Source organism: Pollachius pollachius, assembly GCF_949987615.1.
Source record: "Pollachius pollachius genome assembly, chromosome: 8".
NCBI lineage: Eukaryota > Metazoa > Chordata > Actinopteri > Gadiformes > Gadidae > Pollachius > Pollachius pollachius.
Genome location: NC_136941.1, coordinates 1,515,019 through 1,778,401, shown reverse-complemented (window position 1 = coordinate 1,778,401; position 263,383 = coordinate 1,515,019). Strand labels below are relative to the sequence as shown.

The following is a 263,383-nucleotide window of genomic DNA, read 5'->3' as shown; positions in this document are numbered from 1 at the left end:
GGTAGGGCTATGACAACACACACGTACATGCGCACACAGACACACACTGTCTTGGAGAGAAATGGTCTTTTTGCTGAATGACTGTAGGACGCTCAATAAAGTAACAAGTCCAATCCACTTCCTCCCAGACGTCTGGGGCCGAGCCACGAACAAAAGCTGGTGGTGAAGATAGGGAGAAGATTAGCGTCTGGCTAAGGGAGGAGCTACGCTAGGCTAGGAGCTGGGCTAGGGGGAGCTCTGCCTGGGTTGGGCCATTTGTCTGCAGATCTTAACCAAGCTGTTCTGTGGAGCTATTAAGGAAAATTGATTTGGAGGAAAAACGATTTGCATACCGCTGTCTGTCATCTCCAACGAGACATGGAAATGAAATCAGGAAGGTAAAAAGGCAACACTTAAAGTACGATACTGGTCTCGGTGATCAAACCATCGTAATCATCTCTCCTGGTCTCACTCCAACATCTGTTGCCAATACCATTTGTCAAAACAACTTCCTTGTACAGATTCAGCTGAAGAGTAACGGTTGTTTAAGAGAAGCCAGGAGAGGCGGGTAAGATTTGAGCTTTGATCACTACCGGTGTTGTCCTTTATATTCAATACTGATAAAAGTAATCATTAGCTACAATAGTACAAAAAGAGGATGAGTTCAAAGATAATATCGTCCTATCTATTGTCTTCCTGGTTTTAATTCAAACTGTGGTGATGTCAGACAGGGCCGCTAATCAACACAGCTCGCAGGCCACCCTGGTTCCTAATCAAGGGAAACCACAGCAAAAGAGACGAAGCAAAGCAAATGTTCTCCTCACGTTACTCCGGCGAGGCTGCTCGCGTGAACCAATTCACCAAAAATTCCCGCCGCCGCTAAACTATTTCCACTCAAGCGAACACGCGAATGACGTGAATTCGCGTCATTTGCCATTCGAGCCATTCCCTCTGTCGGCTTGGCCGGCGTTTTTTTTGCATTGCCTTTGTATTTATTCACCCTGAGCCAAAGATTTTCTTTCTCTTTCAGTGTGAACGCAGTCAGATTCCCAGCAGATACACTCACCAACTTCTGAGACAGGGAAGGGCAAGGAGTAAAACTGTTCTGTGTTTCGGACCCTGGGGACTAGCAACACTCACACAGCTTAGAGCTAGGACAGCGGGCCGGGCGGCGACGGGAGGAAAGGGGACACAGAGAGAGATTCATTGGTCCGGGGACCAATGAGCATAAAGAAGCACAGGTCAGCTGACTCTGGGGACTCGGCGGGAACAATGCCCCCCTGCTGAGCGCGGGGAAGACGAGTGGCTTGCTGGAGAGTAGATGTGTTAACAGTTAGGGTGTTAGGATGTAACGGTAAGCTTCTTCTCAATACTGGCCCCTTTGGCCGTTAGGTGAACTGCAATAGTTCAAGCTCGGGCATGGGGGGCACTGGGGCAAGCTCCCTGGGTTGAGAGAGATATGACCAGACGTTTGGAGGCACTTGAGGGGATATAATGCACGTCAAATGTTATGCTTTGATGTCACTCCCTTTATCTTTTCCAGCAAAACTGTCCCGGCTTTGCAAAGGAGAGAGGACAACAAGGACAACAATTCCTTCAAGTCACCTGGGTTATACCTTATTAGCAAGCCAGCTTATGAGGAACATGCCTTGTGAGGACGCAACCAATAACTTATGAGCATGCTAGCTTATAAGGGCGCTATGTTTTGAGGAAGCCATCTTACGAGGACACCAGTAATGAGCATGCTACCTTATAAGGGTGCTATGATTTGAGGAAGCCATCTTACGAGGACACCAGTAATGAGCATGCTACCTTATAAGGGTGCTATGTTTTGAGGAAGCCATCTTACGAGGACACCAGTAATGAGCAGGTCCATTATACGTTATGATGATACCGTCTTACGAGGACATTAGCTAATGAGCATGCTACCTTATAAGCGTGCTATGTTATGAGGCTGCACACTTACGAGGACATAACTGACGAGATGAGGACTAACAAACTCACGAGAACATGTTCCCAAGAGCCCATTCTCCCTACCCTCCTCACACACACACACACACACACACCCACAGATGGTCCTCCGATCGTTTTAACATGTCTTACACTGTAGTCAGCGTAAGAACCATTGTTTCCATGGCGATTCTGCTTGTTAGAGGCGGGAGGGCGGTGGTAGTGTCCTCCTCGGACCAACGGATATGAGGAGAAGACTAAATGTGGGTCGGATGTGCATTGATCCAACAGGATTTAATTTGCGATAGTGGGGGGACTTGGAGGACACAGCAACGATGCTATCAATATTATTTGTAATTGGAATGATATGCCCCCCCCCCCCTCAGTCTGACTGAGCCTCAGTGGCCAAGTGGAACGGCGCCGTTCTTGTGAATCAGGGACCCCGGGTCGAACCTCCTCCGTGCCTCTGAAGGGCCGCTTGAATATTGAACGGCACGTTGCGCACATCAATACACAATGCATCAGTGCCACTCTGTCGTTCTTTTTTTTCTAACTATGTTGGGTTGTTTAGTTTTTCTAGCTGCTCCGATTTGGATTGCATGCTTTGATCGTCAGCCCCAATCGAGAGTCGCAGTGCATAAAAGTGTCGGCTAAATGTCTGAATGCAAATGTGAGGCGTGATTATTGTTTTGTTTTTACAGAAAGGAATTCCATTAATGTGTCATTCGATTCAGGGAATAAAGAGCAGCAGAAGCTGTTCGGTACGTCGCTGCCGGGCTCGGTGTCGTATCTTGGAAGTGAAAGGTTTGTACTCAGATGAGGTCGGGATTAGCCTGGATCCGCCCGCCTAAGTACTTCCGCTCAATTTTGATTTCCCTTCATTACTCGGTCAGGGTCTGCGGTATGTTACTGGGTTTTCTCCCTCTAAATTTTCTGCGTCCAACAGAGGGAGTGGCTGAGATCAATGACGTTAAAGTCAGCGCTCGTTGACGGACATCTTCACGCACGGTGTTTGGTTTGTTTACAGCCTGCGCGCAACGTGATTCCCGGCCAAACGTTAGCGATTGGTTATGGCAGATCCAGAGTGGCACTGGGCAGATCAAATAGTTTTAAACTTCAACAGAAACCCGCCCTCAAGTGAGTTAACGTTTGTCAATTGAGTAGGTCCAGACTAGAGGTGGATTCAATGATTCGTTTACGTGAACCAGTTCGCGTCAGTCAGTTCGCCAAGATGAGTCGTTCGCGAATCGTTCGTTCGTTCGTTCAGCCCAGTTTCCGGTTCAGTCCAGTTTCCGTTTCCGGTAGCGGTGAATCGCATCATGCAATGCACCCATTGCATGGTTCTCAGCTGAGTCAGTCAGACTCAGTGCTACCGGAAACTCGACTGAACTGGTTCGGTCGAGTTTCCGGTGAATCGAATGGCGAATCGAATCACTTTATCCTGAAAGTTGAGTCAATATCGTTAATTTTATATATTAAAAAAATACCCGAGATAAAGGATCAATGTGAAACCCTAACCCTAAAATGTAAACACCAGGCTACTTGACAAGAAAATGTAATGGACCACCTGAGGCTTTACTTCACCTCAGAGATAATGCGTTAGTTAATAATGATATGCCTTGCGGCATATCATGCGGCATCACCTGCGCATAGTGCTGCTGCGTAGGCCTACATGGACGTTCCAAGTATGTTTACTTCATGTATCGTTGAAGCTAACTAAGTAAAGCCTAGTTATAACTATAACCTGCTCCTGGTGCAGTGCAAGCAACAGTGTGTGCCGTGAGTCGCCTCGGTCCCTCGTCTTCCTGAACGAACTGTCTGCGAGTCGTGGGTCTGGGAGGAGTCAATTCTGAGTCACGGACGACGCGAACGAGACGACCGACGCGAACGAGACGACCGAGAGAGAAGAACCAGTTCGGATCGTTCGTTCTAACGATTCGTTCGTTCGAACGAATCAGTTCGCGACCGAACCACCTCTAGTCCAGACTCTCTGTGCAAATGAAATGAAGTGCGAGAGTCTGGTAGGACCAGGCTAGGTCGGGATAGTCCCCCTTGAGCTCCTAGCTCCTAACATGGAAACACCAGAACATTTCTGGAGGACCGAACAGCAAACTTTATACAGCGAAATAATATTCCTCGAAGCTGAAAGATATCTGTCCAACGTGTGTTTCCTGTGGCTCCTGTGTGTGCACATCAATACGTTCACCTCGTTAGCACGATGGCTTTAAAACCCGAGTCCCCGCCTTTGTCCGACCCGACACCATTAGACAAAGCGCATTGTTTTCAAGTGAGTACACTTAAGCTTGTTTCAAGTGAATACACTTAAGCTATCCAGCATAGCATTATAATCTCCCCAATATCCCCCCCTGCTGGCAAATGAAAAGTCATGTCCTGAACCCCTCCTACAGCCCGCGCCGGTTTATGCTAAACGGTGATCCTCGAGGTCAGTCCGGTAATGACCCGGCCGCCGCAGCGTTATTGGATTCCCGCCAAAACTGCAGCATTAGCATTGCCGCGCCAAAACGTAGCACCTGGGCTGGAATTGACCGAGTGATAGAGCACGCGCCGTTAGCAAGGGAAATAGCGATATGCTACGCTCTGGTCTGTTATGTGCTGGCCCCACCATCACCATTAGCCCTGGGCTAATGGAGTGGGCTGATATCCCTTTTCTGCATCGCACATTGACTTGCTGGGCTAAGGTGCAGGGAGTGGAGCTGATGGGGAAAATGATTGTAAGGAGGATTTGGTGTATTGAAACAGACAGAGCTGCTGTTAGTCACGGTATTTCCCAACCTTTGGGGTTGGATTCTCAATTGGGGTCGCCTGAAATTCATTCGGACTCACAGGAGATTGCTGGCTCATGAGCTGTAGATATTTCACGCTACATTTTCTATTTGAATATTTTGAAAGGTAGAGGTCCCATCTATGTGAACAGACTAATGATTCGTAGCCATGGGGGAACTACTATTATTTCACTGGGACATATATAGATGGATATTAGGGATCTTCTCCTCTCATAAATCAAACTATAGAATAATGTTTAAAGTCAGATGGTCAGTGCTCCAACCTGGATGATTTTGGCTTTTCACTTTCTTTGACTTCTAATTTGTTTCGGCTAATGATGTTGGGGGAGACAGGGATCTGTTGGAGCGTATTGGTGAACAAAAGCTCAGCCAGCCCTTGAAAACGGTGCAGAAGAATCTGTAAAGGTTTCCAATCAACACCATGTAGTCCGGCCACTTTAGCCACAATACAAAAATCCGCTTCTGAAGGTTTGATGAGTTCCTCTTTTTGTTAGAATATCTCCCTGGCGAAGCAGGTAGGAAGAAGTTTCCGCCCTGGCTCTACGCTGTCTCCCCCCAGGAGTTCTGCTGTAATGTCGTCAGACGGATTATCCCCCAGATTATGAATCTTCCAATCTTTCCATCGTAAAAAAGGTTGGGAAACACTGCAGCGGTGACATCTCTGCTATGTCATCAAGGCTATAATACGGTCATGGTATGCTAAAATGATGAGTTAAAATTTGTAATAAAGTTAACAGCAATGAAGAGGCTAAGTCGTCGTTCCGGAATCGTTGTGTTCATCTTAACCTCTCCAGTAAATCAGATGTGATCGTCAGCCAACAAACTGTACATATGTTCTGGACTGAGTCAAGTGTTGGCCTTCAAATGCACATTAAAATGATTGCATTTTTAAACCCTTTGGGCTTGCATTGGCCTACCCTTAGGTCTGGCACTAACCCGGTGCACACCCTGACTGTTACCGGCCACAGTGAATCCGAATGTGCAGAAAAAAATAATTGATTGAAAATACGGCACAAAAAGATTGAAACACCGCACTGGTACAGGCGCTCTCTGCTCCACACATTAAATCAATCACATCTGCAGATCAGCAGCCGCCTACCTTTACATTATAGCATTATCTGTGCTGTCCGCTGGCTGGGTCTGTTGAAAGGATATAATGGACTTCTGGAATTGCACGTTTCAGTGTTGGGTGTATTTGTACGTAGCCCACATATTGATAGATTACTTCTGGGCTTTTTAACGCAAAACTAATTAAAAAGTGCTGATGGAGCCTTCTGCCAACCTTGGCCCATGGGAGCTGATAAAGGACAGATAGCTTATGTATTTATTTCAATGCATGTCTATATTATCTGCACTGCTGCCATTCAACAATTACCTGTTCGTTGACTTTGAAAGGGCTTCGCGTTTCTTATAGATTCACATAGATAGGATACCCCTTTTCCTTTTTTTTGTTGCATTTAGCATCAAAGGATCATCATAGAGTTCTACAGAATCCTTTAACTAGAAGTGATGCTTGTATTTCCAAAAAGACTCGCTTTTTTACACATCATCCCAACGTTGCAGTTTGACCCACTGATGCTCTTCTAAAGGACAAGTTGGGCGGATCTCATTCTCCAGACGAGCGGTTGCCCAGCGCCAATGTTTTGGGAAACAATTTGACAAGTCAAATTAATCACAAGGGCAGATTCTGCTGACTTAAGCATGCGTGACGGCTCTGTGACATTTCAATGTGCTTCGGGACAACAATGAAAGTCTATTTGGTGACTAGGCCGACATCCAGCGTTCGCTAAAAATACCATCTCTTCAACCTGTTGTTCCGTGTGTCTGGTGGATGTGAATGGTGCATTTCGGCGGTAACAAAATCACAGGATTGCTTCGTTTGTCTTTTTAAATGAGGATTTACGTATCAAAGGAGGTGATAGAAACAGGCTGCGTCAAGTTAAGAAACGACTCGGCGGCACCTGGCCAGTCTTGCACCTCCCCCTAGGGGTCACTTTGAGAACAGGATAGATTTGTCTCAAGCACAGCCAGGGCTGTGGGGAAGGTCACTTCATTAATCAAGGCTAAATACCACTGTCCTCTCGCCTCCCCCGCTCCACTGCCAACCAGCATCACTGATTGATCCTAATAATTAATTCTAAGTAGAGGGCGAGGGAGAGAGGGAGGGAGAGAGAGAGAGAGAGAGAGAATTGGAGAGGGATGGAGAAAGAGAGACAGGGAGAGAGGGACTGAGAGGAAAAGAGGGTTGGAGAGAGAGAGAGAGGTGTGGGTGTGTAAAGCATTTAGTGAGGCACCTTTAATTACTACATACAACTCATTAGGTTAATGCCATTGTGGCCCCTGGTGGCCCTGGGACCAACAGATGCCTTCCTCTGTGCAGGGCCTCCTGTTGGAAGGAGCAGCGCCCCGTGACAGTGGCCGGGGGCCCCGTGGGTCCACGCCGTCAGGGCCCCGTTGAGAGAGGTCTGCTTCCGGCCCCTCGGGGGTTCAGGCAGTCCCTCAGAGCCAGGTGGATTTAAATGGTGACGATATGCTGATAATGTCTGTTGTTCACCCACTGTGATACTCATTGTTGTGCGTACATTAGGCCGACTCACTTTATCATACATCATGTAGGCCTCTTCATCCTCCGTTTAGGCCTTAACACTTAAATACAATTAAAATATGAATACTATGTACCGTGCTGTGGCCATGGTGTTGTTTATACGACAACGATACATCACAGTACACTAATCCAGATACAATTATTGGGGTAATAAAAACATAATTTTGACCGTGAGAGAGCTTATAGTAACAAAGTCGACGCTATACACACGGGTGCATCCGGAGGGGTCAGAGCGCCCCCTGGTGCAGGAAGTCCCAAGCTGCACCCAGTGTGGTGGGACGCGACGATCATCGAGGACGAGCCCAACGAATTATCGGACTTTTTAAGAAATCCTCTAATGGATTAAAGACCACATTTAAGAGAATACACAGGCACGTCAGAATGGATGCTTGTTATGACCACGTTTCTGTAATTATTGGTGAAATTAAAAATAATAATCATAATAACTGATAAAATAAATAAGCCTAACCCTGAACCAGGACAAAACTAAAATATATTGTCCAGTAGAATAGGAGAGGATTATTTGGACCATACTTTTTCAAAGGGTTAAATCAGAAAGTTAACCATCTCTGGGTAGATGACCGCATAACTCGCTCATCGAGGTGTTGGTGCCCCCCTGTGGACAGACTGTCACCAGGCGGTCATAAAATGATCATGTCATCAAGTCAACCCTGTTGCCAGATATAAATAGACATGATGTGTGTGTGTGTGTGTGTGTGTGTGTGTGTGTGTGTGTGTGTGTGTGTGTGTGTGTGTGTGTGTGTGTGTGTGTGTGTGTGTGTGTGTGTGTGTGTGTGTGTGTGTGTGTGTGTGTGTGTGTGTGTGTGTGTGTTGGTACAGGCCACTGGGTAGGCTGGTAAACTGGTTTATCCACCTTTCACTAGGTGGACACACCCACTTGAAACTGCTCGTGCCCACTGCATCCGTTGACTGATCCCCATTGACTTTGAATGGGGACGGACGCGCAATGCATTGTGGATCCGTCCGTTCCGTTGGATCCGTCGGCACCGTCAAAAAGTTGAAAGATGTTAAACTTTTTCGGCAGCGACGGATCCGTCATCCAATCAGATCGCGTATGCAAATTTAAGCACTGTGACACTACTCGGGCTCTGACGACCCTGGAAAGCTCCCCCGTCTGTCAGCCACGCCTTCCGACGTCCTTTGACGGACGGTGCAGTGGGGACGGGGCGTAGGCAATCATTTAAGGGTAGGTGTGACACACTTACATACACGTAAGTGTTTATGTTGATCAGAGACGAGAGTTACGACGATCTCAATCAAAGTAAGTCATCTAAATCAAATCAGATAGTCTCGTCAATATATTCATCACGACATTATGTTATAAGTTAAGTGGGTACAACTATGACATGTAGCCTATAAATAGTGATAGTTGATTGGGACATTCCTACTTTCATTTTCACTCGGTTAAGACGAGGAAGTAAGAAGATGGTTCGTCCCAGTCTTTTTAAATCCGGGGAAACAAAAACCAAAGCAAAAAATACCGAGCTCTTCAGCCGCCTGGAGGATGATGGTTTGAGCGCTAAGATGGGACGAGTCAGTCATGGTGGAAGTTACACTTGAAGGAATCCTACATTAAACTTCTGTCATCCATTAACCAAATAATATCTAGAACAGGATGTATCCTAATGAAGATAGTCTAGCGCTTAAACGTTATATATATGTTTATAAGTTATAACTCATAAATGTATGTTTTTAAACGCGTCAAAATAATACATGTTCAACTACAAATCCAACTATATCGGGGCTTTTGTCTTCAGTACTTTCACGAGTTGCTGCGCTGATTTGCTTTTCTGTTTTGCTGGCTTCAATTTGAAAGACTTTTGACTTGATTTTTGTTTGTATATAAAAGTTATAGAAATGAAGGTACACAGATTAATTGGTCTTTAATGCCCGTGCGGCCATCTTCCAGGAAAGGGAGGAACATGGATAAAATAAAAAATAAAAATCAATGGGGAACCATGATATTTCTAAACTACATATTCAGTTGTTTTTGACGAAAGTGTTACGGAAGCAAGTTACCACATTTAACTGCTGTATTTTCTTCTATCTCTCCCCAGATATTTCTGAAGTTCAGGAAGAAACCTGTAACTGCTGGGCAATGTCATGGCAGCCAACTTTTAGGGTGTGGCCCATATATTTAGAAAGAAACCATGTTAAAACACGTCTTGCAATGACACACAGCCACAGAACTGCAGTCAAATTTCATTCGTTGGATGGTTGAAGCTCACACAAAAGGGATCACCATGTTCTTAGCGTTCATATTAACAATATGTTCAGTTTCTGTTACTTGTGGAGTTGCTACCACTGCATCACCATTGTGTCCCAAGGATGAATACAGAGTGGGAATTGAATGTTGCCCTGCATGTCCTGCTGGTAAGAGTAAAATGTCTGAACTGTTGTTAAACATATGAATATAAAAATATAATCAGATTGGAGAAATTCAACATTATCGTTTCAACAGGAATGCATGTTTATAAGGATTGTGAAGAGAGAAGCATGACAAAGTGCACAAATTGCTCCGATGGTACTTTCCAAGAAGGCCTTAATGTGAAGAAGCAATGCTCTACCTGTACAAAGTGTGATGCAGGTACATTTATATTATTTAATGGAAATGCCCCACATGCAACCCCAATATGTTATGTTGATGAGAACGTTGTGTTGTTCATGTTTATATCAGAGAAGTTATGTTGTTCATGCTTATATCAGAAGTTGTGCTGTTCATGTTTATATCAGATAAGTTGTGTTCATGTTTATATCAGAAGTTGTGTAGTTCATGTTTATATATTAGAAGTTGTGTTGTTCATGTTTATATCAGAAGTCATGTTGTTCATGTATGTATCAGAAGTTGTGTTGTTCATGTCGATAGAGAAGTTGTGTTGTTCATGTTTATATCAGAAGTTGTGTATTCTCAGGTTGTCTCAGGTTCCTCTGTAACTGTTGTGATTGACAGGTCTCGGTCTGAAGGTGAAGAGGTCGTGTTCATCAAGATCAGATGCTGTGTGTGAGGTCCTGGATGGATTCTTCTGTAGTGACTCTTACAGAGGTGGATGTAGGGCCGCTCAGAGACACACGGTTTGCAGTCCTGGTCATTACATCGGTCAAACAGGTCTGTGTTCTATAGATACTCTACGTCAACATTAATTATAGCTTTGAAAAAGCATATCTGAGAAATGGTGTTGTTCAATAAAACATGTATATTCTTACAGGAACCGCAGATAAAGACACAGAGTGCCTTTCATGTGCTAATGGTACTTTCTCAAATGGCACATCGTCATGCCAACCCCACACGATGTAAGTGGAGTTAACTAATTAATCACGATTAATCAAAGCATTATCATGGGATTTGGCTGATTTTTTTTCGATCGATTGACTGCTCACTCTTTATATGTACACTTCATTAATTGCGAGGTAGGCCTGGGCCATATATTATATGTTCATTGGTCAGTTTTTTATTTGATAGTCCTTATAATACATACAGCAGTCATTATGTTTATAGTTTACTCCTCTATTAATCATAAAAATGGCATAATAACATATAGCAAAAATATCATTAAAGGGACACTTCACCTATTTGCATTAAGCTTTGTATCGTTAGAAACCCAGTCATGTTTTTGAATGGTCTTGCATCATTCCATCATTTTCCCCTGAGACGGGAGATCTTATCTACCTCTAACACTTCCTGCTTTACATGGCTCAAAATGACGATTTTTGCGTCATTTAAAGCAGAAAGTGTAAGGGGGGTGGGGGGCTCTAAAAAACTACAAGCACTAGTTCCTCATTTTCAAACCCGCCTCTAGCAGGTGGGGCCCACTGATGCTACAGACCTATTACAGATCAGTGCCAGTGGGTGGGACTTAGGGGTGTATGGTATCGATAGAGAGTAGTACGGTATAGAGAGCACACCGGTGTGAATTTGCCCTACGGTATGGATTTTGACGTTACCGTGTGACCGGTGTGACCGGTAGATCACACAAGCGCTAAAGAAGCAATGACGTAGTACCAGAGACGCAGTCGTTTATTCATAACACCATCCGGACGCGCACACAGCTTTGGGCCGTGTTCTATGAGATAATCTAGAACACTCCGGGAGCTCCAGCGGGAGACCTGGAGCTCTATTTCTAAATTATATAATATAACATATAGACATCTATTTAAGGGATAATGTATAGAACATCGGTCATTATCAGGAAAATAAGCCCCAACAGGCAGAACAGGACACCGACGCGATGCAGAGTTGTCTTGCTTCACCCTGAAGGGGCTTATTATCCCGCTTATTACACGGCTATTTGCCAAAATGAAAAGATAACTTCACACGGTGTGTCTTTTTACATTACCATTCGTAGTGTTGATCAGCAGAGAAATAGTCCGCCAAAGACGTTGACGTCGCTTAGCAACGGAATACGCTGGGGTTGATAAGTTACCGGACTACTTGCAGAGTGATACCGAAGACGTCATTAGAGGCAAAAAATCCACTTACCTTGACAGCGGTCATTATATGCTTGTCAGTTATCGGAAAATTATTCACCGCCGGAAGTTGGGAAGGCCCATGCAAGTGAACGGAGCGTTCCACGGCATTGAGAAGAGCCGTGTAATAAAATATAATATATAATATCACGGCAAAAAGCTGTGTGCACCTCCGGATGATATTATGAATAAACGACTGCGTCGGGTTCTCCGACGTCTCTGGTCCTTCCACATCAATCTGAAGTCGCGGTTCAATCTGGACTTCAGAGAGTCAAAGCCAAAGTTTCTTCCCCCAATTCCTTCCCCACCATGGCCGAGAATCAATACACGCTCTTATTTTGCAAACCCGCAACCGCCCGTACCGGCGAATTACATTCCGCACCCGACCAGACCCGCTATAAATTGATACCGACACCCGACCCGCACCCGAAGGAAAATTAGACCCATTAGATGGAACGCCGGGGATCTGGTGTTTGGCGTGGTGCTTTAGATTGCTGTTCAAAAAAAGCACATCGTCCACTGTGGACGGTTTCAGTTGACTCCTGAAGAACATCTCCAGCACCGGAGAAGTCTCGATCGCATCGCAAAACCCGCACCCAACCCGCGCTATTCAGGCGTCTGACCCGACTCGCACCCGTGTCCGACACAGTAGATTATTTTTCACCCAATTCATCCAAATTGTGTGGGTCACCGAACCCGTGCAGGACTCTGGCCGAGATAACCCCCACTACGAGTCTTTACTTGTTGTGGAAGTTCCAGAGACGTCCGAGAACCCGACGCAGTCTTTAATTCCTAATATCATCCGGAGGCGAACACAGATTTTGTCTGTGATAATATATATTATATTATATAGATACCAATATATATTCTATAATTTTATTTAAAACAGCAACAATCACTTTTCCCTCCTGCTGCGATTCACTCGCTGATTGAACGCTGATTGGCTGTTATGTTACTTCTCTCAGGGAGAGAACGCTGATTGGCTGTTATGTAACGTCCCTCAGGGAGTGAACGCTGATTGGCTGTTATGTTACGTCCCTCAGGGAGTGAACGCTGATTGGCTGTTATGTTACGTCCCTCAGGGAGTGAACGCTGATTGGCATTGTGGGAGTGTCGTCTTCAATCCACAGGCGGCAAAAAGTCACTGTCTGCCTTTTCTTGGTCAAGAAGGCACCAAATTAGAAATGTATGTTACTATTCGACTACATATATGACCCACTTCAATACAGATTCATGTCTCCACCGGTGAAATGCTCCTTTAATGCTTGACAATTTATATAATTTACTATTTAGTCATTTTCCCCGAAGCGGTGTACAGTGAATTCAGTCACAGGTAGATACAGGTCATTAGGAGCAGATAGGGGTCAGGCATGTAGCTGAAGAACCTTCCTGAAGGCCTTCTGGAAGGTTGTGGACATTGGGGATTGAACCCAGTACCTTTGGACCAGGAGTCAAAACACCCAATCTACTATCCTCCCCCCAGGATAGGATATACACTACACACCCTGAAACTAAACCTGTTGTCTGGTCCTTCTCATTTCAGATGTGAATCTGTGGGACTGAATCTGATGAAACCAGGAACTGATTCAACTGATTCTGAATGTGGAGAACATGGTCCACAGACAGGACTAGTGGCAGGAATAATATCAGGAGTCATACTGGTGGCTTTAATAATCATAGCCATTATTTACAGGAAGAAAATAAAAGGCAAGTGTTACATTAAACTAACATGTACCATGGTTATATTAAAATAACATGTATCATGTTGATGCTGAATGATATTGACTGCTGTCCTGATATTTTGATGTATTGTTTATCTCTTTATAGCATTGCTTTATAGAAGTCTTTCGAAGGTAAGTGTTATCACTGGTTTGATACAGAACACAATAATATGTGTAACCCTAACTGGCAGTGGTATGTATTTTAAAGTAAATGTATTTTATTCACATTTTATTTTATAGAAAAAGGGAATAGCCGAAACAGACTATAATCTTGGTAAGTTCTTATTCCACATGTTACACTTTGTCAATGAGTAACAGATTTTTTATTCATATCCAGTGATTTGCAAGGGTTACTGACTCACACCAAGTCAAATGATATCGCTGTGATTCAAAACATTTCATCCTATTGTACCAGAGAGTCAGAGCCTACCTAGCAGAGGGACCAGAGTGGCAGACCTACTGAACAACATCATCTAGATATTAGATTATAGAATGGAGCTATCCATGTATATAAGACACTACTCTCATAGCTGGGGCGATGTGGCCAGCATAACGTCAGCTCAGTGGCGTTTATAACGTAGCTCACTGAGTCGTCATGACAACACAGAGCAGGGACAAAGGGTAGAAAGACTTCTGTCCTTGTTTGACCACGATAATGGCAGCCGTCTCCCTACACGTATTCAGTCTGTCAAGATGTTCTGTGTAGAGGCGTATTCAGAGTGGAAAAATACGAGATAAAGTACAACGATTAAAAGTGTATTCAGTAGCTTGCTCCTCTGGTTGTGTGTGTGTGTCTGGTTGAGTGTCTGGTTGTGATCTCATCTCATCAGAGTACCCAGTTACAGAGCTGCTCCACTGGGCTTCAGTCTTCAGTCAGTGTTGCTGCATGTGGAGGCTGGCTGTATGTCCTGACTCTCTGCTGCCTTCTCTTCCAGTACCTACTACTGACTGTCCTGAACCAACCAGGGACCAACAAGAGCATACCATAACTATCCCTGCTGCAACTACGGATGATCATGATGATGACCAGAGTCAGGATCCAGCCCCACCCTCAAGCTGCACACGTAATGGACCTGTGTCAGTCACAATCGATCAGGATGACGATCAGCCTGTCCTCATCAAGAGAGACAATGGAGCCTCCCAGTCTAGCCTCCTCAGTCTGATGCGCTCCTTCACCTCTCAGTCAGCCAGAGGGTTTTGTGTTCGCTCCAAGTCGGTATCAAGTTACTTTAAAATCCAAAGTCCCAAGTATCCCAGCGACTGTGTTTTACTCTGGGATGGTAATGAAGCTGCAGGAGAAGAAGTTCCGCCAGTTCCAGAAAATCTGGATCAACCTGAATGTGAATCTGATGACTTAAACTCACTAAAACCAGCCCTCATCAGGAGAGACAATGGAGTCTCCCAGACCACCCCCCTCAGCCAGCTGCCCCCAGCCACCTCCCGGTCAGCCAGCAGGTCTTATGTTCGCTCTAAATCGGTACCAAGTCACTTTAAAATCCGAAGTCCCAAGTTTCCCTGAGACCGTGCAGAGGAAGAAGCAATGCCAGTTCCAGAAAATCTGGATCAACCTGAAAGTGAATCTGATGACTCAAACTCAGAAACTAGGGGAGGAAATGCACCAGTCTGATTCCTTCCGGATGCCAGCTCTCACAGGAGAAGAGGCGTGGTGTGTTTATAGTCATTATTTGATCAATCCTCACATTATTCTCCTATATGTGGCTCTCAGAGCAAAGGCAAGTGAGGGGTTAATGAATAGTGTGAGGTGTGCTCTGTGAGGCGTCCTGGGGTATGATGGGTAACGAATGTTTTTACGGAGATTTTGGGTGAGAGGAAGCACTTGTCTTTGAGAGTGAATTTTTTGTATGATACGTTTAAAAATGTTTACACTATTTTATTAACGATGACACGTACATTTTTCACCCATGAATTTGAATTGAATCACCTGTGTGAATTTTGTAGAGAATGAAGCTGTGGTTCCCTGCTAAACTTTAAATGCTATAATTGTATTGAAGGTGCAAGAATTCCGGTGCTAAACAGTGTTTCTCACGGACGGAGGAAGTGTGAACAACGGTTCTGCGTGGTCCTTGCGTTGCGTGAACGTGGAATCATAATTAGCCCTTCATACCTGGTGGCATGATATCACCCCTTTAATGCAACGTTTTCTATCGATGCCATAGTGATAAATATGGACGCTGTTGTTTGAATCAATGTCTCTGCGTTGTGCAGTCATCTGAGCTGTCGTGTTCAGAGCCATTTTATGTAACTGATGGTGTTCCTTCAAAACTTGATGACCCAGGTATTACGTTTATTCTTTGGGACGGATTAGGGCGACGTGTTTTCTTTCGCTTTCGTTCCGCTGAAATAAATATATTCCGACGGTTCCTTTTATAAATACATTTTGTTTATCAAGATAAAGAGCGTGAATGCGAAGGCGCATAAGGCTTTTCTCCCAAGAAGGTTCAGCGAGAGCGAAGAGAGAGCGCACTCCATTCCATAAATAGTCGGGCAGTGACATCTGCTGGCGAAATATGTAACTGCACCCCTGGTTTCAGTTTGGGTGTGACAACGTTTTTATTCTAGTTTGTTACGCAGCTAGACTCAGAAAATGTAATTTCTATTTTATTTATTTTTTTCTATTTATTGAAATGGTTGAAACCTATTATATACTGGATAAGGGTTCAGTGTTTCCCCCAGAAAATGTCTTAGTCATAGTTATCAAGGAAATAAAGGCATGCAAACTTGAAACGGATCCTGCTAAGTTCTGTTTAGTTCTGACTTTTTTTTATCGGATAAAAAAAACTGCTCTGAAGAACTTTTAGATACCCTACACATGAACGGTCGCTGTCGGGAACACGCGGAAGCGTCATCACTGGCGAGCCGTCTCGTTATCAACAGGAGCGTGAACGCGCCTAGCCTACTTTTGCAATCGTGTGGTAAACACTTGAGACGCCTACTGAACGGAAGGAATTCACTGCACCCTACTGGAAAACTGAAAGTTTACGGACAACAACATTGTGTTTTTAATATGCAAATCAGCACCCGCGTTGAATCCGTCTTCTAATCGTCATTGATAATAAGGTCAGTAATAATGAAGGCCTTTTATATTTCTAACTTATGTGTATTCAGTGTGGGCGTCGATCGACCTTACCTTGGTCTATGGCAGGCCTACATTTTGAAAACGACGAAAGTTTTTTTCTAGACGTTTATTTTGAGAGGTGAAGTATCAGATTCAGAGGTGAGGTTGAAAGTTGTTTCACTGGTTTCAAAGGTGAAGACGTTGATACTTTGTTGTTTTTTAATTTTTGATCGCGAAAGCAAACTGAAAACAAAACAAACTAGTTCCGTGGTTGAACGCGTCGCGTGTCTATTGGACAACAGGAAGCCTTTTTTTTTCCCAAACAAGAAATCACCTCACACCCACAACTCGAATAATTTCAAACGTGTTTTTGTGAGTGTCCACAATCAATACTATTATAATGCAATTATGCATTTAGTTGAGTGCATTCACCTATAAAAATGGAGGAGGAATTGGGTCACGTCTGAATGCTACTCATTTGAATCGAGGAAATTGTTTCCCCTAAACCTGGCTGGATGTTTAGTGATGTTTATTGCCTTCTTGTAGTTGGGTCGTAATACGTTAGCCGTTTTATTATTTTCCATCAACATCTCAACTACAATGGAAAGCAACAAATGTGTCAAAGTTATCCTTGCAACGAACATTCAACATTCAAATTTCAGGTCTCAAATATTTCTAGATTCCATAGCTGCCAGACCATTTGACCCACGAATCAAACCAACATTAAGCTCAACATGCCCCCTTCATTCTACAACTATTCCCTTTTCCATATTTCCCTTTTGGAAATGGCTAACCCTGCGTTCCAATACCCGTACTTCATACTATTTAGTATTCCAGAACCAGTATCGTCACCAAATCATTAGGGGGGGGATTGTTTATAGCAGGTGCTAATACATTTTGAATCAACAAACAATAACAAATAACAAAACAAAAAAATATTACACAATACAATATGATACGAATCAACCAATCAAATCACACAACAAGCAGCAACGGTCATCATCACTTACTGAAAACTATGATTTCATAGTTCAGTTCTGTTACACACAAGTCAGTCCGATGTCTTCACATTATTATGGTATTGATCCTGGGAGGGTCAGCTGCACCGCCACCGAGGCAGTCGTAGTTGTGGGCGATATGATGTGTGTTTCATGCGTGTTGAAATCCGCCAGCTCTAATGACCCTCATGACAGGCCCAGGGCCCTCTGCCAAAACCACGAGCCGTCATGAGGCTCAGCAACAGGAAAGCAGCCTGGTTCTCTTTTTAACTTCTGCTATCTCCCCCGGCTCTTAAAGCCTGTTGGCCGTTGGATTATTATGTCCTGTCAGGATGGAGGGCCAGTGTCCTGCAGAGGGAGAACATTCGGTCGTTCCTCAGAGTCGCTACAGCAGGCCTCATGGCTTTTGATGTGAGCGGCCTTCTTCTGACGAGGCCTCACAGCTACGTTTCAATATTTCCAAACTGTAAATTAATTTGGGTGACCTGAAACGATGTTAAGCAAGCAAATGTGTACATTTATAGTAACACAATGGTTGAAACTTCACCTACTTGTCTCCAGATACTGTATTTATTAGCTGCTCGTGGTTTTGTCTCTCCCCAGATATTGCAGAACTTCGATCCATTTAGAGGAACTGCCTGGTGGAATGTAGGGCCCCTGTATTTTAAATGAAAGCACGTTAAGTCAAAAACCATACACCTTACTTTTCAATCTTAGTTTGATTTGTTGAAATGTCTACAAATTGGCCGCCATGTTCATTTCCAATGCTCAATTCATGTTAATTATGTATACAGTTTTAATCAATTTAAATGTAATTGGAGATAATATGGCATCAGCAACATGTCGACAGGCAGAATACAGAGTGGGAGATGAATGCTGTCCCACCTGTCCACCAGGTAAGAGACAATTATCTGGTCTCAATCAGGTTATTATTGTGTTAAATGCAGCCCACAGAATGTCTGAATGAGCTAGTTTACTAGCTTGTATAGATTATTTTGGGATTAAATTGAATGAAATTGAAAAAGTCAACACAGTAAATTGTTTTCTGTCCAACAGGAATGCATGTTAAAAGACATTGCACAGAATTCACAAGTACATCATGTGCATCTTGCACAGAAGGTACTTTCCAAGATGGCAACAATGGGCGTGAACAATGCTTTTCATGTAAAAGTTGTGATGCAGGTACATTTTCACTTTTCATCTTATTATTTCACAAACCCCTTGATAGCAATACAAATATCAGGGTTCAATAGCCTGATGGCTCAGTGATATGTACCCATGTCATTTAAAACCCTTTCCCCCTTAAACAAGAATGTGAATTAATTGAATGAGACACAGTTTAGATTAATGAGGGTAACAGATGCCTAGATGCCCCTTGAAGGCACTGAATACTCCCCTTCTTTTCCTATCAAGGTATTCTAATCTAAGATTTCCTAAGACGACCTTCTCATTCTCTCAGTCTGTAACTGTTGTGATTGACAGGTCTCGGTCTGAAGGTGAACAAGTCGTGTACATCGAGATCAGATGCTGTGTGTGAGGTCCTGGATGGATTCTTCTGTAGTGACTCTAACGGAGTTGGATGTAGGGCCGCTCAGAGACACACGGTTTGCAGTCCTGGTCAATACATCGGTCAAACAGGTTGGTGTCAAAACTCATCTTCTCAATCAATTAAGCCTAGAACTCCTTTTAATTACAATTCTATATTTCCTTGTTCCTTCTTGGAGCTTTCATCAAACAACTTTGATTAATTTCAGCTAGATGCTATATTTTTTATTGCAGAAGTAAATATCCATATTTTTATATTCTTGCAGGAACAGCAGATAAAGACACGCAGTGCCTTCACTGTACTGATGGAACATTCTCAAATGGCACATCATCATCTTGCCAGCTCCACACAGAGTAAGTGAATATTTTAGTTTATTTATCAGTGCAGTATATTAATGGTACTTTTAGCATGAAGCCTGTACTATGGTTAAAATGTTGTTGTTATTCTATTTAAATTTTATCCAAAGCAGCCTGCAGTGAATTCAGACAAGTATACACAATTCATTAGTGTCTTCCTTTCTATCTAGCTGGAGGCTAAGAGGCAGGTTGTGGACATTGTGAATCAAACTCAGTACCTTTTGGACCAGGAGTCCAACACCCAGTCTACTATCCTGTTCCCAAGATAATAACACTACACACCCTGAAACTAAACCTGTTGTCCTTTCAGATGTGAATCTGTGGGACTTAAACTGATGAAACCAGGAACTAATTCATCTGATTCTGAATGTGGAGAACATGTTCCAGAGACAGCACTAGTGGCAGGAATAATATCAGGAGTCCTTCTGGTGATTTTAATAATCATAGCCATTATTTACAGGAAGAAAATAAAAGGCAAGTGTTACATTACATTAACATGTATCATGGTTACATTACATTAACATGTATCATGGTAACATTAAACTAACATGTATCATGGTAACAGTAAACTAATATGTATTATGGTTATGCTGAATGATAGTGACTGCTGTCCTGACTTATTGCTGTATTGTTTATCTCTATACAGAAAAGGCTAATCTAAGTCTTGAGAGGGTAAGTGTTATAACTGGTTTGATGCAGAACACAATCATGTGTGAACCTAGCTGGCAGTGGTGGAGTTATTAGATGATAACCTTGTGTTGAACCCAATGCTGATATTTTATTTCCATTTTTATTTTATTGAAAAAATAAGACGAATGAAAAGGAGGAGGAGAGGGAGTTAAATGGTAAGTTCTTATCCCAAATGTTTACCTTTGTGTATAACTAACAGATCATCTATTAATATCCAGTGATTTGCAAAGGTTACTGACTCACACCAAGTCAAATGATATCGCTGTGATTAAAACATTTCATCTAATTGTACCAGAGAGTCAGAGCCTACCTAGCAGAGGGACCAGAGTGGCAGAGTGTGTGTGTGTGTGTGTGTGTGTGTGTGTGTGTGTGTGTGTGTGTGTGTGTGTGTGTGTGTGTGTGTGTGTGTGTGTGTGTGTGTGTGTGTGTGTGTGTGTGTCCTCATCTCCACCTGAGAGTACCCAGCTGCAGAGCTGCTCCACTGGGCTTCAGTCTTCAGTGAGTGTTGCTGCATGTGGAGGCTGGCTGTATGTCCTGACTCTCTGCTGCCTTCTCTCCCAGTGACTACTACTGACCGTCCTGAACCAACCAGGGACCAACATCCACCGGCCAACTGTCCCTGATAAACCCATGGGTGATCATGATGGTGAGCAGATCCATCAGGAGGACGGTCTGCATGTCCTCATCAAGAGAGACAATGGAGCCTCCCAGTCCACACCCCTCAGTCTGGGTCTCCCCTTCACCTCCCAGTCAGCCAGAAGGTTTCGTGTTCGCTCCAAGTCGGAATCAAGCTGCCTGGAAAATCCCAAGTTTCCCAGGGACCGTGTTTCACTATGGAAGGGGAATGACGTTGCAGAAGAAGTAACGCCAGTTCTAGAAAATCTGGATCCACCTAAAAGTGAATCTGATGACTCAAACTCAGAAACTAAAGGAGGAAATACACCAGTCTGATTCCGTCCTGATGCCAGCTCTCACAGGAGAAGAGGCGTGGTGTGTTAAACATCATTATTTGATCAGTCCTCACATTATTCTTCTATATGTGGCTCACACATCAAAGACAAGCATGGTGTTAATAGATAGTGTGAGGTGTCTGAAGCGTCCAGGGCCCGGCCGTCGTCCCCCTGGGACCTCCTGCTCCCTGGGGACGCCCAGTTGGGCCAAATATGTAACTGGTTTCAGTTTGGATGTGACGCAGTTTTAATTTGAGTTTGGTAGGCAGCTAGTCTCACATATAGAAAATGCGTCGTCTTTACATCATTTCTAAACTGCTTCTTTTGCTATTTATTGAAGTGGTTGAACTTCTTGTATACAGTATATGGGTTTGAAAATGTGTTGTAGATTGTAGTAGGCTATAGTGCCGCGCACTTATATTGATCGAATGCGGAAACATGGTTCGAGGTGGAAGGGTTGTGATTCGACTGGTAATCAGAATGTTATGTTGTTCTCAATTTATACAATGGAAAAGAAAATGATAAGTAAACAGTCCGTGGCCCGGGTTACCACTCTCACTCCCACGGCTTTCGTGGACGTTTTGCAGTGATAACGCGACACGGTGGTCTGGCTAGTGTCACTACAGATATGAAAGCCACAAAGAAAGGCGTTCAGCTCATCATCTATCAAGAAGCAATAGATTTCTGAATACGTATCGCAAGTAAAACAATGTCGCTCGAGGCCATTTTAATTGTAAATGAATAGCCTACATTCAGATGTAGGCTATTGTCTATCAAAAACGTAGTCCGAAGATCCTCGGCTTCCTTCATCCCTGAGCTGAGCGGTCCGTCTGATCGACGTCAGGCGCATTCCCCTGATGGTTCTTTACGGGTTTGATTGTGAACCCGGTGTCGGTCCTCCTAGGGGATACTTTCACACATTTAGATCGGGAGACTCGGTCCGATAAGGGTGAAGTTGAGACTTTGAGGCATTTTCATTGGGTTCGCTCAGCCTGCACACTGGACTTTGTTGGGAGGACCAGCAATGTAAGAAAATTTGACAGAACCTCCGAGAGAAACTCACGGGGCTTCCTATATTAATTCAATCAACATGAATTGTGTCAAGAATTGCTCCTGAGGCGTTTATCGTGAAAAGGCTTTTACTTCGAACTCGTTGCGGTACATACATCCAGTGTCTCTGGTGGCATTCCTATCACTGCTGTCTTAACGTATATGCCACAGTATATGCGCAGGCACATTTCAATAACCGTACATGACATCTCCCCCTTTAAAGTGGGTTATTTATGAACACATCTCTTTACGTTTTATGTAAATCCGACAAACAAATAAACTTTCTTGTTATGAACATAAATCAGCATCGCCAACATTAATGCCATTTCAGTACAACTTTGTCTTTTTTTTTTTTTTTTTTACATCTCACTTTCCCCCCTTTTTTTTGTGTGTGTACCCCCCCCCCCAAAGGCCATATGTTCAATCTACAGGTCAAGCCTGTTGGTCGGTTTGCACACCCGTCCAGATCTGGTCACAGTCTGACCGGGCATAGGGCTTGCAGGTGTAGCCACACTCTGACTGCTGGGGACAGTCTCTAACGTGTCAGAGTGGGTGTCTGTCCCTGTGTTCTCGCTGGTTACTGATGATGAAGATTGGGGAACCGGTTCAGGTTGAAGGTGGCGACGGTTTCGCCGAAGCTCAGCTCCCTGCTGCGTCTTGATGATGTAAGATCTTGGAGTAATGCTTTCACTTGAGATCACCGCTGGCGGTGACCATGATTTCTCATGGTCCAACTTGGACCTAACCGCATCACGTGGCTGCAGGACAGGTAAGAGTCGGGCTCCGTGGCGGCGATTGTAGTAATAGGCCTGTCTAGCCTTCTCTTGCTCATCCCTCTCCTTCACCGCTGCTCTGCTGGGCCACTTAGGTTGAAGATTCTTCTCCAATGTAGGGAGTGTTGTTCTAATCTTCCTTCCCATTAACAGCTCTGCAGGGCTGTAGCCGGTGGAGGAGCACGGGGTGGACCTGTAAATCATCAGGGCCATCACTGGATCTGCTTGTTTGACGATCTTCTTGGCCGTTTGGACGGCTCTTTCTGCATGCCCATTTCCCTGCGGATGATGGGGGCTGGACGTGCAGTGTCTGAAGTCAAGCTGTTTCGCAAACTCCTGAAACTCAGAGCTAGAAAACTGCGGCCCATTAATAGACACCACGTCGTCTGGAACACCAAACCTGGCGGATATGGCCTTCAACTTCAGTATGACCTGTGTACTGGTTGTGGAGGGCATGTGCAGTATTTCTATAAATCTGGAGTTATAGTCCGAGATAATCAGGTAGTTTTGGTGATTGTACTCACATAGATCCATCGCAATTCTCTTCCACGGACGATCTGGAAGTGGTGTAGCGATGAGAGGTTCTTTTTGTTGTGTTCTCTTCAGTTCATGGCACACCTGGCATGATGTAACAAGGCTGCTTATCTCTGTAGAGAGCCCGGGCCACCACACTGATGAGCACGCCGTCTCCCTACATTTAGCCAGGCCTTGGTGGCCTTCGTGGATTTTCTGGAGAATCTCTTTTCTCATCGGCTGTGGCACGACGATCCTGCATCCTCTGAGGACAAGGCCATTGTGCTCTGACAGCTTTGCTTTGACCTGAACGTATTATTTTATACTCACAGGCACTTTGCTGATGTGTTCTGGCCATCCAGCGTGTATGAACTTGATGACTGACTGCAGATTGGCATCCGATGCAGTTGCCATTTTGATCATATCCATTTTGCTTTTGACTAGATTCCCCCCACTACACCAGCAACATAGCATGCCACATCGCTCTGAGTGTCCATCTCAGCACACGTGCTGGACAGCGGACTACACGACAGGGTGTCGGCGACTACCAGAGTTTTCCCAGGAGCGTACTCTGCCACGGGGTTGAATCTCATTAGCCTCATGAGAAGACGCTGACACCGCAATGGTACGTTGTCCAGGCTACGGCTGTTGATGAGCGGCACTAGCGGCTTGTGGTCCGTTACTAGTTTAAACTGCTCCAGCCCAGTGAGATACCTGTAGAACTTCTCACACGCCCACACGCCAGCCAGACATTCCTTTTCGATCTGGGCGTAGCGTGTTTCCGCTTCTGTGAGGCGTCTGGAGCAATATGCGATGGGTTTCCATTGCTGCCCGTGGAGCTGAAGGAGCACCCCCCCAGTCCATAGCTGCTGGCGTCAGCAGACACAGACGTAGGCTTGCCCACGTCATAGTAAGCAAGAGCTGGCGCCGTCGTCAGTAGCTCTTTGGTTTGGTCGAAAGCAGCTTGTTGTGCGTGACCCCAAGTCCACATGTCCTTGCTTTTCAGGAGCTCATACAGCGGCTGTCCCACCGTGGACAGGTTGGGGATGTATCTTCCCAGATAATTCACCATTCCCAAAATCCTTTTCAGCTCCTGTACGTTTGCTGGTGGTGGTAGCTGCTGTATAGCTTCGACTTTGCCCGGATCGGGCCGTATTCCATCCTTGTCGATGATGTGCCCTAGGAACCGCAGCTGGCTCTGCCTAATGGAGCACTTTTCTCGGTTCAGCTTCAGTCCAGCCGTCTCAATGCGCTGCATGGCTTTCTCTAACGGCTGGTCATGTTCGTTCACTGTGGCGCCATAGACGAGCACGTCGTCCATAAATATCTCTACCCCTTCTAGCCCCTGCATTGTCTCCATCATCTTTCTCTGGAAAATTTCCGGAGCGCTCGTTATTCCGAAAGGGAGCCTCTTGAAGTGAAATCTGCCAAACGGCATGATAAAGGTAGTGAGCTTGCAACTGTCTGGATGCAGTGGAATCTGGAAAAGACCACTAGCTGCATCGAGTGACGAGAATACAGTGGCACCACTTAGTTTTGCTATAATCTCATCTGTGACAGGCAGGGTGTACTGTTCTCTCTTAACACACATTCAGTCTTTTGAGATCTACACAGATGCGAGCTTTACCTGTGCTCTTCTTCAAGACTGGCGCCATGGGTGCGCACCAATCAGTGGGCTGTGTCACCTTCTCAATGATGCCATTTCTCTCCATTCTCTGGAGTTCCTCTCTGACTTTTTCTAACATGGGAAGTGGCACACGCCTAGCTGTGTGGACAGCGTACGGCTGAGCATTGTCTTTCAGTTGTATTCTTACAGGTTCAGTCTTTAGTGTTCCATGCTCACCGTATGCCTGTAGGTGCTCTGTGCTGCACACCGTTTCCTCCACTCTCCTCACTAGGTTCATCTTCACAAACAGTGGCCTGCTGAGAAGATTGGTTACTGTGTGTCCACGAATAACATAAGCTGTGAGCGGGTGTCTCTTTCCTTTGTAGGCTACAGTGCTCTGGAACTGCCCTATGCACTGTAGCTCCCCACCTGGGCTATCCAATAGGATGTCTGCAGGCCCCAGTGGTGTTTTAGGTCTGAGTGAGTGATAGGTTTCCTCTCTGATGATGTTCACATCGGCCCCTGTGTCGATTTTGAATTAAACCGGAGTGGAGCCTACTAGCAGATTGACGGCCCATTGCTCTGATGACCCATCAGCGGCTTTGCTCACTGCCCCTAGGAAATACGACTGTTGCTGCTCAGTAACCTCACTCACTGCCTTCTTATTATTCCTGCACACTCTGCTCCAATGCCCAACTTTGTTGCATGTGTTGCATGTGGTTTCACGCGCAGGGCAATTTTCATCCCTGCTATGACGCACTTTCCCGCATTTTCCACATTCGCCATTTCCATTATTTCCCCCTCTTTGCTTACCGCCATATTTCACGTTCTTGTTGAACTTCTTCAACTTGTGACTAACTTCGTGCACTGCTCCTGTTGCCTCTCCTTGCATGCTAATTTGTGAAGCGACCTCCTCAGACTGTCAAGTTTGGTAGCAGTTCTGAACCTCACAAAACGCTGCTTCCAATCAGGCCACTCGGCAGGCTTGTCGAATGAAAAGTTCGTCGGGGGATTAAATTTAGCCATGACTCTCCTAGTCTTGCGCTTCTGACACCATGTCAAGAATTGCTTCTGAGGCGTTTATCGTGGAAAGGCTTTAACTTCGAACTCGTTGCGGTACATACATCCAGTGTCTCTGGTGGCATTCCAATCACTGCTGTCTTAACGTATATGCCACAGTATATGCGCAGGCACATTTCAATTACCGTACATGACAAATTGGATATGTATAATCCTGCAAAATATAACTTTAAACATAAAATAAAGCACCTTGTTAATAATAGTAAATGTATTTGCAATAAATACATTTTAAATAAGAACATAAATAAGACACCAAGCAATGATAAGAGATCAGACCATCAGCCAGCGGTAAGCTCTTCCTCCAGCTATTTCAGTCCACCAATGTGTAACTAAAATATGTAATAATTAATCTAGACCAATGGTCTAACATGGAACAGAGTTAAGTTATATGTTGCAGGAGGTAGGCTCAGCTCAGAGTGGACCATCAGTTTCATAAGGGTCAGAGTCTACCTGCCAGATAGGTCACGTCGGTCTCAACGGTAGGCCTATCATGTATTATATTATAGGCAGTGGCGGTTCAACGTCCAGTTACGCCCCGGGCAAGGCTTCCTCCAAGGGGGGGGGGGGAAATGTTTGTATCATAACCCTACGGACTTCAGTGGGGGTGTCATTCCGTCTGTGCACGGCGCCTTCTCAACGAGCAGGTGTGCGCCTGCAGCCAGAGGGGCGCCAATATACCAATTCCCCACACAATGTTTTGTCCTTCATTGAAAACCACTTCGCGGCGCGTTTTTATTTTTTACTGCTCGTGGCGCCCCCATGTGATTTGTCGCCCCCCACAAATATGGAGCCCGGGCGGCTGCCTGGTTCGGCCGTGCCTTAAACCGCCACTGATTATAGGGCTATAAACTCGGGCACTACCGTCACAGCCGGGCCAATGTGGCCACTTGAAAGTCAGCTTTTTTTTTGGCTCAGCAACTTGTTAATCATTAAATAACACAGAGCAGGGACAAAGTGCAACACGTCTGCATTCTGTCCTGACCAGGATACTGGCAGCCGTCTCCCTACGTATTCAGTCTATCGTACAACCAACTACATTTATTTTTCGAGATGCTTTAAATAGTGCCAATGATCACCGTCTTCGCCTTCAATGTGTCCCCTATAGTCCTCGAAATGGTTAATAAGGTCAGTCATAATCAGGTTTTTATTCTATTTATTCAATAAGTGCATCAATCAACTCATACAGAGATCATTCTTGTGTTCACTAGATGGAAACTCCATAAACAAAAATGTAGCTACACAATGAATTATTTACATGAATCTAATGTTGTACGATGTAAAACAGCTAAACGGGACACAATATATGTCCGGCAACCACATAAAGACAGGGGCAGCATATTACGCCAAGCAATTATGGACTGACCGTATTATAAAGTGAAATTAAGCTATCACAGTGGTACATAGAAATACAGTAATTTTACATTCCTCAACATTGCACAAACAATGTCTTTTCATACACAAATGAAATACAAAATCAGCCAAAAATACAGCATCTTGGTATTTCTTCAGATTTCAGGATCAAGAGCTTTGACAACCTTTACAACATTTCAAAGGTTGTGCAGTCAAATTATCTTGGCGTGTGAAGGAAAGTGCAGGCTTTCCACAGTAAATAAAAAAACACAGTATGGCAATAACAAGTAAAATAGATGAGAACATGTTTTTTTTAACTTAATTTTGTTAATGAATGAAAACAAACTATTTAAAAACACAATCAACTAGAGAGAGAGAGAGAGAGAGAGAGAGAGAGAGAGAGAGAGAACCATTTGAAATGCGACTTGAATGATCAATGACAGATCCTATGTCTAGAACACTGATAACTAATGCTGCTGTGATAGAAGGGTTAGAAAAAAAGATCCCTCTTTTTCCCCGTTGGTAGTGCATCGGACCTACCGTCTTCCCCTGCTCACAACTACGTTTTAATATTTTCAAACTGTATATTAGTTTGGGTGTTAAATAAAATACAAGCGTGGCTAACACTATTAAACACTAGTAAACCTTCACCTGTCTCCAGATATTTATCAACTGCTTGTGGTTTCCTCTCTCCCCAGATATGGCAGACCGTCAGTCCATTTAGAGGAACTGGGTGGCAGCATTTGGGTGGCAGCAAATTGAATGAAAGCATGTTAAGTCAAAACCATACACCTTATTGTTACCCCTTAAAAAGACACTGCACTGACACAGAGCCAAACAAGTTGGCTGCCATCAAAATATGTTGAACAGTTTGATGGCTGAAGCTTGAACAAATTGGGAGCCATGTTAATTTCCAATGCTCAATTTCTGTTCATTATATATTTGGTTTTATTTAATTTAAATGTAACTGGCAATGCTATTGCATCAGCAAAGTGTCGCCAGGCAGAATACCGAGTGGGAGATGAATGTTGTCCCACCTGTCCACCAGGTAAGAGACAATTATCTGAACTCGATAGTTAACTAGCGGTCTCCATCAAGTTATAATTTTGTTGAATGCAGCCCACATAATGTCTTATTAAGCTAGTTTGTTGTATAATTCATAAACTTGTATAATAATAAATTGTATATATTTTATTGGTATTAAATTAAATTCAATTAAAAAAATGTCTACACCGTCAATTGTTATCTGTCCAACAGGAATGTATGTTCGCAGGCATTGCACAGAATTCAGAAGTACATCATGCGCATCTTGCACAGAAGGTACTTTCCAAGATGGCCACAATGGGCGTGAACAATGCTTTTCATGTAAAAGTTGTGTTGCAGGTACATTTTCACTTTTCATCTTATTATTTCACAAACCCCTTGATAGCAATACAAATATCAGGGTTCAATACCCTGATGGCTCAGTGATATGTACCCATGTCATTTAAAACCCTTTCCCCCTTAAACAAGACTATGACTACATTGACGGAGTAACAGGGCAGGAATGAGACACATGGGTTTAGATTAATGAGGGTAACAGATGCCTAGATGCCCCTTGAAGGCACTGAATACTCCCCTTCTTTTCCTATCAAGTTATTCTACTCAAAGACTTCCTCAGACGACCTTCTCATTCTCTCATTCTGTAACTGATGTGATTGACAGGTCTCGGTCTGAAGGAGAAGAGGTCGTGTTCATCAAGATCAGATGCTGTGTGTGAGGTCCTGGATGGATTCTTCTGTAGTGACTCTTAACGGAGGTGGATGTAGGGCTGCTCAGAGACACACGGTTTGCAGTCCTGGTCAATACATCGGTCCAAGAGGTTGGTGTCAAACTTCAACTTCTGAATCAATTAAGCCCAGAACTCCTTTTAATTACAGTTCTCTATTTCCTTGTTCCTTCTTGGAGCTTTCATCAAACAACTTTGATTCATTTCAGCTAGATGCTATATTTTTTATTGCAGAAGTAAATGTCCATATTTTTATATTCTTACAGGAACAGCAGATAAAGACACGCAGTGCCTTCACTGTACTGATGGAACATTCTCAAATGGCACATCATCATCTTGCCAGCTCCACACAGAGTAAGTGGATATTATAATTGATCAATAGAGTTAGTACATTAATGGCACTTTTAGCAATAAGCCAGTGCATTTGTTTCAATGTTTTTGTTTTCCAATTTCGATTTTATGCAAAACAGCCTGCAGTAAATTCAGACACAGGTATATACAGGTAATTAGTATCTACCTGTCAACCACTCTCACAGGAATCCGTGAAATGACCACGGACACTTAACTCAAAATCCCTGGAGTCCTCACGGAAATACGCCAATTTCCGTGATATGCCCAAGGAATTCGATCTAATGCAAGTTAATGACACTCATATTCCATGGCACACACACAGATCCCGTCCCAACGATGATATATATATATATATGAATGAAATTGACGGTATGGCACTATATCGCTATCTTGCCTATTTACCCAACCTGAATTTTATAGAACATTTTCATTGCTTGGAGGAGGTCTCGTGGTCTCCGTATATAATAAATAAATAAATAAGTATAAATATGTATGTGTATTTATATATATATATATATATATATATATATGCACATACATATTTATACATATATAGGCCTATATATTTATTAGTGCTGTCGAGCGATTAAAATATTTAATCACGATTAATCGCATTAACTTGCGATTAATCGCACATTTTTTTCTATTCTAAATATCCCTTGATTTCGTGCTGCTAGCCTTTTAGTGAGATCAGAGAGTGCTGAGAAGGACAGTAATAAAATATATTTGGTAAGATGGATATCAGAAGAGAGACCCGCAGTGAATTCAACCCGGTCCACTTGACATCGGGTAGGTGCATGACAGTGGTACCGTAAAACTTCAATAGCCCAGGCTTTTATTTGTTTCAATCACTGAACTTTTTGACAAAACTCTTGCTCAGCAAAGATGAGAAATACTATAACACTTATTATTTAAACCAGTATGAATATTCCTACCGTACGTAGGCCTATACACTAGCCTGGTCCTACCAGACTCTCGCACTTCATTTCATTTGCACAGAGAGTCTGGACCCACTCAATTGACTAAGGTTAACTCACTTGAGGGCGGGTTTCTGTTGAAGTTTAAAGGGGTAGTTCAGAATTTTGGACATAGGGCCTGATTCCCAAGTGAGTCTTGGTGTTCTTTATCAGTGGAGACAGTTTTCAACACATTTCATTCAGTCCTTCTAGTTGCAGAGTTCGCTCGTGCTAGGCTAGCGCACGGCAACGGGCAATGCTAGCCTGCTATTAAAAACAGTCTTACCCACTCCACAGTACACCCGAGGTAAATCAATTATAACGACAGACTACAGATTTAGCGGACATTTCGTGTATTGGATGTGTTTTATTAAAACATATCCAATACCACAGAGTTCCCAGCTGGCACAATTTCGCAACCAAAAACAGTGGTTACCGCCGTTATATTACTCATAGACTATTGTTAGATTTAAACAGCAAGGATAGAGACATGTTAGAAGTCAACAACAACATAATTTATTGCAGAAATTTAAAATTCCAAAAATACATGCGCAGCCGAAATGTACCGATCAAACGTCACGTCACATGAGGCATATAATAAAATCAAATGATTCCATTGCTCTTGTGTGGGAGGTCACTTTCGAGCTGCACTGGCTGTCTCCCTCTGATTTTAATTCAACCATCGTGGTTAAAATGTCCTCATATTGATCAATGACAGAACACATAGGCTACTGTAGACATGATTCATGCTGAGACCAGCGGGTGTCGGATAATTTCTGCAGGCGTTTTTTGTTGCGATTGTTTGCATTAAGCACTGTAGGCGCTTCGGTGAGGCTGTGATGAAGTTTACTATTTATTGGACCGTGTCTAGACAGTAACGAACATCCCTGACCATAGTTAATCGCGTTTGTAGTCTACACTCAGACGTGAACTCATTATTGCATGCGGGTGTCTTCATTCATAAAAAAATTAATACATTCGGGAGTATGCAATAATACAAATGATTCTAAAGAGGTCTAGACTCCGTGCGCAGCCCCGCCTTCTCCAGTGAACCAAGAAAGCCCGCACCATGACGACCGGGGGTTGACCCCCTCGGTTTTACACAGGAAACTTGAGATAAGAAGGTGAAATCACCGGGCGTGCCAAGCTGAGACCGAACCGTCTTGGCAGCGTAAAAAGACCTAGAGCCTACATCATCCTGCCTAACAATATGGGCAGGACCTAGACCAAGCTCTCCTAATCGGGTCAGCAATAGCCGTGTGTCAATGCCTAGCCTCTGCGTTTGAATGATAATGAATGAATGAAACGTTGCATTTTTAATGTCTACAAATATTCTAGACTAGAGAGTGCGCGCCAATCAATGAAACCATATGCGGAATCAGATAAAGTCTTCTCTCTTTGCTGCGCAAAGCATGTTTCAGAAATCAGCACCTAGTTGTCACACAAGCTATTTTTGATTTTTGTAATATGGAAGGGGGGAAAATGCTGTGAAAAAGTTTACGCACAGTGCATTCAGGATTAGGACTGATACATATGTCGGCCTAGGCCTATTCAATTGTGTTTTAATATCTTTAGTATTCAAATTATTGCAGTCTATTCTTTTCATAGGCTACTCTGCTGTTGGCCTTGATGGGGAGATATTTTAATGCTTTTCAACCCCATTTTCCAGCGACATTCCTGCGTCTCCCTCAGTACAGAGCCCATTTCAGCACCGTGTCAGTAGACAGTTACAATCCTACGAACGTCGTGAGCGCAGTGAACGCGAGTTCATGTTAAGAGGAGGTTCGGGAAACGCTCCAAAGAAATTCACGATGGTTCGCAAGATCCACGCGAGAATGATCGTACGAGCGAAGATCCATCGTTATCGGGAAAAGAGGCCCAGATTTGATTGTGGGGAGAGAGAGTCAGTGTCACGGATGGAATGTAGGAGAGAGTTCCAGAGACGGGGGGCTGCTCGGGATCCCATGGATGACAGCCGTGCAGGAGGTGTGTTTCCAGTTTCTGCAAACAGAAGAGAAGGGGTTTAATTAAGGCTTTGTATCATTAATAAGATAGACAGTGACAAACAATCAATAACAAACAAAAAAATATAAAAGGCCTGGCTTAGTTTAAAGCCCACTCACCACGTCAAGGTGCAGGCCAAGGGAACACAGAACAAAGAATCACATCACAAACTCACAGTCACAACATGTAAAAAAACATATAAATACATGAAACACGCATACAAATACGAGACCATAGACTTTTTTTTGTTTTTTATCTTAAAACCAAAATACAATTACAACATAACATTAAGAAAAGAAGGGAAGAAAAGAAAATTAATAATAGACAAAGATAAACTCAATTTGCAAGTTATTGATGGGCATAGATTTACATTTACAAAAATTACAGAGGTCACTAATCGGATTTGCTGTTCAAAAATCAATGTACTGTTCAACTATGCCTTGTGCTCTGTTGAGCAAGCTCCAAGTCTACAATTGAACAATGTCTTTTTGCAGTTTTGAGTGCTTTGTGCCAACTTGTGCTCCGTCATGCAAGCTCCAAGTATTACATTGACCACTAAACTGTAAAAATACAGATCTTATTGGCTGGAGGGTGGTTTGAGATATGCTCTACATGTTCCACTGTTGCCAACAATTATCTTCTTTCTAAATCTGATGTACAATTTTTTAATTAAAATTTCATCGTATAAAATAGTTTCTATTTTTACAAGGTTTAATTCCAATTGTTAAAATTAGGGGTGGGGGGATTTTTGTTATTACGTATGTTTGCTAACTATCTATCTACTTGCCTGCCTGTCTGTCTGTCTGTCTGTCTGTCTGTCTGTCTGTCTGTCCTATCTATCCTTCCCAGTAATGTGGTTTACTGGTGATGAAAATGGATGAGCTTTGTGAATTTATGTCTAACAGAGTCCTTATGCAGACTCTCTGTTGCCCGTCTTGCCAGATGGTTCATCCTTATTTTACTATATCAAGAGGATGCCATTTTCACCAGAAGATGTACGTGATTGTCCTCAACAGTGGTTTCAAACATGTGGTTGTGCAGTTCTGGGAACAATGTCTTACCAGCACTGTATTCCAGTACTTGAGTGACAATGGCTGACGTTATACCATGTCCCTGGGGGAGTTTGCCCGAAGTTGTTCTCAAAATTCTCTGAAAGCAACGCCCCGACTCCCTGCACACAGCAACTATCCCGGCAGATGGTTTGGCCAAACCTCCACGATTCTTCAACAGAATGAAGGGATGTACGGTGGATGAAGTAAGAGCGTCAGCTCAAGACATGCAGGTATGCCTTTCCTTTATCTTTTTGACCACAAAGCCAGCAATGTAGTTGATTGCAGCATCCTTGTAGTCGGACACAGTATCAACATTTGGGCAGTGCTGGTATTCATGGTCGTCATGCTCCACAGGCTCCACAGGCTTCAGATCAAACCTGCGCAAGGTGTTCGCTGCAGCAGATGTGACATCCATGATGGTGGTATTATCACGTAGGATGCAGTTGCCTGTTCCTGTCTTGACTTGGGACTTCAAAAGAAGACGCTTGTAGGCAGCTGTAAACGGTCTTGATGTGGGATTGTTGTTGAATCCACCACATGCTCTCAGACAGGAGAAGAACAGCTCAAGGTGATCTTGGCTCAGCTTGTAGGTGAGGAGGTCACGGCAAGGTGCGTTTGGCTGGATGACCACTTCAAGGACAATATTCCATGCACTTGCGCAACTGGCAATAACGCCAATTACACAAGTTTTCCTCGGGCCTAAATGTACCAGCTTGCCTTTGCTGTCTTTCAGTTCCAAGAGTGACCTTTGAGCCTCTGGTAGGACTTCCTGTACCCGGTCTTTGTTGGATGTCCTCATTGGGGCTTTGGACCCCTTCCCCAAAGGGTTCCTACTGTTAAGGACATCAAAGGCGGCATTAATGGTTCTCAGGAACTTCACTGTCCACTCGCACCCACTGAACTGTGAAAGATGCAACTGTGTGTTACAGTACTCAAGAGCACCTGCTACACTGCTGCTGAACACCTGAGCTGCAAGCTTCACCTTCATCTTCTGTTTCTCCCACCGTACATGAGCCATTTTTTACTTTGACACACGGCTAAGTTTATTCAACTCGTTAATGTATGTCCAACGGATTTCTCCATTTGGGCTTCGGAGTAATCCCCCGTCAGCCAATGTGTTTCTGAGCAGCTTCAACATATGGCAAACATCCAGCAGCATATGGACCAATTGTGATGGGTCAGCAGGATGTGTAAAAGACGATCTCATGTTATTGACATCCAATGTTGCTCCCAGGGCTCTCAGCATGGATAAGTGGCATGATAGTCCATTGCAAGGAGACCAAGGAGACTGTACGAACTCCGGTGGCATGGAGTCGATGAAGGCATTCACTGATGATGTTGGCACGCTCTACACCAGTCATTCCATCAATGAGGAAATAGGCAACAGTGATTTTCCAGGATTCGTTGATGGCTACAATCATGAGGACCAAGGCATATTTGGCTGGTGGTAGACTGTCATCAACAGTGCCACAGCCAAGGTCCACATATCCGTGGAATCTTCCAGCTGCATATTCCAGGTGCTTTCGAATGGCCACTTCATCCAACATGAGAGCACACAGGGTCTTCTTTCCTTCAACTTTTCTGTTCTGCACATGAGATGCAAGAGCAGAAATGGCAGGCTTTGTAAAACAGGGATCCACAGAAATTTGGCTGTACCACGTCCGGATGGTGTCGGGATGGGGCAGTACAAGGTCGAAAACTTTACGCACAAAACTATAAGCTTTGGCGGAATAGAAGTGCAGAGTCATTGCAAATGAACGCAACTCCTCTGACACTTTCGATCTTTTACCTTGCACTCTTCTGGAGAGCAAGGACTCCACTGAAGGAGTGTTCCAGCATCTCTGCACAGCTACTAGAAATTAGCAGCTTCTCCTGGAGAGAACTGATGACCTCAGTTAAGCAGGAAACCTTTCTTCAATTTCCTACTCTTCTGCTGCACCAATCAGGATATAGGAGAATCCTGCACTGCATAATGATGCTCAGCACTGTTTGATGCTTTGGCTTCAGAAACATTAACCTGTACCTTAACAGCCACATCAACAATACCTGCAACCTCTGTGGCTTCCGAAACATTAACCTTAAACTCATCAGCTTCATCAACAATACCTACAACCTCTGTGGCTTCCGAAACATTAGCCTTTACCTCATCAGCTTCATCAGCACCTGCAACATCTAAAAAGACTGGGCAGTAATTGCGTTCTTCATCTATGTTATGAAGCTATCTTCATCGGCTCTACCTTAGAGGGTGCTCCAGGGTGGTCGAAGTGATAGAAAATCTACATGATGTTACGTTTTTCTTCATGAACTTAAGTTTTGTTTTCTATTCCGTGTATGTTCTTGCCATCGTGCTCTCCTTCAGGGTCATCTAAAATGTAAACCTTTGTGGTTGGTGATGTAATCTGTTCTCACTATCTGTTCCCGTGTTATCTTCTGTTGGTTTGGGCCATGGTCAGATACAGATCTCGTTATAACAATAATTTATATTGATGTAACGAGACAGGATGTAATGATAATGCCAAGAAAATAAAGGCTACATGGTTATAATAATTTAAATATAATTAACTTATAAAGCGCATAAGGAGACAACGAGACGGTCTAGTTGTTGGACAGCAGAGGTTGCATTTTAACCGAATTCGGCCTATAACCTTATACAATAGTCTAACTCTATATGTCAAATGTATGATATGCTGTAGGCCTACGTATAGGCTAGTTTTTTATATCATAAATATTTAAATATTGTCTGGTTATACCTGAACCACATTCTCCATAGAAAAAGTACACGGTGTTAGTTGGTGTCACATCCCTCTTCATTGATTGGATTGGTGGGAGTGGATTGTGAGTGGTCAGATACAGATCGTGCCATAACGATAATAGCTACATGGTCTACTTATAATATTATAACTAAATAATTGTATATAAGATGTATGGCTTAATGTATAATTAATTCATATTGAACCAATGCATTTCAATTGGGAGATTCTTTTCAACTTCAGAGGCGGGGGGGGGGGGGGGGGCTGCACAGGATTGGTCCAAACAACAATCAACCTACCACCTACCATCGACCGCCCCCTTCCACACCAAGCTCATTGATTTAATGAGGCAGGGTTATTTGAAACAATTAATTAAGTTATCATGTGTGAGAGGTCATTCCTCATACTTAGTGTGCTTCCTATTTATGTCTAGTGTACCCCTACTGTCCACAAGCACCCCCCCCACCCCCCATATGGATATGGAGAATTGTTGCCAGGTCCTAGTAGTGGTGGGGTCATAGCTATGAAAGAGGGCATTCAAATATACTACAATGACCAATTAGGAGGCCGAAGCCCTAAAGGAAGTGATGCAATAGGTGACTTCTGAGTCAAGGTAACAAGTAAGCTATAGACCTGGGGTCTCTTTTATATCAACGGGGGTCTCAAAGGACGCATACGATTATCAACTTAGGGATCCAGCCCAGCCAGCATTTCAATCACCAGAAATAGTCAATACACACTCAGGGGGAGGAATGACCTCTCACACATGATATCTTAATAAATTATTTCAAATAACCCTGCCTCGTTAAATCAATGAGCTTGATGTTTTGCTTTCACAAATAGGTTATGGGCTGTGTCACTACCAATATTTATTTCGTTATGTATATTTAATTATTTATTATATACGGAGACCACCAGACCTCCTCGGAGCAACGAAAATGGTAAAAAATTCAAGATGGGTGCATTGGTGAGAATGGGGATATAGTGCCATATTGTCAATATGAATCTCATTCATATATATATATATATATGGTAAAAAAAACTGGTTGACTCGTCATTGAAACTGGGATCTGTGTGTGTGCCACGGAATATGAGTGTCATTAACTTTCCGTGGGCATATCACGGAAAATTTAAGTGATTCAGTGAGGCCACCACGGATTTTGAGTTAAGCGCCCGTGGTCGACTCGGTCGTTGAGACGGGGATCTCTGTGTGTGCCACGAAATATGAGTGTCATTAACTTGCATTGGAGCAAAATTTGTGACATATCACGGAAATTGGCGTCTTTCCGTGAGGATTCCAGTTTTTTTTTTTGTTAAGCGTCCGTGGTCATTTCAGGGATTCCTGTGAGACCAGGTTGCTACCTGTCTATCTAGATGTAGGCCTACAGGCAGGTTGTGGACATTGGGGACCAAACTAAGTACCTTTGGACCAGTCAAACACCGAATCTACTATCCTGCCCCCAGGATAATAGATAGACTACACACCCTGAAACTAAACCTGTTGTCTGGTCCTTCTCATTTCAGATGTGAATCTGTGGGACTGAATCTGATGAAACCAGGAACTAATTCAACTGATTCTGAATGTGGAGACCCTGGTCCACAGACAGGACTAGTGGCAGGAATAATATCAGTCCTACTGGGAATGGCTTTAATGGCAACAATCATAGCCATTATTTATTTATTTAGGAAGAAAAGAAGAGGTAAGTGTTTAACTAATACATTTAACTAACATGTATCATGGTTACATTAAACTAACATGTATCATGATTACATTAACTAACATGTATCATTTTAAATTAAACTACAATGTATTATGTTACATTAAACTAACATGTATCATGATAACATTAAACTCTATCATGTATCGTGGTAACATTCAACTAACATGGAACAGGAATGTATCAGGGTTATGCTGAATGATAGTGACTGCTGTCCTGACATGTTGATGTATTGTTTATCTCTATATAGAATGGTTTTTTAGAAGACCTGAGAGGGTAAGTGTTATCACTGGTTTGATACAAAAAACAATAATATGTGTGACCCTAGCTGGCAGTGGTGGAGTTATTAGATGATGACCTTGTTATGAGAACCCAATGTTGATATTTTATTTACTTTTTTATCATGTAGAAAAAGAAAAGACGGAAACAGGATATGGAGTCAAATGGTAAGTTATTTTTCCACATTTTAACAGATCACAGTAACAGATCATTTGTTAATATCCAGTGATTTGCAAGGGTTGCTGACTCACACCAAGTCAAATGATATCGCTGTGATTAAAACATTTAATCTAATTGTACCAGAGAGTCAGAGCCTACCTAGCAGAGGGACCAGAGTGGCAGACCTACTTAACAACATCATCTAGATATTAGATTATAGAATGGAGCTATCCATGTATATAAGACACTACTCTCATAGCTGGGGCGATGTGGCCAGCATAACGTCAGCTCAGTGGCGTTTATAACATAGCTCACTGAGTCTTCATGGCAACACAGAGCAGGGACAAAGGGTAGAAAGACTTCTGTCCTTGTTTGACCACGATAATGGCAGCCGTCTCCCTACACGTATTCAGTCTGTCAAGATGTTCTTCTGTGTAGAGGCTAATTCAGAGTGGAAACTGTCACGAAAATAAGCACGTAAGGTGTAATAACTGCACATAGCCACAAGGGGAGAAGGACCAAACATATAAGCTGTAATAACTGCTCATGGCCACAAGATGGCCGCATCATCACACATATGACGAAGCCGGAGGCAGGCTCTCAGATCATAGCCAGCAGAACATGTTCTACCTCATATAGGCCACGCCTACTCTGCATAGGAGCAGGCGCGCGCCCCAGAGAGGACAGAAACACACGGTAGCCCATGCATTGGCCCGCCAGGTTGGATCTCCGCACGTGAATATACAAATCCCCTCCTATTGCTTCATAGTTACCATACCGAAACTAGGCCAAATAAAGTGAGTCAAAAGCGAGCCTGATTCGAGTACCTTTTCTAAAGAACACGAGACAACCAGGAACTGATTCAACTGATTCTACATGATTATAATATACGGAGCAGTTCATAATAATCTGATGCATATGCATTGGCGTCAGTTTGGTTTGAAATGTGGTGGGGACAGAGACGCAATCTGGAGTGCTTTTTCAGAAGTGCTGGGTACATTGAGGATGCACCTTATTTTTCTTTAGCGCAGGTCATGAAAGGTTCTGAAAGACGGGATACCCATGTAGCTTACTAATATAAAATTTATACAAACAAATTATGTCTGACACTTTTGTATGAAGAAAGCGTTTTCAAAAAGCATTGGACATGATGACCCACTATGTTCTGCTCCATGATGCACTCAATGTTGACGTGACATGGCATGAGCTATACCAACATAAACAAAGAGGAGCTTATTACCTACTTGTTTAAGTTCAGAAGGGGCAAACGTGTAGCTACACATAGCACTACAAAAAGATTGAAAAAGCTAAAAATAATTATAGCTGAACGCTATATATCACATCATGAGCTGGCTGTTCTCAATTCACAACACACATCCATCCAATCTGCAGGGCATTCTGACCGAAACCCATGCACTCCCCCCCCCCCCCAACCACACAGACACAATTATTCCAGAATTCAAGCAAAGCGAATGACCAAAAGTCACAACAAGAGACTGACTCCACCGACTCCACTATCGTAATATCCACTAGTCTATACCCAACATCGTAAGAACGCAAACACTGGATAATTTAAGTTTAGCTACTTGGAGGCTATGGCTAGTAGTACTATTTCAAGTTAAAACAGCTGACCACATGAGGGCAAAAAATGATCTTGCCAAAGTACCAGCAAATCTTAAGCAATAAATATCGCATCTTACCTTTATTAATGTGCCAGTGGTCTGCAGATGTATCCCGCGGGGTTGCCTGCATGCCTGCTGCCTAACCACATCCATTTAGTTCAACAGGTTTTCGCTCTGATACTGTCCATCCGTGGTACTAACGGTCTGGTGTTTTTTTCCTATGTATTCAGGCTAAAATTAATTGACGGTCTGATGCCTCATCATTGCATACCAGCAATAGAGTATTGGTATTAATATCTCATTCATTGTCCAAGCCAGGCTGGCGCCTCATACAAAAATAATCCACAACTACGGTGCTGCAGAGGGGGCATCTAGTCACGACTGAAAAAAGACGAGATAGCGATACAACCAGAGCCCGACATTCTCTCATCCTACCTAGTTAATTATACAGCATAATGTCAAAAAGGAGTGGACAGGACATCAGAGCTTTTTTTAAAGCTAAGCAGTTGAAACTGACATGCACAGTAAGTGTGCTAGTGTCTTATGAGCTCAGCTAAATTAATATTATTCTAGAAATATGTCATTCTTGATTTTTTTTAGCTAGCTAGCCTCTACCAGCGCGACACACTGTTTGCTAGCATGCCTAGTGCTACCGGAGTGTTTTGCCCTATGTTCTTTAACGTTTAGCTTTCCTATTTAAATTAATTTTGAATTTATAACAGTACGGATGATTTATTTTATTTTCACTTCGATGACGTTTCGTTAGCAGTTTGCAGACTCCCCACTAGATGGTCGTAAATCATCCATATTATTTGTACCAAGTAACAGCCATGGTACCAGGCAACCGCACACTTCAAACCAATATTTTGTCAAAAACCAATTACAATATTGATAACATCTATACCACAACCAACATAATTTTTAATTTTTAATTTTTATTTTTATTTTTATTTTTCTGGGGGGGGACAAAATGAATCTTGCCGAAAACTGGTTGGGACGCGTCCCCGGCGTCCCCGGCGTAATCGACGCCTATGTGCATATGTTTCATAATATCAATCATAGTCCTGGAAGGTAAGGGTTACATTAAACTCTAACATGTATCATGTTACGTTAAACTAACATGTATCATGTTACGTTAAACTAACATGTATCATGTTACGTTAAACTAACTTATGACTAACTCATGTTATATTAAGCTAGTATGTATGGTTACAGTAAACTAACATGTATCATTTAAATTAGACTAATATGTACCGCGGTCACATTAAACTAACAGGTATCATGGTGATGCTGTGACTGGCTGTCCTGACATGTTGATGTGTTGTTTCTCTCTATAGAATTGGCTTATCTAAGACATGTGAAGGCAAGTGTTTTTACTGGTTTGATACATAACACAATAATATGTGTGACCCTAGCTGTCAGTGGTGGAGTTATTAGGCGATGACCTTGTAATGAACCCAATGTTGATATTTTATTATTGAAAAAGGAAACACAGAAACAGCAGAGGAAGTTAACTGGTAAGTTCTTATTCCACATGTTTCACTTTGTAATTGAGATCATTTATTAATATCCAGTGATTTGCCACTGACTCACACCCAGTCAAATAATATCGCTTAAAACAAAAAATGACAAAAATTCCATCTAATTGTACCAGAGAGTCAGAGCCTTCCTAGCAGAGGGACCAGAGTGGCAACACAGGGTATATACAAAATCTGCAGTGCCTGCACACTAACACAAAATCAAGCATTTTTTCTGTATTTTTATTACTGACACTTGCTTTAAAAACACATTGCTCCCTAAAGTTGAACATTACTGATATATTTAAGATCTGGACAGCTCTGACTATACACTAAACCCCCCACAATCAGTTTTTTTTACTGTTTCATTTTAGGCATTGAAGTTAAAGTTAGGTTCAAGTAACACATTGCTCCACCATTGTACTTGTAATAAAACAAATGATGCAGCAAAATGCTTGATTTTGGCTAGGTGTATAATCAGAGTTGTCCTGATTTCAAATATATCTGTCACTGTCAGACCTTATAGAGCAGGGGTCTTCAATTAAAATTGAACAAGGTCCAGTTACTAATAATTCCTTCCAAGAAAGGCCCGAACCTCTTACCTACCACGTCCTAATAGCCTACTTTTGTCAAATACAATCAACACGGCATATTTCCTTATAATTTCAGATGTATTTATTTTCAATTTCCAAATAGCTTACTTTTAACCATGAAAAACAAGTATGACAAAGTAACGCATATAAAAATTTCAAGTAAACAAAACATTTACATTAGGCCTGCATTTCAAGTGAACATAAAAAGTGCATAAGGCCTACATTTCAAGAAAGCAAAACAGGTACACCAGGCCTACATTTCAAATAAACACAAAAAGAGCATTAGGCCTTCATTTCAAGCAAGCAAAACAGGTGCACTAGGCCTACATTTCAAGTAAGCAAAACAGGTACCCCATCTGTAGTGACCGAGGCAACCTTTGTTAGATCAATCCCCCTCTTTGACAGCATCTCCTTAATAGCTTCATAAATATCTTCTCGTCTTGTATGTGTCTCAAGTGGTGTTAGCCCCAACAGGTCCTCACTGATCTCTTCCTTGTCTTGATGAAAAAATCACACATAAACCAAAAGCTGGGTATTATCCGTTACATCTGAAGACTCATCAATGGCTAAGGATGGGGCACTCTGAACAGGCGCATCAAGCTGTGACAGTGCGTCATCTGATAACATTTCGGATTTTCTGGTTGTCGTTGCAGCTGACATTGGGATTTTCTTTATTTTTTCACACAATTTATCCCTTTGTTTACCTTCAAGTAACGTCTCGGTAGCGGCGTTCCAGCACTCCTTCACAACAGTCGGTCACTGAAAGTTTTTTTATGTTGCCCCAAAATCCATGCAATCTTAAGTGAGCATTCATTTGCACGTTGCTGGTCTGTAAATGAGTGTGTGAAGACTCGTCTTGACCTCTCATACTGAGCTCTCAGCTCGGATATTTTCCATGCTCTTACTTCTGACTTCTGGGGATAATTTTCCTCGAAGGATCTGTGTTTGGATTCGTAATGCCGCTTAATATTCCCGTTTTTTATCAGTGCCACGGTTTCAACACATAAAAGACACAACAAAGGTTTAGTACTGCCTTGCGGGAGAATGAACATGCATTGGTCAGTCCATTCATCTTTTAAATGTCTGTTTTTGTGGTCAACTTTCCTAATTTTCGAGCAAGCCATTTTCTCATTCCAAATTGCTCTTCCGGTAAATAAACGATTTGATTGGCTATTTTTTGAGTGACGCTATTACGCACATGCTGTGACTGACGGGGGGGGGGGAGTTCGGTGAGAGCATGATCTTCGCTCTGTGAAGATCATTACTTTTTGCTGTTTTCATGCTGCACTACAGACTATACTGCCTTTCAATTTGTATTTCAGTGAGAAATGTCTTTGTTAACATAATCATGCTTTGTATAGTGAAATATAAAAAAAAAAACAACAACATTATTTTAAATTGGTCGTTGGTCCGGATAGGACCGTCACTTGGTCCGGACCCGGACCGCGGTCCGCCATTTGGAGATGCCTGTTATAGAGCATATTATTTGCGTCAGACATAAAGTAATTTCAATGTAATAATGTGGGACTCTAATTTTGAAATTCTCTAAAATTATACAATGAATACGCTTCATTGTGGCCAGTGGCGGATTTAGCAAATTGGGGGCCCAAGGCGAAGATATGTATGGGGCCCACCTCATCCGATCTTTAAAAGAGAACAGAGGAAAAAAAATACAGACTGAATGGTGGATAGGCAGGTAAAGCTAATCTACGCAGAAGTAAAGGTTGGAGATGAGAAAGAAAATCCTCCCCTTTAAACCCTGCGTACACACTTTACTCCAAAAAGCAAGATGGAAAGAAGAGAACACACAAAGTGTAGCACTACACAAACGAATAGTCACGATGGAACCCAAAAGGGAATAAGGTTTCAGATAACATCTGTCTTTGCCAAAATGCCAGGAAAATCAGCACTGTTTATTCTTTTTTTTTTTAGATCAAATCAATATCAATATAACCAGCAAGACAAGTAGTTAGGGTAAACCCCCACAAACAGTCATATACTTAGCAAAACATCATAATCAGCCATATACTTAGCAAATAAAAATTGCCAAGATGAATAAGTGACTTTGTATGTGTGAGTGAGGTTGCAATTTGCATTGCACAAGATACAAGATATTGTAAGTGAATTGACATTACAGTTGAGATAGAAAATCTCTTCAAACATTCTACAAACAAACCAGAGAGAGAGAGAGAGAGAGAGAGAGAGAGATCTCCACATCACACACTTCTGACACAGAGTCCTACTTATTGACGTCTACTCACAGGTCTTCAGCTAGCTGCTGCTGCTGTAGCGGTATGTTCAACGCTTTGGACGTTGTTGTTCCTGTCTGTATCCCCAACAGTGGCCGTAAAAAAGTGTGTAATCTTTGCGGCGTTGCCAAATACTTACCGGCATCTTTTAGCTTTTTTCTTTTATTTGAGCCGTTTGGGTAACTTCATTTCCTAACCCTTTTCCTTATCCTTCATTTTATGTTCTCGTTTAGGCTTGTCTTGCTTAGTCTCAGTTTGTGTATTAAAAGAAAGAAAAAAATATATATATTTCTTTTCTTTTTTTCTTTTTGGAGGTTGGTTGGGGGCCCACCTACTGGGTGCCCCAAGCTGCCGCGGCCTATGCCTCTGTTTTAAGACCTCATTGTCAAAACTTATACGGCAATGTGTTTTTACAGTCATTTTAATGTAATGTAGGATTTTAATTCTCTGAAATAATAAACATTTAAAAATGCTTGATTTTGTGTAGGCCCTGCCGTCTTTATATATACCCTGTGTTAACTCTTTTTGTAGAAAACCGGACATAGTCACATGGGGAAAGTCTCTTACTCTCTCTCTCTCTGATCGCTTGGTCATCTCAATGCATTTGCCATAAAGGATAGACTAGACCCCAAGCACCGAGACAGTGCAGCCGCTAGTGTATAGAACCGCTTGGCTACGGACGAGGACGCTTCAGAAACCCCGCGGCAGAGTGCTTGGTGGCTAGCTACTCTGCAGCAGCAGCTACAGGTTCTGTTTGTAATGTAAGGCTAACTTTATCTACTCTATAACCGTCCAGGTGGAGCTGCTGAAGAAGCGACGTCTGGTCCCTCATCCACACCTCTCCTCTCTACGGAGCTTGTACGTTCAGACCATTATTTGTGGTCTCTGTGTCATTAATAATAAACTGCAATTTGTCTTTGTTATTATTATTGTTGAATCTTACATTTACACCTTGTTACTAATTAATTTGAGGTCTTAGTTAAATGATCTAAAGTGTATTTGCACAGTGCTACCTAATATGCCGTAGAAAATAAAGGACTTAATACAGTGGTGTAACAGCATGGATGAACTGTATGTTTGAACACAGCCTGCAGGTCTAGAGACATCCAGCCCTCCAGCTCCCTCCAGTGAAACACAGCCTGCTGAAGGTGAGTTGTGTTAATTGTGTTAAAGCTGCAGTTATGCAACTCATGTCAATATAGCCTAATCCAGACACATTGTTGCTATAATTCTATCAAATATTCATGATCAGTTATAATCATATGGTTACAATAAACTCTAACATGTAATATGGTTACAGTAAACTAACATGTAATATGGTTACAGTAAACTAACATGTAATATGGTTACATTAAACTAACATGTTTCATGGTTAAATTAAACTAACATGTATCACGATAACATTAAACTAACATGTAATATGGTTACATTAAACTAAAATGTATCACGATAACATTAACTAACATGTAATATGGTAACATTAAAATAACATGTATCATGGTTACATTAAACCAACATGTATCTTGGTTACATTAAACGAACATGTATCTTGGTTACATTAAACCAACATGTATCTTGGTTACATTAAACCAACATGTATCATGGTTACATTAAACTAACATGTATCATGGTTACATTAAACTTACATGTATCTTGGTTACATTAAACTAACATGTATCTTGGTTACATTAAACTAACATGTATCTTGGTTACATTAAACTAACATGTATCTTGGTTACATTAAACCAACATGTATCTTGGTTACATTAAACTAACATGTATCTTGGTTACATTAAACTAACATGTATCATGGTTACATTAAACTAACATGTATCTTGGTTACATTAAACTAACATGTATCATGGTTACATTAAACTAACATGTATCATGGTTACATTAAACTAACATGTATCTTGGTTACATTAAACTAACATGTATCTTGGTTACATTAAACTAACATGTATCATGGTTACATTAAACTAACATGTATCTTGGTTACATTAAACTAACATGTATCTTGGTTACATTAAACCAACATGTATCTTGGTTACATTAAACTAACATGTATCTTGGTTACATTAAACTAACATGTATCATGGTTACATTAAACTAACATGTATCTTGGTTACATTAAACTAACATGTATCTTGGTTACATTAAACTAACATGTATCTTGGTTACATTAAACTAACATGTATCTTGGTTACATTAAACTAACATGTATCTTGGTTACATTAAACTAACATGTATCTTGGTTACATTAAACTAACATGTATCATGGTTACATTAAACTAACATGTATCATGGTTACATTAAACTAACATGTATCATGGTTACATTAAACTAACATGTATCATGGTTACATTAAACTAACATGTATCTTGGTTACATTAAACTAACATGTATCATGGTTACATTAAACTAACATGTATCATGGTTACATTAAACTAACATGTATCATGGTTACATTAAACTAACATGTATCATGGTTACATTAAACTAACATGTATCTTGGTTACATTAAACTAACATGTATCTTGGTTACATTAAACTAACATGTATCATGGTTACATTAAACTAACATGTATCATGGTTACATTAAACCAACATGTATCATGGTTACATTAAACTAACATGTATCATGGTTACATTAAACTAACATGTATCATGGTTACATTAAACTAACATGTATCATGGTTACATTAAACTAACATGTATCATGGTTACATTAAACTAACATGTATCTTGGTTACATTAAACTAACATGTATCATGGTTACATTAAACTAACATGTATCATGGTTACATTAAACTAACATGTATCATGGTTACATTAAACTAACATGTATCATGGTTACATTAAACTAACATGTATCTTGGTTACATTAAACTAACATGTATCTTGGTTACATTAAACTAACATGTATCATGGTTACATTAAACTAACATGTATCATGGTTACATTAAACTAACATGTATCATGGTTACATTAAACTAACATGTATCATGGTTACATTAAACTAACATGTATCTTGGTTACATTAAACTAACATGTATCTTGGTTACATTAAACTAACATGTATCATGGTTACATTAAACTAACATGTATCATGGTTACATTAAACCAACATGTATCATGGTTACATTAAACTAACATGTATCATGGTTACATTAAACTAACATGTATCTTGGTTACATTAAACTAACATGTATCTTGGTTACATTAAACTAACATGTATCTTGGTTACATTAAACTAACATGTATCTTGGTTACATTAAACTAACATGTATCTTGGTTACATTAAACTAACATGTATCTTGGTTACATTAAACTAACATGTATCTTGGTTACATTAAACTAACATGTATCTTGGTTACATTAAACTAACATGTATCTTGGTTACATTAAACTAACATGTATCTTGGTTACATTAAACTAACATGTATCATGGTTACATTAAACTAACATGTATCTTGGTTACATTAAACTAACATGTATCATGGTTACATTAAACCAACATGTATCATGGTTACATTAAACTAACATGTATCTTGGTTACATTAAACTAACATGTATCATGGTTACATTAAACTAACATGTATCATGGTTACATTAAACTAACATGTATCTTGGTTACATTAAACTAACATGTATCTTGGTTACATTAAACTAACATGTATCTTGGTTACATTAAACTAACATGTATCTTCGTTACATTAAACTAACATGTATCTTGGTTACATTAAACTAACATGTATCTTGGTTACATTAAACTAACATGTATCTTGGTTACATTAAACTAACATGTATCTTGGTTACATTAAACTAACATGTATCTTGGTTACATTAAACTAACATGTATCTTGGTTACATTAAACTAACATGTATCATGGTTACATTAAACTAACATGTATCTTGGTTACATTAAACTAACATGTATCTTGGTTACATTAAACTAACATGTATCATGGTTACATTAAACTAACATGTATCATGGTTACATTAAACTAACATGTATCTTGGTTACATTAAACTAACATGTATCTTGGTTACATTAAACTAACATGTATCATGGTTACATTAAACTAACATGTATCTTGGTTACATTAAACTAACATGTATCATGGTTACATTAAACTAACATGTATCATGGTTACATTAAACTAACATGTATCTTCGTTATGCTGAACCACATCCAGCCCTCCAGCTCCCTCCAGTGTAAAGCCTGCTGCAAGTGAGTTTTGTTATTTGTTACAGCTGCAGTTATGTAACTAATGACTTAATTAACTAATCCAGACACATGGTTGCTATGATTTGATTAAATATTGACGATCAGTTATAATCATATGGTAACATTAAACTCTAAAATGTATCATGGTTATTCTGAATGATAGTGACTGCTGCCCTGACATGTTCCTGTATTGTTTATCTCTATATAGAAAAGGCTAATCCAAGAAGTGAGAGGGAAGTGTAATTACTGGTTTGATACAGAACACAATAATATGTGTGAACCTAGCTGGCAGTGGTGGAGTTATTAGATGATGACCTTGTAATGAACCCGTTGTTGATGTATTATTTACATTTTAATTTTATTGAAAAAGGAAACACGGAAACAGCAGAGGAAGTCAACTGATAAGTTCCTATTCCACATGTTTCCCTTTGTAAATGAGTAACATATAATTTATTAATATCCAGTGACCTACACCAAGTCAAATGATATCGCTGTGATTCAAAACATTTCATCTAATTGTACCAGAGAGTCAGAGCCTACCTAGCAGAGGGACCAGAGTGGCAGGCCTACTGAACAACATCATCCAGATAATATATTACAGGATGGAGCTATCCATGTATATAAGACACTACTCTCATAGCTGGGGCGATGTGGCCAGCATAACGTCAGCTCAGTGGCGTTTATAACGTAGCTCACTGAGTCATCATGACAAGACAGAGCAGGGACAAAGGGTAGAAAGACTTCTGTCCTTGTTTGATCACGATAATGGCAGCCGTGTGCCTACACATATTCAGTCTGTCAAGATGTTCTTCTGTGTAGAGCAGGGGTCTCAAACTCAACTTAACTGGGGGCCGCCGGAGGTAGAGTCTGGGTCAGGCTGGGCCACATCAAGTATTCCACAAAAAAAAGGTGCACAACTGACCCAATCTAAGTTAATGATCGGGCTATAATTAGATCAGTTGGCTATGTAATCGCTGACAACAGGGGACATTTCTTAGCGGTTGGTTGAAGCTGGGACATTTTAGCGTCCTTTGGCTTTTGTCGGGACTCAGGACACGCAACTCAAAATTGGGACTGCCCGGCAAAACCGGGACATCTGGTCACCCTATCACAAGTGATAAAACAGCGTCGCAAGCTTCTCAGCAAAAATGTGTGTTTGACAACAACGTGCGGGCCGCACTAACACTAAAGTTTGATGTCAAGTAGGGGGCCACAAAATATTATCCCACGGGCCTCAATTGGCCCCCGGGCCGCGAGTTTGAGACCCCTGGTGAAGAGGCTAATTCAGAGTGGAAACATGCAATGTAAAAATACAATGATTAAAAGTGTATTCAGTAGCTTGCTCCTCTGGTTGTGTGTGTGTGTGTGTGTGTGTGTGTTGTGGCAACCCGATTCCTAGATGTCTGGTCTCACGGCAAGTACCACGCTCTGGATCCAGGTTTATGCCGCAGTCGGTGTTTATTCACAGTAAACGGTTCAGACCAAGACAAACAATGCTGAGCTAGGGTCTCCGTGAGCCTCGTAGTCTCTGGTGCCTCAGTGGTCGCCTTCTGCTCGGTCTTTCTCCCCGGAGTGAGTCCTCGGCTGCCTTTTGAGAGGTCTGCCCGCTCGTTTCCTCCCTCCGGCCAGGTGTTCCCCATCTGGCTGATGAGGGTGAGGAATGTGGTGCTCTCTGCCGCCGGCTAGTGGATGGCGGCGGTACACGCCCTCCACCACTAGCCCCCGGATCCACCTGGTGGGGAGCGGGTTGTCACAGTGTGTGTGTGTGTGTGTGTGTGTGTGTGTGTGTGTGTGTGTGTGTGTGTGTGTGTGTGTGTGTGTGTGTGTGTGTGTGTGTGTGTGTGTGTGTGTGTGTGTGTCCTCATCTCCACCTGAGAGTACCCAGCTGCAGAGCTGCTCCACTGGGCTTCAGTCTTCAGTGAGTGTTGCTGCATGTGAAGGCTGTAATGATATGAGCATATCATGTTTGTTTGCTTGATTACTATGGCCTGTGTTGATCAGCACATCGATTGACTAGTAATGCCTAGCCAGACGCGGAGCATGCGCAAGACGGTGGTTGAGCAGATTCATGTCAGAAAAGCCCGCGAGTAAACATAGCTGCTGTGCCTCTCCTGCAGATCCTACCAGTAAAGAACGTCTACTCTTTCAATAACTTGTCTTCATTGAATGAACCCGAAAACACAAAGTAATACATGGTGTCAGAACTGGCTTGGAAGAGAAGAGGACGTTAAAAAGAATTTGAACGATACAATCCACGGAGACACAGGAATGCGAGGAATGTAAGCTGATGCAATAAACCGGCTGAAAAAGACGACATCGTTACTAACCTTTGAGAGCTGTAAACAAAGCAAGAATGGAAGCTTTACGTCCACCAGCAGCTCTTCAGCTAACAGGTAACGTGGCTGAAAACTGGAAGAGATTCAAACAGCGTTTTGAACTGTATCTAGCTGCAATTGGAGCGGATGAAAAGAGTGCTAAAATGAAAGCAGCAGTTTTCTTGCATGTCGTGGGAGATGAAGCACTAGAAGTGTACAATAACTTCACTTTTGCTACTGAGGCAGATAAAATGAAGCTACCCAAAATAATGGAAAAGTTTGAGGCTTATTGCATTCCAAAACGCAATGTGACGTTTGAAAGGCACAGATTCTTCACATGTGTGCAGAAAACTGGAGAAAACATTGATCAGTATGTAAATGAGCTGAGAAACAGAGGCAAGACATGTGAGTTCGGTGGATTGACAGAATCACTGATAAAAGACAGGATTGTGTGTGGCATCACAGATAATGGTCTGAGAGAGAGACTGCTCAGAGAGTCAGATCTGGACCTGGAGAAAGCCTTAGCATTGTGTAGAGCTGCAGAGACAGTGAAATCTCAGGCTAAAGAGCTGTTAAGTGACACTAGTTGCAACGTGGATGCAGTGAAAAAAGACACACATAGATTCCACAAGAATAAGGCCTTTGATGTGAAAAAAGGGGCAGGACAACCATACAAAAATAAAATGGCCAATCAGAAATCTTGTACTAGATGTGGTACACAACATCCACCTAAGCAGTGTCCTGCATATGGGAAAAAGTGCAATAACTGTAATAAAGACAACCATTATGCCCGTTGCTGCAAGAACCAAGCCCAGAAAGGCAAGGTAGATGCAGTCGATGATGATGATGAAGTAGAAGAGTTCTACGTGGATGCTGTAAATGATGATGATAAAGGAGAAAATGATTGGATCACTACACTGAAAGTGAATGACATACATCTACCATTCAAATTGGATACTGGAGCAAATGTGAATGTCATGTCAGAGACTGATTTCATGAAAATAAGACCCAGACCAAAAATACATAGAGCAAACATGAAAGTGACGGCCTATGCAGGTGCAGATATACCAAAGAAAGGAAAATGCATTGTCAATGTGACACACAAAGACAAAGTGCACAAACTATCGTTTATCATAGTACCCAGGGATGTGCAGGTCATATTAGGATTGTCAGCCTGTGAAAGACTACACCTGGTGAAGAGAGTCTTTGTCGTGGACAGGAAAAAAGAGACTGTATATGATGAACTCATGGAGGAGTACAAAGACCTGTTTCAGGGTCTAGGCTGCCTGCCAGGAGAACACACTGTCAGAGTTGACAAAAGTGTGCCACCAGTCATACATCCATGCAGAAAAGTCCCATTTGCACTACAAAAGCAACTGAAAGCAGAATTGGACAAGATGGAGAGCCTGAACGTGATTCAGAAGATAGATGAGCCGACTGAGTGGGTGAGTTCCCTCGTTGTAGTGGACAAAAAGAATGGAAAACTCAGAATATGCCTGGATCCAAGAGACCTAAACAGAGCTATTAAGAGAGAACACTTCAAGCTTCCTACCCGTGAAGACATCATGGCACAGTTTGCAAATGCAAAGTATTTTAGCAAGCTAGATGCGTCTTCAGGATTTTGGCAGATGGAGCTGGACGAGCCAAGTTCAAAACTATGCACATTCAACAGCCCATTTGGCAGATATAGATTTCTAAGACTACCATTTGGCATTGCTTCAGCTCCTGAAGTGTATCACAAAACAATCAACATGATCTATGAACATGTAGAAGGAGTTGATACCTCAATGGATGACATCATAATATGGGGTGCCACCAGAGCTGAGCATGATGGAAGATTGAAAGCCGTGCTAGAAGCAACAAAGAAAGCAAACCTGAGGCTGAATGAAGAGAAATGTCAGCTGGGTGTGACAGAGTTAACATTCGTGGGAGACATTCTCAGCAGTGAAGGTGTCAGACCAGACCCACGAAAAGTGTCTGCTATCGAAAACATGCCAAGGCCACAATGCAAAAAAGATGTGCAAAGATTTAATGGGATGATCACATTCATGGGAAAATTCATACCCAACCTGTCAGAAAAAATGGCCCCACTGAGACAACTAACTGAAAAGAACATAGAATGGCAGTGGAATCATGAGCATGAAAAGTCATGGACTGAACTGAAGAAGCTGCTCACAGAGGAACCGGTCCTGAGATTCTATGACCCAGACAAACCTATCAAAATATCATCTGATGCATCACAGAGTGGGCTCGGTGCAGTACTACTGCAAAAATATGAGGACTGGCAACCTGTAGCATATGCATCACGTTCTATGACAGACCCAGAAACGCGATATGCACAGATAGAGAAAGAGCTGCTCAGCATCACTTATGCCTGTGAGAGATTCCATCAGTTTGTGTCAGGACAAGTTATCAGTGTGGAGACAGATCACAAGCCCTTGATTGCGTTGTTCCAAAAGCCACTAAATGACTGTCCACTCCGCATACAACGAATGATGATCAGGCTGCAACGCTACTCACTAAATGTTGCATACACCCCAGGTAAGCTGATGTATACAGCTGACACACTATCCAGAGCAGTTGACCCAAAGGAGTGTGCAAACACTAAACTGGATTAAGATGTGAATAATTATGTACACATGATCACAAGTGCACTGCCAGTAGCAGATGCGAAGTTGGGGCTCATACGGACTGAGATTAACAAAGATGAGACACTGAAAGAATTGACACAAATCATCAGAAATGGATGGCCCAATGTGAAACAAAACTGCTCACCAGAAACAGCAGAGTATTGGAACTACAGGGCTTAGCTATCTGAGGTCGGTGACATTATTTATAAAGGCAGTAAAATTGTCATTCCAAAGAGCCTGAGAAAGGAGATGCTCAAAAGGATTCATGAAGGACATCTGGGAATCGAAAAGTGCAAGAAGAGAGCACGTGAAGTGATGTTCTGGCCTAGAATAAATCAAGATGTCACAACTGAAGTGTCAAACTGCACAATATGCCTCAAATATCAAGCAAGTCACCGTGCGGAACCACTACACCCACACCAAGCACCAGACAGACCATACCAGAAGGTGGGGGCTGACCTGTTTGCATGTCAAGGTAAAGACTATCTTGTTGTCACAGACTATTACTCCCTGTATCCTGAGGTCTGTAGACTGAACACCACCACTGCAGAAGCAGTGATAACATGCATGAAAGCCATATTCTCAAGACACGGTGTGGCTAGTGAGGTTTTTTCGGACAACGGTCCACAATTTGCTAATGAGAAGTTCAGAACCTTTGCCAAGGAGTGGGACTTTAAGCACACAACCTCAAGCCCACACTTTCCACAATCCAATGGATTAGTCAAAAATTCTGTCAAAACAGTGAAAAAACTGATGTACAAGGCAGCAGACAGTGGAACTGACTTCTACCAGAGCCTGCTGGTATACCGCACAACGCCACTCGAGTGTGGTATGTCTCCAGCCCAGCTCCTCATGGGACGTCTGCTGAGATCAAACTTACCCATCCCAGAGAACCTGCTCAAGACAAAAGATGGTGAGAAAGTGAGGATAATCAAAGAACGACAGAAAGAAAAGCAGAAATTCTATTATGACAGAGGAACACGGGACCTACCTGAACTACGCACTGGTGACCAAGTAAGGTTCAAAGACAAAACAAACACATGGTCACAGAAAGGAACTGTTCTGAGCCAGGTCCAACCAAGATCATACACCATTCAGACAGAGGAGGGCGCTGTACTGCGCAGAAACCGCCGAGACCTTCTCAAAGGACCAGCCACAGCAGGTCAAGGAACAGAGACTGTTGAACCACCTCAGCACACAGCTGAGAATCCATCCACTGAAACAACAGCTCAGAATCAAGGTCAAACAGTCAGAAAGTCCACAAGGACTGTAAGACCTCCAAAGAGACTGGTTGCGACCATTTAATGACTTATTATGACAGAGAGGAAAAAAAAAAAGAAAAAGTGAATTGTGAAAACTGAATACTCTGTTTTTGTTTATTTGTTTTGCAAAGAGTAATGCTTATACAACTTCTATATTGAAGTTCATTTTTGTATTTTCTGTAAAGAAGAAAAGAAAAATACTGTGACTTTAAGTTCATTGAAAGTAACACAGTTTGTGATTTGTGAATGCTAATGTTAAAATGCAGATTGCAATACTTTATATCATTTGATAAAAGTAAGACTTTTATTTTAAGAAAAGGAGATGTAATGATATGAGCATATCATGTTTGTTTGCTTGATTGCTATGGCCTGTGTTGATCAGCACATCGATTGACTAGTAATGCCTAGCCAGACGCGGAGCATGCGCAAGACGGTGGTTGAGCAGATTCATGTCAGAAAAGCCCGCGAGTAAACATAGCTGCTGTGCCTCTCCTGTAGATCCAACCAGTAAAGAACGTCTACTCTTTCAATAACTTGTCTTCATTGAATGAACCCGAAAACACAAAGTAATACAGAGGCTGGCTGTATGTCCTGACTCTCTGCTGCCTTCTCTTTCAGAAACTACACCGCTAATGTACAGTGAATCTCCTGCACCAATTGGGGACCAACAAGAACATATCATAACTATCCCTGATGCAACTATGGATGGTCATGGTGATGACCAGGGTCTGGGTCCTGAGGAGAGAACAAATACCTCAGGAGAGACATTTGCACCTCCCAGTCCATCTCCTCCACCTCCCAGTCCATCCCCTCCACCTCCCAGTCCATCCCCACCACCTCCCAGTCCATCCCCTCCACCTCCCAGTCAGCCTGCTGGTCGGCTGCTGGAGGGAGAGACATCGAGATGGGTCCAGTCCCAGGATTCCTTAACATCGAGCGTGTTTCATTATTGAAGGAGAAAGACATTACAGGAGACAAAGTAACGCCAGTTTCCGCCTGATCCAGAAATTCTGGATCAGGCGGAAAGTGAATCTGATGATTCAAACTCAGAAACTAGAGGAGGAAATACACCAGTCTGATTCCGTCCTGATGCCAGCTTTCACAGGAGAACAGGTGTGATGTGTTAATCATTATTTGATCAATCCTCACATTATTCTTCTATATGTGGCTCACAGAGCAAAGACAAGCGTGTAATCAATAGTGTGAGGTGTGCTCTGTGAGGCGTCCTGGGATATGATGGGTAACGTTGGCTTTGGTCCAAGCTCCAACTCTCTTGGGCGACCACCAAGGAAGATGTACAGGGAATGTTTATATGGAGATATGGAGATGTTTGGTGAGAGGAGCCAGAAAAAAATGTTGTGTTATTTTTCTACAATGTTGTCTTACATTTTTTTACATTATTTTTACCACTTGATTAAAATGTTTTAATTACTCTCACAACATGATGTGAGAGTGCCCGTCATGAGAGACATGAAGTGCATACTTGAGGCACAGAGCAGTTACAAATCTCAATGCATTATGTTTAGTTCTGCTTCGCGTGCCGTCACTCCGTTTTAATTGAGTTTTCCCGTTTAGTTGGTTTCCCCAGAGACTATTCTCCCCTACCCCATATGGCCACTAGGTGGCTCCTGATCACGCTGAAAAAACAATGAATTCATTCACATCGCACATTCATTCGGATTTCTATCTTGTGAAATATTGCATTTGTTATCAGACTTTTTCTTTTTTATCTCTTCCCAAATATTTCAGAACGTCAACATGCATGACAATGATGATATGGGAGCCAAAATATAGCAAGTGTGGACAATATATATTTTGAATGAAAGCATGTCAAAACAATAAACCTTATTTTGCCTTGAATGACTTGCACTGAAACCCAGCCGCACAACTTTGCTGTCATCAAAAACGGTCGAACAGTTTTATAGTTAAAGGTCATATAAATTGGTAATTAATTTATCTATTTACTTTTATTTCATATTAATTTCATTGACATTGCTATTTATTATATCAATTTATTATTAGCTATTTATTATTGTTATTGAAATTTCTATTGCGTCATTCTGTTCAGCGACCATGCTGAGCGTCGACAAACTGGTTACAGGTTGGCAGGGCCTTGGGAAGTGAGTTTTGGTTGGGGTAGTGGGTGAGTGTAGTTCGGCTTAATTTGCAGAAACCCGTAAAAATAGGCTTGAAATAATGGCGCCAAGGCCAGGGGAGAAGGCATGTGTCATGGCGGACGTATAACGTAGGGTTCGAATAAGTTCCCGCTCCCGTTGACAAAGAATATCAATGGAATATCCCATGTATACTATCAGATTTATAGCAATGTTATTGGTCAACTTGTTTATTCTCTTCTTACTGTGGTAATTTACAAGTCTATCCCTTAGCAAACCAATAGTTTAATATAATACATTACGCAATGCAATTTCTAGTACGTGTTATGGGAGCGATAGCTGCTGGACCCAAGAGCAGAACAGACAGGACAGGAGTTGGAGTGACGGTGAACAGGTATATTGAGTAAAACCAGGAGTGAGGCAAGAGGAAAACACAAACACGAACCATCTCTCTCTTGACTTCAAGCTGTATATGGGTCGTCTTCTCCGGTGCTTGAGCTGTCCTTCACTCTATGCGTCAATCACGTGTGTAGTCACTTTCGTCAACAACGTGCCATGCTTGATTGTAGCGAACAAATATTTTGTAACTAACTTACATATGCAAGTCCTTTTAATTTACGTGTCAACACTTACTATATACTATTTATAAATATAAATTATATAAATTATAAATTCCAAAACTTTCCTCCTTGAACTGAACTCCGGCGCATTCGGCAATCGACTTGTGTGGACTTCCTGTAAACACGGACCTACCGGTAATGGTTGTTAAACTGTCTTTTTAAAAGCAAGCACCCGACCATGACAGTCTCTGTACCGTCTAACCCCTACCCGCTCCTTAATGACCTGTCTCTGTACTGTCCAACCCTACCTGCTCCTTAACGACCTGTCCTGTCTAACCCCTACCTGCTCCTTAACGACCTGTCTCTGGTCTGTCTAACCCCTACCTGCTCCTTAATGACCTGTCTCTGTACTGTCTAACCCCTACCTGCTCCTTAAGGACCTGTCTCTATACTGTCTAACCCCTACCTGCTCCTTAAGGACCCGTCTCTGTACTGTCTAACCCCTACCTGCTCCTTAATGACCTGTCTCTGTACTGTCTAACCCCTACCTAATCCAGATGTTTTGATATAAGAATGTATGAATGACCTTCTCTTCCTTGCATTATTGTCAGCAATCTTATCAATTTAATTCTATTTTGATCCTGGCTAAAGTTCAATCAATAAAATTCCTCCTCACCTGAAGACAGGGCAGGCTCTTAACTTCAGTTCCTAACCCTGACCCCATCCCCAACAATCCTCAACACTGAAGGAACAGTTGTGCATTACATCATGCTTCTTTTATCAATGTTATGGCCTCATTTACCTAGTTATGGCTTTATCAATTACAAATCATCAACTGCAGTTTATGCCCATACCCTTGAAAGTTCTTACTTTTAAATGGCAGTAATATGCAGTGATGTCATATATTTATGTATATATATATATGTATAGGGCAAAGTATCTTGCCAAATATACTGTATGTGACCCACTTTTAATATATGACTAACAATCCTGTTGATCCACAATCAGAACAGTACTGCCCTTGTTTAGGCATTATAATTTAGAATGTACTATGGACACCATATACTCCTTCATGTCCATGCCAAGTACTGCTGAACGCAACGGACACCATATAACTCCTTCATGTCCATGCCAAGTACTGCTGAACTTTGAGCTTTCATTTTCCAGTCTTATTTCATACAGTCTCTGAGTCACAGAAAACAAGATCTAATGTGCGATGCCTCAAACTATTTGAAATGCATTCTGTTTCCCAAACGTCTTTTCACGTTTTTCAGCCAGAATTCAGTCTCCTAAGGCAACATCGTCGATAAGGTCAGTGTCAAGTTATGAATGATTTGTATTTTCGAACCTAAGTTCTACTCTAGTCAATCTTATTTGCTCTGCCATGGTTCTCGGTTTAAAACGTCTTTTATATGTTGCCTTTTCTACGGTTTATTGCAGTAGATCTCAACTGGTCCTCAGGATAGCCTCAGGACCAGTTGAGAACCAGTTGAGGCTAGCCTCTGGACCCTCACGTATCATTAGTCTTTAAGTCAACCCCCCCAAAAAAAGTATTTACTAGGGGCGACCTCAAATCTTCTCCGACCCAGCAGGACATTCCAACGGGTTGACCCGAACCCTAATGAGTGATTTACAGTGTTATTAAATGAATGTCAAATGACAGACACCTGCCGCTGTTTGGGTCATTATGTTTTGTATTAATTACGGTACATTATTATAATTATATATTTCTATTTTATAATAACTATGGCGAATAGTAGACTATATTTTCTGCCCAATTGATTGACTTGAACGGATGCGCAAGTTGTCATCATATTGTGAAAAGTGAATTTGTTGGTAGAGGTGCTCGGTCGTCGATGATGTGTCTGGGATGAAGATTCATTTTTGACCTTGCAAAATCAAATCGAGGACAACCCTAGTCAAAAGTTACTGAGGCATACTGTCAGGTGAATGCGGTGTCGCCCCCACATGGCGGATTAAATGCATTGCACCGACACTGAATTGGACAATAAGAGCTCAAAGGGAATATCTCTCAGTACAATAAAAATATAGTACTGTTGAGGACAGGAGGGGTCACACATAACCTGCTGCCTCATTTGTGTTCCTGGCACACATGGAGATATTACAGATGTTTCATGAATGACCCCTTAGTTCATAAGCTATACCTCTTAATTGAACGTGTTCTATGATCACACAACACTGCAGCCTTGAGATGTTACTCGTATTTTGATTTGAACCCGAAAGTGTCACTTCCCAGTTCAGCAGTAATTACTGTGTTACAGACTGCAACTTTGGTGACCAAGTGGCGGTCTGCTCTCCCACCCCTAGAATCAACGTGTGGACAGCGTGACACGATAACGTCACCTCAGCACAGATCACTTTTTCTTCATGAATTATATTATTTGATTAATGAAATCTGTTGTTGTGGCGCCTATCAGAATAGAGGCTCATTCTGTTATTATGAGGCAAACTTTAAGAGCATGACCATTTTCTGCCACATATTGAGAACCGATGCAATACACTGTGTCTCATCTGCTGAACCAGGGGGGCCTGGTTCAGCAGATGGGGCCTGCTCATTGGGCAGGCCTACACTCAGGCCTCCAGGCTGGTGATTGGCCCCTAGGCCCTGAGATCTTCAGCAGCCAGGTGACTGTGTTTGGGGTTTAGTATGTGTATATGTATGTGTGTATTTGTGCAGGCCTACATGGATGAGTAAGGTACAGTGTTTCACCCATAGAAATCCTATATTAAACATAGGATCCAAAGACCAAATTAATCTAGAAAATGATGTAGCCCAATGAACATAAAGTGGTACATTATATTTTTGACACACTTTTAACACTCACAAATGTATTTAGTTTATCACAGCAAAATGATAAGCATTATATCACAGTTAATGCAGACAAAGCTTGACAACTTTGTTTAACAGCTCTAATGTTTTCAAACTTAGATATTATTTTGGTTTAGAGAAAAGTAGTAAAGATTTTAATACATTTATTAACTCCTGAATATATTTTTTATCTCTCCAGATGTTTCTGAACTTCAAGAAAAGTCTGTAGCTGCATGGCAATGAATGATTGAATAACAAGACTTGCACTGACACACAGAAGAATTATCTGCCAAAAACCATCAGATGGTTGAAGGTCATACAAACTGGACCACCATGTTCTTACAAATGATGTTCCTAATATGTTCAGTTAGTAATACGTATGGCGCTGCTAGTAATGCATCACCATTGTGTGCCAGCGATGAATACAGAGCGGGACAGTTCTGCTGCTTTGCATGTCCTGCTGGTAAGAGTCCATTAACCCATCTGTTGTCAAGCTGTTGTCCAAAATAGTTCTGTATGATTTCTTCAACCAAATCCATTGGAAAACAACATATTTTAAACGTTCTTTCCAACAGGATATAGGGTTGGTAGGGATTGCACAGCGACAACCAATTCATTGTGCTCAAAGTGCCCCCATGGTACTTTCAAAGAAGGCCTTAGCGGACAGAAGCAATGCTCTGCCTGTACAAAGTGTGTCCCAGGTATATCTATATTATTAAATGGAAACGCCCCCCCATGCAACCCCCATATGTTGTGTTGATGAGACCGTTGTGTTCATGTTCATATCAGAGTAGTTATGTTGTTCATGATGATAACAGATAAGTTGTGTTGCTCATATTTATAACATAAGTTGTGTACTCTCAGGTTGTCTGTAACTGTTGTGATTGACAGGTCTGAAGGTGAAGAAGAAGTGTACTCCAACATCAGATACTGAGTGTGAGGCCCTGGATGGATTCTTCTGTAGTGACTCAGCAGATAAAGACACATTCACAGGTGCCACATTGTCATGCCAACCCCACACGATGTAAGTGGAGTTAATTAAACAATCTGAACATAAAGTACAATAATGGTTGTTAAGAATTAGGCCTGGGAAATATATCATGTACTGGTGTGGCTTTTATTTGCCTGTTCTTAAAATACATACCATAGTCATAATGTTATGTTTGTTTACTCTTCAATTTAATAATACAAATGTCAGAATTAGATACTATAAAAGTGTCATTAATGCTTGACAATATAAATAATTTACTATCTAGTAATTTTCTCCAAAGCGGTGTACAATGAATTCAGTCACAGGTAGATACAGGTCAGTAGGAACAGGTAGGGGTCAGGCATCTAGCTCCAGAACCTTCCTGAAGGCCTACAGGTTGGTTGTGGACATTGGGGATCGAACCCAGTACCTTTAGACCAGGAGTCCATCACCCAGTCTACTACTCTAGAACTAAACGTGGTTTTGTCCTTCTGGTTTCAGGTGTGGTTCTTTGGGAGGGGTGCAGATAAAACCAGGAACTGATTCAACTGATTCTACATGCATTACATATGTTGCTATTGTGTTCATAATAATAGGATGCATAACTTTCATTATATCAATCATCTTCCTGGGAGGTAAGCGTTGTATTCAACTATTTTATGTATCATGTTACATTCAACTCTTAACATCTATCATGGTTACATTAACCTTACATTTATCATATTACATTAAACTCTGACAAGTATCATGGTTACATTCAACTAACATATGTTTCATAGTTACATTAAACTAGCATGTATCATGCTTACATTAAACTAACATGTATCATGTTTACATTAAACTAACATGTATCAGGGTTATGCTGAATGATGGTGACTTCTGTTCTGACATGTGTTGTTTATCACTTCATAGCATTGGTTTATAGAAGACTGAAAATGGAAAGGGATTTAACTGGTAAGTTCTTATCCCAAATGTTTCACTTTGTAAATGAGTAACAGATCATTTATTAATATCCAGTCATTTGCAAGGGTTACTGACTCAAACACAGTCAAATGATATCGCTGTGATTAAAACATTTCATCCTATTGTACCAGAGAGTCAGAGCCTACCTAGCAGAGGGACCAGAGTGGCAGACCTACTGAACAACAGCATCTAGATATTAGATTATAGAATGGAGCTATCCATGTATATAAGACGCTACTCTCATAGCTGGGGCGATGTGGCCAGCATAACGTCAGCTCAGTGGCGTTTATAACGTAGCTCACTGAGTCGTCATGACAACACAGAGCAGGGACAAAGGGTAGGAAGACTTCTGTCCTTGTTTGACCACGATAATGGCAGCCGTCTCCCTACACGTATTCAGTCTGTCAAGATGTTCTTCTGTGTAGAGGCTAATTCAGAGTGGAAACCAGGAACCGGTTCAACTGACTCTACATGATTAGAATATATGGAGCAGCTCATAATAATGTATCATGTTAGATTAAACTTTAACATGTAACATAGTTTGATTGAACTCTAACATGTATCATGGTTACATTAAACTAACATGTATCATAGTTACAATAAACTCACATGCATCATGGTTAGATTTAACTAACATTTATCATGGTTACATTCAACTAACATGTATCATGGTTACATTCAACTAACATGTATCATGTTACATTAACCTAACATGTATCATGTTACATTAAACTAACATGTATCAGGGTTATGCTCAATGATAGTGACTGCTGTCCTGATATGTTAATGTGTTGTTTCTCTCTTTAGTATTCGAAGAACAAATAGATAAGATGGTAAGTGTTATTACTGGTTTGATACAGAATACAATAATATATGTGACCCTAGCTGGCAGTGGTGGAGTTATTAGATGATGACCAGAGGCGGATTAACACACAGGCTAGCCTCGGCTGAGCCTAGGTGCCCAGGTGGGCAAGGGGCCCTGGATTGGCCAGACTATTTTCAATTTTACTTAAAATAAAAAAGTCTTCACCCCTATTGGCCCATAACAAGAACCATTAATAAGTGAAGCAGCTGATTGGGTATATGTGTGGGCCATGTCATATGGCCAGGGACATAAAGTCAATTTGGTTGTAAAGGAATAAGTCATGTCTGCTGGACAGCAAAGAGGCAGAATGTATGAACAGGGGAAAGCGAAGTGTTTCTATTTGTCGATATAGCACTCCACTATTTATGACTTTTTTATGAAATTGGTGTTTTTCAGCCGGTGTGTATATTCGTTATGATATATTTTTTTTGTATACCGCCATACCAGTGTGATTTATTACACAACGTTCGGAACGCTGCGCGACACTGTTTTAGACGGGACCCTTTTCGTTGTTGCGCTTCTAAACAAGAATGGTGCGACTATGACTGCAACTTTCTTTATAGGTCCATGACTGCGAGGCGTGATATTTCAGGCCAACTGGTAAAAGAGTGTGTCACGGCTTTCAAACATATAAACCATAAAGCCTATGGACGCCTCGGGACGGACTTGTCAACGCGCTGCGGCATCACTTACTTGATGTTGTTTTGATTGAAGATCGGCAGGTTGTAGTGGCTGCATGCTTGAATAAATGAGCGTGTGTGTGTGTGTGTGTGTTGCAAGGGTATGCGATTTCAAAGTAACAAACAAACAAGCTCAAAGCCGATGCATGCATCCAAAACTATTCGTTCAAAACCAAATAAACAAATAAAAAACAGTCGTTTCTTCGCTTGAAATACTTGCTTTTATTTTCAAAACTTGGGAATTAATACGGCGCGGTACTGAGCGGTTGATAACAATGTTGGCGTCTCCTGTGGTTGCCTTGTGAACCTGCCTTATATTACTTAAAAGGACTTTGGCAGTAATGTTTTAAACCCCGCCATTCACGCAAGTGTAAACCCGAGCAGCATATCTGCGTGCCTGCCTGCTTTCAGCGCGTAATTATTATTTGTCATTATTATTATTTTTAATTATTTTTTAATTAGTAGTTTAGATGAGTCGATTGATTGAAAAATGTGTCTAAATATTAGTGTTTTTTTTTCATTTTTATTACTGTCATATACCGTGAAACCGTTAGAATTGAGAAAAATACTTCTATATAAATTTTTGGTCATACCGCCCAGCAATTTAGTAGCGCTAATTGGCACTAGTAAAAGATATACTGAGATCCACAATGGGCCCAAAGAGACGCATTCATCTCTGATCAGTCCATTGAAAGCGATATTCTGCGCAAATTGGATTTTACCAGCCTCATAGGGAGTTCTGTTTGTCGGTCCCCAGAAATACGTGGTTGCAGCAGCTATGGGGGATTCACACTTCTTTCTGTCTCATTGCTGTTTTAGTGAAGGCTGTCTTTGTGTGTGTGTGTGTGTGTGTGTGTGTGTGTGTGTGTGTGTATGCCAGTGCTTCCGAGTGTGTGCGTGAGGGCCATGTAATAATCCTAGCACGCTTTTATACATGGCACTGAATTTAGTTTTTTCTGCGGGATCAGTAAGGAGGCCTCACAAAAATAGTACCCTAGGGGGCAATGACCACCTTAATCCACCACTGATGATGACCTTGTAATGAAATCAATGTTCATATTGGATTGACATTTTTATTTTATTGAAAAAGGAAACACCGGAACAGGTTAACGCGTGTAACAGTAAGTTCTTTTTCCACATTTTTCACTGTGTTAATAACTAACAGATAACTTATTAATATCCAGTGATTTTCAAGGGTTACTGACTAAAACACAATCAAATGATATTGCTGTGATTAAAACATTTCATCCTATTGTACCAGAGAGTCAGAGCCTACCTAGCAGAGGGACCAGAGTGGCAGACCTACTGAACAACATCATCTAGATATTAGATTATAGAATTGAGCTATCCATGTATATAAGACACTACTCTCATAGCTGGGGCGATGTGGCCAGCATAACGTCAGCTCAGAGGCGTTTATAACGTAGCTCACTGAGTCGTCATGACAACACAGAGCAGGGACAAAGGGTAGAAAGACTTCTGTCCTTGTTTGACTACGATAGTGGCAGCCGTCTCCCCAGGGGCGAGGCTAGCCCATTTTTAGGGGTGCTGAAGCACCCCTAAAAAGGGGCTCAGCACCCCTAAAACTTGGGAGTAAGAAATGTTATTCTAAAAATTATATTTGTTCGTCTTTGAAATTGTTAAATAATGTCCAAAACATAAAATCTTTTGAGTTAGTTGAACCAATGTTAAAATTATGAAGTTATTTTTCAATAGAAATATTTTTTGTTTTTGTGTGAAAAAAGGGTGGGTGGTGTGGCAGTGGGGCTCATTGAGTGCTCAGCACCTCTAAAGCTCTGACCCTAGAATCGCCCCTGCGTCTCCCTACACGTATTCAGTCAGTCAAGATGTTCTTCTGTGTAGAGGCTAATTCAGAGTGGAAACCAGGAACTGGTTCAACTGATTAAACATGATTAGAATATATGGAGCAGTTCATAATAATGTATCATGTTAGATTAAACTTTAACATGTATCACGGTTACATTATACTAATGTAACTAAACTACTGATATTGGCTGCTGTCCTGACATGTTACTGTATTCTTTATCTCTATATAGACATGCGTTGGCAACTTCAGTTGGTAAGTGTTTTTACTGGTTTGATACAGAACCCAATAATATGTGTGACCCTAGCTGTCAGTGGTGGAGTTATTAGATGATGACCTTGTAATGAACCCAATGTTGAAATTGTATTCACATTTTTATTTTATAGAGAAAGAAAACACCGGAACAGGAGGGGAAGTTCACAGGTATTCCACATGCTTCACTTTGTAAATTAGTAACAGATAACTTAGAATATATTGAGCATTTCATAATAATAGGATTCATATCTTTCATTACATCAATCATAGTCCTGGGAGCGACGCATTTTACTAAACTAACATGTATCATGATAACATTAAAGTACTGATATGTATCATGATTACATTAAACTAACATATATATTGTTACATTAAACTTACATGTATCAGGGTTATGCTGAATGATATTGACTGCTGTCCTGACAAGTTACTGTATTGTTTATCTCTATATAGAATTGATTGATCGATATAATAAGGTAAGTGTTATTACTGTTTTGATACAGAACACAATAATATGTGTGAAGGTTCAAGGAGTTTAATTGTGATTGTAGTACACAACGAAATACAGGTTGGCACTCTCTAGCAGCAGTTAGAGTTTAAATGGTTAAATGACACAAAACACAAAAAGACACAATGAGACGATGACAAATAAGACACTCACAAAGACAAAGACCAAATCACAGAAGTGTTTAAAACATATATAAATAGTGATATGTAGATTAGATAGACACACACACACACACACACACACACACACACACACCCTGTCCATATTGTGCCCATCAAGTCCAGTGTGTGTGTGTGTGGAGGGGCAGGGCGGGGGGGTTGTGGGTGGTGGAAGCTACTGCTCCTGGAGGAGAGTTGTCCTTAGTGCTTTGTTAGGGGGTTGAGGGGGTGATGGAGGCTACAGCTCCTGGGGGAAAAGCTGTTCCTCAGTCTTGTGGTGCGGGCCCGCAGTGTGCGGTACCTCTTCCCTGATGGTAGGGGGACAAACAAGGTGTGTCCAGGGTGAGTTTTATCAGTGCTTATTGACCTTGCCTTCCTCTTCAGGGGGTCACCACACACAGAGTCCAGGTCTGGGAGCTCAGCTCCTATGATCTTCATTGCTGACCTAACCACTCTGGCCAAGTCCCTCCTGCTCTCCGCTGTGCAGCCTTCATGCCGCACACTGCAGCCCTGCAGAGGATGCTCTCAATTGTGCTCCTATAAAAGTTAATGAGCAGGTGTGTGGATAGACCAGCCTGTTTGAGCTTCAGTAGGAAGAAGAGCCTCTTCTGGGTCCTCTTTACAAGGTTGGAGATGTTAGTAGCCCATGTTAGGTCCTTGGTGATGTACGTCCCCAGGAATTTAACAGAGTCCACCCTCTCCACTTCTTCCCCATTGATGGTAAGTGGGGTCTGCGTGGTCCTCTTGGACCTCCTAAAGTCCACAAGGATCTCATTTGTTTTGGTGGTGTTTAGGACCAGGTTGTTTTCCACAAACCACTCTGCCATGTGTTGGACCTCCTGCCTGTAATGGCACTCATTGTGGTCACTAATGAGCCCCACCACAGTGGAGTCATCAGCTCATTAGATTATGGTGTTGGATGAATGGATGGGTACGCAGTCAGGGGTGAAGAGGGTTTATAGGGCTGGGCTGAGTACATAACCTTTGGGCGCACTGGTGTTCCAGGTTGTAGTTGAGGATGTCAGATCCCCTACTCTGACATTCTGCGGTCGGTTTGAAACAGAGTCCAGGATCCATGAGCAGAGTTAGTTCGGGAGACCAAGATGAATGAGTTTAAGGACCAGTTTATGGGGGATTATGGTGTTGAAGGCAGAGCTGAAGTCCACTAAGAACATCCTTACATATGTGTTCGGTACTCCAGGTGGGACAGGGCTGTGTGGAGTGCGATGGAGACAGCGTCCTCTGTGGATCTGTTTGCCTTATGGGCAAAATGGTGGCTGTCCAGGTCCACAGGGTTGCGGTCTCTGATGTACACCAGTATCATCCTCTCAAAGCACTTCATGATTACTGGGGTGAGGGCGACTGGGCGGTAGTCATTGAGGCAGGGAATGGCAGATTTCTTGGGGGAGGGGGACGTCGGTAGTGGTCTTAAGGCAGGTGGGAACTGCAGCTTGCTGCAGGGACAGGTTGAAGATTTCTGTAAAAGCTCCTGCTAACTGGTCGGCACATGAACTCAGTATACGGCCCGACACCCCATCAGGGCCAGTAGCCTTGTTGGTGTCAATCCTTCTCAAGGTGGACCTCACCTGGTGGTGCTGAAGGGTGAGGGTCTACTCCTCCTCCTCACTAACCAGTGTGGTGTCATGAACTAGCTTGTAATTCATGACAAAAAAGGGGAGACCACACAGTAGTATATTTAGTATATTTATTTAGAACCAATAACCTCTATAAAGAGATAACGATAAACCATGTAAGCATGTAAACCATCAGTATCATCAGTAGTGTCTGTAGTGTATGGGTGCATGTGAATAGTGTAGTGTAGTATATCAGACCCATCTAAAGAACCTACAGCCCTGCTGTCTGGGTAGGATCAGAGAGAGTGAGATGGCCTAGAAGCCATCTTAAATAAGTGTGGAGGAGCCTGATTGGAATGGAGATCAGGTGTGTTGCAGCTCCTGCTGCCACACCTGAGACACGCCTCTACAATCCCCTGCACAACCACCCAGAGCAAGGTCATCACAGTGGTGTTATATTTGTAGTCAGTTATAGTTTTGATGCCTCTCCACATGCTCCTTGGGTCCGTGTTTTCAAAGTGACCCTCAATGCGCTGTCTGTTCTTGCCTTTGTCCTCTTTAATGCCCTTTTTCAGGTCTCGTCGGGCAGTTCTATAGGCCAGCATGTCACCCGACCTGAAGGCAGTATCTCTCGCCCTGAGCAGCGACCTGACATTACCGTCAAACCAGGGTTTCTGATTAGGGAAAACCTTGATGGTTCTGGTGTGCAGTACTGTCTCGGTGCAAAACTGAATGTAGTCCAGGACGTTAGAGGTGTACTCCCTGTGAAAAAAACTCCCATACTGTGCCCTCAAAACAGTCCTGTAGTGATGTTACAGCTTCCTCACTCCATACCTGTACTGTCTTCACAGCTGGTTTGGTTCTACAGCAACTGGTTTATAAGATGGAATCAGTGTAAGGAGATATGATCTGATAATCCGAGGTGTGGGGATGGTGCAGCTTTATATGCCCTCTGTATATTTGTATATACTTTGTCCAGTGTGTTTTTATCTCTTGGAGTCTTGGTAATACTTTCTTGGTAATACTTTTTTGGTAATACTCCACCACTGCCTAGCTGGCAATGGTGGAGTTATTAGATGATGACCTTGTAATGAACCCAATGTTTTTTTTAATTTATTTTACATTTTTCTCTTATAGAAAAGGACATTGCAACTGGATTCGATGATCATTGGTAAGTTCTTATTCCACATGTTTCACTTTGTAAATGAGTTACAGATCATTTATTAATATCCAGTGATTTGCAAGGGTTAATGACTCACACCAAGTCAAATGATATCGCTGTGATTCAAAACATTTTTGGGGCGATGGGGCCAGCATAACGTCAGCTCAGTGGCGTTTATAACGTAGCTCACTGAGACGTCATGACAACCCAGAGCAGGGACCAAGGGTAGAAATGGTGCTTTTACTTCTTTAGTTCGTAGATTCGGTCAGATTCAGGGTGAAGCTGAGGCTTTGTTACATTTTCATTTGGTTCAATCAGCGTTCACACTGGACTCTAATAGGCCGACCGTACTGTAAACCAACGGCTCGCGGTCAGCGGGTCGCTCGTCTGTTGGACAGAACCTCAGAGGGAAACTCCCAACGCCTCCTAGTTGAGGAGAATAAAAATGGAGAAACTTTGTGCGGTCTTGAGTTTTTCATTTTGCTTCGGTGAACTCTATTGGACTCTAACATGTATCATGTTTCATTAAACTAACATGTACCATAGTTATAATGAACTCACATGTTTCATGGTTAGATTTAACTAACATGTATCATGGTTATATTAAACTAACATGAATCGTGTTACATTAAACTAACATGTATCATAGTTACAATGAAATAACATGTATCATGGTTAGATTTAACTAACATGTATCATGGTTATAGTAAACTAACATGAATCTTGTTACAATTAACTCTAACATGTATAATGGTTAAATTAAACTTACATGTATCATGTTACATTAAACCAACATGTATCATGTTACATTAAACAAGCATGTATCAGGGTTATGCTCAATAATAGTGACTGCTGTCCTCACATGTTAGTGTGTTGTTTCTCTCTATAGAATTCGAAGAACAAATAGATAAGATGGTAAGTGTTATTACTGGTTTGATACAGAATACAATAATATGTGTGACCCTAGCTGGCAGTGGTGGAGTTATTAGATGATGACCAGAGGCGGATTAACACACAGGCTAGCCTCGGCTGAGCCTAGGGGCCTAGGTGTGCAAGGGGCCCTGGATGGGCCAGTCCATTTTCAATTTTACTTAAAATAAAAAAAGTCTTCACCCCTATTGGCCCATTACAAGAACCATAAAAAAGTGAAGCAGCTGATTGGGTAGATGTGTGGGCCACGTCATATGGCCAGGGACATAAAGTCAAATTGGTTGTAAAGGAATAAGTCATGTCTGCTGGACAGCAAAGAGGCAGAATGTTTGAAAAGGGGAAAGCGAAGTGTTTCCATTTGTCGATATAGCTCTCCACTATTTATGACTTTGTCTGTGGCCAATGACAGGGGGGGGCGCTCTTTTTCAAAATTGGCGCTCGTGCTGGGCGGTATACCGGTTCACACCGCATACCGGTGTGTATTTTCGTTATATGATTTTTTTGTATACCTTCATACCAGTGTGTTTTATTACACAACGTTCGGAACGCTGCGCCGCACGACACTGTTTCAGACGGGACCCTTTTCGTTGTTGCGCTTCTAAACAAGAATGGTACGACTATGACTGCAACTTTCTTTATAGGTCCATGACTGCGAGGCGTGATATTTCAGGGAAACTGGTAAAAGAGTTTGCCACGGCTTTCAAATATATAAACCATAAAGCCTATGGACGCCTCGGGACGGACTTGTCAACGCGCTGCGGCATCACTTACTTGATGTTGTTTTGATTGAAGATCGGCAGGTTGTAGTTGCTGCATGCTTGAATAAATGAACGTGTGTGTGTGTGTGTCAGTGTGTGTTGCGAGCGTATGCGATTTCAAAGTAATGTTACGTCCCCCGCTAGGGGAAAACCAGATGTCTTTGGTTAACTTAAAGTCGTTTATTCAACCCGGATCTTGGGGTAATCAATGAAACAAAAACAGAGGAGGCAAAACTACAAAAGGAAAAGGGCCATTGGGTGCCGTCCAAATCAAAGAAATGAATATAACCAAAGAAAAGCTCCCCAAAATACACGAGTGGAACAGCACCCCTGCGCCTAGTGTTCCTAAATAAAGGAGTAACTGCGTGTTTCCGATAATGTCTAACAAACTTTCCCTATGTCCAGTTCCCAGGTAGCTAACAAGAGCCTCAATCAAGTAACAAAGAAAAGAATTTCAAGACCTTAATGGCAAGCTGCAAATCCGAGACAAGCTGCTGCGAATGTTGAGTAGTGTTGACTCGTTCGCGAACGAATCAGTTCGAATCGAACGAACTGAACTGGTTCCTCTCTCTCGTTCGTCTCGTTCGCCTCGTTCGTTCTCAGACTCGACTCCTCCCAGACCCACTAGTCGCTGACTCGCTGACAGCTCGTTCACTCACTGTGTGAGTGGTGAGGAGGGACCGACTGAGAGACACGACTCACGAGAGCCAGCCAATCGTATGCTGTTCTAGGACTGAGTCTAGGACGCTCTCGTTGAATTTTAGTCAATGAAAGACAGAAATCAACAGGTTTAATGGGGAAAAAACAAACGGGCTTAGTGAGCGAGCTATCTATTATTCACATTGGCCATCTGTTGCATGGACGTATTTAAAGGATGCATTGTACATATTTATAATTCAAAATTCGTCCCAGCCTTTATACCACATTTTTCACAACCTACCAGCTCTCGTTGTGAAGACTAGTCACCGCGCAATTCGTTTCAATGGAAATCGCGACAGTATACTTTCAACATAAAGTGTACATATTTATCATTTGAAATTCGTCCCAGCCTTTATACCAGAAACTCTAGAGTCTATAGTGTAGCGACCCTGGGACATTTAAAGAGTTTGTGTGTTATATGTTGCATTGTATTTCGTTGTCCGTTATGCCAGTTGTTCTCTGTGCATGCATTGGATGTTCTTCTTGTCAATCAGTGTGGGGGGCGAATCATCAGGTCAGCTGGGGGAGGGCCTTGGGAGAACAGGAGGGTGGGGGCTTGCACGTTGAAGGGACCGGGTTGGGGGGTTGCCCGGGTAACCGGTTGTTGTTAGTGTGGCTTTTTGCCGTTGACTACGGGTTTTCAGTGACCTGGTTTGTTACATTAAAGTTCCTTCAAGTACCCATGACTGGACATCGTTATGTCACCGGCGAGGTCATTACAATAGCGTATAACTGCGTTGTCTGATGACAGTTTAATGCATTTTTCACAATTAACCAGCTCTCGTTTTGAAGGCAGTGTTAATTTTGGCAGCTAGATTCAGTCTTGGGCTGCACATGGTTCTGTTTATGAGAGCCTTAAACACCCGGGACACCCACCATCATTGCTAAATCAAGTCTATTATTTTGCTGATATGTTAAACATCCAATAATCAACTACAACCCCCCATCCTGCTGCTTTTGTTTAAAGTTGTAATGTTGAGGTATGAGAATGAGAACGAGGGAGGCGCTGAGTCTGAGTTCGATTCACCGCTACCGGAAACTCGACTGAACGAACGAACGAACTAGGGGCTGAGTCTGACTGACTCAGAGAACCGTGTATGATTCGATTCACCGCTACCGGAAACTCGACTGAACGAAGGAACGAACGATTCGCGAACGACTCCTCATGGCGAACTGAATGACGCGGAAACGAATCACTAAATCCAACCATAATGTTGAGCTCGCCCGTCTTTTATCTTCCTCGCATCCTCGGCTTTCCGATGCAGCAACCAATCACGTCCGGGGAAAGGCACATCAAAATGAACATAATGGTTAACAAATCACATGCGGGGCAAAACACGTGGTCATCTGCATGGCCATCGACAAAGGGAGGATTTTACCCATGAGGGCGGGGCGTCGCTCCGCAACCGTAACAGTAACAAACAAAAAAGCTCAAAGCCGATGCATGCATCCAAAACTATTCGTTCAAAACCAAATAAACAAATCAAAAACAGAGTTGCTTTTTCGCTTGAAATACTTTCTTTTATTTTCAAAACTTGGGAATTAATACGGCGCGGTACCGAGCGGTTGATAACAATGTTGGCGTCTCCTGTGGCTGCCTTGTGAACCTGCGTTATATTACTTAAAAGGACTTTGGCAGTAATGTTTTAAACCCCGCCATTCACGCAAGTGTAAACCCTAGCAGCATATCTGCGTGCCTGCCTGCTTTCAGCGCGTAATTATTATTTGTTATTATTATTTTTTTTAAATTATTTTTTAATTAGTAGTTTAGATGAGTCGATTGATTGAAAAATTTGTCTAAATATTAGTGATTTTTTTTCATTTTTATCATTTTCATTACATTTTCATTTTATGTCATATACCGTGAAACCGTTAGAATTGAGAAAAATACTGCTATATAAATTTTTGGTCATACCGCCCAGCACTAATTGGCGCTAGTAAAAGATAGACTGAGATCCACAATGGGCCAAAAGAGACTCATTCATCTCTGATCCGTCCATTGAAAGCGATATTCTGCGCAAATTGGATTTTACCAGCCTCATTAGGGAGTTCTGTTTGTCGGTCCCCAGAAATACGTGGTTGCAGCAGCTATGGGGAATTCACACTTTTAGTGAAGGCTGTCTCAATGTGTGTGTGTGTGTGTGTGTGTTTGTGTGTGTGTGTGTCAGTGCTCCCCGAGCGGTACGTGAGGGCCATGTAATAATCCTATCATGCTTTTACACATGGCACTGAATTTAGTTTTTTCTGCGGGATCAGTAAGGAAGCCTCACAAAAATAGTAGCCTAGGGGCCAATGACCACCTTAATCCACCACTGATGATGACCTTGTAATGAAATCAATGTTCATATTGGATTGACATTTTTATTTTATTGAAAAAGGAAACACCGGACCAGGTTATGGAGTTTAACAGTAAGTTCTTATTCCACATTTTTCACTGTGTTAATAACTAACAGATAACTTATTTATATCAAGTGATTTTCAAGGGTTACTGACTCAAACTGTCAAATGATATCGCTGTGATTAAAACATTTAACCCTTATAAGGTGTTCGGGTCTGTGGGACCCGTTTTCAGTTTTTAGCTTAATCAAAGTGATACAAATAATTATTTTTTTGAACTAAGATTCATTGGCTTTGGCTCATTTTCTGTGAGGAACATGAATCAGAAAACATTTTCAATGACCCCCCCCTGTATACCCCCCCATCACATTTATATTACACACAGGGTGTTCGGGTCCAGTGGACCCGGAGCTAGTTTAAGTGTGGAAATCAAAGGTCCTGTGCACCCTAATTTTCCCTTCCTCCTCTCTGTGTGTGTGTGTGTGTGTGTGTGTGTGTGTGTGTGTGTGTGTGAGTGAGAGAGGAGAGTAAAGCAGGTTCTCGTACCCTTGGTGCGAGAACCCACAGTGGGCGCCCACTGTTCCCGCACAAGGTTGCAACATTGTGTCAAAATTGGAGAACCAAACACTATCTTCACCCATATTCCCACACATTTCACCCTCTGACTTGCGGGAACCAAGTTTGGGGACCTGACACTATAAAAAGGCTCTGTCAGCGTCTTATCACGTTGCCATCTTATCACGACTGATCAAGATGGCAAAGCGATTCTCTGTTCAGACTGCCTTACAGATGTTTTTTGAAGAGACAGAGGGATTTGATGGTGATGCAGAGGAAATAGTGTCAGAAAGGGAGGACAACATTTCCGAAAATTCAGAGTCTGACACTGAGTTTGAAGAGGAGGATCAGAATCAGCCAGCTCCCAAACGTAGAAGAGCCTCAGGGCTAGCCCTGCAGCAGCCAGGACAAGCCTGCGAGCAGCCAGCCCCAGGACCATCCCATGAGCAGGCAGGACCAGCCCGCAAGCAGCCAGCCCCAGGACCAACTCGCAAGCAGCCAGCCTCAGGAGCAGCCCGCCAGCAGCCAGCCCCAGGACCAGCCGATGCGCAGCAAGCCGCAGGACCAGCCGGTGAGCAGCCAGCCATAGAACCAGCCATTGAGCAGCCAGACATTGGACTAAACTGTCAGCAGCTTGCAAATGACAACATATGGATGTCAAAAAATGGCAGAATTGAATGGTCTACCTGCTCAAGAAATGAACTCCCCCGCATGGCTGCCAATGTGATTCGGATGCTACCAGGACCTACACGCTTGGCAGTCACTCATGCACAAGACATCAAGTCTTCTTTTGACCTTTTCATGCCATCCCCTATCAAAAGAATCATCCTGGATTGCACCAATTTAGAAGGGAGCAAAGTTTTTGGAGAGAGGTGGAAGGTTATGGACGAAACCGGTTTGGATGCTTACTTTGGGGTTCTCATCCTTGCTGGTGTTTTCAGGTCCAATGGGGAGGCCACTGAATCCCTGTGGGATGAAGAAACTGGCAGAGAACTTTTCCGGTCGACGATGTCTCTCGAAACGTTCAAAATAATTTCCAGGACCATCCGTTTTGATGACCGTGATGATAGACCAGCTCGACGGCAAAGAGACAAGCTAGCTGCCATCAGGATGGTGTGGGACAAGTGGGTGGCCCGTCTCCCCCTGTTTTACAATCCTGGGCCAAATGTCGCAGTTGATGAGCAGCTGATGCCATTTCGGGGCCGCTGCCCATTTCGGCAGTATATACCATCTAAGCCTTATGCATGGAACTTGCAGGTCTACACAGGGAAACGCCATGGAGGAGCCCCTGAGAAAAATCAAGGCATGAGAGTGGTCCTCGATTTGGCTCAAGGACTTTCTGGACACAATATCACGTGCGACAATTTCTTCACATCACACGAGCTGGGACAGGAGCTGCTAAAGCGGAAGCTGACCATGTTGGGAACAGTGCGCAAAAACAGGACTGAGCTCCCTCCCCAGCTGCTGAAAAAAGAGGACAGGCCTGTCCAGTCATCGAAGTTTGCATACACGGCTGACACGACCCTGGCATCGTATGTTCCAAAGAAAGGAAAAAATGTGGTGCTCATGAGTACACTGCACAGGGACGGGAGAATCTGTGGCCAGGAGCATTAAAAGCCCGAAATGATCATGGACTATAATGCCACAAAAGGAGGGGTGGACAGCCTCGATAAGCTGGTGGCAGCTTACAGGTGCATAAGGAAGACCCTACGATGGCCTCTGTTGATATTTTTTGATATATTGGATATCTCCGCGTACAACGCCTTCGTCATTTGGAGAGCCCAAAGCCCAGAGTGGAATAGGGGAAAGCTGCAGAAGAGGCGTCTCTTTCTCGAGGAATTGGGGAAAACGTTGGTGAGACCTCACATTGCAAGGAGACGAAACCTTCCAAGAACTCCAGTCTCTGCAGCCATTGTGAGGAGGATTCAGGAGGAACATGATGGTGCCCCATCCTGCCAAATTACAGAACCACCATCTGCAGAGCCTGAGGTAAGTGCGTGATGAGGTTGTAGTATAATAATTCATGTTTCTGAGAAGAGGAGTGTTAGTAAATATCCTTATCTTTTCATTATTCTAGATTGTGGCCGGCAGCCCCAAAAAGAAACGCTGTGAAGCGTGTGGACCCATGATGGACAGAAAAACCCAATATACATGCAAGCAGTGCAAAAAATACATATGCAATGCACATACAGTGAGACTCTGCCCCTCATGTGTGGTATAGTCTGATATAAGTATAATTGCCATGTTCAAATGCCTTAATTTGTTGTTCAGACAGATGTTATTGAGTATGTTTATGTTTATGTTTCCCAGTTATGCCTGTTTATGATGCATTTCCTTATTTTGTTACATTTTAATAAAAAAATAAAGAAAAACGAGTGGCACCTCTATTCATAAATGTGATTTAACAAAGGGAAAGGGAACAAATTTAACATATGTGTTGTTTATATTTCTTGCAATTGGGTTGAAGTAACCATTTGGTGAGCATTTTAAAAAAAAGTTTGATTATGTTGAATTAAAAGGCAATGGGTCCACCAGACCCAGCAGCACCTCCTGTGTAACAAAAATACGAACACCCTGTGAGGGTTAATCTAATTGTACCAGAGAGTCAGAGCCTACCTAGCAGAGGGACCAGAGTGGCAGACCTACTGAACAACATCATCTAGATATTAGATTATAGAATGGAGCTATCCATGTATATAAGACACTACTCTCATAGCTGGGGCGATGTGGCCAGCATAACGTCAGCTCAGTGGCGTTTATAACGTAGCTCACTGAGTCGTCATGACAACACAAAGCAGGGACAAAGGGTAGATAGACTTCTGTCCTTGTTTGACCAGGATAATGGCAGCCGTCTCCCTACACGTATTCAGTCTGTCAAGATCTTCTTCTGTGTAGAGGCTAATTCAGAGTGGAAACCAGGAACTGGTTCAACTGATTAAACATGATTAGAATATATGGAACAGTTCATAATAATGTATCATGTTTGATTAAACTTTAACATGTATCATGGTTTTATTTAACTAACATGTTTCACGGTTACATTATACTAACAAATGATATTGGCTGCTTTCCTGACATGTTACTGTATTGTTTATCCCTATATAGCCATGTATTATCAACTTCTTTGGGTAAGTGTTTTTACTGGTTTGATACAAAACACAATAATATGTGTGACCCTAGCTGTCAGTTGTGGAGTTCTTAAATGATGACCTTGTAATGAACCCATTGTTAATATTTTATTTACATTTTTATTTTATAGGAAACTGAAACACCGGAACAGGAGAGGAAGTTTCAGGGTAAGGTCTTATTCCACATGCTTCACTTTGTAAATGAGTAACAGATAACATTTTTTGAGCAGTTCATAATCATAGGATGCATATCTTTCATTTCATCAACCATAGTCCCAGGAGGTACGCGTTACAATAAACTATAACATGTATCATGATAACATTAAACTACTGACATGTATCATGATAACATTAAACTAACATGTATCATGATAACATTAAACTACTGACATGTATCATGATAACATTAAACTAACATGTATCATGATAACATTAAACTACTGACATGTATCATGATAACATTAAACTAACATGTATCATGATAACATTAAACTACTGACATGTATCACGGTTAGATTAAAGTAACATGTTTCATGGTAACATTAATCCATCAATCCACATTAAACTAACATGTATCACGGTTATGTTGAATGATATTGACTGATGTCCTAACATGCGACTGTATTGTTTATCTCTATATAGAATTTCTTCATCGATTTAAGGAGGTAAGTGTTATTACTAGTTTGATACAGAACACAATAATATGTATTTTCAACAACATGAATTGCATTTTCAACTTTGGGAGGTAAGTGTGATTACTGGTTTGATGCAGAACACAATATATTAAATGTCTAAATGACACAAGACACAAAAAGACAAAATCAGACAATGACAAATAAGACAATCACACAAAGACAAAGACCAAATCACAGAAGTGTTTAAAACATATTTAAATAGTGATATGTAGATTAAAAATGAACAGCAGTTGTGAAGTGCGTAAAGATTTCATTGGAGGCCACAACTGTAAAGTGCACAATAGTAATGGTACACACACACACACACACACACACACACACACACACACACCCTGTCCATATTGTGCCCATCAAGTCCAGTGTGTGTGTGTGTGGAGGGGCAGGGCGGGGGGGTTGTGGGTGGTGGAAGCTACTGCTCCTGGAGGAGAGTTGTCCTTAGTGCTTTGTTAGGGGGTTGAGGGGGTGATGGAGGCTACAGCTCCTGGGGGAAAAGCTGTTCCTCAGTCTTGTGGTGCGGGCCCGCAGTGTGCGGTACCTCTTCCCTGATGGTAGGGGGACAAACAAGGTGTGTCCAGGGTGAGTTTTATCAGTGCTTATTGACCTTGCCTTCGTCTTCAGGCGGTCACCACACACAGAGTCCAGGTCTGGGAGCTCAGCTCCTATGATCTTTATTGCTGACCTAACCACTCTGGCCAAGTCCCTCCTGCTCTCCGCTGTGCAGCCTTCATACCGCACACTGCAGCCCTGCAGAGGATGCTCTCAATTGTGCTCCTATAAAAGTTAATGAGCAGGTGTGTGGATAAACCAGCCTGTTTGAGCTTCAGTAGGAAGAAGAGCCTCTTCTGGGCCCTCTTTACAAGGTTGGAGATGTTAGTAGCCCATGTTTGGTCCTTGGTGATGTACGTCCCCAGGAATTTAACAGAGTCCACCCTCTCCACTTCTTCCCCATTGATGGTAAGTGGGGTCTGCGTGGTCCTCTTGGACCTCCTAAAGTCCACAAGGATCTCATTTGTTTTGGTGGTGTTTAGGACCAGGTTGTTTTCCACACACCACTCTGCCATGTGTTGGACCTCCTGCCTGTAATGGCACTCATTGTGGTCACCAATGAGCCCCACCGCAGTGGAGTCATCAGCACATTCGATTATGGTGTTTGATGAATGGATGTGTACTCAGTCAGGGGTGAAGAGGGTTTATAGGGCTGGGCTGAGTACATAACCTTGGGGCGCACCGGTGTTCAAGGTTGTAGTTGAGGATGTCAGATCCCCTACTCTGACATTCTGCAGTCGGTTTGAAACAAAGTCCAGGATCCATGAGCAGAGTGAGGTGGGGATACCAAGATGAATGAGTTTGAGGACCAGTTTATGGGGGATTATGGTGTTGAAGGCAGAGCTGAAGTCCACAAGGAACATCCTTACATATGTGTTCGGCACTCCAGGTGGGACAGGGCTGTGTGGAGTGCGATGGAGACAGCGTCCTCTGTGGATCTGTTTGCCTTATGGGCAAAATGGTGGCTGTCCAGGTCCACAGGGATGCAGTTTCTGATGTACGCCAGTATCATCCTCTCAAAGCACTTCATGATTACTGGGGTGAGGGCGACTGGGCGGTAGTCATTGAGGCAGGGAATGGCAGATTTTTTTGGGATGGGGACGATGGTAGTGGTCTTAAGGCAGGTGGGAACTGCAGCTTGTTGCAGGGAGAGGTTGAAGATGTCTGTTAAAGCTCCTGCTAACTGGTCGGCACATGAACTCAGTATACGGCCCGAAACCCCATCAGGGCCAGTAGCCTTGTTGGTGTCAATCCTTATCAAGGTGGACCTCACCTGGTGGTGCTTAAGAGTGAGGGTCTGATCCTCCTCCTCACTAACCAGTGCGGTGCCATGAACTAGCTTGTAATTCATGACAAAAAAGGGGAGACCACACAGTAGTATATTTAGTATATTTATTTAGAACCAATAACCTCTGTAAAGAGATAACGATAAACCATGTAAGCATGTAAACCATCAGTATCATCAGTAGTGTCTGTAGTGTATGGGTGCATGTGAATAGTGTAGTGTAGTATATCAGACCCATCTAAAGAACCTACAGCCCTGCTGTCTGGGTAGGATCAGAGAGAGTGAGATGGCCTAGAAGCCATCTTAAATAAGTGTGGAGGAGCCTGATTGGAATGGAGATCAGGTGTGTTGCAGCTCCTGCTGCCACACCTGAGACACGCCTCCACAATCCCCTGCACAACCACCCAGAGCAAGGTCATCACAGTGGTCTTATATTTGTAGTCAGTTATAGTTTTGATGCCTCTCCACATGCTCCTTGGGTCCGTGTTTTCAAAGTGACCCTCAATGCGCTGTCTGTACTTGCCTTTGGCCTCCTTAATGCCCTTTTTTAGGTCTCGTCGGGCAGTTCTATAGGCCAGCATGTCCCCCGACCTGAAGGCAGTATCTCTCGCCCTGATCAGCGACCTGACATTACCGTCAAACCAGGGTTTCTGATTAGGGAACACCTTGATGGTTCTGGCGTGCAGTACTGTCTCGGTGCAAAACTGAATGTAGTCCAGGACGTTAGAGGTGTACTCCCTGTGAAAATACCTTCCATACTGTGCCCTCAAAACAGTCCTGTAGTGATGTTACAGCTTCCTCACTCCATACCTGTAATGACTTCACAGCTGGTTTGGTTCTACAGCAACTGGTTTATAAGATGGAATCAGTGTCAAGGAGATATGATCTGAAAATCCGAGGTGTGGGGATGGTGAAGCTTTATATGCCCTCTGTATATTTGTATATACTTTGTCCGGTGTGTTTTTATCTCTGGTTGGAAAGCATACATTTTTGTGGAGTTTTGGTAATACTTTCTTGGTAATACTCCACCACTGCCTAGCTTGGCAGTGGTGGAGTTATTAGATGATGAACTTGTAATGAACCCAATGTTGATATTTTATTTACATTTTTATCTTATAGAAAAAGGAAACACTGGAACTGGATAGGGAGTTAACTGGTAAGTTCTTATTCAACATGTTTCACTTTCTTCATGAGTAACAGATCATTTATTAATATCCAGTGATTTGCTAGGGTTACTGACCCACACCAAGTCAAATGATATCGCTGTTATTCAAAACGTGTCTTTGGCGATGTGGCCAGCATAACGCCAGCTCAGTGGCGTTTATAACGTAGCTCACTGAGTCGTCATGACAACACAGAGCAGGGACCAAGGGTAGAAAGGGCGCTTCCACTCCTTTAGTTCGTAGACTCTGTCCGATTCAGGGTGAAGCTGAGGCTTTGTTACATTTTCATTTGGTTCAGTCAGCGTTCACACTGGACTCTGATAGGCCGACCGTATTGTAAACCAACGGCTCGCGGTCGGCGGGTCGCTCGTCTGTTGGACAGAACCTCAGAGGGAAACTCCCAACGCCTCCTAGTTGAGGACAATAAAAATGGAGAAACTTTTTGCGGTCTTGAGTTTTTCATTTTGCTTCGGTGAACTCTATTGAACTCTAACATGTATCATGTTTCATTAAACTAACATGTATCATAGTTATAATAAACTCACATGTATCATGGTAAGATTTAACTAACATGTATCATGGTTATATTAAACTAACATGAATCATGTTACGTTAAACTAACATGCATCATAGTTACAATGAAATAACATGTATCATGGTTAGATTTAACTAACATGTATCAGGGTTATGCTCAATGATAGTGACTGCTGTCCTGACATGTTAATGTGTTGTTTCTCTCTATAGAATTCGAAGAACAAATAGATAAGATGGTAAGTGTTATTACTGGTTTGACACAGAATACAATAATATGTGTGAACCTAGCTGGCAGTGGTGGAGTTATTAGATGATGACCAGAGGCGGATTAACACACAGGCTAGCCTCGGCTGAGCCTAGGGGCCCAGGTGTGCAAGGGGCCCTGGATTGGCCAGACTATTTTCAATTTTACTTAAAATAAAAAAAGTCTTCACCCCTATTGGCCCATAACAAGAACCATTAAAAAGTGAAGCAGCTGATTGGGTATATGTGTGGGCCATGTCATATGGCCAGGGACATAAAGTCAATTTGGTTGTAAATGAATAAGTCATGTCTGCTGGACAGCAAAGAGGCAGAATGTATGAAAAGGGGAAAGCGAAGTGTTTCCATTTGTCGATATAGCTCTCCACTATTTATGACTTTGCCTGTTGCCAATGCCAGCGGGGGACGCTCTTTTTCAAAACTGGCGCTCGTGCTGGGCGGTATACCGGTTCACACCGCATACCGGTGTGTATTTTCGTTATGATATGATTTTTTGGTATACCGCCATACCAGTGTGTTTGATTACACAACGTTCGGAACGCTGCGCCGCGCGACACTGTTTCAGACGGAACCCTTTTCGTTGTTGCGCTTCTAAACAAGAATGGTACGGCTGACTGCAACTTTCTTTATAGGTCCATGACTGCGAGGCGTGATATTTCAGGCCAACTGGTAAAAGAGTGTGTCACGGCTTTCAAACATATAAACCATAAAGCCTATGGACGCCTCGGGAAGGACTTGTCAACGCCCTGCGGCATCACTTACTTGATGTTGTTTTGATTGAAGATCGGCAGGTTGTAGTGGCTGTATGCTTGAATAAATGAAGGTGTGTGCGTGTGTGTGTGTGTGTGTGTGTGTGTGTGTGTGTGTGTCAGTGTGTGTTGCGAGCGTATGCCATTTCAAAGTAACAAACAAACAAACTCAAAGCCGATGCATGCATCCAAAACTATTCGTTCAAAACCAAATAAACAAATCAAAAATAGAGTCACTTATTCGCTTCAAATACTTTATTTTATTTTCAAAACTTGGGAATTAATACGGCGCGGTACCGAGCGGTTGAAAACAATGTTGGCGTCTCCTGTGGCTGCCTTGTGAACCTGCGTTATATTACTTAAAAGGACTTTGGCAGTAATGTTTTAAACCCCGCCATTCACGCAAATGCAATCCCGAGCAGCATATCTGCGTGCCTGCCTGCTTTCAGCGCGTAATTATTATTATTTGTAATTATTATTTTTAATTATTTTTTAATTAGTAGTTTAGATGAGTCGATTGATTGAAAAATTTGTCGAAAGATTAGTCGTTAGAAAATTAATTGTTAGTGGCCGCACTAGTGAACACCTGAAAAATGCATAAAAAAAAATACCGTCATATACGTGAAACCGTTAGAATTGAGAAAAATACTGTGATATAAATCTTTGGTCATACCGCCCAGCACTAATTGGCGCTAGTAAAAGATAGACTGAGATCCACAATGGACCAAAAGAGACTGAATCACTCGTCTCTGATCAGTCCATTGAAAGCGATATTTTGCGCAAATTGGATTTTACCAGCCTCATTAGGGAGTTCTGTTTGTCGGTCCCCAGAAATACGTGGTAGCAGCAGATATGGGGAATTCACAATTGTTTCTGTCTCATTGCTGTTTTAGTGAAGGTTGTCTCTGTGTGTGTGTGTGTGTGTGTGTGTGTGTGTGTGTGTGTGTGTGTGTGTGTGTGTGTGTGTGTTTATGCCAGTGCTTCCGAGTGTGTGCGTGAGGGCCATGTAATAATCCTAGCACGCTTTTACACATGGCACTGAATTTAGTTTTTTCTGCGTGATCAGTACGAAGGCCTCACAAAAATAGTACCCTAGGGGGCAATGACCACCTTCATCCACCACTGATGATGACCTTGTAATGAAATCAATGTTCATATTGGATTGACATTTTTATTTTATTGAAAAAGGAAACACCGGAACAGGTTAAGGCGTGTGACAGTAAGTTCTTATTCCACATTTTTCACTGTGTTAATAACTAACAGATAACTTATTAATATCCAGTGATTTTCAAGGGTTACTGACTCAAACACAGTCAAATGATATCGCTGTGATTAAAACATTTCATCCTATTGTACCAGAGAGTCAGAGCCTACCCAGCAGAGGGACCAGAGTGGCAGACCTACTGAACAACATCATCTAGATATTAGATTATGGAATGGTGCTATCCATGTATATAAGACACTACTCTCATAGCTGGGGCGATGTGGCCAGCATAACGTCAGCTCAGTGGCGTTTATAACGTACCTCACTGAGTCGTCATGACAACACAGAGCAGGGACAAAGGGTAGAAAGACTTCTGTCCTTGTTTGACCACGATAATGGCAGCCGTCTCCCTACACGTATTCAGTCTGTCAAGATGTTCTTCTGTGTAGAGGCTAATTCAGAGTGGAAACCAGGAACTAATTTAACTGATTCTACATGATTAGAATATATGGAGCAGTTCATAATAATGTATCATATTAGATTGAACTTTAACATGTATCATGGTTACATTATACTAATGTAACTAAACTAATGATATTGGCTGCTGTCCTGACATGTTACTGTATTGTTTATCTCTACATAGAAATGCGTTGGCGACTTAAGTGGGTAAGTGTTTTTACTGGTTTGATACAGAACCCAATAATATGTGTGACCCTAGCTGGCAGTGGTGGAGTTATTAGATGATGACCTTGTAATGAACCCAACGTTGAAATTGTCTTCACATTTTTTATTTTATAGAGAAAGAAAACACCGGAACAGGAGGGGAAGTTCACAGGTATTCCACATGCTTCACTTTGTAAATTAGTAACAGATAACTTAGAATATATTGAGCAGTTCATAATGATAGGATTCATATCTTTCATTACATCAATCATAGTCTTGGGAGCGACGCATTTTATTAAACTAACATGTATCATGATAACATTAAAGTACTGACATGTATCATGATTACATTAAACTAACATATATATTGTTACATTAAACTAACATGTATCAGGGTTATGCTGAATGATATTGACTGCTGTCCTGACATGTTACTGTATTGTTTATCTCTATATAGAATTGATTGATCGATATAATAAGGTAAGTGTTATTACTGTTTTTATACAGAACACAATAATATGTGTGAAGGTTCAAGGAGTTTAATTGTGATAGTAGTACACAACGAAATACAGGTTGGCACTCTCTAGCAGCAGTTAGAGTTTAAATGGTTAAATGACACAAAACACAAAAAGACACAATGAGACGATGACAAATAAGACAATCACAAAGACAAAGACCAAATCACAGAAGTGTTTAAAACATATATAAATAGTGATATGTAGATTAGATAGACACACACACACACACACACACACACACACACCCTGTCCATGTTGTGCCCATCAAGTCCAGTGTGTGTGTGTGTGGAGGGGCAGGGCGGGGGGGTTGTGGGTGGTGGAAGCTACTGCTCCTGGAGGAGAGTTGTCCTTAGTGCTTTGTTAGGGGGTTGAGGGGGTGATGGAGGCTACAGCTCCTGGGGGAAAAGCTGTTCCTCAGTCTTGTGGTGCGGGCCCGCAGTGTGCGTTACCTCTTCCCTGATGGTAGGGGGACAAACAAGGTGTGTCCAGGGTGAGTTTTATCAGTGCTTATTGACCTTGCCTTCGTCTTCAGGCGGTCACCACACACAGAGTCCAGGTCTGGGAGCTCAGCTCCTATGATCTTTATTGCTGACCTAACCACTCTGGCCAAGTCCCTCCTGCTCTCCGCTGTGCAGCCTTCATACCGCACACTGCAGCCCTGCAGAGGTTGCTCTCAATTGTGCTCCTATAAAAGTTAATGAGCAGGTGTGTGGATAAACCAGCCTGTTTGAGCTTCAGTAGGAAGAAGAGCCTCTACTGGGTCGTCTTTACAAGGTTGGAGATGTTAGTAGCCCATGTTAGGTCCTTGGTGTTGTACGTCCCCAGGAATTTAACAGAGTCCACCCTCTCCACTTCTTCCCCATTGATGGTAAGTGGGGTCTGCGTGGTCCTCTTGGACCTCCTAAAGTCCACAAGGATCTCATTTGTTTTGGTGGTGTTTAGGACCAGGTTGTTTTCCACAAACCACTCTGCCATGTGTTGGACCTCCTGCCTGTAATGGCACTCATTGTGGTCACTAATGAGCCCCACCACAGTGGAGTCATCAGCTCATTAGATTATGGTGTTGGATGAATGGATGGGTACGCAGTCAGGGGTGAAGAGGGTTTATAGGGCTGGGCTGAGTACATAACCTTTGGGCGCACCGGTGTTCAAGGTTGTAGTTGAGGATGTCAGATCCCCTACTCTGACATTCTGCGGTCGGTTTGAAACAGAGTCCAGGATCCATGAGCAGAGTTAGTTCGGGAGACCAAGATGAATGAGTTTAAGGACCAGTTTATGGGGGATTATGGTGTTGAAGGCAGAGCTGAAGTCCACTAAGAACATCCTTACATATGTGTTCGGTACTCCAGGTGGGACAGGGCTGTGTGGAGTGCGATGGAGACAGCGTCCTCTGTGGATCTGTTTGCCTTATGGGCAAAATGGTGGCTGTCCAGGTCCACAGGGTTGCGGTCTCTGATGTACACCAGTATCATCCTCTCAAAGCACTTCATGATTACTGGGGTGAGGGCGACTGGGCGGTAGTCATTGAGGCAGGGAATGGCAGATTTCTTGGGGGAGGGGGACGATGGTAGTGGTCTTAAGGCAGGTGGGAACTGCAGCTTGTTGCAGGGACAGGTTGAAGATTTCTGTAAAAGCTCCTGCTAACTGGTCGGCACATGAACTCAGTATACGGCCCGACACCCCATCAGGGCCAGTAGCCTTGTTGGTGTCAATCCTTCTCAAGGTGGACCTCACCTGGTGGTGCTGAAGAGTGAGGGTCTACTCCTCCTCCTCACTAACCAGTGTGGTGTCATGAACTAGCTTGTAATTCATGACAAAAAAGGGGAGACCACACAGTAGTATATTTAGTATATTTATTTAGAACCAATAACCTCTATAAAGAGATAACGATAAACCATGTAACCATGTAAACCATCAGTATCATCAGTAGTGTCTGTAGCGTATGGGTGCATGTGAATAGTGTAGTGTGGTATATCAGACCCATCTAAAGAACCTACAGCCCTGCTGTCTGGGTAGGATCAGAGAGAGTGAGATGGCCTAGAAGCCATCTTAAATAAGTGTGGAGGAGCCTGATTTGAATGGAGATCAGGTGTGTTGCAGCTCCTGCTGCCACACCTGAGACACGCCTCCACAATCCCCTGCACAACCACCCAGAGCAAGGTCATCACAGTGGTCTTATATTTGTAGTCAGTTATAGTTTTGATGCCTCTCCACATGCTCCTGGGGTCCGTGTTTTCAAAGTGACCCTCAATGCGCTGTCTGTACTTGCCTTTGGCCTCTTTAATGCCCTTTTTCAGGTCTCGTCGGGCAGTTCTATAGGCCAGCATGTCACCCGACCTGAAGGCAGTATCTCTCGCCCTGAGCAGCGACCTGACATTACCGTCAAACCAGGGTTTCTGATTAGGGAAAACCTTGATGGTTCTGGTGTGCAGTACTGTCTCGGTGCAAAACTGAATGTAGTCCAGGACGTTAGAGGTGTACTCCCTGTGAAAAAAACTCCCATACTGTGCCCTCAAAACAGTCCTGTAGTGATGTTAGAGCTTCCTCACTCCATACCTGTACTGTCTTCACAGCTGGTTTGGTTCTACAGCAACTGGTTTATAAGATGGAATCAGTGTCAAGGAGATATGATCTGATAATCCGAGGTGTGGGGATGGTGCAGCTTTATATGCCCTCTGTATATTTGTATATACTTTGTCCAGTGTGTTTTTATCTCTTGGAGTCTTGGTAATACTTTCTTGGTAATACTTTTTTGGTAATACTCCACCACTGCCTAGCTGGCAATGGTGGAGTTATTAGATGATGACCTTGTAATGAACCCAATTTTTTTTTTAATTTAATTTACATTTTTCTCTTATAGAAAAGCACATTGCAACTGGATTCGATGATCATTGGTAAGTTCTTATTCCACATGTTTCACTTTGTAAATGAGTTACAGATAATTTATTAATATCCAGTGATTTGCAAGGGTTAATGACTCACACCAAGTCAAATGATATCGCTGTGATTCAAAACATTTTTGGGGCGATGGGGCCAGCATAACGTCAGCTCAGTGGTGTTTATAACGTAGCTCACTGAGACGTCATGACAACCCAGAGCAGGGACCAAGGGTAGAAATGGTGCTTTTACTTCTTTAGTTCGTAGATTCGGTCCGATTCAGGGTGAAGCTGAGGCTTTGTTACATTTTCATTTGGTTCAATCAGCGTTCACACTGGACTCTAATAGGCCGACCGTACTGTAAACCAACGGCTCGCGGTCAGCGGGTCGCTCGTCTGTTGGACAGAACCTCAGAGGGAAACTCCCAACGCCTCCTAGTTGAGGACAATAAAAATTGAGAAACTTTGTGCGGTCTTGAGTTTTTCATTTTGCTTCGGTGAACTCTATTGGACTCTAACATGTATCATGTTTCATTAAACTAACATGTACCATAGTTATAATGAACTCACATGTTTCATGGTTAGATTTAACTAACATGTATCATGGTTATATTAAACTAACATGAATCGTGTTACATTAAACTAACATGTATCATAGTTACAATGAAATAACATGTATCATGGTTAGATTTAACTAACATGTATCATGGTTATAGTAAACTAACATGAATCTTGTTACAATTAACTCTAACATGTATAATGGTTAAATTAAACTTACATGTATCATGTTACATTAAACCAACATGTATCATGTTACATTAAACTAGCATGTATCAGGGTTATGCTCAATAATAGTGACTGCTGTCCTGACATGTTAATGTGTTGTTTCTCTCTATAGAATTCGAAGAACAAATAGATAAGATGGTAAGTGTTATTACTGGTTTGACACAGAATACAATAATATGTGTGAACCTAGCTGGCAGTGGTGGAGTTATTAGATGATGACCAGAGGCGGATTAACACAGGCTAGCCTCGGCTGAGCCTAGGGGCCCAGGTGTGCAAGGGGCCCTGGATTGGCCAGACTATTTTCAATTTTACTTAAAATAAAAAAAGTCTTCACCCCTATTGGCCCATAACAAGAACCATTAAAAAGTGAAGCAGCTGATTGGGTATATGTGTGGGCCATGTCATATGGCCAGGGACATAAAGTCAATTTGGTTGTAAATGAATAAGTCATGTCTGCTGGACAGCAAAGAGGCAGAATGTATGAAAAGGGGAAAGCGAAGTGTTTCCATTTGTCGATATAGCTCTCCACTATTTATGACTTTGCCTGTTGCCAATGCCAGCGGGGGACGCTCTTTTTCAAAACTGGCGCTCGTGCTGGGCGGTATACCGGTTCACACCGCATACCGGTGTGTATTTTCGTTATGATATGATTTTTTGGTATACCGCCATACCAGTGTGTTTGATTACACGACGTTCGGAACGCTGCGCCACGCCACACTGTTTCAGACGGAACCCTTTTCGTTGTTGCGCTTCTAAACAAGAATGGTACGGCTGACTGCAACTTTCTTTATAGGTCCATGACTGCGAGGCGTGATATTTCAGGCCAACTGGTAAAAGAGTGTGTCACGGCTTTCAAACATATAAACCATAAAGCCTATGGACGCCTCGGGAAGGACTTGTCAACGCCCTGCGGCATCACTTACTTGATGTTGTTTTGATTGAAGATCGGCAGGTTGTAGTGGCTGTATGCTTGAATAAATGAAGGTGTGTGCGTGTGTGTGTGTCAGTGTGTGTTGCGAGCGTATGCCATTTCAAAGTAACAAACAAACAAACTCAAAGCCGATGCATGCATCCAAAACTATTCGTTCAAAACCAAATAAACAAATCAAAAATAGAGTCACTTATTCGCTTCAAATACTTTTATTTTATTTTCAAAACTTGGGAATTAATACGGCGCGGTACCGAGCGGTTGAAAACAATGTTGGCGTCTCCTGTGGCTGCCTTGTGAACCTGCGTTATATTACTTAAAAGGACTTTGGCAGTAATGTTTTAAACCCCGCCATTCACGCAAATGCAGTCCCGAGCAGCATATCTGCGTGCCTGCCTGCTTTCAGCGCGTAATTATTATTATTTGTAATTATTATTTTTAATTATTTTTAAATTAGTAGTTTAGATGAGTCGATTGATTGAAAAATTTGTCGAAAGATTAGTCGTTAGAAAATTAATTGTTAGTGGCCGCACTAGTGAACACCTGAAAAATGCATAAAAAAAAATACCGTCATATACGTGAAACCGTTAGAATTGAGAAAAATACTGTGATATAAATCTTTGGTCATACCGCCCAGCACTAATTGGCGCTAGTAAAAGATAGACTGAGATCCACAATGGACCAAAAGAGACTGAATCACTAGAATTGAGAAAAATACTGCTATATAATTTTTTCCTCATACCGCCCAGCACTAATTGGCGCTAGTAAAAGATAGACTGAGATCCACAATGGACCAAAAGAGACTGAATCACTCGTCTCTGATCAGTCCATTGAAAGCGATATTTTGCGCAAATTGGATTTTACCAGCCTCATTAGGGAGTTCTGTTTGTCGGTCCCCAGAAATACGTGGTAGCAGCAGATATGGGGAATTCACAATTGTTTCTGTCTCATTGCTGTTTTAGTGAAGGTTGTCTCTGTGTGTGTGTGTGTGTGTGTGTGTGTGTGTGTGTGTGTGTGTGTGTGTTTATGCCAGTGCTTCCGAGTGTGTGCGTGAGGGCCATGTAATAATCCTAGCACGCTTTTACACATGGCACTGAATTTAGTTTTTTCTGCGTGATCAGTACGAAGGCCTCACAAAAATAGTAGCCTAGGGGGCAATGACCACCTTCATCCACCACTGATGATGACCTTGTAATGAAATCAATGTTCATATTGGATTGACATTTTTATTTTATTGAAAAAGGAAACACCGGAACAGGTTAAGGCGTGTGACAGTAAGTTCTTATTCCACATTTTTCACTGTGTTAATAACTAACAGATAACTTATTAATATCCAGTGATTTTCAAGGGTTACTGACTCAAACACAGTCAAATGATATCGCTGTGATTAAAACATTTCATCCTATTGTACCAGAGAGTCAGAGCCTACCCAGCAGAGGGACCAGAGTGGCAGACCTACTGAACAACATCATCTAGATATTAGATTATGGAATGGTGCTATCCATGTATATAAGACACTACTCTCATAGCTGGGGCGATGTGGCCAGCATAACGTCAGCTCAGTGGCGTTTATAACGTACCTCACTGAGTCGTCATGACAACACAGAGCAGGGACAAAGGGTAGAAAGACTTCTGTCCTTGTTTGACCACGATAATGGCAGCCGTCTCCCTACACGTATTCAGTCAGTCAAGATGTTCTTCTGTGTAGAGGCTAATTCAGAGTGGAAACCAGGAACTAATTTAACTGATTCTACATGATTAGAATATATGGAGCAGTTCATAATAATGTATCATATTAGATTGAACTTTAACATGTATCATGGTTACATTATACTAATGTAACTAAACTAATGATATTGGCTGCTGTCCTGACATGTTACTGTATTGTTTATCTCTACATAGAAATGCGTTGGCGACTTCAGTGGGTAAGTGTTTTTACTGGTTTGATACAGAACCCAATAATATGTGTGACCCTAGCTGGCAGTGGTGGAGTTATTAGATGATGACCTTGTAATGAACCCAACGTTGAAATTGTCTTCACATTTTTTATTTTATAGAGAAAGAAAACACCGGAACAGGAGGGGAAGTTCACAGGTATTCCACATGCTTCACTTTGTAAATTAGTAACAGATAACTTAGAATATATTGAGCAGTTCATAATGATAGGATTCATATCTTTCATTACATCAATCATAGTCCTGGGAGCGACGCATTTTACTAAACTAACATGTATCATGATAACATTAAAGTACTGATATGTATCATGATTACATTAAACTAACATATATATTGTTACATTAAACTTACATGTATCAGGGTTGTGCTGAATGATATTGACTGCTCTCCTAACATGTTACTGTATTGTTTATCTCTATATAGAATTGATTGATCGATATAATAAGGTAAGTGTTATTACTGTTTTGATACAGAACACAGTAATATGTGTGAAGGTTCAAGGAGTTTAATTGTGATTGTAGTACACAACGAAATACAGGTTGGCACTCTCTAGCAGCAGTTAGAGTTTAAATGGTTAAATGACACAAAACACAAAAAGACACAATGAGACGATGACAAATAAGACAATCACAAAGACAAAGACCAAATCACAGAAGTGTTTAAAACATATATAAATAGTGATATGTAGATTAGATAGACACACACAAACACACACACACACACACACACACCCTGTCCATATTGTGCCCATCAAGTCCAGTGTGTGTGTGTGTGGAGGGGCAGGGCGGGGGGGTTGTGGGTGGTGGAAGCTACTGCTCCTGGAGGAGAGTTGTCCTTAGTGCTTTGTTAGGGGGTTGAGGGGGTGATGGAGGCTACAGCTCCTGGGGGAAAAGCTGTTCCTCAGTCTTGTGGTGCGGGCCCGCAGTGTGCGGTACCTCTTCCCTGATGGTAGGGGGACAAACAAGGTGTGTCCAGGGTGAGTTTTATCAGTGCTTATTGACCTTGCCTTCCTCTTCAGGGGGTCACCACACAAAGAGTCCAGGTCTGGGAGCTCAGCTCCTATGATCTTTATTGCTGACCTAACCACTCTGGCCAAGTCCCTCCTGCTCTCCGCTGTGCAGCCTTCATACCGCACACTGCAGCCCTGCAGAGGTTGCTCTCAATTGTGCTCCTATAAAAGTTAATGAGCAGGTGTGTGGATAAACCAGCCTGTTTGAGCTTCAGTAGGAAGAAGAGCCTCTTCTGGGTCGTCTTTACAAGGTTGGAGATGTTAGTAGCCCATGTTAGGTCCTTGGTGATGTACATCCCCAGGAATTTAACAGAGTCCACCCTCTCCACTTCTTCCCCATTGATGGTAAGTGGGGTCTGCGTGGTCCTCTTGGACCTCCTAAAGTCCACAAGGATCTCATTTGTTTTGGTGGTGTTTAGGACCAGGTTGTTTTCCACAAACCACTCTGCCATGTGTTGGACCTCCTGCCTGTAATGGCACTCATTGTGGTCACTAATGAGCCCCACCACAGTGGAGTCATCAGCTCATTAGATTATGGTGTTGGATGAATGGATGGGTACGCAGTCAGGGGTGAAGAGGGTTTATAGGGCTGGGCTGAGTACATAACCTTTGGGCGCACCGGTGTTCAAGGTTGTAGTTGAGGATGTCAGATCCCCTACTCTGACATTCTGCGGTCGGTTTGAAACAGAGTCCAGGATCCATGAGCAGAGTTAGTTCGGGAGACCAAGATGAATGAGTTTAAGGACCAGTTTATGGGGGATTATGGTGTTGAAGGCAGAGCTGAAGTCCACTAAGAACATCCTTACATATGTGTTCGGTACTCCAGGTGGGACAGGGCTGTGTGGAGTGCGATGGAGACAGCGTCCTCTGTGGATCTGTTTGCCTTATGGGCAAAATGGTGGCTGTCCAGGTCCACAGGGTTGCGGTCTCTGATGTACACCAGTATCATCCTCTCAAAGCACTTCATGATTACTGGGGTGAGGGCGACTGGGCGGTAGTCATTGAGGCAGGGAATGGCAGATTTCTTGGGGGAGGGGGACGTCGGTAGTGGTCTTAAGGCAGGTGGGAACTGCAGCTTGTTGCAGGGACAGGTTGAAGATTTCTGTAAAAGCTCCTGCTAACTGGTCGGCACATGAACTCAGTATACGGCCCGACACCCCATCAGGGCCAGTAGCCTTGTTGGTGTCAATCCTTCTCAAGGTGGACCTCACCTGGTGGTGCTGAAGAGTGAGGGTCTACTCCTCCTCCTCACTAACCAGTGTGGTGTCATGAACTAGCTTGTAATTCATGACAAAAAAGGGGAGACCACACAGTAGTATATTTAGTATATTTATTTAGAACCAATAACCTCTATAAAGAGATAACGATAAACCATGTAACCATGTAAACCATCAGTATCATCAGTAGTGTCTGTAGTGTATGGGTGCATGCGAATAGTGTAGTGTAGTATATCAGACCCATCTAAAGAACCTACAGCCCTGCTGTCTGGGTAGGATCAGAGAGAGTGAGATGGCCTAGAAGCCATCTTAAATAAGTGTGGAGGAGCCTGATTGGAATGGAGATCAGGTGTGTTGCAGCTCCTGCTGCCACACCTGAGACACGCCTCCACAATCCCCTGCACAACCACCCAGAGCAAGGTCATCACAGTGGTGTTATATTTGTAGTCAGTTATAGTTTTGATGCCTCTCCACATGCTCCTGGGGTCCGTGTTTTCAAAGTGACCCTCAATGCGCTGTCTGTACTTGCCTTTGGCCTCTTTAATGCCCTGTTTTAGGTCTCGTCGGGCAGTTCTATAGGCCAGCATGTCCCCCGACCTGAAGGCAGTATCTCTCGCCCTGATCAGCGACCTGACATTACCGTCAAACCAGGGTTTCTGATTAGGGAACACCTTGATGGTTCTGGTGCGCAGTATTGTCTCGGTGCAAAACTGAATGTAGTCCAGGACGTTAGAGGTGAACTCCTCCAAGTTGGCTCCCTGCGACAATACCTCCCATACTGTGCTCTCAAAACAGACCTGTAGTGATGTTACAGCTTCCTCACTCCATACCTGTACTGTCTTCACAGCTGGTTTGGTTCTACAGCAACTGGTTTATAAGATGGAATCAGTGTCAAGGAGATATGATCTGATAATCCGAGGTGTGGGGATGGTGCAGCTTTATATGCCCTCTGTATATTTGTATATACTTTGTCCAGTGTGTTTTTATCTCTGGTTGGAAAGCATACATTTTTGTTGAGTCTTGGTAATACTTTCTTGGTAATACTCCACCACTGCCTAGCTGGCAGTGGTGGAGTTATTAGATGATGACCTTGTAATGAACCCAATTTTTTTTTTAAATTTAATTTACATTTTTCTCTTATAGAAAAGGACATTGCAACTGGATTCAGAGATGATTGGTAAGTTCTTATTCCACATGTTTCACTTTGTAAATGAGTAACAGATCATTTATTAATATCCAGTGATTTGCAAGGGTTACTGACTCACACCAAGTCAAATGATATCGCTGTTATTCAAAACATTTTTGGGGCGATGGGGCCAGCATAACGTCAGCTTAGTGGTGTTTATAACGCAGCTCACTGAGTCGTCATGACAACACAGAGCAGGGACCAAGGGTAGAAATGGTGCTTTCACTCCTTTAGTTCGTAGACTCGGTCCGATTCAGGGTGAAGCTGAGGCTTTGTTACATTTTCATTTGGTTCAATCAGCGTTCACACTGGACTCTGATAGGCCGACCGTATTGTAAACCAACGGCTCGCGGTCGGCGGGTCGCTCGTCTGTTGGACAGAACCTCAGAGGGAAACTCCCAAAGCCTCCTAGTTGAGGACAATAAAAATGGAGAAACTTTGTGCGGTCGGTGAACTCTATTGGACTCTAACATGTATCATGTTTCATTAAACTAACATGTACCATAGTTATAATAAACTCACATGTTTCATCGTTAGATTTAACTAACATGTATCATGGTTATATTAAACTAACATGAATCGTGTTACATTAAACTAACATGTATCATAGTTACAATGAAATAACATGTATCATGTTTAGATTTGACTAACATGTGACATGGTTATATTAAACTAACATGAATCTTGTTACATTAAACTCTAACATGTATAATGGTTAAATTAAACTTACATGTATCATAATAGACTAAACTAACATGTATCATGGTTACATTCAACTAACATGTTTCATGTTACATTAAACTAACATGTATCATGGTTACATTCAACTAACATGTATCAGGGTTATGTTCAATGATAGTGATTGCTGTCCTGACATGTTGATGTGTTGTTTCTCTCTATAGAATTCGAAGAACAAATAGATAAGATGGTAAGTGTTATTACTGGTTTGATACAGAATACAATAATATGTGTGAACCTGGCTGGCAGTGGTGGAGTTATTAGATGATGACCAGAGGCGGATTAACACACAGGCTAGCCTCGGCTGAGCCTAGGGGCCCAGGTGTGCAAGGGGCCCTGGATTGGCCAGACTATTTTCAATTTTACTTAAAATAAATAAAATCTTCACCCCTATTGGCCCATAACAAGAACCATTAAAAAGTGAAGCAGCTGATTGGGTAGATGTGTGGGCCATGTCATATGGCCAGGGACATAAAGTCAATTTGGTTGTAAAGGAATAAGTCATGTCTGCTGGACAGCAAAGAGGCAGAATGTATGAAAAGGTAAAAGCGAAGTGTTTCCATTTGTCGATATTGCACTCCACTATTTATGACTTTGTCTGTGGCCAATGACAGCGGGGGGCGCTCTTTTTAAAAATTGGCGCTCGTGCTGGGCGGTATACCGGTTTACACCGCATACCGGTGTGTAATTTCGTTATGATATGCACACATTTATTACACAACGTTCGGAACGCTGCGCCACGCCACACTGTTTCAGAAGGGACTCTTTTCGTTGTTGCGCTTCTAAACAAGAATGGTACAAGTATGACTGCAACTTTCTTTATAGGTCCATGACTGCGAGGTGTGATATTTCAGGCCAGCTGGTAAAAGAGTGTGTCACGGCTTTCAAACGTATAAACCATAAAGCCTATGGGCGCCTCGGGACGGACTTGTCAACGCGCTGCGGCATCACTTACTTGATGTTGTTCTGATTGCAGATCGGCAGGTTGTAGTGGCTGCATGCTTGAATAAATGAACGAACGTGTGTGTGTGTGCCTGTGTGTGTGTGTGTGTGTGTGTGCGTGTGTGTGTGTGTGTAGATGTCTGTGTGTGTTGCGAGGGTATGCGATTTCAAAGTAACAAACAAACAAGCTCAAAGCCGATGCATGCATCCAAAACTATTCGTTCAAAACCAAATAAACAAATCAAAAACAGAGTCGCTTCTTCGCTTGAAATACTTTCTTTTATTTTCAAAACTTGGGGATTAATACGGCGCGGTACCGAGCGGTTGATAACAATGTTGGCGTCTCCTGTGGCTGCCTTGTGAACCTGCGTTATATTACTTAAAAGGACTTTGGCAGTAATGTTTTAAACCCCGCCATTCACGCAAGTGTAAACCCGAGCAGCATATCTGCGTGCCTGCCTGCTTTCAGCGCGTAATTATTATGTCATTATTATTATTTTTAATTGTTTTTTAATTAGTAGTTTAGATGAGTCGATTGATTGAAAAATTTGTCTAAATATTAGTCATATACCGTGAAACCGTTAGAATTGAGAAAAATACTGCTATATAAATTTTTGGTCGTACCGCCCAGCAATTTAGTAGCGCCAATTGGCGCTAGTAAAAGATACACTGAGATCCACAATGGGCCCAAAGAGACTCATTCATCTCTGATCAGTCCATTGAAAGCGATATTCTGCGCAAATTGGATTTTACCAGCCTCATTAGGGAGTTCTGTTTGTCGGTCCCCAGAAATACGTGGTTGCAGCAGCTATGGGGAATTCACACTTGTTTCTGTCTCATTGCTGTTTTAGTGAAGGCTGTCTCTATGTGTGTGTGTGTGTGTGTGTATTCCAGTGCTTCCGAGTGTGTGCGTGAGGGCCATGTAATAATCTTAGCACACTTTTATACATGGCAGTGAATTTAGTTTTTTCTGCGGGATCAGTAAGGAGGCCTCACAAAAATAGTAGCCTAGGGGCCAATGACCACCTTAATCCACCACTGATGATGACCTTGTAATGAAATCAATGTTCATATTGGATTGACATTTTTATTTTATTGAAAAAGGAAACACCGGAACAGGTTAACGCGTGTAACAGTAAGTTCTTATTCCACATTTTTCACTGTGTTAATAACTAACAGATAACTTATTAATATCCAGTGATTTTCAAGGGTTACTGACTCAAACACACTCAAATGATATCGCTGTGATTAAAACATTTCATCCTATTGTACCAGAGAGTCAGAGCCTACCTAGCAGAGGGACCAGAGTGGCAGACCTACTGAACAACATCATCTAGATATTAGATTATAGAATGGAGCTATCCATGTATATAAGACACTACTCTCATAGCTGGGGCGATGTGGACAGCATAACGTCAGCTCAGTGGCGTTTATAACGTAGCTCACTGAGTCGTCATGACAACACAGAGCAGGGACAAAGGGTAGAAAGACTTCTGTCCTTGTTTGACCACGATAATGGCAGCCGTCTCCCTACATGTATTCAGTCTGTCAAGATGTTCTTCTGTGTAGAGGCTAGTTCAGAGTGGAAACCAGGAACTGGTTCAACTGATTCTACATGATTAGAATATATGGAGCAATTCATAATAATGTATCATGTTAGATTAAACTTTAACATGTATCACGGTTACATTATACTAATGTTACTAAACTAATGATATTGGCTGCTGTCCTGACATGTTACTGTATTGTTTATCTCTACATAGAAATGCGTTGGCGACTTCAGTGGGTAAGTGTTATTACTGGTTTGATACACAACCCAATAATATGTGTGACCCTAGCTTGCAGTGGTGGAGTTATTAGATGATGACCTTGTAATGAACCCAATGTTGAAATTGTATTCACATTTTTATTTTATAGAGAAAGAAAACACCGGAACAGGAGGGGAAGTTCACAGGTATTCCACATGCTTCACTTTGTAAATTAGTAACAGATAACTTAGAATATATTGATTAGTTCATAGTGATAGGATTCATATCTTTCATTACATCAATCATAGTCCTGGGAGCGACGCATTTTACTAAACTAACATGTATCATGATAACTTTAAAGTACTGATATGTATCATGATTACATTAAACTAACATATATATTGTTACATTAAACTTACATGTATCAGGGTTGTGCTGAATGATATTGACTGCTCTCCTAACATGTTACTGTATTGTTTATCTCTATATAGAATTGATTGATCGATATAATAAGGTAAGTGTTATTACTGTTTTGATACAGAACACAATAATATGTGTGAAGGTTCAAGGAGTTTAATTGTGATTGTAGTACACAACGAAATACAGGTTGGCACTCTCTAGCAGCAGTTAGAGTTTAAATGGTTAAATGACACAAAACACAAAAAGACACAATGAGACGATGACAAATAAGACAATCACAAAGACAAAGACCAAATCACAGAAGTGTTTAAAACATATATAAATAGTGATATGTAGATTAGATAGACACACACACACACACACACACACACCCTGTCCATATTGTGCCCATCAAGTCCAGTGTGTGTGTGTGTGGAGGGGCAGGGCGGGGGGGTTGTGGGTGGTGGAAGCTACTGCTCCTGGAGGAGAGTTGTCCTTAGTGCTTTGTTAGGGGGTTGAGGGGGTGATGGAGGCTACAGCTCCTGGGGGAAAAGCTGTTCCTCAGTCTTGTGGTGCGGGCCCGCAGTGTGCGGTACCTCTTCCCTGATGGTAGGGGGACAAACAAGGTGTGTCCAGGGTGAGTTTTATCAGTGCTTATTGACCTTGCCTTCGTCTTCAGGCGGTCACCACACAAAGAGTCCAGGTCTGGGAGCTCAGCTCCTATGATCTTTATTGCTGACCTAACCACTCTGGCCAAGTCCCTCCTGCTCTCCGCTGTGCAGCCTTCATGCCGATCACTGCAGCCCTGCAGAGGATGCTCTCAATTGTGCTCCTATAAAAGTTAATGAGCAGGTGTGTGGATAAACCTGCCTGTTTGAGCTTCAGTAGGAAGAAGAGCCTCTTCTGGGTACTCTTTACAAGGTTGGAGATGTTAGTAGCCCATGTTAGGTCCTTGGTGTTGTACGTCCCCAGGAATTTAACAGAGTCCACCCTCTCCACTTCTTCCCCATTGATGGTAAGTGGGGTCTGCGTGGTCCTCTTGGACCTCCTAAAGTCCACAAGGATCTCCTTTGTTTTGGTGGTGTTTAGGACCAGGTTGTTTTCCACACACCACTCTGCCATGTGTTGGACCTCCTGCCTGTAATGGCACTCATTGTGGTCACTAATGAGCCCCACCACAGTGGAGTCATCAGCTCATTAGATTATGGTGTTGGATGAATGGATGGGTATGCAGTCAGGGGTGAAGAGGGTTTATAGGGCTGGGCTGACTACATAACCTTGGGCGCACCGGTGTTCAAGGTTGTAGTTGAGGATGTCAGATCCCCTACTCTGAAATTCTGCGGTCTGTTTGAAACAGACCGCAGACCTGCCCCTGGGGTCCGTGTTTTCAAAGTCACCCTCAATGCGCAGTCTGTACTTGCCTTTGGCCTCCTTAATGCCCTTTTTTAGGTCTCGTCGGGCAGTTCTATAGGCCAGCATGTCACCCGACCTGAAGTCAGTATCTCTCGCCCCGAGCAGCGACCTGACATTACGCCAAACCAGGGTTTCTGATTAGGGAACACCTTGATGGTTCTGGTGCGCAGTACTGTCTCGGTGCAAAACTGAATGTAGTCAAGGACGTTAGAGGTGTACTCCTCCAAGTTGTCTCCCTGAGAAAATACCTCCCATACTGTGCCCTCAAAACAGTCCTGTAGTGATGTTACAGCTTCCTCACTCCATACCTGTACTGTCTTCACAGCTGGTTTGGTTCTACAGACAACTGGTTTATAAGATGAAATCAGTGTCAAGGAGATATGATCTGATAAGATATGATCTGATGGTCCGGTGTGTTTTTATCTCTTGTTGGAAAGCATACATTTTTGTTGAGTTTTGGTAATACTTTCTTGGTAATACTCCATCACTGCCTACCTGGCAGTGGTGGAGTTATTGGATGATGACCTTGTAATGAACCCAATGTTGATATTTTGTTTTCATTTTTATCTTATAGAAAATCAAAACACTGAAATGGGAAAGGGCGCACTATGGTAAGTTCTTATTCGACATGTTTCACTTTGTAAATGAGTAACAGATAATTTATCAATATCCAGTGATTCGAAAGGGTCACTGACTCACACCAAGTCAAATGATCGCTGTGATTAAAAACATTTCTGGGGAGATGTGGCTAGCATAACGCCAGCTCAGTGGCGTTTATAACGTAGCTCACTGAGTCATCATGACAACACAGAGCAGGGACCAAGGGTAGAAAGGGCGCTTTCACTCCTTTAGTTTGTAGACTCGGTCCAATTCAGGGTGAGGGTGAGGCTTTTTGTTACATTTTCATTTGGTTCGGTCAGCTTTCACACTGGACTCTGATAGGCCGACCGTATTGTAAACCAACGCCTCGCGGTTGGCGGGTCGCTCGTCTATTGGACAGAACCTCCGAGGGAAACTCCCAACGCCTCCTAGTTGAGGACAATAACAATGGAGCAACTTTGTCCGGTCTTCAGTTTTTCATTTTGCTTCGGTGTTCCTACAAATTAAAAATCATTTGGAGGAACTTCCACCATTCTTTAACTGAGTAATTAAAACAAGTAATCGATGACACACAATTTTATGTGCCACAAAATGTATTTACATATTCTTCAGGCCATATCTCGATAACTGCTTTCCCCTCCTTATTGCACCACGTCTGACTCACTTTAATCTCAAAAAGTTCAAGTATACCTGGCTGAATATGTTTTATTTATTTCCTGTGTGTGGAAAAAGTGCACATCCCACCCACAAGGCATCGTGTGTGTTGTGGGTGGGATATATAGTTGACTGCAGTCAAGCCGTCCGCCCTTACATTTGGATTGCACCCATTTTCTATCCTTTATGGTAAATTAATTGAAATGACTACGGCCGAGCTGACATGGAGAGTAAGCGACTTTTCACATGTGACTACGTCCTGTTTTCAAAACAAGTTGTTAACACAGTTTATACAGAAACCGCAGATCCGACACACTAACACAACATCAAGCATGTTATAGACGGGTCTGATTGCGTTAAAAACCTAAAGCAAACCAAACTACAGTTCACTTGGAAGCGGACATAGAACCCCGTTTTCAAGCAGACCACAGTTTTATTTTTCTGACCATACTAGAGTAGAGAAAAGAATAAAGAAAGAAAAAATTAATAAACCTTGCTGCCCTCACTAGTTTCCATCTTGCAGCCTACTTTGCTCACTGAAAGTGGGGGGACAGGTTACCGTTTGATGCTAAAAATTCCCACACTCATTTGAAGTGCAGAGACCCCAAGCACCAGGGCAGCGTCTGTACACCAAGAGTACAGAACTCTCACAGAGCTGCTCCCAGAGATCTGCTCTGACTGTAAAAATGTACTTGGAAAGCTTTTTCAACGTTGTTGGACATTTTGTTACATCTATTATTTTGTTGATGAGTGCTGCTACCCTGGGCCCAGCGCCCAAAGTTAAACATATTTTTACTTTATTGCACGGTGAAAAAAGGCAGAAAGAGAGAGGAAGGTTTTGCTTATAATGTAAGGCTAACTTTATCTACTCTATAACCGTCCAGGTGGAGCTGCTGGAGAAGGGACGTCTGGTCCCTCATCCACACCTCTCCTCTCTACGGAGCTTGTACGTTCAGACCATTATTTGTGGTCTCTGTGTCATTAATAATAAACTGCTATTTTGTCTTTATTATTATAGTTATTATTATTGTTGAATGTTACAGTTACACCTTGTTGCTAATTAATTGTAGGTCTTAGTCAAATGATATAAAGTGTATTTGTACAGTGCTACCTTATATGTAGTAGAATGACAGAGGATTTAATGCAGTGGTGTAACAGTATGGATGAACTGTATGTTTGAACACAGCCTGCAGGTCTAGAGACATCCAGCCCTCCAGCTCCCTCCAGTGAAACACAGTCTGCTGAAGGTGAGTTGTGTTAATTATGTTACAGCTGCAGTTATGCAACTAATGACAATATGAAATAATCCAAATTCTATTAAATATTCATGATCAGTTCACCCTGTACCTCTGAAATGCTTTGTCCACAAATAGATGAGAGGGGATCTATTAGACTATATTAGACTGGAACTTAATCACATCAAAGAATAATTTAATCCAAGATGACCTTTGGACCTTTTTTCACTGGTGTAATTGAACAGTATTTGTCAACCTTTATCTATAATCATGCTCATTGTGTGTGTCTTGTTTTGTATATGTGGTAGTGTGGGTTGGTTGTGTGTCTGGTTTTGGGGGGTGGTTGTGTGTGTCTGTCTGAGTCTCTAGTTGTGTTAGGTGTTTGTGTTTCTGGGTGAGTCCCTGGTTGTGTCGGGTGCGTAGAATGTTGGTGTTTTTTTCTACAGGTGGTATTGTGTATCTCTGGTTGTGTGTGTCTAGCTGTGTGTGTGTGTCTGGCTGTGTCTGGTTGTGTGTCTGGCTGTGTGTGTGTCTTGCTGTCTCTGGTTGTGTGTCTGGTTGTGTCCTCATCTCCACCTGAGAGTACCCAGCTGCAGAGCTGCTCCACTGGGCTTCAGTCTTCAGTGAGTGTTGCTTCATGTGGAGGCTGGCTGTATGTCCTGACTCTCTGCTGCCTTCTCTTCCAGAAACTACACCGCTAATGTCCAGTGAATCTCCTGAGCCAACCAGGGAAGAACAAGAACATACCTCAAGAACAACTACCCCTGACGGTCATGATGATAACCAAAGTCTGGGTCCTGAGGTCATCCGGAGAGACATTGGCACCTCCCAGTCCATCCCCTCCACCTCCCAGTCCATCCCCTCCATCTCCCAGTCAGTCTGCAGGTCTGGTGCTGGAGAGGGAGACATCGAGATGGGTCCAGTCCCAGGATCAGACCATAAATCACACAAAAGCACATAAGCCTCGTGACGCTTCCTTCTCCAAGGCGGCTTCGCTGAGCAGTCTTTATAAGAGCTTAGATCGGGCCCAGAAAATCAAGCCCGCACCGGCCCGAGCCCGTGCACGTTCTGTCCGAGCCCGATTTCAACCCAACGTTTTTTTGAATACATGTGTAACTTTGTACACATTTGTTACCTAGGCCTACTCTGCTAAATATATATGTAAGGGATAATGTATAGAACGCCGGTCATTATCAGGATAATAAGAAGACCCCAGTAATAAAGGCCTATAATATTTCTGTTTATGGCATAGATTTCTCCTCAGATTAGGCCAATAAAGCAATGATTAAAAAAAACAAAAAAAACACACAAACGCTCGATCAAAGGCCCGGCCCGACCCGGCTCGAGGATAGTGGTGGGAAATATCGGCCCGACCCGCATTGTTTTACATGAATTGGCTAAACAAATGACCACTGTAGCATATTTAAACACAATTCAAATTAAGCAGAGAAAATTATTTCCATTGGTCATTTTGACCGGAGACATTTAGAATTTTCGGTCCTACTCATTTTTTTCCGGTCAATGACCGGTAATTACCGGACAACGGAAACTATGACCTGAAAGTGAATCTGATGATTCAAACTCAGAAACTAGCAGAGATGTGAACTCGAGTCACATGACTTGGGACTCGACTTAGACTTGACTGCTATTGACTTGAGACTTGACCCGGACTTTGCCTCTTTGACTTGTAATGACTCGACATGTCTTGAGTCAAGAACATTTTGATGAAGATCAAAATGTGAAAAATAAAAGACAAATCTACACTTCAATAATATCAAAACGAAATTTCGATATCGTTTATACTTTATTCAGAATAACATTTTTAGTTTCATATCAGCTGCGTTTTGAGTTGGTCCCATTGAAGCCGTCTGGCCAGCCTCTGACACTTAAGACATCGTAACTAAATCATTGTTCAACCATTTACCTTCGTTCAAAAAATATAACAAATCTACACACTCGTATCTTCAATAATATCTAAACTGAATTTCGATATCAATATATGCTTTCTTCAGAATCACAGTTTAAGTTTCATATTGGCTTCGTTTCAGTTGGTCTCATTAATTTACTTTGACGCTGGAGGTGAGGACGTTCAGCAGTGTTGCCAGATTGGGCGTTTTTTACTGACCTATTGGCCTACGTTTTGAGGACGTTCAGGCAGTGTTGCCAGATTGGGCGGTTTTCCCACCCTATTGGGCTACTTTTAACAACAAGATTTCGGTGCATGCGCATATCAACACATTTGAAGACAAACAATGAACATATAACTGTATTGATAAGAAATGACTGTACATTAGAGTGATATGTTGAAATTATGATCAATAGCCTAATAATGACATTATTAAGTAAAAATACATGATGACTTGTTCAAGACTTGAAAAGGTTTGGGACTTTGACTTGGACTCGACTTGCCTTTCCCTGTCTTGATTTGGGACTCAACTCGGACTGGACTGCTAAGACTTGGGACTTGCCAAACAGTGACTTTTGGCCCATCTCAGGAAACTAGAGGAGGAAATACACCTGTCAGATTGCTTCCTGATGCCAGCTTTCACAGGAGAAGAGGCATGGTGTGTTTATCATCATTATTTGATGAGTCCTCACATCATTCTTATATGGCTCAAAGAGCAAAGACAAGCGAGGTGTTAATCAATAGTGTGAGGTGTGCTCTGTGAGGCGTCCTGGGATATGATGAGTATTTTATAATTTCTGTTATATTTTTTACAACGTTTAAACTATTTTGTAAACGATGACATGTACATATTTTGCTAAACTTTTAGTAACATCACCTTTTTTTAAGGCTTTAGACCGTAATTATTTAGGGAATAAATTGTAAAATAACAGATGCAAAACCTTTAATGAAAATATCTACCAATGTACTGCACTGTATTTCAATGAGGATATCTTACTTACAATTAATGGCTTTTGTTTTTTTTAAAGTAATTCCTGTACATTTTTTAAATTACTTTTCTTGAGTTGATCAGGAAGCATTTGGGGGGCTGGGATTAGCATTAAATGGCCTTCTTTCATGTATCAGTCAAACATTGTTAGTTACATATTATTGTTTGTGATCAATTGGAGTAAGAGAAGGGCTGGTTGTTGGGGTATCCTGTGATGAGAGCCCAGGAATAAAGGGTTGAACATTGCGTCTTAGCTTGTGGTCTGTTTGTGACAAGGGACCTGGAAACTCCACCTAAAGTCCGGTCTCACGGGAAGATTGAAAAAGCACAAAAGGGCACAAGGCCGCTGTAGACTAAGACAGGGAAACAATCCAAACAAAGGAAGAAAAGACAGGTCACCTTCTGAGGAGTAGTCAGGCAGAACCGCAGGCAAAGTCTAAAAACAGGCAGGAGCCAGGCAGGCAGGAACCAGACCGGCAAGAACTAGGCAGGCAGACTACAGGGCCTTTTGAACTGACTACGTAAGCCAAGACCAAACGTAAAATCAATCTGACAAGTTGGGCCTGAATTCGGACAGCTTGTCATGACAATTGTTTCACTCCAATCCAGAATAACCACAACGGACACACCTTTTGACAGGGTTATTGGAAGTTAACGTATCGGTACCAGCCAGGTTTAAGCTAACTTTGGCTGTAGATAACTGGCTTTAGCTCACTACACCACGCCAAACCTAGTATGATGTTGTTTACTCACATTTAATTTCATCACCCAACGAAAATGACCCAAAATACTGTTTAAAGCGGACATATTATACCACCTGGTGTGAGTGTGATTAGCTGTTACAAGCCATTTGAAAATGTGCAGCTTCTGACATCACAGGTGAGCGTGTCCACCTAGATGTGTGCTGGATAGATCAGTCAATCAGCCTACCCATTGGACTGTAGCAAACGTTGCTCATCAATCCGTCATACATCTACATTTGTTACCGATGTGGCTGACGTTCAGACCTTTACCGTTCTAATCTGTACTTGTTTGTTCATAAAACTCATTTAGCTCCGTTGTCATTATTGTTTTAAGAAGCCATGCTGGCATGCTGCCTGTTGCAGTTAATCCACGGGAGCCGGTAAACAGTGCGTGAGCGTCGTTCACCGTTCACAAAATATATGAGTGCGTTCAATGAACGCCGCCCTTTTAGCGCGTTCATGCACCCCACTGGCTGGCAACACGAGGTTCTGGTGAGGACCTCGCGCGGTTCAGGTGGAGGGGTTGGGTTAGAGCGAAGGAGCTTTAGGGGAACCCGGGGACTGTAGGCCTCGCGTCGGTCTCTTAGCAAGGGTCATGGCCACGGCGCGCCGTTCTCATGTTACATCTGATTAAAACTATACCTCTGGACAATGACCATGTTAGGCTGTTGATATTATAGTGTACCCCCTCTCAATGGGGGTGCAGGACGACCGTGAAACTCGCTATGCTAACACGCTAGCATGCCCTGCATAGCATTACATTCATACCACAGAATGAAAGCAGAAAATGTTTTCTCCGGAGTCTCTGAATGGACTCGTTTCCACATGGGACCCAGGACGGGGACTGACCTCAGGGCTGGCCCCCTCCTGCTCCGCCTCCTGCCCCAGGATCAGCTCTCCCTCCTCCAGCAGTAATGGAGCAGTAATTTGTCAAGTAATAGAGAATCATTTATTTCTTAGAGTTAACAGTCGATTGGCAAAAATTCTGAGAAATGTTCATGAAGAAAGATCTGCCTGTCACGACAAGTCCTGCTACGCGGTCCAATACCTCCATCTAGTGACTACTTGACGCCAGTTGTCCTTTTCCTGACACACCAGTCTACAATCAACAATCACCATTCACTACTTCAGCCGGGGATTTCCTATCAGCCGGCGCCAGTTCGTCGTTACGTCTACCCCGTCAGTATCGATCCTACCAGCACTCTTGAGACATCTGTTTCTTAACCAATCCCCGTGGTAACCCTCTCTCCTCTCCCCTAGTTCTCCACCGAACCCCTGCCTGCCTGACTACCCGCATACCGTCTCGTCCTCGCCTGCCTGACTGCCTGCCTGTTACCGGACCCCTGCATGCTTGACTACCCGCCTGCCTACCAATAAATCCCGTTTCCCCGCCTCTGCCTCCCTGTGTTCAGCACTTAGCAGAGATGGGACAAAGTCACTGTTTGGCAAGTCCCAAGCAAGTCCAATGTCTTAGCAGTCAAGTCCGAGTCGAGTCCCAAGTCAAGACAGGGAAAGCCAAGTCAAAGTCACACCAAAGTCAAATCGAGTCCAAGTCCTAGTCCCAAACTTTTTCAAGTCTTGAACAAGTCACCATGTACTTTTACTTAATAATGTCAATGCATTGCATTCTCTTCAGTAATATTTTAATTTAACATTGAGCGTGTGTAGCAGCTATTTCAAGGTTCAAGGGTTGTCAAACATCCACCAGCTTACAATAATGGATTGTTCATTGAAATAACATGAATAAAACCGGTAGTGATTGGAGACGGCTTGAATTATCACATGCCCTTCACTTATCACACGCCCTGCAACGCCTTCTCATTGCCCGGACCTGCCCTGCAACGCCAGGTCTGGGCAATGAGAAGGCTCCTGGGCTTTATTCCAGGTGAGGACCGAGGAATGTGTTTCGACGCTCTCAATTAAAGTAAGGTAATATAAACGCTGTCTATGTCAAAACTGATGTCCTCGTATCCTCATTATATTCAGGTCGTTCACACATTTTTTTTAAAGTTCAGGTGGTTTAAAAAAACTATAACTGCATAAAAAGAGTGATACGTTTATGGTGCCATTCTTACTTTCACTTTCACTTAGTTTGCTCACGGAGAAACAACAAAGACCTCCACGGTTGTAATTATAAAATAGGATTTGTATTTTTCAACAAACATTCTGGCTCCTCGGAACATCATAAGAGACCCTGTGTCTCAGCTGATGAACAATCAATAGAGCCATAACTCCAGGTGCAGACCTCCTGTAGGCCTGGGGCCTGCTCATTGGGCAGGCCCCAGGCCTCCAGGCTGGTGATTAGCCCCTAGGCCCTGAGATCTGATGCATCCAGGTGACTGTGTTTGGGGTTTAGTATGTGTATATGTATGTGTGTATTTGTGCAGGCCTACATGGATGAGTAAGGTGGAGTGTTTCACCCAAATAAATCCTATATTAAACATAGGATCCAAAGACCAAATTAATCTAGAAAATGATGTAGCCCAATGAACATTAAAGTGGTACATTATATTTTTGACACACTTTTAACACTCACAAATGTATTTAGTTCATCACAGCAAAATGATAAGCATTATATCACAGTTAATGCAGACATAAAAGCTTAACAACTTTGTTTAACAGCTCAAATTTTTTCAAACTTCATATTATTTTGGTTTAGCGAAAAGAAGTAAAGATTTTAATACATTTATTAACTCCTGAATATTTTTTTTATCTCTCCAGATGTTTCTGAACTTCAAGAAAAGTCTGTAGCTGCATGGCAATGAATGATTGAATAACAAGACTTGCACTGACACACAGAATAATTATCTGCCAAAAAACATCAGATGGTTGAAGGTCATACAAACTGGACCACCATGTTCTTACAAATGATGTTCCTAATATGTTCAGTTTGTAATACTTATGGCGTTGCTAGTACTGCATCACCATCGTGTACCAGCGATGAATACAGAGCAGGACAGTTCTGCTGCCTTGCATGTCCTGCTGGTAAGAGTCCATTAACCCAGCTGTTGTCAAGCTGTTGTACAAAATACTTCTGTATGATTTCTTCAACCAAATCCATTGGAAAACAACATATTTGAAACGTTCTTTCCAACAGGATATAGGGTTCGTAGGGATTGCACAGCGACAACCAGTTCATTGTGCTCAAAGTGCCCCGATGGTACTTTCAAAGAAGACCTTAGCGGACAGAAGCAATGCACTGCCTGTACAAAGTGTGTCCCAGGTATATCTATATTATTAAATGGAAACGCCCCCCCATGCAACCCCCATATATTGTGTTGATGAGACCATTGTGTTTATGTTCATATCAGAGTTGTGTTGTTCATGTTTATATCCGAGAAGTTGTGTTGTTTATATCAGAGAAGTTGTGTTGTTCATGTTTATATCAGAGAAGTTGTGTTGTTTATATCAGAGAAGTTGTGTTGTTCATGTTTATATCAGAGAAGTTGTGTTGTTCATGTTGATACCAGAGAAGTTGTGTTGTTCATGTTAATACCAGAGAAGTTGTGGTGTTCATGTTGATAACAGATAAGTTGTGTTGCTCATATTTATAACATAAGTTGTGTACTCTCAGGTTGTCTGTAACTGTTGTGATTGACAGGTCTCGGTCTGAAGGTGAAGAGGTCGTGTTCATCAATATCAGATGCTGAGTGTGAGGCCCTGGATGGATTCTTCTGTAGTGACTCAGCAGATCATGACACATTCTCAGAGGCCACATTGTCATGCCAACCCCACACGATGCAAGTGGAGTTAATTAAACAATCTATGCATAAAGTGCAATAATGGTTGTTAAGAATTAGGCCTGGGCAATATATCATGTACTGGTGTGGCTTTTATTTGCCGTAGTCATAATGTTATGTTTGTTTACTCTCCAATTTAATAATACAAATGTCAGAATTTGATATTATAAAAGTGTCATTAATGCTTGATCATATATATAATTTACCATTTTGTCATTATCTCCAAAGCGGTGTACAATGAATTTAGTCACAGGTAGATACAGGTCATTGGGAACAGGTAGGGGTCAGGCATCTAGCTCAAGAACCTTCCTGAAGGCTTACAGGTTGGTTGTGGACATTGGGGATCGAACCCAGTACCTTTAGACCAGGAGTCCATCACCCAGTCTACTACTCTAGAACTAAACGTGGTTTTGTCCTTCTGGTTTCAGGTGCGATTCTGTGGGAGGAGTGCAGATAAAACCAGGAACTGATTCAACTGATTCTACATGTATTAAATATGTGACAATTGTGTTCATAATAATAGGATGCATATCTTTCATTATATTGTTAGTCCTGGGAGGTAAGCGTTCCATTCAACTATTTTATGTATCATGTTCAACATTCAACTCTTAACATCTATCATGGTTACATTAACCTTACATTTATCATATTACATTAAACTCTGACAAGTATCATGGTTACATGATATATGTATATGTAATAACTAATATATGTATCATAGTAACATTATCATGGGTCAGGTACAACATGTATCAGGGTTATGCTGAATGATGGTGACTTCTGTTCTGACGTGTGTTGTTTATCACTTCATAGCATTGGTTTATAGAAGACTGAAAATGGAAAGGGATTTAACTGGTAAGTTCTTATTCCACATGTTTCACTTTGTAAATGAGTAACAAATCATTTATTAATATCCAGTCATTTGCAAGGGTTACTGACTCACACCAAGTCAAATGATATCGCTGTGATTAAAACATTTCATCCTATTGTACCGGAGAGTCAGAGCCTACCTAGCAGAGGGACCAGAGTGGCAGACCTACTGAACAACATCATCTAGATATTATATTATAGAATGGAGCTATCCATGTATATAAGACACTACTCTCATAGCTGGGGCGATGTGGCCAGCATAACGTCAGCTCAGTGGCGTTTATAACGTAGCTCACTGAGTCGTCATGACAACACAGAGCAGGGACAAAGGGTAGAAAGACTTCTGTCCTTGTTTGACCAAGATAATGGCAGCCGTCTCCCTACACGTATTCAGTCTGTCAAGATGTTCTTCTGTGTAGAGGCTAATTCAAAGTGGAAACCAGGAACTGATTCCACTGATTCTATATTAAAATATATGCAGCAGTTCATAATAATAGGATGGATACCTTTTAATAATATCAATCATAGTCATCAGAGGAGAGAGAGTTGCATTGAACTCTAACATGTATCATGTTTCATTAAACTAACATGTATCATAGTTACAATAAACTCAAATGTATCATGGTTATATTAAACTAACATGAATCGTGTTACATTAAATGAACATGTATCATAGTTAAAATGAAATAACATGTATCATGGTTAGATTTAACTAACATGTATCATGGTTATATTAAACTAACATTAATCTTGTTACATTAAACTCTAACATGTATAATGGTTAAATTAAACTTACATGTATCATGTTACATTAAACTAACATGTATCATGGTTACATTCAACTAACATGTATCAGGGTTATGCTCAATGATAGTGACTGCTGTCCTTACATGTTAATGTGTTGTTTCTCTCTGTAGAATTCAGAGAACAAATAGATAAGATGGTAAGTGTTATTACTGGTTTGATACAGAATACAATAATATGTGTGAACCTAGCTGGCAGTGGTGGAGTTAATAGATGAGGACCAGAGGCGGATTAACACACAGGCTAGCCTCGGCTGAGCCTAGGGGCCCAGGTGTGCAAGGGGCCCTGGATTGGCCAGGCTATTTTCAATTTTACTTAAAATAAAAAAAGTCTTCACCCCTATTGGCCCATAACAAGAACCATTAAAAAGTGAAGCAGCTCATTGGGTATATGTGTGGGCCATGTCATATGGCCAGGGACATAAAGTCAATTTGGTTGTAAAGGAATAAGTCATGTCTGCTGGACAGCAAAGAGGCAGAATGTATGAAAAGGGAAAAGCGAAGTGTTTCCATTCGTCGATATAGCACTCCACTATTTATGACTTTGCCTGTGGCCAATGCCAGCGGGGGGCGCTGTTTTTCAAAATTGGCGCTCGTGCTGGGCGGTATACCGGTTCACACCGCATACCGGTGTGTATTTTCGTTATGATATGATTTTTTTGTATACCGCCATACCAGTGTGTTTTATTACACAACGTTCGGAACGCTGCGCCGCGACACTGTTTCAGACGGGACCCTTTTCGTTGTTGCGCTTCTAAACAAGAATGGTACGACTATGACTGCAACTTTCTTTATAGGTCCATGGCTGCGAGAAGTGATATTTCAGGCCAGCTGGTGAAAGAGTGTGTCACGGCTTTCAAACATATAAACCATAAAGCCTATGGGCGCCTCGGGACGGACTTGTCAACGCGCTGCGGCATCACTTACTTGATGTTGTTTTGATTGAAGATCGGCAGGTTGTATTGAATGCATGCTTGAATAAGTGTGTGTGTGTGTGTGTGTGTGTGTGTGTGTGTGTGTGTGTGTGTGTGTGTGTGTGTGTGTGTTGCGAGCGTATGCGATTTCAAAGTAACAAACAAACAAGCTCAAAGCCGATGCATGCATCCAAAACTGTTCGTTCAAAACCAAATAAACAGAGTCACTTATTCGCTTCAAATACTTTATTTTATTTTTAAAACTTGGGAATTAATACGGCGCAGTACCGAGCGGTTGAAAACAATGTTGGCGTCTCCTGTGGTTGCCTTGTGAACCTGCGTTATATTACTTAAAAGGACTTTGGCAGTAATGTTTTAAACCCCGCCATTCACGCAAGTGTAAACCCGAGCAGCATATGTGCGTGCCTGCCTGCTTTCAGCGCGTAATTATTATTATTTGTAATTATTATTTTTTATTATTATTTTTTTATTAGTAGTTTAGATGAGTCGACTAATCGAAAAAATTGTCGAAAGATTAGTCGTTAGAAAATTAGTCATTAGTGGCAGCACCAGTGAACACCTGATAATGCATGGAAAAAAAATACCATCATATACCGTGAAACCGTTAGAATTGAGAAAAATACTGTGATTTTCGGTCATACCGCCCAGCACTAATTGGCGCTAGTAAAAGATAGACTGAGATCCACAATGGGCCAAAAGAGACTGAATCACTCGTCTCTGATCAGTCCATTGAAAGTGATATTCTGCGCAAATTGGATTTTACCAGCCTCATTAGGGAGTTCTGTTTGTCGATCCCCAGAAATACGTGGTTGCAGCAGCTATGGGGAATTCACCCTTGTTTCTGTCTCATTGCTGTTTTGGTGAAGGCTGTCTCAATGTATGTGTATATCAGTGCTCCCCGAGTGTGTGCGTGAGGGCCATGTAATAATCCTAGCACGCTTTTACACATGGCACTGAATTTAGTTTTTTCTGCAGGATCAGTAAGGAGGCCTCACAAAAATAGTAGCCTAGGGGCCAATGACCACCTCAATCAACCACTGATGATGACCTTGTAATGAAATCAATGTTCATATTGGATTGACTTTTTTATTTTATTGAAAAAGGAAACACCGGAACAGGTTAAGGCGTGTAAGAGTAAGTTTTTATTTCACATTTTTCACTGTGTTAATAACTAACAGATAACTTATTAATATCCATTGATTTTCAAGGGTTACTGACTCAAACACAGTCAAATGATATCGCTGTGGTTCAAACATTTCATCCTATTGTACCTGAGAGTCAGAGCCTACCTAGCAGAGGGACCAGAGTGGCAGACCTACTGAACAACATCATCTAGATATTAGATTATAGAATGGAGCTATCCATGTATATAAGACACTACTCTCATAGCTGGGGCAATGTGGCCAGCATAACGTCAGCTCAGTGGCGTTTATAACGTAGCTCACTGAGTCGTCATGACAACACAGAGCAGGGACAAAGGGTAGAAAGACTTCTATCCTTGTTTGACCACGATAATGGCAGCCGTCTCCCTACACGTATTCAGTCTGTCAAGATGTTCTTCTGTGTAGAGGCTAATTCAGAGCGGAAACCAGGAACTGGTTCAACTGATTCTACATGATCAGAATATATGGAGCAGTTCATAATAATGTATCATGTTAGATTCAACTTTAACATGTATCACGGTTACATTATACTAATGTAACTAAACTAATGATATTGGCTGCTGTCCTGACATGTTACTGTATTGTTTATCTCTATATAGACATGTGTTGGCGACTTCGGTCGGTAAGTGTTTTCACTGGTTTGATACAGAACCCAATAATATGTTTGACTCTAGCTGGCAGTGGTGGAGTTATTAGATGATGACCTTGTAATGAACCCAATGTTCAAATTGTATCTTCATTTTTATTTTATAGAGAAAGAAAACACCGGAACAGAGGAGGAAGTTCACAGGTATTCCACATGCTTCACTTTGTAAATTAGTAACGGATAACTTAGAATATGTTGTGCAGTTCATAATGATAGGCTGAATATCTTTCATTATATGAATCATAGTCCTGGGAGCGATGCGTTATATTAAACTAACATGTATCATGATAACATTAAAGTGCTGAAATGTATCATGATACCATTAAACTAACATGTATCATGATGACATTAAGCTAACATATATCATGTTACATTAAACTAACATGTATCATGATGACATTAAACTAACATATATCATGTTACATTAAACTAACATGCATCATGATGACAATAAACTAACGTATATCATGTTACATTAAACTAACATGTATCATGATGACATTAAAGTACTGACATGTATCATGATGACATTAAACTAACATGTATCATGATGACATTAAACTAACATGTATCATGGTTATGCTGAATGATATTGACTGCTGTCCTGACATGTTACTGTATTGTTTATCTCTATATAGAATTGATTGATCGATATAATAAGGTAAGTGTTATTACTCTTTTGATACAGAACACAATAATATGTGTGAAGGTTCAAGGAGTTTAATTGTGATTGTAGTACACAACAAAATACAGGTTGGCACTCTCTAGCAGCAGTTAGAGTTTAAATGGTTAAATGACACAAAACACAAAAAGACACAATGAGACGATGACAAATAAGACACTCACAAAGACAAAGACCAAATCACAGAAGTGTTTAAAACATATATAAATAGTGATATGTAGATTAAAAATGAACAGCAGTTGTGAAGTGCATAAAGATTTCATTGGAGGCCACAACTGTAAAGTGCACAATAGTAATGGTACACACACACACACACAAACACACACACACACACACACACACCCTGTCCATATTGTGCCCATCAAGTCCAGTGTGTGTGTGTGTGGAGGGGCAGGGCGGGGGGGTTGTGGGTGGTGGAAGCTACTGCTCCTGGAGGAGAGTTGTCCTTAGTGCTTTGTTAGGGGGTTGAGGGGGTGATGGAGGCTACAGCTCCTGGGGGAAAAGCTGTTCCTCAGTCTTGTGGTGCGGGCCCGCAGTGTGCGGTACCTCTTCCCTGATGGTAGGGGGACAAACAAGGTGTGTCCAGGGTGAGTTTTATCAGTGCTTATTGACCTTGCCTTCGTCTTCAGGCGGTCACCACACACAGAGTCCAGGTCTGGGAGCTCAGCTCCTATGATCTTTATTGCTGACCTAACCACTCTGGCCAAGTCCCTCCTGCTCTCCGCTGTGCAGCCTTCATGCCGCACACTGCAGCCCTGCAGAGGATGCTCTCAATTGTGCTCCTATAAAAGTTAATGAGCAGGTGTGTGGATAAACCTGCCTGTTTGAGCTTCAGTAGGAAGAAGAGCCTCTTCTGGGTCCTCTTTACAAGGTTGGAGATGTTAGTAGCCCATGTTAGGTCCTTGGTGTTGTACGTCCCCAGGAATTTAACAGAGTCCACCCTCTCCACTTCTTCCCCATTGATGGTAAGTGGGGTCTGCGTGGTCCTCTTGGACCTCCTAAAGTCCACAAGGATCTCCTTTGTTTTGGTGGTGTTTAGGACCAGGTTGTTTTCGACACACCACTCTGCCATGTGTTGGACCTCCTGCCTGTAATGGCACTCATTGTGGTCACTAATGAGCCCCACCACAGTGGAGTCATCAGCTCATTAGATTATGGTGTTGGATGAATGGATGGGTACGCAGTCAGGGGTGAAGAGGGTTTATAGGGCTGGGCTGAGTACATAACCTTGGGGCGCACCGGTGTTCAAGGTTGTAGTTGAGGATGTCAGATCACCTACTCTGACATTCTGCGGTCGGTTTGAAACAAAGTCCAGGATCCATGAGCAGAGTGAGGTGGGGAGACCAAGATGAATGAGTTTGAGGACCAGTTTATGGGGGATTATGGTGTTGAAGGCAGAGCTGAAGTCCACAAAGAACATCCTTACATATGTGTTCGGTACTCCAGGTGGGACAGGGCTGTATGGATTGCGATGGAGACAGCGTCCTCTGTGGATCTGTTTGCCTTATGGGCAAAATGGTGGCTGTCCAGGTCCACAGGGATGCGGTCTCTGATGTACGCCAGTATCATCCTCTCAAAGCACCTCATGATTACTGGGGTGAGGGCGACTGGGCGGTAGTCATTGAGGCAGGGAATGGCAGATTGTTTGGGGATGGGGACGATGGTAGTGGTCTTAAGGCAGGTGGGAACTGCAGCTTGTTGCAGGGAGAGGTTGAAGATTTCTTTAAAAGCTCCTGCTAACTGGTCGGCACATGAACTCAGTATACGGCCCGACACCCCATCAGGGCCAGTAGCCTTGTTGGTGTCAATCCTTCTCAAGGTGGACCTCACCTGGTGGTGCTTAAGAGTGAGGGTCTGCTCCTCCTCCTCACTAACCAGTGCGGTGCCATGAACTAGCTTGTAATTCAGGACAAAAAAGGGGACAACACACAGTAGTATATTTAGTATATTTATTTAGAACCAATAACCTCTATAAAGAGATAACGATAAACCATGTAACCATGTAAACCATCAGTATCATCAGTAGTGTCTGTAGTGTATGGGTGCATGTGAATAGTGTAGTGTAGTATATCAGACCCATCTAAAGAACCTACAGCCCTGCTGTCTGGGTAGGATCAGAGAGAGTGAGATGGCCTAGAAGCCATCTTAAATAAGTGTGGAGGAGCCTGATTGGAATGGAGATCAGGTGTGTTGCAGCTCCTGCTGCCACACCTGAGACACGCCTCCACAATCCCCTGCACAACCACCCAGAGCAAGGTCATCACAGTGGTCTTATATTTGTAGTCAGTTATAGTTTTGATGACTCTCCACATGCTCCTTTGGTCCGTGTTTTCAAAGTGACCCTCAATGCGCTGTCTGTACTTGCCTTTGGCCTCTTTCATGCCCTTTTTAAGGTCTCGTCGGGCAGTTCTATAGGCCAGCATGTCACCCGACCTGAAGGCAGTATCTCTCGCCCTGAGTAGAGACCTGACATTACCGTCAAACCAGGGTATCTGATTAGGGAACACCTTGATGGTTCTGGTGCGCAGTACTGTCTCGGTGCAAAACTGAATGTAGTCCAGGACGTTAGAGGTGAACTCCTCCAAGTTGGCTCCCTGCAAAAATACCTTCCATCCTGTGCTCTCAAAACAGACCTGTAGTGATGTTACAGCTTCCTCACTCCATACCTGTACTGTCTTCACAGCTGGTTTGGTTCTACAGCAACTGGTTTATAAGATGGAATCAGTGTCAAGGAGATATGATCTGATAATCCGAGGTGTGGGGATGGTGCAGCTTTATATGCCCTCTGTATATTTGTATATACTTTGTCCAGTGTGTTTTTATCTCTGGTTGGAAAGCATACATTTTTGTTGAGTCTTGGTAATACTTTCTTGGTAATACTCCATCACTGCCTACCTGGCAGTGGTGGAGTTATTGGATGATGACCTTGTAATGAACCCAATTTTTTTTTAAAATTTAATTTACATTTTTCTCTTATAGAAAAGGACATTGCAACAGGATTGGGAGATCATTGGTAAGTTCTTATTCCACATGTTTCACTTTGTAAATGAGCAACAGATAATTTATTAATATCCAGTGATTTGCAAGGGTTAATGACTCACACCAAGTCAAATGATATCGCTGTTATTCAAAACATTTTTGGGGCGATGGGGCCAGCATAACGTCAGCTCAGTGGTGTTTATAACGCAGCTCACTGAGTCGTCATGACAACACAGAGCAGGGACCAAGGGTAGAAATGGTGCTTTCACTCCTTTAGTTCGTAGACTCGGTCCGATTCAGGGTGAAGCTGAGGCTTTGTTACATTTTCATTTGGTTCAATCAGGGTTCACACTGGACTCTGATAGGCCGACCGTATTGTAAACCAACGGCTCGTGGTCGGCGGGTCGCTCGTCTGTTGGACAGAACCTCCGAGGGAAACTCCCAAAGCCTCCTAGTTGAGGACAATAAAAATGGAGAAACTTTGTGCGGTCTTGAGTTTTTCATTTTGCTTCGGTGAACTCTATTGGACTCTAACATGTATCATGTTTCATTAAACTAACATGTACCATAGTTATAATAAACTCACATGTTTCATCGTTAGATTTAACTAACATGTATCATGGTTATATTAAACTAACATGAATCGTGTTACATTAAACTAACATGTATCATAGTTACAATGAAATAACATGTATCATGGTTAGATTTAACTAACATGTATCATGGTTACATTCAACTAACATGTTTCATGTTACATTAAACTAACATGTATCATGGTTACATTCAACTAACATGTATCAGGGTTATCTTCAATGATAGTGATTGCTGTCCTGACATGTTAATGTGTTGTTTCTCTCTATAGAATTCGAAGAACAAATAGATAAGATGGTAAGTGTTATTACTGGTTTGATACAGAATACAATAATATGTGTGAACCTGGCTGGCAGTGGTGGAGTTATTAGATGATGACCAGAGGCGGATTAACACACAGGCTAGCCTCGGCTGAGCCTAGGGGCCCAGGTGTGCAAGGGGCCCTCGATTGGCCAGACTATTTTCAATTTTACTTAAAATAAATAAAGTCTTCACCCCTATTGGCCCATCACAAGAACCATTAAAAAGTGAAGCAGCTGATTGGGTAGATGTGTGGGCCATGTCATATGGCCAGGGACATAAAGTCAATTTGGTTGTAAAGGAATAAGTCATGTCTGCTGGACAGCAAATAGGCAGAATGTATGAAAAGGTAAAAGCGAAGTGTTTCCATTTGTCGATATTGCACTCCACTATTTATGACTGTCTGTGGCCAATGACAGCGGGGGGCGCTCTTTTTAAAAATTGGCGCTCGTGCTGGGCGGTATACCGGTTTACACCGCATACCGGTGTGTAATTTCGTTATGATATGCACACATTTATTACACAACGTTCGGAACGCTGCGCCACGCCACACTGTTTCAGAAGGGACTCTTTTCGTTGTTGCGCTTCTAAACAAGAATGGTACGAGTATGACTGCAACTTTCTTTATAGGTCCATGACTGCGAGGTGTGATATTTCAGGCCAGCTGGTAAAAGAGTGTGTCACGGCTTTCAAACATATAAACCATAAAGCCTATGGGCACCTCGGGACGGACTTGTCAACGCGCTGCGGCATCACTTACTTGATGTTGTTCTGATTGCAGATCGGCAGGTTGTAGTGGCTGCATGCTTGAATAAATGAACGAACGTGTGTGTGTGTGTGCCTGTGTGTGTGTGTGTGTGTGTGCGTGTGCAAGTGTGTGTGTGTGTAGATGTCTGTGTGTGTTGCGAGGGTATGCGATTTCAAAGTAACAAACAAACAAGCTCAAAGCCGATGCATGCATCCAAAACTATTCGTTCAAAACCAAATAAACAAATCAAAAACAGAGTCGCTTCTTCGCTTGAAATACTTTCTTTTATTTTCAAAACTTGGGAATTAATACGGCGCGGTACCGAGCGGTTGATAACAATGTTGGCGTCTCCTGTGGCTGCCTTGTGAACCTGCGTTATATTACTTAAAAGGACTTTGGCAGTAATGTTTTAAACCCCGCCATTCACGCAAGTGTAAACCCGAGCAGCATATCTGCGTGCCTGCCTGCTTTCAGCGCGTAATTATTATGTCATTATTATTATTTTTAATTGTTTTTTAAATAGTAGTTTAGATGAGTCGATTGATTGAAAAATTTGTCTAAATATTAGTGTTTTTTTTCATTTTTATTACTGTCATATACCGTGAAACCGTTAGAATTGAGAAAAATACTGCTATATAAATTTTTGGTCGTACCGCCCAGCAATTTAGTAGCGCCAATTGGCGCTAGTAAAAGATACACTGAGATCCACAATGGGCCCAAAGAGACTCATTCATCTCTGATCAGTCCATTGAAAGCGATATTCTGCGCAAATTGGATTTTATCAGCCTCATTAGGGAGTTCTGTTTTTCGGTCCCCAGAAATACGTGGTTGCAGCAGCTATGGGGAAATCACACTTGTTTCTGTCTCATTGCTGTTTTAGTGAAGGCTGTCTCTATGTGTGTGTGTGTGTGTGTGTGTGTGTGTGTGTGTGTGTGTATGCCAGTGCTTCCGAGTGTGTGCGTGAGGGCCATGTAATAATCCTAGCACTCTTTTATACATGGCAGTGAATTTAGCTTTTTCTGCGGGATCAGTAAGGAGGCCTCACAAAAATAGTAGCCTAGGGGCCAATGACCACCTTAATCCACCACTGATGATGACCTTGTAATGAAATCAATGTTCATATTGGATTGACATTTTTATTTTATTGAAAAAGGAAACACCGGAACAGGTTAACGCGTGTAACAGTAAGTTCTTATTCCACATTTTTCACTGTGTTAATAACTAACATAACTTATTAATATCCAGTGATTTTCAAGGGTTACTGACTCAAACACACTCAAATGATATCGCTGTGATTAAAACATTTCATCCTATTGTACCAGAGAGTCAGAGCCTACCTAGCAGAGGGACCAGAGTGGCAGACCTACTGAACAACATCATCTAGATATTAGATTATAGAATGGAGCTATCCATGTATATAAGACACTACTCTCATAGCTGGGGCGATGTGGACAGCATAACGTCAGCTCAGTGGCGTTTATAACGTACCTCACTGAGTCGTCATGACAACACAGAGCAGCGACAAAGGGTAGAAAGACTTCTGTCCTTGTTTGACCATGATTATGGCAGCCGTCTCCCTACACATATTCAGTCTGTCAAGATGTTCTTCTGTGTAGAGGCTAATTCAGAGCGGAAACCAGGAACTGGTTCAACTGATTAAACATGATTAGAATATATGGAGCAGTTCATAATAATGTATCATGTTAGATTCAACTTTAACATGTATCATGGTTACAATATACTAATGTAACTAAACTAATGATATTGGCTGCTGTCCTGACATGTTACTGTATTGTTTATCTCTACATAGAAATGCGTTGGCAACTTCAGTCGGTAAGTGTTTTTACTGGTTTGATACAGAACCCAATAATATGTGTGACCCTAGCTGGCAGTGGTGGAGTTATTAGATGATGACCTTGTAATGAACCCAATGTTGAAATTGTCTTCACATTTTTCTTTAATAGATAAATAAAACACCGGAACAGGAGGGGAAGTTCACAGGTATGCCACATGCTTCACTTTGTAAATTAGTAACAGATAACTTAGAATATATTGAGCAGTTCATAATGATAGGATTCATATCTTTCATTACATCAATCATAGTCCTGGGAGCGACGCATTTTATTAAACTAACATGTATCATGATAACATTAAAGTACTGACATGTATCATGATTACATTAAACTAACATGTATCATGATTACATTAAACTAACATATATATTGTTACATTAAACTAACATGTATCAGGGTTATGCTGAATGATATTGACTGCTGTCCTGACATGTTACTGTATTGTTTATCTCTATATAGAATTGATTGATCGATATTATAAGGTAAGTGTTATTACTGTTTTTATACAGAACACAATAATATGTGTGAAGGTTCAAGGAGTTTAATTGTAAATTGTAGTACACAACGAAATACAGGTTGGCACTCTCTAGCAGCAGTTAGAGTTTAAATGGTTAAATGACACAAAACACAAAAAGACACAATGAGACGATGACAAATAAGACAATCACAAAGACAAAGACCAAATCACAGAAGTGTTTAAAACATATATAAATAGTGATATGTAGATTAGATAGACACACACACACACACACACACACACACACACACACACCCTGTCCATATTGTGCCCATCAAGTCCAGTGTGTGTGTGTGTGGAGGGGCAGGGCGGGGGGGTTGTGGGTGGTGGAAGCTACTGCTCCTGGAGGAGAGTTGTCCTTAGTGCTTTGTTAGGGGGTTGAGGGGGTGATGGAGGCTACAGCTCCTGGGGGAAAAGCTGTTCCTCAGTCTTGTGGTGCGGGCCCGCAGTGTGCGGTACCTCTTCCCTGATGGTAGGGGGACAAACAAGGTGTGTCCAGGGTGAGTTTTATCAGTGCTTATTGACCTTGCCTTCGTCTTCAGGCGGTCACCACACACAGAGTCCAGGTCTGGGAGCTCAGCTCCTATGATCTTTATTGCTGACCTAACCACTCTGGCCAAGTCCCTCCTGCTCTCCGCTGTGCAGCCTTCATACCGCACACTGCAGCCCTGCAGAGGATGCTCTCAATTGTGCTCCTATAAAAGTTAATGAGCAGGTGTGTGGATAAACCAGCCTGTTTGAGCTTCAGTAGGAAGAAGAGCCTCTTCTGGGCCCTCTTTACAAGGTTGGAGATGTTATGTGGGCTGAGTACATAACCTTGGGGCGCACCGGTGTTCAAGGTTGTAGTTGAGGATGTCAGATCCCCTACTCTGACATTCTGCAGTCGGTTTGAAACAAAGTCCAGGATCCATGAGCAGAGTGAGGTGGGGATACCAAGATGAATGAGTTTGAGGACCAGTTTATGGGGGATTATGGTGTTGAAGGCAGAGCTGAAGTCCACAAGGAACATCCTTACATATGTGTTCGGTACTCCAGGTGGGACAGGGCTGTGTGGAGTGCGATGGAGACAGCATCCTCTGTGGATCTGTTTGCCTTATGGGCAAAATGGTGGCTGTCCAGGTCCACAGGGATGCAGTCTCTGATGTACACCAGTATCATCCTCTCAAAGCACTTCATGATTACTGGGGTGAGGGCGACTGGGCGGTAGTCATTGAGGCAGGGAATGGCAGATTTTTTTGGGATGGGGACGATGGTAGTGGTCTTAAGGCAGGTGGGAACTGCAGCTTGTTGCAGGGAGAGGTTGAAGATGTCTGTAAAAGCTCCTGCTAACTGGTCGGCACATGAACTCAGTATACGGCCCGAAACCCCATCAGGGCCAGTAGCCTTGTTGGTGTCAATCCTTATCAAGGTGGACCTCACCTGGTGGTGCTTAACCCTCATAGGGTGTTCGTATTTTTGTTACACAGGAGGTGCTGCTGGGTCTGGTGGACCCATTGCCTTTTAATTCAACATAATCAAGCTTTTTTTTTAAAATACTCACCAGATGGTTACTTCAACCCAATTGCAAGAAATATAAACAACACATATGTTAAATTTGTTCCCTTTCCCTTTGTTAAATCACATTTATGAGTAGAGGTGCCACTCGTTTTTCTTTAATTTTTTATTAAAATGTAACAAAATAAGGAAATGCATCATAAACAGGCATAACTGGGAAACATAAACATAAACATACTCAATAACATCTGTCTGAACAACAAATTAAGGCATTTGAACATGGCAATTATACTTATATCAGACTATACCACACATGAGGGGCAGAGTCTCACTGTATGTGCATTGCATATGTATTTTTTGCACTGCTTGCATGTATATTGGGTTTTTCTGTCCATCATGGGTCCACACGCTTCACAGCGTTTCTTTTTGGTGCTGCCGGCCACAATCTAGAATAATGAAAAGATAAGGATATTTACTAACACTCCTCTTCTCAGAAACATGAATTATTATACTACAACCTCATCACGCACTTACCTCAGGCTCTGCAGATGGTGGTTCTGTAATTTGGCAGGATGGGGCACCATCATGTTCCTCCTGAATCCTCCTCACAATGGCTGCAGAGACTGGAGTTCTTGGAAGGTTTCGTCTCCTTGCAATGTGAGGTCTCACCAACGTTTTCCCCAATTCCTCGAGAAAGAGACGCCTCTTCTGCAGCTTTCCCCTATTCCACTCTGGGCTTTGGGCTCTCCAAATGACGAAGGCGTTGTACGCGGAGATATCCAACATATCAAAAAATATCACCAGAGGCCATCGTAGGGTCTTCCTTTTGCAGCTGTAAGCTGCCACCAGCTTATCGAGGTTGTCCACCCCTCCTTTTGTGGCATTATAGTCCATGATCATTTCGGGCTTTTGATGCTCCTGGCCACAGATTCTCCCGTCCCTGTGCAGTGTACTCATGAGCACCACATTTTTTCCTTTCTTTGGAACATACGATGCCAGGGTCGTGTCAGCCGTTTATGCAAACTTCGATGACTGGACAGGCCTGTCCTCTTTTTTCAGCAGCTGGGGAGGGAGCTCAGTCCTGTTTTTGCGCACTGTTCCCAACATAGTCAGCTTCCGCTTTAGCAGCTCCTGTCCCAGCTCGTGTGATGTGAAGAAATTGTCGCACGTGATATTGTGTCCAGAAAGTCCTTGAGCCAAATCGAGGACCACTCTCATGCCTTGATTTTTCTCAGGGGCTCCTCCATGGCGTTTCCCTGTGTGGACCTGCAAGTTCCATGCATAAGATGACGCAGCATCACAGGCAGCCCAAATCTTAATTCCATACTTGGCAGGCTTAGATGGTATATACTGCCGAAATGGGCAGCGGCCCCGAAATGGCATCAGCTGCTCATCAACTGCGACATTTGGCCCAGGATTGTAAAACAGGGGGAGACGGGCCACCCACTTGTCCCACACCATCCTGATGGCCGCTAGCTTGTCTCTTTGCCGTGGAGCTGGTCTATCATCACGGTCATCAAAACGGATGGTCCTGGAAATTATTTTGAACGTTTCCAGAGACATCGTCGACCGGAAAAGTTCTCTGCCAGTTTCTTCATCCCACAGGGATTCAGTGGCCTCCCCATTGGACCTGAAAACACCAGCAAGGATGAGAACCCCAAAGTAAGCATCCAAACCGGTTTCGTCCATAACCTTCCACCTCTCTCCAAAAACTTTGCTCCCTTCTAAATTGGTGCAATCCAGGATGATTCTTTTGATAGGGGATGGCATGAAAAGGTCAAAAGAAGACTTGATGTCTTGTGCATGAGTGACTGCCAAGCGTGTAGGTCCTGTAGCATCCGAATCACATTGGCAGCCATGCGGGGGGGTCCATTTCTTGAGCAGGTAGACCATTCAATTCTGCCATTTTTTGACATCCATATGTTGTCATTTGCAAGCTGCTGACAGTCTAGTCCAATGTCTGTCTGCTCAATGGCTGGTTCTATGGCTGGCTGCTCACCGGCTGGTCCTGCGGCTTGCTGCGCATCGGCTGGTCCTGGGGCTGGCTGCTGGCGGGCTGCTCCTGAGGCTGGCTGCTTGCGAGTTGGTCCTGGGGCTGGCTGCTTGCGGGCTGGTCCTGGCTGCTGAAGGGCTAGCCCTGAGGCTCTTCTACGTTTGGGAGCTGGCTGATTCTGATCCTCCTCTTCCAACTCAGTGTCAGACTCGGAATTTTCGGAAATGTTGTCCTCACTTTCTGACACTATTTCCTCTGCATCACCATCAAATCCCTCTGTCTCTTCAAAAAACATCTGTAAGGCAGTCTGAACAGAGAATCGCTTTGCCATCTTAATCAGTCGTGATAAGATGGCAACGTGATAAGACGCTGACAGAGCCTTTTTATAGTGTCAGGTCCCCAAACTTGGTTCCCGCAAGTCAGAGGGTGAAATGTGTGGGAATATGGGTGAAGATAGTGTTTGGTTCTCCAATTTTGACACAATGTTGCAACCTTGTGCGGGAACAGTGGGCGCCCACTGTCGGTTCTCCCACCAAGGGTACGAGAACCTGCTTTACTCTCCTCTCTCACACACACACACACACACACACACACACACACACACACACACACACACCCACACACACACACACACACACACACACACACACACACACACAGAGGAGGAAGGGAAAATTAGGGTGCACAGGACCTTTGATTTCCACACTTAAACTAGCTCCGGGTCCACTGGACCCGAACACCCTGTGTGTAATATAAATGTGATGGGGGGGTATACAGGGGGGGGGTCATTGAAAATGTTTTCTGATTCATGTTCCTCACAGAAAATGAGCCAAAGCCAATGAATCTTAGTTCAAATTATTTGTATCACTTTGATTAAGCTAAAAACTGAAAACGGGTCCCACAGACCCGAACACCTTATAAGGGTTAAGAGTGAGGGTCTGATCCTCCTCCTCACTAACCAGTGCGGTGCCATGAACTAGCTTGTAATTCATGACAAAAAAGGGGAGACCACACAGTAGCATATTTAGTATATTTATTTAGAACCAATAACCTCTGTAAAGAGATAACGATAAACCATGTAACCATGTAAACCATCAGTATCATCAGTAGTGTCTGTAGTGTATGGGTGCATGTGAATAGTGTAGTGTAGTATATCAGACCCATCTAAAGAACCTACAGCCCTGCTGTCTGGGTAGGATCAGAGAGAGTGAGATGGCCTAGAAGCCATCTTAAATAAGTGTGGAGGAGCCTGATTGGAATGGAGATCAGGTGTGTTGCAGCTCCTGCTGCCACACCTGAGACACGCCTCCACAATCCCCTGCACAACCACCCAGAGCAAGGTCATCACAGTGGTCTCATATTTGTAGTCAGTTATAGTTTTGATGCCTCTCCACATGCTCCTGGGGTCCGTGTTTTCAAAGTGACCCTCAATGCGCTGTCTATACTTGCCTTTGGCCTCTTTAATGCCCTTTTTCGGGTCTCGTCAGGCAGTTCTATAAGCCAGCATGTCCCCCGACCATAAGGAAGTATCTCTCGCCCTGAGCAGCGACCTGACATTAACGTCAAACCAGGCTTTCTGATTAGTAACACCTTGATGGTTCTGGTGCGCAGTACTGTCTAAGTGCAAAACTGAATGTAGTCCAGGACGTTAGAGGTGTACTCCTCCAAGTTGGCTCCCTGAGAAAATACCTCCCATACTGTGCTCTCAAAACAGACCTGTAGTGATGTTACAGCTTCCTCACTCCATACCAGTACTGTCTTCACAGCTGGTTTGGTTCTATCAGTGGCAAGGAGATATGATCTGATAATCCGAGGTGTGGGGATGGTGCAGCTTTATATGCCCTCTGTATATTTGTATATACTTTGTCCAGTGTGTTTTTATCTCTGGTTGGAAAGCATACATTTTTTGTTGAGTCTTGGTAATACTTTCTTGGTAATACTCCAACACTACCTAGCTTGGCAGTGGTGGAGTTATTAGATGATGACCTTGTAATGAACCCAATGTTTTTTTAAATTTAATTTACATTTTTCTCTTATAGAAAAGGGCAACACTGCGACTGGATTGGAAGATCATTGGTAAGTTCTTATTCCACATGTTTCACTTTGTAAATGAGTAACAGATCATTTATTAATATCCAGTGATTTGCAAGGGTTACTGACTCACACCAAGTCAAATGATATCGCTGTTATTCAAAACATTTTTGGGGCGATGGGGCCAGCATAACGTCAGCTCAGTGGTGTTTATAACGCAGCTCACTGAGTCGTCATGACAACACAGAGCAGGGACAAAGGGTAGAAAGGGCGCTTTCACTCCTTTAGTTCGTAGACTCGGTCCGATTCAGGGTGAAGCTGAGGCTTTGTTACATTTTTATTTGGTTCAGTCAGCGTTCACACTGGACTCTGATAGGCCGACCGTATTGTAAACCAACGGCTCGCGGTCGGCGGGTCGCTCGTCTGTTGGACAGAACCTCTGAGGGAAACTCCCAACGCCTCCTAGTTAAGGACAATAAAAATGGAGAAACTTTGTGCGGTCTTGAGTTTTTCATTTTTTCTTTTGGTGAACTCTATTGAACTCTAACATGTATCATGTTTCATTAAACTAACATGTATCATAGTTAGAATAAACTCACATGTAACATGGTTAGATTTAACTAACATGTATCATGGTTATATTAAACTAACATGAATCATGTTACATTAAACTAACATGTATCATAGTTACAATGAAATAACATGTATCATAGTTAGATTTAACTAACATGTATCATGGTTATATTAAACTAACATGAATCTTGTTACATTAAACTCTAACATGTATAATGGTTAAATTAAACTTACATGTATCATGTTACATTCAACTAACATGTATCATGGTTACATTCAACTAACATGTATCATGTTACATTAAACTAACATTTATCATGGTTACATTCAACTAACATGTATCATGTTACATTAAACTAACATGTATCAGGGATATGCTCAATGATAGTGACTGCTGTCCTGACATGTGGATGTGTTGTTTCTCTCTATAGAATTGGAAAAACAAGTAGATAAGATGGTAAGTGTTATTACTGGTTTGATACAGAATACAATAATATGTGTGAACCTAGCTGGCAGTGGTGGAGTTATTAGATGATGACCAGAGGCGGATTAACACACAGGCTAGCCTCGACTGAGTCTAGGGCCCAGGTGGGCAAGGGGCCCTGGATTGGCCAGACTATTTTCAATTTTACTTAAAATAAAAAAAAGTCTTCTTGGGCGGTATACCGGTTCACACCGCATACCGGTGTGTATTTTCGTTATGATATGATTTTTTTGTATACCTTCATACCAGTGTGTTTTATTACACAACGTTCGGAACGCTGCGCCGCGCCACACTGTTTCAGACGGGACCCTTTCGTTGTTGCGCTTCTAAACAAGAATGGTACGACTATGACTGCAACTTTCTTTATAGGTCCATGACTGCGAGGTGTGATATTTCAGGCCAACTGGTAAAAGAGTGTGTCACGGCTTTCAAACATATAAACCATAAAGCCTATGGACGCCTCGGGACGGACTTGTCAACGCGCTGCGGCATCACTTACTTGATGTTGTTTTGATTGAAGATCGGCAGGTTGTAGTGGCTGCATGCTTGAATAAATGAGCGTGTGTGTTTGTGTGTGTGTGTGTGTGTGGATGTCTGTGTGTGTTGCGAGGGTATGCGATTTCAAAGTAACAAACAAACAAGCTCAAAGCCGATGCATGCATCCAAAACTATTCGTTCAAAACCAAATAAACAAATCAAAAACAGAGTCGCTTCTTCGCTTGAAATACTTTCTTTTATTTTCCAAACTTGGGAATTAATACGGCGCGGTACCGAGCGGTTGAAAACAATGTTGGCGTCTCCTGTGGTTGCCTTGTGAACCTGCGTTATATTACTTAAAAGGACTTTGGCAGTAATGTTTTAAACCCCGCCATTCACGCAAGTGTAAACCCGAGCAGCATATCTGCGTGCCTGCCTGCTTTCAGCGCGTAATTATTATTTGTCATCATTATTTTTAATTATTTTTTAATTAGTAGTTTAGATGAGTCGATTGATTGAAAAATTTGTCTAAATATTTCTGTTTGTTGTTTTTTTTATTACTGTCATATACCGTGAAACCGTTAGAATTGAGAAAAATACTGCTATATAAATTTTTGGTCGTACCGCCCAGCAATTTAGTAGCGCTAATTGGCACTAGTAAAAGATAGACTGAGATCCACAATGGGCCCAAAGAGACTCATTCATCTCAGATCAGTCCATTGAAAGCGATATTCTGCGCAAATTGGATTTTACCAGCCTCATTAGGGAGTTCTGTTTGTCGGTCCCTGGAAATACGTGGTTGCAGCAGCTATGGGGAATTCACACTTGTTTCTGTCTCATTGCTGTTTTAGTGAAGGCTGTCTGTGTGTGTGTGTGTGTGTGTGTGTGTATGCCAGTGCTTCCGAGTGTGTGCGTGAGGGCCATGTAATAATCCTAGCACGCTTTTACACATGGCACTGAATTTAGTTTTTTCTGCGGGATCAGTAAGGAGGCCTCACAAAAATAGTAGCCTAGGGGCCAATGACCACCTTAATCCACCACTGATGATGACCTTGTTATGAACTCAATGTTCATATTGGATTGACATTTTTATTTTATTGAAAAAGGAAACACCGGAACAGGAGATGAAGTGTGACAGTAAGTTCTTTTTTCACATGTTTCACTGTGTTAATGACTAACAGATAACTTATTAATATCCAGTGATTTTCTAGGGTTACTGACGCAAACACAGTCAAATGATATCGCTGTGATTCAAAACATTTCATCCTATTGTACCAGAGAGTCAGAGCCTACCCAGCAGAGGGACCAGAGTGGCAGATCTACTGAACAACATCATCTAGACATTAGATTATAGAATGGAGCTATCAATGTATATAAGACACTACTCTCATAGCTGGGGCGATGTGGCCAGCATAACGTCAGCTCAGTGGCGTTTATAAAGTACCTCACTGAGTCGTCATGACAAAACAGAGCAGGGACAAAGGGTAGGAAGACTTCTGTCCTTGTTTGACCACGATAATGGCAGCCGTCTCCCTACACGTATTCAGTCTGTCAATATGTTCTTCTGTGTAGAGGCTAATTCAGAGTGGAAACCAGGAACTAATTTAACTGATTATACATGATTAGAATATATGGAGCAGTTCATAATAATGTATCATGTTAGATTAAACTTTAACATGTATCACGGTTACATTATACTAATGTAACTAAACTAATGATATTGGCTGCTGTCCTGACATGTTACTGTTTTCTTTATCTCTATATAGACATGCATTGGCAAATTCAGTCGGTAAGTGTTTTTACTGGTTTGATACAGAACCCAATAATATGTGTGACCCTAGCTGGCAGTGGTGGACTTATTAGATGATGACCTTGTAATGAACCCAATGTTTAAATTGTATTCACATTTTTATTTTATAGAGAAAGAAAACACCGGAACAGGAGGGGAAGTTCACAGGTATTCCACATGCTTCACTTTGTAAATTAGTAACAGATAACTTAGAATATATTGAGCAGTTCATAAAGATAGGATGCATGTCTTTCATTACATCAATCATAGTCCTGAGAGCGAAGCATTTTATTAAACTAACATGTATCATGATAACATTAAAGTACTGACATGTATCATGATACCATTAAACAAACATGTATCATGATTACATTAAACTAACATGTATCATGTTACATTAAACTAACATGTATCATGGTTACGCTGAATGATATTGACTGCTGTCCTGACATGTTACTGTATTGTTTATCTCTATATAGAATTGATTGATCGATATAATAAGGTAAGTGTTATTACTGTTTTTATACAGAACACAATAATATGTGTGAAAGTTCAAGGAGTTTAATTGTAATTGTAGTACATAACGAAATACAGGTTGGCACTCTCTAGCAGCAGTTAGAGTTTAAATGGTTAAATGACACAAAACAAAAAAAGACACAATGAGACGATGACAAATAAGACAATCACAAAGACAAAGACCAAATCACAGAAGTGTTTAAAACATATATAAATAGTGATATGTAGATTAAAAATGAACAGCAGTTGTGAAGTGCATAAAGATTTCATTGGAGGCCACAGCTGTAAAGTGCACAATAGTAATGGTACACACACACACACACAAACACATACACACACACACACCCTGTCCATATTGTGCCCATCAAGTCCAGTGTGTGTGTGTGTGGAGGGGCAGGGCGGGGGGGTTGTGGGTGGTGGAAGCTACTGCTCCTGGAGGAGAGTTGTCCTTAGTGCTTTGTTAGGGGGTTGAGGGGGTGATGGAGGCTACAGCTCCTGGGGGAAAAGCTGTTCCTCAGTCTTGTGGTGCGGGCCCGCAGTGTGCGGTACCTCTTCCCTGATGGTAGGGGGACAAACAAGGTGTGTCCAGGGTGAGTTTTATCTGTGCTTATTAGCTCATATGATCTTTATTGCTGACCTAACCACTCTGGCCAAGTCCCTCCTGCTCTCCGCTGTGCAGCCTTCATGCCGCACACTGCAGCCCTGCAGAGGATGCTCTCAATTGTGCTCCTATAAAAGTTAATGAGCAGGTGTGTGGATAAACCAGCCTGTTTGAGCTTCAGTAGGAAGAAGAGCCTCTTCTGGGTCCTCTTTACAAGGTTGGAGATGTTAGTAGCCCATGTTAGGTCCTTGGTGATGTACGTCCCCAGGAATTTAACAGAGTCCACCCTCTCCACTTCTTCCCCATTGATGGTAAGTGGGGTCTGCGTGGTCCTCTTGGACCTCCTAAAGTCCACAAGGATCTCCTTTGTTTTGGTGGTGTTTAGGACCAGGTTGTTTTCCACACACCACTCTGCCATGTGTTGGACCTCCTGCCTGTAATGGCACTCATTGTGGTCACTAATGAGCCCCACCGCAGTGGAGTCATCAGCTCATTAGATTATGGTGTTTGATGAATGGATGTGTACTCAGTCAGGGGTGAAGAGGGTTTATAGGGCTGGGCTGAGTACATAACCTTGGGGCGCACCGGTGTTCAAGGTTGTAGTTGAGGATGTCAGATCCCCTACTCTGACATTCTGCGGTCGGTTTGAAACAAAGTCCAGGATCCATGAGCAGAGTGAGGTGGGGAGACCAAGATGAATGAGTTTGAGGACCAGTTTATGGGGGATTATGGTGTTGAAGGCAGAGCTGAAGTCCACTAAGAACATCCTTACATATGTGTTCGGTACTCCAGGTGGGACAGGGCTGTGTGGAGTCTGATGGAGACAGCGTCCTCTGTGGATCTGTTTGCCTTATGGGCAAAATGGTGGCTGTCCAGGTCCACAGGGATGCGGTCTCTGATGTTCACCAGTATCATCCTCTCAAAGCACTTCATGATTACTGGGGTGAGGGCGACTGGGCGGTAGTCATTGAGGCAGGGAATGGCAGATTGTTTGGGGATAGGGACGATGGTCTTAAGGCAGGTGGCAACTGCAGCTTGTTGCAGGGAGAGGTTGAAGATTTCTGTAAAAGCTCCTGCTAACTGGTCGGCACATGAACTCAGTATACGGCCCGACACCCCATCAGGGCCAGTAGCCTTGTTGGTGTCAATCCTTCTCAAGGTGGACCTCACCTGGTGGTGCTTAAGAGTGAGGGTCTGCTCCTCCTCCTCACTAACCAGTGCGGTGCCATGAACTAGCTTGTAATTCAGGACAAAAAAGGGGACAACACACAGTAGTATATTTAGTATATTTATTTAGAACCAATAACCTCTATAAAGAGATAACGATAAACCATGTAACCATGTAAACCATCAGTATCATCAGTAGTGTCTGTAGTGTATGGGTGCATGTGAATAGTGTAGTGTAGTATATCAGACCCATCTAAAGAACCTACAGCCCTGCTGTCTGGGTAGGATCAGAGAGAGTGAGATGGCCTAGAAGCCATCTTAAATAAGTGTGGAGGAGCCTGATTGGAATGGAGATCAGGTGTGTTGCAGCTCCTGCTGCCACACCTGAGACACGCCTCCACAATCCCCTGCACAACCACCCAGAGCAAGGTCATCACAGTGGTCTTATATTTGTAGTCAGTTATAGTTTTGATGACTCTCCACATGCTCCTTTGGTCCGTGTTTTCAAAGTGACCCTCAATGCGCTGTCTGTACTTGCCTTTGGCCTCTTTCATGCCCTTTTTAAGGTCTCGTCGGGCAGTTCTATAGGCCAGCATGTCACCCGACCTGAAGGCAGTATCTCTCGCCCTGAGTAGAGACCTGACATTACCGTCAAACCAGGGTATCTGATTAGGGAACACCTTGATGGTTCTGGTGCGCAGTACTGTCTCGGTGCAAAACTGAATGTAGTCCAGGACGTTAGAGGTGAACTCCTCCAAGTTGGCTCCCTGCAAAAATACCTTCCATCCTGTGCTCTCAAAACAGACCTGTAGTGATGTTACAGCTTCCTCACTCCATACCTGTACTGTCTTCACAGCTGGTTTGGTTCTACAGCAACTGGTTTATAAGATGGAATCAGTGTCAAGGAGATATGATCTGATAATCCGAGGTGTGGGGATGGTGCAGCTTTATATGCCCTCTGTATATTTGTATATACTTTGTCCAGTGTGTTTTTATCTCTGGTTGGAAAGCATACATTTTTGTTGAGTCTTGGTAATACTTTCTTGGTAATACTCCATCACTGCCTACCTGGCAGTGGTGGAGTTATTGGATGATGACCTTGTAATGAACCCAATTTTTTTTTAAAATTTAATTTACATTTTTCTCTTATAGAAAAGGACATTGCAACAGGATTGGGAGATCATTGGTAAGTTCTTATTCCACATGTTTCACTTTGTAAATGAGCAACAGATAATTTATTAATATCCAGTGATTTGCAAGGGTTAATGACTCACACCAAGTCAAATGATATCGCTGTTATTCAAAACATTTTTGGGGCGATGGGGCCAGCATAACGTCAGCTCAGTGGTGTTTATAACGCAGCTCACTGAGTCGTCATGACAACACAGAGCAGGGACCAAGGGTAGAAATGGTGCTTTCACTCCTTTAGTTCGTAGACTCGGTCCGATTCAGGGTGAAGCTGAGGCTTTGTTACATTTTCATTTGGTTCAATCAGGGTTCACACTGGACTCTGATAGGCCGACCGTATTGTAAACCAACGGCTCGTGGTCGGCGGGTCGCTCGTCTGTTGGACAGAACCTCCGAGGGAAACTCCCAAAGCCTCCTAGTTGAGGACAATAAAAATGGAGAAACTTTGTGCGGTCTTGAGTTTTTCATTTTGCTTCGGTGAACTCTATTGGACTCTAACATGTATCATGTTTCATTAAACTAACATGTACCATAGTTATAATAAACTCACATGTTTCATCGTTAGATTTAACTAACATGTATCATGGTTATATTAAACTAACATGAATCGTGTTACATTAAACTAACATGTATCATAGTTACAATGAAATAACATGTATCATGGTTAGATTTAACTAACATGTATCATGGTTACATTCAACTAACATGTTTCATGTTACATTAAACTAACATGTATCATGGTTACATTCAACTAACATGTATCAGGGTTATCTTCAATGATAGTGATTGCTGTCCTGACATGTTAATGTGTTGTTTCTCTCTATAGAATTCGAAGAACAAATAGATAAGATGGTAAGTGTTATTACTGGTTTGATACAGAATACAATAATATGTGTGAACCTGGCTGGCAGTGGTGGAGTTATTAGATGATGACCAGAGGCGGATTAACACACAGGCTAGCCTCGGCTGAGCCTAGGGGCCCAGGTGTGCAAGGGGCCCTCGATTGGCCAGACTATTTTCAATTTTACTTAAAATAAATAAAGTCTTCACCCCTATTGGCCCATAACAAGAACCATTAAAAAGTGAAGCAGCTGATTGGGTAGATGTGTGGGCCATGTCATATGGCCAGGGACATAAAGTCAATTTGGTTGTAAAGGAATAAGTCATGTCTGCTGGACAGCAAATAGGCAGAATGTATGAAAAGGTAAAAGCGAAGTGTTTCCATTTGTCGATATTGCACTCCACTATTTATGACTGTCTGTGGCCAATGACAGCGGGGGGCGCTCTTTTTAAAAATTGGCGCTCGTGCTGGGCGGTATACCGGTTTACACCGCATACCGGTGTGTAATTTCGTTATGATATGCACACATTTATTACACAACGTTCGGAACGCTGCGCCACGCCACACTGTTTCAGAAGGGACTCTTTTCGTTGTTGCGCTTCTAAACAAGAATGGTACGAGTATGACTGCAACTTTCTTTATAGGTCCATGACTGCGAGGTGTGATATTTCAGGCCAGCTGGTAAAAGAGTGTGTCACGGCTTTCAAACATATAAACCATAAAGCCTATGGGCACCTCGGGACGGACTTGTCAACGCGCTGCGGCATCACTTACTTGATGTTGTTCTGATTGCAGATCGGCAGGTTGTAGTGGCTGCATGCTTGAATAAATGAACGAACGTGTGTGTGTGTGTGCCTGTGTGTGTGTGTGTGTGTGTGCGTGTGCAAGTGTGTGTGTGTGTAGATGTCTGTGTGTGTTGCGAGGGTATGCGATTTCAAAGTAACAAACAAACAAGCTCAAAGCCGATGCATGCATCCAAAACTATTCGTTCAAAACCAAATAAACAAATCAAAAACAGAGTCGCTTCTTCGCTTGAAATACTTTCTTTTATTTTCAAAACTTGGGAATTAATACGGCGCGGTACCGAGCGGTTGATAACAATGTTGGCGTCTCCTGTGGCTGCCTTGTGAACCTGCGTTATATTACTTAAAAGGACTTTGGCAGTAATGTTTTAAACCCCGCCATTCACGCAAGTGTAAACCCGAGCAGCATATCTGCGTGCCTGCCTGCTTTCAGCGCGTAATTATTATGTCATTATTATTATTTTTAATTGTTTTTTAAATAGTAGTTTAGATGAGTCGATTGATTGAAAAATTTGTCTAAATATTAGTGTTTTTTTTCATTTTTATTACTGTCATATACCGTGAAACCGTTAGAATTGAGAAAAATACTGCTATATAAATTTTTGGTCGTACCGCCCAGCAATTTAGTAGCGCCAATTGGCGCTAGTAAAAGATACACTGAGATCCACAATGGGCCCAAAGAGACTCATTCATCTCTGATCAGTCCATTGAAAGCGATATTCTGCGCAAATTGGATTTTATCAGCCTCATTAGGGAGTTCTGTTTTTCGGTCCCCAGAAATACGTGGTTGCAGCAGCTATGGGGAAATCACACTTGTTTCTGTCTCATTGCTGTTTTAGTGAAGGCTGTCTCTATGTGTGTGTGTGTGTGTGTGTGTGTGTGTGTGTGTGTGTGTATGCCAGTGCTTCCGAGTGTGTGCGTGAGGGCCATGTAATAATCCTAGCACGCTTTTATACATGGCAGTGAATTTAGCTTTTTCTGCGGGATCAGTAAGGAGGCCTCACAAAAATAGTAGCCTAGGGGCCAATGACCACCTTAATCCACCACTGATGATGACCTTGTAATGAAATCAATGTTCATATTGGATTGACATTTTTATTTTATTGAAAAAGGAAACACCGGAACAGGTTAACGCGTGTAACAGTAAGTTCTTATTCCACATTTTTCACTGTGTTAATAACTAACATAACTTATTAATATCCAGTGATTTTCAAGGGTTACTGACTCAAACACACTCAAATGATATTGCTGTGATTAAAACATTTCATCCTATTGTACCAGAGAGTCAGAGCCTACCTAGCAGAGGGACCAGAGTGGCAGACCTACTGAACAACATCATCTAGATATTAGATTATAGAATGGAGCTATCCATGTATATAAGACACTACTCTCATAGCTGGGGCGATGTGGACAGCATAACGTCAGCTCAGTGGCGTTTATAACGTACCTCACTGAGTCGTCATGACAACACAGAGCAGCGACAAAGGGTAGAAAGACTTCTGTCCTTGTTTGACCATGATTATGGCAGCCGTCTCCCTACACATATTCAGTCTGTCAAGATGTTCTTCTGTGTAGAGGCTAATTCAGAGCGGAAACCAGGAACTGGTTCAACTGATTAAACATGATTAGAATATATGGAGCAGTTCATAATAATGTATCATGTTAGATTCAACTTTAACATGTATCATGGTTACAATATACTAATGTAACTAAACTAATGATATTGGCTGCTGTCCTGACATGTTACTGTATTGTTTATCTCTACATAGAAATGCGTTGGCAACTTCAGTCGGTAAGTGTTTTTACTGGTTTGATACAGAACCCAATAATATGTGTGACCCTAGCTGGCAGTGGTGGAGTTATTAGATGATGACCTTGTAATGAACCCAATGTTGAAATTGTCTTCACATTTTTCTTTAATAGATAAATAAAACACCGGAACAGGAGGGGAAGTTCACAGGTATGCCACATGCTTCACTTTGTAAATTAGTAACAGATAACTTAGAATATATTGAGCAGTTCATAATGATAGGATTCATATCTTTCATTACATCAATCATAGTCCTGGGAGCGACGCATTTTATTAAACTAACATGTATCATGATAACATTAAAGTACTGACATGTATCATGATTACATTAAACTAACATGTATCATGATTACATTAAACTAACATATATATTGTTACATTAAACTAACATGTATCAGGGTTATGCTGAATGATATTGACTGCTGTCCTGACATGTTACTGTATTGTTTATCTCTATATAGAATTGATTGATCGATATTATAAGGTAAGTGTTATTACTGTTTTTATACAGAACACAATAATATGTGTGAAGGTTCAAGGAGTTTAATTGTAAATTGTAGTACACAACGAAATACAGGTTGGCACTCTCTAGCAGCAGTTAGAGTTTAAATGGTTAAATGACACAAAACACAAAAAGACACAATGAGACGATGACAAATAAGACAATCACAAAGACAAAGACCAAATCACAGAAGTGTTTAAAACATATATAAATAGTGATATGTAGATTAGATAGACACACACACACACACACACACACACACACACACACACCCTGTCCATATTGTGCCCATCAAGTCCAGTGTGTGTGTGTGTGGAGGGGCAGGGCGGGGGGGTTGTGGGTGGTGGAAGCTACTGCTCCTGGAGGAGAGTTGTCCTTAGTGCTTTGTTAGGGGGTTGAGGGGGTGATGGAGGCTACAGCTCCTGGGGGAAAAGCTGTTCCTCAGTCTTGTGGTGCGGGCCCGCAGTGTGCGGTACCTCTTCCCTGATGGTAGGGGGACAAACAAGGTGTGTCCAGGGTGAGTTTTATCAGTGCTTATTGACCTTGCCTTCGTCTTCAGGCGGTCACCACACACAGAGTCCAGGTCTGGGAGCTCAGCTCCTATGATCTTTATTGCTGACCTAACCACTCTGGCCAAGTCCCTCCTGCTCTCCGCTGTGCAGCCTTCATACCGCACACTGCAGCCCTGCAGAGGATGCTCTCAATTGTGCTCCTATAAAAGTTAATGAGCAGGTGTGTGGATAAACCAGCCTGTTTGAGCTTCAGTAGGAAGAAGAGCCTCTTCTGGGCCCTCTTTACAAGGTTGGAGATGTTATGTGGGCTGAGTACATAACCTTGGGGCGTACCGGTGTTCAAGGTTGTAGTTGAGGATGTCAGATCCCCTACTCTGACATTCTGCAGTCGGTTTGAAACAAAGTCCAGGATCCATGAGCAGAGTGAGGTGGGGATACCAAGATGAATGAGTTTGAGGACCAGTTTATGGGGGATTATGGTGTTGAAGGCAGAGCTGAAGTCCACAAGGAACATCCTTACATATGTGTTCGGTACTCCAGGTGGGACAGGGCTGTGTGGAGTGCGATGGAGACAGCATCCTCTGTGGATCTGTTTGCCTTATGGGCAAAATGGTGGCTGTCCAGGTCCACAGGGATGCAGTCTCTGATGTACACCAGTATCATCCTCTCAAAGCACTTCATGATTACTGGGGTGAGGGCGACTGGGCGGTAGTCATTGAGGCAGGGAATGGCAGATTTTTTTGGGATGGGGACGATGGTAGTGGTCTTAAGGCAGGTGGGAACTGCAGCTTGTTGCAGGGAGAGGTTGAAGATGTCTGTAAAAGCTCCTGCTAACTGGTCGGCACATGAACTCAGTATACGGCCCGAAACCCCATCAGGGCCAGTAGCCTTGTTGGTGTCAATCCTTATCAAGGTGGACCTCACCTGGTGGTGCTTAACCCTCATAGGGTGTTCGTATTTTTGTTACACAGGAGGTGCTGCTGGGTCTGGTGGACCCATTGCCTTTTAATTCAACATAATCAAGCTTTTTTTTTAAAATACTCACCAGATGGTTACTTCAACCCAATTGCAAGAAATATAAACAACACATATGTTAAATTTGTTCCCTTTCCCTTTGTTAAATCACATTTATGAGTAGAGGTGCCACTCGTTTTTCTTTAATTTTTTATTAAAATGTAACAAAATAAGGAAATGCATCATAAACAGGCATAACTGGGAAACATAAACATAAACATACTCAATAACATCTGTCTGAACAACAAATTAAGGCATTTGAACATGGCAATTATACTTATATCAGACTATACCACACATGAGGGGCAGAGTCTCACTGTATGTGCATTGCATATGTATTTTTTGCACTGCTTGCATGTATATTGGGTTTTTCTGTCCATCATGGGTCCACACGCTTCACAGCGTTTCTTTTTGGTGCTGCCGGCCACAATCTAGAATAATGAAAAGATAAGGATATTTACTAACACTCCTCTTCTCAGAAACATGAATTATTATACTACAACCTCATCACGCACTTACCTCAGGCTCTGCAGATGGTGGTTCTGTAATTTGGCAGGATGGGGCACCATCATGTTCCTCCTGAATCCTCCTCACAATGGCTGCAGAGACTGGAGTTCTTGGAAGGTTTCGTCTCCTTGCAATGTGAGGTCTCACCAACGTTTTCCCCAATTCCTCGAGAAAGAGACGCCTCTTCTGCAGCTTTCCCCTATTCCACTCTGGGCTTTGGGCTCTCCAAATGACGAAGGCGTTGTACGCGGAGATATCCAACATATCAAAAAATATCACCAGAGGCCATCGTAGGGTCTTCCTTTTGCAGCTGTAAGCTGCCACCAGCTTATCGAGGTTGTCCACCCCTCCTTTTGTGGCATTATAGTCCATGATCATTTCGGGCTTTTGATGCTCCTGGCCACAGATTCTCCCGTCCCTGTGCAGTGTACTCATGAGCACCACATTTTTTCCTTTCTTTGGAACATACGATGCCAGGGTCGTGTCAGCCGTTTATGCAAACTTCGATGACTGGACAGGCCTGTCCTCTTTTTTCAGCAGCTGGGGAGGGAGCTCAGTCCTGTTTTTGCGCACTGTTCCCAACATAGTCAGCTTCCGCTTTAGCAGCTCCTGTCCCAGCTCGTGTGATGTGAAGAAATTGTCGCACGTGATATTGTGTCCAGAAAGTCCTTGAGCCAAATCGAGGACCACTCTCATGCCTTGATTTTTCTCAGGGGCTCCTCCATGGCGTTTCCCTGTGTGGACCTGCAAGTTCCATGCATAAGATGACGCAGCATCACAGGCAGCCCAAATCTTAATTCCATACTTGGCAGGCTTAGATGGTATATACTGCCGAAATGGGCAGCGGCCCCGAAATGGCATCAGCTGCTCATCAACTGCGACATTTGGCCCAGGATTGTAAAACAGGGGGAGACGGGCCACCCACTTGTCCCACACCATCCTGATGGCCGCTAGCTTGTCTCTTTGCCGTGGAGCTGGTCTATCATCACGGTCATCAAAACGGATGGTCCTGGAAATTATTTTGAACGTTTCCAGAGACATCGTCGACCGGAAAAGTTCTCTGCCAGTTTCTTCATCCCACAGGGATTCAGTGGCCTCCCCATTGGACCTGAAAACACCAGCAAGGATGAGAACCCCAAAGTAAGCATCCAAACCGGTTTCGTCCATAACCTTCCACCTCTCTCCAAAAACTTTGCTCCCTTCTAAATTGGTGCAATCCAGGATGATTCTTTTGATAGGGGATGGCATGAAAAGGTCAAAAGAAGACTTGATGTCTTGTGCATGAGTGACTGCCAAGCGTGTAGGTCCTGTAGCATCCGAATCACATTGGCAGCCATGCGGGGGGGTCCATTTCTTGAGCAGGTAGACCATTCAATTCTGCCATTTTTTGACATCCATATGTTGTCATTTGCAAGCTGCTGACAGTCTAGTCCAATGTCTGTCTGCTCAATGGCTGGTTCTATGGCTGGCTGCTCACCGGCTGGTCCTGCGGCTTGCTGCGCATCGGCTGGTCCTGGGGCTGGCTGCTGGCGGGCTGCTCCTGAGGCTGGCTGCTTGCGAGTTGGTCCTGGGGCTGGCTGCTTGCGGGCTGGTCCTGGCTGCTGAAGGGCTAGCCCTGAGGCTCTTCTACGTTTGGGAGCTGGCTGATTCTGATCCTCCTCTTCAAACTCAGTGTCAGACTCGGAATTTTCGGAAATGTTGTCCTCACTTTCTGACACTATTTCCTCTGCATCACCATCAAATCCCTCTGTCTCTTCAAAAAACATCTGTAAGGCAGTCTGAACAGAGAATCGCTTTGCCATCTTAATCAGTCGTGATAAGATGGCAACGTGATAAGACGCTGACAGAGCCTTTTTATAGTGTCAGGTCCCCAAACTTGGTTCCCGCAAGTCAGAGGGTGAAATGTGTGGGAATATGGGTGAAGATAGTGTTTGGTTCTCCAATTTTGACACAATGTTGCAACCTTGTGCGGGAACAGTGGGCGCCCACTGTCGGTTCTCGCACCAAGGGTACGAGAACCTGCTTTACTCTCCTCTCTCACACACACACACACACACACACACACACACACACACACACACACCCCCACACACACACACACACACACACACACACACACACACACAGAGGAGGAAGGGAAAATTAGGGTGCACAGGACCTTTGATTTCCACACTTAAACTAGCTCCGGGTCCACTGGACCCGAACACCCTGTGTGTAATATAAATGTGATGGGGGGGTATACAGGGGGGGGGTCATTGAAAATGTTTTCTGATTCATGTTCCTCACAGAAAATGAGCCAAAGCCAATGAATCTTAGTTCAAATTATTTGTATCACTTTGATTAAGCTAAAAACTGAAAACGGGTCCCACAGACCCGAACACCTTATAAGGGTTAAGAGTGAGGGTCTGATCCTCCTCCTCACTAACCAGTGCGGTGCCATGAACTAGCTTGTAATTCATGACAAAAAAGGGGAGACCACACAGTAGCATATTTAGTATATTTATTTAGAACCAATAACCTCTGTAAAGAGATAACGATAAACCATGTAACCATGTAAACCATCAGTATCATCAGTAGTGTCTGTAGTGTATGGGTGCATGTGAATAGTGTAGTGTAGTATATCAGACCCATCTAAAGAACCTACAGCCCTGCTGTCTGGGTAGGATCAGAGAGAGTGAGATGGCCTAGAAGCCATCTTAAATAAGTGTGGAGGAGCCTGATTGGAATGGAGATCAGGTGTGTTGCAGCTCCTGCTGCCACACCTGAGACACGCCTCCACAATCCCCTGCACAACCACCCAGAGCAAGGTCATCACAGTGGTCTCATATTTGTAGTCAGTTATAGTTTTGATGCCTCTCCACATGCTCCTGGGGTCCGTGTTTTCAAAGTGACCCTCAATGCGCTGTCTATACTTGCCTTTGGCCTCTTTAATGCCCTTTTTCGGGTCTCGTCAGGCAGTTCTATAAGCCAGCATGTCCCCCGACCATAAGGAAGTATCTCTCGCCCTGAGCAGCGACCTGACATTAACGTCAAACCAGGCTTTCTGATTAGTAACACCTTGATGGTTCTGGTGCGCAGTACTGTCTAAGTGCAAAACTGAATGTAGTCCAGGACGTTAGAGGTGTACTCCTCCAAGTTGGCTCCCTGAGAAAATACCTCCCATACTGTGCTCTCAAAACAGACCTGTAGTGATGTTACAGCTTCCTCACTCCATACCAGTACTGTCTTCACAGCTGGTTTGGTTCTATCAGTGGCAAGGAGATATGATCTGATAATCCGAGGTGTGGGGATGGTGCAGCTTTATATGCCCTCTGTATATTTGTATATACTTTGTCCAGTGTGTTTTTATCTCTGGTTGGAAAGCATACATTTTTTGTTGAGTCTTGGTAATACTTTCTTGGTAATACTCCAACACTACCTAGCTTGGCAGTGGTGGAGTTATTAGATGATGACCTTGTAATGAACCCAATGTTTTTTTAAATTTAATTTACATTTTTCTCTTATAGAAAAGGGCAACACTGCGACTGGATTGGAAGATCATTGGTAAGTTCTTATTCCACATGTTTCACTTTGTAAATGAGTAACAGATCATTTATTAATATCCAGTGATTTGCAAGGGTTACTGACTCACACCAAGTCAAATGATATCGCTGTTATTCAAAACATTTTTGGGGCGATGGGGCCAGCATAACGTCAGCTCAGTGGTGTTTATAACGCAGCTCACTGAGTCGTCATGACAACACAGAGCAGGGACAAAGGGTAGAAAGGGCGCTTTCACTCCTTTAGTTCGTAGACTCGGTCCGATTCAGGGTGAAGCTGAGGCTTTGTTACATTTTTATTTGGTTCAGTCAGCGTTCACACTGGACTCTGATAGGCCGACCGTATTGTAAACCAACGGCTCGCGGTCGGCGGGTCGCTCGTCTGTTGGACAGAACCTCTGAGGGAAACTCCCAACGCCTCCTAGTTAAGGACAATAAAAATGGAGAAACTTTGTGCGGTCTTGAGTTTTTCATTTTTTCTTTTGGTGAACTCTATTGAACTCTAACATGTATCATGTTTCATTAAACTAACATGTATCATAGTTAGAATAAACTCACATGTAACATGGTTAGATTTAACTAACATGTATCATGGTTATATTAAACTAACATGAATCATGTTACATTAAACTAACATGTATCATAGTTACAATGAAATAACATGTATCATAGTTAGATTTAACTAACATGTATCATGGTTATATTAAACTAACATGAATCTTGTTACATTAAACTCTAACATGTATAATGGTTAAATTAAACTTACATGTATCATGTTACATTCAACTAACATGTATCATGGTTACATTCAACTAACATGTATCATGTTACATTAAACTAACATTTATCATGGTTACATTCAACTAACATGTATCATGTTACATTAAACTAACATGTATCAGGGATATGCTCAATGATAGTGACTGCTGTCCTGACATGTGGATGTGTTGTTTCTCTCTATAGAATTGGAAAAACAAGTAGATAAGATGGTAAGTGTTATTACTGGTTTGATACAGAATACAATAATATGTGTGAACCTAGCTGGCAGTGGTGGAGTTATTAGATGATGACCAGAGGCGGATTAACACACAGGCTAGCCTCGACTGAGTCTAGGGCCCAGGTGGGCAAGGGGCCCTGGATTGGCCAGACTATTTTCAATTTTACTTAAAATAAAAAAAAGTCTTCTTGGGCGGTATACCGGTTCACACCGCATACCGGTGTGTATTTTCGTTATGATATGATTTTTTTGTATACCTTCATACCAGTGTGTTTTATTACACAACGTTCGGAACGCTGCGCCGCGCCACACTGTTTCAGACGGGACCCTTTCGTTGTTGCGCTTCTAAACAAGAATGGTACGACTATGACTGCAACTTTCTTTATAGGTCCATGACTGCGAGGTGTGATATTTCAGGCCAACTGGTAAAAGAGTGTGTCACGGCTTTCAAACGTATAAACCATAAAGCCTATGGGCGCCTCGGGACGGACTTGTCAACGCGCTGCGGCATCACTTACTTGATGTTGTTTTGATTGAAGATCGGCAGGTTGTAGTGGCTGCATGCTTGAATAAATGAGCGTGTGTGTTTGTGTGTGTGTGTGTGTGTGGATGTCTGTGTGTGTTGCGAGGGTATGCGATTTCAAAGTAACAAACAAACAAGCTCAAAGCCGATGCATGCATCCAAAACTATTCGTTCAAAACCAAATAAACAAATCAAAAACAGAGTCGCTTCTTCGCTTGAAATACTTTCTTTTATTTTCCAAACTTGGGAATTAATACGGCGCGGTACCGAGCGGTTGAAAACAATGTTGGCGTCTCCTGTGGTTGCCTTGTGAACCTGCGTTATATTACTTAAAAGGACTTTGGCAGTAATGTTTTAAACCCCGCCATTCACGCAAGTGTAAACCCGAGCAGCATATCTGCGTGCCTGCCTGCTTTCAGCGCGTAATTATTATTTGTCATCATTATTTTTAATTATTTTTTAATTAGTAGTTTAGATGAGTCGATTGATTGAAAATTTTGTCTAAATATTTCTGTTTGTTGTTTTTTTTATTACTGTCATATACCGTGAAACCGTTAGAATTGAGAAAAATACTGCTATATAAATTTTTGGTCGTACCGCCCAGCAATTTAGTAGCGCTAATTGGCACTAGTAAAAGATAGACTGAGATCCACAATGGGCCCAAAGAGACTCATTCATCTCAGATCAGTCCATTGAAAGCGATATTCTGCGCAAATTGGATTTTACCAGCCTCATTAGGGAGTTCTGTTTGTCGGTCCCTGGAAATACGTGGTTGCAGCAGCTATGGGGAAGTCACACTTGTTTCTGTCTCATTGCTGTTTTAGTGAAGGCTGTCTGTGTGTGTGTGTGTGTGTGTGTGTATGCCAGTGCTTCCGAGTGTGTGCGTGAGGGCCATGTAATAATCCTAGCACGCTTTTACACATGGCACTGAATTTAGTTTTTTCTGCGGGATCAGTAAGGAGGCCTCACAAAAATAGTAGCCTAGGGGCCAATGACCACCTTAATCCACCACTGATGATGACCTTGTTATGAACTCAATGTTCATATTGGATTGACATTTTTATTTTATTGAAAAAGGAAACACCGGAACAGGAGATGAAGTGTGACAGTAAGTTCTTTTTTCACATGTTTCACTGTGTTAATGACTAACAGATAACTTATTAATATCCAGTGATTTTCTAGGGTTACTGACGCAAACACAGTCAAATGATATCGCTGTGATTCAAAACATTTCATCCTATTGTACCAGAGAGTCAGAGCCTACCCAGCAGAGGGACCAGAGTGGCAGATCTACTGAACAACATCATCTAGACATTAGATTATAGAATGGAGCTATCAATGTATATAAGACACTACTCTCATAGCTGGGGCGATGTGGCCAGCATAACGTCAGCTCAGTGGCGTTTATAAAGTACCTCACTGAGTCGTCATGACAAAACAGAGCAGGGACAAAGGGTAGGAAGACTTCTGTCCTTGTTTGACCACGATAATGGCAGCCGTCTCCCTACACGTATTCAGTCTGTCAATATGTTCTTCTGTGTAGAGGCTAATTCAGAGTGGAAACCAGGAACTAATTTAACTGATTATACATGATTAGAATATATGGAGCAGTTCATAATAATGTATCATGTTAGATTAAACTTTAACATGTATCACGGTTACATTATACTAATGTAACTAAACTAATGATATTGGCTGCTGTCCTGACATGTTACTGTTTTCTTTATCTCTATATAGACATGCATTGGCAAATTCAGTCGGTAAGTGTTTTTACTGGTTTGATACAGAACCCAATAATATGTGTGACCCTAGCTGGCAGTGGTGGACTTATTAGATGATGACCTTGTAATGAACCCAATGTTTAAATTGTATTCACATTTTTATTTTATAGAGAAAGAAAACACCGGAACAGGAGGGGAAGTTCACAGGTATTCCACATGCTTCACTTTGTAAATTAGTAACAGATAACTTAGAATATATTGAGCAGTTCATAAAGATAGGATGCATGTCTTTCATTACATCAATCATAGTCCTGAGAGCGAAGCATTTTATTAAACTAACATGTATCATGATAACATTAAAGTACTGACATGTATCATGATACCATTAAACAAACATGTATCATGATTACATTAAACTAACATGTATCATGTTACATTAAACTAACATGTATCATGGTTACGCTGAATGATATTGACTGCTGTCCTGACATGTTACTGTATTGTTTATCTCTATATAGAATTGATTGATCGATATAATAAGGTAAGTGTTATTACTGTTTTTATACAGAACACAATAATATGTGTGAAAGTTCAAGGAGTTTAATTGTAATTGTAGTACATAACGAAATACAGGTTGGCACTCTCTAGCAGCAGTTAGAGTTTAAATGGTTAAATGACACAAAACACAAAAAGACACAATGAGACGATGACAAATAAGACAATCACAAAGACAAAGACCAAATCACAGAAGTGTTTAAAACATATATAAATAGTGATATGTAGATTAAAAATGAACAGCAGTTGTGAAGTGCATAAAGATTTCATTGGAGGCCACAGCTGTAAAGTGCACAATAGTAATGGTACACACACACACACACAAACACACACACACACACACACCCTGTCCATATTGTGCCCATCAAGTCCAGTGTGTGTGTGTGTGGAGGGGCAGGGCGGGGGGGTTGTGGGTGGTGGAAGCTACTGCTCCTGGAGGAGAGTTGTCCTTAGTGCTTTGTTAGGGGGTTGAGGGGGTGATGGAGGCTACAGCTCCTGGGGGAAAAGCTGTTCCTCAGTCTTGTGGTGCGGGCCCGCAGTGTGCGGTACCTCTTCCCTGATGGTAGGGGGACAAACAAGGTGTGTCCAGGGTGAGTTTTATCAGTGCTTATTGACCTTGCCTTCGTCTTCAGGCGGTCACCACACACAGAGTCCAGGTCTGGGAGCTCAGCTCCTATGATCTTTATTGCTGACCTAACCACTCTGGCCAAGTCCCTCCTGCTCTCCGCTGTGCAGCCTTCATACCGCACACTGCAGCCCTGCAGAGGATGCTCTCAATTGTGCTCCTATAAAAGTTAATGAGCAGGTGTGTGGATAAACCAGCCTGTTTGAGCTTCAGTAGGAAGAAGAGCCTCTTCTGGGCCCTCTTTACAAGGTTGGAGAGGTTAGTAGCCCATGTTAGGTCCTTGGTGTTGTACGTCCCCAGGAATTTAACAGAGTCCACCCTCTCCACTTCTTCCCCATTGATGGTAAGTGGGGTCTGCGTGGTCCTCTTGGACCTCCTAAAGTCAACAAGGATCTCATTTGTTTTGGTGGTGTTTAGGACCAGGTTGTTTTCCACACACCACTCTGCCATGTGTTGGACCTCCTGCCTATAATGGCACTCATTGTGGTCACTAATGAGCCATACCACAGTGGAGTCATCAGCTCATTAGATTATGGTGTTGGATGAATGGATGGGTACGCAGTCAGGGGTGAAGAGGGTTTATAGGGCTGGGCTGAGTACATAACCTTGGGGCGCACCGGTGTTCAAGGTTGTAGTTGAGGATGTCAGATCCCCTACTCTGACATTCCGCGGTCTGAAACAAAGTCCAGGATCCATGAGCAGAGTTAGTTCGGGAGACCAAGATGAATGAGTTTGAGGACCAGTTTATGGGGGATTATGGTGCTGAAGGCAGAGCTGAAGTCCACAAAGAACATCCTTACATATGTGTTCGGTACTCCAGGTGGGACAGGGCTGTGTGAAGTGCGATGGAGACAGCGTCCTCTGTGGATCTGTTTGCCTCATGGGCAAAATGGTGGCTGTCCAGGTCCACAGGGATGTGGTCTCTGATGTAGACCAGTATCATCTGCTCAAAGCACCTCATGACTACTGGGGTGAGGGCGACTGGGCGGTAGTCATTGAGGCAGGGAATGGCAGATTTTGTGGGGATAGGGACGATGGTAGTGGTCTTAAGGCAGGTGGGAACTGCAGCTTGTTGCAGGGAGAGGTTGAAGATTTCTGTAAAGACTCCTGCCAACTGGTCGGCACATGAACTCAGTATACGGCCCGACAACCCATCAGGGCCAGTAGCCTTATTGGTGTCAATCCTTCTCAAGGTGGACCTCACCTGCTGGTGCTGAAGAGTGATTGTCTGCTCCTCCTCCTCGCTAACCAGTGCGGTGTCATGAACTAGCTTGTAATTCATGACAAAAAAGGGGAGACCACACAGTAGTATATTTAGTGTATTTATTTTGTACCAATAACCTCTGTAAAGAGATAACGATAAACCATGTAACCATGTAAACCATCAGTATCATCAGTAGTGTCTGTAGTGTATGGGTGCATGTGAATAGTGTAGTGTAGTATATCAGACCCATCTAAAGAACCTACAGCCCTGCTGTCTGGGTAGGATCAGAGAGAGTGAGATGGCCTAGAAGCCATCTTAAATAAGTGTGGAGGAGCCTGATTGGAATGGAGATCAGGTGTGTTGCAGCTCCTGCTGTCACACCTGAGACACGCCTCCACAATCCCCTGCACAACCACCCAGAGCAAGGTCATGACAGTGGTCTTATATTTGTAGTCAGTTATAGTTTTGATGCCTTTCCACATGCACCTGTGGGTTCATTACAAGGTCATCATCTAATAACTCCACCACTGCCTAGCTGGCAGTGGTGGAGTTATTAGATGATGACCTTGTAATGAACCCAATGTTCTTTTTTAATTTCATTTACATTTTTCTCTTATAGAAAAGTAAAACACTGCAACTAGATTTGGAGATCATTGGTAAGTTCTTATTCCACATGTTTCACTTTGTAAATGAGTAACAGATCATTTATTAATATCCAGTGATTTGCAAGGGTTACTGACTCACACCAAGTCAAATGATATCGCTGTGATTCAAAACGTTTCTGGGGCGATGTGGCCAGCATAACGCCAGCTCAGTGGCGTTTATAACGTAGCTCACTGAGTCATCATGACAAGAGCAGGGACCAAGGGTAGAAAGGGCGCTTTCACTCCTTTAGTTCGTAGACTTGGTACGATTCAGGGTGAAGTTGAGGCTTTGTTACATTTTCATTTGGTACAGTCAGCGTTCACACTGGACTCTGATAGGCCAACCGTATTGTAAACCAACGCCTCGCAGTCGGCGGGTCGTTCGTCTGTTCGACAGAACCTCCGAGGGAAACTCCCAACGCCTCCTAGTTGAGGACACTATCAATGGAGCAACTTTGTCCGGTCTTCAGTTTTCATTTTGCTTCGGTGTTCCTACAAATTAAAAATCATTTGGAGAAACTTCCACCATTCTTTAATTGAGTAATTAAAACAAGTAATCGATGACACACAATTTTATGAGCCACAGAATGTCTTTGCATATTCTTCAGGCCATATCTCGATAACTGCTTTCCCCTTCTTATTGCACCACATCTGACTCACTTTAATCTCAAAAAATTCACGTATACCTGGCTGAATATGGTTTTCATATTTCCTGTGTGTGGAAAAATTGCACACAAGGCATCGTGTGTCTTGTGGATGGGTTATAGTTGACTGCGGTCAAGCCGGCCGCCCTTACATTTGGATTGCACCCATTTTCTATCCTTTATTGCAAATTAATTGAAATGGCTACGGCCGAGCTGACATGGAGAGTAAGCTACTTTTCACATGTGACTACGTCCTGTTTTCAAAACAAGTTGTTAACACAGTTTATACAGAAACCGCAGTGCCGACACACTAACACAACATTAAGCATGTTATAGACGGGTCTGATTGCGTTATAAACCTAAAGCAAACCAAACTAGAGTTCACTTGGAAGCGGACATAGAACCCCGTTTTCAAGCAGACCACAGTTTTATTTTTCTGACCAAACTAGAGTAGAGAAAAGAATAAAGAAAGGAAAAAGTAATACACTTTGCTGCCCTCACTAGTTTCCATCTTGCAGCCTACTTTGCTCACTGAAAGGGGGGGGACAGGTTACCGTTTCATGCTAAACAATTACCAGACTCATTTGAAGTGCAGAGACCCCAAGCACCAGGGCAGCGTCTGTACACCAAGAGTACAGAACTCTCACAGAGCTGCTCCCAGAGATCTGCTCTGACTGTAAAAATGTACTTGGAAAGCTTTTTCAACGTTGTTGGACATTTTGTTACATCTATTATTTTGTTGATGAGTGCTGCTACCCTGGGCCCAGCGCCCAAAGTTGAACATATTTTTACTTTATTGCACGGTGAAAAAAGGCAGAAAGAGAGAGGCAGGCTTCAGGCGCGCAATTTAGAAAATGGAGAAAATAGGAGGAGGAAAGGAAAGCCTTCATTTTTGGTAGCTAGCTAGCTACTCTGCAGCAGCAGCTACAGGTTCTGTTTGTAATGTAAGGCTAACTTTATCTACTCTATAACCGACCAGGTGGAGCTGCTGGAGAAGGGACGTCTCGTCTCTGGTCCACACCTCTCCTCTGGGTACGTTCAACCCATTATTTGTGGTCTGTGCTTGTGTGTCTTTAATAATAAACTGCTATATTTTAGGTATTATTATTGTTGAATGTTACAGTTACGTCTTTACATTGTTACAAATTAATTGAAGGTCTTAGTCAAATTGTATAAAATGTATTTGTACAGTGCTGCCTTATATGCAGTAGAATGAAGGATTTAATGCAGTGATGTAACAGCATGGATGAACTGTATGTTTGAACACAGCCTGCAGGTCTAGAGACATCCAGCCCTCCAGCTCCCTCCAGTGAAACACAGCCTGCTGAAGGTGAGTTGTGTTAATTGTGTTACAGCTGCAGTTATGTAACTAATGACATTATGAACTAATCCACATTATATTAAATATTAACCATCAGTTTACCCTGTACCTCTGAAATAGATGCGAGATGTAAGGGATAATCACCGAGAGGCAGGGCAATAAACAGTTTGATATGCCTGGCTCGTGGACGGCTTACTGCCCGAGACGAAGTCGACCAATGGTACAGAAAACATCTTGAAACATTAAGAAATAGTATGAAAAAGACATCTAAAATGAGTCTAAATTTGACGTCACATTTGGACTACAAATAGCCCTTACACGGAGGCCCCAGGGACAGCAACATTAGACGTTCGGTAGAAGTTGAAAAAGAGACGTCGCCTGGCGTTACCAAACAACCCCTTCAGTGGACTGAAATTTGTCGTCCTATAATGACAGAAAAGATGTCACTCCGACGACACATTGCGCAGTGGGATCATGAATACATTTCCTGCACCTGGCATAGGCGTCCAAATGACGTCCAAACAATGACCCCATTTCAATGGTGAAATGTTGAACGTCAATATGACGTCCAAGTTTGGTCATCATTTGACGCCCAAATAGTGGACCAAGTTTGGACGTCAAATAGATGTCCAGAATTGGTCATGGACCGACGGACTACAGACATGATCTGAACGTCTATCCAACGTCCAATTTTTAGTGTGATATTAGACTGCAACTTAATTCAATTATTCTTTAAACCAAGATGACCTTTGGACCTTTTTTCACTTGTGTACTGATCAGTACTGGGCCCGGTTTCCCAATAGCGTCCACTCTTAGCACGCTATTTTTTAAAATTAATTGATTAATTCATATGTTCATGGTTGTTGCTGTCGGAAAACGAGAAACAGCAATTTATTTAAATGGAGCGTCGGAGAAATGCTATGGACCCGAAGTGAACTGACAATTGCAGTTATCCAATTGAGGAGCATAGTCGAACTATGGCTGAAATCTGAATAAGCTGTGCATGTAAACGTACTGACTGGCTCACTTTGAAATACGCCCTTGATACGGAGCTGTTATCTGCTGGTTTGTTTGAGATCAGTGTCTCTCGCTCGCACCCTCGCTCTCTTGAAAATATCGACCGGGAAAAAGTTTAAGTCACCTTTATTCGTCCTCTGCTTCTTATTCGTCCTCTGCTTTTGACCCATCCCATGAAGACATGCACACCGCAGTAGGTGGGAGTTTCAGGTGCCTTGCTCAAGGGCACCTCATCCGTGGATGAGGACGTAGGAGAGTGCTGCACTACCTTGTCCACACTTTTTGTGTCCCAGTCTGGATTCGAACTCCTTAACAAGTAGGCCACGGATGCCCACCACAATGGCTGGCATGGCGTCACAATTCTTTAAGGCTACCATGAAATTATTTACTGAACTTTTTCCCACAGACTGCATTTCCATTAAATAAACAGATAAATGAAAAAATAAATATATGCATTAAGAATCACTTGATTACTTAAAATAATTAAACCAGGAAATCTAAAATAAGCACGGGTGGTTCTGGGGGGGGCTCATACACCCCATCAGCCCCTCCCTCCAAACGTTTTTTTTTTTTTTTTTACCCCCGTCCGGATGGGGAGTCGATTGCTTGTGATGGTGTGGCACTGACGCACAAGGCGGAACTTGAGATTTATGATATATCATACTGACTTTATTTTTTACCCAGTTCAAAGGAGAAATGCTACAGCTACAGGAAAAAAAATGGTCCAGAAAACACCTTGAAACATTGAGAAGTAGTATAAAAAAGGCGTCTAAAATGATTCTAAATTTGACGTTGAAAAGACGTCACTCAGATGTCACATTTGGACTATAAATAGCCCTTACAAGGAGGTCCAACGGACATCAACATTAGACGTTCGGTAGAAGTAAAAAAGAAAGACAAAAAAATGTCGCCAGGCGTTACAAAACAACCCCTTCGGTAAACTGAAATTTGACGACCAATAGTGACACAGAAAAGACGTCACTCCGACTGCTTTGTTACGCGTACAAGTTCCATGTTACAGGTATGCGTTTCTATTCAGGACGCGTTCCCTTTAAGATACGCGGTTCCGATCGGCCTATCGAGTGACTCCAGGAAGTAAACTCATTTTGCGTCTAGCTGGTTCAGTAAATCTAGAACAATTTAATTACATCCGCCAAAATCTTGTGCTTTACATAGCATCGTTGGTACGTATTTTGATTTAATTTTAAGGTAGTAATCACTATTTTGACAAGTTTGTATAGTTTTCATTGTAAGACACTTCTGATTTCTCTGCCCTTTTATTTGTGTGTTGCAGTTTCACCTTTTCCCATGTGCGTCCAATAAACCCGTGGAAGTGAGATATACGTCTGCAGAGTCTTGGTGTTTTGGGAAAGAGTTTAGCTGGCCGTCAGGGTATTAACAGACATACTGAGGACGGCACACCGACGACACATTGCGCAGTGGGATCATGTATACATTTCCTGCAGTGGGAAATGTCAAGGGAAAGAGGCGGTGGTTGAAAAAAGTATTTTGACCGCCGTTCAATCGTTGCTCCTAATGGTTTATTCGTTTCTCAGTATAATTTCCATAATTTAGAAGACAGTTTTGTTCATTTTTTAATTGTTGGTGAGCGAATCAAACTGAACTCGCCTATTGTACCAACGGCCCAAATCAATAACAGCCGAGACAACATTGTTAATTCAAACATGCCGTTTGATTTGGCCTCAATTGACTACGGATGCGACCTTGGAATGAACAATTAAACAACTTGGCCTACCCTGCTATCCTGCATTATTATCCTGCTACGCCTCATATCACGTCCTTCCATTAACTGTTAAAATACCTGACTTAAAACCAATGGTGAAACACAACACTGCCAATGTGGCAGTTTAATGAGCAACGGGGATTTCTAAAGGTTACTGTACAGTGGCGGCGACTAGAGCCAGGCACCGAAACATCACTACGGTAGAGCTAAGAAGGTCCTACGAGCGCTTCAGACCAACCTTACCAACGAACAACGTACTAAAGAGATTCGTAGTAAAGAACGTTTCGGGAAACACGCAAAATGTTAAGGGAGATCTTTAAGTAGAGGTTACGAATGACTCAGCGTTAAGAAGGCTTAAAGAAGGTTTCGGGAAACCGGGCCCTGCGGTCAACCGTTATCTATAATCATGCTCATTGTGTGTGTCTTGTTTTTTGTGTGTGGTTGTGAGGGTTGGTTGTGTGTCTGTGTGTGTGTCTGACTGTGTGTGTGTGTCTGGCTATATCTGGTTGTGTGTCTGGCTGTGTGTGTGTCTGGCTGTGTGTGTTTCTGGCTGTGTGTATCTGGCTATATCTGGTTGTGTGTCTGGCTGTGTGTGTGTCTGGCTGTGTGTGTTTGTGTGTCTGGTTGTGACCTCATCTCCACCTGAGAGTACCCAGCTGCAGAGCTGCTCCACTGGGCTTCAGTCTTCAGTGAGTGTTGCTGCATGTGGAGGCTGGCTGTATGTCCTGACTCTCTGCTGCCTTCTCTTCCAGAAACTACACCGCTAATGTCCAGAGATCCTGAGGACGATGTCATCAGGAGAGACATTAGTGCCTCCCAGTCCATCCCCTCCACCTCCCAGTCAGCCTGCTGGTCGGCTGCTGGAGGGAGAGACATCGAGATGGGTCCAGTCCCAGGATTCCTTAACATTGAGCGTGTTTCACTATTGAAGGTGAATGACATTACAGGAGACAAAGTAACGCAGTTCTAAAAATTCTGGATCAACCTGAAAGTGAATCTGATGTTTCAAACTCAGAAACTAGAGGAGGAAATATACCTGGCAGATTATTTTCTGATGCCAGCTTTCACAGAAGAAGAGGCGTGGTGTGTCATCATTATTTGATCAATCCTCACATTATACTTCTATATGTGACATACAGAGCAAAGACAAGCGAGGGGTTAATGAATAGTGTGAGGTCTGGTCTATAAGGCGTCCTGGGATATGATGGGTAACGTTTGTTTGGTTCCAAGCTCCACATCTCTTGGGCGTCCACCATGGAAGATGTACAGGGAATGTTAATACGGAGATAAGGAGATGTTGGGTGAGAGGAACCACTTGTCTTTGAGAAAAAATTGTAGTATATTTTATATATTTACGTTTTTAAACGATGACATGTACATATTTCACCCATACAACTATATTTTGTTTGTCTGCTAAACTTCTACTGCACTGTACATCAATGAGGATATCTTATTTATATTTAATGGCTTTTGCTTTTTTAAGTGTAATTCCTGTGCTTTTTATTTACTACTGTTCTTGAGTTGATCAGGAAGCATTTAGGGTGCTGGGATTAGCATTAAATGGCCTTCTTTCGTGTGTCAGTCAAACATTGTTAGTTACATATTATTGTTTGTGATCAAGTGGAGCAAGAGAAGGGCTGGTTGTTGGGGTATCCTGTGATGAGGGCCCAGGAATAAAGGGTTGAACATTGCGTCTTAGCTTGTGTTCTGTTTGTGACAAGGGACCTGGAAACTCCACCTAAAGTCTGGTCTCACGGGAAGATTGAAATAGCACAAAAGGGCACAAGGCCGCTGTAGACTAAGACAGGGAAACAATCCAAACAAAGGAAGAAAAGACAGGTCACCTTCTGAAGAGTAGTCAGGGATCAGTCAGAGGGCAGAACCACAGGCTGGAACCAGACCGGCAGGAGCCAGGCAGGCAGGAACCAGACCGGCAGGAACTAGGCAGGCAGACTACAGGGCCTTTTGAACTGACTAGGTAAGCCAAGACCAAACGTAACATCAATCTGACAAGTTGGCCCTGACAGCCCAGGATATAAATAGGAGTAGTTAACACACAATGAGGAACAGGTGAGCAGGAAAAAGGGTGGGAAACCATGATGGACAGGTGAGAGGCGAAGTCAGAGGCACTACAAAAATAGTGGTTCACATCCTACCTGATGAATCGCACTTATCAGGTAACATGGAATGGCTCCTTGTCCAAACCTTTCATGCTTGATACTGGTGTCCCTCAAGGCTCTGTACTGGGGCCTCTTCTGTCTCCCTCTATACCAGATCTCTGGGCTCTGTAATTACATCCCACAGCTTTTCCTATCACTTCTATGCTGACGACACTCTTTGCCCACACATGGACTTACTGGTCACTGTTGAGAACATCACTGTATCTCCTTCTCCGACTGCCAAAAACCTTGGTGTAGTGTTGGACAATCAGTTATGCTGCACCGCAAACATCACTGCGGTGGCCCGATCCTGCAGATTTGCACTTTACAACATCCGCAGGATCGGCCCTTCCTCACAAGGGAAGCAGCTTAGCTTCTAGTCCTGCAGAAGCTGCAACTCGCTCCTGGCTGGACTCCCTGCCTCTGCGATTAAACCCTTGCAGCGCATCCAGAATGCGGCAGCGCGCCTCGTGTTCAACCTACCAAAGTTCTCACATGTAACCCCCCTCTTCCGAGACCTCCACTGGCTCCCTGTAATAGATTGCATCAGATTCAAGATGATGGTACTGGCATACAAGGCAGTCGATGGAACTGCCTCTGCCTACCTCCAAGCATTAGTAAAGCCACACACCCCAGCTCGATCCCTCCGCTCAACTACCTCAGCTGGACGTCTGGTACCGCCATCGCTAAGAGCAAGCAAAGGTCGATCAGCGAAGTCACAACTTTCCTCTGTTTTGGGACCTCAGTGGTGGAACGAGCTCCCTACCGATGTCAGGATCGCAGAGTCGCTCACCAGCTTCCGCAAAAGACTCAAAACTCACCTGTTCAGAGTTCACCTCGACTCTGCATAGAAACCAATGCACAGCCACCATTGAATGTTGTTCGTCCTGGCACTTGTACATTGCACTTATTCAAGGTACTTAATTGTGTAGCATCTACAGTAGCTGCTATCATTGCTTTACACAGGGAATGGGTTAGCCTAGCGATTGTAATACTTGAACTTGGTTCTATGAACATCTTTACTGTACCGACAGCGATATATTGTTTCACTTCTTATGACAAATGTACTTATTGTAACAAATGCACTTATTGTAAGTCGCTTTGGATAAAAGCGTCTGCTAAATGCCCTTAATGTAAAATAGACACATGGTGGACAAAACCGAGAATAACCAGCAGGAGGCCACAGAGTCACTGAGCCCAGACAGGTGCTGACAATCAAAGATTATAACATTTCTTGTTATAATATTTGTGGGTTGTCCATTGAAAAATGGTATGTATGTACACAAGTGTACATATTCCCAATACTAATTCGGACAGCTTGTCATGACAATTGTTTCATTCCAAACCAGAATAACCACAACGGACACACCTTTTGACAGGGTTATTCGAAGTTAACGTAGCGGTAGCAGCAGGGTTTAAGCTAACTTTGGCTGTTGATAACTGGCTTTAGCTCACTACACCACCCCAAACCTAGTCTGATGTTGTTTACTCACATATAATTTCATCACCCAATGAAAATGACCCAAAATACAGTTTAAAGGGGACATATTATACCACCAGGTGTGAGTGTGATTAGCCGTTACAAGCCCTTTGAAAATGTGCAGCTTCTGACATCACAAGTGGGCGTGTCCACCTAGATTTGTACTGGATAGATCAGTCAATCAGCCTACCCAGTGGACTGTAGCAAACGTTGCTCATCAATCCGTCATACATCTAAATTTGTTACCGATGTGGCTGACGTTCAGACTTTTACCGTTCAAATCTGTACTTGTTTGTTCATAAAACTCATTTAGCTCCGTTGTCATTATTGTTTTAAGAAGCCATGCTGGCATGATGCCTGTTGCAGTTAATCCACGGGAGCCGGTAAACAGTGCGTGAGCGTCCTTCACCGTTCACAAAATATATAAGTGCGTTCAATGAACGCCGCTCTTTTAGCGCGTTCATGCACCCCACTGGCTGGCAACACGAGGTTCTGGTGAAGACCTCGCGTGGTTCAGGTGGAGGGGTTGGGTTAGAGTGAAGGAGCTTTAGGGGAACCCGGGGACTGTATGCCTCGCGTCGGTCTCTTAGCAAGGGTCATGGCCACGGCGCGCCGTTCTCATGTTACATCTGATTAAAACTATACCTCTGGACAATGACCATGTTAGGCTGTTGATATTATAGTGTACCCCCTCTCAATGGGGGTGCAGGACGACCGTGAAACTCGCTATGCTAACACGCTAGCATGCCCTGCATAGCATTACATTCATACCACAGAATGAAAGCAGAAAATGTTTTCTCCGGAGTCTCTGAATGGACTCGTTTCCACATGGGACCCAGGACGGGGACTGACCTCAGGGCTGGCCCCCTCCTGCTCCGCCTCCTGCCCCAGGATCAGCTCTCCCTCCTCCAGCAGTAATGGAGCTGTAATTTGTCAAGTAATGGATATTACTTGACAAATGGTTTTGTAACCACTGTATTAGAGTTGGATGGAAGTAGTACACTGTATCAGGTGACGTTAACTACATTGGTGTCCATCAGGGCGGGGGAATAAGTCAACCACTGACGTATATTCATAAAATCAAAACAATTAAAACAAAAAAAAATACAACAATCATAATATAAGGTCTCTTCCGTGAAACTAGACATTTTTACACCATTTATTTACCTTTTATTAGAGTTCTAGTATAGTTCTAATAAAGTGTTATACTATACTATATACTATTATGTGTGACCCTCACCCCCCCCCCACAATTATTAACATTTTAATTGGCAATGAACGAGTATGGAATGTGGAATTTGTCTCTGTCACATTCAAGTGCATTGTGGGTAAAAAACACAGACAGGTTCAGGCAAGGGCTTCATACCGGCCTCCTATTGATTCTAGCTGACGGACCTGTCATCCCCCTTTTATAAGGATACAAACACACACAACACACACACACACACACACACATACACACCTGAATGACAAACTTGTCCGCACACATCCACAATGAGCACCTGGAGGGGAAAGAAGAAATACAATTTCAAAATCATACGATAAAAGTATAACTATTTACATAGTTATGTTAATAGTTGGACTTTAACATTGTTGCCGTAGCAAATTATATCTTTTGAGGAATCACTTTGTGTTTTTTGTCTTGGATGCATTTACCTGTTGTTTACATGGTAGTTGAACTTCAGTACTTTGATATTTAAAAAAAGAATAACCCTACTAACATCTTACAAAACCTTAATTACTTTTAACAATTGATCAATAATATAACATCACAAACTATAAACAAATGTCTTGTTCTTGTTGTGTCGTTTCCCTTGTTAAGCACTTTGTGTTTCCTTTATGAACGACAAACGCACAATAAACCAAGTTGCATTTGATAAAACATTTTCTCATTCTAGGAGCAACGGACCTCCTCGATGGGCAGCTCCAGCAGCGTCTAAAATAAAACTGGGTCCCTGTTCACAGTATATTACATCTTTTATAAAAGTACAGAACAATGACAAAAAGAAACCATGATTCAATGGACCGTGATTCCAAGACCTATTATTATGGCTATTATTAAAGGGGGACTACATCTCTGTGAGTCATATTTCTCCGTTGGGGATAAACCACCAATGAGAACAGAGATGGTAGCTATGTCACCTGCTTTCATAGACATATTTACATAGACCCCACAGTGGCTGCTCGACCTATTGCAGATAAACGGAAACCCAGGAACTGCTGTTTTTCTGGATGAGAACGTTTACATTTGTCAACCGATTTCAATTCGAAATTACATTATAAATATTAATATTATATGATATGATTTTTTATCCTCTAGGCCTATTCAAAATATTACATCATAAAATAGATATTTAATTGTTTAACTCTCGGGTTTAGGATCCACCTCAGTGGATCAACCTTAGTGGATCCTAAACCCTTGAATTAAAATAACATGTCTTATCCTAAAGGCCTATATAAAATATAATATCATAAAATATATATTTAATTGTTTAACTCCTAATTTAGATCCTAAAACCTTGGATTAAAATAAGTAACTGAAATCAGTAGAGAATTGTAAATGTTAAAGTGCATTTATCCAGAAATAAAGCAGCTCACGTTTACTAGACCAGTGGTTTTCAAACTGTGAGGCGCGCCTCCCCTGGGGGGCGCCAGAGTTCTTCAGGGGGGGCGAGACGTGAGAAAAAAATAAACCAGAAAAAGTAACAGAAAAAACAGACACAGCGCGTCGTCCTTATTCACTCACATACTATTCCCTATATAGTGTTTATGATATAGAGCACTATATAGGGAACGAACAAACGACAATTCGGACACTACGCTGAACATTTCTAAACGTCTTTTGCGTCAGTAAATGCGCCGGGTATTTGTGTGACGCAGACAGATGCGCCCACATCATGTAAACAAACCGGGCACTCACGAGGTAAGCTGGAGGTTGTATTGATGTTGAATGTTACATTTCCTTGATCAAGTTTTCTTTTATTAATTTTGAATGTTATATTTTCTATGTTAAATCCCAAACAAATTGTTGACATTTCTAAACGAAAGCCGGAGCCGGAAAAACACGACCGCATTGCATTGTGGTATACGGGAGTAACATGTAGGGAACATCGTATGTTCACTCAAATTTTGGGTATTTTAAGTCTACTTTATAGTGCGTGAAATTTACCACGGAGAATTTGAACACCACTACAAAATGGTGAGCACCCTATATAGTGCACTATATCCGTGATGGTGAACGATTTCGAACACAGCTACGCAAACTGATTGCTCCCACTAAAGTTGAGGTGAGCTAAAAAAGGAGGTTAAACTGGCAGTTTACAGATTAAGATGTTCAAATATATTTCAAAAACGTTAAGCAAAAACATGCTTAGATAAAGATGTTAAAATGTGTTAAATGTGTTTAAAAACGCACAAAGATTTTTAGAATGTTTCAAAAATATGTTGAAATGTTTCAAAAAATTTAAAAATGTTTCAAAGAAATATGATCAGAGATGTTTAAAATGTGTAAAATATGATCAGAGATGTTTGAAATACGATCAGATGTTTAAAATGTGTAAAATAATTAAAAGATCTTTCAAAACACAGGGATTTAGAACATTCTTTTGGGGGGGGGCTCAGCTGAAATTTGTTCTCTGAGGGGGGGCTCACTCTCTCATACTTTAAAAACCCCTGTTCTAGACCATTTACTGGCCGGTCTTTGCCTCTCCAATGCGGCGTCGACGTTGAGGTACGATCCAAAGGGCCAATGCCTTCTCTTTGTATACATGTCTACGCCTGCTTACCCCGCCCACTTCCTGTTCACCCCAACATCAGGCTAATGCCAGTTAAGAAACAGCATTTTCATGCTTTAGAATCGGACCTACGGACCTACACACTGATTCACCAAATCAGTTTCATAGACCTCTGCGTTATGAAGACATACAGACTGGACCCACTATGATATACAGACTGGACCCACTATGATATACAGACTGGACCCACTATGACAATATACAGAGGATTATAGAAAGCAGGTGGGTTAAAATAGAAAGGAATCACTCGTTATGAAAATATCTACAGACAGATAATGACGGCTGTTTTAAAATATGAAATGTCGTGTGATATACACAGCTGTAGCCCCGTTCAAGTGGGCTCCAGCCGTGAAAGTGTAGCTTTCATGTTTTGAAGTGGAAACACGACTCAATGAGTGAAAGCACATCATGGTGTACCCTACCATACTAAGAAAGCCATGAAGAAAAGCCTTAGCATAAACTACCCTCTAGGAGGCTGTTTCATAGTCTATGGCAGTACAGACAGTCCATGGTGTATGCTGGCCCATGATGTACAATCGCCTGGCTATCGGACGGGTTGATAAACACACTGCCCTCTAGCGGCCACAACAGGAACATATTCAGAGTCTGCATCTGAGATATCCTGTGTTTTTAGTGTAGATCGCTTTTTTTGCGCTTTCTCGTGTGTGTCTGCTCTGCATCCCAACCTTCCGTTAAAAAGAACAGCCCTCTGCCTCGTGATCTGCCTCGTAGTATAGTCTTTGCTATTTCTGATGACATGTTTCAAGCTAACAGTTATGAATGGTTTGTTCTCCACGTAATAGACAACACCATGTAAGGTTTAATGATTTTGTAGATAAGTTAAAGAATACAAACATGGCCACTTTGCCATGTCCGCTAAAGCCAAGACAGACCAAAGGTTTACCTGGGTAAATTAGAACATGTAGGCATGGCTTATTAACCATTCCGCCCACTCCCAATGTAAAGTATTTGGTTACTTATAATAAAAGACGTCCACACATGAGTCCAAGTTAAATCAACGTCTTTACTTTCGGTCCGCGTCCGCGCATGCCCCCCGTTCCGTCACGACGTATCCGGGTACGTCATTTACATATGATCATACAATTCTATTACATCTTCCCCTTGAGATTCTTACGATCTTAACACTGAAATTATCAACATTGGCTAGGAACATCACTTAAGGCTTATTAAAGTACTATTCTGTTAATTCTATTACCAAACCAGGAAAATGTGTACGGCCTTCTGGAACTCAATGTAAAACCAACCAATACATTCCGACACGGTATGATAGACATTTCTGGAACTCTTTTCACATTAAAGATGAAACACTTTTCATTGTTTGAACTCAATGCAATATTACCATTCTCGTGTATCACAGTGCACAGTATGATAGACATTACTGGAACTCTTTTCCTTTTTCCAAGTGTCCAGATGACACGACCGCTCACAGGTCCAGTCTCTGAACTGGTCTACTGACCCTGCCTGACCTGGTCTGAGTCAGGCCATCAGCAACTGCGCCCGTGCTGGTGTCAACCATTGTAGTGCTTCTCCCCGGGTCACTGGACGGCTGCTCTGGTTGAGGCCCCAGTGTACCTGATGGTGTAGATCTCACGCTGGGCACCACCTGAAGATGGCGACGGTTGCGGCGAAGTCTGGCTCCCTGCTCCGTCTCCACAAGGTAGGATCTCGGTGTGATGCTCTCGCCAGTCACCACAGCTGGAGTGACCCAGGACTTTTGATGGTCCAGTCTGGTGAGGACGTGGTCCCCTGCCCTTAGTGTTGGAAGGTTCTTCACTCCGTGGCGTTGGTTGCAGTAGTAGGTTTGTTTCCTCTTCTCTGATGCGTCCTTGGCTGCAATACTCTGCTTGTTAGGCCGTCTGGGTTGTAGGTTGCGGTCAAGGGTAGGCAGAGTGGTTCGAATCTTGCGGCCCATTAAGAGTTCTGCTGGGCTTACCCCAGTGCTGCTGCACGGAGTAGATCTGTAGCACATAAGTGCCAGGAGAGGGTCCTTTTGTCTCAGGATCCCTTTTGCTATTTGCACCGCTCTTTCGGCGTGCCCGTTGCCTTGAGGATGGTGTGGGCTCGATGTGATGTGTGTGAAGTCTAATTCACGGGCCAGTTGCTTGAACTCCTCACTAGAAAACTGTGGGCCATTGTCACTGACCACTTCGTCTGCCACCCCATAGCGGGCAAAAGTAGCTTTCAGTTTTGTGACTACTTGGACGGTAGTGGTGGTGGGCATATGGAGAATCTCAATAAACCGTGAATAGTAGTCAGAGATAACTAAATAGTTCTGTTTGTTGTACTCACATAAGTCCATGCCGATTCTTTTCCATGGCCTGTCCGGGAGCGGTGTGGAGATCAAAGGCTCTTTGGACTGAGCTCTCCTTTGTTCCTGACAAGGCTGGCAGGCTAGGACTTTCTGCTTGATGTGAGCTGATATACCCGGCCACCAGACGGCAGAGTTAGCTCTGTCTCGGCATTTAGTCAGTCCCTGATGACCATCATGGATACGTTCTAACACATCTGCTCTCAATGTCTCTGGGATTACTATCCTATTGCCTCTAATCACCAGGCCTTGGTGAACTGACAGCTCGTTTCTCATGGGGAAGAACTCTCTAACCGTTGGGTGTGTCTTACCTACGTGATCAGGCCACCCGGACTGTATGTATCTGGCCACAGCTTGTAGTGTGTCATCAACAACTGTGGCAGCTCTGATACTGTCCATTCTCCCCTCTGTAGCCGGCATGTTGTTGATGATGGATTCTACGTAGCACTCCACATCAACATTGGTGTCGCCTCCATCCTGCGCATCTCCTACTGGGCTCCTGGACAACGCGTCTGCCGTGACGAGGGTTTTCCCTGGTACATATTCCGCTGTAGGGTTGAACCTCATCAGCCGCATCAGGAGCCTCTGGCAGCGGATGGGGACAGTATCTAGGTCTTTGGAGTTCATTAGCGGGACTAACGGTTTGTGATCTGTGATCAGCCTGAACCCCTCTAGGCCATGTAAGTATTTCCCAAACCGCTCACAGGTCCAGACGCTCGCCAGGAACTCTTTTTCTATCTGAGCGTACCTAGTTTCCGCCCCACTCAGACGCCATGAACAATGGGCTACAGGTTTCCAGCCCTCACTGTGCAGTTGCATCAGCACGCCCCCTATTCCATAGCTGCTGGCATCTGCAGAGACAGCAGTGGGTTTGTTGACATCATAAAACGCCAGAGTGGGTGGGGTTGTAAGAAGTTCTTTGATGGATTGGAATGCTGACTGCTGTACTGGGCCCCATGTCCACGCGGATTTGGACTTCAGTAATTCGTACATGGGCTGCCCCACAGCAGCTAGGTTCGGGATGTATTTACCTAAATAATTCACCATCCCGAGGACTCTCTTCAGCTCATGGACATTAGTGGGTGGAGTCAGGTCGTTTATAGCGGAGACCTTGGCTGGGTCAGGACGTGTGCCATCTGCGTCTATCACGTGACCCAAAAAATTTAGTCTTCGCTGTCTCAAGGCACACTTCTCTTCATTTAGCTTCAGCCCAGCTGTCTCCAGGCGCTCCATGACCTGCCGTAGACGTTCGTCGTGCTGGGCCATATCTTTTCCATGCACTATGATGTCGTCCATGTAAACAGCGTTCCCTGGTAGGCCTTCCAGCGTTTCCTCCATCTTTCTCTGAAAATTTTCGGGTGCGCTAGATATCTCAAATGGGAGTCGTTTGAAACAGTACCTGGCAAATGGTGTGATAAAGGTTGTCAGTCTCTGACTATCCTTGTCTAGCGGTATCTGCCAGAACCCTGCTGCCGCGTCTAATGAGGAGAACACCGTGGACCCACTCAGCTCAGCTGTGATCTCATCTGTTGTCGGCAAAACAAACCTCTCTCTCTTAACGGCCTTGTTTAATTTTCGTAGGTCAACGCAGATACGCACCTGTCCTGATTTCTTGGGAGCGGGCACCATGGGAGCCCACCACTCCGTGGGCTCCGTCACCTTTTCTATGACGCCTTTGGTCTCCATTCTGTCCAGCTCCAGCTTGACAGACTTCATGAGGGGAATGGGGACTCTGCGGGCAGTGTGGACAGCATAGGGTTGGGCATCCTCCTGGAGCGCTATTTGCACCGGCTGTGTTTTTAGCAGGCCGAACTTTCCTCCGGCGCCACGGACCTCACAAATTCTCTTCACGAGCCCCATTGTCTGTGCCACTTCTGTGCTAAGCAGGTTGCTCACACTCTCTTCTCCAACAACGTAGACTCTGAATGAGTACTTTTTGTCCTTGTGCCACACGTTTGCTGTGAATTGGCCAATACAGTTCAATCGCCCACCTGGACTACACAGCATGGCTTTTGCTGGGTGTAGTTTAGTCGCTTGGCTGAGACTCTTGAAAGTCTCTTCACTCATAATGCACACATCCGCTCCAGTGTCTATTTTGAAACTAACTGGCGTGTGGCAGATATTCAACTTTACTGTCCATTGCCCGCCACTGCTTGAGGATGTGCATTTTACTGAGCCTAGAAAGTAAGCTGCATTTTCTTCATGCTCGCTGACTTCATTCACTGCCATTTTACTTTTGCACATTCTTTCCCAGTGCCCAATCTTCTTGCACTTGTTGCATGCAGACTTAATTGCAGGACAATGTTCTTGAATCTTGTGCGTCATTTTCCCACATCTGTTACATGTCTTTCCCCGTTCGCTGCGTCTGTTTTGTTGGTCCGTTTCGTTATACCTCCGTTCGTCCATTTTGAATTTGCTAAAGCCCCGCGCGACCTCCTCTACAGCACATGCAGCGGCCTCGCCTCGCCGGCTAACCTGAGCTCTCACCTCCACCTGTTGACGAGCCTCCTGAACTGTCATCTCTAACGTGAGATTTGAGATGAGCTGCAGTTTTCGGGAGAGTTCTTTGTCCCTGATGCCCACCACAATTCGGTCCCTAATGTGCTCTTCACGAGTAACTCCGAATTCGCAATGCTCAGAAAGTTCATAAAGGGCGCGAATAAAAACCTCCACCCTCTCCCCTGCACGCTGCACACGTTGGTAAAAGCAAGCCCTCTCGTGGATGACATTCTGTTTCGGTATAAAGTAAGCATCAAATTTGCCCATTACTACATCAAAATCCTCTCCGTCATCTTCTTCAACAAAACGGAATGACCCGAATATATTCTCTGCTTCCCCGCCTAAGGCGTAGATAAGGGTGCTGACCTGTACCCCTCCGTCCTCTTGATCCAGCTTCGTAGCCGTTCTGTACCGCATGAAGCGTTTCTTCCAATCGCTCCATCTGCAGGCCTCTCGAAGCAGAAACTGTCCGGCGGATTAAACTTCGGCATCGTCGGCTCGGACCACTTCTGACACCATGTAAAGTATTTGGTTACTTATAATAAAAGACGTCCACACATGAGTCCAAGTTAAATCAACGTCTTTACTTTCGGTCCGCGTCCGCGCATGCCCCCCGTTCCGTCACGACGTATCCGGGTACGTCATTTACATATGATCATACAATTCTATTACACCCAATATAAACGTTTTGTTTACCTGTGTTTGAGAGATGCTTCATGAACCACCTCCAGAACGCAAGCTTGTTTACCTTGTGTCTCCGTTAGAATAAACCACGTGTTGAACATTTACCAATCTCCGAGTCATAGCCCGAGACAGCCATACCACAATAGATCTAATTAGTTTTTCATCACTCGGCATAGACATTCAGGGACATCTGGATACTTACTGCAAGTAAAGCAATATATTTTATAGGTTGGGTAATTACTTGTTAATGAAGCCTACATTCAGATGTATTTACATCTATAGGGTGCCTTGACCCCTGAGCTGTGCGGTCCGTTTGATCGACGCCAGGTGTGAGAACCGCAAGGCAATGATGATATGGCAGCCAATGTGGCCAATCGTATACAATCATGTTCAACCAAACAATGTACCGTACCATATTTTGCCTTTATATGTTACCGCACAACCTTGTTGCTATCAAAATATTTCAAACCCGTTGATCGTTGGACGGCCATGTTATTTTTCAATGTTCAATTAATGCTATTTATATATTTAGTTTTATATAATCTAAATTTCATTGGCAGCTTTATTGCATCAGCAAATTGTCAACAGGTAGTATACAGAGTGAGAGAGGAATGCTGTCCTACCGGTCCAGATGTTAGAGTTAAATATCTGAACTAGAGCTAACGAGTTGACTGATTCAATCCCACAGAATGCCTGAAATAGCTAGCTTACTAGCTGACTTAATCAAGTAACAGTTCTGTCTAAAACAGACAACTGCATGTCTGGATTAACTAACTAACTTGTTGAAACAATGCTAAAGTTAAATAAATAAAATCAGTTTCAAGTTTTGTTTGAATCATTTATTTCTTAGAGTTAACAGTCGATTGGCCAAAATGTTCTGTCCAACAGGAATGCATGTTAATAAACAGGATTCACAAGTACATCATGCGCACCTTGAGCAGAAGAATGACAAGAACAATGCTCTCGCCAGCCTATGTTCATCTAATATTTAGTTCACCAGCAGTGACATCTGCTGGCGAAATATGAAACGGCAGCCCTGGTTTCAGTTTTAATCTGACACGTGAATCGAGTCGAACGGAAGCGTAATCAATCTATAAAAATCATAATCTGCTCGTTTTCTGTATTCTGAAAAAAATTGTAATGCTGGAAAAGATGATGCTCTGTTTTTATGAAATAAAGAGTTTATTATCTCAGAATTCTGAGAAATGTTCATGAAAAAAGATCTGGTGTTATCTTTCTTCAATAATGTGATACCTCAAAATCCTCAGAACGACAAATCCTCATTCACTTGAGAGCTGTAATTCATTGAAGTCCCACCTGTTGAGTTTAATCTAGTTTAATTCTGGTTTATGTTTGAGACGGTGGGCGATACTAACGTCCATCAGTAATATTGATGGTATTGTTATTGGTTTGTCCACTTTGCTCAGGAACCTCAGGACTGTGGGGTCGTTCAGACGGGACGCCCATCATGATCTGCTTGACATTGTGGCGTTTCTCCAGGATCAGTTGAACCGATAGGGCATGCTCCACGGATATAAGATGATGCATTCTCTTCAGTAATATTTTAATTTAACATTGAGCGTGTCTGGCAGCTATTTCAAGGGTTGCCAAACATCCACCAGCTTACAATAATGGATTGTTCATTGAAATAACAAGAATAAAACCGGTAGTGATTGGAGACGGCTTGAATTATCACATGCCCTTCACTTATCACACGCCCTGCAACGCCTTCTCATTGCCCAGACCTGCCCTTAAGGGCAGGTCTGGGCAATGAGAAGGCTCCTGGGCTTTATTCCAGGTAAGGACCAAGGAATGTGTTTCGACAGGTACTTGGAATGTTTCGACGCTCTCAATTAAAGTAAGGTAATATAAACGCTGTCTATGTCAAAACTGATACCCTCGTATCCTCATTATATTCAGGTCGTTTACACTTTTTTTAAAGTTCAGGTGGTTTATAAAACTATTACTGCATAAAAAGAGCTATACGTTTATAGTGCCATTCTTACTTTCGCTTTCACTTAGTTCGCTCACGGAGAAACAATGAAGACCTCCACGGTTGTAATTATAAAATAGGATTTGTATATTCCAACAAACATTCTGGCTCCTGGGAACATCATAAGAGACCCTGTGTCTCATCTGCTGAACCATCAATAGAGCCCTAACTCCAGGGGCAGACCTCCTGTAGGCCTGGGGCCTGCTCATTGGGCAGGCCCCAGGCCTACAGGCTGGGGATCGGCCCCAAGGCCCTGAGATCTTCAGCAGCCAGGTGACTGTGTTTGGGGTTTAATATGGGATGGGCAAGGTGGAATGTTTCACCCAAAGGATCCAAAGACCAAATCAATCTAGAAAATGATGCTGCCCAATGAAGATAAAAGTCATACATTTTATTTGTGACATACTTTTAACACTCACAAATTTATTTTCTTTATCACAGAAAAATTAAGCATTAGATCACAGTTAATGCAGACATACAAGGTTAAGAACTCTGTTTAACAGCTCTAATTTGTACTTTTGGTTCAGGGAAAAGTATTAAAGATACAAGTTATTACTTTTATTAACTACTCTATATTTTTTTTATCCCTCCAGATGTTTCTGAACTTCAAGAAAAGTCTGTAGCTGCATGGCAATGATGATATGGCAGCCAAAGTATAGCTTGTGTGGCACATGTATTTAGAATATACAAAGCCGGATAAAACAAAAAAACGTATTTTGCCATGATTGAACAACTTGCACTGACACACAGAAGAAATATCTGCCGAAAATCTGCCAAAAAACATCAGATGGTTAAAGGTCATACAAATTGGACCACCATGTTCTTACAAATCCTGCTCCTAATATGTTCAGTTAGTAATACTTATGGCGCTGCTAGTAATGCATCACCATCGTGTGCCAGCGATGAATACAGAGTGGGACAGGTCTGCTGCTTTGCATGTCCTGCTGGTAAGAGTCCATTAACCCAGCGGTTGTCAAGCTGTTGTACAAAATACTTCTGTATGATTTCTTCAACCAAATCCATTGGAAAACAACATATTTTAAACGTTCTTTCCAACAGGATATAGGGTTCGTAGGGATTGCACAGCGACAACCAATTCATTGTGCTCAAAGTGCCCCGATGGTACTTTCAAAGAAGGCCTTAGCGGACAGAAGCAATGCACTGCCTGTACAAAGTGTGTCACAGGTACATCTATATTATTAAATGGAGATGCCCATATGTTGTCTTGATGATAATGTTGTATTGTCCATGTTTATATCAGAGAAGTTGTGTCGTTCATGTTGATATCAGAGAAGTTGTGGCATTCATGTTCATATCAGAAAAGTTGTGTTCATGTTTATATCAGAGAAGTTGTGTTGTTCATGTTTACTTCAGAAGTTGTGTACTCTCAGGTTGTCTCAGGTTCCTCTGTTACTGTTGTGATTGACAGGTCAGAAAGTGAAGAAATTGTGTACTCCAACATCAGATACTGAGTGTGAGATCCTGGATGGATTCTTCTGTAGTGACTCAGCAGATAAAGACACATTCTCAGATGCCACATTGTCATGCCAACCCCACACGATGTAAGTGGAGTAAATTAAACAATCTACACATACAGTGCAATGATGGTTGTTAAGAATTAGGCCTGGGCAATATATCATGTACTGGTGTGGCTTTTTGCCTGTTCTTAAAATACATACAATGGTCATAATGTTATGTTTGTTTACTCTTCTATTTAATAATACAAATGTCAGAACTAGATATTGTTAAAAGGTCATTAATGCTTGATCATATATATAATTTACCATTTACTAATTTTCTCCAAAGCGGTGTACAGTGAATTCAGACACAGGTAGATACAGGTCATTGGGAACAGGTAGGGGTCAGGCATCTAGCTCAAGAACCTTCCTGAAGGCCTACAGGTTGGTTGTGGACATTGGGGATCGAACCCAGTACCTTTAGACCAGGAGTCCATCACCCAGTCTACTACTCTAGAACTAAACGTGGTTTTGTCCTTCTGGTTTCAGGTGTGATTCTGTGGGAGGGGTGCAGATAAAACCAGGAACTGATTCAACTGATTCTACATGTATTAAATATGTGACAATTGTGTTCATAATAATAGGATGCATATCTTTCATTATATTGTTAGTCCTGGGAGGTAAGCGCTCCATTCAACTATTTTATGTATCATGTTCAACATTCAACTCTTAACATCTATCATGGTTACATTAACCTTACATTTATCATATTACATTAAACTCTGACAAGTATCATGGTTACATTCAACTAACATATGTATCATAGTTACATTAAACTAGCATGTATCATGTTTACATTAAACTAACATGTATCATGTTTACATTAAACTAACATGTAGCAGGGTTATGCTGTTCTGACATGTGTTGTTTATCACTTCATAGCATTGGTTTATAGAAGACTGAAAATGGAAAGGGATTTAACTGGTAAGTTCTTATCCCACATGTTTCACTTTGTAAATGAGTAATGAGTATTAATATCCAGTCATTTGCAAGGGTTACTGACTCACACCAAGTCAAATGATATCGCTGTGATTAAAACATTTCATCCTATTGTACCAGAGAGTCAGAGCCTACCTAGCAGAGGGACCAGAGTGGCAGACCTACTGAACAACATCATCTAGATATTAGATTATAGAATGGAGCTATCCATGTATATAAGACACTACTCTCATAGCTGGGGCGATGTGGCCAGCATAACGTCAGCTCAGTGGCGTTTATAACGTAGCTCACTGAGTCGTCATGACAACACAGAGCAGGGACAAAGGGTAGAAAGACTTCTGTCCTTGTTTGACTACGATAATGGCAGCCGTCTCCCTACACGTATTCAGTCTGTCAAGATGTTCTTCTGTGTAGAGGCTAATTCAGAGTGGAAACCAGGGACTGGTTCAACTGACTCTACATGAATATAATATTGAAGCAGTTCATAATGATAGGATGCATATTTTCCATAATATCAATCATAGTCCAGGAAGGCAAGGGATACATTAAACTCTATCATGTATCATGGTTACATTAAACTAACATGTGTTGTGGTTAGGTTGAACTATCACGTATCATGTTACATTAAACTAACATGCATCATGTTACATTAAGCTAACACCTATCAGGGTTATGCTGAATGATAGTGACTGCTGTCCTGACATGTTTCTGTATTATTTATCTCTATATAGGATTGGATAATCTAATAAGTGAGATGGTAAGTGTTATTACTGGTTTGATGCAGAACACAATAGTATGTGTGAACCTAGCTGGCAGTGGTGGAGTTATTAGATGATGACCAGAGGCGGATTAACACACAGGCTAGCCTCGAATGAGCCTAGGGGCCCAGGTGGGCAAGGGGCCCTGGATTGGCCAGACTATTTTCAATTGTACCCAAAATAAAAAAAAGACTCGTCTCCAATTGGTCCATAACAAGAAAAAATAAAAAGTGAAGCAGTTGATTGGGTAGATGTGTGGGCCATGTAATGTTTCGAGGTTCTTAAGGTAAATATTGTTGTAAAGGAATACGTCATTTCTGCTGGACAATAAAGAGGCAGAACATCTTAAAAGCGAGAAAGCGAAAAGCACAAATGTTTCTATTTGTCGATATAGCACTCAGACTATTCATGACTTTGCCTGTGACCATTGCCAGCAGGGGGCGCTCTTTTTCAAAATTGGCACTAGTTAACGATAGACTGAGATCAAGGAAGGGGCAGAACAGACTGAATCAACCGTCTCTGATCTCTCCATTGAAAGAGATATTCTGTGCAAATAGGATTTTACCAGCCTCATTAAGGAGTTCTCTGTCGGTCTGTCCACAGAAATACGTGGTTGTGGCAGCTATGGGGAATTCACACTTGTTTCTGTATCATTGCTGTTTTAGTGAAGGCCCTTTCAATGTGTGGGTGTATGCCAGTTCTCCGAGAGTGTGCATGAGGGCTATGTAATAATCCTAGCACGCTTTAACACATGGCACTACATTGAGTTTTTCTGCATGATCAGTAAGGGTGACACACAAAAGTAGTAGCCTAGGGGCCAATGACCACCTTAATCAACCAATGATGATGACCTTGTACTGAACCATATATTCATATTTGATTCACATTTTTATTTTATTGAAAAAGGAAACACCGGAACAGGAGATGGAGTGTGACAGTAAGTTCTTATTTCACATGTTTCACTGTGTTAATAAGTAACAGATAATTATTAATATCCAGTGATTTGCAGGGGTTACGGACTCACACCAGGTGAAATGATATTGCTGTGATTAAAACATTTCATCTAATTGTACCAGAGAGTCAGAGCCTACCTAGCAGAGGGACCAGAGTGGCAGACCTACTGAACAACATTATCTAGATATTAGATTATGGAATGGAGCTATCCATGTATATAAGCAATACTCTCATGGCTGGGGCGATGTGGCCAGCATAACGTCAGCTCAGTGGCGTTTATAACGTAGCTCACTGAGTCGTCATGACAACACAGAGCAGGGACAAAGGGTAGAAAGACTTATAATGGCAGCCGTCTCCCTACACGTATTCAGTCTGCCAAGATGTTCTTCTGTGTAGAGGCTAATTCAGAGTGGAAACCAGGAACTGGTTCAACTGATTAAACATGATTAGAATATATGGAGCAGTTCATAATAATGTATCATGTTAGATTAAACTTTAACATGTATCACGGTTACATTATGCTAATGTAACTAAACTAATGATATTGGCTGCTGTCCTGACATGTTACTGTATTGTTTATCTCTACATAGAAATGCGTTGGCGACTTCAGTCGGTAAGTGTTTTTACTGGTTTGATACAGAACCCAATAATATGTGTGACCCTAGCTGGCAGTGGTGGAGTTATTAGATGATGACCTTGTAATGAACCCAATGTGGAAATTGTATTCACATTTTTATTTTATAGAGAAAGAAAACACCGGAACAGGAGGGGAAGTTCACAGGTATTCCACATGCTTCACTTTGTAAATTAGTAACAGATAACTTAGAATATATTGAGCAGTTCATAATGATAGGATGAATATCTTTCATTACATCAATCATACTCCTAGGAGCGACGCATTTTATTAAACTAACATGTATCATGATAACATTAAAGTACTGACATGTATCATGATTACATTAAACTAACATGTATCAGGGTTATGCTGAATGATATTGACTGATCTCCTGACATGTTTCTGTATTGTTTATCTCTATATAGAATTGATTGATCGATATAATAAGGTAAGTGTTATTACTGTTTTGATACAGAACACAATAATATGTGTGAAGGTTCAAGGAGTTTAAATGTGATTGTAGTACACAACGAAATACAGGTTGGCACTCTCTAGCAGCAGTTAGAGTTTAAATGGTTAAATGACACAAAACACAAAAAGACACAATGAGACGATGACAAATAAGACACTCACAAAGACAAAGACCAAATCACAGAAGTGTTTAAAACATATATAAATAGTGATATGTAGATTAGATAGACACACACACACACACACACACACACACACACACACACACACACACCCTGTCCATATTGTGCCCATCAAGTCCAGTGTGTGTGTGTGTGGAGGGGCAGGGCGGGGGGGTTGTGGGTGGTGGAAGCTACTGCTCCTGGAGGAGAGTTGTCCTTAGTGCTTTGTTAGGGGGTTGAGGGGGTGATGGAGGCTACAGCTCCTGGGGGAAAAGCTGTTCCTCAGTCTTGTGGTGCGGGCCCGCAGTGTGCGGTACCTCTTCCCTGATGGTAGGGGGACAAACAAGGTGTGTCCAGGGTGAGTTTTATCAGTGCTTATTGACCTTGCCTTCGTCTTCAGGCGGTCACCACACACAGAGTCCAGGTCTGGGAGCTCAGCTCCTATGATCTTTATTGCTGACCTAACCACTCTGGCCAAGTCCCTCCTGTCCTCCGCTGTGCAGCCTTCATACCGCACACTGCAGCCCTGCAGAGGATGCTCTCAATTGTGCTCCTATAAAAGTTAATGAGCAGGTGTGTGGATAAACCAGCCTGTTGGAGCTTCAGTAGGAAGAAGAGCCTCTTCTGGGTCCTCTTTACAAGGTTGGAGATGTTAGTAGCCCATGTTAGGTCCTTGGTGATGTACGTCCCCAGGAATTTAACAGAGTCCACCCTCTCCACTTCTTCCCCATTGATGGTAAGTGGGGTCTGCGTGGTCCTCTTGGACCTCCTAAAGTCCACGAGGATCTCATTTGTTTTGGTGGTGTTTAGGACCAGGTTGTTTTCCACACACCACTCTGCCATGTGTTGGACCTTTTGCCTGTAATGGCACTCATTGTGGTCACTAATGAGCCCCACCGCAGTGGAGTCATCAGCATTAGATTATGGTGTTTGATGAATGGATGTGTACTCAGTCAGGGGTGAAGAGGGTTTATAGGGCTGGGCTGAGTACATAACCTTGGGGCGCACCGGTGTTCAAGGTTGTAGTTGAGGATGTCAGATCCCCTACTCTGACATTCTGCGGTCGGTTTGAAACAAAGTCCAGGATCCATGAGCAGAGTGAGGTGGGGAGACCAAGATGAATGAGTTTGAGGACCAGTTTATGGGGGATTATGGTGTTGAAGGCAGAGCTGAAGTCCACAAAGAACATCCTTACATATGTGTTCGGTACTCCAGGTGGGACAGGGCTGTGTGGAGTGCGATGGAGACAGCGTCCTCTGTGGATCTGTTTGCCTTATGGGCAAAATGGTGGCTGTCCAGGTCCACAGGGATGCGGTCTCTGATGTACGCCAGTATCATCCTCTCAAAGCACCTCATGATTACTGGGGTGAGGGCGACTGGGCGGTAGTCATTGAGGCAGGGAATGGCAGATTGTTTGGGGATGGGGACGATGGTAGTGGTCTTAAGGCAGGTGGGAACTGCAGCTTGTTGCAGGGAGAGGTTGAAGATTTCTGTAAAAGCTCCTGCTAACTGGTCGGCACATGAACTCAGTACACGGCCCGACACCCCATCAGGGCCAGTAGCCTTATTGGTGTCAATCCTTCTCAAGGTGGACCTCACCTGGTGGTGCTGAAGAGTGAGTGTCTGCTCCTCCTCCTCGCTAACCAGTGCGGTGGTTGAACTAGCTTGTAATTCATGACAAAAAAGGGGAGACCACACAGTAGTATATTTAGTATATTTATTTACAACCAATAACCTCTATAAAGAGATAACAATAAACCATTTTCCCATGTAAACCATCAGTATCATCAGTAGTGTCTGTAGTGTATGGGTGCATGTGAATAGTGTAGTGTAGTATATCAGACCCATCTAAAGAACCTACAGCCCTGCTGTCTGGGTAGGATCAGAGAGAGTGAGATGGCCTAGAAGCCATCTTAAATAAGTGTGGAGGAGCCTGATTGGAATGGAGATCAGGTGTGTTGCAGCTCCTGCTGCCACACCTGAGACACGCCTCCACAATCCCCTGCACAACCACCCAGAGCAAGGTCATCACAGTGGTCTTATATTTGTAGTCAGTTATAGTTTTGATGCCTCTCCACATGCTCCTGGGGTCCGTGTTTTCAAAGTGACCCTCAATGCGCTGTCTGTTCTTGCCTTTGGCCTCTTTAATTCCCTTTTTCAGGTCTCATCGGGCAGTTCTATAAGCCAGCATGTCCCCCGACCTGAAGGCAGTATCTCTCGCCCTGAGCAGTGACCTGACATTACCGTCAAACCAGGGTTTCTGATTAGGGAACACCTTGATGGTTCTGGTGCGCAGTACTGCCTCGGTGCAAAACTGAATGTAGTCCAGGACGTTAGAGGTGTACTCCTCAAAGTTGGCTCCCTGAGAAAATACCTCCCATACTGTGCTCTCAAAACAGACCTGTAGTAATGCTACAGCTTCCTCACTCCATACCTGTACTGTCTTCCCAGCTGGTTGGGTTCTACAGCAACTGGTTTATAAGATGGAATCGGTGTCAAGGAGATATGATCTGATAATACGAGGTGTGGGGATGGTGCAGCTTTAAATGCCCTCTGTATATTTGTATATACTTTGTCCAGTGTGTTTTTATCTCTGGTGGGAAAGCATACATTTTTGTTGAGTCTTGGTAATACTTTCTTGGTAATACTCCACCGCTGCCTAGCTGGCAGTGGTGGAGTTATTAGATGATGACCTTGTAATGAACCCAATGTTTTTTTTAAATTTAATTTACATTTTTCTCTTATAGAAAATGACATTGCAACTGGATTTGGGGATCATTGGTAAGTTCTTATTTGATATGTTTCACTTTATAAATGAGTAACAGATAATTTATTAATATCCAGTGATTTGCAAGGGTTAATGACTCACACCAAGTCAAATGATATCACTGTGATTCAAAACATTTTTGGGGCGATGGGGCCAGCATAACGTCAGCTCAGTGGCATTTATAACGTAGCTCACTGAGACGTCATGACAACACAGAGCAGGGACCAAGGGTAGAAATGGTGCTTTCACTCCTTTAGTTCGTAGACTCAGTCCGATTCAGGGTGAAGCTGAGGCTTTGTTACATTTTCATTTGGTTCAATCAGTGTAGAGTCCACACTGGACTCTGAGCGGCCAACCGTATTGTAAACCAACGGCTCGCGGTCGGCGGGTCGCTCGTCTGTTGGACAGAACCTCCGAGGGAAACTCCCAACGCCTCCTAGTTGAGGACAATAAAAATGGAGAAACTTTGTGCGGTCTTGAGTTTTTCATTCTGCTTCGGTGAACTCTATTGGACTCTAACATGTATCATGTTTCATTAAACTAACATGCACCATAGTTATAATAAACTCACATGTTTCATGGTTAGATTTAACTAACATGTATCATGGTAAGATTTAACTAACATGTATCATGGTTATATTAAACTAACATGAATCATGTTACATTAAACTAACATGTACCATAGTTACAATGAAATAACATGTATCATGGGTAGATTTAACTAACATGAATCTTGTTACATTAAACTCTAACATGTATAATGGTTAAATTAACCTTACATGTATCATGTTACATTAAACTCTAACATGCATCATGTTACATTCAACTAACACGTATCATGTTACATTCAACTAACATGTATCAGGGTTATGCTCAATGATAGTCACTGCTGTCCTGACATGTTAACGTGTTGTTTCTCTCTATAGAATTCGAAGAACAAATAGATAAGATGGTAAGTGCTATTACTGGTTTGATACAGAATACAATAATAAGTGTGAACCTAGCTGGCAGTGGTGGAGTTATTAGATGATGACCAGAGGCGTATTAACACACAGGCTAGCCTCGGCTGAGCCTAGGGGCCCAGGTGTGCAAGGGGCCCTCGATTGGCCAGACTATTTTCAATTTTACTTAAAATAAATAAAGTCTTCACCCCTATTGGCCCATAACAAGAACCATTAAAAAGTGAAGCAGCTGATTGGGTAGATGTGTGGGCCATGTCATATGGCCAGGGACATAAAGTCAATTTGGTTGTAAAGGAATAAGTCATGTCTGCTGGACAGCAAAGAGGCAGAATGTATGAAAAGGTAAAAGCGAAGTGTTTCCATTTGTCGATATTGCACTCCACTATTTATGACTGTCTGTGGCCAATGACAGCGGGGGGCGCTCTTTTTAAAAATTGGCGCTCGTGCTGGGCGGTATACCGGTTTACACCGCATACCGGTGTGTAATTTCGTTATGATATGCACACATTTATTACACAACGTTCGGAAGCTGCGCCACGCCACACTGTTTCAGAAGGGACTCTTTTCGTTGTTGCGCTTCTAAACAAGAATGGTACGAGTATGACTGCAACTTTCTTTATAGGTCCATGACTGCGAGGTGTGATATTTCAGGCCAGCTGGTAAAAGAGTGTGTCACGGCTTTCAAACATATAAACCATAAAGCCTATGGGCACCTCGGGACGGACTTGTCAACGCGCTGCGGCATCACTTACTTGATGTTGTTCTGATTGCAGATCGGCAGGTTGTAGTGGCTGCATGCTTGAATAAATGAACGAACGTGTGTGTGTGTGTGCCTGTGTGTGTGTGTGTGTGTGTGCGTGTGCGTGTGTGTGTGTGTAGATGTCTGTGTGTGTTGCGAGGGTATGCGATTTCAAAGTAACAAACAAACAAGCTCAAAGCCGATGCATGCATCCAAAACTATTCGTTCAAAACCAAATAAACAAATCAAAAACAGAGTCGCTTCTTCGCTTGAAATACTTTCTTTTATTTTCAAAACTTGGGAATTAATACGGCGCGGTACCGAGCGGTTGATAACAATGTTGGCGTCTCCTGTGGCTGCCTTGTGAACCTGCGTTATATTACTTAAAAGGACTTTGGCAGTAATGTTTTAAACCCCGCCATTCACGCAAGTGTAAACCCGAGCAGCATATCTGCGTGCCTGCCTGCTTTCAGCGCGTAATTATTATGTCATTATTATTATTTTTAATTGTTTTTTAAATAGTAGTTTAGATGAGTCGATTGATTGAAAAATTTGTCTAAATATTAGTGTTTTTTTTCATTTTTATTACTGTCATATACCGTGAAACCGTTAGAATTGAGAAAAATACTGCTATATAAATTTTTGGTCGTACCGCCCAGCAATTTAGTAGCGCCAATTGGCGCTAGTAAAAGATACACTGAGATCCACAATGGGCCCAAAGAGACTCATTCATCTCTGATCAGTCCATTGAAAGCGATATTCTGCGCAAATTGGATTTTATCAGCCTCATTAGGGAGTTCTGTTTTTCGGTCCCCAGAAATACGTGGTTGTAGCAGCTATGGGGAAATCACACTTGTTTCTGTCTCATTGCTGTTTTAGTGAAGGCTGTCTCTATGTGTGTGTGTGTGTGTGTGTGTGTGTGTGTGTGTGTGTGTATGCCAGTGCTTCCGAGTGTGTGCGTGAGGGCCATGTAATAATCCTAGCACGCTTTTATACATGGCAGTGAATTTAGTTTTTTCTGCGGGATCAGTAAGGAGGCCTCACAAAAATAGTAGCCTAGGGGCCAATGACCACCTTAATCCACCACTGATGATGACCTTGTAATGAAATCAATGTTCATATTGGATTGACATTTTTATTTTATTGAAAAAGGAAACACCGGAACAGGTTAACGCGTGTAACAGTAAGTTCTTATTCCACATTTTTCACTGTGTTAATAACTAACAGATAACTTATTAATATCCAGTGATTTTCAAGGGTTACTGACTCAAACACACTCAAATGATATCGCTGTGATTAAAACATTTCATCCTATTGTACCAGAGAGTCAGAGCCTACCTAGCAGAGGGACCAGAGTGGCAGACCTACTGAACAACATCATCTAGATATTAGATTATAGAATGGAGCTATCCATGTATATAAGACACTACTCTCATAGCTGGGGCGATGTGGACAGCATAACGTCAGCTCAGTGGCGTTTATAACGTACCTCACTGAGTCGTCATGACAACACAGAGCAGCGACAAAGGGTAGAAAGACTTCTGTCCTTGTTTGACCACGATTATGGCAGCCGTCTCCCTACACATATTCAGTCTGTCAAGATGTTCTTCTGTGTAGAGGCTAATTCAGAGCGGAAACCAGGAACTGGTTCAACTGATTAAACATGATTAGAATATATGGAGCAGTTCATAATAATGTATCATGTTAGATTCAACTTTAACATGTATCATGGTTACAATATACTAATGTAACTATACTAATGATATTGGCTGCTGTCCTGACATGTTACTGTATTGTTTATCTCTACATAGAAATGCGTTGGCAACTTCAGTCGGTAAGTGTTTTTACTGGTTTGATACAGAACCCAATAATATGTGTGACCCTAGCTGGCAGTGGTGGAGTTATTAGATGATGACCTTGTAATGAACCCAATGTTGAAATTGTCTTCACATTTTTCTTTAATAGAGAAAGAAAACACCGGAACAGGAGGGGAAGTTCACAGGTATGCCACATGCTTCATTTTGTAAATTAGTAACAGATAACTTAGAATATATTGAGCAGTTCACTTTCATTACATCAATCATAGTCCTGGGAGCGACGCATTTTATTAAACTAACATGTATCATGATAACATTAAAGTACTGACATGTATCAGGGTTACATTAAACTAACATGTATCATGATTACATTAAACTAACATATATATTGTTACATTAAACTAACATGTATCAGGGTTATGCTGATTGATATTGACTGCTGTCCTGACATGTTACTGTATTGTTTATCTCTATATAGAATTGATTGATCGATATTATAAGGTAAGTGTTATTACTGTTTTTATACAGAACACAATAATATGTGTGAAGGTTCAAGGAGTTTAATTGTAAATTGTAGTACACAACGAAATACAGGTTGGCACTCTCTAGCAGCAGTTAGAGTTTAAATGGTTAAATGACACAAAACACAAAAAGACACAATGAGACGATGACAAATAAGACAATCACAAAGACAAAGACCAAATCACAGAAGTGTTTAAAACATATATAAATAGTGATATGTAGATTAAAAATGAACAGCAGTTGTGAAGTGCATAAAGATTTCATTGGAGGCCACAACTGTAAAGTGCACAATACTAATGGTACACACACACACACACACACACACACACACACACCCTGTCCATATTGTGCCCATCAAGTCCAGTGTGTGTGTGTGTGGAGGGGCAGGGCGGGGGGGTTGTGGGTGGTGGAAGCTACTGCTCCTGGAGGAGAGTTGTCCTTAGTGCTTTGTTAGGGGGTTGAGGGGGTGATGGAGGCTACAGCTCCTGGGGGAAAAGCTGTTCCTCAGTCTTGTGGTGCGGGCCCGCAGTGTGCGGTACCTCTTCCCTGATGGTAGGGGGACAAACAAGGTGTGTCCAGGGTGAGTTTTATCAGTGCTTATTGACCTTGCCTTCGTCTTCAGGCGGTCACCACACAGAGTCCAGGTCTGGGAGCTCAGCTCCTATGATCTTTATTGCTGACCTAACCACTCTGGCCAAGTCCCTCCTGTCCTCCGCTGTGCAGCCTTCATGCCGCACACTGCAGCCCTGCAGAGGATGCTCTCAATTGTGCTCCTATAAAAGTTAATGAGCAGGTGTGTGGATAAACCAGCCTGTTGGAGCTTCAGTAGGAAGAAGAGCCTCTTCTGGGTCCTCTTTACAAGGTTGGAGATGTTAGTAGCCCATGTTAGGTCCTTGGTGTTGTACGTCCCCAGGAATTTAACAGAGTCCACCCTCTCCACTTCTTCCCCATTGATGGTAAGTGGGGTCTGCGTGGTCCTCTTGGACCTCCTAAAGTCCACGAGGATCTCATTTGTTTTGGTGGTGTTTAGGACCAGGTTGTTTTCCACACACCACTCTGCCATGTGTTGGACCTTTTGCCTGTAATGGCACTCATTGTGGTCACTAATGAGCCCCACCGCAGTGGAGTCATCAGCATTAGATTATGGTGTTTGATGAATGGATGTGTACTCAGTCAGGGGTGAAGAGGGTTTATAGGGCTGGGCTGAGTACATAACCTTGGGGCGCACCGGTGTTCAAGGTTGTAGTTGAGGATGTCAGATCCCCTACTCTGACATTCTGCGGTCGGTTTGAAACAAAGTCCAGGATCCATGAGCAGAGTGAGGTGGGGAGACCAAGATGAATGAGTTTGAGGACCAGTTTATGGGGGATTATGGTGTTGAAGGCAGAGCTGAAGTCCACAAAGAACATCCTTACATATGTGTTCGGTACTCCAGGTGGGACAGGGCTGTGTGGAGTGCGATGGAGACAGCGTCCTCTGTGGATCTGTTTGCCTTATGGGCAAAATGGTGGCTGTCCAGGTCCACAGGGATGCGGTCTCTGATGTACGCCAGTATCATCCTCTCAAAGCACCTCATGATTACTGGGGTGAGGGCGACTGGGCGGTAGTCATTGAGGCAGGGAATGGCAGATTGTTTGGGGATGGGGACGATGGTAGTGGTCTTAAGGCAGGTGGGAACTGCAGCTTGTTGCAGGGAGAGGTTGAAGATTTCTGTAAAAGCTCCTGCTAACTGGTCGGCACATGAACTCAGTACACGGCCCGACACCCCATCAGGGCCAGTAGCCTTATTGGTGTCAATCCTTCTCAAGGTGGACCTCACCAGGTGGTGCTGAAGAGTGAGTGTCTGCTCCTCCTCCTCGCTAACCAGTGCGGTGGTTGAACTAGCTTGTAATTCATGACAAAAAAGGGGAGACCACACAGTAGTATATTTAGTATATTTATTTACAACCAATAACCTCTATAAAGAGATAACAATAAACCATTTTCCCATGTAAACCATCAGTATCATCAGTAGTGTCTGTAGTGTATGGGTGCATGTGAATAGTGTAGTGTAGTATATCAGACCCATCTAAAGAACCTACAGCCCTGCTGTCTGGGTAGGATCAGAGAGAGTGAGATGGCCTAGAAGCCATCTTAAATAAGTGTGGAGGAGCCTGATTGGAATGGAGATCAGGTGTGTTGCAGCTCCTGCTGCCACACCTGAGACACGCCTCCACAATCCCCTGCACAACCACCCAGAGCAAGGTCATCACAGTGGTCTTATATTTGTAGTCAGTTATAGTTTTGATGCCTCTCCACATGCTCCTGGGGTCCGTGTTTTCAAAGTGACCCTCAATGCGCTGTCTGTTCTTGCCTTTGGCCTCTTTAATTCCCTTTTTCAGGTCTCATCGGGCAGTTCTATAAGCCAGCATGTCCCCCGACCTGAAGGCAGTATCTCTCGCCCTGAGCAGTGACCTGACATTACCGTCAAACCAGGGTTTCTGATTAGGGAACACCTTGATGGTTCTGGTGCGCAGTACTGCCTCGGTGCAAAACTGAATGTAGTCCAGGACGTTAGAGGTGTACTCCTCAAAGTTGGCTCCCTGAGAAAATACCTCCCATACTGTGCTCTCAAAACAGACCTGTAGTAATGCTACAGCTTCCTCACTCCATACCTGTACTGTCTTCCCAGCTGGTTGGGTTCTACAGCAACTGGTTTATAAGATGGAATCGGTGTCAAGGAGATATGATCTGATAATACGAGGTGTGGGGATGGTGCAGCTTTAAATGCCCTCTGTATATTTGTATATACTTTGTCCAGTGTGTTTTTATCTCTGGTGGGAAAGCATACATTTTTGTTGAGTCTTGGTAATACTTTCTTGGTAATACTCCACCGCTGCCTAGCTGGCAGTGGTGGAGTTATTAGATGATGACCTTGTAATGAACCCAATGTTTTTTTTAAATTTAATTTACATTTTTCTCTTATAGAAAATGACATTGCAACTGGATTTGGGGATCATTGGTAAGTTCTTATTTGATATGTTTCACTTTATAAATGAGTAACAGATAATTTATTAATATCCAGTGATTTGCAAGGGTTAATGACTCACACCAAGTCAAATGATATCACTGTGATTCAAAACATTTTTGGGGCGATGGGGCCAGCATAACGTCAGCTCAGTGGCATTTATAACGTAGCTCACTGAGACGTCATGACAACACAGAGCAGGGACCAAGGGTAGAAATGGTGCTTTCACTCCTTTAGTTCGTAGACTCGGTCCGATTCAGGGTGAAGCTGAGGCTTTGTTACATTTTCATTTGGTTCAATCAGTGTAGAGTCCACACTGGACTCTGAGCGGCCAACCGTATTGTAAACCAACGGCTCGCGGTCGGCGGGTCGCTCGTCTGTTGGACAGAACCTCCGAGGGAAACTCCCAACGCCTCCTAGTTGAGGACAATAAAAATGGAGAAACTTTGTGCGGTCTTGAGTTTTTCATTCTGCTTCGGTGAACTCTATTGGACTCTAACATGTATCATGTTTCATTAAACTAACATGCACCATAGTTATAATAAACTCACATGTTTCATGGTTAGATTTAACTAACATGTATCATGGTAAGATTTAACTAACATGTATCATGGTTATATTAAACTAACATGAATCATGTTACATTAAACTAACATGTACCATAGTTACAATGAAATAACATGTATCATGGGTAGATTTAACTAACATGAATCTTGTTACATTAAACTCTAACATGTATAATGGTTAAATTAACCTTACATGTATCATGTTACATTAAACTCTAACATGCATCATGTTACATTCAACTAACACGTATCATGTTACATTCAACTAACATGTATCAGGGTTATGCTCAATGATAGTCACTGCTGTCCTGACATGTTAACGTGTTGTTTCTCTCTATAGAATTCGAAGAACAAATAGATAAGATGGTAAGTGCTATTACTGGTTTGATACAGAATACAATAATAAGTGTGAACCTAGCTGGCAGTGGTGGAGTTATTAGATGATGACCAGAGGCGTATTAACACACAGGCTAGCCTCGGCTGAGCCTAGGGGCCCAGGTGTGCAAGGGGCCCTGGATTGGCCAGACTATTTTCAATTTTACTTAAAATAAAAAGTCTTCACCGCTATTGGCCCATAACAAGAACCATTAAAAAGTGAAGCAGCTGATTGGGTATATGTGTGGCCCATGTCATATGGCCAGGGACATAAAGTCAATTTTGATGTAAAGGAATAAGTCATGTCTGCTGGACAGCAAAGAGGCAGAATGTATGAAAAGGGGAAAGCGAAGTGTTTCCATTTGTCGATATTGCACTCCATTATTTATGACTTTGTTTGTGGCCAATGCCAGCGGGGGACGCTCTTTTTCAAAATTGGCGCTCGTGCTGGGCGGTATACCGGTTCACACCGCATACCGGTGTGTATTTTCGTTATGATATGATTTTTTTGTGTACTGCCATACCAGTGTGTTCTATTACACAATGTTCGGAACGCTGCGCCGCGCCACACTGTTTCAGACGGGACCCTTTTCGTTGTTGCGCCTCTAAACAAGAATGGTACGACTATGACTGCAACTTTCTTTATAGGTCTCTTCTTTCTTTATAGGCAGGATATGACTGCGAGGCATGATATTTCAGGCCAACTGGTAAAAGAGTGTGTCACGGCTTTCAAACATATAAACCATAAAGCCTATGGACGCCTCGGGACGGACTTTTCAACGCGCTGCGGCATCACTTACTTGATGTTGTTTTGATTGAAGATCGGCAGGTTGTAGTGGCTGCATGCTTGAATAAATGAACGTGTGTGTGTGTGTGTGTGTGTGTGTGTGTGTGTGTGTGTGTGTGTGTGTGTGTGTGTGTGTGTTGCGAGCGTATGTGATTTAAAAGTAACAAACAAGCTCAAAGCCGATGCATGCATCCAAAACTATTCGTTCAAAACCAAATCAACAAATCAAAAACAGAGTCACTTATTCGCTTCAAATACTTTATTTTATTTTTAAAACTTGGTAATTAATACGGGGCAGTACCGAGCGGTTGAAAACAATGCTGGCGTCTCCTGTGGCTGCCTTGTGGACCTGCATTATATTACTTAAAAGGACTTTGGCAGTAATGTTTTAAACCCCGCCATTCACGCAAGTGTAAACCCGAGCAGCATATCTGCGTGCCTGCCTGCTTTCAGCGCGTAATTATTATTTGTAATTTTTTTTATTATTATTATTTTTATTAGTAGTTTAGATGAGTCGACTAATCAAACAATTTGTCAAAAGATTAGTCGTTAGTGGCAGCACTAGTGAACACCTGATAATGCATGGAAAAAAAATACCATCATATGTAACTGCTGTGTGCCCGTCCCGCCAAGAACCCACACGCAGGCTGGATTGGATGATGGCTCTTTATGTGGTAGCCCAAGCAGAGAGCCCAAGCAGAGAGCTGCAATGAGGTAGATGCGCACACACAATATATGATTTAGCACTTTCACCGGAATCGACATCCCAAGCAGAGAGCTGGAAAACTGCCCAAGTACATCACATCTTGACATTTTACGACTACAGGAAATGCCTTTCAAGATGTGACTTAATACAATATAAAGATCTTTAACAGAATACTTTTTAACATGTGATCGTATAGTGGTTTTAACCTAACAATACAATATATTCTTAACTTATTTCTTTAACAAACATCATCCTTTTATTATATATTTATGAAATAGAAAAGTAAAAATCGAAAAAAAAACAATAGAAAAATACAAAATGCAAGACGCAATGTTAAATAAATAATTAAACTACATAACGGCACCCCCTAGTGGTGACTAGAGGTGGATTCAATGATTCGTTTACGTGAACCAGTTCGCGTCAGTCAGTTCGCCAAGATGAGTCGTTCGCGAATCGTTCGTTCGTTCGTTCAGCCCAGTTTCCGGTTCAGTCCAGTTTCCGTTTCCGGTAGCGGTGAATCGCATCATGCAATGCACCCATTGCATGGTTCTCAGCTGAGTCAGTCAGACTCAGTGCTACCGGAAACTCGACTGAACTGGTTCAGTCGAGTTTCCGGTGAATCGAATGGCGAATCGAATCACTTTATCCTGAAAGTTGAGTCAATATCGTTAATTTTATATATTAAAAAAATACCCGAGATAAAGGAACAATGTGAAACCCTAACCCTAAAATGTAAACACCAGGCTACTTGACAAGAAAATGTAACGGACCACCTGAGGCTTTACTTCACCTCAGAGATAATGCGTTAGTTAATAATGATATGCCTTGCGGCATATCATGCGGCATCACCTGCGCATAGTGCTGCTGCGTAGGCCTACATGGACGTTCCAAGTATGTTTACTTCATGTATCGTTGAAGCTAACTAAGTAAAGCCTAGTTATAACTATAACCTGCTCCTGGTGCAGTGCAAGCAACAGTGTGTGCCGTGAGTCGCCTCGGTCCCTCGTCTTCCTGAACGAACTGTCTGCGAGTCGTGGGTCTGGGAGGAGTCAATTCTGAGTCACGAACGACGCGAACGAGACGACCGACGCGAACGAGACGACCGACGCGAACGACGCGAACGAGAGAGAAGAACCAGTTCGGATCGTTCGTTCTAACGATTCGTTCGTTCGAACGAATCAGTTCGCGACCGAACCACCTCTAGTGGTGACTATCAAATTTAACAGGCCACATGGCGCCGTATTGAACATGGCGGACAAAATGAACGAAACGCAACTTCATGGCACATTTAACACACATAGTTCAACAATTATTACCTGCAATGAGGTAGATGCGCACACACAATATATGATTTAGCACTTTCACCGGAATCGACATCTACAGGGGGGAATTACCAGTGTTGGGACTAACGCGTTATTAAGTAACGCGTTACAGTAACTAAGTTACTTTTGCGGTAACGAGCACTGTAACTAATTACTTTGTCAAAATCAGTAACGCGTTATCGTTACTGCGATTTAAACAGGCTCGTTACTCGTTACTTCACGTGCATAACCCAGGACTACAGTTTCCGTGGTGGACGTGAAGCGGACGTGAGTCACGTGACGCAGCGACGCGCAAGTAAATGAATTAAAACAATGGCGGCAGTTGACGACGTTGTATTTCTCTCATGGAAATATGCACATTATTTTTCCTTTCTGACAGTAAAAGACATAAGGAATATTTTGGTTACCTGTCATCTTTGTGGACGTTCGAAAACTCTAGCCACATCAAAAACTAGCAATTCTTATCTGATGAAACATCTTCAGAAACAACACGCATCTACCAAGCTAGTTGAAGACCCTGAAGGTAACACAGGTGATGCTGCTGCTAACGTCAGCTCCGCCGACGCTAAAGGAGAAGCCACTCCAGCCAAACAACAAAAGTTTGATTTTACAAAGCCTGTTGCACAGTCTATAACCCAGACACAGCTAAACAAATGATGGAGATGTATGGACAAAGACTGATATAGACATAGACATACTAACATAGACTACTAAAGCACTTTATCCACCATTATTGATTTCATCAGTTGTTTTATTTATCTAAACGGCCAGAGTGAAGGAAATATTATTTTTGTTAAACATTAACTATGTTTGTGAGGCTGAAAGTACTTTTTATTTATTTAGTTTCTCTTTGTGAGGCTGAAAATACTTTTAAGTTTGCCCATCGTTATTGATGATGAGGTCTCCAGTTGGTGGAGTTTAGCTGTTTTGAGTTAAGGTTAACTTACAAAGAACGGATAAACCTCAATGTGTTTACATTGAAAACATCTATTGTATCAGTTTTGCACTATTGATTCCTACAGTTGCTAGATGGTCTGAGGCACAGTTTAATTTTTGCACTGCCAAAACTATACTTTGTACCTGTTTCAATGGCTACGATAAATATGCCTATCAAAAGTTTCAAAACATACTGTATGTTGTGTTTTGTTGATCCACTGCTTCATCGTAGTGATACTGGGTACAACGATCAAATTTTACAGTTGTTTTGTCGAACACTATGCCACATCAACCCCAAAATAATGTGTGTGCATTTGTAGAGGGTTGGAAACAATGGAAATATTTCATTTATTTGCACTCACACTACTACACTGCTATGGCACGTTCAGGTTACTAGGTGGCGTATTGCGCTTGTGGTAGGATAGGACTTACGTGTAAGCAAGCCAGAGGACTGGCAGCCTCCCTAGCTATCCAGTTAGGGAGGTCCTTTGCCACATTAACACAATTAGATAATTTAGAAAAAAAAGAAGTTACTTTCCCTAGTAACTGGTTACCTTGAAAGTAACAAGTAACTTAAAGTAACTGAGTTACTTTTGAAAGAAGTAACTAGTAACTGTAACTAAGTTACTAATTTAAAGTAACTTGCCCAACACTGGGAATAACAATAACTTCAGTGCAAAATAATAATACTACTAACGTGAGCAACAACCAATACAAAACGGAAATGCACCAAGATAACATCTCGATGTTTGCTGTTACATGACATAAGTCTCACGTTAGCTTAAGTGTAATTTATAATACTTTTGCAGAGCAACATCAAATCGTGGCTTACCCCAAGCAGAGAGCTGGAAAACTGGAAGAGCATCCGGTTTGCGATCATGTATATAGATTTAAAGGTAACAGTAGATGGCGGAATTACTCTCATTGCAGGACAATTCAATATACAGGCTATATACACATTTTAGTAGGAATTTCAATAAAATAATTAAAGTATTTCTTATACCCGTTACATACAGTGGGGCAAAAAAGTATTTAGTCAGCCACCAATTGTGCAAGTTCTCCCACTTAAAAAGACGAGAGAGGCCTGTAATTTTCATCATTGGTAAACCTCAGCTATGAGAGACAAAATGAAAAAAAAAAAATCCAGAAAATCACATTGTCTGATTTTTTAAGAATTTATTTGCAAATTATGGTGGAAAATAAGTATTTGGTCACCTACAAACCAGCAAGATTTCTGGCTGTCACAGACCTGTAACTTCTTCTTTAAGAGGCTCCTCTGTCCTCCACTTGTTACCTGTATTAATGGCACCTGTTTGAACTCCTTATCAGTATAAAAGACACCTGTCCACAACCTCAAACAGTCACACTCCAAACTCCACTATGACCAAGACCAAAGAGCTGTCAAAGGACACCAGAAACACAATTGTAGACCTGCACCAGGCTGGGAAGTCTGAATCTGCAATAGGTAAGCAGCTTGGTGTGAAGAAATCAACTGTGGGAGCAATTATTAGGAAATGGAATACATACAAGACCACTGATAATCTCCCTCGATCTGGGGCTCCACGCAAGATCTCACCCTGTGGGGTCAAAATGATCACAAGAACGGTGAACAAAAATCCCAGAACCACACGGGGGGACCTAGTGAATGACCTCCAGAGAGCTGGGACCAAAGTAACAAAGGCTACCATCACTAACACACTACGCCGCCAGGGACTCCAATCCTGCAGTGCCAGACGTGTCCCCCTGCTAAAGCCAGTGTATGTCCGGGCCCGTTTGAAGTTTGCTAGAGAGCATTTGGATGATCCAGAAGAGGATTGGGAGAATGTCATATGGTCAGATGAAACCAAAATATAACTTTTTGGTAAAAACTCAACTCGTCGTGTTTGGAGGAGAAAGAATGCTGAGTTGCATCCAAAGAACACCATACCTACAGTGAAGCATGGGGGTGGAAACATCATGCTTTGGGGCTGTTTTTCTGCCAAGGGATCAGGACGTCTGATCCGTATGACGGAAAGAATGAATGGGGCCATGTATCGTGAGATTTTGAGTGAAAACCTCCTTCCATCAGCAAGGGCACTGAAGATGAAACGTGGCTGGGTCTTTCAGCATGACAATGACCCCAAACACACCGCCCGGGCAACGAAGGAGTGGCTTCGTAAGAAGCATTTCAAGGTCCTGGAGTGGCCTAGCCAGTCTCCAGATCTCAACCCCGTAGAAAATCTTTGGAGGGAGTTGAAAGTCTGTGTGGCCCAAAAACATCACTGCTCTAGAGGAGATCTGCATGGAGGAATGGGCCAAAATACCAGCAGCAGTGTGTGAAAACCTTGTAAAGACTTACAGAAAACGTTTGTACGTTGTACGTTCTGTCATTGCCAACAAAGGGCATGTAACAAAGTATTGAGATGACCTTTGGTTATTGACCAAATACTTATTTTCCACCATAATTTGCAAATAAATTCTTTAAAAATCAGACAATGTGATTTTCTAGATTTTTTTTTTCATTTAGTCTCTCATAGCTGAGGTATACCTATGATGAAAATTACAGGCCTCTCTCATCTTTTTAAGTGGGAGAACTTGCACAATTGGAGGCTGACTAAATACTTTTTTGCCCCACTGTATATACCGTGAAACCGTTAGAATTTAGAAAAATACTGTGATATCAATTTTCGGTCATACCTCCCAGCACTAATTGGCGCTAGTAAAAGATAGACTGAGATCCACAATGGGCCCAAAGAGACTCATTCATCTCTGATCAGTCCATTGAAAGCGATATTCTGCGCAAATTGGATTTTACCAGCCTCATTAGGGAGTTCTGTTTGTCGGTCCCCAGAAATACGTGGTTGCAGTAGCTATGGGGAATTCACACTTGTTTCTGTCTCATTGCTGTTTTAGTGAAGGCTGTCTCAATGTGTGTGTGTGTGTGTGTGTGTGTGTGTGTATTCCAGTGCTTCCGAGTGTGTGCGTGATGGCCATGTAATAATCCTAGCACGCTTTTACACATGGCACTGAATTTAGTTTTTTCTGCGGGATCAGTAAGGAGGCCTCACAAAAATAGTAGCCTAGGGGCCAATGACCACCTTAATCCACCACTGATGATGACCTTATAATGAACTCAATGTTCATATTGGATTGACATTTCTATTTTATTGAAAAAGGAAACACCGGAACAGGTTAAGGCGTGTCACAGTAAGTTCTTATTCCACATTTTTCACTGTGTTAATAACTAACAGATAACTTATTAATATCCAGTGATTTTCAAGGGTTACTGACTCAAACACAGTCAAATGATATCGCTGTGATTAAAACATTTCATCTAATTGTACCAGAGAGTCAGAGCCTACCTAGCAGAGGGACCAGAGTGGCAGACCTACTGAACAACATCATCTAGATATTAGATTATAGAATGGAGCTATCCATGTATATAAGACACTACTCTCATAACTGGGGCGATGTGGCCAGCATAACGTCAGCTCAGCGGCGTTTATAACGTAGCTCACTGAGTCGTCATGACAACACAGAGCAGGGACAAAGGGTAGAAAGACTTCTGTCCTTGTTGGACCACGATAATGGCAGCCGTCTCCCTACACGTATTCAGTCTGTCAAGATGTTCTTCTGTGTAGAGGCTAATCCAGAGTGGAAACCAGGAACTAATTTAACTGAATATACATGATTAGAATATATGGAGCAGTTCATAATGTATCATGTTAGATCAAACTTTAACATGTATCATGTTTTGATTTAACTAACATGTTTCACGGTTACATCATACTAACAAATGATATTGGCTGCTGTCCTGACATGTTACTGTATTGTTTATCTCTATATAGACATGCGTTGGCGACTTCGGTCGGTAAGTGTTATAACTGGTTTGATACAGAACCCAATAATATGTGTGACCCTAGCTGGCAGTGGTGGAGTTATTAGATGATGACCTTGTAATGAACCCAATGTTGAAATTGTATTTACATTTTTATTTTATAGAGAAAGAAAACACCGGAACAGGAGATGAAGTTCAGAGGTATACCACATGCTTCACTTTGTAAATTAGTAACATATAACTTAGAATATATTGAGCAGTTCATAATGATAGGATGAATATCTTTCATTATATGAATAATAGTCCTGGGAGCGACGCATTTTATTAAACTAACATGTATCATGATAACATTAAAGTACTGACATGTATCATGATACCATTAAACTAACATGTATCATGATGACATTAAACTAACATATATCATGTTACATTAAACTAACGTGTATCATGATGACATTAAACTAACATGTATCAGGGTTATGCTGAATGATATTGACTGCTGTCCTGACATGTTACTGTATTGTTTATCTCTATATAGAATTGATTGATCGATATAATAAGGTAAGTGTTATTACTGTTTTTATACAGAACACAATAATATGTGTGAAGGTTCAAGGAGTTTAATTGTGATTGTAGTACACAACAAAATACAGGTTGGCACTCTCTAGCAGCAGTTAGAGTTTAAATGGTTAAATGACACAAAACACAAAAAGACACAATGAGACGATGACAAATAAGACAATCACAAAGACAAAGACCAAATCACAGAAGTGTTTAAAACATATATAAATAGTGATATGTAGATTAAAAATGAACAGCAGTTGTGAAGTGCATAAAGATTTCATTGGAGGCTACAACTGTAAAGTGCACAATACTAATGGTACACACACACACACACACACACACACACACACACACACGCACACACACACACACACACCCTGTCCATATTGTGCCCATCAAGTCCAGTGTGTGTGTGTGTGGAGGGGCAGGGCGGGGGGGTTGTGGGTGGTGGAAGCTACTGCTCCTGGAGGAGAGTTGTCCTTAGTGCTTTGTTAGGGGGTTGAGGGGGTGATGGAGGCTACAGCTCCTGGGGGAAAAGCTGTTCCTCAGTCTTGTGGTGCGGGCCCGCAGTGTGCGGTACCTCTTCCCTGATGGTAGGGGGACAAACAAGGTGTGTCCAGGGTGAGTTTTATCAGTGCTTATTGACCTTGCCTTCCTCTTCAGGGGGTCACCACACAAAGAGTCCAGGTCTGGGAGCTCAGCTCCTATGATCTTTATTGCTGACCTAACCACTCTGGCCAAGTCCCTCCTGCTCTACGCTGTGCAGCCTTCATACCGCACACTGCAGCCCTGCAGAGGATGCTCTCAATTGTGCTCCTATAAAAGTTAATGAGCAGGTGTGTGGATAAACCAGCCTGTTTGAGCTTCAGTAGGAAGAAGAGCCTCTTCTGGGTCCTCTTTACAAGGTTGGAGATGTTAGTAGCCCATGTTAGGTCCTTGGTGATGTACGTCCCCAGGAATTTAACAGAGTCCACCCTCTCCACTTCTTCCCCATTGATGGAAAGTGGGGTCTGCGTGGTCCTCTTGGACCTCCTAAAGTCCACAAGGATCTCATTTGTTTTGGTGGTGTTTAGGACCAAGTTGTTTTCCACACACCACTCTGCCATGTGTTGGACCTCCTGCCTGTAATAGCACTCATTGTGGTCACTAATGAGCCCCACCACAGTGGAGTCATCAGCTCATTAGATTATGGTGTTTGATGAATGGATGTGTACTCAGTCAGGGGTGAAGAGGGTTTATAGGGCTGGGCTGAGTACATAACCTTGGGGCGCACCGGTGTTCAAGGTTGTAGTTGAGGATGTCAGATCCCCTACTCTGACATTCTGCGGTCGGTTTGAAACAAAGTCCAGGATCCATGAGCAGAGTGAGGTGGGGAGACCAAGATGAATGAGTTTGAGGACCAGTTTATGGGGGATTATGGTGTTGAAGGCAGAGCTGAAGTCCACTAAGAACATCCTTACATATGTGTTCGGTACTCCAGGTGGGACAGGGCTGTGTGGAGTGTGATGGAGACAGCGTCCTCTGTGGATCTGTTTGCCTTATGGGCAAAATGGTGGCTGTCCAGGTCCACAGGGATGCGGTCTCTGATGTTCACCAGTATCATCCTCTCAAAGCACTTCATGATTACTGGGGTGAGGGCGACTGGGCGGTAGTCATTGAGGCAGGGAATGGCAGATTGTTTGGGGATAGGGACGATGGTCTTAAGGCAGGTGGCAACTGCAGCTTGTTGCAGGGAGAGGTTGAAGATTTCTGTAAAAGCTCCTGCTAACTGGTCGGCACATGAACTCAGTATACGGCCCGACACCCCATCAGGGCCAGTCGCCTTGTTGGTGTCAATCCTTCTCAAGGTGGACCTCACCTGGTGGTGCTTAAGAGTGAGTGTCTGCTCCTCCTCCTCACTAACCAGTGCGGTGCCATGAACTAGCTTGTAATTCATGACAAAAAAGGGGACAACACACAGTAGTATATTTAGTATATTTATTTAGAACCAATAACCTCTATAAAGAGATAACGATAAACCATGTAACCATGTAAACCATCAGTATCATCAGTAGTGTCTGTAGTGTATGGGTGCATGTGAATAGTGTAGTGTAGCATATCAGACCCATCTAAAGAACCTACAGCCCTGCTGTCTGGGTAGGATCAGAGAGAGTGAGATGGCCTAGAAGCCATCTTAAATAAGTGTGGAGGAGCCTGATTGGAATGGAGATCAGGTGTGTTGCAGCTCCTGCCGCCACGCCTGAGACACGCCTCCACAATCCCCTGCACAACCACCCAGAGCAAGGTCATCACAGTGGTCTTATATTTGTAGTCAGTTATAGTTTTGATGACTCTCCACATGCTCCTTTGGTCCGTGTTTTCAAAGTGACCCTCAATGCGCTGTCTGTACTTGCCTTTGGCCTCTTTCATGCCCTTTTTAAGGTCTCGTCGGGCAGTTCTATAGGCCAGCATGTCACCCGACCTGAAGGCAGTATCTCTCGCCCTGAGTAGAGACCTGACATTACCGTCAAACCAGGGTATCTGATTAGGGAACACCTTGATGGTTCTGGTGCGCAGTACTGTCTCGGTGCAAAACTGAATGTAGTCCAGGACGTTAGAGGTGAACTCCTCCAAGTTGGCTCCCTGCAAAAATACCTTCCATCCTGTGCTCTCAAAACAGACCTGTAGTGATGTTACAGCTTCCTCACTCCATACCTGTACTGTCTTCACAGCTGGTTTGGTTCTACAGCAACTGGTTTATAAGATGGAATCAGTGTCAAGGAGATATGATCTGATAATCCGAGGTGTGGGGATGGTGCAGCTTTATATGCCCTCTGTATATTTGTATATACTTTGTCCAGTGTGTTTTTATCTCTGGTTGGAAAGCATACATTTTTGTTGAGTCTTGGTAATACTTTCTTGGTAATACTCCATCACTGCCTACCTGGCAGTGGTGGAGTTATTGGATGATGACCTTGTAATGAACCCAATTTTTTTTTTAAATTTAATTTACATTTTTCTCTTATAGAAAAGGACATTGCAACAGGATTGGGAGATCATTGGTAAGTTCTTATTCCACATGTTTCACTTTGTAAATGAGCAACAGATCATTTATTAATATCCAGTGATTTGCAAGGGTTAATGACTCACACCAAGTCAAATGATATCGCTGTTATTCAAAACATTTTTGGGGCGATGGGGCCAGCATAACGTCAGCTCAGTGGTGTTTATAACGCAGCTCACTGAGTCGTCATGACAACACAGAGCAGGGACCAAGGGTAGAAATGGTGCTTTCACTCCTTTAGTTCGTAGACTCGGTCCGATTCAGGGTGAAGCTGAGGCTTTGTTACATTTTCATTTGGTTCAATCAGGGTTCACACTGGACTCTGATAGGCCGACCGTATTGTAAACCAACGGCTCGCGGTCGGCGGGTCGCTCGTCTGTTGGACAGAACCTCCGAGGGAAACTCCCAAAGCCTCCTAGTTGAGGACAATAAAAATGGAGAAACTTTGTGCGGTCTTGAGTTTTTCATTTTGCTTCGGTGAACTCTATTGGACTCTAACATGTATCATGTTTCATTAAACTAACATGTACCATAGTTATAATAAACTCACATGTTTCATCGTTAGATTTAACTAACATGTATCATGGTTATATTAAACTAACATGAATCGTGTTACATTAAACTAACATGTATCATAGTTACAATGAAATAACATGTATCATGGTTAGATTTAACTAACATGTATCATGGTTACATTCAACTAACATGTTTCATGTTACATTAAACTAACATGTATCATGGTTACATTCAACTAACATGTATCAGGGTTATCTTCAATGATAGTGATTGCTGTCCTGACATGTTAATGTGTTGTTTCTCTCTATAGAATTCGAAGAACAAATAGATAAGATGGTAAGTGTTATTACTGGTTTGATACAGAATACAATAATATGTGTGAACCTGGCTGGCAGTGGTGGAGTTATTAGATGATGACCAGAGGCGGATTAACACACAGGCTAGCCTCGGCTGAGCCTAGGGGCCCAGGTGTGCAAGGGGCCCTCGATTGGCCAGACTATTTTCAATTTTACTTAAAATAAATAAAGTCTTCACCCCTATTGGCCCATAACAAGAACCATTAAAAAGTGAAGCAGCTGATTGGGTAGATGTGTGGGCCATGTCATATGGCCAGGGACATAAAGTCAATTTGGTTGTAAAGGAATAAGTCATGTCTGCTGGACAGCAAATAGGCAGAATGTATGAAAAGGTAAAAGCGAAGTGTTTCCATTTGTCGATATTGCACTCCACTATTTATGACTGTCTGTGGCCAATGACAGCGGGGGGCGCTCTTTTTAAAAATTGGCGCTCGTGCTGGGCGGTATACCGGTTTACACCGCATACCGGTGTGTAATTTCGTTATGATATGCACACATTTATTACACAACGTTCGGAACGCTGCGCCACGCCACACTGTTTCAGAAGGGACTCTTTTCGTTGTTGCGCTTCTAAACAAGAATGGTACGAGTATGACTGCAACTTTCTTTATAGGTCCATGACTGCGAGGTGTGATATTTCAGGCCAGCTGGTAAAAGAGTGTGTCACGGCTTTCAAACATATAAACCATAAAGCCTATGGGCACCTCGGGACGGACTTGTCAACGCGCTGCGGCATCACTTACTTGATGTTGTTCTGATTGCAGATCGGCAGGTTGTAGTGGCTGCATGCTTGAATAAATGAACGAACGTGTGTGTGTGTGTGCCTGTGTGTGTGTGTGTGTGTGTGCGTGTGCAAGTGTGTGTGTGTGTAGATGTCTGTGTGTGTTGCGAGGGTATGCGATTTCAAAGTAACAAACAAACAAGCTCAAAGCCGATGCATGCATCCAAAACTATTCGTTCAAAACCAAATAAACAAATCAAAAACAGAGTCGCTTCTTCGCTTGAAATACTTTCTTTTATTTTCAAAACTTGGGAATTAATACGGCGCGGTACCGAGCGGTTGATAACAATGTTGGCGTCTCCTGTGGCTGCCTTGTGAACCTGCGTTATATTACTTAAAAGGACTTTGGCAGTAATGTTTTAAACCCCGCCATTCACGCAAGTGTAAACCCGAGCAGCATATCTGCGTGCCTGCCTGCTTTCAGCGCGTAATTATTATGTCATTATTATTATTTTTAATTGTTTTTTAAATAGTAGTTTAGATGAGTCGATTGATTGAAAAATTTGTCTAAATATTAGTGTTTTTTTTCATTTTTATTACTGTCATATACCGTGAAACCGTTAGAATTGAGAAAAATACTGCTATATAAATTTTTGGTCGTACCGCCCAGCAATTTAGTAGCGCCAATTGGCGCTAGTAAAAGATACACTGAGATCCACAATGGGCCCAAAGAGACTCATTCATCTCTGATCAGTCCATTGAAAGCGATATTCTGCGCAAATTGGATTTTATCAGCCTCATTAGGGAGTTCTGTTTTTCGTCCCCAGAAATACGTGGTTGCAGCAGCTATGGGGAAATCACACTTGTTTCTGTCTCATTGCTGTTTTAGTGAAGGCTGTCTCTATGTGTGTGTGTGTGTGTGTGTGTGTGTGTGTGTGTGTGTGTGTGTATGCCAGTGCTTCCGAGTGTGTGCGTGAGGGCCATGTAATAATCCTAGCACGCTTTTATACATGGCAGTGAATTTAGTTTTTTCTGCGGGATCAGTAAGGAGGCCTCACAAAAATAGTAGCCTAGGGGCCAATGACCACCTTAATCCACCACTGATGATGACCTTGTAATGAAATCAATGTTCATATTGGATTGACATTTTTATTTTATTGAAAAAGGAAACACCGGAACAGGTTAACGCGTGTAACAGTAAGTTCTTATTCCACATTTTTCACTGTGTTAATAACTAACAGATAACTTATTAATATCCAGTGATTTTCAAGGGTTACTGACTCAAACACACTCAAATGATATCGCTGTGATTAAAACATTTCATCCTATTGTACCAGAGAGTCAGAGCCTACCTAGCAGAGGGACCAGAGTGGCAGACCTACTGAACAACATCATCTAGATATTAGATTATAGAATGGAGCTATCCATGTATATAAGACACTACTCTCATAGCTGGGGCGATGTGGACAGCATAACGTCAGCTCAGTGGCGTTTATAACGTACCTCACTGAGTCGTCATGACAACACAGAGCAGCGACAAAGGGTAGAAAGACTTCTGTCCTTGTTTGACCACGATTATGGCAGCCGTCTCCCTACACATATTCAGTCTGTCAAGATGTTCTTCTGTGTAGAGGCTAATTCAGAGCGGAAACCAGGAACTGGTTCAACTGATTAAACATGATTAGAATATATGGAGCAGTTCATAATAATGTATCATGTTAGATTCAACTTTAACATGTATCATGGTTACAATATACTAATGTAACTAAACGAATGATATTGGCTGCTGTCCTGACATGTTACTGTATTGTTTATCTCTACATAGAAATGCGTTGGCAACTTCAGTCGGTAAGTGTTTTTACTGGTTTGATACAGAACCCAATAATATGTGTGACCCTAGCTGGCAGTGGTGGAGTTATTAGATGATGACCTTGTAATGAATCCAATGTTGAAATTGTCTCCACATTTTTCTTTAATAGATAAATAAAACACCGGAACAGGAGGGGAAGTTCACAGGTATGCCACATGCTTCACTTTGTAAATTAGTAACAGATAACTTAGAATATATTGAGCAGTTCATAATGATAGGATTCATATCTTTCATTACATCAATCATAGTCCTGGGAGCGACGCATTTTATTAAACTAACATGTATCATGATAACATTAAAGTACTGACATGTATCATGATTACATTAAACTAACATGTATCATGATTACATTAAACTAACATATATATTGTTACATTAAACTAACATGTATCAGGGTTATGCTGAATGATATTGACTGCTGTCCTGACATGTTACTGTATTGTTTATCTCTATATAGAATTGATTGATCGATATTATAAGGTAAGTGTTATTACTGTTTTTATACAGAACACAATAATATGTGTGAAGGTTCAAGGAGTTTAATTGTAAATTGTAGTACACAACGAAATACAGGTTGGCACTCTCTAGCAGCAGTTAGAGTTTAAATGGTTAAATGACACAAAACACAAAAAGACACAATGAGACGATGACAAATAAGACAATCACAAAGACAAAGACCAAATCACAGAAGTGTTTAAAACATATATAAATAGTGATATGTAGATTAGATAGACACACACACACACACACACACACACACACACACACCCTGTCCATATTGTGCCCATCAAGTCCAGTGTGTGTGTGTGTGGAGGGGCAGGGCGGGGGGGTTGTGGGTGGTGGAAGCTACTGCTCCTGGAGGAGAGTTGTCCTTAGTGCTTTGTTAGGGGGTTGAGGGGGTGATGGAGGCTACAGCTCCTGGGGGAAAAGCTGTTCCTCAGTCTTGTGGTGCGGGCCCGCAGTGTGCGGTACCTCTTCCCTGATGGTAGGGGGACAAACAAGGTGTGTCCAGGGTGAGTTTTATCAGTGCTTATTGACCTTGCCTTCGTCTTCAGGCGGTCACCACACACAGAGTCCAGGTCTGGGAGCTCAGCTCCTATGATCTTTATTGCTGACCTAACCACTCTGGCCAAGTCCCTCCTGCTCTCCGCTGTGCAGCCTTCATACCGCACACTGCAGCCCTGCAGAGGATGCTCTCAATTGTGCTCCTATAAAAGTTAATGAGCAGGTGTGTGGATAAACCAGCCTGTTTGAGCTTCAGTAGGAAGAAGAGCCTCTTCTGGGCCCTCTTTACAAGGTTGGAGATGTTAGTAGCCCATGTTAGGTCCTTGGTGATGTACGTCCCCAGGAATTTAACAGAGTCCACCCTCTCCACTTCTTCCCCATTGATGGTAAGTGGGGTCTGCGTGGTCCTCTTGGACCTCCTAAAGTCCACAAGGATCTCATTTGTTTTGGTGGTGTTTAGGACCAGGTTGTTTTCCACACACCACTCTGCCATGTGTTGGACCTCCTGCCTGTAATGGCACTCATTGTGGTCACCAATGAGCCCCACCGCAGTGGAGTCATCAGCACATTAGATTATGGTGTTGGATGAATGGATGTGTACTCAGTCAGGGGTGAAGAGGGTTTATAGGGCTGGGCTGAGTACATAACCTTGGGGCGCACCGGTGTTCAAGGTTGTAGTTGAGGATGTCAGATCCCCTACTCTGACATTCTGCAGTCGGTTTGAAACAAAGTCCAGGATCCATGAGCAGAGTGAGGTGGGGATACCAAGATGAATGAGTTTGAGGACCAGTTTATGGGGGATTATGGTGTTGAAGGCAGAGCTGAAGTCCACAAGGAACATCCTTACATATGTGTTCGGTACTCCAGGTGGGACAGGGCTGTGTGGAGTGCGATGGAGACAGCATCCTCTGTGGATCTGTTTGCCTTATGGGCAAAATGGTGGCTGTCCAGGTCCACAGGGATGCAGTCTCTGATGTACACCAGTATCATCCTCTCAAAGCACTTCATGATTACTGGGGTGAGGGCGACTGGGCGGTAGTCATTGAGGCAGGGAATGGCAGATTTTTTTGGGATGGGGACGATGGTAGTGGTCTTAAGGCAGGTGGGAACTGCAGCTTGTTGCAGGGAGAGGTTGAAGATGTCTGTAAAAGCTCCTGCTAACTGGTCGGCACATGAACTCAGTATACGGCCCGAAACCCCATCAGGGCCAGTAGCCTTGTTGGTGTCAATCCTTATCAAGGTGGACCTCACCTGGTGGTGCTTAACCCTCATAGGGTGTTCGTATTTTTGTTACACAGGAGGTGCTGCTGGGTCTGGTGGACCCATTGCCTTTTAATTCAACATAATCAAGCTTTTTTTTAAAATACTCACCAGATGGTTACTTCAACCCAATTGCAAGAAATATAAACAACACATATGTTAAATTTGTTCCCTTTCCCTTTGTTAAATCACATTTATGAGTAGAGGTGCCACTCGTTTTTCTTTAATTTTTTATTAAAATGTAACAAAATAAGGAAATGCATCATAAACAGGCATAACTGGGAAACATAAACATAAACATACTCAATAACATCTGTCTGAACAACAAATTAAGGCATTTGAACATGGCAATTATACTTATATCAGACTATACCACACATGAGGGGCAGAGTCTCACTGTATGTGCATTGCATATGTATTTTTTGCACTGCTTGCATGTATATTGGGTTTTTCTGTCCATCATGGGTCCACACGCTTCACAGCGTTTCTTTTTGGTGCTGCCGGCCACAATCTAGAATAATGAAAAGATAAGGATATTTACTAACACTCCTCTTCTCAGAAACATGAATTATTATACTACAACCTCATCACGCACTTACCTCAGGCTCTGCAGATGGTGGTTCTGTAATTTGGCAGGATGGGGCACCATCATGTTCCTCCTGAATCCTCCTCACAATGGCTGCAGAGACTGGAGTTCTTGGAAGGTTTCGTCTCCTTGCAATGTGAGGTCTCACCAACGTTTTCCCCAATTCCTCGAGAAAGAGACGCCTCTTCTGCAGCTTTCCCCTATTCCACTCTGGGCTTTGGGCTCTCCAAATGACGAAGGCGTTGTACGCGGAGATATCCAACATATCAAAAAATATCACCAGAGGCCATCGTAGGGTCTTCCTTTTGCAGCTGTAAGCTGCCACCAGCTTATCGAGGTTGTCCACCCCTCCTTTTGTGGCATTATAGTCCATGATCATTTCGGGCTTTTGATGCTCCTGGCCACAGATTCTCCCGTCCCTGTGCAGTGTACTCATGAGCACCACATTTTTTCCTTTCTTTGGAACATACGATGCCAGGGTCGTGTCAGCCGTTTATGCAAACTTCGATGACTGGACAGGCCTGTCCTCTTTTTTCAGCAGCTGGGGAGGGAGCTCAGTCCTGTTTTTGCGCACTGTTCCCAACATAGTCAGCTTCCGCTTTAGCAGCTCCTGTCCCAGCTCGTGTGATGTGAAGAAATTGTCGCACGTGATATTGTGTCCAGAAAGTCCTTGAGCCAAATCGAGGACCACTCTCATGCCTTGATTTTTCTCAGGGGCTCCTCCATGGCGTTTCCCTGTGTGGACCTGCAAGTTCCATGCATAAGATGACGCAGCATCACAGGCAGCCCAAATCTTAATTCCATACTTGGCAGGCTTAGATGGTATATACTGCCGAAATGGGCAGCGGCCCCGAAATGGCATCAGCTGCTCATCAACTGCGACATTTGGCCCAGGATTGTAAAACAGGGGGAGACGGGCCACCCACTTGTCCCACACCATCCTGATGGCCGCTAGCTTGTCTCTTTGCCGTGGAGCTGGTCTATCATCACGGTCATCAAAACGGATGGTCCTGGAAATTATTTTGAACGTTTCCAGAGACATCGTCGACCGGAAAAGTTCTCTGCCAGTTTCTTCATCCCACAGGGATTCAGTGGCCTCCCCATTGGACCTGAAAACACCAGCAAGGATGAGAACCCCAAAGTAAGCATCCAAACCGGTTTCGTCCATAACCTTCCACCTCTCTCCAAAAACTTTGCTCCCTTCTAAATTGGTGCAATCCAGGATGATTCTTTTGATAGGGGATGGCATGAAAAGGTCAAAAGAAGACTTGATGTCTTGTGCATGAGTGACTGCCAAGCGTGTAGGTCCTGTAGCATCCGAATCACATTGGCAGCCATGCGGGGGGGTCCATTTCTTGAGCAGGTAGACCATTCAATTCTGCCATTTTTTGACATCCATATGTTGTCATTTGCAAGCTGCTGACAGTCTAGTCCAATGTCTGTCTGCTCAATGGCTGGTTCTATGGCTGGCTGCTCACCGGCTGGTCCTGCGGCTTGCTGCGCATCGGCTGGTCCTGGGGCTGGCTGCTGGCGGGCTGCTCCTGAGGCTGGCTGCTTGCGAGTTGGTCCTGGGGCTGGCTGCTTGCGGGCTGGTCCTGGCTGCTGAAGGGCTAGCCCTGAGGCTCTTCTACGTTTGGGAGCTGGCTGATTCTGATCCTCCTCTTCCAACTCAGTGTCAGACTCGGAATTTTCGGAAATGTTGTCCTCACTTTCTGACACTATTTCCTCTGCATCACCATCAAATCCCTCTGTCTCTTCAAAAAACATCTGTAAGGCAGTCTGAACAGAGAATCGCTTTGCCATCTTAATCAGTCGTGATAAGATGGCAACGTGATAAGACGCTGACAGAGCCTTTTTATAGTGTCAGGTCCCCAAACTTGGTTCCCGCAAGTCAGAGGGTGAAATGTGTGGGAATATGGGTGAAGATAGTGTTTGGTTCTCCAATTTTGACACAATGTTGCAACCTTGTGCGGGAACAGTGGGCGCCCACTGTCGGTTCTCGCACCAAGGGTACGAGAACCTGCTTTACTCTCCTCTCTCACACACACACACACACACACACACACACACACACACACACACCCACACACACACACACACACACACACACACACACACACACACACACAGAGGAGGAAGGGAAAATTAGGGTGCACAGGACCTTTGATTTCCACACTTAAACTAGCTCCGGGTCCACTGGACCCGAACACCCTGTGTGTAATATAAATGTGATGGGGGGGTATACAGGGGGGGGGTCATTGAAAATGTTTTCTGATTCATGTTCCTCACAGAAAATGAGCCAAAGCCAATGAATCTTAGTTCAAATTATTTGTATCACTTTGATTAAGCTAAAAACTGAAAACGGGTCCCACAGACCCGAACACCTTATAAGGGTTAAGAGTGAGGGTCTGATCCTCCTCCTCACTAACCAGTGCGGTGCCATGAACTAGCTTGTAATTCATGACAAAAAAGGGGAGACCACACAGTAGCATATTTAGTATATTTATTTAGAACCAATAACCTCTGTAAAGAGATAACGATAAACCATGTAACCATGTAAACCATCAGTATCATCAGTAGTGTCTGTAGTGTATGGGTGCATGTGAATAGTGTAGTGTAGTATATCAGACCCATCTAAAGAACCTACAGCCCTGCTGTCTGGGTAGGATCAGAGAGAGTGAGATGGCCTAGAAGCCATCTTAAATAAGTGTGGAGGAGCCTGATTGGAATGGAGATCAGGTGTGTTGCAGCTCCTGCTGCCACACCTGAGACACGCCTCCACAATCCCCTGCACAACCACCCAGAGCAAGGTCATCACAGTGGTCTCATATTTGTAGTCAGTTATAGTTTTGATGCCTCTCCACATGCTCCTGGGGTCCGTGTTTTCAAAGTGACCCTCAATGCGCTGTCTATACTTGCCTTTGGCCTCTTTAATGCCCTTTTTCGGGTCTCGTCAGGCAGTTCTATAAGCCAGCATGTCCCCCGACCATAAGGAAGTATCTCTCGCCCTGAGCAGCGACCTGACATTAACGTCAAACCAGGCTTTCTGATTAGTAACACCTTGATGGTTCTGGTGCGCAGTACTGTCTAAGTGCAAAACTGAATGTAGTCCAGGACGTTAGAGGTGTACTCCTCCAAGTTGGCTCCCTGAGAAAATACCTCCCATACTGTGCTCTCAAAACAGACCTGTAGTGATGTTACAGCTTCCTCACTCCATACCAGTACTGTCTTCACAGCTGGTTTGGTTCTATCAGTGGCAAGGAGATATGATCTGATAATCCGAGGTGTGGGGATGGTGCAGCTTTATATGCCCTCTGTATATTTGTATATACTTTGTCCAGTGTGTTTTTATCTCTGGTTGGAAAGCATACATTTTTTGTTGAGTCTTGGTAATACTTTCTTGGTAATACTCCAACACTACCTAGCTTGGCAGTGGTGGAGTTATTAGATGATGACCTTGTAATGAACCCAATGTTTTTTTAAATTTAATTTACATTTTTCTCTTATAGAAAAGGGCAACACTGCGACTGGATTGGAAGATCATTGGTAAGTTCTTATTCCACATGTTTCACTTTGTAAATGAGTAACAGATCATTTATTAATATCCAGTGATTTGCAAGGGTTACTGACTCACACCAAGTCAAATGATATCGCTGTTATTCAAAACATTTTTGGGGCGATGGGGCCAGCATAACGTCAGCTCAGTGGTGTTTATAACGCAGCTCACTGAGTCGTCATGACAACACAGAGCAGGGACAAAGGGTAGAAAGGGCGCTTTCACTCCTTTAGTTCGTAGACTCGGTCCGATTCAGGGTGAAGCTGAGGCTTTGTTACATTTTTATTTGGTTCAGTCAGCGTTCACACTGGACTCTGATAGGCCGACCGTATTGTAAACCAACGGCTCGCGGTCGGCGGGTCGCTCGTCTGTTGGACAGAACCTCTGAGGGAAACTCCCAACGCCTCCTAGTTAAGGACAATAAAAATGGAGAAACTTTGTGCGGTCTTGAGTTTTTCATTTTTTCTTTTGGTGAACTCTATTGAACTCTAACATGTATCATGTTTCATTAAACTAACATGTATCATAGTTAGAATAAACTCACATGTAACATGGTTAGATTTAACTAACATGTATCATGGTTATATTAAACTAACATGAATCATGTTACATTAAACTAACATGTATCATAGTTACAATGAAATAACATGTATCATAGTTAGATTTAACTAACATGTATCATGGTTATATTAAACTAACATGAATCTTGTTACATTAAACTCTAACATGTATAATGGTTAAATTAAACTTACATGTATCATGTTACATTCAACTAACATGTATCATGGTTACATTCAACTAACATGTATCATGTTACATTAAACTAACATTTATCATGGTTACATTCAACTAACATGTATCATGTTACATTAAACTAACATGTATCAGGGATATGCTCAATGATAGTGACTGCTGTCCTGACATGTGGATGTGTTGTTTCTCTCTATAGAATTGGAAAAACAAGTAGATAAGATGGTAAGTGTTATTACTGGTTTGATACAGAATACAATAATATGTGTGAACCTAGCTGGCAGTGGTGGAGTTATTAGATGATGACCAGAGGCGGATTAACACACAGGCTAGCCTCGACTGAGTCTAGGGCCCAGGTGGGCAAGGGGCCCTGGATTGGCCAGACTATTTTCAATTTTACTTAAAATAAAAAAAAGTCTTCTTGGGCGGTATACCGGTTCACACCGCATACCGGTGTGTATTTTCGTTATGATATGATTTTTTTGTATACCTTCATACCAGTGTGTTTTATTACACAACGTTCGGAACGCTGCGCCGCGCCACACTGTTTCAGACGGGACCCTTTTCGTTGTTGCGCTTCTAAACAAGAATGGTACGACTATGACTGCAACTTTCTTTATAGGTCCATGACTGCGAGGTGTGATATTTCAGGCCAACTGGTAAAAGAGTGTGTCACGGCTTTCAAACATATAAACCATAAAGCCTATGGGCGCCTCGGGACGGACTTGTCAACGCGCTGCGGCATCACTTACTTGATGTTGTTTTGATTGAAGATCGGCAGGTTGTAGTGGCTGCATGCTTGAATAAATGAGCGTGTGTGTTTGTGTGTGTGTGTGTGTGTGGATGTCTGTGTGTGTTGCGAGGGTATGCGATTTCAAAGTAACAAACAAACAAGCTCAAAGCCGATGCATGCATCCAAAACTATTCGTTCAAAACCAAATAAACAAATCAAAAACAGAGTCGCTTCTTCGCTTGAAATACTTTCTTTTATTTTCCAAACTTGGGAATTAATACGGCGCGGTACCGAGCGGTTGAAAACAATGTTGGCGTCTCCTGTGGTTGCCTTGTGAACCTGCGTTATATTACTTAAAAGGACTTTGGCAGTAATGTTTTAAACCCCGCCATTCACGCAAGTGTAAACCCGAGCAGCATATCTGCGTGCCTGCCTGCTTTCAGCGCGTAATTATTATTTGTCATCATTATTTTTAATTATTTTTTAATTAGTAGTTTAGATGAGTCGATTGATTGAAAAATTTGTCTAAATATTTCTGTTTGTTGTTTTTTTTATTACTGTCATATACCGTGAAACCGTTAGAATTGAGAAAAATACTGCTATATAAATTTTTGGTCGTACCGCCCAGCAATTTAGTAGCGCTAATTGGCACTAGTAAAAGATAGACTGAGATCCACAATGGGCCCAAAGAGACTCATTCATCTCTGATCAGTCCATTGAAAGCGATATTCTGCGCAAATTGGATTTTACCAGCCTCATTAGGGAGTTCTGTTTGTCGGTCCCTGGAAATACGTGGTTGCAGCAGCTATGGGGAATTCACACTTGTTTCTGTCTCATTGCTGTTTTAGTGAAGGCTGTCTGTGTGTGTGTGTGTGTGTGTGTGTATGCCAGTGCTTCCGAGTGTGTGCGTGAGGGCCATGTAATAATCCTAGCACGCTTTTACACATGGCACTGAATTTAGTTTTTTCTGCGGGATCAGTAAGGAGGCCTCACAAAAATAGTAGCCTAGGGGCCAATGACCACCTTAATCCACCACTGATGATGACCTTGTTATGAACTCAATGTTCATATTGGATTGACATTTTTATTTTATTGAAAAAGGAAACACCGGAACAGGAGATGAAGTGTGACAGTAAGTTCTTTTTCCACATGTTTCACTGTGTTAATGACTAACAGATAACTTATTAATATCCAGTGATTTTCTAGGGTTACTGACGCAAACACAGTCAAATGATATCGCTGTGATTCAAAACATTTCATCCTATTGTACCAGAGAGTCAGAGCCTACCCAGCAGAGGGACCAGAGTGGCAGATCTACTGAACAACATCATCTAGACATTAGATTATAGAATGGAGCTATCAATGTATATAAGACACTACTCTCATAGCTGGGGCGATGTGGCCAGCATAACGTCAGCTCAGTGGCGTTTATAAAGTACCTCACTGAGTCGTCATGACAAAACAGAGCAGGGACAAAGGGTAGGAAGACTTCTGTCCTTGTTTGACCACGATAATGGCAGCCGTCTCCCTACACGTATTCAGTCTGTCAATATGTTCTTCTGTGTAGAGGCTAATTCAGAGTGGAAACCAGGAACTAATTTAACTGATTATACATGATTAGAATATATGGAGCAGTTCATAATAATGTATCATGTTAGATTAAACTTTAACATGTATCACGGTTACATTATACTAATGTAACTAAACTAATGATATTGGCTGCTGTCCTGACATGTTACTTTTTTCTTTATCTCTATATAGACATGCATTGGCAAATTCAGTCGGTAAGTGTTTTTACTGGTTTGATACAGAACCCAATAATATGTGTGACCCTAGCTGGCAGTGGTGGACTTATTAGATGATGACCTTGTAATGAACCCAATGTTTAAATTGTATTCACATTTTTATTTTATAGAGAAAGAAAACACCGGAACAGGAGGGGAAGTTCACAGGTATTCCACATGCTTCACTTTGTAAATTAGTAACAGATAACTTAGAATATATTGAGCAGTTCATAAAGATAGGATGCATGTCTTTCATTACATCAATCATAGTCCTGAGAGCGAAGCATTTTATTAAACTAACATGTATCATGATAACATTAAAGTACTGACATGTATCATGATACCATTAAACAAACATGTATCATGATTACATTAAACTAACATGTATCATGTTACATTAAACTAACATGTATCATGGTTACGCTGAATGATATTGACTGCTGTCCTGACATGTTACTGTATTGTTTATCTCTATATAGAATTGATTGATCGATATAATAAGGTAAGTGTTATTACTGTTTTTATACAGAACACAATAATATGTGTGAAAGTTCAAGGAGTTTAATTGTAATTGTAGTACATAACGAAATACAGGTTGGCACTCTCTAGCAGCAGTTAGAGTTTAAATGGTTAAATGACACAAAACACAAAAAGACACAATGAGACGATGACAAATAAGACAATCACAAAGACAAAGACCAAATCACAGAAGTGTTTAAAACATATATAAATAGTGATATGTAGATTAAAAATGAACAGCAGTTGTGAAGTGCATAAAGATTTCATTGGAGGCCACAGCTGTAAAGTGCACAATAGTAATGGTACACACACACACACACAAACACACACACACACACACACCCTGTCCATATTGTGCCCATCAAGTCCAGTGTGTGTGTGTGTGGAGGGGCAGGGCGGGGGGGTTGTGGGTGGTGGAAGCTACTGCTCCTGGAGGAGAGTTGTCCTTAGTGCTTTGTTAGGGGGTTGAGGGGGTGATGGAGGCTACAGCTCCTGGGGGAAAAGCTGTTCCTCAGTCTTGTGGTGCGGGCCCGCAGTGTGCGGTACCTCTTCCCTGATGGTAGGGGGACAAACAAGGTGTGTCCAGGGTGAGTTTTATCAGTGCTTATTGACCTTGCCTTCGTCTTCAGGCGGTCACCACACACAGAGTCCAGGTCTGGGAGCTCAGCTCCTATGATCTTTATTGCTGACCTAACCACTCTGGCCAAGTCCCTCCTGCTCTCCGCTGTGCAGCCTTCATACCGCACACTGCAGCCCTGCAGAGGATGCTCTCAATTGTGCTCCTATAAAAGTTAATGAGCAGGTGTGTGGATAGACCAGCCTGTTTGAGCTTCAGTAGGAAGAAGAGCCTCTTCTGGGCCCTCTTTACAAGGTTGGAGAGGTTAGTAGCCCATGTTAGGTCCTTGGTGTTGTACGTCCCCAGGAATTTAACAGAGTCCACCCTCTCCACTTCTTCCCCATTGATGGTAAGTGGGGTCTGCGTGGTCCTCTTGGACCTCCTAAAGTCAACAAGGATCTCATTTGTTTTGGTGGTGTTTAGGACCAGGTTGTTTTCCACACACCACTCTGCCATGTGTTGGACCTCCTGCCTATAATGGCACTCATTGTGGTCACTAATGAGCCATACCACAGTGGAGTCATCAGCTCATTAGATTATGGTGTTGGATGAATGGATGGGTACGCAGTCAGGGGTGAAGAGGGTTTATAGGGCTGGGCTGAGTACATAACCTTGGGGCGCACCGGTGTTCAAGGTTGTAGTTGAGGATGTCAGATCCCCTACTCTGACATTCCGCGGTCTGAAACAAAGTCCAGGATCCATGAGCAGAGTTAGTTCGGGAGACCAAGATGAATGAGTTTGAGGACCAGTTTATGGGGGATTATGGTGCTGAAGGCAGAGCTGAAGTCCACAAAGAACATCCTTACATATGTGTTCGGTACTCCAGGTGGGACAGGGCTGTGTGAAGTGCGATGGAGACAGCGTCCTCTGTGGATCTGTTTGCCTCATGGGCAAAATGGTGGCTGTCCAGGTCCACAGGGATGTGGTCTCTGATGTAGACCAGTATCATCTGCTCAAAGCACCTCATGACTACTGGGGTGAGGGCGACTGGGCGGTAGTCATTGAGGCAGGGAATGGCAGATTTTGTGGGGATAGGGACGATGGTAGTGGTCTTAAGGCAGGTGGGAACTGCAGCTTGTTGCAGGGAGAGGTTGAAGATTTCTGTAAAGACTCCTGCCAACTGGTCGGCACATGAACTCAGTATACGGCCCGACAACCCATCAGGGCCAGTAGCCTTATTGGTGTCAATCCTTCTCAAGGTGGACCTCACCTGCTGGTGCTGAAGAGTGATTGTCTGCTCCTCCTCCTCGCTAACCAGTGCGGTGTCATGAACTAGCTTGTAATTCATGACAAAAAAGGGGAGACCACACAGTAGTATATTTAGTGTATTTATTTTGTACCAATAACCTCTGTAAAGAGATAACGATAAACCATGTAACCATGTAAACCATCAGTATCATCAGTAGTGTCTGTAGTGTATGGGTGCATGTGAATAGTGTAGTGTAGTATATCAGACCCATCTAAAGAACCTACAGCCCTGCTGTCTGGGTAGGATCAGAGAGAGTGAGATGGCCTAGAAGCCATCTTAAATAAGTGTGGAGGAGCCTGATTGGAATGGAGATCAGGTGTGTTGCAGCTCCTGCTGTCACACCTGAGACACGCCTCCACAATCCCCTGCACAACCACCCAGAGCAAGGTCATCACAGTGGTCTTATATTTGTAGTCAGTTATAGTTTTGATGCCTTTCCACATGCACCTGTGGGTTCATTACAAGGTCATCATCTAATAACTCCACCACTGCCTAGCTGGCAGTGGTGGAGTTATTAGATGATGACCTTGTAATGAACCCAATGTTCTTTTTTAATTTCATTTACATTTTTCTCTTATAGAAAAGTAAAACACTGCAACTAGATTTGGAGATCATTGGTAAGTTCTTATTCCACATGTTTCACTTTGTAAATGAGTAACAGATCATTTATTAATATCCAGTGATTTGCAAGGGTTACTGACTCACACCAAGTCAAATGATATCGCTGTGATTCAAAACGTTTCTGGGGCGATGTGGCCAGCATAACGCCAGCTCAGTGGCGTTTATAACGTAGCTCACTGAGTCATCATGACAAGAGCAGGGACCAAGGGTAGAAAGGGCGCTTTCACTCCTTTAGTTCGTAGACTTGGTACGATTCAGGGTGAAGTTGAGGCTTTGTTACATTTTCATTTGGTACAGTCAGCGTTCACACTGGACTCTGATAGGCCAACCGTATTGTAAACCAACGCCTCGCAGTCGGCGGGTCGTTCGTCTGTTCGACAGAACCTCCGAGGGAAACTCCCAACGCCTCCTAGTTGAGGACACTATCAATGGAGCAACTTTGTCCGGTCTTCAGTTTTCATTTTGCTTCGGTGTTCCTACAAATTAAAAATCATTTGGAGAAACTTCCACCATTCTTTAATTGAGTAATTAAAACAAGTAATCGATGACACACAATTTTATGAGCCACAGAATGTCTTTGCATATTCTTCAGGCCATATCTCGATAACTGCTTTCCCCTTCTTATTGCACCACATCTGACTCACTTTAATCTCAAAAAATTCACGTATACCTGGCTGAATATGGTTTTCATATTTCCTGTGTGTGGAAAAATTGCACACAAGGCATCGTGTGTCTTGTGGATGGGTTATAGTTGACTGCGGTCAAGCCGGCCGCCCTTACATTTGGATTGCACCCATTTTCTATCCTTTATTGCAAATTAATTGAAATGGCTACGGCCGAGCTGACATGGAGAGTAAGCGACTTTTCACATGTGACTACGTCCTGTTTTCAAAACAAGTTGTTAACACAGTTTATACAGAAACCGCAGTGCCGACACACTAACACAACATTAAGCATGTTATAGACGGGTCTGATTGCGTTATAAACCTAAAGCAAACCAAACTAGAGTTCACTTGGAAGCGGACATAGAACCCCGTTTTCAAGCAGACCACAGTTTTATTTTTCTGACCAAACTAGAGTAGAGAAAAGAATAAAGAAAGGAAAAAGTAATACACTTTGCTGCCCTCACTAGTTTCCATCTTGCAGCCTACTTTGCTCACTGAAAGGGGGGGGACAGGTTACCGTTTCATGCTAAACAATTACCAGACTCATTTGAAGTGCAGAGACCCCAAGCACCAGGGCAGCGTCTGTACACCAAGAGTACAGAACTCTCACAGAGCTGCTCCCAGAGATCTGCTCTGACTGTAAAAATGTACTTGGAAAGCTTTTTCAACGTTGTTGGACATTTTGTTACATCTATTATTTTGTTGATGAGTGCTGCTACCCTGGGCCCAGCGCCCAAAGTTGAACATATTTTTACTTTATTGCACGGTGAAAAAAGGCAGAAAGAGAGAGGCAGGCTTCAGGCGCGCAATTTAGAAAATGGAGAAAATAGGAGGAGGAAAGGAAAGCCTTCATTTTTGGTAGCTAGCTAGCTACTCTGCAGCAGCAGCTACAGGTTCTGTTTGTAATGTAAGGCTAACTTTATCTACTCTATAACCGACCAGGTGGAGCTGCTGGAGAAGGGACGTCTCGTCTCTGGTCCACACCTCTCCTCTGGGTACGTTCAACCCATTATTTGTGGTCTGTGCTTGTGTGTCTTTAATAATAAACTGCTATATTTTAGGTATTATTATTGTTGAATGTTACAGTTACGTCTTTACATTGTTACAAATTAATTGAAGGTCTTAGTCAAATTGTATAAAATGTATTTGTACAGTGCTGCCTTATATGCAGTAGAATGAAGGATTTAATGCAGTGATGTAACAGCATGGATGAACTGTATGTTTGAACACAGCCTGCAGGTCTAGAGACATCCAGCCCTCCAGCTCCCTCCAGTGAAACACAGCCTGCTGAAGGTGAGTTGTGTTAATTGTGTTACAGCTGCAGTTATGTAACTAATGACATTATGAACTAATCCACATTATATTAAATATTAACCATCAGTTTACCCTGTACCTCTGAAATAGATGCGAGATGTAAGGGATAATCACCGAGAGGCAGGGCAATAAACAGTTTGATATGCCTGGCTCGTGGACGGCTTACTGCCCGAGACGAAGTCGACCAATGGTACAGAAAACATCTTGAAACATTAAGAAATAGTATGAAAAAGACATCTAAAATGAGTCTAAATTTGACGTCACATTTGGACTACAAATAGCCCTTACACGGAGGCCCCAGGGACAGCAACATTAGACGTTCGGTAGAAGTTGAAAAAGAGACGTCGCCTGGCGTTACCAAACAACCCCTTCAGTGGACTGAAATTTGTCGTCCTATAATGACAGAAAAGATGTCACTCCGACGACACATTGCGCAGTGGGATCATGAATACATTTCCTGCACCTGGCATAGGCGTCCAAATGACGTCCAAACAATGACCCCATTTCAATGGTGAAATGTTGAACGTCAATATGACGTCCAAGTTTGGTCATCATTTGACGCCCAAATAGTGGACCAAGTTTGGACGTCAAATAGATGTCCAGAATTGGTCATGGACCGACGGACTACAGACATGATCTGAACGTCTATCCAACGTCCAATTTTTAGTGTGATATTAGACTGCAACTTAATTCAATTATTCTTTAAACCAAGATGACCTTTGGACCTTTTTTCACTTGTGTACTGATCAGTACTGGGCCCGGTTTCCCAATAGCGTCCACTCTTAGCACGCTATTTTTTAAAATTAATTGATTAATTCATATGTTCATGGTTGTTGCTGTCGGAAAACGAGAAACAGCAATTTATTTAAATGGAGCGTCGGAGAAATGCTATGGACCCGAAGTGAACTGACAATTGCAGTTATCCAATTGAGGAGCATAGTCGAACTATGGCTGAAATCTGAATAAGCTGTGCATGTAAACGTACTGACTGGCTCACTTTGAAATACGCCCTTGATACGGAGCTGTTATCTGCTGGTTTGTTTGAGATCAGTGTCTCTCGCTCGCACCCTCGCTCTCTTGAAAATATCGACCGGGAAAAAGTTTAAGTCACCTTTATTCGTCCTCTGCTTCTTATTCGTCCTCTGCTTTTGACCCATCCCATGAAGACATGCACACCGCAGTAGGTGGGAGTTTCAGGTGCCTTGCTCAAGGGCACCTCATCCGTGGATGAGGACGTAGGAGAGTGCTGCACTACCTTGTCCACACTTTTTGTGTCCCAGTCTGGATTCGAACTCCTTAACAAGTAGGCCACGGATGCCCACCACAATGGCTGGCATGGCGTCACAATTCTTTAAGGCTACCATGAAATTATTTACTGAACTTTTTCCCACAGACTGCATTTCCATTAAATAAACAGATAAATGAAAAAATAAATATATGCATTAAGAATCACTTGATTACTTAAAATAATTAAACCAGGAAATCTAAAATAAGCACGGGTGGTTCTGGGGGGGGCTCATACACCCCATCAGCCCCTCCCTCCAAACGTTTTTTTTTTTTTTTTTACCCCCGTCCGGATGGGGAGTCGATTGCTTGTGATGGTGTGGCACTGACGCACAAGGCGGAACTTGAGATTTATGATATATCATACTGACTTTATTTTTTACCCAGTTCAAAGGAGAAATGCTACAGCTACAGGAAAAAAAATGGTCCAGAAAACACCTTGAAACATTGAGAAGTAGTATAAAAAAGGCGTCTAAAATGATTCTAAATTTGACGTTGAAAAGACGTCACTCAGATGTCACATTTGGACTATAAATAGCCCTTACAAGGAGGTCCAACGGACATCAACATTAGACGTTCGGTAGAAGTAAAAAAGAAAGACAAAAAAATTTCGCCAGGCGTTACAAAACAACCCCTTCGGTAAACTGAAATTTGACGACCAATAGTGACACAGAAAAGACGTCACTCCGACTGCTTTGTTACGCGTACAAGTTCCATGTTACAGGTATGCGTTTCTATTCAGGACGCGTTCCCTTTAAGATACGCGGTTCCGATCGGCCTATCGAGTGACTCCAGGAAGTAAACTCATTTTGCGTCTAGCTGGTTCAGTAAATCTAGAACAATTTAATTACATCCGCCAAAATCTTGTGCTTTACATAGCATCGTTGGTACGTATTTTGATTTAATTTTAAGGTAGTAATCACTATTTTGACAAGTTTGTATAGTTTTCATTGTAAGACACTTCTGATTTCTCTGCCCTTTTATTTGTGTGTTGCAGTTTCACCTTTTCCCATGTGCGTCCAATAAACCCGTGGAAGTGAGATATACGTCTGCAGAGTCTTGGTGTTTTGGGAAAGAGTTTAGCTGGCCGTCAGGGTATTAACAGACATACTGAGGACGGCACACCGACGACACATTGCGCAGTGGGATCATGTATACATTTCCTGCAGTGGGAAATGTCAAGGGAAAGAGGCGGTGGTTGAAAAAAGTATTTTGACCGCCGTTCAATCGTTGCTCCTAATGGTTTATTCGTTTCTCAGTATAATTTCCATAATTTAGAAGACAGTTTTGTTCATTTTTTAATTGTTGGTGAGCGAATCAAACTGAACTCGCCTATTGTACCAACGGCCCAAATCAATAACAGCCGAGACAACATTGTTAATTCAAACATGCCGTTTGATTTGGCCTCAATTGACTACGGATGCGACCTTGGAATGAACAATTAAACAACTTGGCCTACCCTGCTATCCTGCATTATTATCCTGCTACGCCTCATATCACGTCCTTCCATTAACTGTTAAAATACCTGACTTAAAACCAATGGTGAAACACAACACTGCCAATGTGGCAGTTTAATGAGCAACGGGGATTTCTAAAGGTTACTGTACAGTGGCGGCGACTAGAGCCAGGCACCGAAACATCACTACGGTAGAGCTAAGAAGGTCCTACGAGCGCTTCAGACCAACCTTACCAACGAACAACGTACTAAAGAGATTCGTAGTAAAGAACGTTTCGGGAAACACGCAAAATGTTAAGGGAGATCTTTAAGTAGAGGTTACGAATGACTCAGCGTTAAGAAGGCTTAAAGAAGGTTTCGGGAAACCGGGCCCTGCGGTCAACCGTTATCTATAATCATGCTCATTGTGTGTGTCTTGTTTTTTGTGTGTGGTTGTGAGGGTTGGTTGTGTGTCTGTGTGTGTGTCTGACTGTGTGTGTGTGTCTGACTGTGTGTGTGTGTGTCTGGCTGTGTGTGTTTGTGTGTCTGGTTGTGACCTCATCTCCACCTGAGAGTACCCAGCTGCAGAGCTGCTCCACTGGGCTTCAGTCTTCAGTAAGTGTTGCTGCATGTGGAGGCTGGCTGTATGTCCTGACTCTCTGCTGCCTTCTCTTCCAGAAACTACACCGCTAATGTCCAGAGATCCTGAGGACGATGTCATCAGGAGAGACATTAGTGCCTCCCAGTCCATCCCCTTCACCTCCCAGTCAGCCTGCTGGTCGGCTGCTGGAGGGAGAGACATCGAGATGGGTCCAGTCCCAGGATTCCTTAACATTGAGCGTGTTTCACTATTGAAGGTGAATGACATTACAGGAGACAAAGTAACGCAGTTCTAAAAATTCTGGATCAACCTGAAAGTGAATCTGATGTTTCAAACTCAGAAACTAGAGGAGGAAATATACCTGGCAGATTATTTTCTGATGCCAGCTTTCACAGAAGAAGAGGCGTGGTGTGTCATCATTATTTGATCAATCCTCACATTATACTTCTATATGTGACATACAGAGCAAAGACAAGCGAGGGGTTAATGAATAGTGTGAGGTCTGGTCTATAAGGCGTCCTGGGATATGATGGGTAACGTTTGTTTGGTTCCAAGCTCCACATCTCTTGGGCGTCCACCATGGAAGATGTACAGGGAATGTTAATACGGAGATAAGGAGATGTTGGGTGAGAGGAACCACTTGTCTTTGAGAGAAAATTGTAGTATATTTTATATATTTACGTTTTTAAACGATGACATGTACATATTTCACCCATACAACTATATTTTGTTTGTCTGCTAAACTTCTACTGCACTGTACATCAATGAGGATATCTTATTTATATTTAATGGCTTTTGCTTTTTTAAGTGTAATTCCTGTGCTTTTTATTTACTACTGTTCTTGAGTTGATCAGGAAGCATTTAGGGTGCTGGGATTAGCATTAAATGGCCTTCTTTCGTGTGTCAGTCAAACATTGTTAGTTACATATTATTGTTTGTGATCAAGTGGAGCAAGAGAAGGGCTGGTTGTTGGGGTATCCTGTGATGAGGGCCCAGGAATAAAGGGTTGAACATTGCGTCTTAGCTTGTGTTCTGTTTGTGACAAGGGACCTGGAAACTCCACCTAAAGTCTGGTCTCACGGGAAGATTGAAATAGCACAAAAGGGCACAAGGCCGCTGTAGACTAAGACAGGGAAACAATCCAAACAAAGGAAGAAAAGACAGGTCACCTTCTGAAGAGTAGTCAGGGATCAGTCAGAGGGCAGAACCACAGGCTGGAACCAGACCGGCAGGAGCCAGGCAGGCAGGAACCAGACCGGCAGGAACTAGGCAGGCAGACTACAGGGCCTTTTGAACTGACTAGGTAAGCCAAGACCAAACGTAACATCAATCTGACAAGTTGGCCCTGACAGCCCAGGATATAAATAGGAGTAGTTAACAAACAATGAGGAACAGGTGAGCAGGAAAAAGGGTGGGAGACCATGATGGACAGGTGAGAGGCGAAGTCAGAGGCACTACAAAAATAGTGGTTCACATCCTACCTGATGAATCGCACTTATCAGGTAACATGGAATGGCTCCTTGTCCAAACCTTGCATGCTTGATACTGGTGTCCCTCAAGGCTCTGTACTGGGGCCTCTTCTGTTCTCCCTCTATACCAGATCTCTGGGCTCTGTAATTACATCCCACAGCTTTTCCTATCACTTCTATGCTGACGACACTCTTTGCCCACACATGGACTTACTGGTCACTGTTGAGAACATCACTGTATCTCCTTCTCCGACTGCCAAAAACCTTGGTGTAGTGTTGGACAATCAGTTATGCTGCACCGCAAACATCACTGCGGTGGCCCGATCCTGCAGATTTGCACTTTACAACATCCGCAGGATCGGCCCTTCCTCACAAGGGAAGCAGCTTAGCTTCTAGTCCTGCAGAAGCTGCAACTCGCTCCTGGCTGGACTCCCTGCCTCTGCGATTAAACCCTTGCAGCGCATCCAGAATGCGGCAGCGCGCCTCGTGTTCAACCTACCAAAGTTCTCACATGTAACCCCCCTCTTCCGAGACCTCCACTGGCTCCCTGTAATAGATTGCATCAGATTCAAGATGATGGTACTGGCATACAAGGCAGTCGATGGAACTGCCTCTGCCTACCTCCAAGCATTAGTAAAGCCACACACCCCAGCTCGATCCCTCCGCTCAACTACCTCAGCTGGACGTCTGGTACCGCCATCGCTAAGAGCAAGCAAAGGTCGATCAGCGAAGTCACAACTTTCCTCTGTTTTGGGACCTCAGTGGTGGAACGAGCTCCCTACCGATGTCAGGATCGCAGAGTCGCTCACCAGCTTCCGCAAAAGACTCAAAACTCACCTGTTCAGAGTTCACCTCGACTCTGCATAGAAACCAATGCACAGCCACCATTGAATGTTGTTCGTCCTGGCACTTGTACATTGCACTTATTCAAGGTACTTAATTGTGTAGCATCTACAGTAGCTGCTATCATTGCTTTACACGGGGAATGGGTTAGCCTAGCGATTGTAATACTTGAACTTGGTTCTATGAACATCTTTACTGTACCGACAGCGATATATTGTTTCACTTCTTATGACAAATGTACTTATTGTAACAAATGCACTTATTGTAAGTCGCTTTGGATAAAAGCGTCTGCTAAATGCCCTTAATGTAAAATAGACACATGGTGGACAAAACCGAGAATAACCAGCAGGAGGCCACAGAGTCACTGAGCCCAGACAGGTGCTGACAATCAAAGATTATAACATTTCTTGTTATAATATTTGTGGGTTGTCCATTGAAAAAAATGATTATTGTGTAGAGTGTATGTATGTACACAAGTGTACATATTCCCAATACTAATTCGGACAGCTTGTCATGACAATTGTTTCATTCCAAACCAGAATAACCACAACGGACACACCTTTTGACAGGGTTATTCGAAGTTAACGTAGCGGTAGCAGCAGGGTTTAAGCTAACTTTGGCTGTTGATAACTGGCTTTAGCTCACTACACCACCCCAAACCTAGTCTGATGTTGTTTACTCACATATAATTTCATCACCCAATGAAAATGACCCAAAATACAGGGACATATTATACCACCAGGTGTGAGTGTGATTAGCCGTTACAAGCCCTTTGAAAATGTGCAGCTTCTGACATCACAAGTGGGCGTGTCCACCTAGATTTGTACTGGATAGATCAGTCAATCAGCCTACCCAGTGGACTGTAGCAAACGTTGCTCATCAATCCGTCATACATCTAAATTTGTTACCGATGTGGCTGACGTTCAGACTTTTACCGTTCAAATCTGTACTTGTTTGTTCATAAAACTCATTTAGCTCCGTTGTCATTATTGTTTTAAGAAGCCATGCTGGTATGCCTGTTGCAGTTAATCCACGGGAGCCGGTAAACAGTGCGTGAGCGTCGTTCATCGTCCACAAAATATATGAGTGCGTTCAATGAACGCCGCTCTTTTAGCGCGTTCATGCACCCCACTGGCTGGCAACACGAGGTTCTGGTGAGGACCTCGCGCGGTTCAGGTGGAGGGGTTGGGTTAGAGTGAAGGAGCTTTAGGGGAACCCGGGGACTGTAGGCCTCGCGTCGGTCTCTCAGCAAGGGTCATGGCCACGGCGCGCCGTTCTCATGTTACATCTGATTAAAACTATACCTCTGAACAATGACCATGTTAGGCTGTTGATATTATAGTGTACCCCCTCTCAATGGGGGTGCAGGACGACCGTGAAACTCGCTATGCTAACACGCTAGCATGCCCTGCATAGCATTACATTCATACCACAGAATGAAAGCAGAAAATGTTTTCTCCGGAGTCTCTGAATGGACTCGTTTCCACATGGGACCCAGGACGGGGACTGACCTCAGGGCTGGCCCCCTCCTGCTCCGCCTCCTTCCCCAGGATCAGCTCTCCCTCCACCAGCAGTAATGGAGCAGTAATTTGTCAAGTAATGGATATTACTTGACAAATGGTTTTGTAACCACTGTATTAGAGTTGGATGGAAGTAGTACACTGTATCAGGTGACGTTAACTACATTGGTGTCCATCAGGGCGGGGGAATAAATCAACCACTGACGTATATTCATAAAATCAAAACAATTAAAACCAAAAAAAAATACAACAATCATAATATAAGGTCTCTTCCGTGAAACTAGACATTTTTACACCATTTATTTACCTTTTATTAGAGTTCTAGTATAGTTCTAATAAAGTGTTATACTATACTATATATTATTATGTGTGACCCTCACCCCCCCCCCCCCAAATTCCACATTGGAATGTGGAATTTGTCTCTGTCACGTTCAAGTGCATTGTGGGTAGAAAACACAGACAGGTTCAGGCAAGGGCTTCATACCGGCCTCCTATTGATTCTAGCTGACGGACCTGTCATCCCCCTTTTATAGGATACAAACACACACAACACACACACACACACACACACACACACACACACACACACACACACACACACACACACACACACACACACACATACACACAAATAAACCAGAAAAAGTAACAGGAAAAACAGACGCAGCGCGTCGTCCCTATTCACTCACATACTATTCCCTAAATAGTGTTTATGATATAGAGCACTATATAGGGAACGAACAAACGAGAATTCGGACACTACGCTGAACATTTCTAAACGTCTTTTGCGTCAGTAAATGCGCCGGGTATTTGTGTGACGCAGACAGATGCGCCCACATCATGTGAACAAACCGGGCACCCACGAGGTAAGCTGGAGGTTGTATTGATGTTGAATGTTACATTTCCTTGATCAAGTTTTCTTTTATTCATTTTGAATGTTATATTTTCTATGTTAAATCCCAAACAAATTGTTGACATTTCTAAACGAAAGCCGGAGCCGGAAAAACACGACCGTACTGCATTGTGGTATACGGGAGTAACATGTAGGGAACATCGGATGTTCACTCAAATTTGGGGTATTTTAAGTCTACTTTATAGTGCGTGAAATTTACCACGGAGAATTCGAACACCACTACAAAATGGTGAGCACCCTATATAGTGCACTGTTAGGGTGACCAGATGTTCCGCTTTGTGCGGGACAGTCCTGCATTTCCATGACTTTGAACGCGTCCCGCAAATTGAGACGTTGTCCCGCATTGTTATTGACAGTCAGACTCGATTTTTTTTTTTTTTGGAAATGCGTGATTTATCATCTAGCATTTATCAAATAGCTGCGTGCGGAGACAGCAGGGCTGTCATCAGGGGGAGGGGCAGGTTGTTTGATCATGTCAATGAAACTTGGTCTCGGACGCAGGTTAAGGGCACGCCCACCACCAAGAAGCAATGCAAGGGCGATCCTAGTCAATCGCCTAGGGCGGCAAATGCGTTGAAGGCGCCCTCTGGTGGCGGCCTTAATTAATTATGAAATATAACTAAATAAGCGAAATAAAACACGTTTATCAAATATGTTTCTAAATAGAACGGACAAGGGGGGAACGGGGGATTATCTGTTATTGCGGACTGAAACCCCCACTGAAGGTCCCAGGTCGCCTCGTAGTCTTTGTCCCACTTCTGGTGAATTGGGATCTGGTCACCCTATGCACTGTATCGGTGATAGGGAACGATTTCGAACACAGCTACGCAAACTCATTGCTCCCACTAAAGTTGAGGTGAGCTAAAAAAGGAGGCTAAACTGGCAGTTTACAGATTAAGATGTTCAAATGTGTTTCAAAAACGTTAAGCAAAAACATGCTTAGATAAAGATGTTAAAATGTGTTAAATGTGTTTAAAAACGCACAAAGATTTTTAGAATGTTTCAAAAATATGTTAAAATGTTTCAAAAAATGTTTCAAAGAAATATGATCAGAGATGTTTAAAATACGATCAGATGTTTAAATTGTGTAAAATAATTAAAAGATCTTTCAAAACACAGGGATTTAGAACATTCTTTTGGGGGGGGGGGCTCAGCTGAAATTTGTTCTCTGAGGGGGGGCTCACTCTCTCATACTTTAAAAACCCCTGTACTAGACCATTTACTGGCCGGTCTTTGCCTCTCCAATGCGGCGTCGACGTTGAGGTACGATCTAAAGGCCAATGCCTTGTCTTTGTATACATGTCTACGCCTGCTTACCCCGCCCACTTCCTGTTCACCCCAACATCAGGCTAATGTCAGTTAAGAAACAGCATTTTCATGCTTTAGAATCGGACCTACGGACCAACACACTGATTCACCAAATCAGTTTCATAGACCTCTGCGTTATGAAGACATACAGACTGGACCCACTATGATATACAGACTGGACCCACTATGACAATATACAGAGGATTATAGAAAGCAGGTGGGTTAAAATAGAAAGGAATCACTCGTTATGAAAATATCTACAGACAGATAATGACGGCTGTTTTAAAATTTGTAATGTCGTGTGATATACACAGCTGTAGCCCCGTTCAAGTGGGCTCCAGCCGTGCAAGTGTAGCTTTCATGTTTTGAAGTGGAAACACGACTCAATGAGTGAAAGCACATCATGGTGTACCCTACCATACTAAGAAAGCCATGAAGAAAAGCCTTAGCATAAACTCCCCTCTATGAGGCTGTTTCATAGTCTATGGCAGTACAGACAGTCCATGGTGTATGATAACCCATGATGTACAATAGCCTGGCTATCGGACGGGTTGATAAACACACTGCCCTTTAGCGGCCACAACAGGAACATATTCAGAGTCTGCATTTTAGATACTCCTGTGTTTTTAGTGTAGATCGCTTTTTTTGCGCTTTCTCGTGTGTGTCTGCTCTGCATCCCAACCTTCCGTTAAAAAGAACAACCCCTTTGCCTCGTGATCTGCCTTGTAGTATAGTCTATGCTATTTCTGATGACATGTTTCAAGCTAACAGTTATGAATGGTTTCTTCTTCACATAATAGACAACACCATGTATGGTTTAATGATTTTGTAGATAAGTTAAAGAATACAAACATGGCCACTTTGCCAAGTCCGCTAAAGCCAAGACAGACCAAAGGTTTACCTGGGTAAATAAGAACATGTAGGCGTGGTTTATTTACCATTCCGCCCACTCCCAATATAAACGTTAATTTACCTGTGCTTGAGAGATGCTTCATGAACCACCTCCAGAACGCAAGCTTGTTTACCTTGTGTCTCCGTTAGAATAAACCACGTGTTGAACATTTACCAATCTCCGAGTCATACCTAGCCCGAGACAGCCATACCACAATGGATCTAATTAGTTTTTCATCACTCGGCATAGACATTCAGGGACATCTGGATACTTACTGCAAGTAAAGCAATATATTTTATAGGTTGGGTAATTACTTGTTAATGAAGCCTACATTCAGATGTATTACATCCTTAGGGTGCCTTGACCCCTGAGCTGTGCGGTCCATTTGATCGACGCCAGGTGAGAACCGCAAGGCAATGATGATATGGCAGCCAATGTGGCCAATCGTATACAATCATGTTCAACCAAACAATGTATCATACCATATTTTGCCTTTTATATGTTACCGCACAACCTTGTTGCTATCAAAATATTTCAAACCCGTTGATCGCTGGACGGCCATGTTATTTTTTAATGTTCAATTAATGCTATTAATATATTTAGTTTTATTTAATCTATATTTCATTGGCAGCTTTATTGCATCAGCAAATTATAAAAAACAGGTAGAATACAGAGTGAGAGAGGAATGCTGTCATACCGGTCCAGATGTTAGAGTTAAATATCTGAACTACAGCTAACGAGTTGACTAATTCAATCCCACAGAATGCCTGAAATAGCTAGCTTACTAGCTGTCTTAATCAAGCAATAGTTCTGTCTAATACAGACAACTGCATGTCTGGATTAACTAGCTAACTTGTTGAAACAATGCTATAGTTAAATAAATAAAATCAGTTTCAAGTTTTTGTTTAAATCATTTATTTCTTATTTCTTAGAGTTAACAGTCGATTGGCAAAAATGTTCTGTCCAACAGGAATGCATGTTTATAAACATTGTACAGGATTCACAAGTACATCGTGCGCACCTTGCGCAGAAGAATGACAAGAACAATGCTCTCGCTAGCCTATGTTCATCTAATATTTAGTTCACCAGCAGTGACATCTGCTGGAGAAATATGAAACGGCAGCCCTGGTTTGAGTTTTAATGTGACACGTGAATCGAGTCGAACGGAAGCGTAATCAATACATTCACATAAAAAAATACAATATAAAAATAATAATCTACTCTTTTTTTCTGTATTCTGAAAAAAATTGTAATGCTTGAAAAGATGATGCCCTGTTTTTATGAAATGAAGAGTTTATTATCTCTTTCTGAGAATTTTTTTCTGAGAAATGTTCATGAAAAAAGATCTGCTCTTATCTTTCTGAAATAATGTGATACCTCAAAATCCTCAGAACGACAAATGCTCATTCACTTGAGAGCTGTAATTCATAGAAGTCCCGCCTGTTGGGTTGAATCCAGTTTAATTCTGGTTTATGTTTGAGACGGTGGGCGATACTAACGTCCATCCGTAATATTGATGGTATTGTTATTGGTTTGTCCACTTTGCTCAGGAACCTCAGGAATGTGGGGTCGTTCAGACGGGACGCCCATCATGATCTCCTTGACATTGTGGCGTTTCTCCAGGATCAGTTGAACTGATAGGGCATGCTCCACGGATATAAGATGATGCATCGGAAATGCAATCTCTTCTGAGATATTTTAATTTAATGAGCGTGTGTTGCAGCTATTTAAAGGTTCAAACGAGGTCAAATATCCACCAACCTACAATAATGGTTTGGTCATTGAATTACCATGAATAAAACCAGTAGTGATTTGAAACGGCTTGCATTATCACACTTGCAATACCTGCCTTTAAGGGCAGGTATGAGTTTATAGTGGACCTCTTCCGTGCCTTCCTCAACGAGGGCGTATGGATGTATTCAAATCCGACCAATGAGAAGGCGTGACAGCGTTGACACTTCATGAATATTCATGAGTTCCTGGATTTTGTTGCAGGAGGACGAAGGAATGTGTTTCACCAGGAACTTTGAATGTTTGGACGCTTTCTATTAAGGTAAGGTAATGTAAACGCTGTCTATGTCAAAACTGAAATCCTCGTCATTATATTCAGGTCGTTCACACTTTTTTTGAAAGTTCAGGTGGTTTATAAAACTATAACTGCATGAAAAGAGTGATACGTTTATGGTGCCATTCTTACTTTCGCTTTCACTTAGTTCCCTCACGGAGAAACAACGAAGAACTCCGCGGTTGTATTTATAAAATAGGATTGGTATATTTCAACAAACATTCTGGCTCCTGGGAACATCATAAGAGACCCTGTGTCTCAGCTGATGAACCATCAATAGAGCCCTAACTCCAGGTGCAGACCTCCTATAGGCCTGGGGCCTGCTCATTGGGCTGGCCTACACACAGGCCTCCAGGCTGGTGATTGGCCCCTAGGCCCTGAGATCTTCTGCAGCCAGGTGACTGTTTGGGGTTTAGTATGCGTATATGTATGTGTGTATTTGTGCAGGCCTACATGGATGAGTAAGGTGGAGTGTTTCACACAAAGAAATCCTATATTGAACATAGGATCCAAATACCAAATCAATCTAGAAAATGATGTAGCCCATTGAACATAAAATTGGTACATTATATTTTTGACACACTTTTAACACTCACAAATGTATTAAGTTTATCACAGCAAAATGATAAGCGTTAGATCACAGTTAATGCAAACATAAAAGCTTAACAACTTTGTTTAACAGCTCTAATGTTTTATTTTGGTTTAGAGAAAAGTAAAGATTTTAATACATTTATTAACTCCTGAATTTTTTTTTATCCCTCCAGATGTTTCTGAACTTCAAGAAAAGTCTGTAGCTGCATGGCAATGAATGATTGAATAACAAGACTTGCACAGACACACAGAAGAATTATCTGCCAAAAACCATCAGATGGTTGAAGGTCATACAAACTGGACCACCATGTTCTTACAAATGATGTTCCTAATATGTTCAGTTTGTAATACTTATGGCGTTGCTAGTACTGCATCACCATTGTGTACCAGCGATGAATACAGAGTGGGACAGGTCTGCTGCCTTGCATGTCCTGCTGGTAAGAGTCCATTAACCCAGCTGTTGTCAAGCTGTTGTACAAAATACTTCTGTATGATTTCTTCAACCAAATCCATTGGAAAACAACATATTTGAAACGTTCTTTCCAACAGGATATAGGGTTCGTAGGGATTGCACAGCGACAACCAGTTCATTGTGCTCAAAGTGCCCCGATGGTACTTTCAAAGAAGACCTTAGCGGACAGAAGCAATGCACTGCCTGTACAAAGTGTGACAAAGGTACATCTATATTATTAAATGGAAACGCCCCCCATGCAACCCCCATATATTGTGTTGATGAGACCATTGTGTTTATGTTCATATCAGAGTTGTGTTGTTCATGTTTATATCCGAGAAGTTGTGTTGTTCATGTTTATATCAGAGAAGTTGTGTTGTTTATATCAGAGAAGTTGTGTTGTTCATGTTTATATCAGAGAAGTTGTATCGTTCATGATGATACCAGAGAAGTTGTGTTGTTCATGTTAATACCAGAGAAGTTGTGTTGTTCATGTTGATAACAGATAAGTTGTGTTGCTCATATTTATAACATAAGTTGTGTACTCTCAGGTTGTCTGTAACTGTTGTGATTGACAGGTCTTGGTCTGAAGGTGAAGAGGTCATGTTCATCAACATCAGATGCTGAGTGTGAGGCCCTGGATGGATTCTTCTGTAGTGACTCAGCAGATAATGACACATTCTCAAAGGCCACATTGTCATGCCAACCCCACACGATGTAAGTGGAGTTAATTAAACAATCTGTCCATAAAGTACAATAATGGTTGTTAAGAATTAGGCCTGGGCAATATATCATGTACTGGTGTGGCTTTTATTTGCCATAGTCATAATGTTATGTTTGTTTACTCTCCAATTTAATAATTAAATTATCAGAATTAGACATTATAAAAGTGTCATTAATGCTTGATCATATATATAATTTACCATTTAGTCATTTTCTCCAAAGCGGTGTCCAGTGAATTCAGACACAGGTAGATACAGGTCATTAGGAACAGTTAGGGGTCGGGCATCTAGCTCAAGAACCTTCCTGAAGGCCTACAGGTTGGTTGTGGACATTGGGGATCGAACCCAGTACCTTCGTACCATCACCCAGTCTACTACTCTAGAACTAAACGTGGTTTTGTCCTTCTGGTTTCAGGTGTGGTTCTGTGGGAGGGGTGCAGATAAAACCAGGAACTGATTCAACTGATTCTACATGTTTTCCATATGTTACGATTGTGTTCATAATAATAGGATGCATATCTTTCATTATATTGTTAGTCCTGGGAGGTAAGCGTTGCATTCATCTATTTTATGTATCATGTTACATTCAACTCTTAACATCTATCATGGTTACATTAACCTTACATTTATCATATTACATTAAACTCTGACAAGTATCATGGTTACATTCAACTAACATATGTATCATAGTTACATTAAACTAGCATGTATCATGCTTACATTAAACTAACATGTATCATGTTTACATTAAACTAACATGTATCATGTTTACATTAAACTAACATGTATCAGGGTTATGCTGAATGATGGTGACTTCTGTTCTGACATGTGTTGTTTATCACTTCATAGCATTGGTTTATAGAAGACTGAAAATGGAAAGGGATTTAACTGGTAAGTTCTTATCCCACATGTTTCACTTTGTAAATGAGTAACAGATCATTTATTAATATCCAGTGATTTGCAAGGGTTACTGACTCTCACCAAGTCAAATGATATCGCTGTGATTCAAAACATTTAATCTAATTGTACCAGAGAGTCAGAGCCTACCCAGCAGAGGGACCAGAGTGGCAGACCTACTGAACAACATCATCTAGATATTAGATTATAGAACGGAGCTATCCATGTATATAAGACACTACTCTCATAGCTGGGGCGATGTGGCCAGCATAACGTCAGCTCAGTGGCGTTTATAACGTAGCTCACTGAGTCGTCATGACAACACAGAACAGGCACAAAGGGTAGAAAGACTTCTGTCCTTGTTTGACCACGATAATGGCAGCCGTCTCTCTACACGTATTCAGTCTGGCAAGATGTTCTTCTGTGTAGAGGCTAATTCAGAGTGGAAACCAGGAACTGATTCAACTGATTCTACATTAAAATATATGCAGCAGTTCATAATAATAGGATGGATACCTTTAAAATCAATCATAGTCCTCGGAGGTAGGGTTACATTGAACTCTAACATGTATCATGTTTCATTAAACTAACATGTATCATAGTTACAATAAACTAACATGTATCATGTTACATTAAGCTAACGTGTATCATGGTTACATTCAACTAACATGTATCATTTTACATTAAACTAACATGTATCATAGTTACAATAAACTAACATGTATCAGGGTTATGCTCAATGATAGTGACTGCTGTCCTGACATGTCGATGTGTTGTTTCTCTCTATAGAATTCGAAAAACAAATACATGAGATGGTAAGTGTTATTACTGGTTTGATACAGAACACAATAGTATGTGTGAACCTAGCAGTGGTGGAGTTATTAGATGATGACCAGAGGCGGATTAACATACAGGCTAGCCTCGGCTGAGCCTAGGGGCCCAGGTGTGCAAGGGGCCCTGGATTGGCCAGACTATTTTCAATTTTACTTAAAATAAAAAAAGTCTTCACCCCTATTGGCCCATAACAAGAACCATTAAAAAGTGAAGCAAATGATTGGGTATATGTGTGGGCCATGTCATATGGCCAGAGACATAAAGTCAATTTGGTTGTAAATGAATAAGTCATGTCTGCTGGACAGCAAAGAGGCAGAATGTATGAAAAGGGGAAAGCGAAGTGTTTCCATTTGTCGATATAGCTCTCCACTATTTATGACTTTGCCTGTGGCCAATGCCATTGGGGGGCGCTCTTTTTCAAAACTGGCGCTCGTGCTGGGCGGTATACCGGTTCACACCGCATACCGGTGTGTATTTTCGTTATGATATGATTTTTTGGTATACCTCCATACCAGTGTGTTTGATTACACAACGTTCGGGACGCTGCGCCGCGCGACACTGTTTCAGACGGGACCCTTTTCGTTGTTGCGCTTCTAAACAAGAATGGTACGACTGACTGCAACTTTCTTTATAGGTCCATGACTGCGCGGCGTGATATTTCAGGCCAGCTGGTAAAAGAGTGTGTCACGGCTTTCAAACATATAAACCATAAAGCCTATGGACGCCTCGGGAAGGACTTGTCAACGCCCTGCGGCATCACTTACTTGATGTTGTTTTGATTGAAGATCGGCAGGTTGTAGTGGCTGTATGCTTGAATAAATGAAGGTGTGTGCGTGTGTGTTGCGAGGGTATGCCATTTCAAAGCAACAAACAAACAAACTCAAAGCCGATGCATGCATCCAAAACTATTCGTTCAAAACCAAATAAACAAATCAAAAATAGAGTCACTTATTCGCTTCAAATACTTTATTTTATTTTCAAAACTTGGGAATTAATACGGCGCGGTACCGAGCGGTTGAAAACAATGTTGGCGTCTCCTGTGGCTGCCTTGTGAACCTGCGTTATATTACTTAAAAGGACTTTGGCAGTAATGTTTTAAACCCCGCCATTCACGCAAATGCAATCCCGAGCACCATATCTGCGTGCCTGCCTGCTTTCAGCGCGTAATTATTATTATTTGTAATTATTATTTTTAATTATTTTTAAATTAGTAGTTTAGATGAGTCGATTGATTGAAAAATTTGTCGAAAGATTAGTCGTTAGAAAATTAATTGTTAGTGGCCGCACTAGTGAACACCTGAAAAATGCATTAAAAAGAATACCGTCATATACGTGAAACCGTTAGAATTGAGAAAAATACTGTGATATAAATCTTTGGTCATACCGCCCAGCACTAATTGGCGCTAGTAAAAGATAGACTGAGATCCACAATGGACCAAAAGAGACTGAATCACTCGTCTCTGATCCGTCCATTGAAAGCGATATTTTGCGCAAATTGGATTTTACCAGCCTCATTAGGGAGTTCTGTTTGTCGGTCCCCAGAAATACGTTGTAGCAGCAGATATGGGGAATTCACAATTGTTTCTGTCTCATTGCCGTTTTAGTGAAGGCTGTCTCTGTGTGTGTGTGTGTGTGTGTGTGTGTGTGTGTGTGTGTGTGTGTTTATGCCAGTGCTTCCGAGTGTGTGCGTGAGGGCCATGTAATAATCCTAGCACGCTTTTACACATGGCACTGAATTTAGTTTTTTCTGCGTGATCAGTACGAAGGCCTCACAAAAATAGTAACCTAGGGGGCAATGACCACCTTCATCCACCACTGATGATGACCTTGTAATGAAATCAATGTTCATATTGGATTGACATTTTTATTTTATTGAAAAAGGAAACACCGGAACAGGTTAAGGCGTGTGACAGTAAGTTCTTATTCCACATTTTTCACTGTGTTAATAACTAACAGATAACTTATTAATATCCAGTGATTTTCAAGGGTTACTGACTCAAACACAGTCAAATGATATCGCTGTGATTAAAACATTTCATCCTATTGTACCAGAGAGTCAGAGCCTACCCAGCAGAGGGACCAGAGTGGCAGACCTACTGAACAACATCATCTAGATATTAGATGATAGAATGGTGCTATCCATGTATATAAGACACTACTCTCATAGCTGGGGCGATGTGGCCAGCATAACGTCAGCTCAGTGGCGTTTATAACGTACCTCATTGAGTCGTCATGACAACACAGAGCAGGGACAAAGGGTAGAAAGACTTCTGTCCTTGTTTGACCACGATAATGGCAGCCGTCTCCCTACACGTATTCAGTCTGTCAAGATGTTTTCTGTGTAGAGGCTAATTCAGAGTGGAAACCAGGAACTAATTTAACTGATTCTACATGATTAGAATATATGGAGCAGTTCATAATAATGTATCATGTTAGATTAAACTTTAACATGTATCACGGTTACATTATACTAATGTTACTAAACTAATGATATTGGCTGCTGTCCTGACATGTTACTGTATTCTTTATCTCTATATAGACATGCGTAAGCGACTTCAGAAGGTAAGTGTTTTTACTGGTTTGATACAGAACCCAATAATATGTGTGACCCTAGCTGGCAGTCGTGGAGTTATTAGATGATGACCCTCTAATGAACCGCATGTTTAAATTGTATTCACATTTTTATTTTATAGAGAAAGAAAAAACCGGAACAGGAGGGGAAGCTCAGAGGTATTCCACATGCTTCACTTTGTAAATTAGTAACAGATAGAATATATTGAGCAGTTCATAATGATAGGATTCATATCTTTCATTACATCAATCATAGTCCTGGGAGCGACGCATTTTATTAAACTAACATGTATCATGATAACATTAAAGTACTGACATGTATCATGTGTATCATGATACCACTAAACTAACAGGTATCATGATTACATTAAACTAACATGTATCATGTTACATTAAACTAACATGTATCATGGTTATGCTGAATGATATTGACTGCTGTCCTGACATGTTACTGTATTGTTTATCTCTATATAGAATTGATTCATCTTTATTATAAGGTAAGTGTTATTACTGTTTTGATACAGAACACAATAATATGTGTGAAGGTTCAAGGAGTTTAATTGTGATTGTAGTACACAACAAAATACAGGTTGGCACTCTCTAGCAGCAGTTAGAGTTTAAATGGTTAAATGACACAAAACACAAAAAGACACAATGAGACGATGACAAATAAGACACTCACAAAGACAAAGACCAAATCACAGAAGTGTTTAAAACATATATAAATAGTGATATGTAGATTAGATAGACACACACACACACACACACACACACACACCCTGTCCATATTGTGCCCATCAAGTCCAGTGTGTGTGTGTGTGTGGAGGGGCAGGGCGGGGGGGTTGTGGGTGGTGGAAGCTACTGCTCCTGGAGGAGAGTTGTCCTTAGTGCTTTGTTAGGGGGTTGAGGGGGTGATGGAGGCTACAGCTCCTGGGGGAAAAGCTGTTCCTCAGTCTTGTGGTGCGGGCCCGCAGTGTGCGGTACCTCTTCCCTGATGGTAGGGGGACAAACAAGGTGTGTCCAGGGTGAGTTTTATCAGTGCTTATTGACCTTGCCTTCGTCTTCAGGCGGTCACCACACACAGAGTCCAGGTCTGGGAGCTCAGCTCCTATGATCTTTATTGCTGACCTAACCACTCTGGCCAAGTCCCTCCTGCTCTCCGCTGTGCAGCCTTCATACCGCACACTGCAGCCCTGCAGAGGTTGCTCTCAATTGTGCTCCTATAAAAGTTAATGAGCAGGTGTGTGGATAAACCAGCCTGTTTGAGCTTCAGTAGGAAGAAGAGCCTCTTCTGGGTCCTCTTTACAAGGTTGGAGATGTTAGTAGCCCATGTTTGGTCCTTGGTGATGTACGTCCCCAGGAATTTAACAGAGTCCACCCTCTCCACTTCTTCCCCATTGATGGTAAGTGGGGTCTGCGTGGTCCTCTTGGACCTCCTAAAGTCCACAAGGATCTCATTTGTTTTGGTGGTGTTTAGGACCAGGTTGTTTTCCACACACCACTCTGCCATGTGTTGGACCTCCTGCCTGTAATGGCACTCATTGTGGTCACTAATGAGCCCCACCACAGTGGAGTCATCAGCTCATTAGATTATGGTGTTGGATGAATGGATGTGTACTCAGTCAGGGGTGAAGAGGGTTTATAGGGCTGGGCTGAGTACATAACCTTGGGGCGCACCGGTGTTCAAGGTTGTAGTTGAGGATGTCAGATCCCCTACTCTGACATTCTGCGGTCGGTTTGAAACAGACCGCAGACCTGCCCCTGGGGTCCGTGTTTTCAAAGTCACCCTCAATGCGCTGTCTGTTCTTGCCTTTGTCCTCTTTAATGCCCTTTTTAAGGTCTCGTCGGGCAGTTCTATAGGCCAGCATGTCACCCGACCTGAAGGCAGTATCTCTCGCCCTGAGCAGCGACCTCACATTACCGCCAAACCAGGGTTTCTGATTAGGGAACACCTTGATGGTTCTGGTGCGCAGTACTGTCTCGGTGCAAAACTGAATGTAGTCAAGGACGTTAGAGGTATACTCCTCCAAGTTGTCTCCCTGAGAAAATACCTCCCATACTGTGCCCTCAAAACAGTCCTGTAGTGATGTTACAGCTTCCTCACTCCATACCTGTACTGTCTTCACAGCTGGTTTGGTTCTACAGACAACTGGTTTATAAGATGAAATCAGTGTCAAGAAGATATGATCTGATAAGATATGATCTGATGGTCCGGTGTGTTTTTATCTCTTGTTGGAAAGCATACATTTTTGTTGAGTTTTGGTAATACTTTCTTGGTAATACTCCATCACTGCCTACCTGGCAGTGGTGGAGTTATTGGATGATGACCTTGTAATGAACCCAATGTTGATATTTTATTTACATTTTTATCCTATAGAAAATGAAAACACTGAAACGGGAAAGGGCGCACTATGGTAAGTTCTTTTTCCACATGTTTCACTTTGTAAATGAGTAACAGATAATTTATTAATATCCAGTGATTCGAAAGGGTCACTGACTCACACCAAGTCAAATGATATCGCTGTGATTAAAAACATTTCTGGGGAGATGTGGCCAGCATAACGCCAGCTCAGTGGCGTTTATAACGTAGCTCACTGAGTCGTCATGACAACACAGAGCAGGGACAAACGGTAGAAAGGGCGCTTTCACTCCTTTAGTTTGTAGACTCGGTCCAATTCAGGGTGAGGCTTTGTTACATTTTCATTTGGTTCGGTCAGCATTCACACTGGACTCTGATAGGCCGACCGTATTGTAAACCAACGCCTCGCGGTTGGCGGGTCGCTCGTCTGTTGGACAGAACCTCCGAGGGAAACTCCCAACGCCTCCTAGTTGAGGACAATAACAATGGAGCAACTTTGTCCGGTCTTCTGTTTTTCATTTTGCTTCGGTGTTCCTACAAATTAAAAATCATTTGGAGGAACTTCCACCATTCTTTAACTGAGTAATTAAAACAACTAATCGATGACACACAATTTTATGAGCCACAAAATGTTTTTACATATTCTTCAGGCCATATCTCGATAACTGCTTTCCCCTCCTTATTGCACCACGTCTGACTCACTTTAATCTCAAAAAGTTCACGTATACATGGCTGAATATGTTTTTTTTATTTCCTGTGTGTGGAAAAAGTGCACATCCCACCCACAAGGCATCGTGTGTGTTGTGGGTGGGATATATAGTTGACTGCAGTCAAGCCGGCCGCCCTTACATTTGGATTGCACCCATTTTCTATCCTTTATGGTAAATTAATTGAAATGACTACGGCCGAGCTGACATGGAGAGTAAGCGACTTTTCACATGTGACTACGTCCTGTTTTCAAAACAAGTTGTTAACACAGTTTATACAGAAACCGCAGTGCCGACACACTAACACAACATCAAGCATGTTATAGACGGGTCTGATTGCGTTAAAAACCTAAAGCAAACCAAACTAGAGTTCACTTGGAAGCGGACATAGAACCCCGTTTTCAAGCAGACCACAGTTTTATTTTTCTGACCATACTAGAGTAGAGAAAAGAATAAAGAAAGAAAAAAGTAATAAACCTTGCTGCCCTCACTAGTTTCCATCTTGCAGCCTACTTTGCTCCCTGAAAGGGGGGGGACAGGTTACCGTTTGATGCTAAAAATTCCCACACTCATTTGAAGTGCAGAGACCCCAAGCACCAGGACAGAGTCTGTACACCAAGAGTACAGAACTCTCACAGAGCTGCTCCCAGAGATCTGCTCTGACTGTAAAAATGTACTTGGAAAGCTTTTTCAACGTTGTTGGACATTTTGTTACATCTATTATTTTGTTGATGAGTGCTGCTACCCTGGGCCCAGCGCCCAAAGTTGAACATATTTTTACTTTATTGCACGGTGAAAAAAGGCAGAAAGAGAGAGGCAGGCTTCAGGCCCGCAATTTAGAAAATGGAGAAAATAGGAGGAGGAAAGGAAAGCCTTCATTTTTGGTAGCTAGCTAGCTACTCTGCAGCAGCAGCTACAGGTTTTGTTTGTAATGTAAGGCTAACTTTATCTACTCTATAACCGTCCAGGTGGAGCTGCTGGAGAAGCGACGTCTGGTCCCTCATCCACACCTCTCCTCTCTACGGAGCTTGTACGTTCAGACCATTATTTGTGGTCTCTGTGTCATTAATAATAAACTGCTATTTTGTCTTTTTTATTATAGTTATTATTATTGTTGAATGTTATAGTTACACCTTGTTGCTAATTAATTGTAGGTCTTAGTCAAATGATATAAAGTGTATTTGTACAGTGCTACCTTATATGTAGTAGAATGACAGAGGATTTAATGCAGTGGTGTAACAGTATGGATGAACTGTATGTTTGAACACAGCCTGCAGGTCTAGAGACATCCAGCCCTCCAGCTCCCTCCAGTGAAACACAGTCTGCTGAAGGTGAGTTGTGTTAATTATGTTACAGCTGCAGTTATGCAACTAATGACAATATGAAATAATCCAAATTCTATTAAATATTCATGATCAGTTCACCCTGTACCTCTGAAATGCTTTGTCCAGAAATAGATGAGAGGGGATCTATTAGACTATATTAGACTGGAACTTAATCACATCAAAGAATAATTTAATCCAAGATGACCTTTGGACCTTTTTTCACTGGTGTAATTGAACAGTATTTGTCAACCTTTATCTATAATCATGCTCATTGTGTGTGTCTTGTTTTGTATATGTGGTAGTGTGGGTTGGTTGTGTGTCTGGTTTTGGGGGGTGGTTGTGTGTCTGTCTGAGTCTCTAGTTGTGTTAGGTGTTTGTGTTTCTGGGTGAGTCCCTGGTTGTGTCGGGTGTGTAGAATGTTGGTGTTTTTTTCTACAGGTGGTATTGTGTATCTCTGGTTGTGTGTGTCTAGCTGTGTGTGTGTGTCTGGCTGTGTCTGGTTGTGTGTCTGGCTGTGTGTGTGTCTTGCTGTCTCTGGTTGTGTGTCTGGTTGTGTCCTCATCTCCACCTGAGAGTACCCAGCTGCAGAGCTGCTCCACTGGGCTTCAGTCTTCAGTGAGTGTTGCTTCATGTGGAGGCTGGCTGTATGTCCTGACTCTCTGATGCCTTCTCTTCCAGAAACTACACCGCTAATGTCCAGTGAATCTCCTGAGCCAACCAGGGACCAACAAGAACATACCTCAAGAACAACTACCCCTGACGGTCATGATGATGACCAAAGTCTGGGTCCTGAGGTCATCCGGAGAGACATTGGCACCTCCCAGTCCATCCCCTCCACCTCCCAGTCAGTCTGCAGGTCTGGTGCTGGAGAGGGAGACATCGAGATGGGTCCAGTCCCAGGATCAGACCATAAATCACACAAAAGCACAAAAGCCTCGTGACGCTTCCTTCCCCAAGGCGGCTTCGCTGAGCAGTCTTTATTAGAGCTTAGATCGGGCCCAGAAAATCAAGCCCGCACCGGCCCGAGCCCGTGCACGTTCTGTCCGAGCCCGATTTCAACCCAACGTTTTTTTGAATACATGTGTAACTTTGTACACATTTGTTACTTAGGCCTACTCTGCTAAATATATATGTAAGGGATAATGTATAGAACGCCGGTCATTATCGGGATAATAAGAAGACCCCAGTAATAAAGGCCTATAATATTTCTGTTTATGGCATAGATTTCTCCTCAGATTAGGCCAATAAAGCTATGATTAAAAAAAACAAAAAAAAACCACAAACGCTCGATCAAAGGCCCGGCCCGACCCGGCTCGAGGATAGTGGTGGGAAATATCGGGCCGACCCGCATTGTTTTACATGAATTGGCTAAACAAATGACCACTGTAGCATATTTAAACACAATTCAAATTAAGCAGAGAAAATTATTTCCATTGGTCATTTTGACCGGAGACATTTAGAATTTTCGGTCCTACTCATTTTTTTCCGGTCAATGACCGGTAATTACCGGACAACGGAAACTATGACCTGAAAGTGAATCTGATGATTCAAACTCAGAAACTAGCAGAGATGTGAACTCGAGTCACATGACTTGGGACTCGACTTAGACTTGACTGCTATTGACTTGAGACTTGACTCGGACTTTGCCTCTTTGACTTGTAATGACTCGACATGTCTTGAGTCAAGAACATTTTGATGAAGATCAAAATGTGAAAAATAAAAGACAAATCTACACTTCAATAATATCAAAACTGAATTTCGATATCAATTTATGCTTTCTTCAGAATCACAGTTTAAGTTTCATATTGGCTTCGTTTCAGTTGGTCTCATTAATTTACTTTGACGCTGGAGGTGAGGACGTTCAGCAGTGTTGCCAGATTGGGCGTTTTTTACTGACCTATTGGCCTACGTTTTGAGGACGTTCAGGCAGTGTTGCCAGATTGGGCGGTTTTCCCACCCTATTGGGCTACTTTTAACAACATAAGATTTCGGCGCATGCGCATATCAACACATTTGAAGACAAACAATGAACATATTACTGTATTGATAAGAAATGACTGTACATTAGAGTGATATGTTGAAATTATGATCAATAACCTAATAATGACATTATTAAGTAAAAATACATGATGACTTGTTCAAGACTTGAAAAAGTTTGGGACTTTGACTTGGACTCGACTTGCCTTTCCCTGTCTTGATTTGGGACTCAACTCGGACTGGACTGCTAAGACTTGGGACTTGCCAAACAGTGACTTTTGGCCCATCTCAGGAAACTAGAGGAGGAAATACACCTGTCAGATTGCTTCCTGATGCCAGCTTTCACAGGAGAAGAGGCGTGGTGTGTTTATCATCATTATTTGATGAGTCCTCACATCATTCTTATATGGCTCACAGAGCAAAGACAAGCGAGGTGTTAATCAATAGTGTGAGGTGTGCTCTGTGAGGCGTCCTGGGATATGATGGGTATTTTATAATTTCTGTTATATTTTTTACAACGTTTAAACTATTTTGTAAACGATGACATGTACATATTTTGCTAAACTTTTAGTAGCATCACCTTTTTTTAAGGCTTTAGACCGTAATTATTTAGGGAATAAATTGTAAAATAACAGATGCAAAACCTTTAATGAAAATATCTACCAATGTACTGCACTGTATTTCAATCAGGATATCTTATTTACAATTAATGGCTTTTGTTTTTTTTAAAGTAATTCCTGTACATTTTTTAAATTACTTTTCTTGAGTTGATCAGGAAGCATTTGGGGGGCTGGGATTAGCATTAAATGGTCTTCTTTCATGTATCAGTCAAACATTGTTAGTTACATATTATTGTTTGTGATCAATTGGAGTAAGAGAAGGGCTGGTTGTTGGGGTATCCTGTGATGAAAGCCCAGGAATAAAGGGTTGAACATTGCGTCTTAGCTTGTGGTCTGTTTGTGACAAGGGACCTGGAAACTCCACCTAAAGTCCGGTCTCACGGGAAGATTGAAAAAGCATAAAAGGGCACAAGGCCGCTGTAGACTAAGACAGGGAAACAATCCAAACAAAGGAAGAAAAGACAGGTCACCTTCTGAGGAGTAGTCAGGCAGAACCGCAGGCAAAGTCTAAAAACAGGTAGGAGCCAGGCTGGCAGGAGCCAGGCAGGCAGGAACCAGACCGGCAGGAACTAGGCAGGCAGACTACAGGGCCTTTTGAACTGACTACGTAAGCCAAGACCAAACGTAAGATCAATCTGACAAGTTGGGCCTGAATTCGGACAGCTTGTCATGACAATTGTTTCATTCCAATCCAGAATAACCACAACGGACACACCTTTTGACAGGGTTATTGGAAGTTAACGTAGCGGTACCAGCCAGGTTTAAGATAACTTTGGCTGTAGATAACTGGCTTTAGCTCACTACACCACGCCAAACCTAGTATGATGTTGTTTACTCACATTTAATTTCATCACCCAACGAAAATGACACAAAATACTGTTTAAAGCGGACATATTATACCACCTGGTGTGAGTGTGATTAGCTGTTACAAGCCATTTGAAAATGTGCAGCTTCTGACATCACAGGTGAGCGTGTCCACCTAGATGTGTGCTGGATAGATCAGTCTACCCATTGGACTGTAGCAAACGTTGCTCATCAATCCGTCATACATCTACATTTGTTACCGATGTGGCTGACGTTCAGACCTTTACCGTTCTAATCTGTACTTGTTTGTTCATAAAACTCATTTAGCTCCGTTGTCGTTATTGTTTTAAGAAGCCATGCTGGCATGATGCCTGTTGCAGTTAATCCACGGGAGCCGGTAAACAGTGCGTGAGCGTCCTTCACCGTTCACAAAATATATAAGTGCGTTCAATGAACGCCGCTCTTTTAGCGCGTTCATGCACCCCACTGGCTGGCAACACGAGGTTCTGGTGAGGACCTCGCGTGGTTCAGGTGGAGGGGTTGGGTTAGAGTGAAGGAGCTTTAGGGGAACCCGGGGACTGTAGGCCTCGCGTCGGTCTCTTAGCAAGGGTCATGGCCACGGCGCGCCGTTCTCATGTTACATCTGATTAAAACTATACCTCTGAACAATGACCATGTTAGGCTGTTGATATTATAGTGTACCCCCTCTCAATGGGGGTGCAGGACGACCGTGAAACTCGCTATGCTAACACGCTAGCATGCCCTGCACAGCATTACATTCATACCACAGAATGAAAGCAGAAAATGTTTTCTCCGGAGTCTCTGAATGGACTCGTTTCCACATGGGACCCAGGACGGGGACTGACCTCAGGGCTGGCCCCCTCCTGCTCCGCCTCCTGCCCCAGGATCAGCTCTCCCTCCTCCAGCAGTAATGGAGCAGTAATTTGTCAAGTAATGGATATTACTTGACAAATGGTTTTGTAACCACTGTATTAGAGTTGGATGGAAGTAGTACACTGTATCAGGTGACGTTAACTACATTGGTGTCCATCAGGGCGGGGGAATAAATCAACCACTGACGTATATTCATAAAATCAAAACAATTAAAACCAAAAAAAAATACAACAATCATAATATAAGGTCTCTTCCGTGAAACTAGACATTTTTACACCATTTCTTTACCTTTTATTAGAGTTCTAGTATAGTTCTAATAAAGTGTTATACTATACTATATATTATTATGTGTGACCCTCACCCCCCCCCCCCCCCCCCCCCCCCCCACAATTATTAACATTTTCCTTGGCGATGATCGAGTATGGAATGTGGAATTTGTCTCTGTCACATTCAAGTGCATTGTGGGTAGAAAACACAGACAGGTTCAGGCAAGGGCTTCATACCGGCCTCCTATTGATTCTAGCTGACGGACCTGTCATCCCCCTTTTATAAGGATACAAACACACACAACACACACACACACACACACACATACACACAAAATAAACCAGAAAAAGTAACAGGAAAAACAGACGCAGCGCGTCGTCCCTATTCACTCACATACTATTCCCTATATAGTGTTTATGATATAGAGCACTATATAGGGAACGAACAAACGAGAATTCGGACACTACGCTGAACATTTCTAAACGTCTTTTGCGTCAGTAAATGCGCCGGGTATTTGTGTGACGCAGACAGATGCGCCCACATCATGTGAACAAACCGGGCACCCACGAGGTAAGCTGGAGGTTGTATTGATGTTGAATGTTACATTTCCTTGATCAAGTTTTCTTTTATTCATTTTGAATGTTATATTTTCTATGTTAAATCCCAAACAAATTGTTGACATTTCTAAACGAAAGCCGGAGCCGGAAAAACACGACCGTACTGCATTGTGGTATACGGGAGTAACATGTAGGGAACATCGGATGTTCACTCAAATTTGGGGTATTTTAAGTCTACTTTATAGTGCGTGAAATTTACCACGGAGAATTCGAACACCACTACAAAATGGTGAGCACCCTATATAGTGCACTGTTAGGGTGACCAGATGTTCCGCTTTGTGCGGGACAGTCCCGCATTTCCATGACTTTGAACGCGTCCCGCAAATTGAGACGTTGTCCCGCATTGTTATTGACAGTCAGACTCGATTTTTTTTTTTTGGAAATGCGTGATTTATCATCTAGCATTTATCAAATAGCTGCGTGCGGAGACAGCAGGGCTGTCATCAGGGGGAGGGGCAGGTTGTTTGATCATGTCAATGAAACTTGGTCTCGGACGCAGGTTAAGGGCACGCCCACCACCAAGAAGCAATGCAAGGGCGATCCTAGTCAATCGCCTAGGGCGGTAAATGCGTTGAAGGCGCCCTCTGGTGGCGGCCTTAATTAATTATGAAATATAACTAAATAAGCGAAATAAAACACGTTTATCAAATATGTTTCTAAATAGAACGGACAAGGGGGGAACGGGGGATTATCTGTTATTGCGGACTGAAACCCCCACTGAAGGTCCCAGGTCGCCTCGTAGTCTTTGTCCAACTTCTGGTGAATTGGGATCTGGTCACCCTATGCACTGTATCGGTGATAGGGAACGATTTCGAACACAGCTACGCAAACTCATTGCTCCCACTAAAGTTGAGGTGAGCTAAAAAAGGAGGCTAAACTGGCAGTTTACAGATTAAGATGTTCAAATGTGTTTCAAAAACGTTAAGCAAAAACATGCTTAGATAAAGATGTTAAAATGTGTTTAAAAACGCACAAAGATTTTTAGAATGTTTCAAAAATATGTTAAAATGTTTCAAAAAAGTTAAAAATGTTTCAAAGAAATATGATCAGAGATGTTTAAAATACGATCAGATGTTTAAAATGTGTAAAATAATTAAAAGATCTTTCAAAACACAGGGATTTAGAACATTTTTTTGGGGGGGGGGGACTCAGCTGAAATTTGTTCTCTGAGGGGGGGCTCACTCTCTCATACTTTAAAAACCCCTGTACTAGACCATTTACTGGCCGGTCTTTGCCTCTTCAATGCGGCGTCAAAATATTTCAAACCCGTTGATCGTTGGACGGCCATGTTATTTTTCAATGTTCAATTAATGCTATTTATATATTTAGTTTTATTTAATCTAAATTTCATTGGCAGCTTTATTGCATCAGCAAATTGTCAACAGGTAGAATACAGAGTGAGAGAGGAATGCTGTCCTACCGGTCCAGATGTTAGAGTTAAATATCTGAACTAGAGCTAACGAGTTGACTAATTCAATCCCACAGAATGCCTGAAATAGCTAGCTTACTAGCTGACTTAATCAAGTAATAGTTATGTCTAATACAGACAACTGCATGTCTGGATTAACTAGCTAACTTGTTGAAACAATACTAAAGTTAATAATAAAATCAGTTTCAAGTTTTGTTTGAATCATTTATTTCTTAGAGCAGGGGTCCCCAAACTACGGCCCGCGGGCCGGATCCGGCCCACCTAAACAACTGGAGTGGCCCCCTTAACGATCCCAAACAACCCCTTTTAAACATGGCCTATTTAAAAAATAGAAATAAAAAAAAAACATTAATTTCTTGCTTTTTTTATGAGGGAAGTGAAAATTTAAATATACCATAAAAGGCAATTGTTAATTTTTATATAGTACTTTTTCATATATTTGAGATCTCAAATAGCGCATGGCAACGTGACGTCACCAAGTTCGCGCCGCAATGTCGGGCGATCATGCCACAAGTGCGTGCGGCGATCAAGCGGCAAGTAAGCGCGGGAGTGGAGAACGGTAGAAAGCAAGGCAACAAAATGTCGAAACTGTTGGGGAAACGGAAAATAGATTCAGAGTGCAGAGTTTTTAAACAGCAGTGGACAGATGACTATTTTTTTGTCCAGTGCAAGGAAAAGGCAGTTTGTCTAATCTGCAAAGAGACGGTGGCGGTGTTCAAAGAATTTAACATCCGCCGACACTATGAAACCCGCCATGGCGGGCAGTATGCTAGCTTGCTGGGCCAAGTGAGGAGAGACAAGGTGGCTAGGCTAAAAAGTGGATTTGCTGCCCAGCAGAGTACAATGCTACGCCAAACACAGATGAACCTGTCATCCGTTCGGGCCAGCTTCAAGGTAGCTAAACTGATTGCAAGCTGTGGAAAGTCGTTCAGTGATGGGGAGTTTGTTAAGAAGTGTTTGAACGCTGTCGCGGAGGAGGTGTGTCCGGACAGGAAAGATGCCCTGAACGCGGTGAGTCTGTCCGCATCTACAGTTACCAGGCGAATTGAAGAAATGGGGCATAATGTACATGTCCAGCTGAAAGAGAAAGCTAAAGATTTTGAGTGTTTTGCATTGGCAATGGATGAGAGCAATGACGTGCAGGACACAGCACAACTGCTGATTTTTATTCGGGGAGTAAATTCACTTTTTGAAGTGTCCGAGGAGCTGGCAGCTCTACAAAGTCTCACGGATAGTACGACAGGCGAGGATATTTTTTATAAAGTACGCCAAACGATGGAAGAGTTGGGTTTGGACTGGTCTAAGCTGGCTAGCGTCACAACGGACGGTGCTCCGAGTATGGTTGGTGCGTCGCGGGGGCTAGTGGGGCGCATTAAAAGAGAAATGGAGGAACGAGGTCTCACCCCCCCACTACAAGTCCACTGCCTGATTCACCAGCAAGCACTGTGCTGCAAAGTTCTGAAGTGGGAATCTGTCATGAAGGTGGTTGTGTCTTGCATAAACTTCATCAGAGCAAACTGACTAAAACACAGGCAGTTCCAAGCTTTCCTATCCGAGCTGGAGTCTGCCCATGGAGACGTGCTTTACCACGCTGAAGTCAGATGGTTAAGCCGGGGCAGAGTTTTGAAACGCTTCTACGAGCTGCTACCTGAAATCAACGCCTTTCTCCTGACAAAGGGAAAAACGGTCCCAGAGCTGATCGACACAGAATGGAAATGGGACCTCGCCTTTTTAACAGATGTGACAGAAATTTTAAACGGCCTCAATTTACAGCTCCAAGGCAAGGGAAAATTAATCTGTGACATGTATTCCCACGTCAAAGCATTTGAGGTTAAATTGGCGCTGCTTGTTGGACAAGTGCAAAACCAAGACTTCACCCATCTCCCTGCTACTCGAAGCCTCTCAGCTGAGTAACCAGCGGTCCCGTTTCCAACCAAGAAGTGCAAGGACGCACTGGAAACGCTGAGAGCGGAGTTCAGTGTGTGGTTCCGTGAGCTTCGTGCCCACGTTAAAGAAATTTGCATATTCCAGAACCCTTTTGCTGTCGACATTAATGACACCCTGCCTTCTCTTCAATTTGAACTGGCTGAGTTGCAGACCTGCGATGTGCTGAAAGACGCATTCAACCCCAACTGTCTCATAGAATACTATGCTTTTCTCCCAAACGAGACCTTCCCCAACATAAGAAAGAACGCAATGAAGATGTCCACAGTTTTTGGGAGCACATATATCTGTGAGCAAACTTTTTCACGCATGAAGCTGATAAAAAATCTGACGAGATCAAGACTCTCAGATCAACACCTGCATCAGTCTCTGAGACTGGCTGTAACTGGAATGGAACCTGACATCAATCTCCTAACCAGTCAGAAGCAAGTCCACAGCTCACACTGATATGGTAAGCCTGCTGATTTCAATAACTATGAAAATGAAAAGAATTCAGTATAGTGCTCTTTTTATAGGCAACATGTTTCTTGAACAGTGATGTCACAGACAAAATGAGACTGCAGCATGTCATACAGGGCATTTAGCAGACGCTTTTATCCAAAGAGACTTACAACGGCAGAGTCAACTATGCAAGGCGACAGCCCAGGAGCAGTTAGGGATTAGTGTCTTGCTCAGGGACACATGAACTTTCAACTAGGAGGAACTGGGGACCGAACTGGCAACCTTTCGGTTACAAGAGCACTGCTCTACCTCCTGAGCTAAGCTGACCTGATGTCAAGCCGATGTCATCTGCTGATTCGTTGCTTGTGTTTTTTATCTGCCATTCCTGAAGGGCCTGCATGCTTCCAGGACCACCCTGAAGTCAGGAGGAGAGATTGTGGTTGACCGCTCCCACCCTGGAGCCAGGATCCTCATTATCACAGCACAAAAACATAATCTAAGATTCATGTAAATACGAAACCAGATCACCTTATATACCTGTTCATTAAAATTATTCTGTATTAATGTTATTTACTGTAGCCTTAGTAAACATACCTGTTAGACATAATAATTATTATTATACTATTGTTAACTCCCCTTTATCTGAGACCTGATCTTTACCTGATTTTTACTATTATTCTCTATTAATATTATTTCACTACCTGTAAAGACAAAATACCTACCTGTTGTTAACTCACTTGTACCTGTTACAAAATCACACCACCTCATTGTTACCTGGCATCAGCTTGTGTTTTTATTTTCCATAAAATAAAAGGAGTTCTTGTGGTACTTCAAATAAACACGTGAAGACTTTCTATTACTTTCTTTGCAAACCAACAAGGGCAGCTGCAAAAGAATTATCATTATAATCTCCACAATAATACTGGTTGTCACTTTGGCCCATATCATTTCCTGTTATAGACTGATCCCGGCCCCCATCACAGAAAGGAAAGTTGATGTGGCCCCCACCGAAAAAAGTTTGGGGACCTCTGCTATATAGAATCAACCCCACAATCAAAGGTATGTGTTATTACTGGGTTGACACAGAATACAACAATGTGTCTTATACTGAGTAATAGTTATTACATGACGCACCTTGTAAATAATTTGATCATATTTTATTTAGATGGAAACACAGAGCAAGGAGTGGAGCCAAGACTACCATCCAACAGGTAGTGTGTGTGTGTGTGTGTGTGTGTGTGTGTGTGTGTGTTGAAATAAAATACATATACAAAATAAAATAAATATAAAATACATAAATAGCTGTTCTGCTCCTGTGTCTGGCTGTGTAGGGTGGATATTTAGTCTGGTTGTTGTGAGTCAAATGTGTGTTTCTGGTTGTGTGTCTGGTTGTGTTCCCATCTCCACCTGAGAATAACCAGCTGCAGAGCTGCTCCACCCTTCAGCCTTCAGCCCAGATAGTGAAGATGTGATAGAGGAGGATGGAGGTGTTGAGAGTGAGGGAAATGAAGGCTACTCTAAGGGTGAGGAGAGGACAGGAGGGGAAGGGGGGAAAGAGAGAGCGCTGCAGAACAGCTTTGCCAGAGAAGCTTACTGATCATCAGAGAGACGCAATTGTTTGCAGAAGGTGCAGAAAAAACAGACATTACCAAAAGAGTGTTGCTGGATGTGGAGGCTGGCTGTATGTCCACCGCTAAAGTCCACTGACGGTCCTGAACCAACCAGGGACCAACAAGAATATACCATAACTCCCCCTGATGCATCTATGGATGATCAAGATGGTGACCAGAGACTGGACCCAGCCCAACCCTCAAGCCCCACGCATAATGGATCTGTCTCACTCCCAGTCCAGCCTCCTCAGTCTGGGTATCCCCCCCACCTTCCTGGCAGCCTACAGGTCTTATGTTCGCTCAAAAAGTTGCAAAGACAAGCGGGTTAATAACAAGAGGAGCGAGCCGTGCTCTGTGAGGCGTCCTGGGGTATGATGGTAACGTTGGCTCGTGTCCACGCTCCACCTCTCTTGGGCGACCACCAAGCTTTCTCCAGCCTCCTGAGTGTCTCTTCCTTCCCGTCGGCCTCCTGAACGGCTCCTCCTTCCGCTCCGTGCTCCCGGGCGGTCCCGGACGCCTTTCTGCTCCCCGAGTCAGCCTCCAGAGCGGCTCTGCACGTCCGTTGGTCTGAAGCGTCCAGCGCCTGGGCGTTATGTGTCTGTTATGTGTCTTGAATTAACTTTATTTTACTCCTTGCAATGTTATGTATCTAAAATGCTAAACATAGAAGATTGAGACGGATATACGTCCATAGTTTTTAACCTACTGCTGAAACCTAGGAAGCGCGCTTTTTAGGTTGCAGTGGTTGAAGACACCCGAGACGAATATTGGTGCATCGGGCTTATTCTGTAATTGCTGGTGTACACCGTGTACACCAGCAAAATTCATCACATGTGGAATGGCGTTACCCTGTCTTGTACATTTGGTTGTTCATTGTATAGTAAGAGAGGGATATTGTTAGGTTTTTTGGCAGACATTGGTGTGAGCACTCTTTCACTGCACACGTTGTCGGTCTTGCTGTCCATGTATCAGAAGTTCAGGCTTCACTTTTACAATTCCTACATCGTATTTGATTAAGTTACATTTATTTTGTATGTATTTGCCATAAATGTATTGGCCGCCAAACAGATAGGTGGCAGCAATGCGCCCGATGGCGCTGCCGTTTCCCTTTATATTTACACGAAGAGAAGACGGACCAATGATGACGGACCAATGATGAGAGCACCAAATTTGAAAGTATTGGCTGGGGGGATATTTTCAAGTTCAAGTTCTTCGAGTTGAGGTAAACTAAACTGTCCTTGAATCTAATCATATATTCTACTTCTATCAGATTAAATTAGTTCGTTTATATTTCAATTGGGGATGTGCAGTTAAAACGTTATTATGCCGTTCATTGAAAGGAAGGCTTCAGTATACGAAAAAGGAAGAGCATTGCAACGGCAAAAGTTATTGAGTGTTCAATAATTTTCCCATTTAAATACTAAGATCAAACATGATTATTCCATGGAGCATTACGTTTAAAAGATGAGGGGGGAAAGAAACATTGTGGCGAGCAGCAAGCGAATGACTTATTAAGCAATGCATTTAAAGCTGGTTAAATTAGTGAATTAATAATGGATTTGTTCACACTATTTTAAAAGGATATTTAATGAATCCCTTTCCTTGGTGGTTTTAATTCCCCAAGCAGCATGCTGAGGCACCGAATGTGTTGTGTCTTGTAATCCTAACCTGATCTATATACTTAAAAAAACACATTGTTGGAAAGTACGTTTGAGAGACGTTGTTTTGTGTTTTGTTCATCAAATGTTGACATAGTATTTCTCATGTTGGTGTAATGGTGTTGTTTCACACACAGTTTGTTACTATTATTTGACCACACACGTGTGTTTGTGTAGGCTACTGTATTCAACTGCTAAACTTGGGCTCCCGTCTCATCCTTCCTGTGGTAACCCGAGGGTAATGACGCACGCACACTTGGAGCTCAGTTAGGGTACTTTACTGGAAAAACATATCACCGTACAACAGCCCAGCATGGACCATGCATTCCTTAGACGGTGCAACACTAAAACCGGCCGGTAGAGTACACGGGTAAAGGCACAAAGGTTCCGGGGTGCAATATATAAATGAATGCAACATTAATTCAATCTATAACACCTCTCCCCCTTTAAGTAAACACTTAGAATACGGTTAAACAAATAAACTGACTTTGCATGTATGTACCCTTGTAACCAATACATAAATACTATTGCACTTAAACCAACTCCAATTCACATTTCACAACAAGCCATCAACAACATCCGGTATTGCACAACATTTTTCTTTAACACAACAGGCAACAACGACCGATATGGCATAACACTCTTTTTCTTTTAGTTTAACAGTTCAGTCTCTCTGGAGGCTTGTGTTGCCTCTCTGACCTTCTTAGTGAAACATTAGAGTCCACAGCCTGGGCAACAGACGGTGCTCCACTGGGAGGAAGTTGGGCAGGGGCAGGTGAGGCAGTCTGCTCAGACAATTCCTCAGGAGGTAGCAACCGTCCATCAATGCACACCGGTGCCACACAGTCCGTAGAGCCGCTCACACTGTCCTTGTGAGCAACACTCCGAGACCCCTCCCCCTCTGCATCAGTGCGGGCCCGCACGTGATCCTGGTGCCGGCGAACCTGCCTGCCATCCAACAGGTCCACCACAAAAGAAACTGGACCAGACTGGCGGTGAATAACTCCTGGCAGCCATGGTGAGCCAGCGGCAAAGTTCTTCACATACACACAGTCCCCCTGCTGCAACAGCCTCTCCCTGGCATGTTGGTCCCGTCTCACCTTCTGGTTCTCCTGTGACCGGGCAACTTTTGCCCCCACATCCGGGCGAAGGAGGTCCAGATGAGATTTGGGCTTCCTCCCCAGCAACATCTCTGCTGGAGGCAAGCCAGTGGTTGTGTGTGGAGTAATCCGATACTGGAACAAGAAACGTGCAAGCTTAGTCTCCAGCGTGTTCCCCGACATTTTCCTCAGTCCATCCTTCAGCGTCTCCACAGCACGTTCTGCTAAGCCGTTGGAAGCAGGGTGGTATGGTGCAGACCGTATATGTCGGATTCCATTCTTCTCCACAAACTCTTTGAAAACCTCACTGGAGAAAGTGGGCCCGTTGTCACTGACCACTGTATCCGGTAGCCCGTGGGTGGCAAAGATGCTTCTGAGCGTGTCAGTGGTAACAGGGGCTGTGATATTTGACATGATGTGTGCCTCCATCCACTTTGAATGAGCGTCCACCAGCACAAGGAACATGCGACCCATAAACGGACCAGCAAAATCCAGGTGGAGCCTGGACCAGGGACAGCCCGGCCACTCCCATGGGTGGAGAGGCGCCGGTGCGGGCATCTTCTGGTTACTTTGACACTGTGAACATGCTTTGACCTTTTCTTCCAACGCACCGTCCATCCCTGGCCACCACACAAACGACCTGGCGAGGCTCTTCATCCTTGACACCCCAGGGTGGGCTTCATGCAGCACTTCCATTACCTGAGCACGACCCGCAGGTGGAATAATCACCCTGGAGCCCCAGAGGATACAGCCATCCAGCACACTGAGCTCCAGCTGACGCTGGACATAGGGCTTGAGCTCCTCCCGCTCAACTGTTACCGGCCAGCCCTGCAGTAGCCACTGCTTTACTTGTGACAGTGCCGGGTCTCTTTCAGTCCACTGTTTGATCTGCTTTGCGGACACCGGAGAGTCAGACAGCCTGTCTAACAAAAACACAGTCTCTGGAAGGAGGTTAGCTTGGCTCGGTGACTCTGGGAGGGGAAGACGGCTGAATGCGTCTGCATTTGCATTTTCACTTCCTGCTTTATACACAATGTGATACTGGTACGCTGACAAAGTTAATGCCCAGCGCTGCACTCTTGCTGACGCCATGGGTGAAATACCTTTAGTCTCACCGAACAGGCCCAGCAGAGGCTTGTGGTCTGTGAAAATGGTAAATGGGCGACCATAAAGGTACTGGTGGAACCGTTTCACAGCAAAAACTACAGCTAGCCCCTCCTTCTCTAGCTGAGAGTAACCCCGTTCTGCTGATGTGAGAGTACGAGACACGTACCCAATAGGCTTCTCACCTCCGTCGTCCATACGATGCGAAAGGACCGCCCCCACGCCGTAGGGTGATGCATCACAGGACAAAACAACTTCCTTGTCTGGGTCAAAGTGCACGAGCAGCGTTGCAGAGTGCAATAGTCCTTTTACCTGCTGGAACGCTGTCTCCTGATCCTGCTGCCAACTCCAGGAACAGTCTTTGTGCAGAAGCTGATAGAGTGGAGCAAGCACAGTGGACAGTTCAGGCAAGAACTTCCCATAATAGTTCACTAAGCCCAAGAACGACCTGAGTTCTGCCACATTCTTTGGGCTAGGAGCCTCCTTTATCGCCCTCACCTTCTCCGTCATGGGGGAAAGCCCCTGAGCTGAAATCATATGACCCAGGTAGGTGACACTCGGAGCCTGGAAAACGCATTTACTGCGCTTTAACCGCAGCCCGGCCTCCTTCATTCTCTGCAGCACCTGGTCGAGGTTTTGCAGATGCTCCCCTTCGGTCTTACCCGTCACCAAGATGTCGTCTAGGTAGACAGCAACATGGGGAATGTTCTGCAGGAGGTTGTCCATGGTGCGCTGAAAAATGGCTGGGCTGGACGCGACGCCGAACACCAAGCGATTGTACTTGAACAGACCCTTGTGAGTGTTGATGGTCACGTATTGTTTAGAGTCCTCGTCCAGCAGCAGTTGTTGGTACGCGTGACTCATGTCCAGTTTTGTAAACGTTCGTCCTCCTGCCAGTGTGGCGAACAAATCCTCCACTCGTGGCAGGGGATAAGGGTCCAGTTGTGAGGCTTGGTTGATTGTCATCTTGTAATCACCACATAGCCGCACCCCACCATCTTCTTTCAGCACAGGCACAATTGGGGCTGCCCAGTCAGAGAACTCCACCGGTTCAATGACACCTGACCGCTGCAGCCTGTCCAGCTCCGCTTCCACCTTAGCCTTCATAGCGTATGGCACTGTGCGTGGTTTACAAAAACGTGGCTTTGCGTTGGGGTCCACGGTCAACTTCACTGTTGTGCCCCGGAGGGTGCCAAGCTCATCCTTAAAAACGTCTGCATACTTTGATAGGATGTCTCCAACCACCCTCATGTGCATGATCTCCCCCCAATTGAGGCGGATTCTCTGTAGGAGGTCCCGCCCAAGCAGACTAGGTCCCTCCCCGTCTACCACTATCAGCTCCCCTTTAGCTGACTGGCCTTCGTACATAACGTCTACTTCTATAGCTCCAAGTAGAGGAATGCACTCACCAGTGTATTGTCTCAGTTTAATATTAGTCTTTCTTAAAGCGGGCGCCTTTCCAGAGCCCCACAACCTGCAGTAGGTGGTATGACTTATCACTGAAACTGAGGCACCCGTGTCCACCTCCATGGTCATCTCTTTTCCATTTATTTGCAGCGTTGTGCAGATTGGGGCTGCCCGGGGTTTACAGAGGTCCATACTGAACATGTTGAATGAACACTGCTCCTCAGGTCCTTCACTTTGCAAATGATGCGTTTTCATTTGGGGTTTTGACTCTTCCCACTCCTTTTTCCATTGCTTTTTAGCACCTCTGCACTTCTTGGCTATGTGTCCCTTTTTCTGGCAGTTATGGCAAACAGCATCTTTAAAACCACAGTCATTAGCGAGATGCGCTCCCCCACACCGGTAACACTCTAATGACTTCATCGGCTTGCCTCTCCCCTCCTTAAACAGACGGTGAACAGTGCTCTGTGGCACACTGGCATTAGCTGCTTGAATGTCTTTTGAGTTGTTAGCTGCCGTTTCCATCGCATGAGCGATCTCCAACGCCTTCTTGAAAGGTAGTGTAACTTCACCCAGCAATCGGCGTTGAATGCTGTCATTATTGATACCACAGACCAACCTGTCCCGTAGCATGTCGTCAAGCCCCGGTCCAAACTCGCAATATTCCGACAGTTGTCTCAGCTCCGCCACGAATGCAGCAACTGAAACTCCCTCTTTGCGTGAATGGGTGTGGAACTTGAAGCGCTGAACAATCACTAACGGTTTGGGGTTGTGATGCTCCTGCACCAGGGTTACCAATTCCTTGAATGACAAGTCACCTGGCTTCCGTGGGGTTGCTAAGTTGCGTATCAACTTGTACGTCTTGGCACCGCACACACTGAGGAGAATCGATCTCTGCCTTTCCTCCCCCTCAATGCCATTCGCCAGGAAAAAGTGCTCCAGTCTCTCGACATATTCAATCCAGTCACCATCCAGCTCGACGAACTCACTGAGCGTGCCGACCGTAGCCGCAGCCATGCTACAAGCTAAAACTACACGGAACTTCTTCTCCGACCCTAACCACACGACACTCCGTCATATATGTTTTAATCCTCGTCGCCAAAAGTGTGGTAACCCGAGGGTAATGACGCACGCACACTTGGAGCTCAGTTAGGGTACTTTACTGGAAAAACATATCACCGTACAACAGCCCAGCATGGACCATGCATTCCTTAGACGGTGCAACACTAAAACCGGCCGGTAGAGTACACGGGTAAAGGCACAAAGGTTCCGGGGTGCAATATATAAATGAATGCAACATTAATTCAATCTATAACACTTCCCATGCTGCTCGCCACAATTTTTAATTTTACAAAACATCAAATGGGTGTTTCTGGTAAAGGTTGGGGGGAAAGAGGTCATACCTAATCGATCGTTTTTGAGCATGACTTTGAATGAGTTCAACACTGGGTCAAGATCAATGCAACTCTGCTTGAGCACGGTCGACAAATATAATAGATTGAGTCACCGAGCGATGAGGGGACAACTCAGAACTAAATCCATTATGTTAAGTTCTTCATTGCGTGCCGCCACTCATTTCAAATTCGATTGAGCTTTCACGTTCACTGGGTCTCCCCAAAGAGACTATTATATCCCATATGGCCACTAGGTAGCTCCTGATCACGCTGAAAAAACACAATGAATTCGTTCACATCGCACATTCATAAACATTGCATTCATTAACTGCCTTTTTTTTTTCATCTCTCCCCAGATATTTCAGAACGTCAACATGCATGGCAATGATGATATGGCAGCCAAAATATAGGAACTGTGGCCCATATAACTTTTAAATGAAAGCATGTGAAAAAAATAAACCTTATTTTACAATAAATTAATTGCAGCCACACAGCTTTGCTACCCTCAAACTAACTTTATGATGGTTTAGGTCGATACAAATTGGAAAATGTTTTTTTTCAATGTTGAATTAATTTTCAAGATACATTTACTTTTATTTCATATTTATTGTATTGACAATGCTACTGCATCAGCAAATTGTCGCCAAAAAGAATACAATACAGAAGAGGGCTGTTGTCCAACCTGCCCCCCAGGTAAGAGACAATATCCTGACTAATTAGCTGGTTCAAAAAACTAATTTGGAATGTTATTTTGTTTGTATTTTTGCTTTTTCAACATAGTCAATTGTTTTGGTTCCAACAGGAATGTATGTTTCTAGACATTGCACAGAATTCAGAAGTACATCATGTGCATCTTGCACAGAAGGTACTTTCCAAGATGGCAACAATGGGCGTGAACAATGCTTTTCATGTAAACATTGTGATGCAGGTACATTTTCACTTTTCAACTTATTAGCTCAGTGATATGTACCCATGTCATTTAAAACCCTTTCCCCCTTAAACAAGACCATGGATACTGAGTAACAGGTCATGAATGAGAAACATGAGTTTAGATTAATGAGGGTAACAGATGCCTAGATGCCCATTGAAGGCACTGAATACTCCCCTTCTTTTCCTATCAAGTTATTCTAATTAAAGACTTCCTCAGACGACCTTCTCGTTCTCTCAGGGTCCTCTGTAACTGTTGTGATTGACAGGTCTCGGTCTGAAGGAGAAGAAGTCGTGTTCATCAACATCAGATGCTGTGTGTGAGGTCCTGGATGGATTCTTCTGTAGTGACTCTAACGGAGGTGGATGTAGGGCTGCTCAGATACACACGGTTTGCAGTCCTGGTCATTACATCGGTCAAAGAGGTTGGTGTCGAAACACATTACTGATTCTATTCAGCTCTATAAGGGGCCATCCAGCTTCTTAACATTTAATGTATTAAAGTTATTCCATGATAATCTACAACAGTCTGGTAATGACTCCATAGACAGAAACACCTTTTTTAATTACAATTCTCTATTTTCTTCGCCCTCGTGGAGCTTTCGCCAAACAATTTTGGTGAAGATAGTTGCAATATTGTACCTCGCCATGTTTTTCACGAATGTCATTTTCACACCAACTCAAAATGATCGTGTTCTAATAAAACATCAATATATTCCTAAAGGAACAGCAGATAAAGACACAGAGTGCCTTCACTGTACTGATGGAACATTCTCAGATGGCACATCAACGTCTTGTCAGAACCACACAAAGTAAGTGAATGTTATACTTTATTTATCAATACAGAGTACATTAATGGCACATTTAGCATCAGGCCTGGGTAATATACCATATGTGTTTTGGTGTGTCTTATTATTAGCAGTCATTATGTTTTGCAGTTTACTTTTCCATTTAATTGAATTGAATCTCCATTTAAGATAAGTAGTAATAAAATAAACGGCAAAAGTATTATAAAAGCTTTACAATCAAACATGATTTTCTATTTTCATTTCGTCCAGAGTGTCCTTCAGTCATTTAGAATAGAGGCTGATACAGGTCATTAGGAACAGGTAGGGGTCAGGCATCTAGCTCAAGAACAAGACCTGAAGGCCTACAGGAAGGTTGTAGACATTGGGGATCAAACCCAGTACCTTTGGACCAGGAGACAAACCCCCAGTCTACTATCCTCCCCCCAGTATAGGATATACACTACACACCCTGAAACTAAACCTGTTGTCTGGTCCTTCTCATTTCAGATGTGAATCTGTGGGACTGAAACTGATGAAACCAGGAACTGATTCAACTGATTCTTTATGTGGAGAACATGTTCCAGAGAGAGGACATGTGGCAGGAATAATACCAGTCATACTGGGAATGGCTTTAATAATCATAGCCATTATTCTGAGGAAGAAAAAAAGCGGTAAGTGATACATTAAACTAACATGCATCATGTTACATTAAACTAACATGTATCATGGTTTTACTAAATGATAGTGTGTTATACTGATTGTGTACTATACTTATACAGATATTTATTACATGATGCATCGTGTAAATAGTAGAGTTGAGCCAAGACTACCGTCCAACAGGTAGTGTGTCGGTGTGGGGGTGTGTGTGGATGGATGGGTGGGTGTGTTGAAATAAAATACAATAGCTGTTCTGATCCTGTGTCTGGCTGTGTAGGGAGGATATTTAGTCTGGTTGTTGTGTGTCAAATGTTGTGTGTTTCTGGTTGTGTGTCTGGTTGTGTCCCCATCTCCACCTGAGAATAACCAGCTGCAGAGCTGCTCCACCCTTCAGCCTTCAGCCCAGATAGTGAAGATGTGATAGAGGAGGATGGAGGTGTTGAGAGTGAGGGAAATGAAGGCTACTCTAAGGGTGAGGAGAGGGAGGAGGAGAGGACAGGAGGGGAAGGGGGGAAAGGGAGAGCGCTGCAGAACAGCTTTGCCAGAGAAGCTTACTGATCATCAGAGAGACGCAATTGTTCGCGGAAGGTGCAGAAAAAACAGACATTACCAAAAGAGTGTTGCTGGATGTGGAGGCTGGCTGTATGTCCTGATTCTCTGCTGCCTTCTCTTGCAGAAACTCCACCACTAAAGTCCACTGACGGTCCTGAACCAACCAGGGACCAACAAGAATACCATACCGGGGCTTCCGGTTACGTCATGGAGGGATAGGTCGCACGGTATCAGAGCTCCCGATAGCCAGGTGCTAATACCCCTGAAAACTCGAATATTCAGATCTAGAAATCATCTCTGCTGTAATGACAAGGGGGAGAGGTTCGAAGGGTAGGAAAACTGCGGTTAATCAGCCTGAAAATACGGCGCAAGACGAAGCTGAAAACGCGCTAGCTGACCTCGAGATGGAAGAAGATGGCGGCCATGAAACTACCTGCTTTGAACTAGCCGACAGCGAGGCTGGAATGCGCTCGGGTCTGGCAAACATTAGCAAGGACATAAAGGACTTAAAAACAGAAATGAAAGCCTCATTCCGCGCATTTGGTGAAGATTTGAGGATGGACGTGAAACGAGACTTGGATGATTTCAAAAAAGGAATTAACCAAGAGTTCACTAAACTTGGCACTGAACAGCAGCTGCAGATTTATTTATTATTTATTATTATTATTATTTATTCAGAATTATGAAATTATGAGCCTAATAATGACATTATTAAGTAAAAATACATGATGACTTGTTCAAGACTTGAAAAAGTTTGGGACTTTGACTTGGACTCGACTTGCCTTTCCCTGTCTTGATTTGGGACTCAACTCGGACTGGACTGCTAAGACTTGGGACTTGCCAAACAGTGACTTTTGGCCCATCTCAGGAAACTAGAGGAGGAAATACACCTGTCAGATTGCTTCCTGATGCCAGCTTTCACAGGAGAAGAGGCGTGGTGTGTTTATCATCATTATTTGATGAGTCCTCACATCATTCTTATATGGCTCACAGAGCAAAGACAAGCGAGGTGTTAATCAATAGTGTGAGGTGTGCTCTGTGAGGCGTCCTGGGATATGATGGGTATTTTATAATTTCTGTTATATTTTTTACAACGTTTAAACTATTTTGTAAACGATGACATGTACATATTTTGCTAAACTTTTAGTAACATCACCTTTTTTTAAGGCTTTAGACCGTAATTATTTAGGGAATAAATTGTAAAATAACAGATGCAAAACCTTTAATGAAAATATCTACCAATGTACTGCACTGTATTTCAATGAGGATATCTTATTTACAATTAATGGCTTTTGTTTTTTTTAAAGTAATTCCTGTACATTTTTTTAATGACTTTTCTTGAGTTGATCAGGAAGCATTTGGGGGGCTGGGATTAGCATTAAATGGCCTTCTTTCATGTGTCAGTCAAACATGGTTAGTTACATATTATTGTTTGTGATCAATTGGAGTAAGAGAACGGCTGGTTGTTGGGGTATCCTGTGATGAGAGCCCAGGAATAAAGGGTTGAACATTGCGTCTTAGCTTGTGGTCTGTTTGTGACAAGGGACCTGGAAACTCCACCTAAAGTCCGGTCTCACGGGAAGATTGAAAAAGCACAAAAGGGCACAAGGCCGCTGTAGACTAAGACAGGGAAACAATCCAAACAAAGGAAGAAAAGACAGGTCACCTTCTGAGGAGTAGTCAGGCAGAACCGCAGGCAAAGTCTAAAAACAGGCAGGAGCCAGGCAGGCAGGAACCAGACTGGCAGGAACTAGGCAGGCAGACTACAGGGCCTTTTGAACTGACTACGTAAGACAAGACCAAACGTAAGATCAATCTGACAAGTTGGGCCTGAATTCGGACAGCTTGTCATGACAATTGTTTCATTCCAATCCAGAATAACCACAACGGACACACCTTTTGACAGGGTTATTGGAAGTTAACGTAGCGGTACCAGCCAGGTTTAAGCTAACTTTGGCTGTAGATAACTGGCTTTAGCTCACTACACCACGCCAAACCTAGTATGATGTTGTTTACTCACATTTAATTTCATCACCCAACGAAAATGACCCAAAATACTGTTTAAAGCGGACATATTATTCCACCTGGTGTGAGTGTGATTAGCTGTTACAAGCCCTTTGAAAATGTGCAGCTTCTGACATCACAGGTGGGCGTGTCCACCTAGATGTGTGCTGGATAGATCAGTCAATCAGCCTACCCATTGGACTGTAGCAAACGTTGCTCATCAATCCGTCATACATCTACATTTGTTACCGATGTGGCTGACGTTCAGACCTTTACCGTTCTAATCTGTACTTGTTTGTTCATAAAACTCATTTAGCTCCGTTGTCATTATTGTTTTAAGAAGCCATGCTGGCATGATGCCTGTTGCAGTTAATCCACGGGAGCCGGTAAACAGTGCGTGAGCGTCCTTCACCGTTCACAAAATATATGAGTGCGTTCAATGAACGCCGCTCTTTTAGCGCGTTCATGCACCCCCCTCCTGCTCCGCCTCCTGCCCCAGGATCAGCTCTCCCTCCTCCAGCAGTAATGGAGCAGTAATTTGTCAAGTAATAGAGAATCATTTATTTCTTAGAGTTAACAGTCGATTGGCAAAAATTCTGAGAAATGTTCATGAAAAAAGATCTGCCTGTCACGACGCGTCCTGCTACGCGGTCCAATACCTCCATCTAGTGACTACTTGACGCCAGTTGTCCTTTTCCTGACACACCAGTCTACAATCAACAATCACCATTCCCTACTTCAGCCGGGGATTTCCTATCAGCCGGCGCCAGTTCGTCGTTACGTCTACCCCGTCAGTATCGATCCTACCAGCACTCTTGAGACATCTGTTTCTTAACCAATCCCCGTGGTAACCCTCTCTCCTCTCCCCTAGTTCTCCACCGAACCCCTGCCTGCCTGACTACCCGCATACCGTCTCGTCCTCGCCTGCCTGACTGCCTGCCTGTTACCGGACCCCTGCATGCTTGACTACCCGCCTGCCTACCAATAAATCCCGTTTCCCCGCCGCTGTCTCCCTGTGTTCAGCACTTAGCAGAGATGGGACAAAGTCACTGTTTGGCAAGTCCCAAGCAAGTCCAAAGTCTTAGCAGTCAAGTCCGAGTCGAGTCCCAAGTCAAGACAGGGAAAGGCAAGTCGAGTCCAAGTCAAAGTCACACCAAAGTCAAATCGAGTCCAAGTCCTAGTCCCAAACTTTTTCAAGTCTTGAACAAGTCACCATGTACTTTTACTTAATAATGTCAATGCATTGCATTCTCTTCAGTAATATTTTAATTTAACATTGAGCGTGTGTAGCAGCTATTTCAAGGTTCAAGGGTTGTCAAACATCCACCAGCTTACAATAATGGATTGTTCATTGAAATAACATGAATAAAACCGGTAGTGATTGGAGACGGCTTGAATTATCACATGCCCTTCACTTATCACACGCCCTGCAACGCCTTCTCATTGCCCGGACCTGCCCTGCAACGTCAGGTCTGGGCAATGAGAAGGCTGGGCTTTATTCCAGTTGAGGACCGAGGAATGTGTTTCGACGCTCTCAATTAAAGTAAGGTAATATAAACGCTGTCTATGTCAAAACTGATATCCTCGTATCCTCATTATATTCAGGTCGTTCACACATTTTTTTTAAAGTTCAGGTGGTTTAAAAAAACTATAACTGCATAAAAAGAGTGATACGTTTATGGTGCCATTCTTACTTTCGCTTTCACTTAGTTTGCTCACGGAGAAACAACAAAGACCTCCACGGTTGTAATTATAAAATAGGATTTGTATTTTTCAACAAACATTCTGGCTCCTCGGAACATCATAAGAGACCCTGTGTCTCAGCTGATGAACAATCAATAGAGCCATAACTCCAGGTGCAGACCTCCTGTAGGCCTGGGGCCTGCTCATTGGGCAGGCCCCAGGCCTCCAGGCTGGTGATTAGCCCCTAGGCCCTGAGATCTTCTGCATCCAGGTGACTGTGTTTCGGGTTTAGTATGTGTATATGTATGTTTGTATTTGTGCAGGCCTACATGGATGAGTAAGGTGGAGTGTTTCACCCAAATAAATCCTATATTAAACATAGGATCCAAAGACCAAATTAATCTAGAAAATGATGTAGCCCAATGAACATTAAAGTGGTACATTATATTTTTGACACACTTTTAACACTCACAAATGTATTTAGTTCATCACAGCAAAATGGTAAGCATTATATCACAGTTAATGCAGACATAAAAGCTTAACAACTTTGTTTAACAGCTCAAATGTTTTCAAACTTCATATTATTTTGGTTTAGCGAAAAGAAGTAAAGATTTGAATACATTTATTAACTCCTGAATATTTTTTTTATCTCTCCAGATGTTTCTGAACTTCAAGAAAAGTCTGTAGCTGCATGGCAATGAATGATTGAATAACAAGACTTGCACTGACACACAGAAGAATTATCTGCCAAAAAACATCAGATGGTTGAAGGTCATACAAACTGGACCACCATGTTCTTACAAATGATGTTCCTAATATGTTCAGTTTGTAATACTTATGGCGTTGCTAGTAC

The 263,383-nt window shown here is 42.7% G+C and overlaps 6 protein-coding genes and 2 long non-coding RNA genes across 16 annotated transcripts in view; all 8 read left to right on the top strand.

The window, feature by feature from the left end:
• Window positions 1–8,549: 8,549 nt before the first annotated feature.
• Window positions 8,550–16,289, top strand: LOC307079175 (uncharacterized protein). The gene is made up of 9 exons (XM_079741306.1): window positions 8,550–8,620; window positions 9,417–9,732; window positions 9,821–9,946; window positions 10,310–10,465; window positions 10,566–10,650; window positions 13,367–13,530; window positions 13,651–13,676; window positions 13,785–13,818; window positions 14,480–16,289. Exons 2-9 carry the CDS (start codon window positions 9,573–9,575, stop codon window positions 15,061–15,063), a joined length of 1,335 nt encoding a protein of 444 aa, XP_079597432.1. The 5' UTR covers window positions 8,550–8,620; window positions 9,417–9,572; the 3' UTR covers window positions 15,064–16,289.
• A 4,549-nt stretch (window positions 16,290–20,838) lies between these two features.
• Window positions 20,839–106,304, top strand: LOC307079178 (uncharacterized protein). Its single transcript, XM_079741312.1, is given in 14 exon segments — window positions 20,839–21,200; window positions 28,231–28,580; window positions 28,790–28,852; window positions 29,237–29,322; window positions 29,324–29,393; window positions 29,567–29,654; window positions 37,938–38,113; window positions 38,382–38,407; window positions 38,541–38,577; window positions 41,529–41,554; window positions 41,678–41,708; window positions 102,814–102,875; window positions 103,116–103,176; window positions 103,851–106,304. Coding segments are annotated over 13 exon segments (1,146 nt in total). The 5' UTR covers window positions 20,839–21,200; window positions 28,231–28,435; the 3' UTR covers window positions 104,126–106,304.
• LOC307079182 lies at window positions 41,715–48,776 on the top strand. Its single transcript, XR_013812027.1, has 3 exons — window positions 41,715–45,408; window positions 45,638–45,698; window positions 48,750–48,776. It is a non-coding gene; the product is annotated as an uncharacterized lncRNA (long non-coding RNA).
• LOC307079183 lies at window positions 62,115–66,218 on the top strand. The gene is made up of 3 exons (XR_013812028.1): window positions 62,115–62,416; window positions 66,028–66,050; window positions 66,182–66,218. It is a non-coding gene; the product is annotated as an uncharacterized lncRNA (long non-coding RNA).
• A 2,328-nt stretch (window positions 106,305–108,632) lies between the features above and the next one.
• On the top strand, window positions 108,633–191,701 carry LOC307079174 (uncharacterized protein). 6 transcript variants are annotated; one of them, XR_013812025.1, is made up of 45 exons: window positions 108,633–108,730; window positions 109,523–109,786; window positions 109,899–110,024; window positions 110,403–110,541; window positions 110,970–111,100; window positions 111,355–111,396; window positions 112,329–112,354; window positions 114,253–114,283; window positions 114,912–114,934; window positions 115,066–115,102; window positions 115,597–115,619; window positions 118,620–118,653; window positions 119,482–119,507; window positions 121,412–121,442; window positions 122,069–122,091; window positions 122,223–122,259; window positions 122,571–122,593; window positions 128,155–128,191; window positions 129,151–129,176; window positions 130,787–130,817; window positions 131,447–131,469; window positions 131,601–131,637; window positions 131,949–131,971; window positions 134,906–134,939; window positions 135,768–135,793; window positions 137,698–137,728; window positions 138,355–138,377; window positions 138,509–138,545; window positions 138,857–138,879; window positions 144,437–144,473; window positions 145,433–145,458; window positions 174,523–174,553; window positions 175,161–175,183; window positions 175,315–175,351; window positions 175,612–175,634; window positions 178,566–178,599; window positions 179,512–179,537; window positions 181,439–181,469; window positions 182,098–182,120; window positions 182,252–182,288; window positions 182,582–182,604; window positions 185,593–185,626; window positions 186,539–186,564; window positions 187,994–188,074; window positions 191,134–191,676. XR_013812025.1 is itself a non-coding variant. In XM_079741302.1 (44 exons), the coding sequence occupies exons 2-44, from the start codon at window positions 109,627–109,629 to the stop codon at window positions 188,018–188,020; spliced, it is 1,701 nt and encodes a 566-aa protein (XP_079597428.1). In that variant the 5' UTR covers window positions 108,633–108,730; window positions 109,523–109,626; the 3' UTR covers window positions 188,021–191,701. The 6 variants fall into 6 exon arrangements, 5 of the variants coding, with proteins under 5 accessions (XP_079597428.1, XP_079597427.1, XP_079597429.1 ...); XM_079741302.1 differs by having other exon boundaries at window positions 187,994–191,701; XM_079741301.1 differs by lacking the exons at window positions 174,523–174,553; window positions 175,161–175,183; window positions 175,315–175,351; ... (9 more) ...; window positions 187,994–188,074; window positions 191,134–191,676 and adding exons at window positions 147,067–147,097; window positions 147,727–147,749; window positions 147,881–147,917; ... (3 more) ...; window positions 152,652–152,712; window positions 156,217–157,155.
• Window positions 191,702–194,151: 2,450 nt separating this feature from the next.
• LOC307079176 (uncharacterized protein) lies at window positions 194,152–241,570 on the top strand. Of its 3 annotated transcripts, XM_079741309.1 has the most exons (19): window positions 194,152–194,174; window positions 194,306–194,342; window positions 194,680–194,702; window positions 197,713–197,746; window positions 198,575–198,600; window positions 200,508–200,538; window positions 201,167–201,189; window positions 201,321–201,357; window positions 201,669–201,691; window positions 207,572–207,608; window positions 208,568–208,593; window positions 210,203–210,233; window positions 210,863–210,885; window positions 211,017–211,053; window positions 211,365–211,387; window positions 236,643–236,679; window positions 238,300–238,361; window positions 238,602–238,662; window positions 239,335–241,570. In XM_079741309.1, the coding sequence occupies exons 1-19, from the start codon at window positions 194,154–194,156 to the stop codon at window positions 239,595–239,597; spliced, it is 855 nt and encodes a 284-aa protein (XP_079597435.1). In that variant the 5' UTR covers window positions 194,152–194,153; the 3' UTR covers window positions 239,598–241,570. The 3 variants fall into 3 exon arrangements, with proteins under 3 accessions (XP_079597435.1, XP_079597433.1, XP_079597434.1); XM_079741307.1 differs by lacking the exons at window positions 194,152–194,174; window positions 194,306–194,342; window positions 194,680–194,702; ... (10 more) ...; window positions 211,017–211,053; window positions 211,365–211,387 and adding exons at window positions 228,113–228,187; window positions 228,348–228,596; window positions 228,964–229,227; ... (7 more) ...; window positions 234,388–234,424; window positions 234,740–234,762; XM_079741308.1 differs by lacking the exons at window positions 194,152–194,174; window positions 194,306–194,342; window positions 194,680–194,702; ... (10 more) ...; window positions 211,017–211,053; window positions 211,365–211,387 and adding exons at window positions 228,113–228,187; window positions 228,964–229,227; window positions 229,340–229,465; ... (6 more) ...; window positions 234,388–234,424; window positions 234,740–234,762.
• A 6,727-nt stretch (window positions 241,571–248,297) lies between these two features.
• On the top strand, window positions 248,298–260,356 carry LOC307079181 (tumor necrosis factor receptor superfamily member 5-like). The gene is made up of 8 exons (XM_079741316.1): window positions 248,298–248,708; window positions 248,815–251,155; window positions 256,276–256,612; window positions 256,722–256,847; window positions 257,116–257,271; window positions 257,571–257,658; window positions 258,142–258,305; window positions 258,968–260,356. The coding sequence occupies exons 3-8, from the start codon at window positions 256,468–256,470 to the stop codon at window positions 259,060–259,062; spliced, it is 774 nt and encodes a 257-aa protein (XP_079597442.1). The 5' UTR covers window positions 248,298–248,708; window positions 248,815–251,155; window positions 256,276–256,467; the 3' UTR covers window positions 259,063–260,356.
• Window positions 260,357–262,249: 1,893 nt separating this feature from the next.
• Window positions 262,250–263,383, top strand: part of LOC307079177 (uncharacterized protein) — a 17,864-nt gene continuing 16,730 nt past the window's right edge. Inside the window, exons 1-2 of one of the 2 annotated variants that reach the window (XM_079741310.1) lie at window positions 262,250–262,395; window positions 263,188–263,383. The exon at window positions 263,188–263,383 is cut by the window's right edge and continues 68 nt beyond it. In XM_079741310.1, coding sequence (XP_079597436.1) covers window positions 263,292–263,383 — 92 coding nt within the window. In that variant the 5' untranslated portion in view covers window positions 262,250–262,395; window positions 263,188–263,291. The remainder of the gene's footprint in view (window positions 262,396–263,187) is intronic. The other variant, XM_079741311.1, reaches the window with a different exon arrangement.

Bases quoted from the DNA above. Each gene is read 5' to 3' on its own strand.
- LOC307079175 (XM_079741306.1), top strand. From the start codon at position 9,573: ATGGTTGAAGCTCACACAAAAGGGATCACCATGTTCTTAGCGTTCATA. The intron at 13,531-13,650 runs GCAAGTGTTACA...ATCTCTTTATAG, and splicing joins TTACAGGAAGAAAATAAAAG to CATTGCTTTATAGAAGTCTT. The intron at 13,819-14,479 runs GTAAGTTCTTAT...CTTCTCTTCCAG, and splicing joins CGAAACAGACTATAATCTTG to TACCTACTACTGACTGTCCT.
- LOC307079174 (XM_079741301.1), top strand. From the start codon at position 109,627: ATGGTTGAAGGTCATACAAACTGGACCACCATGTTCTTACAAATGATG. The intron at 114,284-114,911 runs GTAAGTTTTTAT...ATCTCTATATAG, and splicing joins ACAGGTTAAGGCGTGTAAGA to ACATGTGTTGGCGACTTCGG. The intron at 137,729-138,354 runs GTAAGTTCTTAT...ATCTCTACATAG, and splicing joins ACAGGTTAACGCGTGTAACA to AAATGCGTTGGCAACTTCAG.
- LOC307079176 (XM_079741308.1), top strand. From the start codon at position 229,068: ATGGTTGAAGGTCATACAAACTGGACCACCATGTTCTTACAAATGATG. The intron at 229,959-230,378 runs GTAAGTGGAGTT...TTCTGGTTTCAG, and splicing joins TCATGCCAACCCCACACGAT to GTGTGGTTCTGTGGGAGGGG. The intron at 230,510-230,812 runs GTAAGCGTTGCA...ATCACTTCATAG, and splicing joins TATATTGTTAGTCCTGGGAG to CATTGGTTTATAGAAGACTG.
- LOC307079181 (XM_079741316.1), top strand. From the start codon at position 256,468: ATGTTTTTTTTCAATGTTGAATTAATTTTCAAGATACATTTACTTTTA. The intron at 256,613-256,721 runs GTAAGAGACAAT...TGGTTCCAACAG, and splicing joins TTGTCCAACCTGCCCCCCAG to GAATGTATGTTTCTAGACAT. The intron at 257,272-257,570 runs GTTGGTGTCGAA...ATATTCCTAAAG, and splicing joins TCATTACATCGGTCAAAGAG to GAACAGCAGATAAAGACACA.